We start from the raw sequence: 288,358 nt of genomic DNA on the forward strand, positions 1-288,358 counted from the left end.
AAGGAGGTCAGCAGGGTTTTCTTTTTTGTGAGGGGGGGTCCAGTTATGGGGCTTGAACTCTGGGCCTGGGCTCTGTCCCTCAGCTCTTCAGCTCAAGGCTAATGCTCTACCACTTGAGCCACAGCACCACTTCCGGCTTTTTTCTTTGCTTATGTGGTACTGAGGAATTGAACCCAGGGCCTCATGCATGCAAAGCAAGCACTGTACCACTGAGCCACCTTCCCAGCCCCGTCAGCAGGGTTTTCTAGACAAGTAACTTAGGAAAGGAATTTTATTCAAACTGACCCTCATATTTTATTACTGTGAAATGGGACAACAATACTTCCCAGGGATCCTAAAATAAAAGAAACACAACATATAGATGTTTCTTGTAAAAGCTAAAAATCATGCCTCCAAAAGGCTGAGATTTCATCTCTTTCTCATATGTATAGATGTATATATATATATATATGTATATATGGGAGGACATGGTAAAATATGTGTGTGTGTGTGTGTGTGTACACATATATACACCTAAACCATGCCTCCAGTTCAACCAACTTCAGGGCCCCAAAGGAATCCAAATCACCTGTGATCCAGAGTAGTGCTGGATGAAACAGAGATCATTGGAGGCTTAAGCCTGACCTGCCAGGTCCACCCCCCCTGCTCCCCAAAAAACTTCAAGGCACTCTGGAACATAGGGGCTGGAATGGCAATTCTGCAAGTCTGACTCCTGTGTTGATGCCCAAGGACAGGGCCGAACTTTTGAAGCTGGACTGGCAGGTCCCTCACCTTGATAGCACCAAGTGCTTTAGGGTAAGCACCTGCCAGTGTCACTTTCCTCACACTGTGTCCCAAAAGCAAAACTGACACTTCCTGTTATCTTTGTCTGCCCTACAAAGTATGGCCCAGCCCTGTCGGGAACCATTGGATTTTTTCTTGTTAGTTTCTCATTAGGATTTGTGCTGGCTTTTCTTTTAAACAATTTCTTGGGTTTCTTTCAAGGTCAAGCAGGAGAGTGAAGATATAAATATACTGCTGAGGGAAGGGGGAGAGCCCCACCCTAATCAAATTTGAGTGGAGAGAGGATAAAAATTAACCTTCATTTGAATATGTAAACAAACATAGGCTTTTGGTAATTTCCAGCCGTCCTTGGCTTAGGTCGGTAAGAGCCCAGTAGAGCAATACATCTGCCAGATCTCTTTAAGGCAAGAAAAACTTTATTCTTTAAGGCTTTTTTACACTCGAATAAGTGCTAAATAATAATAATAGGCCAAGACTGAAAGAAAGTCTTTCAATTGGAAGGGTGTCAACAGGAGCTGGATGAAGAACTGGGAGCTCTTTGGGGAAGAGAGAGGGTGACAAAATTCTGGTTGATGAATGCTGACATTCTGAATAAAATCACTCCATGCCTTCACCTAGGTCAAGAAACGACATTGTTTTCCTGAGCTGCGGTGACAGCGAGGTGACAGAGATTAATAGCTTGGTATTGACTGAGCAACTTCGAGTTCCCTATCTCTGTCAAGTCAAGGCTGTGTCCAAGGGCTGAGAGTGTTATTAGACTTATAATTGCAAAGACATTTAAAGGGTTTCCCCTTAAGGGACTATGAAATCCAATAAACCTTTCACAGAACCTCCAGCGCTCTAGTGCAAAGCCCCGTCTGGGAGCCCCGCACGCTCCCAGCCAAGCGTCAGGGAAACCTTGAGGCCGCCAACATTGAATAATGTTTGATTTATGAAGTTGGTTTTGAATTTGTATCAGTTGTTTTATTAAAAATATATGAAAGGAAGTTTTAAATATGAGCAAGCCCTGTAGGTGCTCCTCAGCACTGTGCCACCCATCTGGCCGAGCCTCGTCTTTCTCAATTTGTGGCTAGGACACAGAAAGGGAGGGGAGATGGAAACAAAGTCGGGGAGGGGGGAACAGGGGAAGGTGGTGTTGATTTTGCCCTGTCAGAGATTAAGTCTCAATTTTTTACTGAGGTTTTACAGAAGAAGGTGGAGGCTCTGACGGTTGGTTCACTGTCTATAAGTGGCTCAGGGACATCAATAAGTAGGCTGGATTTACTTGTCAAATAGCAACATGGACAGCTATCTCAGTCTCCGCAAAGCACATGATTTCTTCCTTCCAGGAATTTCCAGCTCTGGAAAGCTATGGGCAGGGCTCAGGAGACTGCTTTAGGTACTGAATCTAAGGTGGAGATGGCAGAGGGGCTCAACCCCTGAGCCTCAGTTGGGTGGATCTGTTGGGGAGCTGCAAGCATTCTCCGATACTACCCTGCTCTGGACCAGTGTCTAGTTAAGCTCTGTTCTCAGGCACTTGAATCATCTCAGGTACCAGCCTTCTGATACCTTGACCTCTCAGCACCCATGCGTACTTCTTTGCAAGCCAGCTTAGCAAGCCTTCCTGAACTCTCTCCACAGCTCTGTCTAGAGGGATGGGCACCAGGGAGAGCAGTAATTGGGGTAGCCAGACAGACTGGGTTTTAAGTTATGGCTCTGCCACTAAAGAAGTAATCTCATCTCTCTGAGGCTCAAAAGTCATCTGTAAAATGGGGATAAGTATTAAAAACTACCTTAGAAGGTTATTCTTGAAGGAAGGGTTCATGTATTCATTGTTTTCAATGTGCCAAATATGATTACTAGGAAACTGGGTCATGAGGGTATCAGAATAAAGAGGTTTTATTTATTTTTTATTTTTACTGGTACTAGGTATCAGACCCAGAGTGTTGCACCTGCTAGGCAAGCACTTTGTTACTGAGCTACATCCCAGCCCCAGAATAAAGAAAGGGTAGGAAGCAAACTCAACAGACAAACAGACTTTTATTTCAGATAAAAGCCTGAGAGGGACACTAGAGTCTTCCAGCCAGACTGGAGAGACCATGGTGAACTCTTTTACAACTGAGGTCTCCTTTTATTAGGCAGAGAGAGTGAAGTCAGGGAGGTAGGAGTCTGGGATAGTTTGCCACAGGAAAGGGGACAGGATGGGAGCCAGGTAAGGGGCTCTTTGTGCAGAGATTGAATCTTACCTTGAGTTATAGGGAAGCATCTGTTTTTGGCAGACATGTCAACAAATGGTAGGGCCCTCAATTCACAGTTTATATCTTTTACAACCTAAGGGTATGTTTGGGGAGAGGGAAAGGGAATTGTTTGCTTTAGAGGAAGAGAGAGAGTTTAGTTTTAGCAATTTGTTTCAGCAAGGTCAGCTTGGAGGCAGCTTAGAGCCAATTGTCCATCAATGGTGAACAGGGCTTGAACTGCCTGTCCTTGGGCTGTCATACGGATGATTCGGAGGCTTGTATGCAGCTTGCAAATGACTGTGATAGGGGATAGACCAAGCCTAACAGAACTTGATCCTGATGACAAAGCACGTGATAGCCACCATCTTGCACTTACCTTTGGACAGTTGTCACAGAATGCTTCAGGTGACCCCTGGCCACCGAAAAGTGAAGGCAGAGAACTTCTTCCCTCTGGGGCCCAGTGATGGCTGCTCACTGATTTAACGCACGTGTCATGAGAACTTCCTACCAGGAAGACTTTTCATAAGGAAAGAGTTGTAGATTTCATCTGAGAAAAACCTTTAAGTGCCTACTGAAAGGCATTTGTCCCAACTATGGAGGACTCACTGAGTGATGGGATGCTCGAGGTGTTTGAGCTCTGCCTGGAAGGTGGAGGACTGACTGCCAGTTGGAGCACCTCCCAGGAGATGGACAATTTCCTGGAAGATGGGATACTTCCCTGGCAGGTGGTGCACTGGCTGGGCAGTGGAGAACTTTCTTCAGTCTAACACTCTCCCAACTGAGCTATTTCGGCACCACTCTCTGTGGAGGACTTTCTGGGAGGTGGAGCATTGCCTGGGAGGGAGAGCACTGCTTGGTGATAGAAGACTTCCCTGGGTAATGGTGGATAGCATGGGAGGAGGTAGACTTCCCCAGGAGATAGAAGACTCCTCATGCGTTGGACTAACCCAGGCTGTGGAGGATAACTCTTGAAAGTGAGGACTGTGTGGACAGAGAAGGAGTGCTGTGGGCAGTAGGTAAGGTGCAGAATGCCCTGTTAGCTGATACCCAAAGACTCGAACTTAGATAGAGGCATTTTCTTAGTATGGCTCTCCACTCTTCTTTGCCTTAGTAAGGGTGGAATGTGTTCCCTGGGGGCAAAAGCAGGCTGGGGCAGTGACACATTGCTCCTGAGACTGGGAGGCCAGGGGGCTTCGTCCCAGGGGAAAGGCTACACATAACACCTGGATTTTGAGGCAGTGCTAGAACTCAGGATCTGACAGCTCTCCAGAGGACAAAAGGAGTGAGGGAAAGCTGTTAGTCTTGATGCTGCCTCATCCTGCTGTTCTACCTAAGAGCGACAGCCACACTTACCTGTAATCTGGTGCTGGGGCGGATGGGAGGGAGGAGTCTTCTCCCATTCTCGCGAGGTTAGAAGGCCTTCTGAGAATCTCCTCATTCCCACCACATAGTCACTCTGTTCCCTCCTCTCTCCTCCTTGTGTGCATTCGTTTGTTTCGAGCTCTCCGGTTCCCTAGCCTTATCACTACTTTTTCTTGCCTGTTGAATCTCACATCATCTATTCCTGCACCAGCCAAGGCCTCTGGTGCCCTGAACCCCACGTGGATTTAGTTTTGGGAGATGTCACTGCTTATGAAATCTCCTTTAGCACCAAAACCCTGCGAACCTTCACTTGGCCTAATTACCCATTAACTTAGGGCAAGACCAGGGCCTTACCATCTTCCTGGGGAGGGGAGGGGGGATCTTTGGATCTTGTATTTTGTTCTTTCCTACCTGTTCACTATTTCAGAAGGCCTTAATCATTCACAGAGTTGAGCTCTCCTGACATTGGATTTATGGGGCTGTAGGCTGCCTAGAAATTTGTCCTGAAGGCTGGCTCTCAACCATCTGTCATGCTTTGTACTTCCATCTGTATTTAATTGACTTGAGTATAAGTTTTCAGTCTTCTGGGGTTTTAGCCTCTCTGGTTTTGGCTAGAAAAGAAGAACTTGGGAAGGACCAACATAGAGACAAGGTATAGGTTTCTCTCCTCGAAGAGGGATTCCAACATCACCCAGCATCTCCCACATTGGCTACATATTCAGATCACCTGGCCCATCCCTTCGTCTTAAGGCAGCTAATTTCACAATCCATCATCACACCTGGAAGAAGCCTGCTTCGTAAACTTTCAATGTCCATGCATCTTCCCCTGGTCACTAGGGCTCAGCTAGCTAGGTTGCTCTACTAGTGAGAGAAGTCAGGAACTCTCCTCTCCTTCTAAGGAACTGAGTAACCCTTTAGCTGGAGTTGGACAGTTTGGTGTCTTTAGAAGGAAATGCTGGAAACAAGCCAAAAGGGCTTGAACCAGGAGGCAAATGGATTGGCTTACCCAACTGAGAAGTCTAATTGTAGATTAGACATGGCAGAGTGTATGGGCTCAAACATGGACTTCAGACCTTGCTCTCCACTTTTCAGCCTTCTTTTCCCCTGCTTCACTCCTCAAGCAAGCTGGTGACTAGGTGCTCCAATCTACCCCTTTATCCTGCTTGCTCTGATGACATTCTGGAAGTTGAGTCTCTCTGGCTTCACTTGGATCATATAACTACCCTTGAATCGACCAAGATGATGCAGCATGGATTGGCCAAAACCAGGTCATGTGTCCAACCCAGGAAGTGGGTCAATGCCTCATGACTAAGTGACTCAACATGTGGTATAGGTAAGGGCTAGAGCTGTGGCTTGTTAAAGGAATGGTACAGACGTTGGGCTTCCAGCTGCACTGACTTGCTTGGGCCTTTTCTTATACCTGGTGTGTTTTACTTCTTCTCTATGTTGCTCTTCTTCTCTTCATTTCCTACCTCCCCAAGTCCAGTTATTCATTGATGTCTGTGTGTTCCTTGGGGACATTCTTCCTCCTTCTCTGTCTCAGCTTACACTGTGGGAGGTTTCAGTGGATGGGCTCCAGGTTTCCTTTAAGATCTGGGATGCTACATGTAGCTTCATCCTGGAAGGTTCACCTGGAGCTCCATCTATTTCCCTATCTTCATAGCTCTCCTTTTTGTCTTTTGATCTACTTCTTATGTCTGCATTTTGTCTTTTTCTACCAGAATAACTTGAAGGCAAAGACCATGTGTGACTTAGCTTTGGTTCCCAGCAGCATCTCACACAGTATTCTTATGGGTTAAGAGAGACCTGAATAATCTTCATACCTCAATTCTTCCAGTTGCATTAACAACAACAACGAAGAGATGCTGTATGAACAGGTCATCAATCATATCTGGGCATTAGTGGCTCATGCTTGCAATCCTAGCTACCCAAGAGGCTAAGAACTGAGGATCAAGGCTCAAAGCTATTCCAGGTGGACAAATCCAAGAGACTATCTCCAACTAGCCAGCAAAAAGACAAAATTGTAGGTATGGCTCAAGTGGCAGAAAAACTAAGCAAGAGCACAAGGCCCTGAGTTCAAACTCAATACTGACAACAAAACAAAGAAAGAAAGAAAGAAAAGAAAGAAAAAAAAAGAAAGGAGGAGAGAGAGAAAGAAGAAATAAATGCTGAAATACAGCAACTGAATCATTGTATACTATTTTTTATTTGAACATATCCTTTAATACCAAAGCAAGTACAACCCAATAATTTATTTGGTGCTGAATAAATTTTTAATATACTTCTATTGTTATTATTAAAGTGTTGCACAGAGAGGTTGCCTTGTCATAAGTCATGAATACATTCCTGTTTTGGACAACGTCACCCTTTCCTTTGCTTTCTCTCCCCATCCCTGCCCATTTTCATTTCATTGCATTTCAATATTTTTGATTAATGTAAAGCATCAGAATATCTATGGTGAAAGTATGGATTGACACAAGAGATAATGTTACTTTAATTATGATGTGAACATAACTACTCACAACCTCCCCACCTAATTCTGTTTTTAATGTTTCTATCACAGGTGGCAATGGCCAGTGCAGTTTGCTATTCACAAGGTAATTACAGGATTTGTTTTTTAAATGCCAGTCAGTAGGATCTGGGGAGGAGTACTGTGTTTAATGTTGGAAAATGAGGGTCTTTGGATAGTCCTCTTGTTCATTGTTCTGCCTTTATGCATAACCTCATTTTGTGACAATGTCTAGTCCAAGTTTAAAACATTCTGTGAACACTCGGCTGGCCAGCATCTCCCCCTCCCCCTCTTTTCCTCCCACCTGCAGCTGACATGTTACCCACTCCTGTGAGCCTATGGAATCACTGAGTGCAGCTAATTCGGAGTCTGACAGGGCAGAGAGTTCTGGGGACTGACAGGGAGGGAGGTGGTATGGGGCTGGCTGACATGGGCACATTTGGTGACAGGCTGTGATCACACTGCGGGTGGCGGGACAGCTTTCTTGGCCCCTGCATATGCATTACACCAGCCCTAGGGAGCGGGGGAGTTGGCCAGCCTCCAGGAAAGACACCATATGGAAAGTATGTGGGTTTTTTTTTTTATTATATTTTCTTTAGGACTTCACCAAAACAAAAGAAATAAAAAGAGGAAGAAGAAAGGAAAAAAAAACCAACCCAGAAACTTAAGAGTCAGGATCATACAAGGTTAACGATGAAAAGAGTCACAGAGTTTGATTATCTGTTCCAGTCTCTACCAGGTCCAGAGAGAGGAATTGAGGCCCAAAAGGGGGTGTCCCAGACAAAGATAAGAGGAGGAGATAAGCATTGCACATAGCTACCAAGAGAAGGTCAACTTCTGGTTTCAGGAGTTTCTCTGACCAGGAACATGACAATCTGTGAATTTGGAATTCCTGTTTCTTCTAACAATGAGATTGTTTCTTGGCAGCTGGTATTTTACAAGATCAATTTTCTAAATCTGTCACTTCACATTATTCTTTTTAATGACACAAGCCTTTAAATTTTCCTTTTGACCCCTTTCTAAATTTTTCAAACATAGTAAGATAGACCTAACAGAAAATTTACTGTCTTGATAATATTTTTGATGTTGCAGTATTTATTTGACATGGGAATGTTTGCATGGTATATTCTTTTTCCCCTATTAAAACAAAAATAACATAAAAGTCATTTCCCTAACAATTTACAGGTGCACTAGGCAATATTAGTAACTGCATTCTCACTACCAGGAAGACCTCTATCTTGAATTACTGAAACGCTCTCTCTTCACTGACTAGTTCTCCAACTTCCCCTCTAGACCCTAGTTACCACCCTTATACCTTCTGTATCTGAGTTGGGATCCTTTAGATAACTCATATACATGGAATTATACTCTGTGTGTGTGTGTGTGTGTGTGTGTGTGTGTGTGTGTGTATGCCACAGGTGGGTATTGAATAGATTTATCTATCCCCAGGTAGGGTGCTCTCTAGGTCCCTGTAGAAAGAACAGGTAAGCTGCTCCCTCTGTCCTCTCGGTGCATCAACATATTTGTTCCAATGAGCAGATGTTGGGATGATGAGTGAGGGCCATGTTTTAAGAGTTCTGAGACGGGAGGAGACTTTCCAAGGTTCTTTGCAGCAGTTGACAACCCAGAGAGCTCAGAAATGTGAGGCCACATATATAGACCTCTACTCCTTAGGAACATAGAGAAATGTTGTTTTTGCCTAACAAAAATAAATGCTTAAAAATAAATGCTTATTCTCTTAGGCATATAAATTCAAGCCTGCTGCCCACTAGGGCCTCTTAAATACCCCAGATGTCCCAGCCTTGCCCTTTCGTCTCTGGATGGGGATTGTCCTTTATGGAAACTATTTCATGCCCAGACAATCTTCAAATGTGGAGATTGAGGGAACTGTTTGATTTTGAGTCAGGGACCTGAGTACCTCTCAGGCTACTAGGTCCAGAGAATGGCTGCTTTGTCAAGCAAGGATATATAATCCTATTGCATTTTCTTGTCTATTGCCTTATAGAAGGGCAGCTGAAGGTCACATAGCAAACCAATGTGTGTCATATAGATAGAGTTCTTCTCAGATGAAGGGGGATTGTTGGGGGAACGAGTGTTTGGTTCGGTAATTTCAAAGCAGACCCGATTTGTCAAAGCCAAGAGCAGCCTTGTAATAATGACGGGGGAAATAGCCAGAAATTTCCAGAGGAAGTCATGGTTTAGCTATAGATCCAAAGGAAAATTAGGGTCTGTGTCACAATGACTTTTCTCCTTCCTGGCGTCTCCTGAGAGATGATTACTCATTTGTAATTTATTAGCTAATTATGCATGGGCAAAGGTATGAATCACTTTATTAGGATGGTTACAATTAGTGAGGGCTTGTTGGAGTTCTTTCTGTCTGTTTCTGGATTTGTTTAGACAACACAGGGGCTAACCTGGGGGAGGGGTTAAATATTCCCTTTCTCCATCCACTGATGCTAGCAAGTGCATTTCAATCTTAACTGCCCTGATCTCATCTGACCACGACTTTACTGATTGTCCTTACCATTTAGAGGCTCTAAGAGGTGGGGGAAATCTCTGGATGGATCTGTAAAATGGGATCATTGCTTTCTCTATTTACATTCAAGAGGCTGCATGGATGAACAGAAACTGTAACTCATGAATTTGCAGCCACTATTTTATTTCTGCTCCCAACTCCCCAGAGGGTTGGGAAAACACTAGTCCTTGGAACCTAGTGCTGCTATTCATCCCAGAGATGCATGATGTGTGCACATTGATATACAGGGTCCAGGATACTAAAACAACAACAACAACAAAAACTATTAGCTTTAAGTAGCTGTATAAAGGAGTTTCAATTCCACATGCTGAGTTATGAGTACAATGCAGCTAGACAAGAATGCTTTTAGTGCCATTAGCAAAGGACAGCAGACAAACTCAAGGTCCAAGAACTGGGAAAGCACTGAATAAAATGTGGTATATGCTAAAGTAAGAAAATTATCTGCAGTCACAAGGACCAACTTAGATCCTTATATGTCAGTGAGGAGGATGGCAAGGAGCTACATAATATACACAGTAGGGTCCCACTTATGGCAAGAAATTGATATAAAATAATAAAAGGCTCTGTATGTGTACATATATTAATATGTCTGTACACATACATGCACACACTAAGACCTTGCTACGTGCTGAGACTGTGTTGTGTGACATGTATCCTTAGGCAGTGTCATTGTTGTATACATGTGATAGTGTTGTCACCAATCTAGAGAGACACAGGCGACCACTGGATGTTGCTTCAATGCAACAAGAGCAGTGGTAAATAGGAGGGACACCGATGCTTCTCAGGTGACATAGAAACTATTTTGCAGATGGGTTTTTATAGGTTGAGAAGTACACATTAAAATACTGATAATAAGTGTGATAAAGGCTGAGTGCTGGTGGCTCACGCCTGTAATCCTCACTACTTAGGAGACTGTGATCTGAGGATCATGGTTCAAAGCTAGCCTGAACAAAAAAGTCTGCAAGACCTACCTCCAATTAACAAGCAAAAAAGAGACAGAGTGGAGGTGTGGCTCAAATGGTGGAGTGTCAGCCTAAAGTGAAAAAGCCAAGCAGAGCACGTGGCCCATAGTTCAAGCCCATGTACTGGCATTAAAAATTTACTATAGTAAATAGATAAGTAGCAGCAATCAATTGTCATGTTAGTAAACTATTGCATGGCCATATTTCTACAGCCTGGTAGCACAGATTTTTTTTTATACCAGCATCTCTGCATATATGTGAGAAAAGTGTCTACTATATTGGGCTATGTGTGTGGTGTGTATCTGTGTGTGTGTGTGTGTGTGTGTGTGTGTATGACTAAGTTGATTATATATATATATATATATATAATATAGTTGACTACATATATATATATATATATATATATATACACACACTATATAATATATTTTTCTCTTTCTGTAAAAAATGGGATCTGGCAAAAAATGACCTACACATCAAATTAATAGCTTAAAGGCTCAGAATAGCTAGATATGGATGGTGGCACACCATTATGATGCTAGGACTTGATAAGCTACAGCTGGAGAACAGAAAGTTTGAGTCCAGTCTGCATTATACAATAAGAAACTCCACCTCCTGCTCCTTGCAAAAAACCCCCAGTTATCATAGATAAAGATGCTCTGTTGTTGTGTTCACCAGTTTGACTCTTGCCTGGAGAATGGAGCTGGATTTGGGAAGATGACCAAAGAGGCTTAGCTGTATTTGAATGTCCTAAATTTTAAAATGTCCATTTATCAATTTTGAACCCCTGGGGCTCTCTCCTGCCTAGGTGTCCTGCTTTGCCCCATAGCGCCTCTACACTATACCTCCCTTGCCTTACCCACTGCCCCCGCAAGCATGCTCCGCTCTTATTTAAAACATTTTAATAAAGTTGCTGCATGTGGAAGAGGATTATGGGTTCACCTTATTTTTCCTATTTGAAGTCCTGGGGGAAGAAAAGCCTTGTTTAACTCAATTCATAACACTATTAATCCAACCATAAACCTTCGAATGACTTGAAAGGACAGGGGAGAATTCATTACAGCCTGTCTGTAAGCGGCAGATTCTCCTCTCTCGTGTCAGCAGGTGAGACTCACTGGGCCCCTGCCAGCTCCTCTGCCTCTCCAAAGGTCATTCTAGAGTCTGACCCTAGAGTGTGGGATCCCTGCTCCTGAGCTGAATTGCCAGATGCGGACACTGGGGCCCAGAGAGGTTGTGTTAAAGCTGAAAAAGCAGGAATTCAGCTTCCCTGAGTTTATATCTAGGGGGTCTATATGTTGTAAAATAAACAAGTTAACAAATCAGTTTTAATACAGGAAGCTTAAACTTAACCATTGCACTGGGTGCTGATGGCTTAAGACTATAATCCTAGCTATTCAGGAGGCTGAGATCTGAGGATTGTGGTTCAAAGCCAGCCCAGGCAGGAAAGTCCATGAGACTCTTATCTCAAGTTAACCATCAGAAAATCGGAAGTGGCGCTGTGGCTCAAGTGGTAGAGCACTAGCCTTGAGCTGAAGAGCTGAGGGACAGCACCCAGGCCTGGAGCCTAAAGCCCTACAGGTGACAAAAGAGCCAAAAAAAAAACCTAACAAAAAACAAACTCAAATAGCATTGATAATACCATATTATGCTGAGCAAAACTCAGAAAAATGAAAAATATATGCTTAGGAAAATCCTGAAACAAGTGAGCTAACAGAATTAAGCCTTTAGCCGTCTGTGTATTTGCTAACTAACGGCTGAATAGGCTTCTAATTAGTATGTGGGGTTAGGATATTTACTTCTTTGTCTATTTCTGTCCAAATATTTTGTAATATATAATTTTTTATCAATTAATTTCAGTTTTTAGTTTCTTTTTTGGTTTTTGAGCTTTTGCTAGGCAGGGAGGAACTCTACTGCTGAGCCACACCTCCATCTTGATTTGTGTTAATTCCTAAAAAGATATTTGGGGATGGTGGAATGGTTCCACTGGTAGAACACCTGCTTAGTAAGTATAAAACCCTGAGTTCAAACCCCAGTACTGCCAAAAGATAATAAGAGTTTTTGAGCCTAGCATAGGTGTTTCACACCTATAATCCTAGCTATTCAGGAAGCTGAGACCTGAGGATCAAGGTTCAAAGCCAGCCTAGGCAGAAAAGTCCATGAGAATCTTATCTTCAATTAACCAATAAAAGCCAGAAGTGGTGGTATAGCTCAAGTGGTAGAGCACCAGGCTTGAGTCTCAAGCTAAGCGGAGCGTGAGGCCCTGAGTTCAAGTTCCAGAGCTAGCTGATAAAAAGGTGGCATGTACATATGAATCTCTACCCTCCCCCCTCTACCTCAGAATGGGACTTAAAATGATAAGAGTGAGGAATGTGGTTTTGCCTTTGGTAGAAGAGACATTGAGTAGAAATGTAGTCACAATAATGTTCTCATCCAAACCCACTGGGGTAGAAATGTAGTCACAATAATGTTCTCAGCCAAACCCACTGGGGCTCTGCAGCTGGACTGAGCACCAGACAAGGTCTCTGGAGCATGGGGGTGAGTTTAGCAAGGCATTCTAGTTCTTTGCTTCAACACTAGGGAAGGACCCAGCACATAATACATAAGCATTTTACCACTGACCTACACTCCCAGCCTGTAATGAGTTCTATAGAGATGCTGAATCATTGAATTATATGGTTTCGGAGTCTAGACCTGGGGACCAGGTAGCTTGGGTTGAATCCTGGCTCCTCTACTTATAATCTGTGAGAACTAGGGTATGTGTCTCCCCTTCCCTGTATCATTTTCCTAATCAGTAACAACTTCTATGACCTTTACATGTGTTTGTGTACATCATCTCATTCATTCTTTAGGACACCTGTACAAGCTGGGCAGATCGGCAGCAAATTCTTACCTGGGCAAGTACATAAATGGGTAGGTGATACTGCTGACCTCTGGATCCAGATGTTTTGAAGCTAATGTCTCTGTAATCACTGGGTAGGGAAAGGCTTCTTAACACTGTCATACTGAGATGGCTCAGTGGTAAAGACTGCCTCACATATCCTACACCCATACCCCCTTGGGAGGCCTTAGGAGCCTCACGTGGCTGAAGTCTCCTACGCCCTCAGGCTGAAGCCAGCCTCAGCAGGTATGGGAGGGAGCCTCCCCTTTCTTGATAAGTCCAGTTCCTGACCCCAGTGTCACCTAGACTCTCCAGAGATGTTAGCTGCTCCTTCAGTATGATGGAACAACTACTGTTATTTGTTAAGATTTTAAGTAAGCTCTAAATGTAACTGTCACCTAGACATATGATTAACAATTCATATAGCACAAGAGGGTAAATCATGACAACTCTATGCTCTTTCTCTTTTTTCAACCCTTCAGAATTTCATCTCCCAGGGGATTTGCTGTTAATAACATCCTGTGGTTTCCTACCAGCCTACATATGCATATATTCTTAAAATGCATAGAAATGGGGCTATAATATATGTCTAGCTCTGGTCACACCCTCTCACTATTTGATGGAAGTCTAACTAGTATGTGTAGAGCTATTTGTTTTATTTTAATGAGGATACCATTAATTCTAGTACTTTAAACTGCTACTATTAATTTCTACTTCTCTTTAACATCTCTTTAATTTTAATTATTTTTAATATGTTCATTATACCTTATTTAACTACATAGATCTAGCAGACCATTCTGGCTCTTCTCTGCCAAACGAAGGTGGGTTGACGCCCTTTTAGTGAATGTCTTTAGTATCAATTCCCAGAGGTAATCTTATTTTAAAGTCTTAAGAATAATAATTTAAATAATAATAATTTAAAGTCTTAAAAATGATAATTTTTCATTCAAGCATGTAATTCCAGCAGTTAGGAGGATGAGGTAGGAAGACTGTAAGTCAAGGCCAACCTGGGCTGCATAACAAGACCATATCTCAGAATACTCAAACAATAAATAAATGGATTCTCACTATCATTTTGGTGCTGGTAAAAAGAGAGTTTTGTTGGTGGCCCACACAATTTCTCTTGCACAAATTTTAGTAATATCCATGTTTGCTGAGTCCTGTCTGCAGTCCCCATAATACAGTGTTGAGTTGCAGAGGCAGAAATGATACGATTAACCAAAGAGTTCCCCCTTTTTAAGTAGCTAGTAGCTCTCTGATCTTTTAAGTGCTCATGGTGGCTGGCTCTGTGGTTTATAATTAAGATAGGAATTGTCCTTTATGTTGCTTGCTGCTTGTGTCTAGCATCAGGTATGCATTGATTTTCTGCAGGTCACCACCAGCAGCAGGTAAGTCTCTTCTCACATAGAGTGTATGTGCTGTTGTGGGTACAGAGAGGTCTATAGAAACCATGTATTGAATGTTTGCTATGTGTCATGTGCAAATTTAGAGGATTTATGTGAATTGACTCATTTAATTCTCAGAACCAATCTTTAGTATATATGAGAATCACTGTATCAATGGCTAGTGGTTCAGCAGATTTTTCTGGCTTTCTTCAAAGTATATGAACTTATAGTTCTCTGCTCCACCTAAATTTAGGAATGGCCATGTGACCCTGCTTTGACCAGTGAAATGAAAGCATAGGTGGTATGCATCTGTCTTTACCAGATAGAAGCCAGCATATGATTGGTTCCTTTCCCTCCATCTGAGATGGACAACACAGCACTTATCAAGGTGAGCTGTCAATCTGAGCCCCAAAATGAGAGTGATGAGTGACAGAACAATCCAGGATGGATGGGATGTGTGAGGGAGAAACATACTTTATGATTTTAAATCATTGTTGTTCTGGGGTTATTTGTTGTTCTGGTCTGTCCTGCTTCCCAGTCCCTGCCCCCATGTTGTCACAGGAACTGAAATTCGAGAGGTGAGGTTAGTTTATCACAGTCATACTGATAAGACATGGAGGAGCTAGGGTTTGTTTCTGGGGTTGTGGTTAAGAGCTTTCAATGCTTAGACTAAAAAATAAAAATCGTAAGTTGGGTTTTTCATAATGTCATGAATAATGTCACCCTCTCTGGCAGGGTAAGTATTTGCCCCTCTCTGAAGCCATAGTTGGTTGTCCAGACTTGCCCCCAGAAGGTCTTCAGAGTAGAGAGGGGCTTCCCTGTGGTGCGGTGACCCCCTAACTTGGAGGAACAAAAAGCAAGAAGAGTGCACAGTGTCTACCCCACATGCCAGGCATTTGCAAGACACTTCCAAGTGTTAACCCAGTGAATTGGCACACCAGCGCAGGCAGGGGCACCCCTGTTTCACAGACGAGGAGCTGGAGGCATAACAATGAGTTAGCTGGTCCGTCTGAGTGCGCACAACCCTCTCAAAAAGAAAGAGCCAAAAATAATAATAAAGAACGAATAGGTATAAAGTTCCCAAGTCTCAAAACCAGGATGAAAATCCAGGTCTCCTGACTTTCCTACTGTGCCATCCTGAGCGCTCCCTGTGATCCAGCCTCAGTCTCCCCGTGCACTTCTTGCAGCATGTCCTATGCTTAGTTCTGGCCCCAGAGAGGAAAAGTTCTACTGATGGAAGCCAGTCTGTAAGGATGAGTAGGGATCCTGACAAGATTTTTCTCTGTGCTGGGTGCGGATGGTTCACACTTCTAATCTTAGCTGCTCAAGAGGTTGAGAGCTGAGGATCAAGGTTCAAAACCAGTCATGACAGACAAATCTGAAAGGCTCTTATCATAGCAAAATGTAATATATGCATATCTGAACTATCACAGTGCAACCCCTTAGTGCAAGTAGTAGATACTAACAACAGAAAATAAAGCAAGGTCTATTTGGGTGGTATAAATTGGAGCTGGGGGGCTAATGAAGAGGGTGAAGAAGGATGAATATGGTCAACAGTTGTTTGAAACCATTTTAAGAAATGGGGAGGAAGGAGTAAGGGAGAGTGACAGAGGGGATGAAGATACATTGGAGATGGAGATACATTGTGTATATGTGTCAAATCCCCACCCCATACAACAATGGTTATTATTGACAAAAATGACATACAGCTTGGTGCATCTACCTTTCCTCTGACCAGCAACTCACGTGTCAGAAATAACATATCAATGACCTCAGGCATTGAGTGTTGGGAACACTCAAAAAATTTTGTCTATTAGCTATTTTGAAAGTTTCAATTAATTGTTGCTTACCAGGCAATAGAGCACTAATAGTTGTTAATCCTCTAACCCAACTGCATCCTGTGCTGCAACTGTCCTGAGCAGTATGATGAGATCCTGCAATCACCTACTCTAACCTGCCTGGCACAGGAGCCATCTCTCTGCCTAGCATCTCCATGCTGTATGTATGCTCCCCTCCCTTTATTCCCTTAACGGCCTCAGTTATCAGATCGACTGTCATGGAATCACAGTGTCTGTGTTCAAGGAACCCTTATTTTACTTCATAATGATCCCAAAGTGTATGAGTAATGATGCTGGCAGTTCGGATGTGTCAAAGAGAATCCATAAAGGGCTTCCTGTGAATGACAAGGTGAAATTTATTGACACAATAGGAAAAGACATAGTGCATGTAGGCTAGACCCTGCCTGCAGTTTCATGCATTTACAGAGGGTCTTGAAATGTGTCTTGTATGGGTCAGGGGGAGGACTGTACCTTTCCTTCTGTCTTCAGCAGATGCCATGTTTCTCCTCCTAGCTCATTGCTTCCTCTCTTCCTCCAGCAACTCAGAGCTCAGTGACAGCATGCAAAGAACATTCTCCTTTCTGCCAGAGTCCTCTAAGACCTTAGCTGATGGGTGGTGTGGGGTCAGATGTCTCTAGTCATTCACAAATTTTACCATACATACATAACGTTTAGGATAGTTTTTATTTCCTTTTGTAAAATATGAACTCTCATTTAGAACCTCAAGACATTGAAGAGGAAACTTCAGGACTACTACATAAATAGAAAACAGCATTCACAGCTGGGCACTGATGGCTCATGCCTGTAATCCTAGCTACTCAGAAGGCTGAGATCTGAGGATCACAGTTCAAAGCCAGCCTGGGCAGGAAAGTCCGTGAGACTCTTCTTTTTTTCATGTATCATGTACAGTATAATTTATTCTTTTTTTAATTGTGAAAATACCACATAAAGGGCAAGGTAATGAGTACAATTCTTATAAAGCATTGTTGCCTCTTCCTTTGTTTCCCCTTCCCATCCCTTCCCATTCCCTTCCCTACCCCCTTCCACCTCTCCCCATCAAAGTTGTAAAGTTCATTTTTCGACATAACATCTTGTACATCTCATTGTTGCAATGGGTCCACCTGTATCCTTATTTAAACAATTTGTTTTTTCCCTTCCCCTCCACAAATTATACCAACATCAAATACAGTGAAAATAGGGGTTATATGGTAGAGGAGGGACATACAAAGCAACAAAGAAATATCTTACAAATATGTTAGAAACAATAGCAAGAAAGAAAAAAAAACATTTGAGTCCTTATCTTGGGGTTCATTTCGCCTAACATCAATTTATCTGACCATTTCTGCTTGTCTCAGACATATACTAGTTATTGCAAATGAGGGAAACCATGGGACCTATGTTTCTTTGGGCCCAGCTTACTTCACTTAATATAATTTTCTCCAAATCTTTCCATTTGTTAACAAATGAGGCAATGTCATTCTTTCTGATGGAGGCATAGAATTCCATTGTGTATAGATACCACATTTTCTTGATCCATTCATCTACTGAGGGGCATAACGTGCCCTCAGGAAAGCAGCTCCATTTGTAATAGCCCCACAAAAAATAAAATACCTGGGAATTAACTTAACCAAAGAAGGGAAGGAATTCTATGATGAAAACTTTAAAAACCTGAAAAAGGAAATCAAAACAGAACTTAGAAAGTGGCAAAAACTCCCATGCTCCTGGATTGGAAAGATCAACATTGTGAAAATGACAATACTGCTCAAGGCTATCTACAAATTCAATGCGGTACCTATCAATATTCCAACTTCATTCTTCAAGGAAATAGAAGAGGCAATCCAAAAATTCACACGGAACAATAAAAGACCCTGAAATAGCAAAAACAATCCTTGACAGAAAGAACAGTGCTGGAAGAATATCCATACCAAATTTCAAACTCTACTACAAAGCCATAGTAATCAAAACAGCTTGGTACTGGCACAAGAAGAGACCTCAGGACCAATGGAATAGAAGTGAAAACCCAGAAATGAATCCACAGACCTATAGCCATCTAATCTTCAATAAGGGAGCTAAAAAAATAGAATGGAAGAAAGCCATCTTCTTCAGCAAGTGGTGCTGGCAAAATTGGTTAATCACTTGTAGAAAACTAAACTAGATCCTTATATATCACCCTGCACCAGAATCAACTCCAAATGGATCAAAGATCTCAGAAGCAAAGCAGACACCCTGAAAACATTACAGGACAGAATAGGAAAAACCCTAGGTCTCGTTGGCACAGGCAGAAATTTTTTTTGTCATTCCTCGGACTTGAACTCAGGACCTTGGCACTGTTCCTGAGCTGCTTTTGCTCAAGGCTAGTGCTCCTACCACTTGAGCCACAGCGCCATTGCTGGCTTTTTCTGTTTATGTGGTGCTAAGGAATCGAACCCAGGGCCTCATGCATGAGCGGCAAACACTCTGCCACTGTGCCACCTTTCCAGCCCGAAATTTTCTTAATAGAGACCCAGAAACACAACAAATCAAAGAAAGGTTGGACAAACGGGATTGCGTGAAGCTGCAGAGCTTCTGCATGGCAAAGGATATAGCTAGCAATATCAATAGAGAGCCCACGGATTGGGAGAAGATCTTCACTAGCCATACAATGGACACAGGTCTCATATCTAAAATATACCTGGAACTCAAAAAATTAAATCCCCCAACAACAAATCCTCAAAGAAACAACTGCCCAATAAATAAGTGGGCTAAAGACTTACAGAGGAACTTCTCTGAAGAGGAAAGAAGGATGGCCAATAGACACATAAAGAAATGCTCAACCTCCCTAGCCATAAAAGAAATGCAAATCAAAACAACAGTGAGATACTACCTCACCCCAGTTAGAATGGCTATAATCAAGAACTCTCATAACAACAGATGCTGGAGGGAATGTGGACAGAAGGGAACCTTACTGCATTGTTAGTGGGAGTGTAAACTTGTTCAACCACTTTGGAAAGCAGTATGGAGGTTCCTCAAAAGATCCACATAGAGCTCCCCTATGACCCAGCAATCCCACTTTTGGACATTTACCCAAATGATCACAAACAAGAGAATACTAAAGCTACCAGCACAACTCTGTTTATTGCAGCATTATTTATCATAGCTAAGATATGGAACCAACCCAGATGCCCCTCAGTAGATGAATGGATTTGTGAGACTCTTATCTCCAATAAACCACCAGAAAACCAGAAGTGGCACTGTGGCTCAAGTGGTAGAGCACTAGCCTTGAGCTGAAGAGCTGAGAGACAGTGCCCAGACCCAGAGTTCAAGCCTCAGGACTGACAAAAAAGAAAGAAAGAAAGAAAGAAAGAAAGAAAGAAAGAAAGAAAGAAAGAAAGAAAGAAAGAAAGAAAGAAAGAAAGAAAGAAAGAAAGAAAGAAAGAAAGAAAGAAAGAAAGAAAGAAAAGAAAGAAAAGAAAAGAAAGGAAGGAAGGAAGGAAAGAAGGAAGGAAGGAAGGAAGGAAGGAAGGAAGGAAACAATTCACTTGTTACAACTACAAAACTTAAAAAAATAGTCAAATTCTCATCAATAACTTCAATTTGTACGTTGGCTGTGGTATACATTTGCCATTTTAGGAAAACTAGAGTCACTGAGAAAGTAGTGGCTTGGATTTTAGGAGGTTATCTGCTTCACATCTGCCTGCCAGCAACAACTGCCACACTTAGCCGTCATCGATTGTGGTTCAAGCATTGTGGTAAAGGTTCAGCCTCATGAATCATTCAGTTTCATCTGCAAATTTTAGTTTGGACTCCCAAGGCACAGACCCTAGGATAAATCTTCATGTGTATGTGGTATTTTAAAGAGATTAAGTGATGGGGCTGGGAAGGTGGCTCAGTGGTAGAGCGCTTGCCTTGCGTGCTTGAGGCCCTGGGTTCGATTCCTCAGCCCCACATAAGCAAAAAGAAAAAAAAAATCCGGAAGTGGCGCTGTGGCTCAAGTGGTAGAGCGCTAGCCTTGAGCTGAAGAGTTGAGGGACAGCGCCCAGGCCCAGAGTTCAGGCCCCATGACCGGACCAAAAAAAAAAAAAAAAAAAAGAGATTAAGTGATATTTTCAGTGTCAAACTCTGGATTATTATTTGCATATATAGAGTTGTTGGAGATGGAATTATATGCTGGGAATATTCTTTGTGGTCCTCAAGTTGTGACAAAAAGTCATGTTGATTAGTCAGGCATCTTTGATGGAGACAGAGACCCAAGTCAATATGTGTTAATTCTGAAGAACACATACTGCTCCATTCTAACGGCTTCAGGCATAGCTGCATCTAGTTGTCAGCCAGTGTTTTCATTGGGAGTTTCTAGGTCCAATACAGGCTGTCCCACATGATGGCTCCAGGCTTTTATGATACTACATTATCCTCAGCAGTTAAAAAACTCTTTTTCGCCCATTTCAAAAGTCCCAGAGAAGGCTCTCATTGGCTCCCTTTCAGTTACATATCTGTCTCAGATACTATGACAGTAACCAGGAAACGTGGTGCTCTGATTGGCTAGACTTGAGTACCATATGCATATTGCCATGTGCTGAGGAGTGGGGAGGTATGAGCTTCACCTGAGCCCCATGGACTGGGGGCTAGAGGTATACCTAAAAAAGAGAAGCCAGCCAGCAGAAAGAAGTGTCCAGTTCCACCTGTCCGCATGCCAGATTGGCTCTGCAGGTCACGGGAGAAATGCAGAGGACAGCAATGAACTGAATGCTTTCAAATGTGCTGACGATGTTCAGGGAGGGGTTCCTACTGGCAGCCCAGAATGCAATCAACGGGCTGCTTTTGCCAACTCCAGCATCTGTCATATTTCATCTTCTTTTAAATAACTTCAGGGATATGAAAGTCATAAAACCAAACTCAGGTGGGGTCAGCAGTCACTGGTTCCTTTGTGTGGAGGGTTGTCATTTTTTTTTTTTGGCTCTTTACCCTACCTTGTATTTGCATAGCCTCAGAAGAACAGAGCAGAACCCCACTAAACATCACTCAAATGAGGACCATGGGGCCAAATGACAATCACAACCACCTGCCCACCCCCAGGACATACTCAAAAAAAAAAAAAAGACAATGAGGATTACCTTCTTCATAATTGTTATGTATTACTTTGACCTCACAGCAGCTAAAGTTGGCTTTCAAAGAAAAAATATTGTTGCAGAGAGGTGGAGAAAACATTTTAATGAACACCACAGGGTTTACTGATCATTGTTAATGAGTGCAGAACAGATGTCCTGTGGGAACCTTCTGTCTATCTTTAGAAAGTAGCCTGGATGATGGAGGGGGTGGACGGTGATGGAGCCACCCCAGGTTTCCAAACTGGAAAACAAATGCATCATGTCTTTAATGCTATCTGTAATGGACAGTTCAGGAGCCGGCCCAAACTCGTTTGCACCTTTGTTTGTGCCCTCTTCGATCAATAGCCACAGTTAAACTGAGATTTACTGACTCCTATAAAGAGTGGCCACAGTAATATTCAAAGAAATGAAATGCAATAGAAACATTTCGATCTCTCCGGGCTCTTCATTGTTGTGGATAGTGTGCTTGATGGAAAAGTCCTGTGCTTGCTGGTCTGTTTTTGTGTGGGGGGTGTGCATGTGTGTGCACACGGAGCGTGCATGTGAGCCCATGTGTGTGAGCAGGTTCACTGTTTCAAAACTGGAGAACATTTTTTTTGTCTTCAATAATCAGCTAGCCCTCACTCCTGAAATCAATTGGAAGCCAAGTAAATTAGAAGAGAAGTAAAAACAGTTTAATGTAGCCAGCTTATTTGTTCCTAGAAATGGGAAAGTTCTTGTTAGCTTATTAAAATTAAGAGCTGGAAAAAGAGAAGTCTATTAGCTGCATGTAATAAATGATATGAGGTAAGCTTCTATGTTATTTTAGAGCAGAAGGCAGCAGGAATGACAGAGACAGATAGAAAAAGATACACATAGACATGTACTTAAAATAAAGAATTACAGACAGGAGTGGAGAAGGTAACATGATTCATTGGATGCTGGGATGGACAGAGGGCTTGTCATTGATCACCTTGTCAGTCTGTCCTCCAGCCCAATGGGACAGGCTACTCCTTTCCTTTTGTGCAGATGAGGATACTGAGGCTTGGGAAGTTGACACCTTTACTCAACCACAGTCTCAGTAAGTAGCAGAGCTGCAATTTGACCCCAGGTAGCTCATCCCCACGGCCTTTCTTCTCAACCATAGCTGAATCCTTTGGTTGTTCTTTAATATTACTGTCCGGATTGTGTGCATACACATGTGCATGGTCTTTTGCTTTGAATGAATAATAATAGTGACATACACTGAGACCAGACAACTACAATGCGAAGTTGTCTCTTTACCTTGTCTACAAGGTGCTTTGTTCCAGGACACATCTATGCTGATGGTACCAGCCTCCTCCACGCTACAGCCTCAGTAAGCCAGGGCCATCTTGCTTTTGTCATGTGCTCCCTGCATCCTGGAAGCCTGTCCCCATTCTCTGTCTTCCAGGTTGGAACATGACAGCAAACTGGATCCTTTAGGGGGAAAGCAAACTGGGTCCTTCCTATGCTTCTCTCACCAGAACAGGGTTGTGTCTTTGACACTTTTAGAATTCTTGTGGATCTTTTTATTCTACAAAGAGCTCTGGGCTCAGTGCAGTGAAGATCTTCCTTCCATAGACACTAAACTAGAACTGAACACCTCTAAAATATTTGCTTATAAACGGCATTTTTTTTGGTAGGACGGGGGGCTTGAACTCTGGGCCTGAGCGCTGTCCCTCAGCTCTTCAGCTCAAGGCTAGCGCTCTACCATTTGAACTACAGTGCTACTTCTGGTTTTCTGTTCGTTTATTGGAGATAAGAGTTTCATGGACTTTCCTGCCCGGGCTGTTTTTGAACTGCGACCCTCATATCTCAGCCTCCTGAGTAGCTAGAATTACAGGGGTGAGCCACTGGTGCCCAGCTAAACAGGCATTTTTAACAGCTGACCAGCACGACCACAATTCTCCTATTTATTCCTGTGTAGCTGTCCAACTATTGGTTGGGATGGAGTCTTGTGAATATTTTGCCCAACTTAGCCCATGCAATTAGCGAAACAAAGCTGTCTTTTTTGCTTTGTTTTGTCTTGTTTTTGTGCTTTGAGACAACGTCTTGCTACAGAGTGCAGACTGGCCTGGAATCATGATCCTCCTTTCTCAACATCCTGAATGCTGAGATTGCAGACGCTGGTTTCCATGCCTGGCTTAAGAAAGTGGTTTTTCTTTGTTTTGTTTTGTTTTCTCTTGTTTGTGGTTTTTGTCATAAAACTCATCACCTTGCACCTGCTAGGCAAGTGTTCTATCACTGAGCCACACACAGGCAAGCTAGCTTTTGAACATATTTTTTTTTTTTTCAGAAGAGAAGTATTAAGTAAATTATCAAGCAGGTAGTACAAAGAAAAGCTGAGATAATGGAGTTGTTGGGCCAGAGGCTTCAGGTTGAGTCAGGTTTCTATCTTGGGCCCTAGGGTAGAGCCAGATTCAAGAGCACCTTGTCATGAATGGCTCTTCATCCCTCCTCTACTGCCAGCCACACTCCCTCTGTGTCTTAAGAGCATTCAGTTCTGGTGGTGAGAGGTATCACTGGCTGTGTCCATCAGACCCAGGTGGGGTTTTCATCCATGTTAGGAGAACTTTCTATTTGTTGAGTCCTTATTCCAACACTAGGATTTGGGATCTTTCCTTTCAGTAACCCTTTTTCACACAAGATAATCCGTATTGTTCTTCTGAAATCTGACTTGTAAATATAGTTCCTGTGATCTGATACTTCAATTTGATGTAACCCGTGTGTGTATGTGTGTGTGTGTGTGTGTGTGTGTGTGTTTGTGCATGTGCACATATACACATGCCCATGCTTATACACACATGAGAGAGAGAGAGTCAAAGACTCAGATATATTGTGACACAATAAAACTTGGCTCAAACTAACCTGTTTTCTTTCTACTTAGTCATATATATACACACATACATACATACATACATACATATATATATATATATATATATATATATATATATAATCTTTTCAACGCTAACCCTATTACCTCTATTTCTCATCTGTATCTACATTATTCATATCTATACATTATTCATATCTATATAATCTATATCTTACATATATAGGTATAGATATGTGTAAGTATATACATCCATATGGATGCATCTGGTATATCTCTCTTGATAGCTGCACCATAGCTCATTATATCATGTTCTCCTCCAAGTTTTCTCCAACTGCAAGTCACTCTAATGAAGTGAGGATTTTTTAAATACTGGTACTGGGGCTTGCACTCAGGAACTGAACACTGTCCCTTAGCATTTATGTTCAAGGCTAGTGCTCTACCACTTGAGCCACAGCTCCACTTCCAGCTTTTTGATGGTTAAATTGAGATAAGAGTCTCATGAACTTTGTTGCCTGGGGCTGGCTTTGAATTGTGATCCTCAGATCTCAGCCTCCTGAGTAGATAGGAGTGAAGAGCCAGGTGAGTGAAGATTTTTGATATTCTGTCATTATTTTCCCCTAAGTAATTTTTCCTAGGCTGGAGCTACTCATGCTTTCAGCCAACAGTTCCTGATTGCCTCTCAGTGACTCTATGCTAGTCATTGTCGGGATGCTGGGAATAAACACATGGCAGCCCAGTGCTTGGGGATGAAGGAGTTATGTGAGATCGGCTGAGAACAGAGGGGAGATACGCTGGCTAATCTGTTTTAGGGATTGAGGATGGCTTCAAGGGGCTACTTTGAAGAGTAAGTGGGCTGGGTACTGGTGGGTCATACATGTATCCTAGCTATTCAGGCCTAGGCAGATGAATATGAGCTATTCTTATTTCCAATTAATCTGCCAAAAAAAAGCCAGAAGTGGAGATATGGCTCAAGTGGTAGTGTACCAATCTTGAGTGAAAAAGCTAAAGTGTGTGAGGCCCTGAGTTAAGTGCAAGGCTCCAGTACACACACACACACACACACACACACACACACACACACACACACACACACGAGAGAGAGAGAGAGAGAGAGAGAGAGAGAGAGAGAGAGAGAGAATATAAATGGGGATCAGTTTTGAAAGAATAGTGAGCTGATGGCCCCGTTGAAGCCATCCTGGACATCCTGGTAAAGTGAAGACCACATTGTTGAACTACTCTCATTTCCTGGAATGGCTCTAGTCTGTATCCCATGACTTCGGATTAAAGACAAGTCCCTTGGTCATCTTCACCTCTTTGTAGACACTGTGCTCCTTACTTCTCAGAAAACTTGGTAGCTACCAAGTTCTTCCCAATGAACCAGGGGAGGAAGCGCCCACTTTTATTAACCCTTCCTCTCGGCCTGTTGACAGTGTAGTCTCTTCCAAACCCAGCTGATTGGTTCTGGCTGGTTAGGATGACTGACAGGTCACTTATTACTCCTGTCTGCCCTGCCTGTCCCCTCCAGAGACTTTCATTAGCCTCACCTGGAGCAGATAGGGCTTGGCAAACACCCTCTCCTTTAGGCAGCCTCAAGATTATGTTTTCCCACCTGAAATAACTGCCACGTTTATTGTTTGGGGGAAGAAAGAAAAAAAATCTCATAATTGAAGTAAAAGAGGAATATGCTTCTGGTTTTTCAAAAGTGCAGTTAGGAGGCAGGGAGACTATCCTACCACTTCAGAGACTGTATTTCTAAATAAGATTCTCGTCCTGCAGCTATAACTCACTCCTGGGGCCCTTGCTTGCTACAGCCCCCATTTGTTAAAATGCCTACCTAATGGTTCTGGAAAATGTACTTGCAAATTGACACCTCATTGGGTTGAAAAGCTCTTAAAATTCTGGAACATCATCACAAGCTCATGCTTCTCCTAATGCAATAATGCTTCCTGAGGGGGGAAAAAACCAAACCAACCATCTTCCACACACCCCATCCCTGCAAAGGAGAGACGGAGATAGTTTTCAGCAAATTGACAAACTGAGCTAAACTTTATTTAATTTAATTTCAAAAAGGATGGATCTGAAAATAACAGTGCTGGTTTCACGTGCTAGAAAAATCGATGGGATGATTTTTTATCTTCTTCCTTTCTATTCCCTTGCCGGGGGCTGGTGTAATAAGTCATTTGGACTGGCCAAGCAAACATCCTGGCCCTGTGCCCCTCTGGGTTGTGCTGACCAGCCAGGGGTCTCAAGTGAAGGCAAGCTGAAGGCTCTCCTTCTTCCTTAAGCCAGTCTCTCCCATGTACACAGGCCAGGATGTTTCCTTCCAAGGGAAATGTGAATAGTATAATGCTTCTTATGTCTCTGTGCAGGTACTGTTCTAAGGGCTTTATACCCATTACCTCAATGAACCCCTGTAAGAGTGTTCCTTGGTAAGGGAACTTGGCTTACAAGGGTGAGAGTACTCAGGTGACATATGAAGCATGCAAGGTGTCAGGATTTGAATTCAGATGATTTCACTTTGTTAATAGGTAAGGTGAGTCAGCAGACAGTTCCTTTTAGCTTTCTACTTACACCTTCTGAGGGTAAGGTGGAAATGAGGCTTATGGGGGAGATGAGCTGGGAATTTACCTCCTAAGTTTTCCTAAAGAATTTGTCTGGCTACTGATGTTCTTTGTGCAATAAAGGAAGTTATTGCTTGGGTAAAAAGCCCTCTGCTGGTCCCCAGGAAAGTCTAGGAGGCTGGAAGTATCTCAGTTCTCCTTGGGCTCCTGATCTCCAAGAGAACCATGAGGTTGAGCAGAGAGGAAACCTCAGCCCAGTGTAGAAGCCAAGTCAAGACAAGAACCACTAGCTCTACTCCTGGGGCAGTCTATGGAGCCTAGCTGAGAGGCCCAGGTATTTTCAGGGCCCTGCTCTGTTCCCTGGCTTCAATTTACCATAGAAAGTACCCACAGTGGTTGGAGCTTTATTTGAAAGTTGGCAAGTGTCAACTAGGGGAGAATCAATCTGTCAAACAAGGACCTGCCCAGTAACTGAGAGTGCTCCCAGGCTGACCCACTATATCACCTGTGGCTAGGGAAGTTTTCTTCACTGCCTTCCACCGCAAAATCAAGACAAGCCCCTGTGTGTCTGCAGAAATAGAAAAGATGAAAGCTTGTTTGGTTTTAGAAATAACCACAGGGATGAGGGACAACCATACTCTACCCTAAGAGAATCATAATGAGTCTCATCAGTTGGGAACCTAGTAAGAGCATTTTATCATATTCACAGGGTACTCCAGCTCTTTTATTTGGACCCTGACCTCTCCTCTCTGAGCTTCATGATGATAATGAGACTGAGAGGGACCTAACCAGACTCAGTGACCTATGACTTCAGTGACAATGACCTTAGGGAAGTCGGGGTGGGGGCAGGGGGTAAAGATGCTTGCTTTGGTCTTCAGTCTTTCCACATGTACAATGAGAAATCTGTAAATGAAGATCTTTTTGCATTCTATGATTCTGTAATATATACATAATCATAATCCAATGATGAGGATAATTAACTCATCCATCACCTTAAATATGTATTATTTCTCTAAATGAGAAAATTCAACATCATCTCCTCCAATAATGTCAGAATACAATGCACTTTACTAACCTTGCTGTGCAATAGAATAAGAGCAGACATTTCTCTCATTTAACTGTGGACAAGCACTGTTGACATCTCCTCCCCCTTTCCTTAGCCAGTAGTCTACTTTCAGCTTCTAGGACATCCATTTTTTTTTTTTTTTTTGATTCTCCAAATGGACACCATCATTTGGTATTTATCTTTCAAACAATTTCAAGAAATAGCAGTATACCATCCTTGCTTATGACTATTATTCCATTGTGTACCTGTACATTTTCCTTATTCAACAATGTATGGGCTGAATTCCATATTGATTCCATGTCTTGGCTATTGGTAACAGTGTTGCAATAAATTGCAAAGTAGAGATAGCTACTTGACATGCGGATTTTTAATTTCTTTGGATAGAAAGGAATGGTGGGATTTATGAGTCATGTGGCAGTTTTAGTTTTAGTCTTTTGAGAAGCATCTCTACTGTTTTCTATAATGGTTATACTAATTTAACATTCCCATCAACAGCAGGAAAAGATTCCATTTTGTCCATACCTTTGCTAACACTTGTTATCTTTTAACTTTTTAATTTTGAGATGAGGCCCATTGTTTAAAACTTTGATTGATATATAATATTTGTATGTATTTATGAAATATAATGAATGTTTGACCCTTGTATGCCTTGGATAGTGATCAACTCAGCGTAATTAGTATATCCTCACCTTAAACTTCTTTGTGGTGAATCTATTCAAATTCCTCTCTTCTAACAACTGTATATATATATATATATATATATATATATATATATATACACATACATACATATATAATCGTTAATTACATGTAAATTCTTTGTTTCTAATTCTACCATTTCAAATTCCTTCTATAATATGTTAAGCAAGAAACCAATGACAAAGTGAGACAAACACTTGGAGAATAAATATGCTAGATAAATTCAACCTATTTATATTAACCATGGTATGGAACAGAGTTGTGCTAACTTTTTCTGTAAAGGACCAGATAGTAAATATTTCAGGCCTTTTAGGCCATATGGTCTGTCAAAATCACTCAGCGCTTCTGTTATAGCAAAGCATTCATAGATTGGATGGCTTAGGGCATTGCAGTCTTCTTGCAAATCTTTATTTATCATACTTAAATTTCATATATTTTTCATGTGTTAAATTTTATTTGCTTCATTTTTATTGTGATATTTTCCAACCATATGGAAAGGTCAGAACCTCTTCTTAACTTCCAGGTTGTATTTTTGTACAGGTGGCAGGGGTGGAGGGAGGAGTCACAGGAACCCATCCCCCCCCCCCCCCCCCCCCCCCCCCCCCCCCCCCCGCCAACAGGACCACAGTTTCTTGATCCCTGGACTAGGTGATTCTAAAGACAGAAGGTATTTTAAGTTCTAGCCTGGGAAGATTCATTTCACTTGCTGTCTTCATGGCTCTGGTTGGGACAGAGACTAGTATTGAAGGGATGTCCCAAGTTACAGAACAGCCATACTTGACTTGGTCCCCTGGTGATTCTCTTCCAGGGCCACTTCATTCTCTGTTCCCCTTTAACTTTCCTAAAGAGAAAAGACTTCCTTTGATACTTCTTCCAATTATGATCTCACCCCAGATTCTATGATGTATTTTATCATTGGAATTCTTGACCTTTTAAGTTTTCTTTCTGCCCTAAAGAAATTAACAAACAAACAAATAGCGAGTACCTCAGACTGAAATGTGCAGTTCCTCAAAGGTGTTGCAGTCTCAGGAATGATCAAGCTACTCTGTGTTCTCCTTTAATAAAGCTCCTTCTCCATCTCTTTAATCTGTGTGCTTCCAGTCACAGCGAACTCACTACCCAAGTTGTCAGAGGCTGTGATGTATAGAAAGTCACCTGACTAATGCAATCTCCATCTTCCTAGCACTTATTAAGCACAGTACTCAAGAATTGGTCTTTGGGTACCATGGAACTTTTTACCCATGAGAAGTTACCAGAGGATCTAGTATGACATAGCATGAAAGTATTTCATTTTCATCCAAGTAATAAACTATATGTGGCAAAAAATAAAAAAGCCTTTAGCTGAATTGTTCATGAAAAGCAATAGTACTCTATCCTCTCCCTCGGTTTGCCTAGTCCCAAGAAATACCCATCTTGTGTAGGGAGCTTGCAATAAAAAATACAATCTCCAAACAGAAAAATGCACATACATCATAAAAATGTACCTGATGGGTTTTTTTTGGCCAGTCCTGCGGCTTGAACTTGGGGCATGGGCATTGTCCCTTGAGCTTCTTTTGCTCAAATGTAATACTCTTCCACTTGTGTCACAGAAGTACTTTTGTCTTTTTCTGTGGTACTGAGGAATTGAACCCAGCGCTTCATGCATGCTAGGCAAGCACTCTATCACTGAGCCATATTCTCAGCTTATGCCTGACAATTTTTATGAAGTGAATTCTCTTGAAGCCGAGATCAAGAAACTAGATCAAGATTTAGTGTCTAGTCAGGGTACCAGTATCTCATGTCTATAATCCTAGCTACTCAGGAGGCTGAGATCTGAGGATTGAGTTGTTTGAAGCCAACCCAATTAACCACCAGAAAACTAGAAGTGGTGCTGTGGCTCAAAGCAATAGAGTGCTAGCCTTGAGTGAAAAAGAGACAGTGCCCAGGCCCCATGACTGACAAAAAAAGAAAAAAAAATAGTGTCTAGAATTCTTGAAACTATGAGATACCTCATTGAAGCAAGTAATAGCTTGGCTTCTAACACACAGTCACTTGAAGCAACCTTCCATCTGCAGTCACTTTGGTGGTCACTTTCACATTTCTCTGTATTGTAAGTACACAGTTGGTTTGTTTGTTTGTTTGTTTTTAATTGGTCATAGGGCTTGAACTCTGGGCTTGGGCACTGTCCTTGAGCTGAAGAGCAAGTGCTGAACCACTTGAGCCACAGCTACACTTCTGGTTTTCTGGTAGTTAATTGGAGATAAGAGTCTCATGGACTTGGGCTGGCTTTGAACTGTGATCGTCAGATCTCAGCTGATTACAGGAGTGAGCCACCAGTGCCTAGCAGCACAGTTGGTTTTTTATTGACTAATTCTAGATGCAATATTTTGATTTTCTCCCATGGCAAAAGATTCAGTTTCTTATAGCAGCACTTATTTTCCTCAACCCTTCCGTCACTCTTTGGTCATCTATGAAACATCAACCACTTTCTAAAATTTCCACATCTTCTCTTTTTATTTTTATTTATATTTTTTTGGGGGGGTCCGGTCATGGAGCCTGAACTCTGGGCCTGGGCACTGTCCCTGAGCTCTTCAGCTCAAGGCTAGCGCTCTACCACTTGAGCCACAGCACCACTTCCGGTTTTCTGAGTGGTTTATTGGAGATAAGAGTCTCCGGGACTTTCCTGCTTGGGCTGACTTTGAACTGTGTCCTTTGATCTCACCTTCTGAATAGTAAGGATTACCCAGGTAAGACTTTGACCTGTGTCCTTAAGAGGAAAATCTTTTTTTTTGGGGGGGGGGGGCGGGTCCAGTCGTGGGGCCTGAACTCTGGGCCTGGGCGCTGTCCCTCAGCTCTTCAGCTCAAGGCTAGCGCTCTACCACTTGAGCCACAGCGCCACTTCCGGCTTTTTTCTTTTTGCTTATGTGGTGCTGAGGAATCGAACCCAGGGCCTCGAGCATGCAAGGCAAGCGCTCTACCACTGAGCCACCTTCCCAGCCCCTCCACATCTTCTCTTTTATCTTACATAAACAATAATTTTTGTTTCCCCACTGCCTCCAATCCCTTCCATCCCTGCAAGGACTGTGTATCTTTATATTTATATTGTCAAGTTGGATAACTTGACAATATATTTTGTTCTGTCACTGCAGTTAAGCTTGTGTGGTTTGGTTTAGGTTGATTTAAAATTCCTAAAACTCAGACACTCAGGTGGCTGTGACTTTTATAGTATTGTTCATGGCAGAGCCAAGCAGTATCCATGGATTACAGATTTGTTCTCTGATTCACTGTCTCACTCCTTCATGGATTCCAAGGAGAAGATTCTTAGAGTATGCAGTACATGAACTCATTTGCACATTTACTTTCTAGTAAGTGGGAGAAAGAGGGTCCGGTAAGGACCAAGGGGACAGCCTAAAACCTGTGTTTCTAGCAGCACCAGGATAAAACACACATCTTTTGTCCAGGTAGGTCTTTAGACAGAGCTTTGGTTGGCATCTGCTTTCACTAAGATTCCTAAAACGGCTGCTGCTCCAAACAAGACAAGACAATGTTTCATTTTAGGATGACTTAAATACTCGGAAAAGCAGAGCCCAAAGTCCATATGTGGCTCCAATGAGGGGAGTCAGAAAATCAGTCACTAATTGATTTATGTGAGCACTCAGTGTTAGGAGAAGGGTGACTCTGAGTAAAAAAAAAATGCAGTATGGAAAGGGGTTTAATTTTTTTTGGATTACCCTTTACCAGGTAGCGTGTAATTGCATTAGTAATCGGAGTCCTTCGAGCAGAATCTCAAACAAAGGATTAGTGGGAAGGAAGATGGAAGAATGCTGACTTCACAATAACTCACCGTCTTCCTAACGCGATTATATAAATAAATTCAAGCAATATTTTTCAAGACACTGGAGCCTGATCGTAAAGGAGTGAGGGGGCCCGGGGCCTCTGCATGGCCCCTGGTCGGCGGGCAGTAACTGATTGCTGCCGTAGCGAGGGGCAGTCCCCAGGTGGTGAAGTATCCAATATCTCTGAATTATCTGTCAGCACTCAGAAATTATTGAAGTCGGGCAGACTTCTCCAGTAGGGAGTAGGAACATCTTGGCTTCATTTGGCTAAACAATGGGGTTAAAATGGAAACTGCCCTGCTGTGACCTCCCACCAGCCCATTCGGGTCATTTGGCTAGCCATGGGAGCCATGCTGTGTTGGTCCGGACACTGCTATCTCCTTGACCCCAGAGCCAAGGGGTCCAAGAGCTGAATTTCAGGCTGCATCTTGCTGCCAGCAGGGGGTTAGCTAATCCATCCTGCTTTGTTCTCATCCACTCTGACAAAGGCAGCAGGCACACTCCCTCGCCCAGAGGAGCCCCGTCTGGTTGACACATCAGAGAGCAGTGACATGCTGTCCGCATTGTTTGCCCAGAGCCTTTGAATCTCTGTTTTCACTTAAGCCAAAGCACTGCCTTTGAGGCCTTAGTTATTTCATTTCCATTTTGCTGGGGCTGGGCAAGAAGCCAGCATGATGGACAGACAAGCCACTTTCCTCTTGGTCCCCACAGACATCTGTTCAACTGTTTAAGAGAAGGATTGAAACCCCAAATGCTTCAGAGTCACTGTCAAAAAGGAGGCAGTGCTGGGCATTGGGGACACCTGGTTATTATCCCTGCCCCTGGAGGAGGCAGAGGTAGGAGGATCATAGTCTAAAGTTAATCTGAGCAAAAGTATGAGACCCTGTCTGAGAAACAACCTAAAAGCAAAAGGACTGGGGGAGTGTTGTGGCTCAAGTTGCAGAGTGCTTAAGTCCCTGAGTTTAACCCAAATACTGAAAAAAAGGTTACAGGAAGTTCCGGCCCTATAAACTCTGACATTAGGGGATCCGGCAAATGATGCCACCATCTTCTGCAGTGAGAAATGGCAAAGAGGCCACACAAGGCTTCAAACTCTATTTTACTACTTGTATGCATTGAATAAATCCCTTGACTTCCAAACCTCAGTTTCCCAATCAACAAAATGGGAATAATTAGTTTAAGGATTAATTAAATAAGGGATGACACAATACTTTTCAGACTTTATGAAAAGGCAAGAGGTCATCCTTGTTAACTCTTTCACCGTGCTCATTGGATGTAGGCTGAGTTTCAATTGGCTGAATTGCTTCTAGGTCCCGAAGAAACTTGGCTTCTTCTGGCTTTGGACATTTAGTTCTCTGCCTGGAGTATTCTGTCCTACTGCCCTCACTGACTTCAATGTGAATCAATCATATTGTCCATTATGATTCTTCTTTTGTCTTCAAGGAAGAGAGCCCTGATTCGCCTCTCATGTGCTAATACCTTTCCCTCTACAGCCCTGATTGGTGTGATACCACTGAGCCCCAAAGCAACTGCCACACCTGTGGCTTCAAGCATTGCATCAGATGTAGGGATCCAGTGAAAGTGGTATGTGTGACTCTATCAGTGTTTGATGATGGAGACGTATCGTCATAACTCTTAAGTCCTCGATGGAAATGTATAGTCCAAGTATCAGGTCATTTACTAATTTAAATTAGGTGGAATGAATAGGGGAGCATCTTTGCCCAGCCATGCTGCTGGGAGTCTATGCCTCCTCGAATGCATGTCCAGCCACGTCTCTCACCTCATTCTAGTTCCAGCTCTGCTTATAGGATGCCAGGTGTGGTGGGGAATCCACAGAAAACTAAACCAGTAAGACATAGCTGTTGCCTTCCAGACACCCACCACCCATTAGGAGGGGCTAAGCAGGAATACAACTATAAATAACAGATATTCTTATTCATAGTTATTTATGCAATGAATATTTTTGTTTTTGTTTTTGATTTTTTATACATTTTTATTGTAAAAATACTGTACAGAGGGGTTACAGTTACATGAGTAAGGTACTGAGTACATTTCCTATTGATCATTGATGCCTCCTCATTTTTCCCCTACCATCCCTTCCTTCCCTACCTCCCCAACTATTCCCCCCACCCCTTCCCACCCCCTCACCCCCCACCAAAGTTGTAAAGTTCCTTTTCAACATAGTGTCTTGTACATCTCATTGGTACAATGGGTCAACCTGTATCCCTATTTAAACATTTTGTTTTTTCCCTTCCCCTCTCCAAATTAGAAAAATGTATATACAAGATGCAGGGCACTGAAATCAAATACAGTGAAAACGGGTTATAACGTGGGGGAGGAACATACCAAAGAAACATAAAAAGATCACATAATACATTATAAATACATTAAAAACAATAGCAAGGAAGACAAAAACCATTTGTGTCCCTATCTTGGGGTTCATTTCGCTTAACATCATCTTATATGGCCATATGTACAATAGCTTTTGACCTTTTCTGCTTGTCCTAAACTTACACTAGCTATTGCAAATAAGGGAAACCATGGGACCTATGTTTCTTTGGGCTTGGATTACTTCACTTAATATAATTTTTTCCAAGTCTTTCCATTTCCTAACAAATGGGGCAATGTCATTCTTTCTGATGGAGGCATAGAATTCATATATATATATATATATATATATATATATATATATATATATATTCCACATTTTCTTGATCTGGGTTGGTTCCATAATTTAGCTATGGTAAATAATGCTGTAAAAATAATGCTGGTAGCTTTAGTAAGGCCTTGTTTGTGATCATTTGGGTAAATGCCCCAAAGTGGGGTTGCTGGATTATAGGGAAGCTCTATGTGGAGTCTTTTGAGGAACCTCCATACTGCTTTCCAAAGTAGTTGAACAAATTTTCATTCCCACCAACAATATGCAATGAATATTGACTGTTCTTTATTTGTTCCAGACTTCTTGCTAACACTATGGGTGCAAGGCAGGCTCCCCAGCAAGAGTCCTGGAACATGCACAGCCCAGCAGAGGAGATGGATCCTGGTTACAGCTTAGTATGATGAATCTAGCCCATTGTGGGCTGTGTAGGCATGTAGGAGAACACTGAAGGCAGGGCAGAATTGGGAAGTCAGGAGGCCTGTCAGAGGGGACAGAATCTGGCTGAGATCTGAGAATAAGAAGAGGTGGCTAGAAAAGATGGAGTCAAGAATACTCCAGCCAGAGAGAGCAGAGGTATGTAAAGGCACATATAAATAGTTTAGTCTCATAGATCTCAGAAGGGTGGGCAGTGGGGATGGCAAGATCAGTGGAACATCTCACTAAAATCATGAAGTTGTTAGGCACTGGTGGCTCACGTCTATAATCCTAGGGACTCAGGAGGCTGAGATCAGAGAATTGAGATCTAAAGTCAGCCTGGGCAGACAAATCTGAGAGATTAACCAATAAAAAGCCAGAAGTAAGGCTCAAATGGTAAAGTGTCAGCCTTGAGCAAAAAAGCTAAGTGAGAGCACAAGGTCCTGAGTTCAAGCTCCAGTACCAGCACCATAAAAAACAAAGACTCCTATCTCCAATTAATATAAAAAAGCCAGAAATGGTGTGGCACAAAGTGGTAGAGCATTAGTCTTTTGGGCAAAACAAGCTCAGGGACATCACCCAGACCCTGACTTTAAACCCCGGGACCAGCACAAAACAAACAAACAAAAAACCTTGAAGTTATGCTATAAGATAAAGATGATAGTTATATGTATATACTACAGGTGTGGAAATGAGGATTAGAGAGGTTGTATGGTTTGTCTAAGGCACAAAGCTAGCAAAGGCTTGAAGTAAAATTTTTCCTCTTGACTGGTATGATTCCAAACCCTTTGCCTTTAGAGGGGTGGGACAGTATGTTAAAGAGCATGGCCACATTGTCTATTTGTACTGCTGATGAGCTATGTGATGTAGGCAGCTTTCTTAACTGCTTTGTACTTCAGGTTCCTGAGCCAAAAAAAAAATGCTGTTGTTAATAGTAGCTACTCTGGGTTGGGTCTTCTGAGGGTCAAATGAATTAATGTATGTATTTTATAGTCCAAGAGAGCCTTCAATCATTAGCTGTTATTATTCAGCTAGATTGGAAAGGAGAGAGACAAAACAATCTGGAGTCAATTGTCGGCCTTAGAGGTATTGACATAGGGGATGAGGGAAAGGTAAATGAAGAGGTAAAATTCCATTTCCATTTCAGGCTGTTAATCTGGAGTTTGAGCCTCATTCATCTTCTAGGTTTGGCCTCTGTGTCCCTTTAAGATGGCCACAGGTGGGAGGGAACTCATGCTGCCTCGAGAAAGGTTGGCTGCTCTTGAGAACAATATAGATTTCTTTTGTAAGCTTCAGGAAGCCTTATCCCAGAGCCCTGCGTATTGACTAGACCTGCTGGGACGTGTGGTTGCCAGGGGCAATGCAATCAGCTCAGAGCTGGTCCTTCTTCCTGTGGCTCCCAAGGACTCTGCTTCCTACCAAGCAGTTTAGGGCCCTGTGCTTTAGGACTGTTTTCCTTCCCCGGAGGTGGTAACCAGATGTTAACATCTGGTCCAAGCCAGGATGGCAGGAGGAGCACATCAGGAATTTCTCAACAGTCCCGGAAGAGAGCCTTTGAATACTCTGAGCCCACCATGAGCCAGGCCTCTCCAGTATCAGTGGGACTTGTGTTGCCCTGGGAAGGAACAGCCCCTCTCTGCCAGCTCCATCTGTCCGCAAGTGGGACTGCAGATGAGGGAATCACAGAAAACAGTGGGTTCAGGGAGGCCTGGACCAGTCAGGGGAGGCTTCTGGGAAAAGGGGCGTCTGGATGGGTGGCAAGGACAGTGTATGAGGGAGGGATACATGGAGGAGGGAGCCTGGGACTGAACCTGAGCCTGCTGATAGGGACTCCCCATAAGTGTCTCTCTCTGTTCCTGAAACTAGCAGTGGGTCTGAGCAGAAGTCCCCCATATAGTTATGAAATGAATGAAGCCCAAGATGGGGAGATTTGGGTATTAGCATTGGCCCTGACATTATCTTGATGTGTGACCTTGACAATTTACATCCATCCTAGAGCTGGGGGATGGGGGTCAATGCTGTTCAAACCACAGGGCTGAGAATGGGGATGCGTGTGGGTCACTCAGAGCAAAGCTGGGGTGCCATTACCAGTGGTAGAGGGATGGATGATGGGAAAGGCAGTGTGTGCATGACCCTTCCTAAGCCTTTCCCAAAAGTTAAGTGATTCAGTTCACTGTAGTACAGCTCAGGCTTTTCATTTCATAGGTAGGTCTTCTTTACTCCAACCTAGGAGGAAGTCTTGAAGTCCCTGAGAAGACAGGCATCTGATTCTACACATGCAGAAAATATTCTGGAGAACAAGAAAGGGAAGATTTGTTGACTGACTTACGTATTCATTCACCATCAAGGAATCATATACATCTCCCTCATGTCAGGTTTTCCCTGGGAATGCATGAATCAGGGTAGGCCACATTAAGCTTTCAAAACAAATATCCTTCCTGAATCTCTGTGATATAAAAAAACAAAGGCTTTTATTTATTTATTTGCTCATGTTATGTGATCATTGGAGGCTGGTTTGGGGCTTATTGATCATAATCCTATGAGATCATAGAATTGTTACACTCCAGAATAGTCGACTCCATGTGGCAGGAGGATGTACACCTGCTGAGGTACACAGTGAGTATTAGAGATAGAGGTAAGAATGGAAAAGAAAGTACAAACTTGCTAATGTTTAGATGAGTGCTCCCCCAAAGGCTCACATGATAAAGGATTTGTCCTTAGGGTGAAGCACTTTGGAGGTAGTGGCCCCTTTAGGTCCTGGATCTTAGTGGTAGGTCCTCATGTTTTGGGGGGGGATTCTTCCAAAAGGAGTTGTGGGACCTTGACCTCTCTTTTTCTCTCTATTTTGCTTCCTGGTTCATAAGATGAATGGTTTGCCCTACCACATGCTCCACTGATGATGTGCTAACTTCATTATAGGCCTGATTGGAACCTTCAGGACCAGGAGCTAAAGTAAGACCTTTCTTTTTTTTTTTTTTTTATGTTAATGGTCACAGGCATTTTATCATAATAACAGGAGGCTGATATAGAACTTGGATTATATATAAAGCCATTGGATTCATGATAAGATTAAATATTCATAAGATTATATAAAAGCCCCTGGATTCATGATAAGAAGTCCATAGTAGGAGTTGGACTTCATCCTATTGACAGACCTTTCCCAGAATTGGTCTCCTTTCTGGAATTGAGTCTGAACATACCTATGGCATCCAGCATGGGCTTCTAGCTGTCAGTCGCTCACATGATCTCCTTTTGCCACAATGTGTATGACATGGAAAAGAGAATGCCCAGAAGAAGCCATTTAGATGCAATCATGAGAATGTGTATTTAGTTTAGACTTAAGTACTCACCATCTCACTATAATTAAGTGCCAAGTGGTTATTAAACAATACATTTACAGACTTCTGACAACTGTGTGAGAACCATTCCTCTCCTACAGTGAACATTCTCTAGTAAATACACTTGTAATACTCCACTGGCTTTTAATTAACCTGACTCACCCACAAAACCATTTATCTTTTAAAAAGATAGTTACTTCATGTGCAATACATGTCAATAGATAATTAAAATGTTTTTCTTAGAGAATGAACAGGGAGATATGCATTTCAGAACCTTATGATTAAAAATGTTCTTTATTGAGGTTTAACACTTGTTACTTGGTAACAATATAGCAAGTGTGTCTCTTTAATACCTAAATTAAATAGGCCCTGTGGATGGAACGTGCAGTGTTAGCAAATCTCTTGGGCCATAATTAAATAGTACAGGTGACAAGCACTCAGTGTGGCTTAGGAAGCAAACAGGGTGGTGTGTCCACAGTCAGGAGTAAGGAAGATATGTCCTTGCCCCTGTTATTCCAGGAGCAGCCGGCTGAGTCCCTGTTTCTTCTAGAAACAACTACAAAGTGTTTTGGAAATATCATTGTAAAGATAATGTCAAACTGCTTTTGTGAATGAAGACTTTTCTAGAACTGGTAATTAGCCAGGGTCTGAAGCTCTTCCTGTGGTCTTGGATCTGTGACTTTGTCATCCCTTTGTGGAAGGCCTTCCTGCTTTTCTGGTCTGCCCTACCCCCAAGAAGATGTTACATGTAAAAGTTCTGCTTGTTCTCACTTTCATTATTAGTGGCACTTATAAGTCTTGTCCCCTAAAAGATGCTGAAGTTTTAACCCCAGGACCTGTGAATGTGTCCTTATTTTGAAATAGAATCATCAAGTAGGAAGGGAGCATTGGGGTAAGCTGTAATTGAATATGCAGGCCCTAATAAAAAGAAGAGCATTTGAAAAAAGGGAGTGGCATTGGAAAATAAAGAGACCTAGAGGGAGAAGACCACACGATGATGACAGCAGAAGGGGTGGGGGAACACAGCTCTATCTCCAGCTTGTGGGAACTTGTGAGATGACTACAAGGTCCCCCAGAGTCTCCAAGAAAACCAGCCCAGCCATGATTGGATCTCAGACATATCAGAGGCTAGAAAGTGAGCTAACACACTTCAGTTGTTTGAGCTGCCCTATCTGTTTTCCTTTTACTACAGCCCTTAAGGAAACCTCCCCCGCCCACTCCTTGGAAATGGTTGGCCCATACATCTCCTGTGGTTCTTCCTGAGTCCCCCAGGAGCTCTGACTTGTTTCTGGCCTATGAAGGAAAGCACTTGGTCACTGGAAGGACCAAGTAGATTTACAGTGAGCATATATACAGTCTGTGGAGGCAGCCATAACTTACTATTAATTCCTCCTAAATTTCCATTTTTTACTATGTACAAAAATGGTATTGTAGCACACATGTGTGGCTTATAAATACATGCATACATGTAGTCCATATTTAATATATCTGAACTGATGGGTGCTTGTGATAAAAACCATTTGGAGACTGCTGTTCCAAGGAAGGACTCAGTCCACAAGTAGAACAGTGACTCCTTTGGAGGCAGATTTAAAGGAAGAAGTGGGAGATAAGATTGTTGGAACTCATATGAGAAATCTCCAGAAAGTTTGTAAAATTCAATGATCAAAAGATTGAACACAAAAAGGTAGCTCTCTCCTCCTCTTTGCTTGAGCAGAGCCCTTGGATTGTTTATGATTTATGACACCATCTAACTTGACAATTGAACTGTTCTGACTTACCTCATTTGTCCTGCCTTGAGGTCCTCTGTGTCCAACACAGCTGGTCTGTGATAAGGTCACAGGAACCAAACAGTGTTCTACACGGAGGAGAGTTGTATCTGGTTGGCAGGGTCCAAGCTCTGGGCCAAATACAGACAATCTTTCACCTTAAGCCACTCCATTTTAAGAGTGGCAGGTCAGGAAGAGGTAGGCGGGGCCAATTAGAGACAAAGACAGAGACAGGGAAAAGAGTCAGGGAGACAGAGAGAGACAATACAGAGACACAGAGGCAGAGATACATAGTGAGAGAGACAGGGAAGCAGAAGCAGGAATGAAGTTCTCAGGGGAATGGCAGGCAAACAGAAAGGTACAGAAGGAGAGCTTGGGAGAAGCAGAGAGAGAGAGAGAAAGAGAGAGAGAGAGAGAGAGGAGAGAGAGAGAGAGAGAGAGAGAGAGAGAGAGGAGAGAGAGAGAGAGAAAGAGAGAGAGAGAGAGAGAGAGAGAGAGAGAGAGAGAGAGAGAGAGAGAAAGAGAGAGAGAGAGAGAGATTTCTAGACAGGGTTGAAAGGAGAGGCAGAAGATTAAAGGCAGAAAGATAGGGAAAACCAAAATAAATCCAGCATTGCTGAAGTCTGCAAACGATTGGTAATTTTGTCATACATTATGATTTTAGTATCTAGGGCCTTGCTTTTATATGATCTCACTCTGTATTTTGTTCACTCATGTAAATCAAACAGCCATCCTGTACAGGGTGGTATTTGGGGCATTCTATTATAGATCCCAGAAGGATCTGGGCCTTTCACCCTAGAAAAGGGCATTGTTAGCTATCCCTGGGGCATCACTGTTCAGGTTGTGGAATGTTAGGCTCTGGCTGTCAGCTGACTAAACTGCCTATGTCTTTGGCCCTTTAGCCTGGGAAGCTGCAGAGCCCCCTCCCCAACAGGTCTTCTTTCTTCCCTATAGCCGCCTTGATTTCAGGAGAGATGAGAAAGAATGCAAGGAAGGGCTCTGAGATGCCTCCCTTCTTCTCCTCCCTGTGTTACCATAGTATCTTGTTTCCTTGGTTACCAGTGGCCAAGGAAAGGACACTGGGCAAGTGCGGGAGTTTGATGGAGCTCTCTAAAGAGAGATGTCAGTGAGGACCTGGTCTCTTAAAGAACACTCACTCTGAGCAGTTACTCAGGAATGGAGGTGGGGAGGGAACTGGGCGGAGCTCTGGAGATGCAATTTCATCTCACCTGACAGAAATGAGACACTTGAAGATGACCTTGAGCAATCAAAGCCAGGCAAGTTTTAACCAGCTTTGCACATCATTGGCCATCTGGAATGGGCAGGAAGAATATGATGCTAATTAAGAAATTATTTTTGCAAGTGCTTCTGTGTCTACACCCTGAGGTAGCTGGCTTGGGAGTAATGGGCCACGTTTTCCCCAGTAACTGAGCATCCTTGGGGACACAGGAGAGGGGCCACTTCTGCTGTGCACATCAGCATCAGCCTTGACTTTCCCCACAGGCCATGACAGACCTATGCAATCTCTGTGAGAAGCTTCTGGTAGGCTTTTTGTTTGTTTGTTTTTGTTTTGTTGACAGCTAAATGACGTGAAGATACCAGCCTTCAATTATGCTCATCTTTTAAAGGTTAATCAAGATATCATTCCCTCTAATAAGTGTATCATGACTTCTCCACCCAACCTTTTCTCGAGACCCCAGAGAGCTGCATGATGTGACATTTTCTCATTTACTATGCTGCTTTCTAGTGAAAGGGTTACTTACTTGTCTACATGTCTCCCTGACTATCGGGTTTCTTGTTTTTGTTTCCTTAAAAAGGTTTTATTGAAAGAGATAGATAACACATAAATATGGTTTAAAAATAGATCCATTTTAAGTATCATAAATCTGGAGACTTACTTCCACTTCACCCAAGGGCAGCCATTTTTGTGTTTTCTAGAGAGACTTGATACAAAGAAGCTTTCCTCTGTCTCCCTCCATGTACTTTCTCTCTCTCTTTTCATCCCTCCTTCTCCCTTCCTGAAGCACAAATGATACACACCATTTTGCTCATTATTAGTAAATTATAGCAATCTAGCTCCAAGATCTTTTCATGTCATTCCATATAGCTCTGCTTCATTGAAAAACAAAAACCTGCATCAAAGCATTCTACTTCTCATTCCTCCCAGATCTTTATAGTTCCCAGTACAGAACTACAGGGTTAATGAAAATTCATCCTGTAAATGAGTGAATGAAAATGCTTCATGCCCAGAGAACTTGTATTTAGAGCATGGGAAGTACAGAAATGAGACTGAATGGGAAGTATTTCCTCCATGTGAGAGATATGTATATTTGGCTAAGAGTAGCTGTGGAAATACCAGGTATGATGTGGACAAGTTAAACAAAAAAGGGCATAGGTAGAACTGGACAGAAGAGCTACCCTTACTGGGAATTTTCTTTTCACTTCTATATTTGATGCACAAGTGGTCTCAGCTGGTGCTCTGTGAATACTGCCCATTCTTAGGCTGGGATTCTGTTTTTCGATTTATTTTTTGCTGGTCATGAGGCTTGAATTCAGAGCCTGGGTGCTGTCCCTGAGCTCTTTTGTTCAAGGCTAGTCTCCTCCACTTTGAGCCACAGTGCCACTTCCAGTTTTTTGGTGTGTAATTCAAGATAAGAGTCTTATGGACCTTCCTGCCCTGGCTGGCTTCAAATCACATTCCTGAGTACCCACAGTGAAGAATATACTACACAGGCACCTTGAAGAAGGCTGTGATTACTGGAGAAGGAGATGAAAGGGTGTGGTGTGAGAAGTAAAATAAAGACTCAGAGTCAGTGTCACCTTGACATGTAGTAGAATTCTGCTGTTAACTCTGTACTCACAGACAAAGCCCCCTAAACCAGCAGCCTCCTCGCATCGAGGCCTTGCAAACAATGCCTGCTTACCCCAGAATTTAGTGCTTTGTCAAGTTTGTGCAATTTAAATGAGCCAATTAAATCTGTGGCTCTGGGTGTTGCCCTCTCCTCCCAGGCCATGAGTATATGCGGCTCGTAAACTGATGCTCATCTCATCTTCCCAATGTCACTTGTCCTGATAATTCCAGGGGGTGGAATCTGGCCTGATGCGGTGAATACTAGGCTTAAACCAAAGGATGTCTCAGGTTGAGTTCCTATATGTATCATCGAGGACTTTGGTTTAAAATGGATCAGTTGACTGGGTGCCAGTGGCTCATGACTGTACTCCTAACTACTCAAAAGGTTGAAATCTGAGGATCACAGTTCAAAATGAGCCCAGACACAAAAATCCAAGAGATTCTTATTTCCAATTGGCCAGCAAAAAGTTAGAAGTGAAAGTACAGCTCAAGTGGTAGAGCACCAGCCTTAAGTAAAAAAGCCAAGCCCAAAGTGCAAGGCCCTGAGTTCAAGCCCTAGTATAAGCACAAAAACATAAGTTAAAAAATGGATCATCTGGAACTTTATACCCAAGAGACTCAGAGTAGATCCAGATGGTTCTCACTAGTAACACACAACCCCCCTTATGTTAGAAAATGTTAGAAAGGAGGCTGGAACCATCCTGTTTAATTGGGAAGGCTAGAGAAGGCCAGGGAGCACCATGAAGTGCCCTTCAACCAACCTTTCCTTTTCCATCCCTGTACCTACAAATATAGGTCAAGGCTCACCACTTCAGTTAATATTGTGTCCAAAGACCAGGGCTGGTCTTAGTGAGGGCATTTAGGAGCTTGTTCTTCACTGAGCACAGAGCTTGGAGAAGCTGTGTGAGAGGTCAACTCTGTGAGGACAGACATGGCTTGTGTGAGGTATGGCTTTTTTCCAGAAGCACAAATACACCTGGCTTGATAGGGCCGAGAGATCAACAGGAGGGTTCTGTCATGGTTCCTAAGCTTGATTCCTAGGAAGTCAGAGGAGACTGACACAGCCGGGTCACCAGGCTCCTGTATGCACGTTTGTTTACATGTGTTTATTACACATTCCTGGAAAAGCACTGTGTCAGGTGCTGAGTTTCAGTTAGACCTGGGATTTGTCCTGGTGGAGCTTACACATCGATGGGAAAAGACATTCAATAAATGTTATTTGATGCTGACTGATGAACGTGATCTGAAGAAAAGATGCTGTGATTGTTGGAGGCCCTGTTTAACCAGGGATTATTTCATTCACCAGCTGCCAGGGGAACCCCTAAAATGTCCAAGCAGAGAATATGAATTAGCTCCATCTCTTTCCTCAGGCTTTTTCTCCCGGTAAGGTTCCCAGCAGTTTATGGCTAGGATTTTACAGCTTGAGAGACATGGTGGGACAGAGAACTTAGCTTTCTATTCTTTGTGAAAAACCTCAGGGGGGACTTGGGCCATTTAACCATCAGTATCTCTCTGGCTGCTTGTTCACTCACAGTTGGTACTCTACCACTTGAGATATGCCCCCTAGTTTGGCATTTTGCTGGTTAATTGGAGAAAAAGTCTTACAAACTTTTTTTCATGAGCTGGCTTTAAGTCTTGATCCTCCAGATTTCAGTCTCCCGAGTAGGAAGGATTATAGGTATGAACTATTGATGCCCTGAAGTCTGTATTTTTTAAAAATGTTTGCTTAGGAATTGTGACTTCTTTATTTTTTTAGGCTTGGAAAAAATTATATTAAGTGAAGTAAGCCAGGCCCAAAGAAACATAGGTCCCATGGTTTCCCTTATTTGCAATATCTAGTATAGGTATGAGTCAAGCGGAAAAAGTCAGATAATGTGATGTTAGGAAAACAAAACCTCAAATATGTATTTTAATGTTTTTGTTTCTTTCATGCATGTGTTTCTAACGCATTTATAAGATTATTTCTTTGTTGCTTTGTATGTCCCTCCCCCACAGTATAACCCCCGCTTTCACTATATTTGATGTCAGTATAACATGTGGAGGAGATGGGGACAAACAAGTCGTTTAAGGATTCAGGTGGACCTGTTGCAACAATGAGAAGTACAAAATGTCATGTCAAATCCAGCTTTACAATGTCGGTGGGGGGGGGGGGGGTGGGGGGGTATGATTGGGTGGGAGGGAGGGGGGGAGGCTGGGAAGGGAGGTGAAGGGTAAACAAAGGAGGAGGCTGCAATGCTTGGTAAGAAATGTATGCATTATCCTGCCCATGTAATTGTAACCCCTCTGTACAGTATGTTCTCAAATAAAATAAAATAAAATTTAAAAAAAAAAATGTTTGCTTAGCATTAGTATAATTTCTTCCTTTAAAGCTTCACTAAGTTCAACAGTGAAGGTATCCAGATTTAGGCTTTTAATTTGTAAGGAAATATATCTTTGATAGATATATTGACAGATATATATTTTCTATTTTGTTTTCTATGAGTTTTGGTATTTCTTACAAGGAACTTGTGTATTTCCCCTGGGTTTTCAAATCTATTGGCATAAAGTTACCTGTAACCTTCTCTTATTATCTATTGGCTTTCTATAGTGTCTATAGTGGTGTTTCTCTGGTATTAATTAGATTAATAGGACTCCTTCTTCCAGTGTTTTCTGTCTATTCTGCTTAAATGTTTATCGATATTATTTGTTTTTTTAAATAAGTAGATGATGGTTTTATTAACTTCAAAACCTTCATATTTTCAATATAAGCATCTAAAAGTATTCATTTTCAAATCCATTTTAACTATATCACACAAATTTTAGCATACTATATTTAACTATAGCTTAATTCAAATACATTTTCTGGTTTTCCCTCTGATTTTTTTAAACTCATAGTTCTCTTGAAACTGTATTGTTTAGTTTCCAAATATTTGGGGACTTTCCCATATATTTGTCAATTATTTTTAATTTGATTCCATATGATTAGAGTATAAATACTATGTGAGTTAAATCAATTCCAGTTTGCTTGTCTTTTGTTTTTATGGTCCAGCTTATGGTTTAGCTTGGAAAGTGTTTTTTTTTTTTTTTTTTTTAATGAAACATTGTACTTTGCTGGTATTGGTTGCAAAGTTTTACAAATGTCAACCAGTGGAGCTGGTGGAGAGTGCTTTTCAAATGTGTTGTTTTCTGGAGACTTCCTGCCCACCTATTCTATGAAATACTAAGTGCTAAAATTTCCAGCTGTAATTGTAGTGTTCTCCTTTCGTTTCTGTCAGTTTTTGTTTCATATATTTTGAAGTTCTGATTCAAATGGTCTCTGCTCTTAGGCAATTACCTATAGGGGTGTTGATTGCTGTGGTCAGGAAGGAAGACAGGGAGGTGGTGGAGATGTTCTGTGCCTGGGTTGATGTGGACCTCATATACACGGGGTGAGTGTGTTTGTCAACACTCACAGAACAGTGGTCCTGAGGAGTAAGCTGGGGAGTAGATGAAGGAGCAGGAAGAAGATGGGATAGAGCAGCCAGAGACGCCATCCCCTGTAGGCTAGAATGAAGTGCTAGATTCTCTAGGGCTGTGATTAGCGAGCCCCACAGAGATGTCCAGCAGGACACTGGCATTTCCAATGGACCAGTCTCATTATTGTTTTTGTCCCTTCTTCTAGCAATCTTGTCACCTACATAACAATGAGTCACACCGACTAGCACCTTGAAACCCACTGGAAGTGTGTCCCCCATGGAGAGTGTTCCTGAGGATCAAAGCCCTTCTTTCCTCCCAACTCTATGCTATTGCCCAGAGGTAGGCCTATGGTAGCTCTTCCCAGGCTTCTGAGCTGCCCTGTCAATGTCAAACTCCCTTCTCAGTCATTTGTTTTCTATTGAGCCTCTCCTCCATATCCAGCACTTGGCTAGAGATATGGGCATCCAAGAGTGGATATTCAAGTCTCCTGGAGGGATCCTGGTCTGGTGACAGAGTTAAGATGTAACTCAGATGGTTAGTAAGTATTTAAGACAGAATAAAAAATTCATTGTTAGACTAGATACCTTAGGCATATCAAAGGGTCTCAGGGATTCTGAAATCTGATGAAAGAGCAGATCTACAGAGCCCAGAGCTCCTGCAAAAACCTGGATAGAAGGTCCTCAAAGCAAATGTGGTCCTACAGAACCAGCTTGGATAAGGGAAACATTGCCATAAGTCTACACTGATGAGCAGCTACCCCAAGGTGGTGGTGGGGGGGGGGCCTGTGCACCTTCCCCCATACAAACACTTTTCTTTAATGTCTATAATCCTGGCAGTAATGATAAGTTCATGGCTGAACATTACTATCCCTGACCTTTAAATGTCTGCAGGTAAATAGCAAGCCACTGGGTGGGGTGTGGGGACTCGTAGCTGGAATTACACAATCTCTCTGAACTGGCCGTGTAAACCATGCTATTATTATTCTGATTTCAGTATGTTCAGAAAGCCTTCCTCCAAAGCATCACACCACCTGGTTAGCCAGCTAGTCTTTATGGAGCACCTGCTGTCTGCTTGTTGATATGAGCATGATGCTGATTTTCCAAGAGCCAGTGGCCAACCAGGAAAGGCAGTGTACACGTGGTACAGTGGACAAGTGATAGGAAGCTAACGAGATTGGCTGTGGGTCCAGGAAGCTCTGAATCAGACTTAGCACTCCACCATGAATTCATAAGTTGTGGAAGCTGCAGAAAGAAGGTCCATTTCTCTGTGCTGCAGTGCCTTGTCAGTAAAACAAACACAGTCTTTCAGGTTGATAAGAGGAAGAGGCGCAGCTCTGGCAAATAGCAGGCACTCAACAAACAGTACTCTTGGAAAAACTGTCATGGTTCAGTGCTTGTCCTCCATGCTGTCCTACTATTATTAGTGCTAAGGACTGTACTGAACACCTACTATTAGCACAAAGGACTATATCCAGCACCCTGGGCCCTGCAGCAGACTGGGGTGGGCAGTGTGTGTGGTATGCTCTTGACAGGTATGCTAGTAAGAGGTGAGGAAGGCTGCCCTCAGCAAGGAGTTAAGTTGATCTCAGAGGGAGATCTGGAGCTTGGGTCAGAATTATCCCTACTAAAGACATTAGTCCCTGGCCATGGGAGGAGGCACAGGGCTGAGGGAGTTCTCTGCAGCTGGGGGCGATTCCAAGGAAAGGATCCAGCTGCTAGCCTTCAAGCTGGGTAGGGTGGAGGTAGGAGGGTAGGTGTTCCCACAGCAAAGATGGGGTCTGGGCTGGACCATCAAGGGAATACGCCATTGTATCACACTAGGCAGAGTTCTGGGCTTCTGTTTTGATTTGATAGAGGACCTGCTGAGTGAGCATGAGCAAACCACATTTTTTGGGGGGAAGGGGTACAGGTCCCACAAGATTAAATGAAAGCAAGTTGCTTTTAAGTCTAAATGGCTGGAGCAGTCTAAGACAGCCTTCTGGAGGAGGATTGTCCTGAGCTAGTCCTTGAGTGATCAGGCTCTGGATAATCAGAACAAAGAAGGGGTGAGTGTCCACATAGAACAGTGGAAAGCAAGGATCTCTCCTGGGTGCCACAAAGGGCACTCTTCCAAAAGGTGACCTCAGTCATTTCCACTTAGACCCCACCCTTCATACATGGGAGCTCTTTAAGGACAGAGTCTGCCTCATGAATCTCACTCAGGCCCATCAGGACTGGCACGGGCTTGAGCATCACTCAGGGTGATTAAAAGCAGTAAACAGGGCCCTGCTTGCCATCTTCTCCCTGCCAGAGCCCTAAGAGGAAATGTCATGGCCGAGGAGGAAGTCCATCACAGAGAGCCTGTGCTGTGGAAGACTGGAGGTTCTCCAGCAGTCCCCCGGGCATTCTGGCACTTGGCTGGGAACTGAGAGATCCCTGTGATGGGGTACTCAGGGCCTCCATTGGGTTGGCTATAAATGCAAGGGCTGCTAGGACTGGCCCTCTCCACTACTCACCCTGTAGTGGAATTGGTGTTCTCTACAGCCTAATATTCCACTCCCCTGAGTGTCTGATCTTCTCTTCCTTTGGGGGAACCCTTCCTCTCTGCTGTCATTGGTACCTGGCAAGTGCTTGGCTCATACCTGAGCATCTCTTTGAGTCACTTCCCAATCTCAAGTTCAACCAGGGGGGCTTTCAGCTGAATTGTAATTGTACCACCAGAATGGCTTTAGGTTTAAGGCCTACATCACAGACACTGAGATGATGCATGTGTTTTTGTATGTGCTAATCCTGGGTTTGAGCTCAGAGCCTGGGTGCCATTACTGATAGCACCCTAACACAAAAAACCTGACAATTTAGTGTGTTGCCCTGTCTGCAACAGGGTCTTGCTACAGGACTAAGTAACCTCAGGCTGTACAGAGAGACTTGTGCAGAGGGACAATTTACAAAAGAGTAGGTTTAGAAGTAGACAAACTAACAAGGCATGATACAGTACCTCAAAAAAGAACAGTGGGAGTGTAAGCAAGCCTACTTCTGAAGGGGCAAAGGGAGGAGCAGTCACAAGAAGCTAGAGAGTTGTTGGACAGGGCTTTCTGACAGGACAGATGACCTAGCCAGCTTCCCTTCTGTGGGGAAGGAGCAGGGAGATTAATCTGCTTGGCTGTCTTTCTTCCCACTGTTCATGTCACTCCCTCTGGCGCCTCTCCTGGCAGATCCAGCACCACCCATATTACTTCTGTAGTCAGGGGAAGGCTGTGTGTCTGCACTGTCCAAAAGTGACTAGCCACTTGTAGCTACTGGGCATTTCAACTGTGACAGGTATGACTGAAGATCTGAAAGTGAAATTGCGTGTGTTAAGTCATATTGCATAGCATGGATGGAACTGGGAAAGCCAGAGTGCAGACTACCCTGAGACCGGGCCCAGAACCAGTACGGGACAGGGTGGAGAGGCAGGGGAGGGGCTGCAGGAGGCTCAGAGGGAGCCAGTGGGTATGTGTCCCTGTGTGTGTCCCTGTGATAGTCCCCTGCCTGCCTCACATTGTGTCCCTCCAATTTGCTAAATGGTCTAATAGATGGAATTGTGTCCTTCAATCCCAAATTCATAGATTGACATTTTAATCCTGTGCATCTCAGGATGTGACTTCATTTAGAGATTCCCTTTTTCAGAGGATATCAGATAAAATGAGATCATTAGGGTGAACTATAATCCAGCATGACTTGTGTTCTTACAAAAGGAGCTGGGATTTGGAGTCAGACATATGAAAAGAAGAGACCTGGGAGACAGACAGAAGTCATGGACAGGCCAAGGAGAAGAGTCTCAGGCAGACACCCACCCCCTCCCCCCTCAGGCCCAGAAGAGAGCCACAAAACCTACTGACACTGACTCTGTGACTTTGGATTTCTAGTTTCATAATCGTGACAGTTACATTTTTGTAGTTTACGCCATCCAGCACATAGTTCTTGTTACAGCACCCCTAATAACCTAAAACAAATAGGAAGTCCATTTTACAGATTCCTGGGGTTCAGGATTCTGTCTACCCATTTCCCCAGAGTCAGGTGAGTAGGAGCTTAAGACTCTTGGGGAAAGTAGGTTACCATCTCATGGGGCACCTCAAATGAAGCCACCAGAACCCACTTGTCATTTGCCCATTGCCCGGAGCCTTTCTGCAGGAAACCATGGCCTTAGCCCTTCTCAGAACTTTGTAAAGCAAAGCTTCACAAGCTGCCGGCTGTTAATTTCAGGGCTGTCATTGGGCCTGGCTTTAGGGTGGAGAGAGGGGGTACCTGGGCTCATCCTTTGGCTGGGGTGTCACTTCCTTCAGGTCTGATAAGTCTCCTTGACATGGACGTTTTGAAATATACCACCTCTCACATGTCTGGATTAATTGGTTGGTAGCTGTGAGCTGAACAAGCCTAATTTTTTTTTTTTTACTACATATGCTGGCAGGATTTATACCAAATTTTCATTTGAATATTTTATTACAACAGCAACCACCACCACAAAAGAATGTGAGGAGCAACATATTTTCAAGTCCCCTTTGAATTTGTTTTCTCACTCCCTTCTCTCCCCCTCCTCCCCTCTCTGCTAAACTGGCTCATGAACACCATCAGGAGGATATTTAGATACTGATAGACACCCCCAGGTGCCTCCATCCCATGACTCACTTCTCTTTGGGGTTCCTGAAAGACAGCCATATGCACAGAAATGATCTCAGATTCAAATCCCAGACTCACTTTATAAATACTTCATTAAACACCAGACACTAGAAACATAGCTTTCTTTTTAAAAATTTTAATTGACAAATAATAGATACATTCATGTTTATATATAAATATATTTATGATGTAAATGCATACATGCAATTATTATATATGTGAGGTAAATATGTATGATAATGAATGGTTGTTTATATTTTAAGGATGCTATATGATGTTTTTGTTTCTTTGTTATCACCCATCCTGGGGCTTGAACTCAGGGCCTGGGCATTGTCCCCAAGTCCCTTTGTGCTCAAGGCCAGAGCTCTACCACTTGAGCCACAGTACCACTTCCAGCTTCTTCTGAGGAGCTTATTGGAGATAAGAGTCTCACAGACTTTCCTGCCCAAGCTAGCCATGAACTGTAATCCTTAGCTCTCAGCTTCCTTGAATAGCTAGGATTACAGGAGTGAGCCACTGGCTACAATGTGAAGTTTTGATATGTGATAGCTGTAGAACAATAAAAAATAATTCTAATCAACATATCCATCACCTTGCATACTTACCATTTTTTAGTGAGACTGTTTCCATGTAGTTCAGTGTTATTAACTACAGACACATGCTGTTCAGGAGATCACAAACCCCAATCTTCCTAAATCTCTGTGACCTTCACCAACATGTCACCTTTCCTCATTTCCCCTTTACACTGCCAGCCTTCAAAATCACCTTTCTATTCTCCCATGAACTGGACTTTTGCTTCCACATGTGAAAGCATATAGTATTTGTCTTTCTGTGCCTGGATTATTTTACTTGACTCCAGGTTCATCTGTGTTGCCAGTGACAAGATTTCCTTTTTAAGACTGAGTAATATTCCACCATATGTATGCATACATGTATATACATATCATGCTTTATACAGGCAATGTGTTATATATATGGTATTTATAAAACATTATATATAGCATTATATATAAGTATAAAACACATTTTCTTTCTTTTTATAAAACTGGAGAACAGAATAACATTATACCTTACAACTGACTGTATTTTAAAATTTTTTTTAATTTGTATTTTTTTAAATTGTGAAAATACCATACAGAGGGGTTACAATTACATGAGCAAGGTAATGAGTACATTTCTTATCAAGCATTGTTGCCTCCTCTTTTGTTTCCCCTTCCCATCCCTTCCCATTCCGCCCCCTCCCCCTTCCCTCCCCCACCCCCCCTCTGCCCGCCCTCAGGCCAAAATTGTAAAGTTCGGTTTTCAACATAACATCTTGTACATCTCATTGTTGCAATGCACCTGCATCCCTACAATTTTTTCCCTTCCCTTCCACAAATTATACCAACATCAAATACAGTGAAAACAGGGGTTATATGGTGGAGGAGGGACATACAAAGCAACAAAAAAAAAATCTTATAAATATGTTAGAAACAATAGCAAGAAAGAAAAAATATTTGAGACCTTATCTTGGGGTTCATTTTTGCCTAACATCAACTTATCCAACCTTTTCTGCTTGTCTTAGACATATACTAGTTATTGCAGATAAGGGAAACTATGGGACCTATGTTTCTTTGGGCCTGGCTTACTTAATATAATTTTTTCCAAGTCTTTCCATTTCCTAACAAATGGGGCAATGTCATTCTTTCTGATGGAGGCATAGAATTCCATTATCTTGATCCATTCATCTACTGAGGGGCATCTGGATTGGTTCCATATCTTAGCTATGGTAAATAATGCTGCAATAAACAGAGTTGTGCTGGTAGCTTTAGTATGGTCTTGTTTGTGATCATTTGGGTAAATGCCCAAAAGTGGGATTGCTGGGTCATAGGGGAGCTCTATGTGGAGTCTTTTGAGGAAGTATATATGGAGGTTCCATACTACTTCCAAACTGGTTGAACAAGTTTACACTCCCACAAAAAATGCAGTAAGGTTCTCTTCTGGCCACATCCCCTCCAGCATCTGTTGTTATTAGAGTTCTTGATTATAGCCATTCTAACTGGGGTGAGGTGGAATCTCAATGTTGTTTTGATTTGCATTTCTTTTATGGCTAGGGAGGTTGAGCATTTCTTCATGTGTCTATTGGCCATCCTTCTTTCCTCTTCAGAGAAGTTTCTCTGTAAGTCTTTAGCCTACTTATTTATTGGGCAGTTGCTTCTTTGAGGATTTGTTTTTGGGGGATTCAATTTTTTGAGTTCCAGGTATATTTAGATCTGAGACCCTTATCCGTTGTATGGCTAGTGGAGATCTTCTCCCAATTGTGGACTTTCTATTGATCTTGCTAGCTATGTCCTTTGCCATGCAGAAGCTCTGCAATTTCATGCAATCCTATTTGTCCAACCTTTCTTTGATTTGTTGTGTTTCTGGGTCTCTATTAAGAAAATTTCAGCCTGTGCCAAGGAGCCCTAGAGTTTCTCTGATTCCTTCCTGTAATGTTTTCAGGGTGTCTGCTTTGACTCTGAGGTCTTCGATCCATTTGGAGTGATTCTGGTGCAGGGTGATATATAAGGATTAAATACTGTAATCTTTTTTTTTTTTTTTTTTTGGCAAGTTCTGGAGCTTGAAATCAGGGCCTAGGTGCTGTCCTTGAGATTTTTTATTTTTTATTTTTGGTGGTGAATTGGTGATAAGAGTCTCATAGACTTTCTTTTCTGAGCAGGCTTTGAACCACATCCTCAGGCTTCAGCCTCCTGAGTTGCTAGGATTATAGGCATGAACTACTGGGCACCTGGACTGTATTCACTTTTTAAAAATACTTTCCACGTAAAAGAAATTTTTTTGGATTATTATTTTTTTAATTGTGAAAATACCATACAGATGGGTTACAATTACATGAGCAAAGTAACGAGTACATTTCTTATCAAGCATTGTTGCCTCCTCCTTTGTTTCCCCATACCATCCCTTCCCATTTCCCCCCCCCCCCCCGCCATTCACCCCCCCCCCACCAAAGTTGTAAAGCTCGTTTTTCAACATAAGGTCTTATACATCTCATTGTTGCAATGGGTCCACCTGTATCCCTATTTAAACAATTTGTTTTTTCCCTTCCCTGCCACAAAGTATACCAACATCAAATACAGTGAAAACAGGGGTTATACCATGGGGGAAGGAGATACAAAGCAACAAAGAAATCATCTTATACATCCACATAAAAGAAAATGTTTAATAGTCTTTTTACATAAAGTTTATCATGGCTGCCTTATACAATGTTACTCATCTTCTTTATTATATCTACTGTTTTGGTAATACTAGGGGTTGAATTCAGGATCTCACACTTGCTAGGCAGGTGTTTTATCATGTGAGCCATGCTCTGAGTCCTTTGTGCTTCACTTATTTTTAGATGCCTTAGATGTTACTTTAGATATCTTTACGTATTTTTGCCTGTATTGGTCTGGGATCATGGCTTTCCTACTTCTGCCTCCTGAGTAGATGGGATGGTAAACATAAGCCACAGCGTGGCTTGATTTTAAGGTAGGTCTCACTAACTTTTTTTTTTTTAACCGAGAGTCGGCTTTTAACCACAATCATTTTATGTCTTTCTCTCAAGAGTCTGGGATTATGTGCGTCACCATATCTAACACTATTATGTCTATTTTTATTAACACATGTTAATTATGTGTATTAATGGGGCTCAGTGTACCAGTTCCATGCATGTAGACAGTGAATATTCTACTTCGAGTTTAACTGGTTCTGTTGCTGTTGCTATTATTCTAGTTCCCACATATTGTGATGCTTGTCTTTCTATGTCTGGCTCACTTCACTTAACATGATGACCTTCTGTTCCATCCTTGTCGCCAATGTGACAGGATTTCCTGCCTCCTCCGTGATATCTTTGTCTTCTTCCTCCTCCTTTTCTTTTTTTCTATTTCCTTTTTGAGACATGGTTTTGCTATGTTGCATAGACTAGCCTGAAACTTGCCATATAGCCCTGTCTGAACTAAAAGTAACAATGATCCTGCCTCGGCCTCCTGAGTGCTGCAATTACAGGTGTGCATGACCACACTTGGGCAAGTTCATTTTTCTTTATGGCTGAATAATACTCTGCTGTGTATATATACCACATTTTCTTGTGAAGCAGAATCTGACGAGACCTTCCTCAGACAGACCAAGACTTGCACACCTAGAGAGACTAGACTGATAATATAGGGCAGAACTAACAGATCTTGAGTGTGTCTCTGCTTCCATTCCTCTCATGTGAGAAGTCTGGATGTGGCAGTTAGGGACAGCTGCAGGTTACACAATCCACATAGGAGGCTACACTGTCAGGGAAAGCTGGAATTTTTACTCCTTTTGCTTCTGCCACCAAGATTCCCTTCTAGTCCTGATGAGTCTGTAGAGCTCCTGCCAGTCCTGATCTAGCTGGAGTGGAAGGCGGGGGGGAGCAGCTGGAGGACACGTGTCAGCTGTCATCTTTTCAACAGCCACGTCTTAATGTCCTATTGACATGTCTGCTTCCAGCCCACTGCCACTGTGAGCCACAAGGAAGGGGAGCAACTGAGGCTTCTCAGCTGGACATATTGACTTCATGATGCAGCCAGTCTACTTCTAAGGAAGAGGGAAGTGACCAGTCACTGCTTACAACCCCGAGCAGCTATAGCCCTGCTCTGACAAATACATGGGGGCAGGAATTGAAGATAGGAGAATGAGAGGCCCTGCATTGGGGGAGGAGGGACCTTCCTTCCCAGGAGACTGTTAGACAGAGGGCAGATGTTAGTTCTGGCCTCCCCACCCAACCTTAACAGCTGCACTTGAGAGAAGGAAGCATTCAGAGGGTTTGTTGCTCAACTTTTGGTATACGATTAGCATTTTATATGCATATGCTAATTAACAGTGGCTACTGAGCCCATTGAGCTATGGCTATAGCCAGGGGACAAGCAAACACACATGCTGGTTCCCAAGGTCCAGGCAGAGAGAGCAGTGGTGTAAAGCTCAGAAAGAAAGGGGAGGCTTGGGTACCCCAGGACTGCCAGACATGGAAGTGGTTGTTATTTCGTGGCATTTACTGGCCATGTTCCCTCATAGTTGTGCATTTTCCATCTCTCTGTGCCTCTCTTTACTCACTGGAAAAAGTGGAGACATTTGATAACTTCAGGCTACACGGATTTCTCCAGGAGCAGCAGGTTGGTGTCCCTCCTGGACAGAATGTGAAGCCTGCCCTCAGATGTACCTGCACTCTGGTCCTGGCCACATTTCAGGTATGTAGCCCTGTGCCTGCCACCCCATGAATCAGGAGAACAGTTTTGCCAAGCACTGCTCTTGTGTGGTAGAGATGATGAGCAAATGGTGGTGTCATTAGCTCCTCATGTAAGGCACCACACTTACTGATGCCCCAAAAGCCACATGGTTGTGGATGAGAGAACTCAGCCTCTGCTCCCAGGGAGAAGAAGGAGTGGTTTCATGGGAACTCTAGAACGAGACTCCACCATTGGCGGGGGAAGTTGCTCAAGTGGTAGAATGTCTACCTGAAGTGCCACTTCATCAATGGCATAATTGCAGGGCCATGGGACAGAGGGTCCAGGGAAGCAAAAAGGGAGACATTTGTTTGTCAGGTCAGAGCATTTTGAGCATCCTGGGATCATGTTGAAAGGGCAAATAATATTCTTCTGTGGGAGACGAAACAAAAAACAAACAAAACCAAGGGCTGATGGTGTAGCCAAGGGAAGAGTGCTTGCCCAGTTTTCATGAGACATGCATTGAAAAATTTATAAGGGCAATTAGATGATTTTACCTGCTATATTGCAACATGATTATTTGAAAGTAACAGTGGAACAAGCCAGTCATAGAGGACAAATGAGAGGTCTATAACACTCCAAGTCATGAACAGAAAGTGCTCTAGAGGCTAGCAGCTGGTAAATGGGGAGTTGCTGCTCAACCTGCCCAGAGTTCCATTTGTAGCAGATAAGGGTGTTTGAGAGATCTACACACCACACTGGCTATAGCAACAGCATGTCTTTATCCATCCCAAAATTTGTTATGAGGATAGATCTAATGCTAAGTGTTCATAACATACATACATACATACAACACACATATAACATATACACAACACACATGTATACATGCACGCACACACACACACACAGACACACACTCACACACATATACACGGCAGAGAAAAACAAAGGACACCCAACGAAACTTGGCAAGATGGTCCATCTGTCTATATCTTTGATCTTATGTGACTTTTTTTTGGTTTTTCTTGATGCCAGTCCTGGGGGTTGAACTCGGGGCCTGGGTACTGTCCTTGAGCTATTTGTTTTTTTGCCCAAGGCTAGCACTCTATCACTTGAGTCACAGCTTGACTTCTGGCATTTTTGGTAATTGGAAAGAAAAGTCTCATGGACTTTCCTACCTGAACTGGCTTCAAACTGCCATTCTCAGATCTCAGCCTACTGAGTAGCTAGGATTGCAGGCATGAGGCAATGCATTGAGCTTATATTGTGTTTTACCATCCCATGGACACATAAATAAGTTCAGTCCTTGGTGTATCAACAATAAATCTGTTTTTTTTTAAGGGTTATATATATATATATATATATATATATATAAATAAAAGTTTTTTCTGCTGACTCAGCAGAAGTGTTTCTATTTCTCTCTCTATTTCTCTCTCTCTCTCTCTCTCTTTCTCTCTCTCTCTCTCTCTTCTCACCTAGGACAGTTCCCAGACTGAGGGACTCTCATGGTCACCACTACTGTTCCCTTCTGCCTCTCATACGCTTCCATATGGACCACCCTGAGGAGCTAATTTTATACCTTTTCCCCAAGCTCCATTGAGTCAGAAGGTCACAATCATGGCCCTCTGGAAGACTTTTGAGTATCTAAACTATACTAAAGCAAACAGTAAATTAAGCTTAAAGGGATACGTCCCACCTTTATTGACAGCTATTAATGGAGATCAGAACACAAAGGCCCAAGTGACTCGACTCTGCAGAGCTGCCCATGTGGTAGGGATAACCTGGGCTTTGACTTTACCTGAGCAGAGGGTGATCCATTTAATCCCCTGCTGAAGAAAGAAGGGGCAGAGGACTGGGAGCCTTGTTGGAAGGTCCAGCTGCTTGCTCAGAGATGCTGGCTATTGGCTCTTCATTGAATTCTTTATATTTCTTTAGTTGTCTGAAGAGACTCCTGATCTATGTGGAGGGAGCTGAATATGGCTTAAAAATTACTTTTTAGTCTGTCAACACATCTCAGGACCTAGACCCAGGCTGAAAGACCATATGAAAGTCAAAAGGTATGGGATCCTGTCTGAATCTCTGCTACTTGGAAGATGTTATAGACCCCATCAGAACTAATACGTTGGACGTGATGGTGTGCATCAGTAATCTCAGCCATGTATGAGGCATAGGTAGAGGATCATGGCAAAAAAGGAAGAACCTAACTGAATAATAAAGCCAAAACTGGAGTAGGCAAGTAAAGCACTTCACTAGTAAGCCTGAAGTCTTGAGTTCAAATTCCAGTACAGCTCCTCCCTTCAAAACTCATGGATGGAAAATAAGTTGGAACACTGTAGCTGTGTCACACAAGAAACCTACCAGATCTCACTTTTGCATGGCTGCTGGGACTGGTCCTGGGTGGAGACTTATTGCTGGCAATCTGGCTTTGTGAGCAATGGGTGGAGTAGGGACACTTTCATGGTGTCAGTATGGTGGGCACAATTACTCTGCTCACACCAAAGGGGAGGGAAGAAGCACCCTCAGAAGCAGCTGAGTAACTCACTACTGGAGGAGGAGGAAGGACTAGAACTCAGCTCCATGCAGTCAAAGCGTTCATAGGAGAAAGTTTTTGCTGAGATGTCCCCACTCTAATTAGAAGAAAGCTGGAGGAAGATTATACTCCTTTTGTACACCTCTCTGAGGAGTATACACAGAATGTGGGTTCTGCAGCCAGACTGCCTGTGTGGAAATCCTGGGTCTGAGCATGGCAGCCCAGAGCCAAAGTGAAGCTGGCTCAGAGGCTGCATACTGCTGACAAGTTCTCTGTGCAGGAGATAAGGATGCAAGCCTGAAGTCAGACAGACCTACATTTCCTGTACCATCCAAGTGACCCAGAGTGTCTACAAGCCTCAGTGTCTGCTGTCAAATAGAGAAAAATGCTAGAACAGCTATCTCACAAGGCTGTATTGAGGATGACACAGTTCATATAAAGAACTTAGAGGAAACTGGTGCCTAAATCCTGGTCAGTATTATTAATGCTATGGAAATTCATACTTCCCTTTGCCTTCTACTTCTTGGGAAGCCTGAAAGTTCTTATGTGGTACGGAAATCTCCAGCCTGAGCCCCTGAGGTTTTGTTCATTTGAAGAAGACAGCAGATGTGGATAGAGGGGAGATTGCAAACAAAGCCAAGCCTCTTGGCCAGCATTGGCTACACTGGAGACAGCTGTAGCACATGCCAGAAGTCCTGTGGAGTCATGCCTGAGGCCAGGGGGAGGATGGGTGAGGTTCTGACACTCCCGAAGCATCTTGGGGCATCTTTGGCCTCTCAGTCACTACTTAAAAGCCTTTGACTTGCTACTGCCTCATCCCAAGCCAACTGGGCTCCCCAACTTTGCTGATTTTTTCTGTCTCTGAATAGCTGACCTTCAGAGACACATGAGCTTGGGACCTGGTCTTCACCTCTGTTTTCTCTCAGCATGACTTCCTTATAGAAAACCACCCTACTGATGATTTTAGTCAAAAATTTTAAACCATAATTCAATGTTATTGCACCCAGCCCATACTGAGAATGTTCTCTGGGTTGGGTTCATCCTAAGCAGTTTATGTGTTATATCTCCTATAATCTTTAATGAAGTAGTATTACGATTATTATAATCCCCATTTTCCAGAGAATTGACTTGCTCAAGACTACACAAAGGATTCAAACCCAAGTCTACCAGGCTGATATTTACCTGTGAAGGGGTCAGGATCACACCTAATGCAACAGATTGGAGACACTCAATGAATTCAAGCTACTTTTAATTATGGATAAAGTAAGACTGCTTCTTTGGTGGGACAGAGGCTCCAACCCAGATTTACTGATCTGATCTACCAGATTTCTCCCATGAATGTTAAGATAATGCCAAACAAATGCCAGGAGAAGGCAAGGCCCAGCCATACTTCAGCATGTCAGCCAGGCTTCTGGAACTGTGGATCTCAGCCTCAAACAGGAGTCAGACCAGTCCTGATAGAAAAGTACCATCCACATATGCAAATCTACCCTACCCACATTCTATAGGAAGAGATCTTGCATGACATATGTTCTATGTTTTTAGTTTTCAGGCTCTGTGATCCAAAAAAGGGGAACGTTTAACATTACTGCCAGAGTTGGGGACGCCATTTATTGAGGGCACTCTATACAAAACACTGTACCTATCTACTTTATCCCATTCAGCCTGGGTGAAGTGGGATTAGAGTAGAAGGGTTCTGAGATCTACAAGCTCTTGGTCAAAGTGCTGATACAATGTACCATGACTTCCAATAACCATGGCTCAAGGGCACTGGAGTTCCCTTCCTTCAACTCAGAGAAGGCTGGCTGAGCCAACATTTTATGTCCATTAGAGGAAGCTACCCATCATTCCTCTCAGACTCAGTTTGGCCACTCCTGTGCCATCACACTGGCTGGATTTCAGGGTCTGATGAAGGCCAAGTTCTTTCCTCCTTCCTTGGAATCTTTATATGCTTGGCTCCCCCAACCTTTGCTATCTATCTCCTGTCTTTTTACCCTTGGCCTGTGCAGTTCCTGCTCATTCTGAGATTTCAGCTTAAATATCTTTTACTCAGTGAAATTTTCTCAAATCCTGATCTTAAGCTTGGAATCTTAAGTTAGTTATTTTGATCACACCTCATTTTTTTTTCCCCTTCACAGTCCAAGTTCCAGTTTGTTTTATCTGTAGGCCTATTTGCTTAGCTCCTCCTATCTTCTGGACATTTGAAGGCAGGATGGTGCTTATTTTGTTCACTATAAAATGTTGACCACTGAACTGAGCTCACTAGATATTTGTTGAATAATAAATGATGGATGGTCAGGATGAACAGAAGTAGGGTCACCTAAAAGTCTTCATTTCTATCACTTGTTTCTGAAGTTCAGCTTTAAATAGAAAGGTTATGGAAGAAATCTCCTGAACTTTCTAAAAAATTGATCACTCTGGGTAGCAGTACAGATCAGATTTGAGGGTCTTGATGGTACATTGACTCGTAACTGTCAGAGGCTGTCAGGGCCACAGAGTTGATGCTGAGATTATGAGTGACAGCTCAGTAAGAAACGGGCAGCTTGGGAGAACCTCCCCGTTTTGTTATCTTGGGGAAAAGAAACTTGTGATATTTTGCTGTCTTAATTGGTAGAAAAACTCAGTCTGCAAGGAGCCAGATTTGAAGGGCAGGGGCCACATCTTCTTGTTGGGTGAAGGGATAGTTCTGGAAGTTTGCACATGGATACAGCTATACAGGATCTTCTGGGAGTTGTTTGAAAGCTCCCACACAATAGAAAGCTGTTTAGTGAGGCCATTAGCTCTGTTATGATCCTCATTTATGATTTTATTTACTTAATAATTCAGTCCTTCATGTCATGAATTTTTGAGAGAGACATTCAATTAGGAATTATGACTGCAGTTTAAAGAAATATATAGCCCCAGTTCTGAGGTGGGTGCCAGACTTCTTTTATGGGTGTGCCTGGATGCATTCCAGAACATTTGGAGGAAACACATTTACCACTTCATCTCCCTTTCTCCCTCAAAGCCTGGGACTTCTGCCAGTTAGAGAAACCTTCCTATGTGCCCTCGCTTCCGAATGTGGTGTTCTGATGACAAGAGGCAGGAAGGTCTGCTGTGCTCTGGGAAGCGATGCCCTGGGTTCATTTGCACTGATGTCTGCACATCCCACCACCTTCCAATGCTTCCTCAAACCAGACCCTTGCCTTCATGAGGGCTTTCTCCCAGTTACTCACTCTAGTCTCTACCCTGATGTTTTCTCTCTTGTGAGATCTTAGCTTGCCTTGGGGTATACACAGCTGTCTCCTTAACATTCCATGGCTATAAGCAATGGGAACTGTACTGTCTAACAAGCAGGAAACATTATTAGAGAGGGAAAAAAGGATTAAGGTGACAGGAAAGACTGGCTAACTAGTGAGTCAGCTCTAACTAACCCTGTTGGTCTCTGTGTCATTTAGTTCAAGATGAAAATATGGCAGAAGAATATCTGATTGGTCTAGTCTCATGGGTGGAGACTCTGGCACTTTGATTTTCAGTTCCACCAGGCCATTTCCAATAGGAGAAGTGGTTTCCTTCCCTTCCCCATAGCACCAAAAAAGGTGGTATGGTCCAAAGAAGGGGGTACATAGCCTCAGCAGGCAGGCGCAGACTCACACATAGCCACTAAAACCAAGAATGTCTTGGATAAGATGCCACCCAAAGGAACTCAAGCTCTTTAGCCTGGAAATGAGAAGATTTATTATTGGGGCCTAGCTTTAAACTCTAGAGGAGTATCATGCATGCCTTGCTATGATGCCAGATAGATCAAGTTATTATCCTTATTTAATTGATGAGAAGGAGAACCAGAGTAATTGGCACGAAGTCACATTGCAAGAGAAAAACTGATTCCAACCCATGTTTGTCTGACTCCAAAACGCTCAGTGACAGCAAGCAGAGTTTCTTCTTTACTCCTGAGGAGTAAAGAATTAAGGACAGAGTTAAGGGCAATGCATAGAAAGCACAGAGAAAACAAACAGGGTTTATTTGACTATCAGGGAGTACTAGTTTTTTTTTTTTTTAAATCCATCAGAGCTCTCTAGCAATGTTCTTTAAATGATATCCCTGGAATAAACAATTGCTATTTTTATTTCTCAGTTGTTATCCATTTATTTTTGTAATAATGGACCCATTAGTTCATTTAGCTTTGAAGATGCCAGGATTTTTTTTCTGGCTGAAATCACTCTAGTGAATGAAACATACATGTTAGATGGAGTGGAAGATGGTGGGGTGGGAGAGAAACAAAGAGAGAAGGAAGGAAGGGGAAAAAGAAGGGAGAAGAGGAGGGAGAGAAGGAGAGAGGGAGGGAGAAGGGAGAAAGAGAAAAGGAGAGGATGAGAGAGAAGAATTTGGAAGTCTTTCCCATCCTTGGGATTGAAGGAAACCAAAAAGGCAACAGAGGCCTAAGTCAGAATATTCCATTTTGCTTTAGTTTTTAGTTTCCGTGTGTGTGTGTGTGTGTGTGTGTGTGTGTGTGTGTGTGTGTGTGTGTATGTGTGTGTGTGTGTGTATTTCTGTGAATATGTCTGGCTCAAGGCCTGCCTACAGATCCTACAGCTTTGCTGAGCGCAACAGGAGATGGTATAAAAGTATTCTGCCTAGTCATTCCCTTCCCTCTGAGCTCCTGGCCACAGGCCCTTCCCCATCCTGTTTGTACCACATCACATTCTGTTCTTTCCTGTTCCATTATTGGTCGTAGCCCATTAGGCTTGGGTAGACCTGTCCCATGTACGTATTCATAATCCTCACTGAGCCAATCAACTTCTCTTTCTGTTGAATTTTATACAAATGAACTAGAAATTATATTCAGGGTTTCAAACAGGTGATGTTTCTCAGGTATATTTGTTTATTTGGTGGATTTTTTAAAAATTGTACTTGAATAAACTGGCTGGGTATGTACTCTCTAAAGCAACATGGTTCTCATCTATCCTTACTTTGTCCTTCATGTTATACCAGACCTATCTGATGGGTGTTCCTCATACCAACATCTATGACATAGCTGATTCTGAAGGCATATGAATTTGAATCTACCATGGAGTTTGCAATGACTACTGTCTTTAAATGTTTATCTTTCAGGCACTCTTGTGTCTTTTACAAATCAACTCATGGAAACCTTACTCTGGCTTTATAAAATGAAACAACTGTTTTCCCAGTTGTACAGTGGAGGAAACCAAGGCAGGGTCCATGTCCAAGGGTACACAAGAGTGTCAGACCTAAGCCTAAACCCAGGCCACAGTGTTCCAAGTATATGGCATCATGATGATGGTGGTGCAGGACTTACATAGAAACACAGGCCAAGCTACCTAATAGCTCACAGTCTGGAAGAGCAAAGGTCTATCAGAAATGGTAGCCTGTAGTATGTTCAGCCAGAGGATAGAGTAGATATTCCTGAGGGAGTAGAAAGGTAAGCTTCATGGTAAGAGGAAGAAACACAGACTTGGTCAATGGCTGTCTAGTCCCAGATCCCTTGTTGCCCAGGTGGTCTTGGTTTTTATCCTTGGCTGGTCATACCTTTCCCAGATTCCTATTTTTAAAACTCATTTTCTTGCTTCGGTTTCCCCACCCACTACTCTTCTCTAGTGTACCTCTCTGCCCAGGGAAAATCAACAGCATCTTCTCTCCAAACACGGCTGAGGCAGCCCAGCCAGAGATGAGGAGTCCCAAAACTCTGGAAACTTTGCCAAGTGGGTGAGGGGGAGAACATAGAAAGTTTAGAGAATCCTTGACTTTGAAACAGCTCTCAGAAATATCTTGCCTATGAATGACATCTCGGTTTATGGAAAATGTACAGATGCTTAATATCTTTTGGAAACATCAAAGCCTTTCTAAAGTCCATACCTTTGGTAGCATGGCCAGTCAGTCCTTACTGCTCCCAAATCAGCAGGCTTCCAGAGTGCTTACTGAGGATCAGGCTTCTCCACGAAGCCTCTTCTGCTATGGCACTCAGAGCTTGTTCATGCTTTCTGCCATTCTTGGCAGACAAAGAGCATCACTGGTCAACTTCCCTCTAGGCTGCTCTGTTTAACAGATATTTGGATCCTCTAGCTTGTGCCACAGGTTCCTACTGAGCCTAGAAGGGGGTTAGATTCTAAGATGCTGAAAGGCAGAAGAGTTGGCTTTCTCACATCTGTATCTCTGGAGGAGGACTCCAAGGTCAGCAGCTGGCCTCACAGGTAAGAGGCATAGTAGTGGCCTGGAATCTTTCTGGTACTTATGATGAGTGTCATTTGGAAATTCGTGCATTAGAGTTGCAAATCGGTGAAGAAAACAACAAGCTACTTTGTTTGAAGGCCATTCTGTGAATTACTGGAGTGGTCCAGGATGGGGTCTGCCTTCCCCACCAAACCCAAGTAATTTACTGCCAAAGTGAATTTCTCAAGGGAGAATGTTGTGTAGGATGAAGATATGTTTAGAGTGGAGTCCTAGAATAGCTACCTTGCTGTTGTAAGGTTGAACTTCTAGTTCAATTTCTAAGCCAAGCACTGGTATATCATGACTGCAATCCTAGCTGCTCAGGCGGCTGAGATCTGAGGATTGCAATTTGAAGCCAGATTGGGCAGAAAACTTTGTGAGATTATTTCCAATTAACCACCCAAAAGCCGTAAGTGGAGATGTTGCTCAAGTGGTTGAGCACAAGCCTTGAACAAGGAAGTCAAGTGAGAGTTTGAGGCCCTGAGTTCAAGCACTAGTACACACACACACACACACACACACACACACACACACACACACACAAGAACTGTGCCTTTTGTCATTAAGAAAACAGATTCCATGGCAAGCTACAACCTACATCATCTCTCAATCTCATTGAAGGTCTAAGAAAAGGATGTTGTTGTGCCATTAAACAGATGAGGAAACCATGGCTCAAAAAGGTTGATTATTGATCCAGGGAGAGCTGGTGAGTCTGATGCCAAAGAAATGGAGCCTAGCTAAGATTTTCACAACCCCCAGTCTACTCTGAGACATTCCTGCCACCCAATTTTCTTTCTCTGTGACTCTTCTTTCCCTTTTCTTTTGTTTGTGACCCCAAGTTTCTTACTACATCCTACCAAGAGTCCTCTAAATCACCTCCTCACTCTGACTTTATATCCACTTTGTCACTGATACTATGACCAGGAGACTGGGATTGGACAGCTCAGCCTCTCAGCCTCTATTTTCCAAATCCTACCTGAATTGGTGATTGTTGCTCTCCCTTTCATCAATTCCAGGACAACTCTAGTTAGAATTCTTTAATTATCTACTTGTTTCTTTCTTTATTCATTCATTCATTCATCTAGGTGAATAAATGTTAATGAACTTTAGGGATCGGCCTTGCTCTATGTCTTGGGGGTTAGGGGAGGCAGCATACAAACCAAAGAAGACTCTTGCCTTTTTTCAGTTCAAATATCTAAGCTCAAGGCTGGAAGACAGACCACAGACTAGAATATATATAAATACAGAAGGCAAATAAGTGAGATGCTACAATATCTTGAAGGCTATACTTAGAATACCGAGAGAGGAGGAAAAAGAGGGAACTGCTTCACGTGTGGACAGTTGTGTAGCATCTTTCTGTGGGCTAGATGAGCCCCAAGCATGGGCTTTCTTTATCATCCTTCAAGGCTCCCAGCATAGACAGGTGTTCCAGATGCCTTTGCCCTCCAGATGCTCCCCCTACCTCAGGTAAGTCAGGAGTCCTTGGGAAGAGGATAGGAGCCAGACTTGATAAACCTAGTATGAGAGGAAGGACTTCATTTGGCTTTGTCTGTCCCTGCCTGGGAGGGAGTGCCAACTCACCCTTCCCTTCCTGAAGGACCATTCTCTGTAGGAGTAGCTGTAAGTCACCCACTGGCAGGACCACTTGTCAATAGAGCAGAAGGTCAACTCGCAACTCTCCTTTGTCACCTTTCCAAGGTAGCCTCAGGCCTCTCATTCCCCTGGTTTTCACCTTTGCATTTCCAGGCACCGTTTTATAACTGTCTCTATTGACCTTCTAGTAGGATCTATTTGTAAGCACATTTCATTTATCCTCTAGAGCTCCTGAGATCCCGAGGGGCTGGGGGTGGATCAGTCATAGGGGAAGGATTTATGGGGTGAGACTTAGTTTACTCTTCTTCAGAAATCTTACCCTCCTTCCCCAGAACATCTGGGAATCCAAGTAATTTGGCTACGGTCACTTCCCACCTTAGTTGAGACACGAGGACTGATGTCGTCCATTAACACTGTCCTCCAGGGCTTGAACCTGTGAAGCTGTGAAGTAAAATCCCTTCACCTGCAAACGCCTGAACTGCACTGAAACTAAGTCAGATTTTTTTTTTCCTCTTTACAGATTTATGAACCGAGCCAAGGTAATTTTCTTTTTTCTAACATCAGCAGAAGACCCTTAATACCCACTGAGCCAGTTTGAACTTGTAATGAACTTGAAAATTGTGTGAAGCTCTTGAACCAGATCCTCAAAATAGTCTCTGAAATAAACCCAAACAACTACTGCTGCTGGGTCACACATGCTGGCTCACTGGTCCTGCCCTGGTGTGCTGCCCAGGGATGGAGGAGTAGTGAGAAGAGGGATCACCCTAAGTTGGTCCCACTAGGGATCATCCTAGGTCAAAGAGCTGTGGTCAGTTGTGCTCCATCCCCTGAGTGCTAGAGTTGGCAGGCAGAGGTCCAACTTCCACATCTCAGACTGATGATTTTGTTGGACAGTCTTCCATGTTAGTGTGCCTTAGTATGGACTCCACATCAGAACCCTCTGGGATTGCAGTTCAAAGCCAGCCTGGGCTGGAAAAGTCCATGAGACTCTTATCTCAATTAACTACCAGAAAACCGGAAGTTGAGCTGTGGCTCAAAGTGGTAGAATGCTTGCCTTGAGTGAAAGCTCAGGGACAGCACCCAGGCCCTGAGTTCATGCCCCACAACTGACAAAAAAAAAAAAAAACCCTCTTGGAGCAAAGTAACCCTTCTGATTAGCTAAGCAGTTCTTTAGCATCAACCCAGAGCGGTCACTGCGCCCATTACACTCTTCCAAAGCCAGAATCATGCCTAAGTAGACTGGGCTGGCTGTCAAGCTCCGCTGGGCAGGATAGGCAGAGCTTCCTGCAGCCCTTTCATTCTCCCATTCCAGCTGCATCACCTAGCTCTAAAGTGAAGGGCTCGATTTTTAATAATATTATCCGCTGTACAATCCAGAGAAAGAGTAGGATTTTAGTCAGCTTTTCATCATCATGACAAATGCTTGAGAAAGACAAAGGAGGAAAGGTTTATTTTGGCTCACAGTTTCAGTGAGTCACTCCGGGTGGCCAGCTCCATTGCAAAAGCCTGAGCTGAGGGAGAATATCATGGTGTCAGAAACCTGGCATGGAAGCCAGGAAGTATGTGATGAGGGCCCCAATATGCCCTCTAAGACATGCCCCCTCCCAGTGACCTTCTTCCAATTAGGCCCCATCTCCTAACAGCCCATTCATCCAGGAATCCCAAAAGGGGTGAATTCATTGGTGGGATTAGAGCCTTCATCATCTAGTCACCTCTTAAGGTCCCATTTTTGAGCATATTGTTGTGTCCAGTAACCAAGACTTCACTATGTGAGTCTTTCATATCCAATCATAAAAGGCAGTAAAGCTATGTGAATTCGGGGTCTTTACCTATCCATCTGACACTTCCAAGACCTACTGAGTATATACAAGAGTGTACACAATAAAGATTTGTTGGCTTGAAGCTAGTACTGGTGATACATGCTTATAATCCTAGCTTCTCAGGAGGCTGAGATGTGAGGATGGTAGTTCAAAGCAAAACCATAGAGCCCTTATTTCTAGTTTACCAACAAAAACCCAGAAGTAGGGGTGGCTCAAATGGTAGAATGCCAGCTTTGAGTGAGATATCTAAGGGAAAGTACCCAGGCCCTGAGTTTGAACCTTAGGGCCAGCACAAAAATGAATAATACTTTGTTGACTGAATTGTTGATTTTTTTTGTTTGTCTTGTGCAGATCCTGGGGCCTGAACTCAGGGCTTGGGTGCTGTCCTTGAGCTTTTTTTGCTCAGGGATAGTGCTCTACCACTTGAGCCACAGTTCTACTTCTGGCTTTTCTGGAGCTTTCATTGGAGATAAGAGTTTCATGGATTTTCCTGCCTTGGCTGGCTTTGAACTGTAATCCTCAGATCTCAACCTCCTGAATAGCTAGAATTACAAGCATGAGCCACCTGGCTTGTTGGTTGAGTCTCTGAAATGAATGCATGAATGAACTAATAATACATGTATTAAAATAAAAATTCCCCAGAAAACACTTGGAAAATATCTGTTTCTTTCCCATTGTGTTTGCAGGGTTCTCATTTAAATATTATTTATGAACAATTTAGAGGCATGAGGGTACTACTTTTAGGTCAAATCCTAATTGCACTATAATATAGCTGTTTGAGCTTGATAAATTATGTGTTCTGCATGGGTCTCAGTGGCCCCATGTGTAAAATGGAATAATAATAGCCCCTGTTTGATGAGGCATGAAAACCCACCCAGCACAGGGCCTGCCATGAGATACGCAGTAACTATGAACTACTGTCAGGGCTATTGAAAGGGGCTCGTTTGTACATATGTGTGTCTGATTCCATAGACATTAAACTCAGGGTTAAGTAATTTCTGTGTTTATCCTACAAATATCTACTGGCTGTCTCTGCCCTCTTAATAGCTCTCTCTCTCACTAGCTTATTTTCAGCTTAAAGAGTTACAGTCCCTGTGTTGTTATTTTAACTTTCATTTTGATTACCAGAGTTACTATTTATCAACAAGCTCTCTTAAATTCTCCTACTTGTTTTCTGTCACTTTGTCTCCCAGGATCATGTACTAAGCAAAGCCTTTAGTTCTCTCTCTCTCTCTCTCCCTCTCTCTCTCTCTCTCTCTCCTTCCCCCTCTCTCCTCACTCCTAGGAACCTGATATTGTCTGTCTCCTCTACTGTTTATTTTGTTGTTGTCTCCTGGTGTTGGAAGGGCTTGTGCTTGTTAGGCAGGTACTTGACTACATACCCCCACCTAGCCCTTTCTGTTGGTGTTATTGTTTTTTTTTAAGCATTGGGGTATCATGTTTTATGCTCAGGCTTGCCTGGACTGAGACTTTAACTGTCCTATTTATGCTTCCCACATAGCTAGGATGACAGTCTCTCTCTACCACATCCAGCTTTAATTGATTGAGATGAGGTCTTGATATATCCCTTTTGCCTTGGCTGGCCTCAAACCTCAATCCTATTAATCTCCACCTGTTGAGTAGCTAAGATTACAGTGAGTAATCATACCTGGCTAATGTTTTAAAAGTTATTTTTATTAATGTATAGTAATTGCATGAAGTAAGAGATTTCATTGTGATCTATCTGTGCATATATATGCACATATTTATACATTCTATTACTCCTCTGCTGTTTCTTGTTTTTCGCAGATTCTCCTCTTTTTTTGGCAGGAATAGCAGATGGTTTTCATCTCATATCCTGGCTCAGATAGCCCAGAGGGCTACATTGATGCTTCTAAGGCCATGTCTGGGTTCAGTGAGAAAGAACATCACCATCGATTAACCATGTCTGACCCTGACAGGGGAGGGAAGATAGAGCTTTGTGTGGCAGCCATTTTACATCCTTATTTGGACAAAGGAAACTCTGTATGACTTATCTTTTTATAGCTTTACTATAAATCTTAGAGCAAAATCAAACGTAGGCTAAAACACAAAGTTAAATCATCTAATACAGTCTACCACAATTTGGACAGGTGCTAAAAAATGATTTCTTCTCACCGTGTCTCTGAGCCAGAGGGAACATCTATATCCCTCTGCCTTTGGAGAGCTGGGAATAGGGTAAGGCTTGGCAAAGAATGTTCTTTCTCTCTGGAAGGCACAGTTTTCAATAAACAAACACTTTTAACCTAATCTTATATCTGCTGAGAAAACTCAGGAATCTGTTTGGTTAGAAGAAAAGCCAGGCAAAATGGAGGAAAATGATAGTGCTGCCAGTCACTGCCTAAGGTCAACCTGGCTTGGCATGCTGGCTCACTCTGCAAGGTTGGCACAAGGTCACCTTGCCTGAGTCCTTCCTCCTTATCTCTTTATTTCAAGAAGAGGAGGTGCAGCTATACTAGCAGCGCACACCTATAAAACTAGCTACTCGCAATGCTGAGATTGTGGTTTGAAGCCAGCAAGGGCAGAAAAGTCTGTGAAACTGTTATCTTCAATTAACCACTGAAAGGCTAAAGTGCCTTTTCTGGGGCTTGAACTCAGGGCCTTGATGCTGTCCCTGAGATTGTTTTTGCTCAAGACTAGTGTTCTAACACTTCTGGTGCTTAATTGGAGATAAGAGTTTCATGGACTTTCCTGCCTAGGCTGGCTCTGAACCATGTTCCTCAGATCTGACTCCTGAGTAGCTAGCATTAGATGTCTGAGCCACCAGTGCCTGGCTCTATAAGCAGTATTAAATATTGACAGGCTCCAAGTTTGACTGAAATATGTAACTCCATTTATATATGCAAATATGTCAAATCTATACCTGCAGATTCATTATTATTGATAATCTGGCTTCTTAGGGAAAGAAAATAGGAGCAGATAACCTTTTATGCTTTTAGCATATGTCTGGGCCACCATTTTCATTGATCTTGAGATCAAAACAAGATCCTTTTCACCATAACTATCACAGCGATTTTCTGTTGAGCATCAGGATAAGAACTGAGACTCTTAGACCCTCCTTTCCTTTTTTTAAAAATAAGTTTTTTATTGTGAAAATGCTGTACAGAGGGGTTACAATCACATGAGCAAGGTAATGAGTACATTTCTTATCAAGCATTGTTGCCTCCTCCTTTGTTTTTCCCCTACCATCCTTTCCCTCCCATCTCTACAACTACATTCTCCCTCTCCTCCCCAAACATATAATGTGTTTATCTATTCTCTTGCTGATAGGCACTTAAGTTGTTTCTAGCTTTTTACTAATGCAGATATTCTCTAAATGCACATGTAAGGGTCTTGGAATGGACTTATACTTTAATTGCTTTTTTGTTGTTGTTGTTGGTCATGGGGCTTGAACTCAAAGCTTGTGCACTTTCCCTGAGCTTTTTGGCTCAAGGCTAGTGCTCTACCACTTTGAGCCACAGCTCCACTTCCAAAAGTTTTTTATTGTGAAAATATTGTAAAGAGGGCTTACAATTACATGAGCAAAGTAATGAGTACATTTCTTTTTTTAAATAAGTTTTTTAAATTGTGAAAATACATACAGAGGGATTACAATTACATGAGTAAGGTAATGAGTACATTAATGAGTACATTTCTTATCAAGAATTGTTGCTCCTCCTTTGTTTCCCCCTTCCCATCCCCGCCCTCCCAACTCCATGACATCACTTGTAATGTGGGTCCAACTGTATTCCTATTTAAACAATTTGTTTTTTCCCTTCCCTTTCCCAAATTATTCGAACATCAAATACAGTGCAAATGGGGGGAGGGACATACAAAGCAACGAAGACATATCTTTTTTTTGGGGGGGGTCAAGTCATGGGCCTAAACTCTGGGCCTGAGCGCTGTGTCCTTCAGCTCTTCAGCTCAAGGCTAGTGTTCTACCACTTGAACCACAGCGCCACTTCCAGCTTTTTTCTTTTTTCTTATGTGGTGCTGAGGAATAGAACCCAGGGCCTCAAGCATGCAAGGCAAGTGCTCTACCGCTGAGCAACCTTCCCAGCCCAAAGAAATATCTTATAAATATGTTAGAAACATTAGCAAGAAAAAAAAACCACTTATGTCCTTATCTTGGGGTTCATTCCCCTAACATCAACTTATCTGACCTTTCTGCTTGACTCAGACATATACTAGTTATTGCAAATAAGGGAAACCATGGGACCTATGTTTCTTTGGGCCTGGCTTACTTCACTTAATATAATTTTTTCCAAGTCTTTCATTTCCTAACAAATAGGGCAATGTCATTCTTTCTGATGGAGGCATAGAATTCCATTGTGTATATATATACCACATTTTCTTGATCCATTCATCTACTGAGGGGCATCTGGGTTGGTTTTATATCTTAGCTATGGTAAATAATGCTGCAATAAACATAGTTGTGCTGGTAGCTTTAGTATGGTCTTGTTTGTGATCACTTGGGTAAATGCCCAAAAGTGGGATTGCTGGGTCATAGGGGAGCTCTATGTGGAGTCTTTTGAGGAATCTCCATACTACTTTCCAAAGTGGTTGAACAAGTTTATACTCCTACCAACAATGCAGTAAGGTTCCCCTCTGGCCACATCCCCTCCAGCATCTGTTGTTATTAGAGTTCTTGATTATAGCCATTCTAACTGGGGTGAGGTGGTATCTCAATATTGTTTGGATTTGCATTTCTTTTATGGCTAGGGAGGTTGAGCATTTCTTCATGTGTCTATTGGCCATCCTTCTTTCCTCTTCAGAGAAGTTTCTCTGTAAGTCTTTAGCCCACTTATTTATTGGGCAGTTGTTTCTTGAGGATTTGTTGTTGGGGGATTTAATTTTTTGAGTTCCAGGTATATTTTAGATATGAGACGCTGCTCCGTTGTATGGCTAGTGAAGATCTTCTCCCGATCCGTGGGCTTTCTATTGATCTTGCTAGCTATGTCCTTTGCCATGCAGAAGCTTTGCAGCTTCATGTAATCCCATTTATCCAACCTTTCTTTGATTTGTTGTGTTTCTGGGTCTCTATTAAGAAAATTTCGGCCTGTGCCAAGGAGACCTAGGGTTTCTCCTATTGTATCCTGTAATGTTTTCAGGGTGTCTGCTTTGACTCTGAGGTCTTTGATCCATTTGGAGTTGTTTCTGGTGCAGGGTGATATATAAAGATCTAGCTTTAGTTTGTTACAAGTGATTAACCAATTTTGCCAGCATCATTTACTGAAGAGGCTGTCTTTCTTCCAGTCTATTTTTTTAGCTCCATTATCAAAGATTAGGTGGCTATAGGTCTGTGGGTTCATTTCTAGGTTTTCAATTCTATTCCATTGGTCCTGAGATCTGTTCTTGTGCCAGTACCAAGCTGTTTTGATTACTATGGCTTTGGTATTGATATTCCTCCAGCACTGTTCTTTCTGTTAAGGATCATTTTTGCTATTTGGGGTCTTTTCATTGTTCCATGTGAATTTTTGGATTGTCTCTTCTATTTCCTTGAAGAATGAGGTTGGAATATTGATAGGTATTGCAATGAATTTGTAGATAGCCTTGGGAAGTATTGCCATTTTCACGATGTTAATCCTTCCAATCCAGGAGCATGGGAGGTTTTTGCCACTTTCTAAGTTCTGTATTGATTTCCTTTTTCAGGTTTTTAAAGTTTTCATTATAGAGGTCCTTCACTTCTTTGGTTAAGTTAATTCCTAGGTATTTTATTTTTTTGTGGGGCTATTAGGAATGGAGTTGCTTTCCTGATTTCAGCCGCACTCTTCTCATTGTTGGCATACAGAAAAGCCATTGATTTTTGAGGGTTAATTTTATACCCTGCTACTTTGCAAAAGTTTTGAATCAGCTCGAGTAATTTGGGAGTGGAGTCCGTGGGATTCTTTAAATACAAGATCATGTCATCTGCAAAGAGGGAGAGTTTTACTTCATCATTCCCTATTTGGATCCCTTTTATGTTTGCATCTTGTCTTATTGCTGTAGCTAGGCATTCTAATACTAGATTGAAGAGAAGTGGAGAGAGTGGACATCCTTGTCTCATTTCTGAGTTTAGAGGAAATGGCTTTAGTTTTTCACCATTAAGTATAATACTGGCTGTAGGTTTGTTTTTATTGTATTGTATTGTATTGAGGAATGTTCCATGGATTCCTAATTTTTCCGGAGCCTTCATCATAAAGGGGTGTTGGATCTTGTCAAATACTTTTTCTGCATCTATTGAGATAACCATGTGCTCTTGTTGATGTGATGAATTATATTAATTGATTTGTGTATATTGAACCAGCTTTGCATTCCTGAAATGAATCCTGTTTTATTGTGGTGTATGATTTTTTGGATGAATTGTTGAAGTTGATTTGCAAAAATTTGAGAAGTTTTTGCATCGATGTTCATCAAAGAAATTTGTCTATAGTTCTCTTTCTTTGATGAGTCCCTGCCTGATTTTGGGATGAGGGTTATGATGGCTTCATAGAAAGAGTTCAGTAGTGAGCTTTCTCTTTCAATTTCATCTCCTTTCCTTGTACATTCTGTCCTCCCTAGGGAGAGGAAGTGCTTGATTTGTTGATGCATTTGAGGGAAGGATGTGGACATGATCTGCTTGGCATGATCTTTATAGCAACTTCCTTTCCCCACTGTGTATAGAAGACCACACATCCACCTGTCTTCTAGGCTGCAGTTTTACAGAGTCAGGATTCCAGGGAGGCCTGCAGTTATCATGATAGACTGTTTCTTGGTTGTTGTTGTTGTATATGTATGTGTGTGTATTAAAGGCTCTATCACTGAGCTTTATCTTCAGCCTTTGATCTTTTGAGACAGGGAACTTCTATATAGCCCAGACTGCCTTCAAACTTTGGATCTTCCTGTCTTTCACCTCCCCAATTCTGGGATATTTGGTGTGTGCCACCCATAGCTGGTTTTCTGGGATTTTAGTATTTAGAAGCTCTGGTTTACCAATAATTATTGTATTTTCACTCCACTTGCCTAACCCATGTTTGTTTCTCAACTGTTTTTAACTCAGGCAGAGAAACAGGGGATGTTATTTGAGGAACATGATAGTCTCCCCAGGTCTCAATCCACCTGGCTCTCAAAGGGTTGCCCCACTTTCCCAGGTCTGGGGCTCCCATGTGGTATGTACTCAAGGCCTAGCTAAGTGGCATCTCCTGTCTTTTTAGTCATAGTGATTGGTTCAGAATTGGACACATGATTCAAGTTCATTCAGTGGCATGCAGTTTCACTTAGGATTGCCTAGAAGAGAATATATAAACCAGGATTAGGCATGCCTCTTCCCCCATAGAAGAATAGCCTGTCTGATTAGAATTGTTGACAGAAGAGAGCAGAGCTGACTGATGGAAAGATACCCAGTGACAGTGGCCACCAATCCCCAGCATTGCTTGAACCAACATGAATTGATTCTGGTTACTTGCAACCTGTGGGCCTCGAGTAACAAAAATGCTCATCTCTTCAATTATTTGACTCTAATCACAACTTGTAGAGTGAACCCCTGTCCTACCTGCCCTTGATATTTCCCACACATGACACCATTTTCCACATTCCATTTTTATGCCAATCTTTTGGTGGCCCTGGGTATCCTACAGAGATGAGTTACTCAACAGGATAAACATAGGCTGGTCAAGCTCTGTAAGTTACTATACACGTGGCAGTTTTTACCTACAGTAAATTTCCTATGATTCTGGGGCTAATCATATTTTTTGTTATTCTCTCAAATATTTCAGAAAGATGTCTATATTGCTCTCTGTGGCCTCTGTACTACTCTTCAGATGGACCTTGGGAGAAAATGTTGTCACTACTGTTACCAATTCCTTCCTTCCTTCCTTCCTTCCTTCCTTCCTTCCTTCCTTCCTTCCTTCCTTCCTTCCTTCCTTCCTTCCTTCCTTCCTTCTCTCTCCCTCCTTCCCTTTCTTCCTCCCTCTCTTCCTTCCTCCCTCTCTCCTTTCCTTCCCTGTGCTGGTACTAGGACTTGAATTCAGGACTTTGCACATAGTTTCTTGTTCAAAACTGGCACTCTATCACTTGAGCCATATCTTCACTTCTAGATTTTTGGTGCTTAATTGGTGCTAAGAATCTCCTGGATTTGTCTGCCTGGGCTGGCTTTGAACTAGGATCTTCAGATTTCAGCCTTTTCATTAGCTAGGATTATAGGCATGAGCCATAAATGCTTTTTCCCCCCAGTCATGTCAAATATAAATCCAGGTACATGATGGAAGGAAATGTTTGGATGTAGGGTTCTGGGCAGGGTACAATTTCAGAGAGAAGTCAATGACCTCTGCAGATGAGAAGTGGAGGCCCAGAGAACTGACTCATAGATAGCACTTAGCAGCTGCCTGGCCCATAGTCATTGTGCCATCCATCACACGGGAGAGACTCCTAGGTGGGTAATGGGTAACTTAATTTTGTCCAGTGTTACTTAGTCTAAGTTCCACTTCACTATAGGCCATGCCAGGTAGGAGTAAGTTTTGTCTTCAGATCCTTAGAACCCTCCTTTTGGCTCATTCCTTCTTTGGCTTACTACAAGGGAAACCCTGTCTCCCAGTGGGGTATCTCAGCATGCTCACAATTCATGATTCTATTGCTAAGAAACAAAGTGGGCTGGTGCCTGTGGCTCATTTCTGTAATCCTAGCTACTAGGAAGGCTGTGAACAGGAAGATTATGGTCCTATGTCACCCAGACAGAAAAATCTGTGAGATTTCATCTGCATGGAGGGAAGTTGGACTTAGTGACATGAGCCTGTCATTCCACTGATGATGGAAAGTCTAAAAGTAGGCAGATTGAAGCTCAGACATGTGCCTAGGTATGAGGTAGGACCTAATCTCAAAAGTAACTTGCACAAAACAGTGCTGGCAGCATGATTTAAGTGGTAGAGCACCAGCCTAGCAAGCATGAGGTACTGAGCTCAAACTCCAGTAATACCATAACAACTAAAACAAAAACTCAAGTGGTCAGGATTAAAATCAAGACAGACTGTGCTAAATGGGGTGATAATGTTGTCAACCTAGACTCACGCTTTCACTGCTGGTGGTTGAGCAAAACTTTTGGTACTTCTTAAGTAAGATGCCCCATCTGATATGGTAAATGTATTTTGGGTGTGGGGAGAGTGCTGAGCAATTTGACACTATAGATTATGCTTCAATGTACGTATATGGTATATTGGTTTTATAGAGTCGTATGACAGTGTATCACAAAGTGTTTAGGCAAGAGTCTTCACCGTCCCATAGACCTGGAAGGTGGAAGTCTCAAATGAAGGCAGTAGACAATTGGTTCCTTCTGAGGCTGTGAGAAAAATCTATTTCATGCCTTTCCCCTTCTCCTCTTCCAGTGGTATGTCTGACATTTCTTGGCATGCAACCTCTACCTTATCTTCATGTGAACAGAAATCTGTGTCCAAATTTCCTCCTTTTATAAAGACAATGGTCATACTGGATTAAGATCCACTCTGAAACTTTAAATGAGCTACAGGAAAGCATAGAGAAAACATGGAAGAATATAGGTATGTTAATTATTTTCTAAATAGGACTTTAGTTACCCAGGAAATAACAAGAATTGACAAATAGGATCGCATCAAATTAAAAAGCTCCTACACATCAAAGGAAACAATTACCAGAATGAAGAGACAACTCAGAGGATGGGAGAAAAATCTTTGCAAGCTATTCATTGGATAAAGAATTCACATCTGGAATACATAGAGTTCAAAAAAACTAAGCACTGAAAAACAAATAATCCAATTAACAAATTAATTGAAGAGAGAGCTCTCAAAAGACAAAGTCCAAATAACTTATAAATACACGAAGAAATGTTCAATATCTTTAATCATAAAGGAAATGCAAATCAAAACATCTTACTTCAGTCATATGGGATTTCAACAACAACAACAAAAAACAAATAATGATCAATGCTTTCGAGGATGTAGGGGAAAGAAACCTTAATCTCCTGTTGGTAGGATTTAGATCAGTGCAGTAACTGTGGAAATCAGTATGGAGACTCCTCAAGAAATAATAAATAGAACTTTACCTTATGACCTGCAATACCCTTCTTAGGCATATATCTGAAGGCAACACTATTTACAATAACCAAGCTATGTCATCATCCTGGATGCCCAGCAACTGAGAATGGATAATGAAAATGTAGTACAGGTACACAATGGAGTATTATTCAGCAATAAAGAAGAATGAACTTATGTTGTTTGCAGGAATATGGTTGAAACTGGAGATCACTATATTGAATGAGATAAATCAGGCATAGAAAGACATATTTCCATTCATATGTGGAATCTAAACCTAATAATAACAATAATGACATGATTTGAAAAGGGGGAACTTTGTGTGTTTGGGGGGTACTAGTACTGGAATTTGAATTTAGGGCTTCGTGCTCTTGTTTGGATTTTTCACTCAAGGATGGCACTCTATCTCTTGAACTACAGCTCCACTTCTGCCTTAAAATATTTATTTATTCATTTATTTTTTTCTGGTTAATTGGAAATAACAGTTTCTTTGTTTTGTCTGTCTGTCTGGGATGGCTTCAAATTAAAATGCCCATATCTCAGCCTCCTGATTAGCTTGGATTACAGACATTATTCACCAGTGCCTGACTAGAGGGGGACTTTCAAAGGGAACCAGTAGGAAAAATGATGCAGAATGGAGGTGAGAAGGGGACTAAGAAAGACTTGTGTAGATAGGATAGATTTGCTCAAAGTATACTATATGCATGTATGTAAGTATTACAATGAAACTACTTTGTATAATTAATTTATGCTACTAATTTAAAAATCCCCCACTATCAAACCTTATCTTAACTAATTCCATTTTCAACATCTGTGCCTCCAAGCAAGTTTGCAATCTGCGGTGCTGGGGATTAGGACTTCAACCTACAATTTTGGAAGGGACACAGGTCATCTCATAGCATCCTAGGAATCTGGCCTGGCCATATACTTGTTTGTTTACCTAAGAGATACGATGTAAGATGATTTGGCAGAAACAAAATTGGAATCCTAGGGACTAAGACAAGGAGGTATCCTGCACACCAGGAAGTGAAGTCTAGAGCATATTGTTGTCCATAGAAGGACCTAAGGTAAGGATATGGGATTGTAATACATAACAAAACAGCCTTATGTAAATGTAACAGAGATGGTTGGAAGAATGTATCAAGAGAACTGTTGATAGTGGTAGAAGAGGCAGAAGACCATCAAAGGGTTTGCTTTCATCTTTGGCATCTTATGATCCATTGCATCTGTTATGTGACAGTACATTTGTGTATTTTTCTTGACTGATACAAATAAAGTTTGCTTCCTTTCCAGACCATTGGTCATGCTGGACTAAAACGAGGTGTAGACTGAGCCAGATGGTGCCCAGAGTATCTCCCTAGTTCCATGGAGGAAGGGAATACAGGAATCTCTCTCCCCAGAGGGCAGTTTGCATAATGATCATGTATTCAGGCAACTTTAAGTACTACACAAGCTATTTACTTTTCTGAGCTTTATTTTCTCACCTGATCACCAGCTGTCTCGGGGCCCTACTGAAACATCTGGCCGAGCTTCTACATTGGTTGAGATCTCCTTCCACTTAGGAACCAGGCAATATCTTGGAAATCTGGCATCACAATCAGGAACCTATGAAATTCTCCAAGAAAAAGCAGAGCCCTGGAGCTGGGCTATAAGACTTGGGTAGGATTTCAGCCAATAGAAAGAGGTAAAGTAGAATACAAAGGGAAAAGCTGAAACTCTTCTAACCATCTCCACACAAAGCCTTTTGCTTTTTCTATATTTAAAAGCACTTTTTAATCTGTTTTCTCATTATTTAATCTATTCACTTACACATACACTTTCATGTTATTATGTGTAGATATAATATATATGTACATGATATAATACAATATATAATATTATTATATCCACATAATACAATATATACACATAATCTAATATATATTTATGTATACACATTAATCTATGTATGTGTATCTGTTGTGAAAAATGGGGGAGAAAGAATTTCCATTTATTTCAGAATTGTTAATGAATGGGGAAATTGGATAAAAACTAATTAACTAGAAATTTGGATTTCGTGAGATATGTTGCAAATAGCCCTTATAGATGAGCAATTTTCAAAGATTTATAGTTTAATACAATTCCCTTAAATGAGCAATGTATAAGTAGTTCTCCATTCTGTCTTTTAGGATTTAGAAAGATTTCATGGATCCAGCGCAACAAAAACAGCTCTGATTATTTGAATGTCTGGGAGCTGGGTTTGGATAACAGGAGTTGGCATTTCTACCTGTTTCTTCCAGCTATCTGGTGGCTGCAGCTCTGTCCACTGCCTGTGTAATTAATTGTTGAGCTTAGCTAATACCTCCTAAATTAATGCAATTACCAGTGTCTCTGAATAACCACCTTCATGCACGCTGCTATCAAAACACACAGTGGACAGATCTGAAGCCAAAGTGGGGACATTGTGAGAACGCAGCAGAGATTGATTTTAATTAACTTGTTTCTCACATTACAAAGGTGAGAAAATACCAACTTGCAGTCGCTCTAGATTAAAAGAATGGAGGAGGTGTGTGGATGGGCAGCCACTCATGAAAACAATAGCTACAAGGTATTTTTGTTCCAAAGCCTTCAGTCTACTGGCAGTTTATTGCCACAGCCGGCCTGGCTCAGCCCAGAGCCTGCCTCTGAGCCTGCTCCTTGCCTTTCATTTCACAACTGTTGGGGGAGGGCACTCCTGGCTTTGTTTGTTGTGATGGGAAGAGTTTTGGAACCAGGGCAAGCATAACTTCTCCCACCACCACCTACCATCCTGGAATGTTTAATTTAATGCAGAATTTTGGAACCAAGTAAAGTGAAGAACAGTTAGCTTGACTCTGTGGTCTGCTGCCCTTTTGATTTTTAAAGGCATGTGCTTCCAGAAACATGGTCAAGTCTGTGATAGGGTAGCAGGCAGTTTGGAAAGAGGGATAATTATGGGTGGGATTGTAAAGCAGGGTTCACAGTGTTGTCTAATGTGTGTTTTGCAGCTCATGGATCTGCAAGGTGGTCTTTGGAAAGAAAAGAAAGATCAAGTGATTTGGAAAATTCTGCATACCTCCTCTGCCCTAGAAAATTGCCTTCATACCGTGGTATATCAAAGTCTCTGAGAAGTCTTGCATCAAGGAGGCATGTGGATCTCTGTTCAACCCAAGGCTACCCATGTTAATGGAAAGCACCCCTTTACTTAGATGTCATCCTGATTAGCACTAGAAGGAAGTTGGGGTTTATGGGATTCACCTGGGGTTCTCTCCTGAAAATATAAAAGGACAGGGGGACAGGAAGAAAGGAGAAAAGAGAATGACTAGCCAGTCTTCCCAAGAGGCCATGCATTGGAGAGATCATTCTCCCAAATATGTGCCTCTTATTTGGCTAGGCAAGGAGGAGACAAGCTACTGTTTGTCTGTAGTACTGACAGCTGGCATACACTCTGCCCACCTTCCTACCCCTATCTCCAGATGCACCAGTGGCTGTCATCTTCTGGTAAAGACTCAGTGTGAAGACTGCAGCCACTGGCCCGGCAGGAGGAGTCTACCTCCACTGACTGCGAAATCTCTGTAGCTTGAGGTTGCTCCTCTTCTAGGGGAACACTGTGGTTACCTATACTAGTTACTCAGGAGGCTAAGATATGAGAATCATGGTTAAAAGCCAGGCTTGGCAGAAAAGTCTATGAGACTCTTATCTCCGATTACCCAAAAGCCAGAAGTAGGGCTGTGTTTCAAGTAGTAGAACATCATCTTTGAGTGACAAAACTAAGGGTCAGTGCCCAGGCCATGAGTTCAAGCCCCATTACTGGCAACACACACACACACACACACACACACACACACACACACACACACACAATGTGTGTGTGTGTGTGTGTGTGTGTGTGAGAGAGAGAGAGAGAGAGAGAGAGAGAGAGAGAGAAAGAGAGAAAGAGAGAAAGAGAGATAGAGAGTTCATGCATGCATGCTGGTCCTGGAGCTTGAACTCAGAGCCTGGGTGCTGTCCCTGAGTTTTTTTGGCTCAAGGCTAGCACTCTACCACTTAAGACACAGCTCCATTTCCAGGCTTTTGGTGATTATTTGGAGATAAGAGTCTCACAGACTTTACTGCCAGGCTGACTTCAAACCACAATCCTCAGATCTCAACCTCTTCTATAGCTAGGATTACAGGCCTAGCTACTATAGCTAGCTCAGTAGCTAGAATTCCATGGTAACTCTATATGAGGCTTTCTTTCCAATGAGCTGACCACCCTGTACCACATGGTCCTACCACCTGGCCACATCCAATAGTAAGGTAGGCTAGTAACCAATAGAAAAGTTTATTGTATGTGCTCTGCAAATCAGTGCTTCCTAGACTGCAGGGAAATTGGCCTTTTGATCACATCCCCTCTTGTGAGGACTGTGAACTTGAGATATGAAGCTAAGAAGTCAGTATGAGGAGGTGGGGTCTGCCACAAAGAGCCACATCTGAGTGAAGTATGGTGATGGCATTGGAAGTGGTGTTGGGAGAGGCTGGCAGCTGCACAATGGATTGACACCTTGGGGCTACATGCAGGCCCAGGTGCTGGGGTTGCCATACTGGCTTCTGTGTGCCCTGGAGTTGGGGGAGAGTGTGGGGAGGAGGGGGCTATCTTTATCTGCTCTGCTATGTCTTCTACCCTTAACCCCAGGTGACCTATGGAACTTGTCTCCTGGACCTGGAAACCAAAAGCCAAATAAATGCACTCCATGATTCTTGGACTCCACTAATGACTCCAGCTCATTATGTGAACAGGATGTTCTTTTCTGTCCAAATGAATCATTTCTCCAGTGTCCTTCCTGCCCAGGCCATCATCAGAAAAGGCCTGATGTCACTCTCACTCTCTTCCTGTCACTTGCTTCTTTGATCTCCTTTCCTCCTTCTCTCTCTAGGTCTACCTTGTTCTTTCTCATTCTCTCAAATGAGACTTCAGAGCAGCCCAGGATAGGACAAGGAAGCAGCAGCGCTCTTTAAAAGGCTGTTTGACAAAGGTGTGGGAGAGTTCTACTTGATAAAAAGCGAGCCAGAGAAAGAATTTCCTGGAGAAATCTGTCAAGCAGCTTCTTATACCAAGCTACATGCCCAGCTGGCTGGGCTGTCAGCCTTTGATAGAAGCAAAGGAAACTTCTAATTGTGCTCATTGTACCAATGACTTTCTGTTCTCCCAGTGCTGACACTGAGGGTCCAAGGTTCCCTTTTAGAGGGGCTCCCTGCCAGTGGGTCTGAGACTAGAGATACAACATCTAGAAGAGAGTTCTCAAGGCCTGTTTCCACCTTTTGACAGAGCCCATCTGAGCAGTACTTGAGGAGAGTTACTGTGTTGAGTAGATTGGACATACTCCCCTTAAGCTTCCCAGTGGCCACACAATAACTAAAATTTCTAGGGGGAGATCCAGAAATCCACCTAAGACTCTGCATTCACATCTTCTTCACTTTGACCTTTGCGTTATTCAAAAATAATCTGGTTTCCAGTAACAAATCATTCTGGCAATCTATATTCTAAAAATGTCATGATAGCCAGGTGCTGTTGGCTCACATCTGTAATCCTAGCTACTTAGAAGGCTGAGATTTGAGGATCACAGTTCAAAGCTGTCCTGAGCAGGAAAGTCATGAGACTCTTATCTCCAATAAAACACTAAGAAAAAGTCAGAAGTGGGTGCTATCTGCTAGGCTTACGCAAAAGAAGTACAGGGATAGTGTGTAGGCCCTGGGTTCAAGTCCCAGGATGGCCAAAAAATAAAGTCATGATGACAGGATATGGGACTGCTCATGAGAAAAGCTTGGCAATGAGCTTGGAGGATACAAAGGGATCATTGAAGACATAGTAGGGAACAGGTCATTAACTGGTATTTTTCTTTCCTCATGAGAAAGGACTTGTGTGCTTAGCCATAATATTCTAGGCCTTTGCCAGAATCACCAAAATTACATGAGATTACACACCAATGAGACTACACACAAGGAGAGGCTGGTTCCTCCAGAGGAAAATTGATTCCTCTAGTTACCAGGACAGCACCATCCTGATGGCTTCACTAAATCATGATTATGGTCCCACTGCACCACCATTCACATCTGATGACCTTGCCAGCATCCTCCTGATGCTTGATACTCAGATCTCCATTCATTTAGTCATTCCTTCACTCACTCATTCAATAGGAATACACTGAGTACCTAGGAAGGGTCATGCACTGGGCAGTGGCTTGAGCTTTGTGCCTCCTTCATCCTTAACTCCCTTCCTGTTCTGCCTCACCTTACTTTCCAGTCCATCTCTTTGACTGGTGGCTGAGCCTGGCTAGTTCTAGGCCCGTCCTATGTGGGAAGGGTAAGAAAGGATTGGAAACACGTGGTTCTCTGCACAAGTAAAGGCTTTGTGAAAATCACTGGCCCCAGAGCAGTGCCGTGTATTTCTTGTAGAGGATCAGTCGGTCTGGGTAAGGAGAGGAGGGAGGAAAGCCCCAGTGTCTGGAGCACTGAGGGAGGCAGCTCAGTTGGGTGATGGAAAAGGATGAGTGACAAGGGAGCAGAAGCTATCTGAGTACAAGTGTGGAGCACACAGACAGCAGCGGGATAACAATCTGGTACCTAAGGGCCTAGTTCTGTGGCTTAATCGTACCATGCACCAGCCTTACGAGTAACATTGAGTGTCTAATGGGGGCAGCCTACTCTTGTCCAGCTTGAAAAATTCCAGCCTTCAGGTCTGATGAATTCCTTGTACTCCAGATTATGTTGGATTTACATTTCCTTTCTATTTCAACAACTTGTCACTTAAGTCAGAGGAGATTGATTACTGTTAACTAGGGAGAAGCTTGTAACAAAGTGAGCATCCCACATGCCTGTGAAAGCGGGAGAGCGGGCGCTGTCCTTGGAAGATCTCAGGACTCATCAAGCACCACCACCCTCCATGCCTGCATTCACAGAGGCCTGGACAGGCTTGTGACTCTTGGTACGGAGCCTAGGAGGGGACTTCAGCTCTGTACATCTCACCCCCACATCTCCGATACTTTGTGAGGATGAGTTTGATCATTTCTACACAGCTGAAGGCTGCCCTTCAAAATAACTCTAGATTTCCACTCTCTAGCCAGCCCCAAGTGCAGGTGACATGGAATTATATCTATACATGTGAGTAACTAAAGAGGGCTGACTGCTCTCTCCACGCCAGAAAGTGATTGTGACAAGTTTAAAATATTAAAAGACTCTACTTATTTTGGGTGGCAATGGGATTCAAACTCAGGACCTTTTGCTCACTTGAGCCATGTTCCCAGCCATTTGTATTTCATTATTTTAAAAGAAAATTGTGTCTCAAACAGAAAAGGTCAGATAAGTTGATATTAGGTGAAATGAACCCCAAGGTAAGTATTCAAATGTTTTTTTTTCATGTGATTGTTTCTAACATATTTATAAGATGATTTCTTTGTTGCTTTGTATGTCCCTCCCCCACGGTATAACCCCTGTTTTCACTGTATTTGATGTTGGTATAATTTGTGGAGGGGAAGGGAAAAAACAAATTGTTTAAATAGGGATACAGGTGGACCCATTGCAACAATGAGATGTACAAGTTGTTATGTCAAAAAACGAACTTTACAACCCTGGCCTGGCGGGGGCAGGGACATGGGGGGAGATGGAAGGGATGGGAAGGGGAAACAAAGGAGGAGGCAACAATGCTTAACAAGAAATGTACTCATTACCTTGCCCATGTAATTGTAACCCCTCTGTACGGTATTTTCACAATATAAAAATTAAAAAAAAAGAATAAAAAGAAAAATGAACTTTACAACTTTGATGGGGGAGGGGGGATCGGAGGAGGGGGTAAGATGGGAAGGGATGGGAAGGGGAAACAAAAGAGGAGGCAACAATGCTTGATAAGAAATGTACTCATTATCTTGCCCATATTAAAAAAAAAAAAAAGAATGAAAGAACATGAGGCATTGAAAATCCTGATGTTCCTAAATCACACAAGGTCAAAGGTCAAGTTCAATGCCTGCTAGACCACAGGATATGGTGAAGACTGGGTTGGCTCTTGCTGTCTGGTGATAGGAACAGATGTGGGAGGAAAGAGGGAATTGAGGGGCATATGACCTTCATAGAGCCCATAGGACCTTTGTTCTGCTTTTGCATCATCTGTCTAGCATCACTTTAGGCTATGGGACAGGGATGCTTCCTGATGTACAAAGACCAGACACAGGGCAAAAGCACTTCAAACACTCAGATTAGCAGATGCCACTCTGTCTTCTTGAATCCATGCTGAATGTTTAAAAATTCAACCTGTAGGGGCTGGGAAGGTGGCTCAGTGGTAGAGTGCTTGCCTTGCATGCACGAGGCCCTGGATTCGATTCCTCAGTACCACATAAGCAGAAAAAGCTGGAAGTGGCACTGTGGCTCTAGTAGTAGAGTGCTAGCCTTGAGGTGAAGAGCTGAGGGACAGTGCCCAGGCCCAGAGTTTAGGCCCCATGACTGACAAAAAATGACATCTGTAGAAAAGTAAAAGTAGCTGGGCTCACCTTTGCAATCATAGCTACTCAGAAGGTTGAGATCTGAGAATCATGGTTCAAAGCCAGTCCAGGCAGTCAAATCGGAGAGATTCTTTACCTCCAATTAATTAATTCTTACCTCCAGCAAAAAGCTGGAGGGGAAGGTATGGCTCAAGTGGAAGACAGCCATCTTTGAGGAGAAAAGCCAAATAAGAGCTACTGGCACAAATGAAAAAAAGGAAAGAAAGAAAAAGAAAAGTAAAAGTAAAAGTGAGTAGACATTTGGAAGCATTTGGAAATAATATCTATTGTTCTAGGTTGTATTAAGGACTCAAAGTGCCCTAAACATTGGAATGGGCTTTCCAGAAGCCATGGTCTCAAATGTCCTTTGCTCCTTATATTGGCGAAGGGTTTCCTATGTGATGCATTCTCATTTGTCAATCCCTGCACCTTGAGATGATAGATAGAGATGATGTTTCTTTTCTAATTTCATATATGCATATATTATAATTTTATAAGATTACCCTCATCATTGCGGTCTCTCCACTTTGCCTATCCATTTAATGTTCCATAGCCTTCAGTGAGTTATATAAGCTATCTTCATACGTAGACCACATGGATCAATATTATTCATCTTCAATTATTCTCTTTCCTGCCTTGGGTTTTTATATTTACTTATGCATTTTCCAGTGCTTGGCAAAGGACCAGGAACACAAAAGTGGCTCAGTAAACACCTGTGGAAGGAGCTAATCCCATTCAGAAGGAAGGAAATGCAGAAATAAAACCATAGAACATCACCACAAAGAGTATCTCTAGTAATATAGGGGCCTTAGAGACCACACAGATGAGGAAGGCTGGGCAGAATACCACTCACTCATCTCTCAGAGTAGCTCCTCTTTTGTAATCCTGTCTGGTAGTAGCACACTGTGACCCACTGTGGACACTAGGCCAAATACTGTGAGGTGCTTTTTTTTTTTTAAGTGTGAAATATATACTTTAAAATGATGACTTACTCTATGCTTAAGTATAAGCAATTAGACCAAACGTCAAACAAAACTAGATGACATTTGTACAGAGCTCTCACTGCTGGCTAGGTTTGAGGGGCGATCCATCCTTATGAGACTCCAAGAGACTATCATTTTCCTTCATGGACAGGGAGAGAAAGAAGCAAAGACGGGGAGTGACTCACCCAATGACTCAGAGCAGATGGCAGCGTGCAGTGTGGACAGGGAGGAGGGCATCCATATGCCTTGTCAGCATCTTTCCTTTTCTCAGGGGTCCTTGAGCTTTCAAACCCAGCTAGCTCTCAGGAGGTTCCAAGAAAGGTAGGCCAGAGGACCTGATCAAATTGGCACCTAGAGATTGTCTTCATATTCTCTGCATTACTAGTGTCTGTCTCCGGTGACCTGGATGGCATTTAGTGACTAGCGTTGGGTAAGAGTCTTGTCACTGACAGGTGCAACAAGAAGGAAGAATGGAGCTGAGAAATGCGGAGGGAAGGACTTTCCCAGGGCTTGGTCAAGTTGCCTCAATCTTGGCACGCTAAACGCAGATAGTGTTGCAAGCCTGTTAATGCTGTGTAGACAGATGGGAGGGGGAAGGAAGATTGAGGGAGCCACAGTAATGAGTAACAGCCATGGAGGTGGCCTCCCAAATCTCCCTGCTCTCTTCCATGGAGCTATTGCCAGAGGCCCAGGCATAATTTGTTTGCCCACAAATCCAAATGAGATGAAGAGCAAATCATGTGATTGGTGGAGAATGACTTGATAATTAGGAAATAAAATTGGGACCTGGACACACAGAGCTGTTTGTGGGTTTGTAGGAGTTGGCTTTGCGTTGTTAAGTGGGTGGCTCTCCCTATTATGATAATAGAGAGCTGATAAACAGAGAAAACACAGGAAATCATTTGGCCTTCAGCCCAGGATGCAGGCTTCAGTGTCGGAGGAAGGGACATAGCTGCTCTGGTCTGTGCACACCAGGACTCCTGGGTTTGGGGCTGAAACTGACATTCTGGACCAAAAGTCACCACAAATTGCCTTGGGCTATGGTGATTTGGTCCCATCTCCAGGATGTGTTCCCTGTACACAACCCAGATGACAGCTAGTGTGGGTGGATTTGTAGAGAGGAGCTTAAGCAACGCAAGGGTCTTCTATCAGAAAAAAGAAAAAGAACACAAAACTAAACCTAAAGGTGATATTAATGTAAAGTAAAAGTGGAAATAACAATGAATACCAAAAGTAGTAAATATTCAGTAAAAACTAATAGGACATTTGTGCTTAATTGCCTGTTGGCATGTCTTTGGGGGGGGAAGAGAGAGAGAGAGAGAGACTATATGTGTGTGTGTGTGTGTATGTGTGTGTGTGTGTGTGCCAGTATAGTGGCTTGAACTATGGGTTTTATACTCTCATTCAGCTCTTTTGCTCATGACTGGTGCTCCACTACTTGAGTAATGCCTCCATTTCTGGTTCTTTGCTAGTTAACTGGTGATAAGGCTAATGGACTTTCTTGACTGGGCTAGTTGTGAACTTCATCTTCATATCCTTCCTGAGTAGCTAGGATTACAGGCATGTAATCCTAACCAGTGTCCAGCGAAAATACTCTTTTATTCTCTCAACACTTTGGATCCTGTCTTTTGTGGCCTCTTCATGTGAGCATGCAATGGTCTTGTGACCTTTCATAGCCTGCATGACAAGGGCTCTGTGAAGTGTGGCTTAGCATGTCAGATGACCCAATTATAGGCTGTGGAACTGCTTCTAGATCCTGAATGAACTCACTTTCTTCCTTGGCTCACCTCCTATTGTTGGCCACCTCCTATTACAGGGGTTGGGAGTATTAAATGTTCTCTGGTTCTTAGGTACAATGACTAAGATTAGGATGTTGTCCCAGATACAGAGAGCCACAAGGAGTAGGAAGATAACAAAAATGGTGTCATTAGCAAAGCAGAATTTCTCCTGAGGTATGAGGCAGATAGTTCAGGTAAGGTCTGGCCACATCGAAGCCCTCAGAGGGTTGGCTTTTGTTTAATAATATGAGGTTAATAGGAGATATGAAATCAGGGCTGTTCCGTTGTGACTCTCCCTAGATGGCTTGACATGGCACCCAGACTGCCTGGGTATGGGAGCACTTGGGTTGCACATATGATTTTCTGTGCCCTGCCTAGGTTAATGTTGACATGGGTGGTGGGCTCCATAAGGATAGGGGACCACTGCTCTAAACCTCGGCTCTGAGTGTGGCCATCTGGGATTTTAGAATGGTATCTGACAGGCTGACTTTTCCTCCATCCTTCTTAGGTCTACCAAATTGCCTGTACTAACAATTCCCCTTAGGATATGACCTCTGTCCTTGGATCTCCCTGTCCTGCCACTAAGTGAACTTATTCCTAGGATACCTTTCTATGTCCAAAGAGCTGGAAGAAGCTTAACTTCATGCCATTAGATGACAACTTTGTAGCATACCCCACTCTACCCATGATAGTTTAGACTCCAACTCAACCTGCTCTTAGCCAAATCTCCAAAGTGTCTGACACTTGAACAATGCCTGACAGGAGCATTGTGGTAAGGCAAGTAAATGACAGTGATAAACTGACCTGGTTTGGATATCTCACTTCACAGACTTTATAAAACCATAGGAGCACTGAATGACATATCCAGCTTGAAGAAGACTGCACAACACTTTTAAAAATGACTAGGATAAAAATTCTGATGTGGAAAGACAGCCAAGATATTGTGAATAAGGAAAATTGATGTCTCTCTCTCTCTCTCTCTCTCTCTCTCTCTCTCTCTCTCTCTCTCTCTCTCTATATATATATATATATATATATATATATATATACTTATATGTATATAAATATAAAGGTATATGTGTACAAATGTATTTAAAAGTCTAGTAGCACACAACCCAACTGCTAATTGTATATGCCCTTAAGGAAGGGACAAGAGCTGGGATTGTTACAGGGACTTGAGCACTGTCTCTAATGTGGGAATAATTTCCATGTATGTGTTTATTACTGAGTGGAGTCTGCAGTTGGATGTAGCACTTTGAAGCTCAGAGAAAATTGAGATTGGAGATTTAGTATGTGCCTTTTGTAAAATGAATTCTTTTTTGGCTGGTCCTGAGGTTTAAACTCTGGATCTGGGCACTGTCCCTAAGCTTCTTTTACTCAAGGCTAGTGAGCTACCATTTGAGCCATAGCTCCATTTCTAGCTTTTTCTGTGATCAATTAGAGATAAGAGTCTCACAGATTTTCCTGCCTGGGCTGACTGTGATCCTCAGATCTCAGTCATCTGAGTAGCTAGGACTACAGTTATAAGTCACCAGCACCCAGCTAAAAAATGACATTTTATATACTTTTTTTTTTTTTTTGCCAGTCATGGGGCCTGAACTCTGTGCCTGGGCACTGTCCCTCAGCTCTTCAGCTCAAAGCTAGTACTCTACCACTTGAACCACAGCACCACTTCTGGCTTTTTCTGCTTATGTGGTACAGAGGAATAGAACCCAGGGCCTCATGCATGCGAGGCAAGCACTTTACCACTGAGTTACCTTCCCAGCCCCATTTTATATACTTTTAAGATCAGCACTGCTTTAGTTGCAAGAAACAGAAAACTACTCAGGATGCTTCATCAGAAAATGGAAGATCTATTATGAAGTCACAGGTCTGAGATTCTGGGCAAACACCATGTCAAGAAAACTTAAAACCAGGAGTTGCAAAATCACCAAGGATCAGTGTCACCTTTCTCTCTCTCTCTCGATCATTAAAAATCTTTCCCTGAAGGGTGGGTTTTACATGGGATCTTCCTGTTCCTCCCATTCCGGAAAAACAACCTGTCCCTAACCTACCCTCCCCAACATCCACATGGGCAGAAAACCTCCACATCTGACATGGAAGAGCCAGGCTGCTCTGTTTCCTCTGCACCAGCTGCAGCACACCAGGGTTTGAGGCTGTGCACTGGGATATCACACAGTCTCCTCCACACCACCTCCTCTTTGCTATTTAGTGCCAGTGTGGTTGCATCTGCTTTGCCGGCAACTTCTTGGAGACTAAAGGGAGGCATCAAGGGGAGGGAGAGCTGCTGGAGACTTGCCTGAGACTCTTGGCTAATAAAGTTGATTAGACTGAGGAGTCTCTCTTGTTTTATTACTGACAGCTTGTGTTCTCATTTTGATTTATCACCACCACACCTACCTGAGTCAGGAGCTGAAGATTAGCCCAAATTAAAGTTCTGGTGACTCAGGAGAGCTGAGACATGACAATAGGATGGGGGTGGGAGTCAGGGGGCAGCTAACACCTAATGGATGGGAAGGAAACCAGGTCACCAGACCTCCTAGGAGCAAGGGATGGAACCCATCGGACCAGCTTCTCCCTCTCCATCCAGGGAGGACCAAGGATTTTATGTTTTCTTTCCTGTCGGGGGGAGAAAGTCCATAAATAAAGCTGTAGGAATTGCATGTGGCTCTGTCAGGCTCAGGAGAGTAGTAAATCTTAACCAAGATCCATCTCTGCAGACACTTGGGGAAGGTGATTAAAATGATCTCCAACATAAAGTAGCCTTCTGGCCTTGTTTCCCTTCTCCAGAGATGCCGGAACTTGGGCTACAACCCAATCTCCAGGTGTGGGCTGGCCAGAGGCCTTGCAGGCAGTGTGGAGCCTGCTGCAGGCTCTTCATGACACCCTTAAAGGCAGTGAGCTGCCTACAGTCCCAAACTTAACCACATCCTTGCAAATTTTGGCAACTTAAACTTGAGCTTCTGTCCCCCCCACCCTCACCCCTTTCCAGAGGTCCCATTCCAGACTTCAAAAAGAACACAGCTAGTGAGTGCTCCACCTGGTGGTTTGCAAGTCTGGCCTAGGAACACTTGAAGTAAACTTGAGTAGTGACTTGTTAAGATCCTTTCTCAAGGAAGCTTCTAGAACATTGGGCTAGGAAACCCCTGGAATAAATAAGGAGGGCTGTTAGCCCAGTGAGCTCACTTCCCATAGCTCAGCACTCTCCTTCCCCTCTCCACAGCTTAGCTTGCTCCCCTCCTAGGCAACACTGGGCCCATTTAGTAAAGGCAGTAAATAATCAGCCTCCAACCCCTTTGCCTTGAGATGGCACTGCTCTGGGGCAGCTGCCACCAAATAAGGCAGCAAGAGCCCCTTAGAGTGACCTTCAGGTCTGGGCAGCTGAAGGACCCCTTATCTACTCCTAGCCCCTCCTAGCCTCAGTAGGTTCTATAGGTCACCTCAGACAATAGCCGGCACTTCTCACTTCTCTCTTGTGAGAAGGGGTCTTGCCAGCCTCTTTCCCAGCAATAAACTTTTCTTTGTTCTCTGTACCTGATGTCTGCGCGGTTTTTTGGCAAAGTCTAAAATACATTAATAAGGGCCCTGAGGTCCACTAGGATAGCAAGTCAGTAGGCAAAACCCAGTATGGACTGGTCCTACTACATGCCAAAGATCAGGCCAGATTCAATCTTTGTTGCCTGAGTCACCACCTGCCTAGGTCCCAGAGCATAATAGGCTCTCAACAACTGCTTGCTGAATAAGTGAATCAGAACGACAGGAAGAGTGGTATTTAGAGCTCACTCATTAGAAGGCTAGAGAATTCTGGTCCCTACTGCTGAGCTTAGGTTCCTATGCCAACTCCACTAAGGTGTCTAGTAAGGGTCACAAGCATTTAACATCCAAGACAAAACTCCATTTGTATCTTCTTCAACTCAGGGCCAAGACATCTAATGAACCAGCTACTCCAGTTAAACCTAAAAGTTATCTTTGAATTCTCTCCTCTTTCTCCATGATCCAGTGAATCATCAGGTCCTGTGAAACACAATGTCTTCCACATACTCCAATCCCATCCACCCTGTCTCTGCCACTGGGTTCAGTGTTCACCACCCCTCGCCTGGACTTCAACATCAGCCTTCTATTTCTGCAGCTCCTTTCCTATGCCACGCAGCCCCAGCACCCCATTATCCATGCAGTGGCCAGAAAGACCTTTCAAAAACAAAAATCAGAACCATTGCTCCCTATCACAATTCCTTATTACAAAAGTCTACAAGTTTCTAGATGATGTTCCTCTGACTAATTCTATCTCTCACCACTCTCCTCTCAACTCACCACACTCTGGCCCTAAATACTTTCTGTATTTTCCCAACCAATATTTCCATGTAGGGCCTTGGTACTTGCAATTTCCTCTTCCCAGAAGTCTCCTTTCCCCAGGAGCCTTCATTTCCAGGCAGCTGCCTCATTCTTTTCACTTAAGATTCGGCTCAAATGTTACTTTTATCTTTTTTTGTTACAGAAGTGATATTCTATCTCTAGAAGTCTATTAAATTTTTTTCTTACAAAAATTTTGTTTTTTGATCTTATCTTCTTTTTTGTTTGTTTCCTGCCTCCTATAGGAATATAAGCTTATAAATATACATATATATATACATCTATATACACACATATATACATACTGTCTCACGTTGCTGCTGTAGTCTCAAAGTGAGGAGAAAGCTTGGCACACTTTAGGTACTGAACCTTTGATTGGATGTAGCCTACAAGACAATTGCTCCAATCAAATTACTGACATCAGCCAGGTAGCAGTGACTCATGTCTGTAAGTCTGGCTACTCAGGAGCCTGAATTCTGCAGATCCTGAAGATTGAGAATTTAAACCGGTTTTCTGTCTCTCTCTCTCTCTCTCTCTCTCTCTCTCTCTCTCTCTCTCTCTCTCTCTCTCTCTCTCTCTCTCACACACACACACACACACACAATCCAAGAGACTCCATTTCCAACTGACCAGCAAAAAGCTGTATTAGAAGCATGACTCAAGGAGTAGAGTACCAGCCATGAATAAGAAGATAAGAAACCTAGAGTTTAAGAAGCCTAGTTCTAGAAAAAAAACAGAACAAAAAAAGCCATGGGCTTGCTTTTACTCACTTTTCTTACCCACTTGTACATAGGACTTTGCTTTGGAACTCATACATTTGATTTGGAAGCTAACTTGCCTGACTGCAAAACGAGACCAGGCTTGAAGAAACCCAAATTGCAAAACACAGAAAGTTGAGCTTTCATCAGAGAAGATGAAACTTATTGTATTGATTGGGACAAGGGTGGGAGGAGGGTGTTCAGGGAGAGAAGAAAACAGCCAGAAGCTCCTATTTCTATGTGATTATAATCAACTCAGAGGCTCAGTTCCTGTTTCATTACACTGGGGAAAATAGAGCTGATTTACCCCACCCCCACCTTCTAACACACCTGCAGGTAATAGCTGTAGTTTTCAAAAAAATTTTTTAAACCTATTTTCCTTATTAAACTTGCATTGGGTGAATCTCCATTGGCCTATTGATTTGAGTATTACACTCTGTATCAGATATATGAAAATACAAATTGTTGTTTCAGAGTGAAATGACTGCCTTTATACATTTCTATCTCCTGGGTTCTGAATATTACCTGGGCTCCTTGGTCAAATAGAATCAGAACCAGAACATTTCTCTAGAAAACCTAAGAGCAGAATCTCTGAGCGAACCTTGAGCTACTTCTTGATGCTGTGGCCAGGTGTTGAAACAATACAAAGATTTTTTTCTCATTTACTCTCTTTTTTCCAACCATATATTGTCTAGGAACCTCTATCAAATTGATCCTGGATACATTGGTGGAGTATGTAAATCTTGAAAGTGGCCTGTGTATGGGACCCCTCTCCATGGCTCTGTATGTCAGAAGGCTGGTGTAGGAATTTCTCTTTGGCTGATATATTAGCATGTATCTCATTATTCACAGTGGTCATAGGTCAAGGTAAAATGTCACAAGGCCATGCCCAGACAGTTTATTTGTATGTGTGCTAAGAGCTTGACCCTTGTCAGGTTCTAGGCTTAAGACTGTTCTAGGTAAAGCTTGCCTGTGCTAATTTCCAGAGAACAGAACTAGGGAGTAGCACAGACCTTTTGGGCTTGAAGATCTGGCACAGAAAGAGGAGATGGTAAGCACTTTAGAAAGCTGGGGACAAAGCACAAGATCTCTCAGGCCCCAGGATCAAGTCTTAGGCCTAGAAGCAAGACCAAGATTAAGTGTAATAATGATACAGAAAAAAATGTAACATCTAGATGAAGTCCTTTGTCTCCATGGTCTTGAAGAATGTGTCCATAGACATAAAAGAAAAACAGTAAATATTTATTAAAGAAAAAGATGAGCAGAGTTCTCACTAGATGGGAGGGGTCACACAGGAAGGCATTGCCTTAAGGGGTTAATTAGGAGAGAGCTACATGACTTCTGAGATCATTGGGCAGCCTGCCAGCTGTATCAATCCTCAGACCCAATCAAGGCAGGCTGCATAAACTCTCCATGTGTCCCTTGTTCTTTAGCCCTTCTGACTGGATGTCCATTCCTGTCATACCTCTGGGGTCCAGTCAGACTGCTGTTTATATGCAAGTTGGCTCGATGATGACAGGGACAATGGTAAAGATAACACACAAAGCCACTTACCAAGCATGCACTATCTGTACTACCTAGTTCAGTCCTCACTGTATTGCAAAGTTGTCACCACTTGTTATCCTCATATTTGATGAGAATGAAACTGAGGCACCAAAGTCAAGAGGCTGGTTACTTACCAAAGAAATGCCACTGAGGCTGGGCATGCTGGTACGTCTTGTAAATTTAACTATAGGGGAGGCAGAGGTAGACATTTCACAGTCCAAGGCCAGTGCAAGGCAAAAAAAGACCCCACCTGGAAAATAAACTGTAGAATAAAGACCTGAAGGGATAGCTCAAACGGTAGAGCATCTGCCTAGCAAATACCAGGCCTTAGTTTAACTCCAGTGTGGGTCACGGGGGGGAGGCAGCGCTCAGGGGAAGTTACGTCTAACTCCTAGTTGCTTCAAGGTTGACCAAGCTGAGGTTTTGTATTTTGGGAGATCCTGATTTTAGAGATCTGAATTTAACTTTAATGTGTTGCATTTACTGTTGGGCTCATCTTCCAAGCAGCCCAAGTTCCTAGTCATTCTCATTTGTTATTCCTAGTACTTAGAAAGGGTCTCTGCCCTTAGGACGGAGTTAGCAAATATTCTCTATACCCCAAGATAGAGATGGAGTTGTTTACATCAAACTTTCTCTGCCAGGCTCCTCTCTTCCTGCATTGAGACTAACAGTGCATGTAAACAGTATTAATCTTGGGAAAGCCGGCCATCTTAGTGGAGCATTGAACTACAAGGAACTCAGCTCAGGATCTGCATGTATAGGAGAGTGGGTTCCCTCATCATGGCCCAACAGGGCCCTTTGCAGCCACATTCCATTTATCATCCATGGAGCCAGTGATTTTTCTCTGTTAGAAATATGTCTGTTTGCAATATCAGGGTCTTGGAGAAGAAACTGGGGTCTTTCAGTGGACACAGCTGACAAGGGCTGTGAGTTGAAGATGACAGCCTAAATTCCCAGATGCACTTCCAGAAGGATTAAGTCATGGATTAATGATAAGAACTCAACGTGAGCTGGTTTAGGTACAAAAAAAATCTCCTGTCGAATGTAACTAGAGGCCAAAGTGACAGATGAGGTTACTTTCTCCCTATCCATCTTTCTTTCATTTGTTGGATTCTCTCTATATACTTCAATCTCTGCTACCACTGAAGGATGCTCCCTTTTCAGAGCAGGGAGGGTAGGCATTGCTTTATCCAGCTCTGAGTCTCTGTAACTGAGTAATGTTAAAAGAAAGAGTGCTTCTCAGGCCAGACTGGAAGAAAATAAAACCCACGACGGAAACTGATTGGCTGAGCTCTGGCCATGCAGCCAATCCTGGAGCATTATAGTTGTCTATAGGAAAGGATGATAGACCTACCTATGCATATGCCTATGGCTTGGCCCATTGGATACGATAGTATAATTGGCAGCTGCTGCAGTCTCTGGTGGAGTGGGATGGAGAGGAGTTCACCAATCCAAGCAGCTTGCTGCTGCAGCATCCTGCAGGGTTGTTGGGTAGACAAAAATAAGAAATGCCCTTCACAAATTTAAAAGGCCAGAACTCCACAGGGGCCAGAACTGGTGGTCCAAGCAGATAAGACTTGGAATCTAGGGACTCTGCTCAAGCTGCTGAAGTCTTCAGGCTGGATACTCTTAACAACTGCCAAAGCTTCTTTTGCTTTTAGAGGAGGACTTCTGGCCTTCCCTATCATCCTCACCCTCTCAGTACATAAAGAACCAGCAGATCTTGACCAGATCCCTTGTGTGTGAGGTTCTGGGGTCTAAGTTCTTTGTTTTCTCAGCTTGCTTGCTCTGTTGGTGCTCTACCATTTGAGCTATGCCTCAGCCGAGCTTTTTGCTGTTTTTTAAAATTATCATTAAATTGTTACACTAAGAGTTTTTAATTCAACATGTCAGTCTTGATGAGCGTCACCCCTTTCAAAGTTGGATTTTTCTGAGTTTTTCTTTTTAACCACCTCTTCTATCTTAGAAGCAGAAATCCACAGGTGGCTTTACAATAATAACCAAACCATATAAATTGCTAAGAAATGTGAGTCAGAGTTGAATTTGAAGCTAAATTTGAATGCCAGCAATCTAGAATGTGACCTGCTTGTAAAGGACCCCAAGGCCACAATAGGGAATTGTCAGCAAATGTAACTCAGGGCTCTTAGATTCTTTCTTCAAGGTGGGAAACCCTGAGTTTCTTTGTTTTTGGTGGTACTGGGGTTTTAATTCATGGCCTTTCACTTGGTTATCCTTCTTACCTCATATTTTGGATAGGGACTCACATTTCTTTGCTTGGGGTGGCTTCAAACCCAACTGAGACCCTCTTGTTCTCTGCTTTCTAAATAGTTGGGATTATAGGCATGAGTTATGGGCCTAGCCTCTTTTTAAACTTTCTTGCAGCCTTCTTGATGGTGGGTGGAGTACCTCATTTGGGGGTAGAAGTTCTAACTCAGCCCTTCTGGGGTTATTGCAAACAGACCACTCAACAAAGAAGGCCACACTAGTTTAGCTCACCGTGACATCCCAGTTTTCCTTCTGCCCAGAGGTAATATTCAAAATACTTAACAACTTATGGCTGAGCATGGTGGGTCATACCTGTAATCCCAGCTACTCAGGATGTGGACACTGGGGAGATCTTGGTTTGAGTTCAGCCAAGGAAAAAGAGTTAGAAAAATTCTATCTCAACAAATTAGCAGGACATGGTAGTTCACACCTATAATCCCAGTTATGAGAAATGAATAGATAGGAGGAGACCAGCCCAGGAGGAGAAAAATGCCAGACCCAGACAAGAGGTAAGGGCTCATGTAGTGGAGCTCCTGCCTAGCAAGCACAAAGCCCTGAGATCAAACCCCAGTGCTACTAAAAGAATAAATGCTTAACAATTTAAATGGAGGGGGATAGAGTGAATGTTAGTCAGAGGACTAGCAAATGCCCTACTTTGCCTGGTGTTAACACCTTAATTGTTGGCCTGGGGAGAGATCTGAGACAGTTCAGAGCAGCCAAGGTTGCACAAGAACTCGTAAGAGACATCAAGCTAATAAGTGTTTTTAAAATGGGACAGGTTTATTATTTTTTTTTTTAAATTTTATTTTATTTTATTTGAGAACATACTGTACAGAGGGGTTACAATTACATGGTCAGGATAATGCATACATTTCTTACCAAGCATTGCAGCCTCCTCCTTTGTTTACCCTTCACCTCCCTTCCCAGCCTCCCCCCTCCCCCCCACCCAATCATACCCCCCCTTCCCCCCCCTCCGACATTGTAAAGCTGGTTTTGACATGACATTTTGTACTTCTCATTGTTGCAACAGGTCCACCTGAATCCTTAAACGACTTGTTTGTCCCCATCTCCTCCACATGTTATACTGACATCAAATATAGTGAAAGCAGGGGTTACACTGTGGGGGAGGGACATACAAAGCAACCAAGAAATAATCTTATAAATGCGTTAGAAACACATGCATGAAAGAAACAAAAACATTAAAATACATATTTGAGGGTTCGTTTTCCTAACATCACCTTCTCTGATTTTTTCCGCTTGACTCATACCTATACTAGATATTGCAAATAAGGGAAACCATGGGACCTATGTTTCTTTGGGCCTGGCTTACTTCACTTAATATAATTTTTTCCAAGTCTTTCCATTTCCTAACAAATGGGGCAATGTCATTCTTTCTGATGGAGGCATATAATTCCATTGTGTATATATACCACATTTTCTTGATCCATTCATCTATTGAGGGGCATCTGGGTTGGTTCCATATCTTAGCTATGGTAAATAATGCTGCAATAAACATAGTTGTGCTGGTAGCTTTAGTGTGGTCTTTTTTGTAAACATTAGGGTAAATGCCCAAAAGTGGGATTGCTGGGTCATAGGGGAGCTCTATGTGGAGTCTTTTGAGGAACCTCCATACTGCTTTCCAAAGTGGTTGAACAAGTTTACATTCCCACCAACAATGAAGTAAGGTTCCTTTCTGTCCACATCCCCTCCAGCATCTGTTGTTGTTAGAGTTCTTGATTTTTGCTGTTCTAACTGGAGTGAGGTGATATCTCAATGTTGTTTTGATTTGCATTTCTTTTATGGCTAGGGATGTTGAACATTTCTTCATGTGTCTATTGGCCATCCTTCTTTCTTCTTCAGAGAAGCTTCTCTTTAAGTCTTTTGCCCACTTACTTATTGGGCAGTTGTTTCTTTGAGGATTTGTTGTTGGGTGGTTTAATTTTTTGAGTTCCAAGTATATTTTAGATATGAGACCCTTGTCCGTTGTATGGCTAGTAAAGATCTTCTCCCAGTCCGTGGGCTTTCTATTGATCTTGCTAGCTATGTCATTTGCCCTGCAGAAACTCTGCAACCTTATACAATCCCATTTGTCCAACCTTTCTTTGATTTGTTGTGTTTCTGGGTCTCTATTCAGAAAATTTCGGCCTGAGCCAAGGAGACCCAGGGTTTCTCCTATTCCATCCTGTAATGTTTTCAGAGTGTCTGCTTTGAGTTCAAGGTCTTTGATCCATTTGGAGTTGATTCTGGTGCAGGGTGATATATAAGGATCTAGCTTTAGTTTTCTACATGTAGTTAACCAATTTTGCCAGCACCATTTACTGAAGAGGCTGTCTGTCTTCCATTCTATTGTTTTAGCTCCCTTATCGAAGATTAGATGGCTATAGGTCTGTAGGTTCATTTCTGGGTTTTCAATTCTATTCCATTGGTCCTGAGGTCTGTTCTTATGCCAATACCAAGCTGTTTTGATTACTATGGCTTTATAGTAGAGTTTGAAATTTGGTATTGATATTCCTCCAGCAGTGCTCTTTCCGTTGAGGAGCGTTTTTGCTATTCGGGGTCTTTTATTGTTCCATATGAATTTTTGGATTGCCTCTTCTATTTCCTTGAAGAATGAGGGTGGAATTTTGATAGGTATTGCGTTGAATTTGTAGATAGCCTTGGGAAGTATTGCCATTTTCACGATGTTAATCTTTCCAATCCAGGAGCATGGGAGGTTTTGCCATTTTTTAAGTTCTGTGTTGATTTCCTTTTTCAAGATTTTAAAGTTTTCATCATAGAGGTCCTTCACTTCTTTAGTTAAGTTAATTCCTAGGTATTTTATTTTTTGTGGGGCTATTACAAATGGAGTTGCTTTCCTAATTTCAGCCACACTTTTCTCATTGTTGGCATACAGAAAAGCCATTGATTTTTGGGGGTTAATTTTATAACCTGCTACTTTGCCAAAGTTTTGAATCAGCTTGAGTAATTTGGGAGTGGAGTCTATGGGATTCTTTAAATACAAGATCATGTCATCTGCAAAAAGGGAGAGTTTTATTTCTTCTTTCCCTATTTGGATCCCCTTTATGTCTGCATCTTGTCTTATTGCTGTAGCTAGGCATTCTAATACTAGATTGAAGAGAAGTGGAGAGAGTGGGCATCCTTGTCTTGTTCCTGAGTTAAGAGGAAATGGCTTTAGTTTTTCACCATTGAGTATAATGCTGGCTGTAGGTTTGTCATATACAGCCTTTATTGTATTGAGGAATGTTCCATGGATTCCTAATTTTTCCAAAACCTTCATCATAAAGGGGTGTTGGATCTTGTCGAATGCTTTTTCTGCGTCTATTGAGATAACCATGTGGTTCTTATTCTTGCTCCTGTTGATGTGATGAATAATATTAATTGATTTGCGTATATTGAACCAGCTTTGCATCCCTGAAATGAATCCTGTTTGATCGTGGTGTATGATTTTTTGGATGAATTGTTGAAGTCGGTTGGCCAAAATTTTGTTGAGAAGTTTTGCATCAATGTTCATCAAAGAAATGGGTCTATAGTTCTCTTTCTTTGATGAGTCCCTGCCTGGTTTTGGGATGAGGGTTATGATGGCTTCATAGAATGTGTTCGGTAGTGAGCTTTCTCTTTCAATTTCATTGAAGAGTTGGAGGAGAATTGGTGTGAGCTCTGCTTTGAAGGCCTTGTAAAATTCCGCTGTAAAACCATCTGGTCCTGGACTTTTCTTAGCTGGGAGGTCTCTTATTGCTGTTTCTATTTCAATGCTTGATATGGGCCTGTTAAGATAGTTTACCTCATCTTGGTTTAGTTTTGGCATGTCAATATTTGCTAGGAAGAGGTCCATTTCTGTCAAGTTCTCAAACTTATTAGCATAAAGTTTTGAGAAGTATTCCCTTATAATGTTCTGAATCTTGGTTGTCTCCGTGGTAATGTTTCCATTCTCATCTCTGAGTTTATTAATTTGGGTGTGTTCTCTTCTTTTTCTGATAAGATTTGCTAAGGGTCTGTCAATTTTGTTAAGTTTTTCGAAGAACCAACTCTTTGTTTTGTTGATTCTTTCTATAGTTTTTTTGGATTCTAATTCATTTAATTCTGATTTAATTTTGATTATTTCTTTCCGTCTACTGGATTGGGGTTTATCTTGCTGCTCTTTTTCAAGGAGGTTTAGATGTGTCATTAAATTGTTAGTTTCAGATCTCTCCAATTTGTTGATGTAGGAGCTCAGAGCTATAAACTTGCCTCTGAGTACTGCCTTTGCTGTGTCCCAGAGGAGCTGGTATTTTGTGTGTTCATTTTTGTTGAATAGCATGAACATTTGAATTTCCTTTCTAATCTCTTCCATGACCTACTCATGATTCAGCAGTGTGTTGTTCAGCCTCCATGTGATACAGGACTTTCTTTGGTGGCTTTTGGTGTTGAGTTCTAATTTTATTCCCTTGTGGTCAGAGAGAATGCAAGGTATAACTTCAATGTTTCTGAATTTAGACAAGTTTGCTTTGTGGCCTAAAATGTGGTCTATTTTAGAAAACGTTCCATGTGCTGCTGAGAAAAACGTGTATTCTGATGCTTTTGGGTGAAATGTTCGGTAAATGTCTGTTAAGTCTAGTTGTTCTATGCAGCTGTTTAGATCTGCGTTTTCTCTGTTGAGTTTTTGCCGAGTTGATCTATCTAGTGGGGAGAGTGGTGTGTTAAAATCCCCAACAATTAATGTCTTTGGATCTATATGGGATTTGAGGGAAAGTAGTGTTTCTTTGATAAATTTGGGTGCTCCATTGTTTGGCGAATAGATATTTAGAATTGTAATATCCTCCTGAAGGAGAGATCCTTTAATTAGTATGTAGCGACCTTCTTTATCTCTTTTCACGAATTTTAATTTGAAGTCTATTTTATCTGATATTAGGATTGCAACTCCCGCCTGTTTATGCGGTCCGTTTGCTTGGTAGATTTTGTTCCAGCCTTTAACATTGAAAATATGTTTGTTTTTACGGGCAAGATGTGACTCCTGCAGGCAGCAGATAGAAGGGTCTTGTTTTTTAATCCAACTAGACAGTCTATTTCGCTTAATTGGAGAGTTCAGTCCGTTAACATTAAGAGATAGGACTGAGAGGTATTTGGGAGTTCCTGCCATGTTATCTACCTTCTTGGGGGCTGCGAAAACTGGGTTCTTCCTATGGTTCTTGGATTCTCAGTTTGGGTGCAGTTTCTTGGCCTTTATTGCGGTCTTGTTGGTTTTCTATGTGTAGGACATCTTTAAGAATCTTTTGTAGGGCTGGTTTGGTGGAGATGTATTGTTTCAATTTTTCTTTGCTATGGAAGGTTTTTATTTGGCCTTCAGTTATGAAGGAGAGTTTAGCTGGGTACAGTATTCTTGGTTGATAGTTGTTTGTTTTTAGGGCATGGCATACATCATTCCAGGCTCTTCTTGCTTTGATTGTCTCTGCTGAGAAATCTGAGGTGATTCTAATTGGTTTCCCTTTATAAGTGATTACCCTTTTCTCTCTGACAGCTTTAAGGATCTTTTCCTTGTTCTGAGTTGATCCTGTGTGGATTATAATGTGGCGGTGGGATGTCCTATTCTGGTCTGGTCTATTTGGGGTTCTAAAGGCTTCTTGTATCTGGACAGGCCTATCTTTTTGCATGTTTGGGAAGTTCTCTGCTAGGATCCTGTTAAACAAATTTCCTAGACCATTAACTTCTGTTTCTAGGTGCTCCTCTACACCCATTATCCTTAGATTAGGCCTTCTGATGGTGTCTTCCAGGTGTTGGATAGATCTATCATATTTCTTGGACTTGTCTTGGATGGTTGTATGTTCTTTCTCTATAATATCTAGGCTGTCTTCAATCCCTGAGATTCGATCTTCTGCATGGTCTAACCTGCTGTCAAGACTCTCTACTTTGTTTTTTATCTCTTTTCCTTCTAGTTGGTCAGCTTTGATGGCTTCAAGTTCTTTGTTGAAGCTCTGTTTTAGGTCTTGTATGAATTTCTTTACTTCCTTAATTTGGTGTTCAGTGTTTGTCCTCAAATCGCTTAGTTGATTGGTTATGGTTTCTTCGGGCTCCCATTCCTTCTGTTGGGTTCCATTCAGCATTCCCTTTGTGGTCTCCCTGACTTCCTTCAGCTCTTTGTTAATGGATTCCATGAATGCCTTTAGTGATCTTTGTGTGTTCTCTACCTGGTCTCTCAATTCCTGTATTACTCTTTGATTAGCTTCCTCCCGTTCGTGGGATTCCTGCAGATCTCTTTGAGTGTTCTCAGCCTGCTCACGCCATTCCTCCCTTTCTCTTTGAGTATTCTCAAGTTGTTCACGCAAATCCTGTATCAGTTTTTGAGTAGCTTCCTCACGCTTATGATATTCCTGTATAAACTTCTGGGATGCTTCCTCTCTCTCCCTATCACGCTCATACAGAGTCCTTTGTACATTGTCAAACTTTTCATTTATCATGTTTGCCACCAGTGTTTGTAGAGCTGTTTGGGAACTCTCCTCTGGATTATTCATTATCTCTTCTAACCCCTGATTATCAAGATTGGGAATTGAGATACCCGAATTTGCCATTTTTCTTGTGTTTTTCCGGCTTACTCTGCCCATTTGAGATGAAGATAGCACCAGTTTTGTGCTAGAACACTATCTTAAGGCAACCATCAACCAAAGTTTGCATTTGTACAGTCAATAGTCTACAGATACAATCTAGTTCAACAGATACATCTATTCGACATCAAACAACTATATGTTAAAGGGCTTCGAACCGCAGAGAAGAATTTGGAAAACCAGAAATTATTAGGGTTAGGGAGAGATGTGGGTAAAAAATAGGAATAGATTGGTGTGGGGAGGCACAGGGAGAGTTAACTATGTCCTAATCACAATGCAGGAAATAGGTTGGGTAGGATGCAAGTAGAGAGAGAGAGAAAAAGAAGAAAGGGAAAGGGGAATGAAAAGAGACCAGAAAAAAAAAAGAAACGTAAAAATTAATGTTATTTTAGAGATTAAAGGACCATCTATTTATAGAGGAATATGAATATGTTGAGAGAAAGGGAGGGACATAGAGGAGATGTGAAAAACTTTAAAAAAATGCTTAAAATATTATATAGGTATAAAGAGGTAGTACTGCTATTAATGAATTTAAGTCTCAGAGGTTTTGAATTGAGTAATAAGTTTGTGGATTAAGTGTGTACACAATGGGGGATAGGGTCTACTGGTTAACTACGGGTTTATCTGAGGATGTGCAGAACAAGAGTTAAGTTATATAAAGAAGAACAAAGAGGAAAAGATGGAAAGGATAGGAGAGTGAGAAGAAATGATCAGAAATTCAGTAGAGCTAGACAAAAAACAAAAAGATAATTAAGAATGAAAGAAAAAGAGAAAGAAGACAAGAAAAGAAAGGAAAACACACATTCACGTATTCCTAAAATAAAAATTATAAGAGGAGAAAGAAAAAAAAAAGTTAATGGAAAACAATTATTTTTTCAGAAGAGGCAAAAATTAAGGATTAATAAAAGTTTTAGAAAAGCAAAAAAAAATTTTTTATATATATAAGGTAACATAGGACGAAAAAAAAAAAACAAAACAAAAAAAGAAAAAAGAAAAGAAGAAGGAAAAAAAAAAAAAGTTCTTTGATTTTTTTTTTTTTTTTTGGGAGGGGTGGGAAGAGTCCTGTATCTCCCTTTTGTCTGTAACCAGAGTGTGGTTGGAGTCTCTGGTCGGCTTGAGGTCCTGTGGCTTGATTGGTTTCTTAAGTCAGTTTGTTGGAACAGGCAGAAAAATGCTCTGCTTTACCCAAGATTTTGAGATTCCCCCTCCCAGGTTAGTTTACTGGGAGGGTGATCTGCTTTGAGAATCACAAAAGAGGGGGATGCAGTGATGAGGCTAGGTTCTGGGTAGAGTTGAGGCCTTTCAACAAACAGTAGCTTTTCCCTGGGGCTATTTTGTGAAAAAAAACTCACAGCACCCAGCCTGGAGCCATTCTCAGGGTTTCTGTTTTTCAATTGATTGTGGTGGCTGCTAGAGGGAGGGGCAGCCTCTGGCTCTGGTTACCCGGTGAGGAAAGCCACTCCAATGGCTGGCACCTGAGCTGGGTGACTTTTCCCTGGATGGAACTGAGTCTGTGAGGTCACTTCGCCGTTAAGTTCTTGTGACCTGCTAAATGACTCGTTTTATTCCAAGGCCTGAGCTGGAGCTAGCCGCTCCTCCGAGCTTTGTCGGTATCCAAGATGGAGATCACCGGTGCTGGGGGGGGGAGGGGTGGCCTTCCCTCCTCTGCTCCCTGGGAAGGAGTGAGGAAGTGGGGCTACTCACGCCGAGTCTTGGATCCTGGGTCGTCTCTGGTCTGCAAAGTGCAGGATGAAGTTGTCCGCTCCTTGTCGGTTCTTGCTGGTGTTGAGTAGAATCCGCTCGCCCACTGAGTCTGGCTCCTTCGTCCCGGACTCTCTGTGTGAGCGCTCAGGTATGGCCGCGGCTGCGGTCGCCACTGCGACCCTGCCGCCGCAGCAGCAGCTGCTGGCAGACGCTCAGATGTGTCTGCTTGGCTTCCCCTCTCTTGGCTAACTCTCTGTCCTGTGATGGCACACTTGGTGTGATTCTCTGGCTTGGGACTGTTCACTGGAACTCTGAAACTGTTTTCTATGCAAGCGCTTGTTCAGATTCCAGCTTCTCCTCCGCCATCTTCCCGGAACCTCCACAGGTTTATTTTTTATATTTTTGTGGTAGTGGAAATTGAACTCAGGACCTTCCAGGCAAACGCTCCACTATTTGAGCCACACCTCTAGTCTAGCTTTTGTTTTTCAGATAGTCCCTTGCCAACTTTGCTACTGAGATCCTCCGACCTATATCTCCCAAGTGACTGGAGTTATAGGCTTATACCACCATATCCCACTTGATTTTGGGATGGAGTCTCACTATATTGTGCCCTGAATGTGATCCTCCAGTTTTTAGCTCTCAAGTATGTGCTATTACAGGCATGAACTACTGTAATCAGCCTTGTTGTGTGTGTGTGTGTGTGTGTGTGCCCTTATTGGAGCTGCCATTACTGCCAATGGAACTGTCATTACTGGAGTTTGAACACAGGGCCTGAGTGCTGTCCATTAGCTTTTTCCTTTGAAGGTTAGCACTCTACCCCTTGAGCTACACCTCCACTTCCAGCTTTTTGGTGGTTAATTGGAGATATGAGTCTCATAGACTTTCCTGCCCAGACTGACTTCAAAGCATGATCCTCAGATCTCAGCCTCCTTAGTAGCTAGGTTTATAGGCATAAGCCATCAGCACCATGCTTGTTTTTATTATCTTCACAATCAATACAGCTCCATCAGTTTACACTGGCTGAATGTCTATTATTTTATCTTACACTGTTTTTGTAAAAATATATTTTTATTATCTTTAAGTAGCTGAGCAAAGGAATTGCCATTCAACAAAGCAATTTATGAATACAATGCATCTTGATCAATGTTACTGCTTTAATCATTCTTTCCCATCCCTCCCAAGCCTACCCTCTTCCCTCAATTTTCTTAATTTTGTAGGCTATGCATTGAATTTTATGACTGCATTCTCTTTTACAATTGCTAGTTTGTATGTTGCAAGTGTCAGGGCTCCAACAGTTATCTCTGTTACTATGGTCCCTGGTATGGCACGGTGAGGAAGTGCTCAGTGAACATCTGTTGAGTTGGTATATGCATGTTAGTCCTGCCTGTGCCTAGACATTACCTGTGATCACATCCAGCAATTATGATTTCTCTTCCTTCTCTGACCTCTTATGTAATACAGACCAGACAAAGGCAAAACTCAGTTTTCTTTACCAGTATATGTATAGTCTAAGCAATGGGCATGCAGCTGCAAATTAGACAGGCAAAGCAACTGCCTACATGGGATACATATCCTAGGGAAAGAGAGCAAGCCAGAGAGTGATGAGTTACACAGAAGGCTGCTGATGAAGCAGGCTTGCTAAATGAACAGATCTTGGTTGGTGTGGGAACAGAGAATAAGGGAGCTACCAAGAAGAAGCCATAGTAGCAGCATCAAGTGAAGCTGGACACCAATATGTAAGGAAGACAGTGAAAGCAGCACACTATGGCAGCCCAGGAGGCTAGGAAACACTGAGAAGAGAGGTGTGCACGAGGGAGTCCTGGTTCTAAATTCCCAAGAGTCACAGTGCAGAGGAGGAGACTGGCAAGTGGGCAATTGTCCGAGAATTCCATTGTACTATAGGTGAATGCATCGTGTGGACAGTGCTGGGCTATGGAGATGAAGGAGGAGGAGAGCTACAAAGTCCAGACTAGGCCACACTGTGTCCTGAGAAGGAGTCACCCAAATTTTGGGGCAGAGAAGTGATGAGGTAGGGGTGGTTCCCAGGCAGGCAAATAAAACAGTATCCATGGTTGCCACGACCACTAATAAAACTAGCCCATCAATCCTCCTGAGGACTGCCCTGAGACTCCTTCCACCTCTCCAACTCATGACTGGCAAAAGGAACTAAGAATTTCTAAGGGCCAAGCATGTGAATGCCATATCCTGCAAATAAGGGTGCTTGCTCAGCACACTAAAATTCTCTCTAAGGCCAGGAGCCGGTGGTTCATGCTTGTAATCCTGGCTATTCAGGAGGCTGAGATCTGAGGACTGGGGTTTAAAGCCAGCCCGGGAAGAAAAGTCCTTGTGAGACTCTTATCTCCAATTAATCACTCAAAAACTGGAAGTGGCACTGTGGCTCAAGTGGTAGAGTGCTAACCTTGAAAATGAAGAGGCTCAAGGACAGCGACCAGGCCCTGCGTTTGAGTCCTACAACTCCCTCCCCCAAATTCCCCTTAAGGGCACACATACAGTGTTGCACTTGGCTGTCCATAAGTGAACTTTATGAGACCCCTAATTAAGGCCTCATGTTTATGCATTGAAAATCATTAATATCATTGTAATAGAATGGATTGTGGGAATGGGCATGCATAACTGGAAAATCCACAGTGGCCACCAGTAAAGATCCTCCCATGAGAGGGATCCTCCAATCCTTTTATCAGCCTAAATCAACCTTAAATTGGTCCCAGGAGACAATTCCTCCCAGTGCCTCTGGAGCTTTCCTGCTCAAGCCTGTCTCCATGCTGTGGAATGAATTTCACTTCACTCTTTTTAAATTTACTTCAGTCTACCAGGCCTTTGTTATTACTTGTGCATGTCTTGCTCAATTCTTTGTTTTAGATACCAAGAACCTGAGATGACACCTAATGGAGACCACCATCTGATACCAGTGCTAAATACACACAGCTCTGGGGTAGCATGAGGAACGACTGAGGAGGACGGAGCCATTGTAGGAGGTGCTTGATCATGTGGGAGCTTGTGGTGTCTCTGGCTGCAGGGCAGTAGCAGAGGCCTTCAGAAGCTACCATCGGTGGCCAATTGTATGTAAGATTTGGGGAAGAGAGAGGAGCTAGGAATGAGCACAATTTGTAGCGTGGAGGATGGAGCACTAAATCAGGATTGGGAACACTTGGTGCTTTGATGGGTCGTGATGTGGGGGTGGAAGACAAGAACGGAATTCAGACGTGTTGACTCCAAACTTCCCTCCAGTCCTCCTGATAGGACACCTGTCAATGAGCTGGAATAAATGGATGGGGCAGAGCATCATCCGCCAAAAGATGAACATGGGAAGGAGAACTAGGCTCTTGCCTTCAGGACCCCACAGTGTGGGGTGGGAAAGGGAAATGGTTTCCAACCAGTGATGCGCCTTGCCGGTACTCCAGGCTGTGATGCTGTGACTCTACCTGGGGTCTCAAGTCCTTCTTCTCTGAAACTGTCTCCAGAAAACTTTGCATTTTATACCTGACTCTTCCTGAAGTCCCCAACTTCCCAGTACCAATTAACATATCAGTGGGCCTGGGGAATGTTCCCCCAAGACATCACTGCTGCTGGGAGCATCTGGCGACATCTTTAATTTTATTTGGTTTCTTCTCTGTTGCTTTTCCCCAAGGAACATGGTGAAGGGAGCAGATGGCAATAAGAAAGGGCAGATCAATGCAGTGTGAGGAGAGCGGACTACTTTGTCCTTGGATTCTCAGACTTGTGTTATCTGCTCTTCAGAGTGGATGCTAGAAAGGAGCTCCTAAGGCTAATTACTTGTGTGTTCCGGATACTCTGGGGAGTCAGAGCTTGTTGGTATGGCTTGTTTACTGCTGCATTTGTAGACTCTTGTGCAGGGCCAGCTTACTGTAAACGCTCCAAAAATTTGTGCATTTATTCAACCAATGTTTATCAAGGGCCCAGCATACACTAGCTGCTTTCTGGGACTGGAGAAACAGCGTAAACAACAAAAAGTGAGTTCTCATAGAAGCCTATATTGCATTCATCTTGACAACGAGTCAGTTGACAATCACAGTTGTGTTTTGTAGTCTAGCCCAGTTAGTGGTCTAGGTGCTGGGTGGGTAGTCCAATGGTGAGTGATTTGAGCTGTTCCTGCTCTCCAACAATGTCCATTCCAAAGGTGGCTTCATTTTTTTTTTATCAGGTCTGCACATCATTCAGCTCCTATTTATCAACTGCCACTGCAAGCAAGTGGTTATTTATAGGGAGATTGGATAGGGTACAAGAGGAGAAGATTTAGGGGGCTCCGCCAGTACTTAATCCCACCCCCAGAATCTCTCCCCTTGATAATAACCTTGGCTATGTAGATGTCTTCCCCAAACAACTCACGCCTGATAGTGCAAAATCTTGAACTAATGCCACGAGGATTTAAGACCTCCATGTTATTTGAGAAGGCTGATAGAGCAACACAAGTCATCCAGCTGGTAAGAAGTGGAGGGTAGGGAGACAAGGCTTAGAAAAAGGAGGAATTGTGAGAGTTTGGGAAGACCAAAGAGCCAGACATAGTAAAACTCTGTTCTTATGGTCCAAATGCGTTATCCTTCATCTACAGCACCCAAACAGGAAAGTCATGTTTTCACTATAAAAAATTTAGTTCTAATTAAAGGAGAAAAGTGGTTCTGGGAGAGAAAAATCAAACAACCATGTGTTCTATCCTGTAAGGCAAAGCTTTGAAGGACCAGTAATAGTTGTGAGTGACATCTGGCCTCTTTGGAGACAGTGTAATGTGATGAGAACAGATCGAAAGACTTAATTGAAAATGAAAAGCACATGTGTGAAACAGACCCATTGCTCTGGGTGTGTGCTCATGTAATTTTTCACACATTCTTACAACCAAGATACAGTAGCCCTCATGGGGCCCTTGGCGAGGAAACCCCACGTTAATCCCTGATGGGAACTCCATTCTCTAGAGTTTTGCCTTCTTTATATAAATAGAATATGTTACTTTCATATAAAAATCATAATTTTCAACTGGATTCTTTCAGTCAGTGTAATGTTTTTGAGATCCTTGTCATGGAAAGCTTCTGTGGTTCGTTTTCATTGCTGAGTATCATTCCATTGCGTGATGGGCCCCTGGTTCTTTAGAAAATTGATAAAGAAAATGGAAATACCTCCAACGCTCATGAATTGGTAGAATATACTAAAAATTGCTGCACAACTGAACACAATCTACGGGTTCAAAGCATCTCCCATAAAAACCCCCGTGGCAATCCTAAATTTCATAGGACAAAAGATTCTAAATAGAAAAACCAATATTGAGTGGGGAAAAAAAGCAATGCTGGAGGTATCATAATACTTGACTTCAAATCATACTAGAGTAGTAACAAAAACAGCATGGTACTACACAAATACAGATATGAAGACCCCCAAATAGACTAGGATACCACCCCCCCAGATTTATACAACTACAGTTACATAGATTTGAGTTTTGACAAAGAAGTCCAAAATGTATTGTAGAAAGACAGCCTCTTCAACTAATGGTGCTGGGAAAACTGGATAGCCACAGGGAGAAGACTAGAACTAGATTCTTATCTCTTTTATATCTATGACTTTATCAATTCAAATTGGATTAAGAATCTTAATTTAAGATCTGAAACTTTGAGATTACTACAGGAAAGAATTTTACACAGCTGGGCGCCAGTGGCTCCTAGCTACTCAGGAGGCTGAGATCTGAGGATGGCAGTTTAAAGCCAGCCCGGGCAGGAAAGACTGTGAGACTCCTATCTCCAATAAACCACTAGAAAACTGGAAGTGACGCTGTAGCTCAAGTGGTAGAGTGCTTGACTTGAGCTGAAGAGCTGAGAAACAGTGCCCAGGCCCAGAGTTGAAGTCTCATGACTGACGACAAAAGAAAAGAAAAAAGATTTTTACTCATCCATTAGAAAAAATAATATTGTCCCTCTCCTAAGGAAATGGAAAAGACTTGGAAAAATTATAGTAAGTGATGTAATCAGACGTAGAGAAACAAAGGTTGCATGATAGCCTTCATTTGTTGTAGATAGAATGTACCTAGAAAGCCTAAGTCAAAGTGCAACATAATAGGCACCAAGACAGGAGTACTTGCAACAGGGGTGGTGAGATCAAAGGGAGGGAGGTAGACCAAGGAAGAGGAAAAGAGGGGAGAATGCAGTCAAGAATTCATTGCATATGCCACAGAAGAAAAGTAAGGGAAGGAGGGGGCAAATGGGGTGAGACTGATGAAGGGGATGACACTAATTAAGATGCATTGTATTCATAAACTGCCTTGTTAATTGGTGCCTCCTTTATACAATTACTTAAAGATAATAAAAAAAATTAAGTGCTAGAACTCCAATAGCTCAGCAAATAAGAGCAAGGATTGACAAATGCAGTTTCACTAAATGAAAAAGCTCCTGAACAGTGAAAGGAATAGCCACTCCGCTAAAGATTTAGTCTACAGAAGAGGAGAAACTTTGTCAACCCTACATTTGACAAGAAATTTATAACCAGGATACACAAATAGCTCAAAAAACTAACCTGCTAAAGAATCAATAATAAAATGAACTGAACAGCAAATTCTTGAATTTGTAAATGGTCAACAAAAACATGAGGGAATGTTCAACATTCTTGGCTGTAAAAGAAGTGCAATTGAAAGACCGATTTCATCTGACTGGTGTCAGAATGGCCATCATCAAGAATACAAACAATAGCAAATAATGGAGAGGATATAGGAAAAAAGGAATCCTTTCTTGTACACTGTTGGTGGGAATCTAAACTAGAATGTGGTTTCCTCTAAAAACTAAAAATTGAACTAACATACAATTCAGCAATACCACTCGGGCATCTATCTGAAGGAACGTGAGGTTGGATACCATACAGGTATCTACATATCCATGTTTACTGCTGCACTATTCACAATAGCTAAGCTATGAAACTGATGAATGCATCAAGAAAATTATACACACATATACAGAAATATTTACAGCCATAAAAAATAAAATTAGCTATGTGCCAATGGCTCATGCCTGTAATTCTAGATGTGCAGGTCACAGTTTAAAGCCATCCTGGGTAAAAGACATTTATCTCCAGTTAATTACTGACAAATAAAAAGTAGAGCTGTGGTTCAAGTGGTAGAGTGCTAGACTTGAGCAAAAAATGCTCAGGGACAGTTCCCAGACTGAGTTTAAGCCCGGGACTGGTACAAAAACAACAAAAGAATTATGTCTTTTCTAGGGAAATTGATGGAACCAGAAAACATCATGTTAAGCAAAGTAAGATTCAGAAGGAAAAAGGTTATATTATCTCTCGCTTATTGAGATCTAAAAGGTAAATATGTTCACACAAAGTTATAGGTATATATATATAGGTGCATATGTAATATCTGCAGATATAAAACAAATAAACATGACACATCTGTATGTATAAAACACTCATATATATTTATATTTATAAAAACATATCTGTAATTATGGAACCATTTGAGGTATTTGGGGGTAAGAAGAGAATGTTAGCAGTTGAACAATGCCAAAATACATTGAATCTGTCAATCGAGGGGAAAAATGAAACTTACTGAAATCTAGTGAATAATGAGGATAGTGGTCATAAGCTGAGTAAGCAAGGGGATCAATCTGATTGAAATATTATATAGGCATGTGTAAAAAATCATGGTGTAATCCCTCAGACAATTTTCTTTCACTAAAATATGAAGAACAAAAATGTAAAACAGATCCTCTCTGGGAGGGTGAATGGAGAAAGTGAAGGAGGGTGAATATGCTCAAAACACTTTATGAACATGTATGATATTGGAGCCATGAAGCCTGAAGAGATTGGTTAGGGAAGTAGAAGGAAGAATGAAAGAGAATGCATCTAACCAAGGTACGTTGTATGCATATACAGGTATGTCAAAAATAATATTCCTATGTACAACTAATTTATGCTAATAAGTACTGTTTTAGAAAAACCAGAAATACAATAGATGATGAAAATTGTTCATTCCTTTTTTCTTCTTCCTTTTCTTTGGCGTAGGAATATTCAATAGTTTCTATATCATTTATTAAAAAGATTATTTTTCTCCATTGAATTGTCTTTATACTTTGTCAGAAATTGTGGACTCACCTGGTGCTGGTAGCTTATGCCAGTAATCTTAGCTACTCAAGATATTGAGATCTAAGGAAGTTCAAAGCCAGCTGAGCAGAAAAATCAGTAAGACACTTACTTCCAATTAATTAATTAGCAAAAAGCCAGAGGTGAAGTTGTAGCTCAAGTGATAGAGTGCCAGTGTTGAGCAAAAAGCTAAGAGGATGGTACCCAGGCCCTGAGTAAGCCTCAACACTGCATAGCCATACAAAAAAAATCAGTGGTTTCTGTGTGGCTAAACATTGGACTTCAAATGTTATTACTTTTTGGATAAGTCTATCCATCAATTCATACCATACCATCTTGAGTGCCATGGTTCACAGCAAGTCTTAAAATCAGATAAGATAAAATCCTCCAATTTTATTCTTTAAAAAAAATTGTTTTGGCTGCTCTAGCTCTTTTGTTCTTGCATATAAAATTTAAAATTAATCTCTTCATAGCTACAGAAGTCTTTGCTGGTATTTTGATTAGAATTTCATTTAGTGATTAGACCAGTTTGGGAATGAATTGGTCTGTTAACTGCTGAGTTTTCCCATCCAGAAGCAATGCAAATCTCTTCATGGGTTCAGATTTTCTTGGATTTTTCTCATGGGCACTTTGTATATGAGCATTAGTATCCTGCATATATCTTTGTTAGATTTGTATCTACATAGGTATTTTGTTTTAGAAATGTTATTCCAGGTATTGTTTTTAATATTTTAGTTACCATTTGTTTATTTCTGACACATATAAATACAATTGATATTTTTATGTCTTAAGATTGCCATATATTAGTCGCCACATAAATTGCCACATACTAGTTTTAGTTGTATACATATACAGACATCTATGAATAGAGATAGTTCTTATTTCTTCTTCTCAAAACTCTATGATTCTTTTGGCTTCTGGTTTAATTGCTTGGGATAGGAGTTTTGGTATGATGTTGAGTTGTAGTATAGTGGGTGAGCTCCCAATTTTAAGAATGAAGACATTTTTTGCAATCCTCATTCAGGTCAAGGTCAAGGAAGTTTCCTTCTATTCCTAGTTTGCTAAAAGAGGTTTTTGTTTTTGTTTTTTAAATCAGAGGTAGATGTTAAGTTAAAAATTTCTTTTTGTGTATTACTTAGTAAGACCATGTACTTTTTCTTCTCTAATCAATTAATAGAAGACACTACAGTGATTGATTTTCAAATGTTGAACCAACCTTACATTGTAGGACTAAATATACTTGGCTAGAGGTGGAGTTGTAGCCCAAGTGATAGAGTGTCAGTGTTGAGCAAAAAGCTAAGAGGATGGTGTCCTGGCCCTGAGTAAGCCTCAACACTGCATATCCATACAAATACGATATACTATCATTTTGTGTATTGTCCTAGGCTTGATTTGCTAGTATTTTTATGAGGATTTTTGTATCTATATTTATGGAAGATGTTGGCCAATGGGTTTCTTTCTTGTACGACCTTTTCTGGATGTAATATCAAGGAAATTCTGGTTTCCTAGAGTCAGTGAATTTTCATCTCTTCTGTTTACTAGAGAAATCTGTGTAGTCTTCTTTAAATTCATAGAAAAACCATGTGGGATCTGCAGCTTCCCTTGGCAGAAGGTTGAGTTCTAATTTCAATTTCTTTATAGATGATGGGACATTTAGATTCTCTATTGACTCTTAGGTATAACTATTTAGTCTATGGCTTCCACAGAAGTAAATGGTTTCATCCAAGCCACTGAATTCACATGTATAGGATGGTTTGTGGTACTTTCTCATTAACCTGTGCTGTCTGTACAGATATCCTCTCTTTTGTTTCAAATAATGGTAATTCATGTATTTTCTATTTCTCTGAGCATTTACCTAGAGACTTATCAATTTTATTGATGTTTTCAAAGAACCAACTTTTGTTTCCATTGATTTCTGTTTCCCTCTTTTATTGTCATTGATTTCTGCTCTTATTATCTCCCTTTTCCTTTGCTGGCTTTGGGTTTGCTTCCTCTAGTTTCTTGTTTAAAGAAAAAAGTGCTAGGTGGTTAATATGAAAGCACTGTTTTTTTTAATATTAGCATTAATTTTCATATGTTTACCTGTGAGTGTTACTTTAGGTGATTCCCATCCATGCATCATGTTGTATTTCATATTTGTTCAATTCTTTGTTCAAAATACTAATTTCCCCTGAGATTTCCTTTGGACCTACAGACTATTTAGAAGTGTGTTGTTTAATTTACTAGTATTTGAGAATCCTTCTTCCACCCCCAGATATCTTTGTTATTGGTTTCTAGTTTAATTCCAAGCTTAGGTTTCCGAGTCTCATACCCTGAGGCTATAGGGAGAAATATTCATACCCTTCATGCCACATTTTTATTTATTTATTTATTTCCTAAAGAGATACTTAGAAAAGTATACACATCAAAGTGAAAATTTGTACAATCCTTCTAAAATTTAGGAAAGCCTAAATGTAAATGGTAGACTAGTTCAGTCAATTACACTAATCTAAACAGTGGAACAGTTCTAATGTTTTTCCTTTTTATTGGCTTATATTAGTCATAGGAGGGATCGATTTCATGATTACACCTACACACATGCTATTCCATCAGTTTAACCCCCATCTAGTGGAATATTGCCTTGTAGAATACTATGAGAAGTAGCTGATGATGTGTTGCCAAGTCCTCTGCCAGCCCTCTGGAACGTGGTCTCAATGAGCGAGGGGTATGGCTCTTTTGTGTATTGTGAATTCCTCAGTGCCTGCATAGCACTTGGCACATAGGAAACACAATGATTTTAATAAATAAGAGTAAATACATATGTGCCTAACTCCTTACTGATGTATGTGTATGTATTATACTACTCTCTCTTATTATACTACTCTCTCTTATTATACTACTCTCTCTCTCTCTCTCTTTCTCCTCTTTTTGTGACACATAGAAGATGTCCCATAAGGAGTCTGTAACTGAGTGAACTTTACTCCCTACACTCTTTGAGGCTGGCCTGAAATTTCCTCCCTCAGCTTCCCAGTTATATGTGTGCAACTCATACCGCTCATCTTTTGTGTATGTATATGTGTATGTGAGTGTGTGAACATGCATATGCATGAGTGTATGTGAATGTGTAAAAGCATGTGTGGATAAACATGCATATGTGTGTGGGCACATGAACACACGAACATGCATGTGTATGAATGTGTACATGAGTATGTGTGAGCATGCATGATTGTGTGTATATGTTCATATGAGTGTGTGTATCTGTTAGTATGAGCATGTGCATATACAAGCATGTATGAGTACATATGTGTGTGAGTGTACATGCATGTTTGAGTGCGTGGTGTGTATATGCATGCATGAACATGTATATGTGTTTGAACATGTATATGTATGTCTGAGTGTGTGTGACCATATGTGAGCATATGTTCATCATCCTGCTCTTTTTTTTTTTTTGGTCAGTTGTAGGGCTTGAACTCTGGGCCTGGGCACCATCCCTCAGCTCTTTGGCTCAAGGCAAGCCACAGTGCCACTTCTGGTTTTCTGGTGGTTAACTGGAGATAAGAGTCTCACGGACTTTCCTGCCTGGGCTGGCTTTGAACCTTGATCCTCAGATTTCAGCCTCTTGAGTAGCTAGGATTTCAGGTGTGAGCCACTGGTGCCTGCCTCATCCTGCTCTTTCATGTTCAGTGCTTTCTGCTCCTCCATCTGTCTTCTAGCCATGAGCACTCCCCTGCTCCCCCCCCCCAATCTTTTGGCTATGACTCATTGTAGATCCATTTGCAAGGACACCCTGATCCTTCTCCGCACTTGGGGGACAAGTCCTATTTGGGGGCTATCCACATGATTGTTTTTGATTATTAGTGATGATATCCTCACTTGTAGGTACAGATGACCTATTTGGTCTCAAGGATGGATATGGACAAAGGTAACTGTTCTAAAGGCCCCTGAGGCATTTATGGCAGAAGCCAGGACAACTTGCTCCCAGCCCCGACTCCTTCCCTCCCACTGCTGTGTCAGCAGCTCTGTACTTCCACAAATGGCTTATGGGGCCTCTCCAATTTCATCCATGTCTGTGGGCCCACCATCAGAGGTCTCTAACCAGCACTACATGAAATGCCACAATAGCTTTGCATCTTTGATAATTCTTCATTTCCCAAATACCAAATGGTTCAACATTGTCCAAAGCAATGCTTTGAAAAATATAATTGCTTTTCAAAAGTATTGGGCAAGTAGTCCTCTTGAGCTTTCGATTGCTAGCTTACAAAAGCACCTAAGTCAATGCTGGCATACTCACAAACCCTCAACAGGCTTTGGTGGAAACAAACCAGGTTTGGGGGCTGCAGTTTGGGATTTGAGGGTGTGACTGTGAACTCAGATGTGTCTCTGAATCTCCCTAAGCATCACTTGCCTTACCTGTAGCATAGGACCACAGGGCTGAGTGGTATAATCATAGGAAGGATCATAGGTAGAGCTAAGTGATATTGCAAACAGAATGGTGAGCATCTCCTCCTGGAGAGCAGAAAGCACCCAGTGGAAAGGATTTGTTGTGGAACAGTGTTGCTGACATCTTTGCTAAATTCCTTTCCAACTGCCTGGGCTTAGGGAAGAGGCTTCATGGCTCATTGCAGTTTGTATATGTACTACCTGTTTCTTACCTGCTTGCTTTCCTCTTGTCTTGTCTTCACTCTGAGACACATGGAAGATGTCCCACCAGGAGTCTGTGACTAGGTGAACTCTATTCCCTAAAATTATGGGTAAGATACGGAGTAGGGAATTCCTACCTGTCCCACAGGGCTATAAAGGATCTTCATGAACTTGCAGTCAAGCAATTGTGTGAATGCTAGAAACAATTGGAGAATATTATACTTGGGGAAATTCTTCTAGGACCAAGGAATCAGAAGATCCAAAGATACTGAAGAGATCTACCCCACATTAAAACTGCTGCTATATTTGTTTTTATCTGTTCTGGCCTCTACTCTGACCTGGCCAAGACTGGGATATCGGACCAGGGGGACAGTGGGGACCTATCCATTCACCTACCTCCTCTCCTGCCCCCGTGCTTCATCAGCATCCTGGCCTCCTCCTTGGTAGCAGCCCCACCTTCAGTAATAGAGCACTTCCTTTCTTTCCACTCTCCTACCAGAGGGGGAGTGTTCTGGGAGACAGGCAAGACCCTCTGGGGCCTCTGCCCAGCAGTCTAGAAACTGAGCAGCAAAGGCAGGAATAAAGGATATGTTCATGTGAGCCTGGAACTGATGGCCACTTGGCGCAAAAGAAAAGAAATACTCCCACCCACCCCTAACTCCTGAAATCAGAGCTCCTTGAAACAGACGTTTGGCCAATAGGCTTTGTTGTTAGGTACAGAGATAGCACAGAAGCATCTGAGTAGCTCCTATCCCTCTGACTCTAGTATCTAAGCAAAATGTTCTGCTTTTGATTGTCACTCTTCAAACAGTGAATTATTGTCCTGCTTCTGCCTCTTCTAACAAAGAGAAATGAAGAAGAGGGATTTTTTTTGGTACATGCAAAATTAACACAAATCAAAACCACTGCTGTTCTTTGATACATCATGCACTCTGATCTGTGCCAGCCTTTTTATTTCCTCACTAAGGATGCACAGCTCAGGAAGGATATATGGGAGGGATATCGCTTACCCCTTCCCATTTGATTAACACAATTTAATGCCTCAATAATGCTCAGGGAAGTTCATTACTCAGGAAAGGCTCTGATGCAAGCTGCCCACAGTGTCTGGGGACTGGGTCTTTTTTATTTAAAGTGCAATCAAGCCTCTGTATGGAGATGATCTGCAAAATTTGCCTGAGCTGGGGAATGTGGGGCTGCCATTTAATGTAGGCCGACAAAAATCCCTTCCTTTGTACATCTCATAACAACATTCTCATGCCATAGGCAAATATTTAGTAGGGCTTGTTCAGTTCAAAATGCTGGATTGAGGAAAATGGATATAAGCCCTGTCTATCCTTACAATGCTTAGATCCCAGAAGGGAAGATGGGCACATTGCTGATGGACAGCAGAGCATCGTAGAGAGGAGGGGAAATGTGAGGGCAGATAGTAAGTTACCTGTCTAAGGAATCTGGCAGGATCACCCTGCAGAGGTCACACCACTTGTGAGACTTTCCCCCACTGGCTCAGCTGTGGAAGATTGAGGGTCATATTTATTTATTTATTTATTTATTTATTTTGGTGATACTGAGGTTTTGAACTCAGGGCCTCATGCTTATCAGGCAGGTTCTTTACTGCTGAGACATACCTCCTGCTAGGGCTTGCTTTTATGATTTAAAAAAATGATAAATCTGTGGTTTTCAACTCAGAACATCCCCCCACTTCTCAGACCCACAGCGGCCCTCACTAGGCCCTAGAACAGGATGACAATGATATAAAGGGTCCAAGCTCCAGGCCCCACCCTGAGTCTTCTCGAACCTGTGACTTTGATCATGCCTTGGGCTCTGATGTGCCTGTTCCAGCCTCTGCAGAATGGGGCCACTCCGGTCAGTTCCTGCCATACTGCTGGCCCCTCCCTCTCTCCACCCAGACCCACCTGAACTCCCATCTACCTCACTTCCTACCCCCAGACACTGCTGCTACCCAGATAACGGAGGCTGCCATGTGCTCTCTCTCCAGGGGAAATATGGCTCCTCTAATAAACCTTGCAATAATCTTCCTCCTGTACCTGCCTGCCTCTGCGTGGTCCCTTGGGATGCCTCTGCGTGGTCCCCTGGGAATGGATGTGACAGATCCTTTCAGAAGCCAGCCTTGGCAGGACAGTCCATGAGACTCTGATTGCCAATTAACCAGCAAAAAGCTGAAAATGGGGGTATGGCACAAGTGGTAGAGCACTAGCCTTGAACAAAAATGCCAAGCAAAGCTGGGCACCACAATCCTAGCTACTCAGGATGCTGAAATCTGAGGATTGTGGTTTGAAGCCAGCTTGGGAAGAAAGGTCCATGAAACTCTTAGCTCCAATAAACTACTCAGTAAAGGCTGAAAGTGGGGCTGTGGCTCATGTAGTAGAGTGCTAGCGTTCAGCACAAAGAGGCTAGGAGCAGCACATAGGCCCTGAGTTCAAGCCCCAGTACAGGTATACACACATACACACACACACACACATACACACACACACACACACACACACACACACACACACACACACACAGAGGCAGAGAACATGCAGAATCTCTTGGCCAGTTTCTCTGGTAATGATGGTGTTGCTAGTCAGTGAACATGACTGACCAAAGCCAGAGAGGGAGGAAGGTATGGTTTCAGGTGCTGCTCCAAAGAGCAAGACCAGCAGAAGAAGGGCCCAGGAAGCCAGGGTGGGCAGTGCAGTGTGCCAGAGTCCCAGGAGGCCCCATCTCCAGCCCTACTACTTATGGCAGGAAAGGCAAGTCCAGCTTTTCTTGCTTTCCTGGAATGGCATTTGTCTTGAGCCAACACACACTGTTTCTAGGTGCTGAATTTGGACCAGACCACTTAGGTAGAGCTGCAGACACCTGGACTCACCTGGGCTGGATTCTGCAGTCCCCAGTGGAGAAGAGCAGGCTGGGAGGCTGTGGAGGTGGCCATGCTAGGGTGAGTTCAGCTTCTTCATCCTATAGATGCTTTCACAAGCAGCCTAAGGGAGATATTTCACATGTCTGTAATTAGCCTCCACTGTTGTAGAGGGGCAAGGCAGAAATTGCTGCTCAAGCCGAGGACATGGATTTGGGGTAGGGGAGTAAGAGCCTGGGCCTGGCTGCAGAGCCACCTGGAACTCTGATGACAAGACCCATGTCTGTGGGAAGGTTCTCCTGCCTCGGCTTTAATAACTCCTCACGGCCATACGCACACCTGGTGACCTTTACACTCCAGGGGTGCCTCGGTGTGTCACACACTATTTATTCCTTGACTTGAGAATTCCAGGCAGGAAGGCAGAGAGTTGCTGCAATTTGATAAGCATTTGGGATGTCAGAATAACATCACCTTTTCTCCTTTGACAATGAAAATAGCTAATTTGCTTATGTTTGGGGTTTCCTTTATTCTTCCCCACTTCTTCCACAGAAGTGATGAGATGTCTCATCTTTTTCTTTCAGCTCTGCATCTGTGTTGATAAAAGGGAGATGATGAGCTTGTGGCTTGGGACTCTGGAAGCATGTGTGGGAACAGTCCCTGTGGGGTGGGCATGTGTTGCTAGAATGCTCTGACCTTTCTCCATTTTGTCCTGGCGGCTCCCCTGCCGGGGAAGTAGTGCATTGTCTTCCTGTGGGCAGACTCACGAGGAGCCAAGATTTGCCTCAGAGAGAGCAGAAGAAAGACTTGTGAGAATAAGCTTGCCCAGCTTTTGCTTATTAATGATCAACAAATACTTAGTGAGTTACTACCACATACCAGACATTTTCCCCTAGGGGCTGGTTAGATGCTGATGAGCGAAAGGAGAAGTTCTGGGCTTCACATTCTTGGGGATCCATCTACAAGCAGAAGCAGAATTAGGCTATCCACATGCCTTTGTGCAAGATGGTTGTCTTTTGCTGATTTGACTTTAAAATAAGCCCCAGGATACAGCCTTGTCACGGAATCTCTCTTTCCCCATTTTTCTCTCCCCTCCCCTCCCCCTTCTCAGTTTTCTTTTCCTTTTTCATCCCCTATTAAATTCTGGGGGATGGTCCACATTCAGTGCCACAACTGTCTCCTCCTTTTCTTTCTTTCCTTCCACATGATTTCAATAACTTTTGATATAACAAACCAAAGGCTTTTCTTGCACGGGAACAAAAGGTGAAATGTTAATATGATTTTATTTGGGCTCAGATTGGATAAGGAAGACCTTTTGTTTCCTACCTTTCATCTTCGAGTCAGCAGCAGTGGTTAATTAAATTGAGCCTGTGGAAAGTGACCTTTGGGGGGAGGGGTGCCCCTGAGAATACGATTAGCTTTAATCAAATATGGGCAATAAGCAAATAAGCAAGAAAGTAGCTATTAGACAAATAATAATAAACACCCTGAGAACTTGTGGATGGGAACTCTTGAAGGAAAGGCAATTTTGTTTTGTCTTGGGTGAAAGTGCACACTGGAGATGAGACACTACGATCCTGCACACAGGGCCACTTGGATGGCCAGAAGAACTCCGTGGAGATGCTGCTCACCTGAACCACGCCAGGGTTCCAACCAAGGGCTGCTCCATTTCTTCGAGCTCATACCTCACCTGGCCACAAGGAGGCGTAGAAGAGTCATTTTCCTCTGCACGGAGACTCAGACCTGCGTGACAGCTCACCTGTGTGCCAGGTATGGCTAATTGATAAGTTGAGAATATTGTGGCAAGCAGCTGTGGGGCTCAGAAGGCCCTGAGGTTTAATTGTCACGTGATGTGAAGTGGCCTTGCTTAGCCTTTTTGAATCTCATTTTCCTAATCTTTAAAACGAGGATAGTAATGTATGGGGTTAAGATTACACTAAGCTGAAGTGAAAGTGGAAGGTGCCAGAACAGGATGGTTATTATGGTGACTCCATCCTTTCTTTACCCCATTGTAGCCACAGAATGTGCTACCCATAGGGGACTAGGCACATTTTACTACCTTTTCCTTTGTGTCTTTTACAGAAAATTATCATTGAACATTGAGTCTATAATAAATCTTTTTTCCACATATTTTTATTGTAAAAATACTGTACAGAGGGGTTACAGTTACATGAGTAAGGTACTGAGTACATTTCCTATCGAGCATTGTTACCTCCTCCTTTGTTTTTCCCCTACCATCCTTTCCCTCCCCACCTCCCCAGCTCCCCCCCCCCCCGCCCTGAAATTGTAAAATTCATTTTCAACATAGTGTCTTGTACATATCATTGTTACAGTGGGTTAACCTGTATCCTTATTTAAGCATTTTGTTATATCCCTTCCCCTCCCCAAATTATAAAAATGTATATACAAGATGCAGAACACTGGAATCAAATACAGTGGAAACAGGGGTTATACCGTGGGGGAAGAACATACAAAAGGAACAAGAGAATCACATAGTGCATTTTAAGTACATTAAAGATAATAGCAAGAAAGAAAAAAAACCACTTGTGTCCCTGTCATAAAATCTTTTTTGTTTGTATACACTGGTCTTGGTGCTAGCACTCTACCACGTGAGCCACAGCACCACTTCTGGCAAATCTATAATAAATCTTTCTGTGGAAGTTCGATGAGTAGACAGTCATTCATTCACATAACTACTGAGTCCTGGGATAGTGCTAGATATGAAATGGGGAAAGCAAACCCAGGGTATTCCCTTGCAGACCTTCCAGCAGAACTTCCTCCCTTATTTCTGCTGTCTAATGGGGTAGCCACTGGCTACCATAGCCATAGGTATGGCTATGGAGTACTTGAAATGTGGCCAGTGATAGGAAGTATATTTAGAATTGTATTTCACTTTAATTAATTTATATTTAAATAAACAAATATGCCTAGTGGCCAATCTATAGCACAGGGTATAGCATATAGCCAGTACATTTTTGTGTGTGATGGAACTGAGGTTGAACTCAGTTATCCCTGAGCTCTTTTGCTCATGGCTAAGTGCTTACCACAACTCCACTTCTGGCTCTTTGTGGTTCATTGGAAATAAGAGGTTCTCAGACTTTTCCGGGCTTTAACCATGATCCTCAAATCTCATCCTACTGAGTATCTAGGATTACAGGTGTGAGCCACTGGCACCCAGCTCATAGTCAGAATTTTAAAAGCACAGGTATCACAGTGTGATTCCTGGCACCTCATTTTTAGCTCTTCTGCTGCTATTATGCTTTCTAAAAGATGAGCAAAGTCATCCTGAATATACCCTAGAAAGCCCAGCAACTCTTTAGATTATCTATGTGTGCTATACTGGACTTTGCACACAGTAAGTACACAGAATGCCAATTAAAGAGACTTGAGCCAAGCAGTAAAAAATTTAAAGTGTGACTTCATCACTCACTGAGTAGGCTGCTCAGCCTGTGAAGGTCCCAGCTTCTCTTTGGTAGTTGGGGTGATGTTGGCCACTTCATGGAGTGAGGGTGAAGGCAGGGAGATCATACAGAAAATGAGTTTAGCATAGGTCTTAACACAAAGTCAATCTTCAAACAACCAATCCCAACAGAAGGATTTCTTCCCTGGATATTTCCAGCCTCCTAGATGTGGCCATTTGTGCACAAGACTACCAGGTTGGACTCTGATGACTGGCCTAGGGTTGAGCACCTGGTTTCAGGTAAACTAATCATGCCCTTCACCTGGAAATTAAAAAAAAAAAACAAACAAACTAGATCTAAGTCCAGCCCTTCCCTGCTAGTAGGATCTAAGAAATAGGCTAGGAGACTCAGGACCAAGAGCTGTTCTATAGTAGGAAAGAACTAAAGCCAACACTTGCAAGAGAAATAACTAAGACGTACTGTGGGGTGGGGAGTGAGAGACCGAGAGAAGAGAGTAAGTGAACCCTGCCATGGTCTCACTTTCTAATCTAATTTGCCCCCAGAACCAGGAGGCCCTAATGAGTACCTGAGGTTACTTTTCTGCCCTTCTCAGACATTTCCCACTCTGCTTCAGCAGATCCATCCTGGGTTTCTCTTGCTTGCACAAAACAAGTTCTAATCAAAAACACAATCAACCAACCAGACACCTCCTGTTCATCTGCAGCCCACTGGAGTCGTCCTTAAACGTTTTCCTACCTTCTAGTGCCTGTTCTGGGGAGGCTCAGAACCTGGAGTGGCTTCCGTGCTGGGGAGGGGGGCGTGTAGGGAGGGGACGCTAAGTCCCTGTGAGTTAATTAGTGAAATTGGAGTCATTTTCTATAATGTTGATCTGAAGTTGCTGCAGGACAAATTAGGAGCCAAAGAGCAAACACAGGTGCCTCTGAAGTGGTGTTCTGGGAGGAAGCCCGCAGTATGGAGCCAAGAACATGTGAATCAGAACCCAGAGGCTGCAGGCTGTGTCCTCGCCAACACAAACTTGGGCCTTGGTTTTCTTCCTGGAAAAATGGAGGTGATAATATATGGCATATCTATCTTATATTTGGATAAGAAAAGTCATGGACTTTACCATTTGCCCTCTGACCCCGGGCTTAGGTGCTCATGCAATCCTCTTGGAGAACTATGCTCTCATCCAGCTTCATCTAATCCTGTACCAAAGATCCTGGAGTCAGGTGTGGGGAAGAGGGCGTTCCTGTCTTTCTTATGAGATTAGATGGGCCAAAAGGGCAGCAGTGTCATGATGGTCTCCTAATTTATATGATAACTGATGAGCATCCCTGGAGACTACATAGCACCCAGCACAAGTGGCAGCTTCCAGCCTGTGCTCACCTTTACGTGAGATAATTACCCTCCATCTGCCAACCACCACCACAGCCTCCTTTTTCTGGGCTTGCTTCTTACATGGTCTTATACCAACTTGCCCCTGCTATAGTTTCTCCAGTGGCCATGCCAGGTTCACTGTCACCTTGGCATTACAGGGTCCTAATTTCTGGGCCCTTCTTTGAGCATTCCTGTCCATAACTGACTTGCTCGGGGCATGAACTAAGTCTCCTGAATGGAAGCAAGCTTGCCTGGGTACTGGCTCAGCTTTGCTCTCAGAACTTGGGCACATCATATGTCACACTTTCCACCCCTCAAAGTCCTCATCTGTAAGACAGGATAAAAATGCCTGCCCTTCTGACCTCGCAGATAGAAAATTAGATTCAAGGTATGAGATGAAGCAAAGCACTATGTGACTCCAAGGTGCTAGTAATATATATATATATATATATATATATATATATATATATATAAAATCTTAAAAATTTTATTACCCAAGTAATATATGTGAATTGGAGAGAACTGTGAAAATGCAGATAAGAAAGCAATGACAATAAAAATATCCCATAATCTCTTTACCTAAGGACAACTGCTGTAAATAATGTAATGGATATCATTCTTAGATCTACATCTGTTTACTTGAAATAGGATCACACTCTGCTCTTTTGTAATTTGATTTTTCACATAATAACATGTAATCACTAGAGGTATGCCCTGCTGGAGATTAAATTTATGGGAATTCCTCTCTCTATTCAGAACCAGAAAATCACCCTGGGATTACTGAAGGTCTTGTCTCATCTCTCCACAAAGGCAGGGCAGGTGAGGGAAGCCTGGTAGCTTCCCTCAGGAGGAAGGCTGAGGGCCAGTGTCTGACAAAGGAGGATCATGTCCTCAGATCTTTGGTGCTTTCCTGGTGGAAAGCTGAAACCTACCTCTTCCATTCAAGAAAAGCCCTGAGAGATGGGGAACTGGGAACTTTGCTACTAAGAGATGTTAAGAAGGGTGTCATCAGTGTGACCAGCATTCTCGAAGCAGCCCAGAGTCATGAAGGTGATGGGAATGGGGACTAGGCAGAGGGAAATGGGTAGTATTCCTGAATACTCAGTTCTAGAGACCCCTGGCCAAACCTGGCACTGAAGATGTGAAGTTGCTGTCATGTCCATCAAGAACAAATAGCTTGGGTCACAGAGGAATGTGAAGAATGTTGAAGGGAAGCCGGGTGCCATGGCTTATACCTGTATCCTAACTACTCAGGAGGCTGAGATCTGAGGAGTGTGGTTTAAAGCCAGCCCGGGCAAGGAGGGAGGGGAGGGGAGGGAGTCTGGTCATGGAGCCTGGACTCTGGGCCTGGGCGCTGTCCCTCAGCTCTTCAGCTCAAGGCTAGCACTCTACCACTTGAGCCACAGCACTACTTCCAGCTTTTTTTCTTTTTGCTTATGTGGTGCTGAGGAATCGAACCCAGGGCCTCATGCATGCAAGGCAAGTGCTCTACCACTGAGCCACCTTCCCAGCCCCCATAAGACTCTTATCTCCAATGAACCACCAGAAAACTGGAAGTGATGTTGTGGCTCAAGTGGTAGAGTGCTAGCCTTGAACTGAAGAGCTCAGGGACAGCGCCCAGGCCCAGAGGTCAAGTCCCACAACCGACAAAAAAAAAAAAAAGAATGTTGAAGGGGGTGACACTGATCAAGAGGCATTGTATTCACAAACTCCTTTGTTAAATGGCACCTCCTTTTTATAACTACTTAAAGATAATAAAAAGTTAAACACACACACACACACACACACTAGTAATGATCTAGGCTATATAGAGATACTGGCAGCAGCCAATCAGCACCCTGGATGTAAGTTGCCCTCTGGGTATTGGTGGATAGTCCATAGCAGCAGGGTTCTGATATTTGCATGGAGTTTTCTCCACATGGATCAGAGTGGAGCTTGGCACAGGTTCCCTCTGGAATGCATGAAGTCTTTAGACAGGACTTGGGGGATGCCTTGAGAGGAAGTGACTTGCCGTTCTATGAATTTTGAAAGTAGAGGGGTTCAGGGACTAGTCAGGAAAGGATAAGAGATATCATTATTTGTTGTGAGATAAGTGGTTTTCTTGACCCCATGACCTTATTTGGAAAAAGGATATTTGGAGATATAAGTAAGGACAAGACATTGAGATGAGAGTTTAGGTTACCCCAGTGTAAGTGTTTTTTAAAAGGCAGAAGAGTAGTAGGCATTAATGTCTCACACCTGTAATCCTAGCTACTTAGTAGAAGAAGGCTGAGACCTGAGCATCAAGGTTCAAACCCCAATCATTACTTGTGGTGAGTTAAATGGTAGCCCTTCACTCCAAGCAATGAGCAGGAACTTATGTGGTCCTTTTTAAAGAAAAATAAAGAAAGGGCAGAAGATTATTTGAGATACAATGGAGAGAGGGAACCTCCCTTAGAGACTACTATTGCCAAACTCATTAGGAGAATTTAGTTTAAGAAGCCCCAGATCCTAGACCATAGAACAGAGGCAAAAGCTAGAGCTGAGCCTCTGCCAGTGATATGTCTACAGAAAAGCCTGGTTGTGTCTACACTTAGTCTTAGTTTACAGTGTCCTGTGGACCCCAGGAGCCTCTCTTAGGCTTCATTGGGCCTATTTTTGTTAAGGCAGCCAGAGTTTGATTTCTGTGCTTACAATCAAATAAATCCAGCAGGCACAGCTGTTAGCTTATGTGACCATCCAAAAGCTCCACAAGGAAAAGAAAAAATGTCCCATTGTACAGATGAGAAAACAGAGGCTTAAAAATGAACTTCCTACCCAAGCCGGGTCAGTGATGGTGCTAAGGATGAATCTAGATCTCCTTAATCATAAGCTTCCCTTCTGTGTCTCGTCTCTCCTGCTGGGACCAGAAAACAAAGCTTTAAACTTCAGGAGTGGAGTTACACTCCATTTTCTGCAGCAAACCTCTGGCTATTCCTTGCAGTCCACCAGCACAGTGAGTCTGTTAAGTAAAGTGTCTCTTTGCCCATTACCTTGATAGAAGAGAAGTAGGCAGAACTTTCAGTGGCTGAAGAGATGGCAATTGAATTTGAGACAAGAGGCCTTTAAATTTCTTCCCAAGAATGACTTGGAGGTGATCTGAAAGACAGGGATGGTGCTTTCTTTCCAAATCCTCTCTGTCTCCTTCTTCAGTAATCTCTCAAGTGTCAGGAGGAACCCTGGGAAAGCTTACTCCCCCTCCCCCCCGGAGCTCTTTCTTATGGTTTGTAGGGGAGGTAAGAGTTTCATTCTCTGAAATGAATCTCTTTAGGCAATCTTGAAAGTGGACCATAAAGATGTACTGAGGCTAAGTTGCCTACAAGTACTCTGAAATGGATAAGATCTCTGTGTGGTTTAGAAAATAAAAAATGACTGAGATTGTGCTATTGACTCTCTTCCCCTCATCTCAGTCACCAAGTGAATACATTATTCTTGGAGGTTTTGTACAAATTACTCAATAAAGTCACAGGCAGCATGTCTGCTTTGGTTCCAAGTATGTAAGGCAAGAACTGCTAAGGTGGAAACAAGACCTTATGGGTCAGGAAAGGCAACTCTCATGTCACAGGCAGGAACATACAGAGGGCCTGGGTGGTTTACCAGAGCACACCAAAGGAGCTGCAATTAGAATTCAGAGCACTGGGCCATCCATATCACATTGTCTTTATAATTAAAGGAAAGTCTGGATAGGTCCTGGAGATGGTGAGTTTTGGATGTCAACTTGACTGGGCTTGGGAGCCTCTAGACATTTGGCCAAGCATTATCCCAGTGTGTCTGTGGGGGAGTTTCTGAATCAGTGGACTAAATAAGGCAGTCTGCCCTCACTAATGTGAGTGGGTCTCATCCAATTAGCAGAAGAGCAGAGTAAAGTGAAAAGGTTGCAGGAAAGGGAGCTTCTCTTACTTGTCTGCTCCTGTCTACTTGTCTTAAAATAATCTCTCTCTCTCTTCCCCCTCCTCCCTCCCCCTCTCTCTTTTACACTCTTTTTACACTCACATGCATTCTCTCTCATACCTTTTCTCTGGCTCTCAGGCTCTCAGGCACACTCTCTCCCCCTCTCTCTCCCTTCCCCTCTCTCTCCCTCTCTCTCTCTCACACACATACACACACACACACACACACACTCACATTAGTCTTATTTGTTCATTTACCTGAAGAATCATGACTAACAAAATCCCCATGAGCTAGAGAAAAGAGAAGAGGGTAGTATTTACCACAAAGTCAGACTTTCTGAAGGAGCTAAAAGAAATACTTTGCAATCTTTCCTGAAAGCATCTGTTTTCTCTCCTCATTGTCCTAGTTTGATTTTGGTTAAAGCATTTCAGTTAATGAAGTTGTTTTTACTCTTTCTCAAACACTATATATATATTTTTTTTTCAGAGGTCTCAAAATGATGGTTTGGGGTTGGTATTGCCCCCAAAGATGTGTTCTGATAGGTTCACATGTGATCTTTCAATCAATTGAAGAACCAGGAGATTGCACACAAAAATATGGCACCCTTGCTCACAAACCAAGATCAAGTATTAGTGAATACTAAGGCAGCTGGATGTTCAGTTAGTGTCTGTGTTACTAGTTCAACAGGCCTTACCACTCCCAAATGCCTCACTGCTGATGAAGCTGGAAGCCTGTGGTCTGTATCTTGAATGATTCCCCTGAGGTGGTCCACAGTGCTGCTGGAGGTGGTAGAGCTTTAGGGGGTGGGACCTAGTAGAAGCAACTTAGGTTACTGGGGATGTGACCTAGAGGAGATATTAGGACACTGGTACCTTCTTGTCTCTCTGGCTTTTCAGTTACCATCAGTGAGTATCTAGACTCTATTCCTATGATGTTCTGCTTCGCTGAAGGCCTCAAAGCAACAAAGCCAACTTCTAAAACCACAAGCCAAAAATATACCTTCATTTCTTTTAAGTTGATTGTTCCAGATATTTTCTTACAGTAACAGAGAACAAGCTGACACAGGGTCAGTACCATTTATTGTTATGCTTGACCTGATGAATGATCAAATAAATCAAAATCTTTCTGGAATCAAGATATTGATTACATCTATTCATATTTAATAGCTACTGATAGTACTTCTACAACAGTATTAATTGGTGTCAATGCAAAGATAAATTTGATATAGATTTTTCTCACAAGGAAATATGGCCAAAGGAAATGATTTCCTGTATTCATGTCTCAACCAACATTTCATAATCTTATCAGGTATAGGAACTGCTGTTTTGGCTGGAGCAGGTATGTATTGAAGACACTGTGCCTGGAGTAGAGGTAAGGCTGTGTAAAGGCTTAATCAGTGGCCTATATAGATAGCATGATAATAAAGGAAGAATAATTTTCTACCAAGCCATACCTCTTCCTCCTAAACATTCCGCTAGACTACATTTCCCAGCATTCTTTGTAGTTAGTCAAGACCATGTGACAGAGCTCCAGCCAATGGAATGTAAATGGATGTGATAAACACACAGAGCTGGCTCCCTTAATTCTTACACAGGAGAGTTCCCATCTTTTTCTCTCTCAGTAGTTAAGTGAATGAGAACCTGAAGTTCCCATGTAATGGGAAAGGCATCTCTGATCCATGAATTACCCTGGAAAGCTGTCCTTCCACAGGGAGCAAGAAACAAGCCTTTACATTGCTGGCCATGGAGTTCTGGGAATCCATTTATTTCTATAAAACATCAATCTTTTAAGAATAAAGACCACAATGAGAAGGACTTATTAACTGCTTCCTCTGAATTAGACAATGTTTAGCTGTCTTACATGCATCATCACATTAAATCATCACAATTCTATAAGGTAGGTATTTTCACTTAACAGTGAGGAAAATGAAGTCCAGAGAAGGTGAATAACTTGTCCAAGGACACGGAGCCACTACTTAGAATGTATGCTTTATAGCAGGGTTACTCTGAAACAGGGAAACACAAGGAGAAGAGAAATGGAAGCAAGAAGTTCTTGAGAGTAAAGTGAAATAATCTGAAATTCTCTATGGTTTCCTGTGCCTGGATGTGTGCCAGCAGCAGGTAAGAAACTCAGGATACAGTAAGAACATCGCCAGCCCATCTCATTGTGTGGGCAGAATGCTCAGGAGCTGGAGGAGGTACACTTTCCCCTTCCAGTAATGACTTCAGCCTTGAGGATCTAACATCTTTGAAGGCCTTTGCTCAGTTTCCAACATGGCAGATGCATCATTTGGATAGAATACCTTGAGGAGAGAGTGTTCCTAAGACCTGGGGATGGTATTTAGTAGAAGTACCAAAGTGAGGAGGGGACTGAAAGACTTCCTGGCTGGTTTCTGCTCTGACTACAGATGAGAGGTTCCAGAACACCTTGGCTTTTGGATGCCCTGCAGGGATCTCTGAGAACGGTGACTCAATGAAAATGGGTTATGGAAGAAAGTTGGCTACTAGAGGCACTATTTTCTTCCTTCAGCAGGTCATGCTGCCCCAGTATGTACTCCACTGTTATAGGAGAAGGCAGACAGGAACAGTGCAAATGGTTGGTGTCTCTTACATCTGCACATAGTCCCTGGGGAGCCTGGGCTGGATCAGAGGTGGGGCTGTCTGCCCCTACTTAAGTTTTTCTGACAATCATCCAGCCAGCAAATGGATCACCAGCAAGGTATTAGGCTCCATACGAGCTCATCTCCTAGCAATGACATGTTATAGACATTAGGTCAACAAGACCCTCTTTCTCAGGGATTGGCATTGTCTCCTGTGGAGGCAGCCAGAGGGATGGAAACAGACCAACAAAGAAAGTCATTGAGCTGGAACACAGTGGCTTGGGTGGGAGAAGTTCAGATGGGGCCTATTGGGAGACCAGACTGGTGAGTTAAGAATGGAATGCTGAAGACTAGGGAGAGCTGTCCAGACAGAATGACAGCAAGGACAAAGACCCCAGTCTGGGAGGAACTGGCTAGGAATGACCTTGGCATTTGAGTGACAGCAAGGAAGCCAGAGGGGCTGGAGTGGAATGACCAGTGGTTGTATCAGAGTAGAGATTGTCAAAGGCCATGGGGGCCATATCTTGTGTGAAAGTGAGCCCTGGGGTTCACTCTATCTCCTCTAGGGACCCATTGGGGGTAAGGAGATTCCTGGTGCCAGTCCTCTACTGCTAGTGTCTGGGGACAGCTGAGACATGCCTAAGGACATTCTCAGTGGGAGGAGGCAGGTGGTCCACTGGGATGCTTCAGTTCAGAAAGTCTCAGAGTGAGACAACCTGGGCTTAACATCCACATCAGAAAAACAAAGTGGTCTTGAGTATCTTACATAACTTAAACCCCACCATTTTTCCTCATCTGTTATGAGGGAGTAATAGCACACCTAGCCTTCAGTTAAATGCAGTACTGAATTCTAAAGGTTAGCCTAGTAGAGCTCAGCATTCATATTGACCACTTTGGTTGGCCAAAGCAAGCAGACACTGTCCATTCTCATAGTAGTTTCTAGAGGGAAGCAAGCTCTTGACTTCGGCAATCCTTTGGAATGAGGGTAGCAGTGAAATATCTATGTCCCAAGGCCCTTGTGGCTGATCCTGTCAGGATCTAGCACTGGAACTCCTGTCTTTAGAGAAGTCAGCTGACTTTGTAACAGCCTCCTGACTGGTAGCTGGCAGAGCCTGAGCTGAAGACACAGTAATGTCCAACACTGGAGCTCGAGGTTATGGCCACATTACTAACAAGTTTCTGTTCAAATGTCCTTTCCTTTTATTGATCTCTCTGTCCATATGACACATTCCTCCCCGTCCTTGTGGCCTGAGAGCCACTCAGAGCTTTATCTTTGCTGCTTCTCTCCTTAAAGGCATATGACTGATTCTACCATTTCCAAAACATATTACAATTGGTCAACACCATGCACATCTATCATCTTTCTTAACCCTCAATGCAGCGGAATAACTGTAACCATTCTCATTAGTCAAGGATCCAATGGTGGAGAAAGACTGGTCTAGTGGCAGTCTTGGGAGTCCCAGCTTCCATTCTGCCTTCTAGCGGAACACTATGCTGGCTTCTCCCAGGGTGGAGCTAGAGCATGCAGAACTAAAGCCTAGCTTTTGAAGTGGGATGCAGATGGATTTCAGACCTAGAAGCCTAGAATGATGACATCCTGGACTCCCAGCCTCAGAATCATCTTTGGCCACAAGCTTCAGTTCATCTGCAGATGGCCTTAATGTAATGGCAGGGATGAATTGAGCCAGGTCCCTGGGAAAGCCCAGCTAGGATCTGAAGTGCAGGCATTCACTCCACAGGCATAAATCATTACAGCATCTCTCACCTGCCCGCCAAGCTTCCTTCCCTCCTGTGGTTACTGCCTCCACCCCGGGCCCTCACCTACAGCACCAGCAGGAGCTCTCACTCCTCCCAGCCCCCACCCTTCTGCCATCTGCCAGGCAATGGCCTCGCTGTGCCTGGGAGTGGGCACTGAGCCACGGCAGCACACAAGCTTGCATGCCAGGCGGCCGGGTGAGCATGTGTGAACCCCGCGTGTGCTGGGAGGCTGCTGCCCGGCCAGGCTCTTTGGGCAAGGGAGCGGTGGCCATGTGGCATGATTGGCAGGCTGGGGTGGGGGTGGAGGCCTGGGAGGGAATGCAGGCAGGGTGCATACTTCAGCAGCTGCCCAGGTAGACCCCCAACCTGGATCTGGGTTGGAGAGGAGGGGAGGTGATTAGGTTGTAAGGAGAATAAAACACAGCATCCTGTGTTGTTGCTGAGTCAGGTTGGGAAGGATGTGGATGTGCAGAGTCCTCTGCCTGTTCAAGACAGCCTTGCTTTAGTCACAGAGGGGGTGTTCCTATTCCCATTCCCATTGTGCTTACATACAGCATGCCAGGCTTCGTGCCAAACACTGTCCTTCATGTCACCAATTCTTCACCATGACCTGTGAGGCAGAGGTGACTCATGGCCCTGTTTCGTGATGGTGTATGGGAAGCTTCCGGCATGGGTTTGCTTGCTGAGAGTGACCCTCTTAGTAAATGCTAAATGAAGCAGAAGCCAAGTTTCCTAACTCCAAACACCTTGTGTGCCTCTACCTTCTGATAATGTTGGCCTACCAATCTACTCTCCATACTCAGCCTGGCTGTGTATTCTTCTGTAGCATTTATGGAATACTGTTTAGATGTGTTGGATATTAAAATGGAGATAGCCTTGCAAATGCTCTTCTTTATTGACTCATATGAGTGAGGGATCAAGACTAGAGTCCCAAACCTGACTGAAAATTTAAAATAGAGCAGGCCCAGAAACCCCTCCCTGGCTTCCCGAGTCTGAGTCTCATGGAGAGACTGTTGGGGTCTGAATGGGAAAGGTTCCTGGGGATTCCGTTGATTTATCAGCACCACAAACATCTAGGTGAAGCACCAGGCTATGAGAGAGCTCTGAGGAAGGAGCCATTCCTGGGGGTTGGATGATCAAGGACAGATTCCTGGAGTAGGGGCTTGAGTCTGGGAAGGTACACCAAGAGGGGTCATAGTGGGAAGCAGCAGCAGCACACATGCAGCAGGGCACACGGATATGCAGCATTCTGTGTGTAGTTCAGGGCAGGTATGGGCAGCATGTGTTTGAAAATAGAGAGGAGAGCTATTTAGAGACCCAAAGTGAAGTCCTCGGATAAGAGACCAGAGGCAGGAGACTGGTTATCAGTGAAGACTCAGACTCTCACCTGAGAGTTTACTGAGGCATTCACTCTCTTCAGGAGGAAGTGGGGACTGGACAAGGAGGATTCAGGAATCAGGAGGAAGGGTTCGAGCAGGGGCAAAGACTCTTCCCTGGAACAAGGTGGAGTGGAGAATTGTCAGAACATCTCCCAGTGCTTTGTGGCCTGGGCAGGAGAGCCAGGGGCAGTGCTGGGGCAGGGATGGGCAGTGGGACAGGCAGACCACGGCAAGGCATTCGGGTAGACTTTAAGGACCATGTGTTTTCTCAGCTCAGGATCCTATCCTGTTGGACTGGATTCGGGCTCTGTGGTTACAGACTCGGAGACAGGGAAGAAGAACCTCTTGCAGCTCTTCTCTCCAGCTCTCCTATAGGCTTCAACCCTTACATTCCACTCTCTCCTTTGTCTCTCCAAAGGAAAGATCCAGAACACAGCCTGCCCTCCCACTCCCTGCAGAAGCCCACTCAGCCACATGCACATACCTGAGAGGGGTGCTCTGGAGTCAGGTTGTAGTCATCCTCACAGGAAGGGGCTAGAGGCCCTGAGCTCTGGTTCCAGCTGGCTTCCTCCCCTCCCTCCTGTGATGCTGGAAACCCCCAGGAAGACATTGCTCAAATGGTAGCTTTGTTCCTCAGGAAGGCAAATTTGAGTGATTTGTCTCCTTCACACCCACAATTTACTGTACAATTGGCCCGATGCAGTCACATTAAGAAACTTAATGCTTTTAAGTAAAAGTTAATTGATTAAAATTAGGTAGACAGCAACAGCTGCAGAATGGAAAAAAAAAAGAAAGAGCAGCACTTATTTACCTGATGGAGCTCCACTGAATCCCAGGGTGGCTGTACAGCCACCCATCCCAGACTTGTGTGCACAATATGTGTGTTTGTGTGTTTGTGTGTGCATGTGCACGTGCATGTGTGCGTGTGTGCATGCATGCTGTGCAGTTCCCATGTGCCGTGTGTAGTTCATGTGTGTGCATGTGCGCTGTGTTTGTGTAGTGCCTGTGTGGTGTGTGTGTGCACAATGGTATATGAGATATGTTAATGGGTTGTGCGTATGGTAAGTATGGTGCATATGTTCAATGTTGCAGGCAAATGTACATGTGGTATTTATGTGTTGGGTATATATGTGTGTATTTGTTGTGTGTCTAGATGAATAGAATTCCATATTTCTGATTCTGGATTGAAGGTGGCCTAAATGTCTAAATGTGGACATGTCCTATGTCCCATTCTTTAGTACAGGGATATATGCAGAAAGGCCTTTTTGACAGATTTTTACAAATTCTATTTTTTTGTTTTGTTTTGTTCTGTTTGTTCAGTTTCCCAGGTGCTGATATTACAGGCCTATACTACCAATACTAGCTTTTATTATACAAATTCCAAGACATGGAATTCTCTTTCCCACCAAAGCAGCAAAGTCAGTGAGGACGACTTGCAGTGAAGGATCCATCACTCATGTTGTCATCCATCATGGAGAGCCTTAAATTCAAGAATCCTCCTCGTCCCCACAGAAGTCTATGTTTTAAGTAAATCTCGGTTTTGCCTTACTCAGGTGGCACTGGTGAAAGGCAGACACTGGGAGACTGGAATGCACAAGGAATGCGGCTGCCCAGAGTCCAGCATTCCTGCTGGGACAAGTGGAAAATGGCTCCTAAATGTCTGTAGGAAAGCATGCATGGTCTGTGCCCTGAGAATGGAGATGATGGAAGCCCATGCTTATTTGAGAAATAGACTCCTCAGGCTGGGTAGACAACAAAGCCCAAGATTGATTCAATGTTTCAGCATGCTTTAATACATCCTCTTTTTATCCCTGCACAGTAAAAGAAATCACAGAAAGATATTTGCATTGTGAATCCCTTCTCAAATATTTTCCTTTAATCAAACCAAGGCCAGTTCCATAGATAGTGAATTAATCATGTGGGGGTTCCTTATAAACTCCAGCCTTCACCATTCGTGTTTCTAGATCTTCTTGTGTTTTCTAGATAATTTCTTTTGTTCCGTAACAAATCCAGTGTGTAAGACACACTAGATGCTTTGAGTCCTTCTATGATTGGATTCTTTTTTCTAGTGACTTTGGAAGGATATCAGCCCCAATTTATCCTCCTTGCAGAGCCTTCCATATTGACCTTACCTAAAGCAGTGGCCTCACCGTGAGAACTGCATCATGGTACAAAGAGTATTTGTCTCCACAGCCCTGGTCACCAGGCAGAATTGTCTATCGTTATTCTAGAACAAGGACTAGCCAGCTATGTTTCTTGTTATCTGTGGCTTCAGTGACTATTTATGACAAAGACTGGGCAGACGTCAGAGCCTATTGACCTTCTCACTCTCCGTAGAAAAGATCCAAATATCTTTGCACTCAAATGAGGGCTATAAGAAGTAGACACCTGTCTTGTATGGTTCTTTATTCTTACCTAAGTCTTTGGCTCATAACTATTCATGGAATAAATTTACTTTGTCTGGGTTTGACTCTTGTCTTGTTGGTCAAGATTTGGCTTAGAAGTTTCCTTTTCCAGAAGTTATCTATGCCCTGGCTCCCCAAAGCTGGGGGTGGGTCTTTTTGTGCTCTCTCATCATTGTGTGTTTGGCCCTTGATAGTAACAGCTGAAGCTGATGTTTGTTAAGGCCATGCTGTGGACCATAGTACCTATTGAGTTATCTGATTCTTACGTTGTTCCCTTTTCTGTTACCATCTTAGAGCTGAGCTTCTTGTGGGTGTTGCCTGTACCTTGTTAATTTCTTCATCTCAAGGCCTGACCAAGTAAGGGCTCAGAAATGATTGCTGAGGATCTCTGGCCGAATACACCATGTGCTGTCCATTGTGCTTTCTCTTCCCTCTCATTCATTCAAACCATTCCTTCAAACATTGCTTCTCCATGAAGACAGTCCTCCTTGGACACATGGGAAAACAGAGGCTCAGAGAAGTTAAGGGAAGTGCTCACCACCAGTAAGAGGCCAAGCTGGGAACAAAACTCAGGAGCCTGGCATGAAAGGTTCACCACATGTAGGCCTCTGATCACTGGAAAGAGAAACCATCTTATTGACAAGCAAGACCAAGGAATGTATTGTCCTGTGAGGATTCAAACATCACCGATCCCTAGGCACTGTGCCTGTGCCGCCCTTGATGGTGATTTCTCCTGACAGGCACTACCCTGGCACATATTGCAACATTGCAATAAAGTGCTGGCCAGCCTCCCTGGCCTGCCCGCTCCCTCCCTCTTTCCGCCACACACTCCTGCTGCCAAGGGCACTGGCTTCCTGACCAGCCAGCCATGCTCTAAAGCACAAACAGGGTAGGAAATGAAAACCCCGGGAAGAGCAGATGATGCGGGCGGGAGGTGGAGGTATCTCCACTCCGTGTGATCTGCTTGGCTCCCCAGGCTGGCAAGAAAATCTTAAACATTATTTACTCAACCATGTGCGAGTTAAAACCAATATCTTCCTGCCATCTGTTCAGCCGACTGACCCCTTAGACTGCTGCCCCAGTGGCGTCAGCCTCGTTTCTTCCCATCCATTTCTCCCCTCCCCTGGGCTGGCTCTACCCCAATCCCCTGGGCTGGCTCCACCACCCTCCCAGGGGCTGAGCTGGGGTGGGAGGGAGAGGGAGGGGTGGTGGGGGCAGCAACAGTTCTTCAGGATTCTGTGTAGACACACAGTCATTAGATGATTATGAACTCCTCTACAGTATGTACCCTTGACCACTTATTTATTTATTTTTGCCTCCAGAGGCTTTGATCATGCTTAGTTAGGTTCAGAGGGAGCCCTGGGTCTTCTATGTCTGCTCACGGCAGCCCTGGCTTTTCCCTTGCTAATGGAGTCATTGACCCTAGACATCTTGCTTCTTTAGCGGTGGGTCTTGGTTTTCCATTTGGTACACAGGGCATGGACTTGTTTTTGTTTGTTTGTTTTGTTTTTGAGGTGGTACTGGGTGGGGTCTGAACTCTGAGCTTCTCACTTAACCCTTGGCTGTTTGCTCAAGCCTGGTGCTCTACCACTTGAGCCACATTTCCACTTCTGGCTTTTTGTTGGTTAATCAGAGATAAGAGTCTTGTTAATTTTTTCTGCTCAGGCTGGCTTGAGTCAGGAGCCTCAGGTCTCAGCATACTGAGTAGCTAGGTCTGAGCCGCTGGCACTCAGCTTTGACCTGTGATTCATCAAGGACCCTTTGAGCCATGGTCCCCAGTCCTCCAGCATGTTTCCCCATTCCTGACTCTTAGAACTCTCCTGTCAGACAGGGCTATGTTCTTGTCTTCCAGGGAGGCCCCATTCCCTGCTGTGTCCATTTGTCCTTATCTGCCAAGGACAACTCCCTGCCATGATGACTTCCTGTTACCTGGCAACCACGGTCACCATGCTGAGCTCTGGAATCTGCCAGCCCCACTTTTCAACAGGAGCACACATACTCACACACACAGGATAGCGAAGGAGAGCCTTCCAGGCACAGGAATCAGGAAAGAATGTTCAGGAAAAGTGTCTCAGAACAAGAGTAGAGATCCCCAGCTAAAGTCCTATTGCTGTGTGGTAAATTCTCCTCTACTCTGGGCTGTAGTTTCTCCATTTGTCCAATAAGGACAACCAGTTCAATGATTTCTTACCAGCTCCTAAGTGTAATTCTTTTGTACAATAAAAGATCTGGAAAATACCTGGAATAGAGAGCATGTGTATAAATGTGGCCCCATCCTGTGTGTGTGTGTGTGTGTGTGTGTGTGTGTGTGTGTGTGTGTGTGTGTGTAAATAAGCAAAAGCTACAAATCTTGCTACAGATCTTGCTTTATCATCATTATTAGTTATTTTTAAAAGATGCTAGTTACACATTTATCAGGAGATAATTACTGCCTCTAACCTCTCTAGAAATCCAGTAGTAAAATCTCTCAACCAAGGCCAAACTTCCTTCCTTCCAAGACACCCACAGCTCTGGGTGTCTGGAGGATGGCATTCAACTGCCCACCTATCTGCCCCCCTCTTTCTGCAGGTGGGCTTTCAGGAATGCAGGTACAAAATGAGGAGGGAGAAGGGGAAGGGTTCTTGCTTTTGAGGACTGCTTGTTTATAGAAGAACTTGCACAAAGGCTAAATAATTTGTGCACTATTAGGAAGTCTCTTTGATATTAGGGTGTTAAGATATGTAAATAGCATAAACACACACCATATCCTAATTACTGTTTTGCATCATGACTCATTTACTCTTTATGACATTTTGCAACTGTTCAGCTGTGTCAGCAAACACTTAGCCCAGCTTCCTATGGTGGATAATGAAGCTGTGTGTGGATCCCACCCAGCTCTCAGCTACTGAGGAGGGAGGAGGCTGGGGGCGGTAGGCACAAAGCCTGGCATTCCCAGACCTCTTCATGGAAGATTCCTATTGTTGGAGAGGCTTTTTGTATGAACAACATATGTTCGCACTTGCTGGTGTTTTTCCTGTTGTTCCTTACCGCTTTGCTTCTCATGGAGGCAGATTTATATGCACGCTAATGAGAGCTGACATTTTTTGCAATGGTTGCTACATTTGCTGCCTATATTCAGTGCTGGGCAGGTATCAACCAAACAAGAGTGAGTTTTCTTGAACCTTTTTCTTTTAAAAATTATTTATTTATCTATTTTATTGTGAAGATGATGTACAGAGGGGTTACAGTTACATAAGTAAGGTAATAAGCACGCTTCTTGTCGCACTTTTTAACCCCTCCCTCATTTTTCTCCCACTTTCCATCCCCTGCCCCCTCCCTGAAACTTTTACTAAAGCAACTGAGCAGCCCAATTGGGGAGGCAGCGTGAGAACTTTGACTTTCAGGTTGTCTCCAGATCCTAGGACTGAATTCCACCTGCTCTTTGAGCTCTCCGCCCAGTTCCAAACGAAGTTTCCCACTGGTGTGTGGGAGTTTAATTTGATGGCCACTTTGTTTTCTTTAAAGGGTTAGTAGAAACCAGAGGAGTGATGTAGGTAGCCTACCACCAGTCTAGTTCGTAGACTCTGCTTTGCCCTCTCAATATCAAAAAGTCATTGCAATAATCAGTGTGTGTATGTGTGTGTGTGTGTGCGTGCGTGCACACGTGCTTGCTAAAGCTGGGGATTGAACTCAGGGCCTCCTTTCACCAACAGAGCCAGCTGCACTTCTAGCCTTTTGAGGTTTGAGATTAAAATCCTCAAAAACTTTCCCTGCCTCAGCTGGCTTTGAATTGTAATCCTCAGATCTTCCAGATGATTATATTATAATATTGTGTTTGTTTGTTTGTTTTTAAATGGGACTTTTCACATAGAACCCCCGATTTTTGGCTTTTCTAAACAATGAAAACCTGGCATTACTTTATGTCAAGTGTCAATTGAAGGACAGCAAAGAGCTTTCGGCTTCAGATAACCTTGGTTTAAAGCCAAGCTCTACAGCTTAACTGCTGTGTAACTTGGGCAATTGATCTGTGACTCTGTGTTTTTTTCTGTTTTTTGAGTGAGGAGGTCCGGTTGTGGGGCCTGAACTCTGGGTCTGGGCGCTGTCCCTCAGCTCTTCAGCTCAAGGCTAGTGCTCTATCACTTGAGCCACAGCACCACTTCCAGCTTTTTTTCTTTTTGCTTATGTGGTGCTGAGGAATCGAACCCAGGGCCTCATGCACGCAAAGCAAGCGCTCTACCACTGAGCCACCTTCCCAGTCCTGTGACTCTGTGTTTTCAGTTTCTTCATCTATAGAAAAAAAGAATGAGTAGAAACACTTAGAACAGTGCCTAACTCTTACACAAGAGTTATTCATCACAACTGAAACCTGCTGCTTTTACACAGAGCACATGCTCCTTCTGCATTAGACCACAGAACTTTCCTAGGTTATGTCATAACCCAGGGACTGTGCTGGTGGGGGAAGGGAGGAACAAGTTAGGGACCGTCCAGGGGAGAGCAGGTGCTATGAGACTAGAATAGGAAGCAGTTGGGGAAAGAAACATTGTAACAGTGCACCCCATGTTTTTAGCATCAACTATTTATATTTGTCACAGTCTAATGCATCCTCTCCAAATGACAGTTTACTAGAGCAAGTAGTTCTGCAGAATATTTTCTAGAGGTATTGCTAACAGGAAGAAGGGAACAGAGAGGTGAATGGGAACAATTTCCATTAAAATGGAATTGGGAGACAAAAGGTGTTGGAGAACTATTTTGAGCCTAAGGCAGGTGACACAGGATTCAAAATTTAATGAGCCTTAAATGCCATTGGATGAACATAGCTGGAGACACATAGTTACATCAGACAGGCCCCACGCAGTCGCATGCTTTCTCATAATACTCAATTTTGTAAAGTTCTTTAGACCTAACAAGCAAAAACTCAGTCAAATGAGGTAGCTGTAACCATCCATAAGCAAGTGATCTTTGGCCTGTTTGGTAGAAGTCTTGTCTACCTGGCTATAACTGTGTGGGCTGTGACTTACTCAGAGCTTGGGAACTCAGACTTCTGTGCTTGCTTGCCTGAATATCTAAATCCAGGGGCAAATGCCCAGCTTGTGTGATCTCCTGCCTCTTTCCTCCAACTGCTTCCTGAGATCCATCTTGGGCTCCTGGGTGAGTTGAGTTTTGTGGGTTGTCTAGTTGTAGTTCCCTGTAGGGTACTGCTGAATATAGGCACATGCAAAGGGCCTTCATTTGTCTAAGGCATAAACAAGAGACTCAAACTTAACTTTGCAAGAAAGACTTCTAGCCCAGGCTGTTTGGGGAAAAATAAAGATGCTCCTGCCTGAGAAACATCTACTGATTTAAATGCAAGGCTAGGCCCACTTGAAACAGGGCATATTCCACAGGTCTTTTCTGGCCTTGCCTACAAACCCTGGAAAGCTTTTCATGTGGACCAGACTAAGCCTTGTTAAAAAGATATCTGAAGATGGGGATTTTTTTTTTTACTGAATTTTTTTTAATTGAAAAAATACTGTACAGAGGGGTTACAATTACATGGGTAAGATAATGAGTACATTTCTTATCAAGCATTGTAGCCTCTCCTTTGTTTCCCCTTTCCATCCCTTCCCATCCTCCTCCCACCTCCCCACCCAATCCTCCTCCCCCCCCCCCCACCAAAGTTGTTAAATTCGTTTTTTCCACATAACGACTTGTACATCTCATTGTTGCAATGGATCCACCTGTAGGGGATTTTTTAATTATTGCAATTATTAACATATACATATACATATATTAGTATATATTATACAATTAATATTTTATACACTGTATTCATTGTACATTGTATGCACTGTATTCACTGTGATATTTCTACACATATATACAGCATTCAGTGATCAAATTAATCCATTCTTCTACCCTTGCCCCTACTCTAGCATCTTTACAAGTCCTTAATAATCCCTCTTTATTTTCAGATATTTTTCTTTTTTGTAAGAGAAATGACACTATTGCAGATGACATGGCTCCATTCTTTCTTATGGCTGAATGAAACACTATTGTGTAACTGTATCATATTTTCTTTATCTGTTCTTTGGATGCTGGGCACTCAGGCTGATTCCATACTTGGCTATGATGAATAGTTCTACAATAATTGTTGATGTGTGCAAGGATCCTTTTTTTGTGTGCTGATCTGATTTTCTTCAGTTTTACACCCATGAATGGTCCTGCTGAATCATAGGATCATTCTAGTTCAGGTTTTTAAAGAAACTCCGTACTGTTTCCTAGAGACTGGTTAGGCTAATTGACATTTCTAGGAATAGGGTTAAAAGGTCTCTTTGCTTCCATATTATGTTAAACAGTTATTATTTGTAATAATAATTTTCTTGTAATTCTGTTTGGGGTAAGATAGAATCTTATTGCAGTTTTGATTTGTATTTCCTGATGGCCAATTATATTGATGGAAATGGGGTTTCCCATCAATTAGAGGGAAAAAGTGACAGAGACACCAGGAAAGACTGAAATCTCTCCAACCTCCTCCCTCTCTCCTCCCTCCCCCTCCCTGCCCACTGACTCCCAAGCTTCTCCTTCCCCTTGTGTTACTGATTCCCTGCCCTTCCCCCATCCTACTTTTCCATTTTCCAGAAGATTTTTGTTGCTCTCTTGATTATGAAAAATATGACTCCCAAGCTTGGACCCTGAATCCACCATTTTCCTGATTTTTGTTTGTTTGTTTTTTAATGTCCCACTCTCACTATTTACTTAAGTCATACTAATTTTCCACTATCTAGTTGAATGAAGACATAAAATTTTGATTTCATTGTATGAGCCTCTTCTTGTTGCTGTAACAAATTCCACAAACCTGGTGGCCAATTCTTCAGATTAGATCTTCAGTATAATTTCCCACTGGGCTAAAAATCAAGATATCTTCAGAGTTGGCCTCCTTCCAGAGTCTCTGCTGGAGAATCTGTTTCCTGACCTTTTGTGATTTCTGCAGAGCTCCTATACCCTTGAGTATGTGTCCCTTCTTCATCTTCAAAGCCAGGCATGGCAGCAAAGTCCTCCCATTGCATCTGTATTGTTTCCACATAGCCACATTGTCCTTGTTTTTAACCTGTTGCTTTCATCTTCAGATCTTTGTGATTACAAGGGGCTCACCTGTTGTAAACCAGAGTAATCCAGATTAATCTCAGAGCCATCTGATTAGGAACTATAATCCTTTGCTCACAGTTTTCTGAATGAGGATGTGGATATTTTCCAGGTGCTATTATTCTGCCTGTCACATTCCATGAGGAGGTGAATAGTGAATATAAACATACTCCTTGTCTATCTGATGTAGTGGCCTGATGGGTCTATCCATGGCAGGGAGAGACTCTGGTTTGGAAGTTGGAGGTGGAGAAGTGTCTTGCATGTAGGATGCTGCTCTGGAAAACACCGTGAGCTCAACCATCGGGTGAACCTGGGGGAGTGAGACCCTGGGCTCAAAGGACAAGAATTCACACAAGTTGAAAGCTGTTACCACCTAGGTACACTCTCCCTTACTCATCTCAGGCAGGACTCCATTCTGTGTTCTCATACTTCTATCATCGCCTCCAACATCTGGTCCAAAAGTCTTACCATTTCCCTCTGAGACCAAGTGGCTTGTATGTCACTGTGGCCATCTCACCACACAGCTGTCAGAGAGCTGGTTTAAGGAGGCAAATCACATCGCCCCACTCCATGCTTGACTACTTCCAAGGCTCCCTCGTAGGCCATAGTCCCACCTGTCTGGTGGCACATTTGGCCCACTTGTGATTCTACCCATCTCTCTTGGCTGGTGCTCCAGAAAACTTGCTTTTCTTTCTTTCTTTTTTTCATGCTTAGTCTATATGATGCAGATCCTTACCCCTGAATTGGAGGAATGCTGCTCTGCTTGACTGGGTGTGTCTTCCTGGATTCTTCTGATCCTTCTGTGGTTCTTGTCCTTTCCTTTTATGGGTCTCTGTTCCCTAGACAGGCCTCCCGGGCCACCATCTGCCCCCTCTGCAGTGTCCTTTCTCACACACCATCCTGTGTCAACACGTGGCATGTATTTCCCTCTCTGTCTCCCTCTCTAGCATACAAGCTTTGTTAGAACTGGGACCTGGCAGTCATCTTTATCGTCATAGTCCCTGTATCCAACACATTGCCTGGCATATAAAAGACTCTTGGTAAATATTTGTTAAACAAATGAGTGTGTGAAGGCACAGTGAGCCCCAGGGGTGTTCAGAAGCTCCCGTTGCCAAGGATTACTGCAGCATGTTATTAACAAATATTTATTTCATTTAAAATTATAACCATCGGACTCCTTTTTTTTTTAAATCATCAGAGTCAAGTGTTCAGATTCAATGGGTGGTGAAATCTTCCTGGAATAGGTATTGAGAGCTATCTCTCACCCCTTCCGAGGTTAGAAGGAAGTCCCTGAAATGAATCACATGTCAGGATTGTTGCGGGGACCCAGGGGGACCAACACAAGACCCCTTTCCTTCAGAAAATTATAGTTTGACGGGTGGAAATAGATACACGCACATATTTTTTTTTGTTCTTTTGACCCAGGCAGGATGACAAAAAAAACAAACTATGGATAAATCTTGGAAGGAACAAACACTTTGGCACCTTCACTATGCTGACATGGTGACCCCAGTCCTCTCTCAGATGACTTCAACAGAGAAATTTAATTATATTGCTTAATTACACCAGAGCACACCAGCATTCAAAAAAATTTAACATTAATTCCCTCCTGGGTTCCTGATATTTGCCTTACGTTATTGCCAAGCATTGGAGAGAAGCGACAAACACAGGAAGGGGTTTTGTGTTTGGAATCCTCAGCCCTGCTGTGTGTTATTTGCGCTTCCATTTGCAGCCCAAAGATGCAAACCCTTCATCTGTTCATGGCGACCTGTGAGCCAGGCTCCAGGAACCACAGAAGACTAGAACTCTTTGGAAAAACCTCAGAGAATGATTTAGACTTTGCAAAAACTCTGGAAGCTTTCTCATTTGACCTTCTTAGCAAAAATACATAGAGATTACAGCTCTGCCTGTCTTACAAATAAAGAAACTGAGGCACAGGTTGGAGAAGTGACCTCTTTGCCAATGAATAAACCTAGCTAGAGCAACAGATGAGCTCAGAATCCCTGTCTCTGTACTAAGAGCCTGGTGTGCTTGCACTGATCACAAGCTTCTGACCAAGGTAGGGCAACTGTTTCTGCCAAGCCACCCAACAATACACTTGAAATCTTCTCTTACAAGTGTTTATTTTACTTCCTTTAGGCAGCTTCAGGTTAGCCTATGTATTTGATTAGCATTTCTAATTAAAACCAAAATGTGTAAAAATAAAATATTTTCCCACAAAACATTTTCTTTCATATCTATTAATGGTGACAATTTGCATGTGGTAGGTAAATTATTTTACTTTTTCCTAGTGAGATTTTTTTTTTATAAAATAAAATAAATGGTAGGAACAAGTTGGAAACTTGTCAGTTTTCCACTGAGGCTGTAAGGATGGAACAGAAACCGTTTTTGGAGCTGTGTGGTTAAGAGCATTCTGTAGGTACAGTGGACTGAAGGATCATGTGAAATTTGTAAGTTGAAACCCTAATTTCAGTCGATGGTATTTGGAGGTCATTATACCAAGCGAGGAAAGCTCTAGTAAATGAGATTAATGGCATTCTAAAAAGAAGCCAGATAGCTGGATGCCAGTGGCTCACATCTATAATTCTAGCTACTCTGGAGGATAAGATTGTGGTTTGAAGATTGTGGTTTGAAGTCAGACCAGGCAGGAAAGCCTGTGAGACCCTTATCTCCAAGTAACCACCAAAAGGCCAGAAGTGGAGTTGTGGCTCAAGTGGTGAAGCCACTAGCCTTGAAACAAAAGTTCAGGGACAGCATACAAGTCCTGAGTTCAAGATCAGTATATAAAGAAGAAGAAGAAGAGGAGGAGGAGGAGGAGGGGGAGGAGGGGGAGGAGGGGGAGGAGGAGGAGGAGGAGGAGGAGGAGGAGGAGGAGGAGGAGGAGGAGGAGGAGGAGGAGGAGGAGGAAGAGGAGGAGGAGGAGGAGGAGGAGGAGGAGGAGGAGGAGGAGGAGGAGCCAGAGAATTTTCTTTCTGTCATTTGAGAGCACAATGGAATCATAAATCTAGAACCTGGAAAAGGATCTTGACTAGAACTTGACCTCCAGCTTCCAGTCTCTGGTTCTGTAAGAAATACATTTCTGTGGCTTATAAAACACCTAGTCTATGGTATTCACTGTAAAAACCTGAGCAGACTAAGGAACTGTGCACGAGGCACTTTATCCATAAGAAATTTATTTAGAGGAGATGGATGATTAGATGGTGCGGATTGCTGGCTAAGGCTTTGTTGCCAACGCATAGCAAAGAGAAAAAACAAGTCTACAGAGATGGCTGCTGAGAAGGAGGAATTGCTTTAGTTTGTTATTCTTTATCTACACAATCCCAAATAGGACTAAGCACAGGTTATAAAATGCACTTATTGACACATATAGCAGATTGCTCTTGTCTGCACTGGGATTTCCCCAAACTTCAGCACTGAATATTTTTTTCTCCATCTCTTCTAGTCTCTTATTTGCCTAGTATATTCACTTTAAATTGACATGTTCTACTTATGAATAATCCCCCTCTTTCTCTCTCTTTCTCTTCCTCACTTACTCTCTCTCTCTCTCTCTCTCTCTCTCTCTCTCTCTCTCTCTCTGTGTTTGTCATAGGGCTTGAACTCAGAACTTTTCTGCTCAAGGCTAGCACTCTAACATTTGAGGCACAGCTTTACTTCTGGCTTGCTTCTGTTTTTTGTTTTCTTGGTAGTTAGAGATAAGAGTTGCATGGACTTTCCTGCTTGGGCTGGCTTCTAACCATGATCCTTGGGTCTTGGCCTTCTGAATAGCTAAGATTACAGGTACACACCACCTATGCCTAGCTAATTGAATTTTTTTAAACCACAAAACATTTATATTGCTCTCATAAGCATAACAGCAGTGTAGTATTATCTAGTATAGTCATGTGTGTGTATATGTGTGTGTGTGTGTGTGTGTGTGTGTGTGTGTGTGTGTGTACCACAGTCCTCCTTTATCAGTGAGCTCACTTTCTATAATTTTACTTATCTATAGCCATTAGTGGTTCAGAAATATTAAAAGAAAGATTCTAGAAGTAATTTATAAATTTCAAATTTATTTGTAATTTTAAGTAGCAACATAAAATAGTTACACTGTCCCTCTCCATCCCACTTGGGAAGTTAATGACCTGTCTCACTGACCATGTGCACTAACCACTCATCACTTAGTAGCCTTCTTGGTTATCATATCAACTGTTGTCGTATCATAGGATTTATACTTGGAGCTGGCATCCCCTGGGGTCATTGGAGTGTTCCCCATAGACAAGAAGGGGAAAGTGTCCACATACACATACACACTAAACAATCACAAAGAGGTGTTTGTGGGCCTCCACTGAGCATGTTACCTGCTATTGACGGCCGTGAACCCTGCTCTGGAATGTGATGGACTCTGCTCTTTCACAGTCTCTTCAGAGAACCTATAGAACTTCGAAACTTGATGAACTTACCTTCATAACTCTGTGAACAAATCACAACTGAAAACTATGCAGAAAGTGAAATAGGCTTAAAAATGAGGCTGGGCTGGGTGCTGGTGGCTCATGCCTATAATCCTAGCTACTCACAACGCTGAGATCTAGGAATGAAGCGAAACAGCCACAAAATGCTATGTGATTCCTATCAACCAGATTCCTTAACAACCAGAGCTGTGGCTCTAACTGGTAGAGAGCTAGCCTTGAGCAAAAGAGCTCAGGGACAATGGCCAGGCCCTGAGTTTAAGCCTCATAACCAGCAGAAAAAAGGAGGGAAAAGCAGAAACTAAACAAATATAAGACAAGTGATATCACTTTTCTTTACCTTTACTTGCCCACCTAGTGTCGGGTGTGTATGTACTGCCTCTCTTCCACCTCTGATTGTGCAAATAGGCCCCCAAGACATCACATCCCCTTAAATCTTAAGCACGTGAGGTTTTCTTCAGAGAAGTCCATCATGCAGCCCTCAGGGTTCGCTGGGCCAGCTCTCCATCTCTATACTCTCATGTGGGAGATGTAACTCTTCTTGCTATGGGGAGTTTAGAAGCCCCTTCCTTTCCTCTCCGTTACCCCAAAGATACCTTTTTCTCTCACATGATTGTTTAACATAGAACTTAGAATCCCACCGAACTCAAAAGCAGAAACCATTTTCTTTTTATATGTGTGGATAAAAGGGAAATATCTTTCTCTTTTTTTTTCAGGGCAAATTGGGCATGATGTATTTTGAGGTAAGGGGAAAACTTATATTTTCACATACCAGAGGGAAGAAAAGAAGAGAAGCAGTCTGTCTTCTGTTGCTAATAACACAGTATCACAGAACAGGTAGCTCCCGAGTGGTACATGTTAGAGGTCCTGCATCTGGTAATGGCCCTGTTGCTGGGAGAGTTCTAAGAAGGTACTGAACACATCAGCAGAGGGAGCATATGAAAGGCCTAGGAAAAATGGCTCCATAGCTGACCCATTCTGTAGATAACTGACTAACCCATCAATCTCTGAATCTGTAATTGATGAATCCATTCATGAAGGCAGAGCCCACTGGTCCCACCACTTTATAACTCATAATGAGACTAAATTTCAACACAGTTTTTGACATGGATAGCCACAGCAGCAGCAGCAGAAGCAAGATGACCATGCACTACTTACTGTCTTTGACATACAAGCTTCTTTTTATTTAGGTGAACTAGGTGCCAGGCCTAACCTCTCAGCTCCACCACACCACAGTCAACTGGTTAGTGCTGCTGCTGCCAATTGGTAAGAGTTGTTACAACCCTACTGCACAAATGAGAACACTGAGATGCAGAGAAGCTGAGTGATGGCCCAAGATTTCCTAGGAGGCTAGTAAGAGCTAGGACGAAGCAAATCAGGATTTGGCTCTGGCCTGGCCAATTGGTTGCCATTTTGCTCGAAAGCCTTCAGACTTACTTGGCAGTTTATAGGGCAGAAGTACCTTGAAAACTGAAAATAACTACCAAAACACTGGATTTATTGTTTCTCCAAGGCCAATTGTAATTGTGTTCTTTACTTGCAGATAAGAACTGAAGGAACTGATGTGAGAGTTCTGTTTCTCTTTAATCTCCTGGGTCAATGGTGTTTATCTTGGCTACTCATCCTCAAGCAAAAAGAAAATACATTGTTAAGCCTAATCATTTTCTACTTATGAAAGAAAATGTGGCATAAAAGTGTGGCACCAATGGTGGCAAAGCAGGTTATTTTATCCTTGTAGGAAGGAATGTTGTTGTAACATCTGCTATTGTTTGGATCTATAATGTCCCTAAAGACCTGCATGTCAAAGTCTTCATTCTCAATGTGGCCACTGGGAAGATACGGTCCTGAACTCTGGGCCTGGGTGCTGTTTGTAAGCTCCTTTTGTTCACGGCTAGAACTCTACCACTTGAGTTATAGTACCACTTCCAGCTTTCTCTGTGATTAATTGAAGATAAGAATGACATTTCCCCATTTGTTAGGAAATGGAAAGGCTTGGAAAAAATTATATTAAGTGAAGTAAGCCAGGCCCAAAGAAACATAGGTCCCATGGTTTCCCTTATTTGCAATATCTAGTATAGGTATGAGTCAAGCGGAAAAGGTCAGATAATGTGATGTTAGGAAAACGAACCCTTAAATACGTATTTTAATGTTTTTGTTTCTTTCATGCATGTGTTTCTAACGCATTTATAAGATTATTTCTTTGTTGCTTTGTATGTCCCTCCCCCACAGTGTAACCCCCGCTTTCACTATATTTGATGTCAGTATAACATGTGGAGGAGATGGGGACAAACAAGTCGTTTAAGGATTCAGGTGGACCTGTTGCAACAATGAGAAGTACAAAATGTCATGTCAAAACCAGCTTTACAATGTCGGAGGGGGGGGAGGGGGGGTATGATTGGGTGGGGGGGAGGAGGGAGGCTGGGAAGGGAGGTGAAGGGTAAACAAAGGAGGAGGCTGCAATGCTTGGTAAGAAATGTATGCATTATCCTGCCCATGTAATTGTAACCCCTCTGTACAGTATGTTCTCAAATAAAATAAAATAAAACTTAAAAAAAAAAAGATTTTCCTGACTGGGATCGCTTCGAACTGCAATCCTCAGATCTCAGCTTCCTGACTAGCTACCAATGACTAGCTTTATTATATTTTTTACTGTAAGTTATTGTACAAAGGAGTTGCCATTCAACAAGGCAGTTTATAAACACAATGCATCTTGATCATTGTCATCCCTTTCATCATTCTGCCTCATCCTTTCCAACTCCATTCCTTCCCTCAACTTTCTTAATTTTGTAGGATATTCATTGAGTTTTATGACATTCTCCCCCTTGCTTTCTTCATTCATCTATCTTCCTTCCTTTGATCCCACTCCCCTTTCAAGTACCCATTTGTTTGTTTATGTTGTTAGAATATGAGTTAGCCTTTCTAGTGAATTACATCATTTGAGTTCTCCCCTGAATCTACCATATTCCAATTAGCACACTAATGTATATTAACTTGGATACCACCCTAAAGTGTTTACTTACATATTTAAAAATTAATTCTAGCTTGCTCATGAGAGAAAATTTGCATCCTTTTTCTCCCTGAGACTCACTTTTCACTTCACATGATTTTTTTCCCCCAGGTCCTTCTATTTCTTTGCAAATGATGCAATATCATTCTTTCTAATGCATGAGTAAAATTACATTGTGTCTATACACCACATTTTCCAGATCCATTTGTTCCTGAAGGGCATCTGGGCATATTCCATACCTTGGCTCTCTGTGGTGAATAGTGTGTCAATGAACATGGTTGTTCAGGTGGCCTTACTATATCCTGGTTTGTAAACTTGGGGGTAAATGTATAAGAATGGAATTACTGGATCAAAAGGTAGTTCTCTAGTTGTAGAACTTTTAAGAGGTGGGGCTCAGTGGGAGGTCTGCAAGTCATTAGGAGTGTATGCCCTCAAAGGGAATCATGGCTTTGGCCATGTTCTTTTCTTTCTTTCACTTCCCAGTCATGGATGAACCATTTTACCTCACCATGCTCTTCCTCCATGTTGTGCTGACATAGATCCAAGAGCAATGAGGCCAATCGATCATGGACTGGAGCCTCCAAAACTATGAGCCCAAATCAACCTTTTCTCTCGGCAAGTTGATGGTCTCTATTACTGTTACAGTAACAGAAAACATTAATCTACTTTCTGGATGTTTGTTATCCTGTGTACTACATATGAACAGAATTATATATGTGGTCATTTGTGACTGGTTTCTTGCACTTATCTTAATGGTTTTGAGATTCATCCATGTTGTAGTATATATTTGCAACTTAATACAATTGTTTTGTAAATGTATTTCTCTGTAAGGATAGATCACATTTCATTCAGGCATTCATCAGTTGAACAGTTGAATTACTTCCAATTTTTGTGCTGCTGTGAATGTCTATGTACAAATTCTTGTGTGCATGAATGTTTTCAGTTCTCTTGAGTGAATACCTAGGAATGGAATAGCTGAAGCACATGGTAAATCTGTGTTAAACTTTTTGAGAAACTGCCAAGCTATTTTCAAAGCATCTGCACACTAACAGTATACCAGTTTCTTTACAGGTTGCCAATACTTGATATTTTCCATTGCTGCAAATTCAACAGTTCTAGTGCATATAAGTTGGTATCTCAATGTGGTTTTGATTTGTTTTGTTTTTCTAATTATTAATGATGTTAATCTTGTATATTTTCTTTGGAGAAACATCTACTCAAGTCCTTGGTCCATTTTTCATTTAGGTTATTTGTCCTTTTTTGTTTATTTTTAAGTGTTCAATGTAGACCATAGCAGATATTTGATTATAGATAATATTATATTAATTGTAGCCAGGTACCAGTGACTTACTCCTGTAATCCTAGCTACTCAGGAGGCTGAGATCTGACGATCAAACTTTGAAGCCAGCATGGGCAGGAAAGTCTGTGCTACTCCAATAAACTACTCAGAAAAGAAGGAAGTGGAGTTGTGGAAGAGCACTAGCCTTGAGCACAAAGAGGCCAGGAACAGTACCAAGCCCTGAGTTTAAGCCCAAGGACTGGAAAAAAATACATATTATTTGAAAATTATCTTCGTTCATTTTGTGGATTCTTTTTTTTTTTTGTTTTGATCAGTCATAGGGCTTGAACTCTGGGCTTGGGCACTGTCCCTGTGCACTTCAGCTCAAGGGGAGCACTCTACTGCTTGAGCCACAATACCACTTCCAGTTTTCTAGTGGTTTACTGGAGATAAGAGTCTCATGGGGCTGGCTTTGAACCATGATCCTCAGATCTCAGCCTCCTGAGTAGCTAGGATTACAGGCGTGAGCCACCAGTGCCCGACTCTTTTCTCATTTTTGGATTGCATCTTTTGCTACACAAATGATTAATTTTGATGAAATCTAAATGACTGTTTCCTTCATTGCTTATGCTTCTGATGTCATATTTGAGACTTCTTTGCCTAATCCAAGATTACAAAGATTTGTACCTGTATTTCTTTCTAAGGTTATATTATTTTAGCTCTTACTAAACTTCAGTCCTTCATTTGTTTTAGGTTAATGTATGTGCATAGTATGAACTAAGGGCCCCAATTCATTCTTCTGTGTGTGGACATCCAGCTTTCCTATATCAGTCCTCAAAAAGACCGTCTTTCACCCTTTGAATGATGTCAACACTCCATGGGTTTATTCTGGACTCTCAGTATATTGTTTAGTAAAAAGTGAAAGATTCATGTGATCTGAAGAGAAACCAGAGTATTGGACTCTCAGTGTATTCTATTTCTCTATGTATCTGTCCTTATGTCAGTGCTACCCTGTTTTGCTTCCTGTGGTTAATTCTTAAATTAGGAAGTCCTCCATCTTTGTTCTTCTTCTGCAAGATCCATTTCTTCTGTTCTGGGTCCTTCATATTTCCACGTGAAATTTAGGATCTGCTCATTCATCTTTTACAAAAAGAACAACTGGAAATTATACAAAATCTATAACTCAATTTGAAGAGGATTGCTATTTTAACAGTATCACCATTTTCCTACTCATGAATGTCTTTCCATTTATTTAGGCCACTTTTGCTACTTTCTACTCAGTTTTAAAAATACAAAATTTGTACGTCCTTGATTTAATGTGTTCCCAAATATTTTTTATGTCTACAAATGGAGTTTTCTTTTTTTTCTATTATTTTTAAGTAGTTGTATGAAGTGGTTTTAATTCAACGTATCAATTTATGAGTACAATGCATCTTGGAAATGTTTTCTTAATTCCAATGTTAGATTGTTTGGTACTCATATATTGACATATTTGTGCATGATAATCTACAACATTGTGGAACTCAATTATTAGCTGTAATAATTTTCTTGTGGCTTCTTTAGGGTTATCTGTCCTTGAGATCATGAATAGAGATAGTTATTCTTTTTCCTTTCCAACTTAGAAACTTTAAAATTCATTTTCTTGCCTAACTGTCCTAGCTAGAACAGTTTGAATAAATGAAATGAAAATAAATACCTTTTAAAAGATATTCCTTAATTTTCCCCCCTATTATATATGATGTTAATTGTGAGTATTTCTTTGATATCTTCTTTCAGATTTAAATTTCTTTCTTTGTCCTTAGTTTGTTGAGTGCTTCTCAAGAGTGTTTGATTTTGCCAAATCTTTCTTCTGCATCAGTTGTGATGATCAGGTGAGTGTTTTCTCCTTCAGTCTATTAATGTGGTGTGCACTGCTTTGCTTTCTTAGGTTGAGCTACCTTTGCATTCCTGTATAAATCCAACTTGGTCATGCTGATCAAGTTAATGTGCTTGGTTAACCTTGCTATTATTTTATTGAAAAAGGAGGCTACAATGCTTGATAAGAAATGTACTCATTATCTTGCCCATGTAATTGTAACCCCTCTGTACAGTATTTTCACAATAAAAAATAAATATAAAAAAATTTCCTATTATTTGGTTAACAGTTTGCTGAATATTTTTTGAGATGTATCCATAAAGATATTGGTTTTATTTTATGTTCTTGTAATGATTTTGTATGGCTTTTGTATGGGTGATACTAGTTGTATAGAATAAATTAGACACGTTCTGTCCTCACTGCTTTGAAAGAAGTTGAGAAGGATTAGTGTTGGTTCGACTTTAAACATCTAGATCTGAGTTTTTCTTTGTTAAAAGTTTTTTAATTATTAGCTATTTTATTTACTTGTTATAGGTCTGTTAAGATAGTCTATTTCTTGTGAGTCAGTTTTGGTAATTTGTGTTTCTAGGAATTTGTTCAGTTCAGCTATGTCATCTAATTTCTTGGAACACAGTTGTTCATAATTTCTCTTATAATCCTTCTTATTCCTTTAAGAGCAATAGGTCCATTTTTATTCCTGATTTTTTTCTTGGTCATTCTAGTAAAGGCTAGTCGTTGCTTTGATTTACTTTTCGAGGAGAATATTGTCAATCTTGCTCAGACTTTTAAATATCTCATTTGGGCAGATCACCAGGTACCGGATTGCAGAACAGCGGATCGCCAGGAACAGAGAAACCTACCAGCCGGGAGTCTCCAGGAGGATCCCACCCCACCCATCACTCTCCACCGGAGCGGAGAGGCTCCATCCCGCCAAAGCCGCCCGGCACCAGCAGCGCCACAAAGGGACCTGTCGCGACCGCAACGACCCGGCGGGGGGCCGCCCAACCCAGCCCGCAACCACCCCAACTGAACTCGGACTGCAACAACAACTGACGACCTACAGGGTGAGTACCCATCAGGGGACAGGGAATCCATCAAGGGAGACCAGAGCTGGAGGGAATCCCAGACCCTGACCTAGACTCCCTACCCCAACACCCGGACCACAGGACCCACTAAAACTGGGAACTGTTCGAGAGCCCCACCAGCCGGTGGAGCACACTCTGCTGGCCAGGCCAGAGCAAGAGCGCCCCGGGAAGGGAGCTTAAATGCTCAAGCCAGGAACAGTGCCCCTGGGTCAAGACTACCAACAGTAGAAGAAATTTGAACTGTGTCCTCCAGGCTGCATAACCAAGGTGGTATACACATTAGCACAGGCCTAACGAGCGCGCTCCAGGCTGGGGCCGGAACCAGGCCAGGGGACCGGCGCCTGAACAAAGCAAAAAGGGTCAGAAGTGGGGCTGTGGCTCAAATGGTAGGGTGCCAGCCCTGAGCTGAAGAGCTGAGGGACAGCACCCAAACCTAGAGTTCAAGCCCACAACCAGCCCAAAACAAACAAAAACACATCAGGAGCCCATAGCAGACTCCAGTATTTGGGAGAGTGCATCCAGAGCATCTGATCTTCCCAAGAGCACCCGCAGGAGCAAACACAAGCAGTCTAGGCTGCTCAACCCTTCCAAAGGCGGGAATTGCTACAGCAGAGAGCTGAGAATCCTAAGTGAATAGCAGCTGGAAATAGGCTCCCAACAGAATCCAGATCAGACACAGACTCTCTCTACCAATAGAGAATCAGCAACCAAGCAAAGACAGACACACCAAAACAAGATTGAAGAGCAGTCTCCTGAACCCCCATGCGAAAATCACAGAGAAAAATCACAAGGTTTACCACTACCCAGGACAGCAAGCTCACCTCAAAAGCCAGCAGCCACGCAGGGGAGAGCCCCAGTGGGAGCAAAGCAGGAATGGAAGACAAAAACTACATCCAAGGGTTGCTGGAGGCAATGACTCAAGAAATAAAGCGAGAAATGGATCAGAAATTGAAAGAGCACAAGGATGAACTATCAAAAGATATACAGGATATCAAACAAAAATTGGATGCAAAAATAGAAGCTGCACAAACCTCAGTAAGAAGTGAGATAAACGCCAAATTAGAGGTAATGCATACTGATATCACCTCATTGAGAGGTGAGATCAGTACTCTGAGAACCAACATTGAATCCATAAAGGGATCCATTTCCATCATGCAAACCACAATAGAAGCCACGGTCAACAGAGTGAATGAAATGGAAGGTAGAGTGTCAGATACAGAAGACAGAATACACCAACTGGACCAAAAAGTGACAGATATGGAAAAATCACTCAAATTAAACCAAAGGGAAATTCAAGAGCAAGCAGATAATGCTAAAAAATTTAACCTTCGCATAATCGGAGTGGACGAAGGTGAGGAATTCCAGAGCAAGGGAATGCAACACCTATTTAACAAGATAGTCAATGAAAATTTTCCCCACCTCAAAAACGACCATCTTAACTACATCACAAAAGCTTATCGAACACCCAACAAGCAAGATCCCAGGAGAAACACTTCTAGGCACATAATAGTAACAATGATGGATCTGAATAATAAGGAAACAATCCTGCATGCAGCAAAAATGAAGAAGGAGCTATACTACAACGGGAAAAAAATTAGAATCACTGCAGATCTCTCCACACAAACAATGAATGCAAGAAAAGCCTGGGAAAGCACCATACGAGCCCTGAGAGCCAATAACTGCCAACCCAGACTGATATACCCGGCAAAGCTAGCATTCACATTCGATGGAGAACTGAAAACTTTTAATAGCAAAGAAAAACTAAATGAATACATAAACATTAAGCCAGCATTACAAAGAATTCTAAGAGGGGGGACACAACCTGAAGAAAGCAACCAGGAACTGGGACCTGCCCCAAACAGGCATTACTCAAAGTCTAACTGAGCAAGCACAAGAGGAAAGGAAAGAAGAAAAACTTAGGAAAACGGAATGGCAGGGACAACAATGCATCTCTCTATACTTTCTCTTAATATAAATGGGCTGAATTCGCCAATTAAAAGAAAACGAACTGAGGACTGGATCAGAAAACAAGACCCATCCATCTGTTGCCTTCAGGAGACCCACCTCTCAGCCAAACATACAAACAAACTCAGAGTGAAGGGGTGGAAAAGGATCTACCAATCAAATTCCCCCAATAAGAAAGCAGGTGTAGCTATCCTGATATCTGACAAAATAAACTTTTCATTAAAATCAGTACAGAAAGACAAGGACGGACATTACATATTAATAAAGGGAACAATCCAAGAGGAGGATATAACCATCATCAACTTATATGCCCCAAATATCGGTGCACCCAGATATGTTAAACAAATGCTCTCAAACTTACAGAATAAAATAGATCCCAATACGATAATACTAGGAGACTTTAACACGCCACTCTCACCAAAGGACAGGTCTACCAACCAGAGGATTGGCAAAGAAGCTACCGAATTAAGTGAGGCCATACTTCAAGCGGAATTAACTGACATCTACCGAGTATTTCACCCTAAAACAACACAGTACACATTCTTCTCAGCAGCTCATGGAACTTTCTCCAAAATAGACCATATCATAGTTCATTCAAGGAACTTAAGCAAATACAAAGGGATCGACATAATCCCCTGTATCCTATCTGACCACAGTGGAATCAAGCTAGCTCTCAATAACAAAGCATACCGCAGAAATTTCTCTAATACATGGAAATTGAACAGCACACTCCTTAACAAGGCCTGGGTAACAGAAGAGATCAGAGAAGAAATAAAGCATTTCCTAGAACTCAATGAAAATGAAAACACCTCACAAAGAAACTTGTGGGACACAGCAAAAGCAGTCCTGAGGGGCAAATTTATTGCCCTCAGTGCCCACATCAAGAGAATGGAGACAGACCAAGTAAATAATCTCATGTTGCAACTAAAACAGCTAGAAAAACAAGAAAAAATGGGACCTAAAGCTACTAGACGAAGCCAGATAACCAAATTGAGAGCAGAGATTAACCAATTAGAAAATCAGAAAACCATAACCAAAATAAACCAAACAAAAAGCTGGTTCTTTGAAAAAATAAACAAAATTGATGGCCCGTTGGCAAGATTAATTAAAAAAAGAAGAGAGGAAACCCATATTAATAGGATTAGGGATGCCACGGGAAACATCACAACACGTACCCAAGATATCCAAACAATTCTAACAGACTACTTTCAAAAGCTATACTCTCTAAAGGAAGAAAATCTGGCGGAAATGGATGCATTTTTAGAGAAATACAAGTTACCCAAACTGAGCAAAGAAGAAGTTAACCAATTAAATAAGCCAATATCCTATAATGAGATACAGGAAGCTATCAAAAGTCTTCCAACAAAAAAAAGCCCAGGACCAGATGGATTCACAGCAGAATTCTATAAGACCTTTAAAGAAGAACTAATACCCATACTCCTCAAGCTCTTCAGAGAAACAGAGAAGGAGGGAGCTATCCCAAACTCATTCTACGAAGCCAATATCACACTCATCCCCAAACCAGGCAAAGACCCAACCAAAAAGGAGAATTACAGGCCAATCTCCTTGATGAACACAGATGCAAAGATCCTTAACAAGATTCTAGCTAACAGAATCCAGAAACACATAAAAAAAATAATACACTATGATCAGGTAGGCTTCATCCCAGAGACACAGGGATGGTTTAACATACGTAAGTCAATAAATGTAATCCAGCATATCGACAGAGCCAAGGTCAAGAATCACATGATTATCGCCACAGATGCAGAAAAGGCCTTTGATAAAATTCAACATTCATTCATGCTAAAAGCTCTGGAGAAAATAGGAATAGAAGGAACATTTCTAAAAACAATAAAAGCCATTTATGACAGACCAATAGCCAATATTATACTTAATGGGGAAAAGCTACAACCAATCCTCCTAAAAACAGGAACAAGGCAAGGATGTCCACTGTCTCCACTCCTCTTCAACATAGTCCTAGAACCCTTAGCCAGGGCAATAAGGCAAGAAAAAGACATTAAAGGGATCCGCATAGGGAAAGAAGAAGTGAAACTATCCCTTTTTGCAGACGACATGATACTATACCTCCACGATCCCAAAAACTCCATCCCCAAACTTTTAGAAATCATAAGTCACTTCGGCAAAATAGCAGGATACAAAATAAACCCACAAAAATCAGTTGCCTTCCTATACACTGATAACGCACAGGAAGAGAGGGAAATAAAGGGAGCAACCCCATTCACAATAACCTCCCAAAAAATAAAATATTTAGGAATTAACCTAACCAAAGATGTAAAAGAACTATTTAATGAGAACTATAAAAAGTTAAAGAAAGAAATTGCAGAAGACACTAGGAAATGGAAAGACCTCCCATGCTCCTGGATAGGCCGACTTAATATAGTAAAGATGGTGATACTTCCAAAATTAATATACAAATTCAATGCAATTCCTATTAAAATCCCAATGACGTACATCACTGAAATACAGAAAACAGTCCAAAAATTTATATGGAACAACAAAAGACCTAGAATAGCCAAAACAATTCTAGGGGATAAAGACAATATGGGAGGGCTATCCATGCCGAACTTCAAACTCTACTACAGAGCTATAATCACAAAGACAGCATGGTACTGGCACAAAAACAGACCCGAAGACCAATGGAACAGAATAGAAGATCCAGATATAAATCCACAGGCCTACAGCCAGCTGATATTCGACAAAGGAGCCAAAGACATACAATGGAAGAAACACAGCCTCTTCAACCGCTGGTGCTGGGAAAACTGGGCAGCCACATGCAGAAAACTAAAAGTGGACCCCAGCCTATCACCATGCACCAACATCAACTCAAAATGGATTAAAGACCTTAACATTAAACCTGAATCTCTGAAACTACTGCAGGACAGAGTAGGAGAGACACTTGAACTAATAGGCACAGGAAGGAACTTCCTGAACAGAGTCCCAGGGTCACAACAAGTTGGAGAGAGACTCGACAAATGGGACTACCTTAAAATAAAAAGCTTCTGCACAGCTAAATCTATCGCAACTAAGCTAGAAAGACAACCAACTAATTGGGAAAAAATATTTACCAGCAATATATCAGACAAGGGGTTAACATCCTGTATATACAGGGAACTCAAGAAACTAATCCCTCCCAAACCTAACAAACCAATTACTAAATGGGCAAGGGAACTAAAGAGGGACTTCTCAAATGAAGAAATAAAAATGGCAAAGAAACACATGAGGAAATGTTCATCATCCCTGGTGGTGAAGGAAATGCAAATAAAGACAACCCTGAGATACCACCTTACCCCAGTCAGAATGTCCCACATCCACAAATCAGCCAACGACAAATGCTGGAGGGGATGTGGAGAAAGAGGAACCCTATTACACTGCTGGTGGGAATGTACACTTATACAACCACTTTGGAAAGCAGTCTGGAGGGTCCTTAGAAAGCTAAAGATTGACCTCCCTTACGACCCAGTCATACCACTTCTAGGCATCTACCCTGAACAACAGGAACCAATATACAAGGACACGTGCACCTCCATGTTTATTGCAGCACTGTTCGCAATAGCTAGGATATGGAAACAACCTAGGTGCCCCACCACAGATGAATGGATCCAAAAATTGTGGTATCTATACACAATGGAATATTATGCAGCCATTAGAAATGACAAAATAATGGCATTTGCAGGGAAATGGATGGAGCTAGAAGGAATCATGTTGAGCGAGGTAAGCCAAGAACGAAGAGACAAACGGTACATGGTCTCCCTCATAAGTGGATGCTAAATCCAAAAGGTTAGTGATACGACAAAACTAACAGGACTTAAGAAACAAAGAACTCCCGCTCATCTGGTTGAACCACTACTAAATATCCTCATGCTGCTGATCACAAATATGGTATATAACATGTGAACACTGTTATATATTACAGACTGTGGTAGACAATTTGCTCCAGGGAAGTTAGAATGAACTTGTGACTTTGAAATTATGTAATCATTTAATCACAATCAAAAAAAAAAAAAAAAAAAGAACCTCGGGGAAGGGAGGGAGGGAGGGGATGGTAGGGGGAAAACAATGGAGGGGGTAACAATGTTCAAGAGGAAGTGTACTCATAACCTCACTCATGTAACTGTGACCCTCTGTATAGTAGCTTTACAATAAAAAAAAAAATAATAATAATAATAAATAAAAAAAAAAAAAAAAATAAATATCTCATTTGGTCCACAGATACTTTGATGAAATAAACATACTAGTATCTTTACATGTATGTACTCAACCAACCAAAGACTGAAAATGTTATAAAATGTTAACATGTTAAACAATGTACTTATGCAGAATATGTATAGACTTTTTGTTGTTATCTACTGAACAATATAGTACAGCAGCCATTCACATAACATTTATATTGCATTAAGTACTATATCTAATCTAGAGCCATTTAAAATATTCAGAAAGGTATTTTAGGTCATTTGACTATATACATATGACCTATGTACATAGGTCATATGCAAGGACTATGCTATGCTATAAGGTACTTGAGCATCCAGGGACTCTAGTAACTACATGGGAACCTGGAACCTAGCCCTTATGGGTTTAAAATGACTCAAGGCCACAGAATCAGAGTCAATGGAATCAGGATTGGAATGTAGAAATGTCTGCCCGAAACTCTCCTCCTAGCCCCAGCTTGTGGTCTGTGGGTCTCTGGACACCAGCTTTGAGGAAGGAGGTTATGTCTAAAGACTATGAGGTTAATTGAGAAAGCGTCAAATTTCTTTCCTCCCTGGTATCTATTTCAGCAATGAGGTCACCTGGCTCTGAGGCCTGGTCCTAGAGCTTTGGCAGAATGGGGACTCTCAATCTTTTGGCAACTAGATCTGTCTAAAAGACCCAAGACCTTTGCAGAGAAAGCTCTTTCTCCCTGGTCTTCTCAGAACAGTCAGAGGAAGAGAGGACAGACCTTCTACAAGAAGAACAGACACTGTACATGTATAGTAGAGTTGGTTCTCCCTGGGGTGCTACGCTGGCACTTGCATGACCCTTGATGGACCTGTGCTGGGAGTTCATACACCCTGTGTATGTCTTCTTATCCTTCACCTGATTTCTTCTAGAAAACCTTCCCTGAAACCCCAGAACAAGACAGGCTCAGTCACCACACCAGTGGTGTGTCTTCCTTCCCTAAGGTGAGATACTTGAGCCTGTCTTGGTCACAGATATCTCTCCAAAAATTTGTCCATCACCTGGCACACCAATAAATGCTTTGATAATTGTTCAATTAGTAGATGAATGGGCTCCTCCCTTCTTCAGTTTGCTCATATCTGAACCAGGATAATAACATATACTTCATGGACTTTGTGGTAAAGGGCAATGATCTTTTCAAAGAATCAACATTTTTATTTTCTCTATTGTTTTTCATTTACGTCTACTATATTCTGTGTATGTGTGTGTGTGTGTGAGTGTGTGTGTGTGTATGTTTGTGTGTGGGAGTGTGTGTGTGTATGTGTGTGTGTGTATGTGTGTGTGTGAGTGTGTGTGTGTGAGTGTGTGTGTGTGTGTGTGTGTGTGGGTGTGCATGCGCCAGTCCTGAGGTTTGAACTCAGGGCCTTAGTGCTGTTCTTGAGCTTTTGTTGCTCAAGGATAGTGCTCTACCACTTGACTACCACTTGAGCCATGCCTCTACTTCTTACCCTAATCTTTATTATTTATCACCTGTTTGTTTTCCATTTTATTGAGGTTGAAGTTTAAGGTATTTATTTATGAAGTATTCATTTTTAGTGTAAACATTAACCTCTTCAATTTTGATTTTTATTTTATATCTTGGGGATGAACACAGGGCCAAAGGTCTTGTCCATGCTAGAAAGGCACAGTACCTCTGAGCTAAATGCCCAGCTTACTGTTTATTTTAGTTGACAAAAGTATTATGTGTATGCATGGGGTATAATGTGACATTTTGACAAACATTTACATTGTGAATAATTAAATCAAACTAAATAACAAATTACCATCTCTCATACCATTTGTTGTGTCAGAAACATTTAAAATCTAGACATATTATTTGTTGTTATAGTCATTTGCAGCTGTGAATTTCCCTCAAAAACTGCTTTTGCTGCACCTGATAACTTTTGATATGTTCTGCTTTCATTTAATTAATTTCAAACTTCTTTTTTTTAACATTCCTATGTGACTTTTTTTTAACAGATGGATTCTTTAGAATTTTTTTGTCTCTCAGCTATTAATGTTAATTTTGCTGCATAGATCAAGCTAGGTTGGCAGTTATTTACTTTTAGCACTCAAGTATCTCCTTCCTTACTCTCCTTGCTTTTAAGATTTCTGGTAAGAAATCTGCTGTTATTCTGATTGACCTACTATTGCAAATGACTTGGTGTTTCACTCTTGTAGTTGTCAATATTCTTTTCTTGTTCTGCACACTTAATGTTTTAACTGTAATTTTCCTCTCATGGTCTGTCTATGGGGTGTCCAGAAAGCTTCCTGTACCTCAATGGATACTTCTTTCTTAAGTTTTTTTTTCAGTTGTAGGGCCAAAACTCTGGGCCTGGGTACTGTCCCCCAGCTCTTTAGCTCAAGGCTAGTGCTCTACTAGTTGAGCCACAGTGCCACTTCTGGCTTTTTCTGTTTATATGGTGCTGAGGAATTGAACCCACTGCCTCATGCATGCAAGGCAAGTATTCTGTCACTGAGCCATCTTCCCAGCCCCCTTCTTTCTTAAGTTTTGAGGAGATTTTCTCCTATTGTTTTGATGAATACACTTCAAATTCCTTAACTTGCATCTCTTCTCCTATGCCCATAACACCCAGCTTTTGTGCCTGAATAGAATTACTAAGGTTTTGCATGTTCCATGCATATTTCTTTATTTTTCCTATTTCTTTATTGTCTTGCTTTCATATATCTTCCTTCTCTTTGAGTCCTTATAGTCTTTAATTTCATGTACTCTAGTAGGGGGCCACTGTTCTGTGGAACAGATTTTTTTTACTTATTGAACTTTATTTTGTTTCACTTCCAGAATTTCAATTTGATTCTTTTCTGGAGGATTTCTGTATCTTTACTGAATGTTAGTGTCCATTGCTGTGGGTTTGTTGATCTTTGGAGGTTGTTTTTCATATTTCTTGTGTTCCTATGTTGAGATTTATGCATCTAAGGTCAATTCAATGATTCGATGTTATAAATACTTGTAGTCTTATAGTTGAAGTGTTCAAAAATTTCAAGCAGGAGTTTAGTTTCTCCTCCCTGGATCTGGCGATTGCTTACCAACCAAGGTTTTGTACACATGCTCAGGGCACAAGGCCTGGTCTGCCAGCACTACTCAGATAGAAGAAAACTAGCTTGAATCTTTTATATTTCCTTGTGTTGGGATTGGTATTATATACAAACGGAAGGCAAGATTGATTAAGAGTCATTTGTTCACTTCCACACTGCTTTCATCTTCGATCATCCCTTCTTTGTGCACTGGAAGCTGCTACACGTTACACAGTGCTTTTTAGTCTGTAAGCTAGTCAAGCTCCAACTTGCTGCACAGTTCATCCTATTTGTGCTCCCTTGCAACAGCAGATGGTCTACCTGTGGTATGTTTCACTAATGTACATAATAATGGAGAAGAACAAATAACTCACTGCATTTTGCAGCAGTGGTGGAGAACTGAAGGACTAAAGTGCTCTATCTTCAGTTCTCTGTTTTTCAGACTGTATCCTACAGCTTAACACCCTGTGAGATGTTGAGGCTTTGGAATATTATGTAAAACTCAAATCCTATACTTAGAACTCTCAGCCTTGCCTGGGAACAAGCCACTGATAGCTGCTAGATGCTGACCAGTCTGCCAAACAGGAGCCTGGTACCATTTTTGAATGATCTTCAGGACATGTTCTAACCAGGAAGGTTGGGTCAACACCCCCTTGACCCTTTATTGCCTGAGCTCTTGTTGCTTCTTTAAATTCTCAACTTGCCTATGTCTAAGACTGTCCCTTTCCCCAGCCACTTCTTGTGGCTGTCTCCTAATCGTTTCTTGTGGTTCAAGCTCCTGGGTACTGCTTAGTCTCTAGGCCTGCCTGGCTGCAGGCAGCTTATAGGGAACTAATATAAACTGATTTCTCCAGTAGCTTTTGCAATGAACTCTCCACTGGTGGATGAGTACCTTGTTTTCTGAGGTGTCCTTTAGTCTATATAACTGCCTATATATAGGGAGGGACTATCAACAGCTTCCCTAGCTTTCAGAAGGAGACTTTGGATTGTCTGAGTCAAAATTTTCCCTCTCTATGCTGGCTGAATACCATGGCTAAATGATCCAGAAATTCCAGCCCTCCATGATCACTAAATATTCCTTAATTTTATGTCCTGCTGGGTTGTGGCTCAGTCCAAAAGCCTGCCTGGTCACAGACTGCCTACTGTTTTTTAGAAACAGATTATTCTGTAATCAGAACTCTTTATCTACGGAGGCTACATTATTTGCTTTCTGAAATGGCCCTTGATCAGGGAAGTAGCTCTCATTGGGTAAAGGGCTCCCTGTATGTGTGCACTTCTGTTGGTAGCCTAGGACTTGGGTTCTGGCTAACTTCTCTCTTTTTTTGTTTGCATCTAATGGCTGTGAGCTACCTAGACACTAGCTAGATGTCTCAGAATGAACTGATCACCGATAGTTTATTCATTTGCAAGCCCCAAGGTATGTCTTAGTCTCAAAGGCAAGCCTGGCTGCAGGCTGCTTGTACACAGCCAATGTGATCTGATCCCTGAGTATCTCAGTTCCCAGCAGGAGGCCTTCCTACAAGATGGCACCTCACTGCAGTTATCTAAGATATGACAAGCAAAAAGTTGTCTTGTCTGAGTCTAGCTTGCCACACTGAGGGAGTCACTGATACGCCAAATCCCTACACAGGTGGATTGGTCCCTCAGCTAGATTTGCTACTTTGTCAGAGAAGCAACTAGGCTATCTTGTGGTGGAGTCCTAGGCTTTTTCTCGTCCTTTCCAGGGGAGGGCTAGGGCTGGAACTGCAAACTGATTCCTAGTTTTATGGTACCTTTCTGTTTCACCCTATTTCCCAGCTCTGCTGGGTTTTTTTTTTCTACTTTTCAGTACTCTTCCAAATATAATCTCTCCTTTGTTACCTAGACTCTTATACATTCTAATGGAGAATATTCTGCATTGCATTCTCCAGTTCCTGAAGGCAATATTTCTTCCTTGCTGAAGAGAAGAGGATGGATTTTTCCTCCTCTCTTATCATTTGTAATTTTTTTTTCCCTTCTCAGTCTTATCTTTTGAAAGTGGAGGTATATTTCTCTCTAAGGTCCAAACACCAGAAAGGGCTGTTTTATGAGTTTCTTATAAATGTTCTTTGTTGGAGGTATCTGCTTTATATGCATTTATAAGACCTATTTATATAACCAGAATCTTTAAAATGGTAATAATGATAGATGGCTAAAGATATAGGGCTCTAAAAGCACTTCTAACTTCATACTCAACCAAGTTTCTTTCATAGTTTTTGTTCTCCTATCACTGTTACTATATATTATCACAAACTTAAGGCTTGACCAACGCAAATTAGGGTTGAGGTTATAGCTCAGTGGAAAAGCATGCACAAGGCCCTGGGTTAACCCCCCAACCTCACAAAAAAATTTTATTCTCTGAAAGACCTAAAAATCACAGTACGGACTGGTAATTTATTAAGGCTATAAGGGGAGAATGTGTTTTTAACTTTTTCAGTTTCCAGTGATTATATTCCTTTGTTTGTGGACCTCTTTTGTTGTATTCAAGGCACTGCACACTACTGCGGTCTCTGTCCCTGTCATCTCCTTCACCCTGGACTGACTTTTTTAAAAATAGTAATATATTTTTTTTTATTGTGAAAATGCCGTACAGACGGGTTACAATTACATGAGCAAGGTAATGAGTACATTTCTTATCAAGCATTGTTGCCTCCTGCTTAGTTTCCCCTTACCATCCCTGCCCTCCCAGCACACCCCTTCCCCCTGCCCCAGCAAAGTTGTAAAGTTCGTTTTTCAACATAATGTCTTGTACATCTCATTGTTGCAATGGGTCCACCTGTATCCCTATTTAAACAATTTGTTTTTTTCCCTTCCTCTCCCCAAATTATACCAACATCAAATACAGTGAAAACAAGGGTTATACCGTGGGGGAGGGACATACAAAGCAACAAAGAAATCATCTTATAGATATGTTAGAAACAATAGCAAGAAAGAAAAACCATTTGAGTCCTTATCTTGGGGTTCATTTCACCCAACATCAACTTATCTGACCGTTTCTGCCTTCTCAGACATATACTAGTTATTGCAAATTAGGGAAACCATGGGACCTATGTTTCTTTGGGCCTGGCTTTCTTCACTTAATATATTTTTTTTTCCAAGTCTTTCCATTTCCTAACAAATAGGGCAATGTCATTCTTTCTGATGGAGGCATAGAATTCCATTGTGTATATATATACCACATTTTCTTGATCCATTCATCTACTGAGGGGCATCTGGGTTGGTTCCATATCTTAGCTATGGTAAATAATGCTGCAATAAACATAGTTGTGCTGGTAGCTTTAGTATGGTCTTGCTTGTGATCGTTCAGGTAAATGACCCAAAGTGGGGGCATTTTGAGGAACCTGCATACTACTTTCCAAAGTGGTTAAACAAGTTTACATTCTCACCAACAATGCAGTGGGTTCCTGGACTGACTTTTTCTGTATTCCTTTTAAAAGCCATTGTGATTACACTGGGCTCATGCAGACTCATCTCCCAATTTTGAGATTCTTAATTTTCATTTGCTCTATGTATTAGTCAAGTTTCTCCAAAAAACAAAACTGAAAGGATGTATCAGTGGATGAGTATGTAGATAGATGGTTTGGTGTCTAGAAAATTGTTTTAAGGAATTGGATTGATTGTGGGAACAAATAAGCCTCATGAGCAGACTAGCTGGTTGAGAGCCAGGAAAGATGTGTTGCTGTAGTCTTAAGCATGAAGACATCTTGAGGCAGAATTCTTTCCTCTTCAGGGGACATTAATCTTTATTCTTCAGACGTATGATGTATACCAACTGGATAAGGCCTGCCCACACTAGAAAAAGTAATCTGTGGGCTGGGAAGATAGCTCAGTGGTAGAGTGCCTGCCTTGCATGCATGAGGCCCTGGGTTCGATTCTTCAGCACCACATAAGCAGAAAAAGCTGGAAGTGGCACTGTGGTTCAAATGGTAGAGTGCTAGCTTTGAGCTGAAGAGCTGAGGGACAGCGCCCAGGCCCAGAGTTCAGGCCCCATGACCCGCAAAAAAAAAAAAAAAAAAAAAGCAACCAAAAAAACCAAAAAAAAAAAAAAGAAAAGTTAATCTGCTTTACTAAGTCTGTTGACTTAAATGTTAATCACATTAAAATCATATTACTGCAATTTCTATAATCATGTTTGACCAAAAGAAGAGAAATATTTTTTTAAAAATCCAACTATATAGGAAATTAACTAGCATGGTACATATATCTGGTTATATTCAGGGTTTCAGAAATTAAGATGTGCATGTATTTGGATGTGGGGGTCATTGTTTAACCTACCACAGTTACCTGAGACTGTGTGTGAATAAAAAGAGAATGTATTCTTTTAAGAGAAAGTAGATGCTAATTCAGACCAAGTAACTAAAACACTCCTAAACTCCTACCCTCATCAGAATTTCACGTTAACAGAAGAGAATTTTCCCATGATTCATTTTACCTTCATTTATATATAGTTTTGAGGAGAAATTCATATCGTATTATCCTTGGTAATAAAAGGAAAGATCTGCTTTTCTGATTAAAAGCCTTTCCCCCCATATTTTTGCAGAAGAAAATATCTTTTTCTGTTGAATTGTTATGCTTTGCAGGAAATATTTTATCAGCTCAGGCTCTTAATTGGATAGGAACATGGCTATTGTGGTGATTTTCTGTTGCAGACAGGAGACCTTTAGATTTGGGAGACTAGAGACATATTTAAGCAGGAATCTGTTTCCTTTTGGTCCCTTATAATATTTGAAAATGATTGTGAAATGGGAGGAATAGGAAGAATCCCAGAGAATGATTCTAAGTTGCTAGAGCTCCATTTCTGAGCTGCCAGCCTCCTGTGAAGACAAAAGAAACCAAAGAACAAGGAATGGAATACTTCAAATTTTCTCACTTTTGTTAAAAATATAAAGTAACATGCAATGCTATTATCTGAATGATTAATTTCTGCTTCATACTCTTTGTTCCAACAAATCTTTGCTTCTTTGCCAAAGGAATTTTAATTGCAACAGAAATCATTGTGAGATTTCAACTAAACATTTTTTCAAGACAAGTACTTTTGGAAACCTGGTCAGATGCCCAGGTGACTGAAGACTGAAGACTCTCATTTCCCAGTTACATGAAGTGGAATGGCTTGATGACTGGACAGAGGGAGACAGACCTCCAGACCAGATACAACATATGTGCGAAAACCATAATAGCAATGGACATTTTCTGAGGACCTACCTTCACCCACTCACATGCTGAATGCTTTACAGACGTTGTTAGGTCAGCCTTATCTCTCTCTCGGCTAGAATCTATTATTATTCACATTTTCCAGGTTGAAGGGTGCCTCTGAGTGAGGTCTCACGTTGTAGTCCAGGTCTATCTAACTGTGCAGCCATGCTTAGCTCTCTTGTGGATGTAATTATGTCCTCTCCCCAAATTCACACGTTAAAGTCTAGCCTCTAGTATCTCAGAAGATGACCTTTATTTGGAACTAGGGCCACTGACAAAGTAGTGATGAAGTCTTGGCTAGAGCAGTGCCAGGTATACCAATATTAATGGTATGCTAATGAAAGAGGAAATTTAGAAATGGGCATTGATATTAACAGAGAACAGTATCTGACGAGACAAGAAGAGACACAGCAACCCACAAGCCAAGAGAAAAGACATAAAACAGAAACTTCCTCATATTCCTTAGGAAGAGTCAACTCCGACAACATCCTTGGGCTGGATTCTGAGCATCTATTTCTGTTGCATAAACAATACTGTTTATGGTACTTTGTTACTTCAGCCCTAGAAATTCCTTGATCATGCTGTTTTTTGAATATTGGACCACTGAACTCTTTAATGTCCCTTGGAGTGAAAGACTTGGCCTGTCCCTTGCCTTCAAATGGGACTTGGTATTATTAGAAGGGCAGAAAGGCTTTGTGATACATACTCCCGAAGTGTCGGCTTGTTTCCATGCAAGTGCCATCAGATCTTTGCACAGCAGTGTTCATCTTCCTCTTGTTTCCATGTAATCCTGGGTCCTCAGAGCTGAGGCTCAAGGATGTTAACTGCTCAGTGCAGGTGTGCTCTCTATTTGCAGTGTTTGCTCCTGTGGATAGAGCAGGTACTCTTCCAGTGTGACAAACTCCTCACACCTGTCTTCTCTCTAGCCTTTGGTGATGCTAAACATCAGTAATGAGGCCCAGTATGGAGGTTCCTGGTGGGGAGGAACATTGGAGCTTTTAGTCATTGGTGTAGACCATTGCTTCTAGTTAGCCAGCTCAGAGGGTGGGAATGAAGTCCAAAAGAAAATGGCCAGGGGCCATGTAAGTTTTAAAGGAGTAGGAGTGTGAGGAGGTGGGGGAAAGAGAGAGAAGGAGTGGGAGGGAAGAGATTGGCTCCCTGAGGGGCTGAAGCATGAATTTTCACTTTGGAAGGTGCCAAGAGGTGTTGATTGAAGGTAGAAACGTGAGCAGAAGGCCCAGAATACACTCACCTACTGCCCAACTTGCCAGAGTAGGCTCTGCCATGGGGTTAATTGCATACTCCCTGATACAGTACCTGGAAACCTTCCCAGACTGCACATATGTCAGATCTGGGTACCCCTCCCCAACACTGCCCCCCATAATGGAAGAATCAGAAGGAGGGTTGGAGGTGAACAAGTAAACTCTTTTCTGGTATCTCTCTGCTGCCATCACAAACACCTGGGCTGCCTCCCTCACCTGGGCTATCTCCCAAGCCATCTGGCTCAGGACCATCTGCTGGGACAGTGGGGGGTGGGGGCTGTGAAATGGCCCTACATCCCCTTTGTCAGTTTGGATGGTTAACTCTTCACTTGGTTCAGCTCCCAAAGATTATGAGTTTCCCCATCAAGGCAGGTAGAGCTAGTTTGTGTTTCCCAGGATGAGGAATTTGGGAGGAAGAACAAGCTTATTCAGACAGTGCTGGCTCCATTTTCTGCAGCCTGACCAATAAGCTAATCCATTGAGAGCTTCCTAACTTGATGACATTATTGGGATGGGTGGAAACTAAGAGGTGGGTGTAGAAGTGGATGACTGGGGCACACTTCAGGAAGATATATCTGGTAGCCTAATCCTCAGACTCACTCTCTCTGCTTTCTGGCCACCAGAGGTGAGCACCTCTGTTCTCCTCACTCTTCTACTGTGACATTTTGCCTCACTATGGCCCAGAGCAATGGAGGTAGTTGACAGGATACTGAAACCTGTAACACTATGAGCCAAAATAGATATTTTGTCACAGTGATCAAAAGCTATCTAATATATATATATATATATATATATCATATGTATGTGACATCATATATATTATGATATAATATATATGACATATATCATTATTATATATCATATATCACATAAGATATGTATATGTAAAATATAAATATATTACATATGATATCTGTAATATGTGATGTATACATATATTACATATGATATATGTATAATTATAATCTGTATAATGTATGTGATATGCATGATTTATGATATATGCAATACATTATTACATATTATATGTTATTATATAGACTATGCCTTACATAGATTATTATATATATGCATGCTGTTCAACATTATTTAAAAAGTAGAATTTCACTAAAGCACAAGGGACATGTGGCACTATGATGCAGAGAGATGGAAAGCTTCTCCTTTTTATTTTATTAAAAAATCAGTCTATGAAGGGGTTTCAATTCCGCATGTCAATTTATGAACACAATGTATGAGTGCCATTGATCAATTTTACTCAGAAAGATTCTCTTTTTCTTGTTTTACAGAACAATGCACTCAATACCAACTCAACTTCTGTTTCCAGTGAGCTCACTGCCAGTCACAGCAGGGGCCAGTTGAGGAAGGACATAGAGAACGAAGTATATTCAGCTCATTCCCCTGTCATGATTGATATTTGATTCCAGAGACAATGGAGAAAAAGTGGGGAGTCAGTGCACTGGAGCACCCTGAGATGGGGACACAGCCATAGCCTCCATACTACTGTGTGTGGGTACTGCTCCAAGTGGTTCAGTCCAGTCCTCAGTATCCAAGTTAGTCCAGTCCTCAGTATCCATGGCCTATTGCACAGATGAACCAAGAGGCAGTAGGTCACATGGGTTGTGTAACACATGACTGAAACGGGATGGAGTCCTGAGGATCTGGCATCAGAACTGGTACACTGTGGTAGTACTGAGAAAGAAGTAACACAGGGAGCAGTACCCTGCAGGCCAGAGATGCTGGTTGATGAGAAGTTTCCACTTGTTTCCCCAAACTAAGCTTTTTGCCTGTGGTTCTCATCTCAAGCTGTGCAAGAGAATAACCTGGAAAGATTGTTTAAAACTCTAAACCTGGCTCTGACCTCAAAGTTTCTCATTTCCTCTTTTGGAGTGAGGCTTTGCTTTTGAAAATTTGAATTCCCATCTTCCACTGAAAGTTGAGAACCACTGTTGTGAGCGTGTGTGTGTGCTTCACTCATCATTGTGATTAATCTGGTATTTATCTTCAGGGATTTTTTTTGTTAGGTCTCACAGCCTTGAATGTGGCCAAAAGTAGGGTGGGGGCAGCTATTGGGCAGAATGTGAAAGGAGAGGGGTGATCAACATCAAACCAGATAGACACTTAAAATTTAAGGAAGTGTCAGCTGCATCTAAGCCCTCAGGCTGGCTGAAGAAGGAGACAGGCCTCCTGTTTATTTGCTGCTGGTACAGGGAACAGATGTGGAGATTTTAATGGCTGCTCTACCAGAAGCAGCTGCCCCTGCTTGGCCTGGCCTGATCCTATCAGGAAGCCTGTTTGGGAGGTAGACTAAGCCCTAAGGCCTACAGAACCAGGTGGAATTGGGGTCCTCAGGCAGAGCTGGGTGGGGGCGGTGAGCCTAGCCTGGGATGGGTATCAGCAGCCTGGGATTCTGGTATTACTCATTTTCTCTATGAAGTCAGTTCTTTGCCTCATGCTCCTACCTGAGCAGAGGAATTGCTCCCAGCAATTAGTGAGCTTTCTGTTACAATGTTAAAATTCCTGAGATAATTAATGTGTAAGGAGGGAAGAAAGATTTATTTTGGCTCATATTTTCAGAGAGTTCACCCATACTCACTTGTTCTATGTTTCTTTCCATCTGTGGCAGGACAGTACCTCTTGGTAGCATTTGACAGAGAAAGCACTCAACTCATAGTAGCCAGAAAGCAATGTGTGTGTGTGTGTGTGTGTGTGTGTGTGTGTGTGTGTGTGTGTGTGTGTGTGTGTGTGTGTGTGTGTGTGTTGGTGGGAGGAGACTAGAGTCTCAAAATCCCCTTCAACAACATGCCCCCCAGTAACCTCACTTCCTCCTACTTGGCCCCACCTTCTACAAGTTCTACCCTCTCCCCACAGCTCCCAACAGCTCCACAGTCTGGGGAACCAAGCCTTTAGCACACAGGCCTCAAAGGACATTAAGATCCAAACTATGGCAAAACAGGACACACAGGACTCTCAAAGTAGAGCTTCGGGTCAACAGAGGAGGCACAAGCAGTTGATGTCATCATTAACAGTAATTCCCTGTTTCTGATAGAGCAGTTCCAATGTGTAAGATGAGTTGGGCCTAATGTATTCATATTCATTTCTTTTTCCTGTGCTGTATATTTGATTTTTGACTCTTTTTTGACTCTTCTTTTACAGAGAAAACTGAGGATCAAAAAGGTGGTAAGATGCAGAACTCTGACTCAAGCCCAAAGTGTTGGCTCTCAGAGCTGATCTGTGAGGTCCCACAGAGGCTTCTTAACAATTGCTCAGTGGTTAGCACTCCAGACTAGCTGGTCAACCAGGGCTCAAATCCTGGCTAGTTCTTGTTGGGGCAGTCATTTATCTATCTGTGCCTCAGTTTCCATATGTGTAAAATACACAAATAGTTGTGCCTGCAACACCAGGACTACTGAGATAAGCCAATTCCTTGGAATAGGTCAGCACTTAGAGTAACCTCTAGTTTACATGTTCAAGAGTCTGTCATTACTTAAAATCCTTATTGGGACACCTTGATTTGAAGCTATGATCTCTCTCTCTCTCTCTCTCTCCCTTTCTTTCCCTTTCTTTCTTTCTTCCTTCCTTTCTTCCTTTCCCTCCCTTCCTCCCTTTCTTCCTTCCTTCATTTCCTTTCCTTTTTTTATCTTTCCATCCTTTCCTGCTTCCTTCCTTTCTTCTTCTTTCTCCCCCCCTCTTTCTTTCACTCACTCTCATCTGCACACTTGCATGCGTGCTCTCTCTCTTGTGAGAGTGTGTGGTACTAGGGCTTGAACTCTGGCCTTTGTTTGAGTTCTTATTTAACTTTTTTACTCAAGGTTGGGACTTTACCACTTGAGCCACAGCTCCATTTCCCAAGCCTGTGATCCTCAAGCTGAATTTAGAAAATATAAATGAGTGGTGGTTAGTTCCAACCAGCAAGCTGTCAGCTTTGTGGCTACTGAACCACTCCTCATCAATGTATTGTCCTCCATTCACTGTATCCCCACTGGTAGCCAGACACAATGAGATGGGAAGAGAAGAGAGGTGTGGGCAGATATGGGGTCATTTCTGGGGCTGTGGACCAGACAGCTGACCACAGTGGGTGCAGGTGTAGGGAACGAAGGCAGGCCAGTTGCTGAAGCACATGATGCCTGCATTTCTTTGTGCCTCTTAAATCTGGCCCTTGCTCTGAGGGTGTCCAGGCCTGTGTTTGTTTGCTGGAAGCACATCCTGGCTTCCTGGAGGGTAGCTGTTGTGGCTCAAGAATGAGTTGTTCCGGGGGTGCAGCGGTCTGCAGTTAGCTAATACAAAAATAGATCTGTTTCCCAGCCCTTTTATTCCATACACAATGGGATCTCCAGGCCACTCTTCATTTCTCTTTCCTACAACAATGACATCATCGCTGCCCTCTTGGCACATCTTTATTTGACGGTTGGGAGGAATGAATTTTATCATTGCAGTTAATCCTACTGGTTACAAAATTTTCTAACCAAAGTGAGCTACCCAATTGCGCACTAAAGCTTATTTGCTGAGTCTTCCTCCTACCCCAGCCCCCAGTCGTCCTTCTTCACGGTCTGAATGGCCTCTGCCATTGGAGGAAGCCTTCCCAGAATGTTGTGAGACTTGATTGCAGTCCTGGAACAAACCCTAGATGGACATCATGTATGTTTAACATACTCTTGTAGGATGCAGTTTCCAGGACACTGATAGGTGTTTCTTGGACTTGCCACCACAGCCTAAATAGAGTCAGGGAGTCTGAGACTCAGGCAGACTGGAGGCAGCACCCAGTTAACTACATTCCCTCTTACACTTGCGTTTTACAGGTGGAAAATACAAGTGCATGAGAGAACCAGTGAGGCATCTACAGAGACAGCAGGGCGGTAGGGATGGGTTCTCTACTCTTTCCTGCTTGTCCCGTGTCCTCCAGGGTGCCACAAATGTGCTATTGGTGGTACCCAAGTTATTTCAGATGGCTCATGGCACTGCAAAAAACATAAATCCATGTAGATGGATAAGATTTTCTTTTTTCTTTTTCTTTTGGGGGGGGGGGGTCCAGTCATGAGGCCTGAACTCTGGGCCTGGGCACTGTCCCTCAGCTCTTCAGCTCAAGGCTAGCACTCTCCACTTGAGTCACAGCGCCACGTCCGGCTTTTTTCTTTTTGCTTATGTGGTGCTGAGGAATCGAACCCAGGGCCTCATGCATGCAAGGCAAGTGCTCTACCACTGAGCCACCTTCCCAGCCCATGGATATGATTTTCTCTACCTTTCTTTAACCGTCTACCACAGTATTTCTCTCTTTGAAGCAGACACAAAACAGGCCTTGGCTTGACACCTCATGACAATACCTAGTTTGAATTTAATAACAGAGTTGTGTTTTCATTGTGTTTGTAGTTAGTATTACCACCTTAATAGATTACTCATTTCCACTTAACATGCTTAATGTATTTTTAATAACTGAATTTTCACGTATTTAAAAGAATTTCATTTAAATTTTTAAGTGGGTTTATTTAGAGATAGAACATTATGGAACTAGTAGTATAGAGAGTCTGTGGATGTGGTAGAGCTCACAAAGAGATGGCCTGTAGGGATGGCAGTGGGGCAGCTTAAGCTGTCTTTATGAAATTAAAAACTAACACTCACCTGCTGCTCCTAGACACATGGCTGACCAAAGTCTGTGGAAGAGTTCCCAGAACAAAGATGCTGAACTTGAATCATTTATGGGGCTGTGTAGAATCCTTTTGGAAGTATTCCTTTGGACATTTGTACCTTTTTCTTATTTGTGACATTTTCCTCCAGCAGAAGCAGAACTATATCCATTACAGGGCAACAAAAAGAGACTTACTGGGTAATATTTGGGGCTGAGGATCTGGACTCAGTCTCTCTCTGGCTGCAGCAGGACAGACAAATCCCTGCCTGCCTGTAACTGACTCTGTCTTCAATAGATGTTTGAGAAAGCTGGTACTGAGTGGTATAGGTACATCTTTAAAAATCACTTTAGAACTTTGATAATGTGTGTATAATATGATGAAGCTCCAGGGCAGTCTGGAGGAATTCAAGTCTTATTCTTCCTCCATCTCAGCTAAGTGCCCTGTGCCTTCAGCTTGATGCCCATATCTGTACATAAGAGATGGTAAGATAGAAGCCAAGACCCCTTTAAAGTCTGGTTTGCACCATGGAATCCTGTGTGGATCTCAAATTCACTTGTGGCAGTCTAGCATCCCAAAGCTCTCTGTTATGTTAATTTGGCAAGTGGAAGAGAACCAGAGAGGGTAGAAGGGTGACCATGTGCTGGCTTCTGTTGCTGTAGCTACCAGAAGGTAAGGTCCCCATAACACCTGGCAAAGGGCCTAGGAGGGTTGATAAAAATTGGATGACCTGAATGAGATGGTCCAATAGTATTGGTTTGTGCTGAGTGGTTCTGACATTCCATTTTTATTCTTTCTAACATCTACAATGTGAGAGTACCATGTCTCAATAAGAAGGCCAGCTCTGAGTCAGCCTGACCTGGAAAGGCTTGTGGATCTAGCACTTCCTGTAGGACCTTGAATAGGTTTCTGAATACCTTTGTTTTTGTTTTCTTATTTATAAACATGGATCTAGTACTTAGCTCATGAGGATTTTGAGCAAAGGACATGAAGTCCATTAGAAAAGTGGCTCATATATGTATTCCCAGGCTGAAGCAAAAGGATTATATAGTCTGGGCTATATAACAAGACTGTGCCTCAAACATACACATGTATGCACACATGCTCAGACACATGTGTGAACACATATGCACAACCACAGGCACACATGTACAGACATTAAAAATAGTGGAGGTGAGGAATTGATATATTTTAGCCCCTTTGATTATTAGCTGAGTACTGGGTAAAGAAGAGTAAAACAGACACAATCCTGCCCTCATGGTACTTAAAAGTTTAGCAGACACTAGCAGAAGTAAGCAAACAAAAATGTACAATTAGAAGCTGCGACTAAGGTCTACCTCTATGAGACAGAAGAACAGACAATATGAGCTATATGTTTGGATTTAGGGATCAGGTTCAACTTCTCTGGAAAAGATGATATTCAAGGTGAGAACCAAAGGATGCAGGCTTTGCATGAAATGAGAGCTCTGTGTGTGTGTGTGTGTGTGCGTGCGTGCATGTGTGTGTGTGCATGCGTGTGTGTGTGTGTCTGTGTGCGTGTGTGTGTGTGTGTGTGTGTGTGTGTATGTGTGTGTCCCTGGGCAGAGGACAATCTAGTGCTCACCTGGCTGGAGAGAGACTTAGCTGAGAGTAACTAGGGTCTCCCTAGAGCATCAGGAAGGGGCACTCCAGAGACAAGGCAAGATGGCAAAAACCAGCACTGACCACCTCCAGGCATGTCCATTTCACATCCCTCGCAGACTCATCCATTCCTTTTTGTGGTAGACTGTCACTGCCTACTGGCCATTCTTGGTTTTATACTTCTGTCGTTTTGCTAAAGGCAGGAAACAGACCCTGTGGGGACAGGTGGGCTGTATGTTAAATGATTTGGGCATCATAGATCTGGGCGTCATGCCCCCTGGCATCTGGACCATGGGGGAAGATTGATTATTTGAATTTACATCATGATATGTTCACATATGAGCAAGTCTCTTGTTTAAAACATGCTCTAGTACAGGCAGACAACTCTCTCACTTACATCATAATATCTAAGTGGAAGATCCTTTGGCCTCCTGTACCTCCTGTGTACCCTGGAACTACCCTTCTGAGCCGAAGCTGTGCCTACACACATCTCCCTTAATGCATTCAGAAAAGCTGATAGAGAACTGGTGTTAGGCCTTGACCAGAATATGTTTCTTGTTCAGCCCTCCCCACACTCTGGAGAAAGTATTATACTTATTCTCATCTTTATGTGAAAGGTAGGACATCTGAACTATAGAAGAGTTGAGATACTTCAAGACCTCCAGGCTGCTCAGTTAGGAGACAGACTGGGCTGGCTGTCCTCCAGAGCCTGGAGGATGTCCTGGGGATGTCCAGGCCTCGATTGGATGTATTACCCATGTTCAGGGCACCTAGCCCACCTGTGTATTAGGAAAGATTTATACAGTAGCCTCTCATCTGAGGTAGAACTTAGCAGGCATGTAAAACATGAAGCAAAATGCTCATTAAGGGCCAGTCTGTGCTGATTGCCCATCTGCTCTGAAAAAATTAAGAGTGTGAACAAGATACCAGGCTGCCTGGCTAGCTCACTTCATTAGCTAAGGGCTGAGGCAGGGCCCATATCTTCACTCATTCCCCTCCCTGCTACTACCTGATCTGGTTACTTAAAGTGAAGGCCCAGTACCAACAGCCTGCTCTTATGTGGGATATGTTAGAAATACAAGTCTCTGGACCTACCTTTGAACATTTGTGATGTCCTGGTATGGACCATTTTGGATGCATTGATTCATTTATATCCAGATTCCTTTGTGCTCAGATCTGTGTTAGGAGATGGAGGTCCAAAGTGGTTTGAAGCATTAGGCCCCTGACCTGCCAGTCTGTTCAGGCAGTACAAAGGCTGGAGGGGAAATGTGAGGGCATCACCAATGTCAGTTTCTACATTGTGCAGAATTGTAGGCCAGATCTGAAGGATTCATTTTCCTCCCCTAGAACTTTCCATGGAATTGGCATGCTGAGGACCTTTCCCTACTGCAGGGGCTGGGCTGGCAGGACACAGAGAAAGCAGCCTAGATTGTCTCTGGGTCTGAAAAGGAGCTGTCATACACTGCATGAGAGATTCCTAAAACTCTGGATATCTCTGTTGTCTTCGCAGTAGTTGGATTTCAATGGGCTTTTAAATTTTTATTTATTTATTTATTATTTATTATTTTATTTATTATTATTAATATTGTTTTTTGCCAATACTGGGGCTTGAACTCCAGGCCTTGTGCTATCACTTTTGCTGGTGCTCTGCCACTTGAGCCAGGTCAGGATTTTTGCTGGTTAATTGGAGATAATAGTCTCTTCCAGTTTGTCTCCCTGGACTAACTCTGAACTAAAATCCTCAAATCTCAGCCTCCTCAATAACTAGGATTATAGATAGGAGCCATTGTCTCCTAGCTATTATTATTATTATTTCTGGAACTTGAATTTGTCTGGCTTTCTATGACTTAAGCTATGCCTCCAGCCTGGCTTTTTGCTGATTATTTTAGTTGACCTCAAACCTTGATCCTCCAGATCTCAGCCTCCTGAATAGCTAGGATTATAGGTCTGAGTCACTAGTACTCTACAGTTCTTCCTTTTATTTTCTTTCTTCTTTTCTCCCTCTCTCCCCTCCTCCCTCTCTCTCTTTCTTTCTTTTTCCTTCTTTCCTTCCTTCCTTTCTTTCTTTTCTTCTTTCTTTCTTTCTTTCTTTCTTTCCTTCCTTCCTTCCTTCCCTTTCTTCTTTCTTTCTTCTTTTTTTCTTTCTTTCTTTCTTTCTTTCTTTCTTTCTTTCTTTCTTTCTTTCTTTCTTTCTTTCTTTCTTTTCTTTCTTTCTTTCTTTCTTTCTTTCTTTCTTTCTTTCTTTCTTTCTTTCTTTCTTTCTTTCTTTTTCTCCTTCTTCCTTCCTTTCTCTCTCTCTCTCTTTTATAGTCTGCTTTTCTACCTTTTTATTTTCCTACCACCTTCTACTGCAGCCCCAATTCTTGCTTTGGTAAAAGCATATCTGCATTTTTAAATTGTCTTCTTTCAAAAAATACAATTTTATTGTTATTATTGAGGTGTTATATAGAGAGGTTCTCATTTCATAAGTCAGTTAACGAGTATATTTCTTTTTGGACAATGTCATTCCTACCTTTGCTTTTCCCCTAGTTTCTTCTTCTCATCTCTGCCTACAAATTTCATAGTTCATTTTCCATATCGAGTCTACTGAGTACCATGGCTACAGCATTTCTGCATCCTTGGTTGCTGGAAAAGAACAAGTTGAATCCAGTTCATATTTGCATTTTCACCGGATTGGATTTTTCTACATAATTCCATCTTCAGGATGATGGATGTGAGCCCAGGAGATACTCAGAGGAGAGGAAATAAACAAAACCTCCAAATTAGGGATTAGCCCTGCCCTGGGGTGCATGGATATAGACCTGCAGGCTAATTTCTCACAATTTCCTATTTCGATATCTGTTGAATGAGGTAATTTATTTAATATGGATTGAGTACCTACTATGTGCCACACCATCACCCTTGGAGCCACTGAGGATCAAGTGATAAATATTCAAGCAGGACATACAGGTCACAAAAGAACAAACTGAATTGCTAAGAAAATAAGAGTGGACAAAGTATGTGAAGGCTCCTTCATTAGGCACACAGTATGTGCTCAGCTTGGCTAGATGGAATCTAGCTTTTCAATTGAAATGGGCCATATCCTGGCTTTTGGAAGATCATAGAACTGAGAGTTCCAAAGTACAAATTGGACTGTAATACTCCTACCACCTGTGTGTCCTTGGGCAAGTTATTTAACCTCTGAAGTATCCTTGGGTCTCCATCCAGGGCTTGGACTACAGTGTTACAAAAGAGGCACAGGGTTTAAGGAGGCTTTTGCTGTTTGCATCATGTGCATGTTGATTTTGTGCTTACATGACTGAAACATTGAGTGCCTCCTTAAATCCAGGGTCCAATATGTTCCTTTTGCTTAACCCTTGTCCTAGCTCCATCTTCAGGTTTAAAATGGAGGAACTACCTAAATCTACCTCATAGGGTTATTGTTATAGAAACTTTAGCATTGTACAAGAAGACAAATGCAGTCAGGCACTGGTGGCTGTAATCCTAGCTACTCAGGAGACTGAGATCTGAGGATTGCAGTTCAAAGCCAGCCCAGGCAGGAAACTCCATAAGACTCTTATCTCCAATTAATCACCAGAAAACTGGAAGTGCAACTGTGGCTCAAAGTAGTAGAGTGCTAGCCTTGAGCAAAAAGACCTCAGGGACAGTGCCCTGGCCCTGAGTCCAAACCCTATGAACCACTGCCCCCCAACATAGACGATGAATCTAACTATGCCTTGCAAGCTCCAGCTCTTTGATGCTCATAAGTAGGTCCCAGGGCCCAGCCTGTAACCAAGTACCAGGCCGGATCTCTGCCACAGTGCTAGGACCTAGGAGATGTGGGGGAGGGGCACTTCCTTCCACTTGCTGTGCATCCCTGCTAGCATGGGGGCCCAGCTCATTGCTCAGCCTTCCCCATGCTAAATTTTCCCAGGATGGTAGAGAAAACTCAGTGTGCATCCCTGGGTGAAAGGAAGCAATCTGAATCCAAGGACAGGAAGATGCATATTTTTACTCTGGAAAAGGCGATCAGGCAAACCACAGAGGTTCAGCCTAGCTGGCATCCTTCCCCAGCCTGGGCACTGGATTCCCCACAAAGCCACCTGCCATCTATGATCCAGCACAGGGTGCCTAATGAAAAATGGCCGGGCTATTAGCGCTTTGCAAATTAAGGGTCCTTTCATTTATTACTGTGCTCTGGTAAGGATGAGCATTAATTTTTTTTCTCAAAGCAAATTCACTGGAAACAGACAGTTTAGAATTTATGCTTGTAATGATGGCTACATGGGCCATTAAGACCACCTCTAAGTGAGCTTAATTTGTAGCAGATAAATGTATATGTCTACATATTTTTCAACATAGTTTATGGCGCATCTTGCACAGCTGCGCCCAACTGATTAAATCCTCACAAAATTTAAATAGGAAACCCATTACGTAGACAGTATTATAGCCATTCATCATGAAAGCAGTTCTAGGTTAACTCTTTCAGTACCACAATGGCTTTCTTTCTTTCTTTCTTTCCTTCTTTCTTTCCTTCTTTCTTTTCTCTCTCTTCCTTCCCCTCCCTTTCTTCCTGCTCTCTCCTTTCTTTCTTTCATTCCTTTCTATGTCTCTGTTTCTGTCCCTATGTCTTTCTGTCTCTCTTCATCTCTTCCTGTTTCTCTGCCTACCTCCCTCTCTCTCTCATTTCAAGGATACAACAATGGTCTGGCTTCCTCTTTGCTGTTTTTACCTTGCTGGGAACTCCAAGGAGGTCTTCATCCCCCTCAATAGATGCAGAAAGAAGTTTTGGGGCCCAGGATGGCTGAACTCTAGACTCACATCAGCAGCTGGACTCCTGCTGTCTTGTCACCATGAGTGTCACAGCCTCATGCATACACCTGATGTTCACATAGCCATCCCTGGTCAGGACACCCAGGCCAGAGCTTACTGCCTTGACCATCCAGACCAGCCACAGAAATCTCATCCTGTAACAAGCAGCAGCATAGTCATAGTGGCATGATGGTGGTCAGAAGTGGCCCATCTTCTTAGGAGATATGAGAGTGTGTAGCCTGGGGAAAGCTATTGGAAAGTGGAGTCAAGCCAAGTGCTTAGCAGAGTGAGAACACAGTGGAGACTCAGTGAATGGAACCTCGTGATGACATTGTTTGTAACAGACAAGATCCCAGCTTTACCCATAGCCCTGGGAGGGAGGGGTGACTCCATTCCAGCACATACCAGTTGCCAACATCCAAACCTTTCCTTGAGGAAATCCATGTCACAAACAGGTGAATGATGAGAATTGGTAGGCAGCCTGAGTTCCTAAACTTTGGCTCTTTTGTGATTCCAATTTCAAGTGAATTTTGTTTTGAAATGGTTGTCCAGGCAGCATCCCTTTTTTTATAGTTAGTCTTTGTCAGCATCCCTTTTAATAGAGTAAATACATGCTGAACAGTTTCATTAAGTTCTCATCCTGCTATGGCTGAATACATTCCTCTATAGTTTATGGGTTGGAAAGAATCCCTAGTGCAACAGGCAAGAGGGTTCTGTTCAGTCCGAGAGGGTTCTGTCTTCCTAAATGGATGGATGGGTGTTATTATCTAATGTCACTATCTCAAGAGTCAGTCTCTCTGTTTTGCTCTCTCTCATATTTAGCTCTCCCACCATGATATGACCCAAGACAGCATCATGATGTCACCTCCTTGATCTTGGGCCATCCCCTCCCCCAGCCTCCAGAACTGTGAAAGACAAATTTCTGTTTTAAGTACCCAGTTTCAAGCATTCTATTATAGTAGCACAAAATATGTTTAAGGCATATCTATCAATGCATACATATGTATGCACATATATCTCTCTATATTTATCTATGGAATGGGAGTAGGTGATTCAAAAAATATGCACCCAATCAATAGTCAGTAAAGAATCCAATATTTCCTCGGCTACTTTTTTTTCAATTTTTTTTAATTGTCCTCGGCTACTTTTAACTGTCTAGTCACTTAGAACTGAGTTCGAGCCTACTTCCACATTCACTGCCTCTGTGATCTTACACGCAAGACCCTTCTCTACATCATGAGCATGGCTTGATCCTTACCTTGTACACAAATGCCACGAAGATAACATGCAATTACCAACATGAAGTCTGCTGCACCTGGGACATGGGTCTCCTCCAAGAACTCTCTCACAAACTTGTTCCCAGTTAGAAACAGTCATGAATACTGGGAAATTTAATTCAGCAGATGCATTCCACCACTGAAATATATTCAAGCTGGTTTGAGAAAGAAACTCTTCCCCAAAGTCTGGTGTGTCTGAGAAGGCTCCAGACAGGCAGTTATGTTGGAAATGAATTTTAAGAAAAGGAAGGAACAGGAGTTTCAGGCTTACAAAGACCAGAGAGCATCCTGGCTTCTTGGATGAGCAGAACCACAAGTGTTTTGGACTGTGAGCAGCTTTGGTCCTAGCTAAAGGCATATCAAGGAGGCAGAAGCACAAAGGTAGGAGCAAGGAGGCTGGAGGCCAGCAGCATTGGAATCATGAAGAAAAGCTTCCTGCATACACAGGAAGCGGAAAATTTATCCTGAAGTCAACTGGGAGCCTTTGCAAAGTTTTAATCAGAACATGGGACTGCATTTACATTTCAGAAGGATCTCCTTTTCAAGCCACACAGAGAATAGCTTAAAAAGGAGTCAGGATGGTGGCAGGGGGAGCTGTTAGGAGCCCATAGCAGGTGTGTTATTAGCACTGCAGATGAGGTCCAGGGAAGAGGGAGTGGGGGAGGGAGGCTCTTCAGAGGAGGAATCCTCAGAGGTGGTGATTGATTGAAGCTGGGAAAGGAAGAAAAAGTGCGTGCGTGTGTAAGGGGAGGGGTTGATGGAGGGTGCAGCTGAAAGGATTCCAAGTCTACAGCTTGGTGCTGGACTGGGCAGAGAGAAAGAAAATGGGACCAGTTAGAGGCCTTTATTTTTTGCTATCTACTTGTCTTTCTTTTTCTCTTTTTCTTCCTTCCTTCCTTTTTTCCCTTCCTTCTTTCTATTCTTTTTCTTCTTTTCTTTCTTCCTTCCTCTCTTCTCTCCCTTCCCTCCCTCCCTCCCTCCCTTCCTTTCATCTATTTTTGTCTTTATTTTGTGTGCCAGTACTGGAGCTTGAACTCGTGGCTTCATGCTCTTGCTTGCTTTTTTCACGCAATGCTAGCACTATACTTTACTTCTAGCTTTTTGTTGGTTAATTGAACATAAGAGTTTCTTGAATTTATTGCCTAGGCTGGCTTTGAACCTCGATCCTCAAATCTCAGAGCCTGGGGGAGGATGATAGTCCTGAGCCACTGGGACTGACTGTTGTCTATAATACAAGGATCTGCAAATTTGAGCCAGTGCTTCTTAGGAAAAGTGAAATTGATGGATGGGTAATTTACTCTCAAATCCCAGCAGACAACGTTGGCACCCAGTCATTCTCCTTTGCTGGAAACTGTTCTCATACAGCGAGGACTCTGGCTGTTTATTAACTCTGGGGTCAAGAGTAAACAGTATGCTTCAAAATGTGACCAATTAAGGACCCTGCCAGGGTGTAGGCTGCCTCTCTTCCTGAAAGGAATCGAGTGAAATGTTCTAAGTGTTCAATTTCACTTGTCAGCGTTCCCAAGTTGTCATTACTAGGTGTCTAGTTCTCTGAATGCACGTAGATTATTAGCACGCTGTCCCTCTTCTGAGTGACTGTGTGCTTCTCTCCCCGGACATCAGTCGCAGGGTCAAAAGGGCCAGTCCTCCTTTCCTCTTCAACATTACCGAACATCTTTTTCCTCTCTTGAATGAGCAGGCACTGGGAGCAGCAGAAGCAAAGAGAAATGTACACTAAAAGAAGCTGGTATAGTCCAGGCATTGTGCCAACAGCTTCACTACAGTTTCGATGACAACTTCACCGCAGTTACAAACAGTGACTGGCAGAGGCAGCCATCACTCAATCCCGCTTTCCCTAGGCTCACTCTGTACTAAAACCCTCATTTGATCCTCTCGGCCATCCTAGAAGGCAGATCCTGCAATAATCTCCACCATACAAATGACCACTCCCACCTGGAGTGGTCACATGGCATGCTAACCAGTTTGTTAGTTTTGGTGGAACTTGGATCCAAACCTAGGGCCAATCCAGCTCACAGCCCGTGTCTCAGCTGTGGCCCCAAGTCCATGGGCTCTTGCAGAACCCTTAGGCTGCCCGAATGACATGATGGACATCCCTCTGAGGTGCACACTGAGCAGCCAAACAGCGAGACCCACCCAGGACTGTAGCAGACTTCCCAGGGTAGGTTTGCATTAAGTGTTCCTAAGCAACTTCCTCTTCTACAGCTGCTCCTCAACTTACCTCTTTCACACCAGCAGCCCAGGCTACTCCAGCTGCCACACTAATCAATACGGACTAACTCAGGCTCTGATGCCAGAATGCCTTTGAGTATGTGTCTGGACATCTGTATGTTTGTGTATTTGTCCACACGTGAATGTGTGTATATATATATATATATATATATATATATATATATATATATATGCTTTTGTTTTGGCAGTCATCTATATGTGCTCGTATGCATGCGTGTCCACTCACATGTATACGATTTATAAGCATGCATTTTTGTGATCGCTTATGCTTGTCTGCATAAACACATGTGTGTTTATGGTACCATCCAGGCATGTAAATACCAGTGCTTATTTATGTGCTCATTTTTGTGTTCATGTGTATTTCTGTGTTCATCTATGTTTGTTTGGGTGCTCATCTATGTGTTCGTTTGCATTTGTGTGTTTATCTATGCAAATGTGTGCATGTGTGTTTGTGTATTTGACCATATGTGTCTGTGTGCATGTGTTTGTGTGACCATCTATGTTTGTGCATCTGTGTATTTGTGTGTTCAGATTGGTATGTCTGTCTGTCTGTTGGTCCATCTTTGACTGGAGGTCCTGCTGTTCTGATTTAGGGATCACTCTCAGTATTTCTTCCAAGGGATAAAATTTACCTTTGCAATTGATAACTTGGGTATCCTGTTATATAATAATTTTACACAGACGAATTTATGTGCTCTTTGTTACCTACTTGTCTGCATGATTCTGGGCAAGATAATTAACTCTTCATGATCAATTTTCTGCAAAATGAGGGTAACATTAGCTCCCGCCTCATAGGATTACTCTGAAAATTGATAATGCATGCACAACTCTTGGAACGTTGGTATTTAGTAGGTGTTTGATTCTAGGGACTTTGATCATCATGGGGTCAACAAAGGCACAGATATCTGCATGCTAGTAATAAGCTAGGCCCTCTTACACATAAAGCCCTTGACAGTGTGTCAAGTTTCTTCATTCATTGCCTCTTTTGAGGCATATCACTGTATTGAGAGAAAAAGGGAGAGAGAAGTAAATAAGGAGAAGGGCAGTCTCTCACTCTGCCTTTGTCATTAGTCCTGGAAGAAACTTTAGGGATATCATAGGGCATCAGAAGATTTCTGAGCCCACAAAATTCAGTGTGCATTATTTATGTAAGGGAGATTCTCATAGGACCTGATAGGTCCACAAAGGCCAGGAGCCATTGTTATACTCCAATCAGCCGTATTTTATAGATTAGATGCAGTCCTGGAGAGGGAAAGGGACATGTCCTCGTGCTCATGAGTTAAGCAGAATGAGACCTAGACCTGCTGTCTAGGCTCCATCCCCTAGACAGTGAGTGAAAGCAGGTGTAAGATGGGATCAGCCTCCAGCCAGAGCCCTTTGAGGACACCCTGGACTGTCCTCATGGCAGAGAAGGGGACTTCCAGACTGGAGGATTTGGAGCTCAGCAGATCCTGCTTTATGTGTGAAGTGAATACCAATTACACCAGCAAGAAGTCATCAGCTGGCCATGGGGCTTGCTCTAGTGAGCTTGCTGAGAAGTCCTCGAGCTGTTGGTGACTTTAGGACAGGAGAGCAAATGGACCAGTGTGGAGACAGGGCCTCTTGGCCGGGCACAAGCCAGCTGTTTGTTTCTATTTCCCCTATAAACCATGAGTGCAGAGAGGAGAGTTACAGGGAGCATGGGCTGAAGACCCCACCCTCCCACAAGAACATACATACACACATAGTTCACAATACATACATGTATGTGTACATACATTTATATGTATACTCATGTACAAAATACACTATGGAAGAATTTAATTATTTCAGAAGTCTTCTTTGCAGGGTTTTTCTGAGCAACTGTATCACTCAAGCTTATATGTATATATGTACACATATGTACCTACATGCACACACATACACATATACCCAAATGCACACATTTATACAGGTACATACACAAAGTACACATGCATGAATACACACAGGTATATGCATATACACAAAGTGCACATACAAGGTTTTGGATGCAGAAGAGTTTCTTTAAGTAGGGCTTCCTACCTGTCCTTTATTCTACAAAAAAAAAAAAAAAAAACGTGGAGGGAAGGAAAAATATCGTGGTTCCTGGCAAGTAGGAAGACACTAGAGGTTCCATATGGCATTTAAAGATGACCACTGTGCCAGTGGTAACAGCCTTTAAAACTGCAGACAATATTCTTCAAAAGGTTTCTCATACACTTTCCTACTTAGGCCTCAATGCACAAAGGATAGTATAGATTTCATATTTATGCCACATTGTTCATTGAGATTGAGCTCTTTGCCATTTTGGTGTGGTTTCATTGTAACACACATGAGATCTAAACATAAGAATACTGCAGTGTTTTAAAGTTTGTTTTTTTTATATACCACACAAAGATGACTAATTATCAATTTGGATCTGGTGAAAAATATGTACACATCCTAAGAAAACTAAAATATGAAAGGGTGGTGTATCTCTGTTAAAATTTACACATGGCCCAAAGTTTAAACAATAAAGTACATCAGATAAAAACTAGAGATCTCTTCTCCAACTTCTCAACACCCATTCTCTAGAGGTCACCAAAAGATGCTATGATCAGCCTTCTTTTATAGTCTGGGGCTTGAACTCAGGGCCTGGGAGCTGTTCTGGAGCCTCTTTTGTTCAAAGCTAGCAAAGCTAGCAATCTACCACTTGAGCCACAGATTTACTTCCAGGTTTTTTTTTTTTTTGTAGTTTATTGGAGATAAGAGTTTTACAAACTTTCCTGGCTGGGCTGGCTTTGAACTGCAATTCTCAGATCTCAGACTGCTGATTAGTTGGATAATAAGTGTGAGCCACTGGCACCTGGCTTGCAATGCTATTCTTTGTGGTACTGGGGTTCAGATTCAAGGCTTTGTACTTGCCAGTCTAGAACTCAAGCTTGTGGCATGTGTGCAGCACTTTTTACTCTGCTTAGTTTTAAGACTGGATCTCACTTTTTTGTGTCCCAAGGTTTGCCTGGACCACAATCTAGTTCATGCTTTCTACAGTAGCTAGGATGACAGATGACACCTACACCCAGGTTTTTGTATTGAAATAGTGATTTCATGAGCACTTTTCCCCCCGGAAGGCCTGAAACCATAGTCCTCCTGACCTCAGCTAGGATTACAGGTATGAGCCACTGTGTGCAACTTGAATCCTATTCCAGACAGCAAGTGTAGCCTGTTCCTGCATTATCAGGTCTTTTTAATCGGAGGCTGAGTATGCTCTAGACTGGGCCCCCAAAACACAGACAGCATTCTGTGTACATTTGAACATAGGAAGACAGTACAGTTTATAAAGTCACAGTTTCTTTTTTTCCTTTCCTTTCCTTTTTTTTCCTTTCCTTTCCTTCCTTCCTCCCTCTCTCCCCTATTTCTTTCTTCCTTGCTTCTTTCTTTCTTCCTTTCCTTCCCTCCCTCCCTCCCTCCCTCCCTCCCTCCCTCCCTCCCTCCCTTCCTTCCTTCCTTCCTTCCTTCCTTCCTTCCTTCCTTCCTTCCTTCCTTCCTTCCTTCCTTCCTTCCTTCCTTCCTTCTTTCTTTTTCTGTCCTTGAGCTCTTCAGCTCAAGGCTGGTGCTCTACCACTTGAGCCATAGCGCTGCTTCCGGTTTTCTGGTGGTTTATTGGAGATAAGAGCATCTCGGACTTTCTTTGCCCAGGCTGTCTTTTAACCATGATCCTCAGATATCAGCCTCCTAAGTAGTTAGGATTACAGGTGTGAGCCACTGGTGCCGGGCTAAAGTCACATTTTCAAGGGATAACTTTTTCAAGATGAAGACCCACAGCTTTAGAGGGAGACACTCGGGGGTAGGTGTTTCAGGGGGTCTTGGTGTTATACTGTCTGTCTGACTCTGAGATTTGATAAGAATAAGGAAAACTGCTGAGCAGCAGTGGCTCATGCCTGTAATCCTAGCTACTCAGGAGGCTGAGATCTGAGGATCACAGTTCAAAGCCAGACAGAGCAGGAGAACCTAGGAGATTCTTATCTCCAATTAGCCACCAAAAAGTTAGAAGTGGAGGTATGGCTTCAGTGATAGAGCACCAGCCTTGAGTGAAAAAGATAAGAGACAGTGCCCAGGCCCTGAGTTCAAGCTCTAGCACTGGCACACAAAAATAGTACCAATAAAGATGTGCAGTTCAGATTTGGAGAATATGTTGATGCTCCTAGAAAATTCTAGCTGTAACCCTGAACCAGTAGCATCACTTCACTTGGGAATTCCTTACAAGGCCAAAGTTCTGTGGCTTCACCTGCTACCTGCTGTGTCAGCAGCCCTGGGGGTGGGGCCCCTGGGGGTGGGGCCGGGAACTTCGCAGCCTCCCTGGTGAGTCTGATACCCTCCAGTGCCTCCAGATGACCGTTCCAAGGCATTAGCTTTGGAAAATTATGTTTCTGGGCCAAAATGTCTCATTTACACATTAATAAAGGGTGTTTTTAATCCACACATAATAATTGTACAAATTTGTTGGATATAGTGTAGTGTTTTGATATATGTATACACTGTACATCAGGACACTTAGCATATTGATCATATTTATCATTTCTTTGAAATGAGAACATTCAAAAGCCCCTTTTCTTGCTATTTTGAAACATTCAATTATTAACCACAGTCACCCAACTGGGCAATAGGACACCAAAACTTTCCCTCATTCCTAACGGTTACTATATTTGTCCAACCTCTCTCCATATTTGAATCTCAGCTTCCATGAACTCAGAGGCTTTAGCTTCCACATATAAATGGCATCACATACTGATAGTCTTTCATTTAACATGTTCACATCCTCTAGGAAGCCCTCCCAGACTTCTGCAGCTTCTCCCTTCTCTGGGTGCTTGGGCATAAGAGCAGCATCTCATGGTTTGGAGATATTCATGTTTTCTCTACATGGTATGCTTGAGATATTTGCTATCCATTCTTGTGTGTGTGTGTGTGTGTGTGTGTGTGTGTGTGTGTGTGTGTGTGTGTGTGTGTGTGTGTGTGTGTGTGTGTGTGGTGTTGGTCCTGTGGCTTGAACTCAGGGTCTAGGCTCTGTTCCTGAGCTTATTTGCTCAAGACTAGTACTCTGCCACTTGAGTCACAGCTCTGCTTCCTTGATTTCCATTCTTTCTTTCCAAGTCATTAAATTTACTCACTGCAACAATGATATTTGATCAACATGATTTAGCTATCTCCCTCCAGCCATGAGGCCACAGATGGTTCAGACCACCTCGATCTTCGAGGATCTCTGAATTGATCAAAATCCCAGTGGTCACCACAACAGCCTTGCTGCACTTGTCCCAAACACCATCCAATCACATCCATGATCTGAAACAAGCTCCTTTTCTTCCTTACCTCTCTACTTTCTACCTGCTGTGTTGTCCACTAGCAATAAATTTTCATTGCAGTGGCATCACTCGGTCACATAGTTAATTTTATAAGAAACTGCCAAAGACTTTTCCAAGTGTAACATTTTACACTCCCACAGAAAACCTATGGCAGTTTCCAATGCTTCACATTGTTTTTGACATTTAGTGATGACAATTTCTTAATGCTAGCTATTTTAGTGGGTGGGAAGCAGGATCTTACCATGGTTGTGGTTTGAATTTTTCTGAGGTGGGATGGTCCTGAACATACTGAGTTCCTTGTCATTCAGGGATCTTCTTTCAGGCTCTTTTAAAGTCTTTTTGCCTATTTTGGGGGGGGGGGTATGCTGAAAATTTTAAATTATTATGTTTCAGAAATTATATTCATGACATAAGTCCCGTGTCACATGTCAGATAGACAAAAATGTTTTTCTCAGAGTGTACCTTTCCTTTTGTCATAATGTCTTTTGATTTTTTATTTTGATAAAATCCTATTTACTCACTTTTTGTTGTTTATGCCTTTAAGGTTCTAAAAATATTGCCCACCTCAAAACCATGAAATTTCTTAACTATTTCTTATAGAAGCTGTCGAGTTTACACTTAGGTCTATCATCTTGTCAAATTGAATTTTTGTATTGTTTTGTAAGAGGTAGGAAATGAGATTTAAATTTTCCCATAGTTTTCTAGATGTTTACTGTACTGTTTGTTGAAGTCTGTTTTCATTGAATCTTCTTGATAAGCGTATTAAAATCAATTTGAAGTTGGGCCCTATTGGCTCATGCCTGTAATACTAGCTATGCAGGAGGCTGAGAGCTGAGAGACTGCAGTTTGAAGTCAGCCCAAGTAAGAAAGTCCATGGGTCTTATCTTCGATTTTAAAAAACTGAAAGTATAGCTATGGCTCAAGTGGTTGAGCATTATCTCTGAGACAAAAAGCTAAGTAAGAGTCCGAGCCCATGAGTTTGAGCACCAGTACCAACATAATAAACTAAACTAGACTAAAATATAATAAATAAAATATAATATTTCTTGTAACGCAAATTGCCTGGACACCCTGTATTCTCAGTTTTAGCTCTCTGAAAGTTCCCCTCTTTATAAACTGTGTCTTCCTCATCTTCTATCTTACTTGTCTTTTAACATTGCTATAGTTTGTTGGTGTTTTATTTTGTTTCTAGGGCTATTGCACAGAGAATTCTGCGCTGACACTGATCTCCAATACTAATGATGCCACCTCTATCTCCTGGGCTCATTGTGTTTCTCCTGATCAGAAACCAGCCTTCATTTGGTTCCATTGCATGGTTCTCTCGTGTATAATATGATAGTTTTCCTCTAACTTCTTGAAAGATTTTCTCTTTATTTTTGGTGATTGACAGGTTGGCTGGGATGTGCTTTGGTGCTATTTTCTTTGTACTGATCCCCTCTGAGTTTCCTGGGAATTCTTGGATCTGCAGATTAAAAAAACAATCTGAATCTGGGAGCATTTTGGAAATATTTCTTCACATTTTTCTCTATTCTCTTTCCTATCTTAGACTCCAGTTGTACATATGTTGAACAACCTGATTTGTTGGAGTTACTGAGTTTCTGTTCATGTTGAATGTATTATTATAAAAAGTACCAAACATATAGAAAAATGTGAGTTTGAGCCTGGGCTACCTAGAAGACTTTTTTTTTTCTTTTTCTTTTGTTTATTGTGAAAATACTGTACAGAGGGATTACAATTACATGGGCAAGATAATGAGTACATTTCTTATCAAGCATTGTAGCCTCCTCCTTTGTTTCCCCTTCCCATCCCTTCCCATCCTCCCCCACCCCCCCCACCCAACCCTCCCCCCCCCACAAAGTTGTCAACAATTAGATGTACAAGTCGTTATGTGGAAAAACGAACTTTACGATTATTTTTTAAAACAAGCAAATAAAAAGGACAAAGAAAAATGTACGACTATTTACACTATTACACTGTTTATAGCGTCAATCAACTTTGGACTAATGTATAAAAGATTTTCAGTAAGTACAGAAAGTTTTGTCAGCAAATGGTATTAAAACAGATTGCTTCAAATCAAACTTGTCATCCTCCTGCATCAGCTTCCCAAGTAGCTTGGACTACAGGCATGAACTACTATGTACAGGTACTTTTCTAAAAAAAACTGTTTTAGTTTCTGTTTCTGAGATTGAATAAATTCTATCATCTGTCTTCACATTTCCTATTCTTTCATTCTGTGGTGTCTAATCAGTCGTTAAATCCTATCTAGTGAATTACAGTTAGTGTAATTTTGAGTTATATAATTTCTTTTCTTTTCTTTTTTGCTGAAATTCACCCATAATCATTCTTTCTATCCATGGGCTCTTCTTGTCCTGGAATATATGTGCAACAACTATTTTTGCAGTCTTTCCTGAATTCTAGTGCTGGTGTCATCTGAGGGTCTGTTTCTATAAGATGCCAGCTTCTGAGGGATGGGTCACGTTTTTTGGCCTCCCTTGTCTGGATATTGAAACTGAGACCATATAACTTGTTTGTTTTCTTTTGAAGAGTACAAGTTTTGCTTTGGGAGATGCTTTAAGGAATGGTGAGTTTTCGTGGTCCCTTTACAATTTGCTTTGTTATTTTTCTCATTAGGACTAGTAGTTTAGTTTCATCATTAATTATAAACTGTGGCTCTACTCCAAGTAGTTGTTGCCAACTGAAGATGACTTGGGTGACTTGCCCAATGGGGCAGGTGTGTTTGCAATGTCCAGAGGTAGCTGAGATTGATATGTGTGGGCGTGGGTTCAATAGCATCTAGTGAGCACAGGGTGAGGTTGCTGCTAAACATCCTGCAGGAGAGACCCTACTGATGGTACTGCAATCAAGAGCCCCAAGCTAGGGTATAATTCTGCCCCTTGTGAATGGCCTTTACTCCTCGTCCTAGGCCTTTATGCAATCCTTTTTTCTGGAGTCTCATTCTGTAGCTTCGGCTAGCTTTGAACTTTCAAAACTCCTGCCTTAGGTTTCTAAATTTGGAGATCACAGGCATCTACCACCATGCCAAGCTCTGCAAAGTCTTAATTGAGTTGCAAACCAAGGCTTCTCCATTCTAGCAGAGCTGGAATTCTCAGCCCTGAACAATGTCTGACATTTTCACTTTGTTCTCAGGCTGTTAGTAGCTTTTCTCTATTGGTATACACCAAGTTCTTCAAAGCCCAGGCTCCAGCCAAGGATCCACAGAGCATACCTTGAATTTGAGGAGTCTTTCCTCTCTGCAATTCTTTCTTCCAGGACCTCTACAACTGAGCTCTGAATTCTGCTCAGCTCAATTAAAATGCTGTGCTCCATGTGGGCCCCCTCTCTGCTTTTCTTGGTAGAGTTCCCTCTCTGGGAATAGTATCATTGTACTGACTTTGGTCCAGGGCCTGGGAACAGGTGCCTCATTCACCCTGTTCATTGCAATAGCGAGAAAGCAAGTAAGGCACTCAAAACACAGCTGCCCAAAGCCCCATTCTGAATGTTTGGCTCACTGGGCTGGGGCTGGGACTTGGGAATTTGGAGATTTCCATTTAGAAATCCTTAGAAGAAGGGCTTTCAATACCTTGCTGGGGCTTACCACACTAAGCCCCACTGGGATCATGTTGGGACATGAAAGACAATGCCCTTCTTTTTCTAGGTCCTTCTTTTTCATGTCATAGATTGCACAATGGTTTTTCTGCTTTCACGGATTTGGGGATCCTCCCACAGTCAACACACAGTGACCACAGAACCCAGAGGAGACATCCTTCTAAGGGTGAGGCATCTTGACCTGAGCCCCTTCAGAGGAAGCCCTGTAGTAAAGACTAAAGACACTGCACACTTGCTGTGTGTTTACAGACCGCAGGGCCTTTGCAGCTCTTGCCTGATGTGGCTGTGGACTTGCAAGAGAATTGCTTTGTTGCCACATTAAACCTTCCCCAAGAGCTCCCAAGACTCCCATCTGGAAGACAGGAGAGACTTGCAAGTTCACAATTTTCTCACTTCACCATTAATGGTAATTTGTGAGTTTTAATCATTGTGGCACATGGGGAATGTATGACTGGGAGTTGTTTCAATAAGGAAATCCATCTATTTTTATACCATGGCCTGCATCAGTGCTGCAGCTTCCCCCAATGATCTGCTCCAAAGGCCTCATTACGTGTTTAAACAGGAGATGTTCAAAAGCGTCTCAACAGAAGCAAAAGCTGAGCCTGGATTATGGAGAAACCCCAACCAGGGCAGCCTTCTCTAGCTCAGTCCACAGGACAGCTCTGCAAAATCCACACAGCAGCAAGATTCCCTGCCAGTGCATTGCACAGGCCCAGCCTGGGCTTCTACACACATTTTTCTCTGACACTCGTTCACACTCATTCATCTTTCCTTTGTTTACTCACTCTGGGGCTTGAACTCAGAGCTTTTCACTCACTTGGCTTTATTACTCAAGGTTGGTGCTCTACCAGTTGAACCACAGCTCTACTTCTAGCTTTTTGCTAGTTAATTGGAGGTAAAGTCTTACAGACTTCTCTGCACATGCTAGCTTTAAACTGTGATACTCAAATCCTCAGATCTCAGCCTCACAGAGTAGCTAGGATTACAGGTGTGAGCCATCAGTGTCCAATTCATTCACTTGTTAGTCCTTGCACACAGCCACAAAACAAACAAGATTATTCCTTCTCATGTTAGGCATTGTGCCTGGCTCCAAGCAAGTGGAGATTTATGACCACTAATTTATCCACCCATTTATTCTGCAAGTATTTGTTAAGCACCTATTATGTTCCAAGCACCCTGCTTGACATCATGAACTCAGTGGTGAGGAAGACAGACAAGTTTGTACTTCTGATTCATGATTTAAACTAGGGGAAAATACAAATAAACAATGATAAAAGAAATAAGATTTCAACAATAATAAGTGGTGGGAAAGAACAAAACACAACAAAGGAATAGAGAAGGGTCAGAAGGAGGATTCTGGGGAAGTGGCATTTGGCTGAGACCTAAACAATAATAATGATAACATAACTGTTACATAACTGTGACAGAAGTAATAATAACAGTTGAGACAGGATGTTTCAGAGCAAAGGAATAGCAGATACAAAGCTCTCAGGAAAGGCACCATGGCTGGGCCAGTGTGGATGAGTAGGGAAAGGGGCATAGGAAAGGTAGGAACAGGCTAGATTATTTGGGGTCTTGTGGATTAGGAAAGAGCTTTGGATTTTTTTTTGCCATAAGAAATTTGTCTATTTTGCTGTATTTATTTATCTATACACTTATATTAGTATTGGCTTCTCAGTATTTATTTGATGCTTTGAGTTACAACTCAACACTACTTTTTTATTGTGTTGTTCAAATTGTTCTAGATATAGCCATTGAGAGTTCTTCCAATTGGCAAGTATGTGCCTTTGACAATATTGTGAGCTATGTGTGTGTGTGTGTGTGTGTGTGTGTGTGTGTGTGTGTGTGCTTTCTGACCATGTAAAATGCTCCAGGCAAGGATTTTTTTCTAATTGCTTTAGGAAGCCATTGGATCTGCCTGATGTTTCTGACTGCCTCACTTAGCAAGCCCTCAATGATTGATACCCATAGAGACTCTCCTTCTGCTGGCCTACCCAGGCCCTTATTCGCCATGATCTTGCAATCCCACTATGACTCCTCACACTTTCCCACAAGCCAATCCTTTCCCTTGTCTCTCTCTCCTTTAGAGGAGTGTATCATTGTCCACTGGCCTGGAAGTTTCTGTCCCTTCCTCCCCATTGAGAATTCTAAAATGGACCAAAATCAAGCACAGGGTAATTTCTCAGTGGCTCACCATGCTACATTAAATTATTCATATATTTTTTACTACAGTACCTTGACATATTGTAATCTAATAAGACTTAGCTACCTACTCCCTGTGCTGCCTTAGTAACATGCTGAGTTACTTAACCTCTCAGGCTGGAGTTGTCTCAACTTTCATAGGCCATGATGTCACATTTACAGCTGCATGACATAGGCTGCCTGGGTGAAGAGACCCTCAAGGCAGTGAAAATATCCAAATTAATGCAATGTACTCATTGAATTATTCCCAGCCCCCAGAACATCTGGCTCCCAGGAGGCCTTCTATGAACATGAGTTCAGTAAATGAATTGTTAAAGCCTAATGAATTTGCTTTCTAGTATCAGTGGTAAATAGGAAAAGCACAAGAACCTTCTACTTTTCTCCAGTCCTGTCCAACAAAAATCTTATCAAAAAATGATTCCATCCCATCAAATGCCACTATTCTGTAACAACACTCTTCACAAACTCCTTGGGCATACATCATGGGATGAGTATTCAGTCTGAACAAGATAATTTTGAATGGCAGCTCCATTTTACAGAGGGAGAACAGAGAGGTCTCAAGACCTGCTGTTTCCTATGGCACTACCAGGTTACAAGTAGGCCATGTGGCCACATGTAGTAGTTGGGCTCTTGATTGTCAAAGCTTCTGTGTAGACACAGTAGAGAGCTGTGAAGGTTAAGATATCTTCATGTAGAATGTGATTACATCCTCATTCTGCTTAGCATCTGGCCCTCACAAGAGCTGTGTGCTCCTGGGCCATGATGGAAGCCATTTCCTATTTCTGACAGTGGCGAGTGTCTGCTAGGAAAATACACTCACCATTTCCTGGCTGTGCAAAGTGTGCCTGGCACAATGCAAAGACCTCTATATGTATCATCCAGCTTAATTTTCCCCACCCAGGAAAGAGAAGGAGACTGTAAATATCTTAGTTGTACAGATGAGTAAATTGAACCTTGGTAAAACCAAGAAACATCTTGACTCTCAAAGGTCACATAGCTGGCCATTGGTGGAGTCTGGATACCAACTCAGCTTGTCTGGGTCCTAAGTGCATCTTCCCATCTGTTTTCTCTCCTGCTACCTGAACTCTCCAAAATAGTCTTGCTCCAAGTTTGGGAACACATAGGAGCTCTCCTTTTCTTGTTACCCTTGTAATTCTAATTACCTGTACTGCGCTGCTGCCTGTGGGGGCTGTAGTTGGGGTTAGAACCTGTCTCACCTGGCTCTTTCTGTCCTTCTTTGTACCTCGTTGCTTCCCACTGACAGGGCTCTTATTTAGCTGGGAAAGTGATGTAAGCACTCCTTAAATGTGCCAGGCTCTGGAGGACTCTTGCTGTGGCCCAAAATTGTCCAGGAAAAGACATTACTTCTCCACCTTAGACCAACCTTTGCAAAATTGCCAAGCTCCCAAATTGTCTCTCTTCTCCCAATATTCCAATTCATATCTTTTGTGCATTTTTTCTTGTGGATGGCCAAGTATCATTGAGGACAAATTTAGGGTTAGTGATTGTCCTTGTTACTCTTTAAATCATGAGACATTCTTAATAAAAATTAGCTCTTGTTTATTGACCAGAATTGTTCACAAAAAAGGTGAATGAGGGGGCTGGGAATGTGGTTTAGTGGTAGAGTGCTTGTCTAGCATGCATGAAACCCAGGGTTTGATTCCTCAGTGCCGCATAAGTAGAAAAAGCTGAAAGTGGTGCTGTGGCTCAAGTGGTAGAGCACCAGCCTTGAGCACAGAGAGGCTCAGGGACAGAGCCCAGGCCCTGAGTTCAAGTCCCAGGATGGGCAAAAAATTCAATGAAGAGAAGCTGCACAAACCCCAGCCTTTGTTTACCCTAAGAAGTATTAAGGTTGATATCTAAATCTGAACAGTGGACAAGGAGAGGAGAGTACCATGAACTCGGCCCAGCAGGGTCAAGTGGCCTTTAGGGAGGAGACAAACTCAGATGAGAGTTTTTTGTGCAGGCAGCAGAAGGAGTGCATTCCAGGCAGAGGGAACAGCATATGCAAGGGCCATGTGAGAGATGCGGGGTATTTGGGAGTAAGTATGGACTGTGTAAGGGATAAGGTAGGTAGTCTCAGGTCTAGAGGGGAGAAAAAGGAGCCTCAATTAAGTCAAGCAATCCAGACCCCAAAAAACATAGGCTGCATGGTTTCCCTATTTTGTAATAACTAGAATATGTCTAGGATAGTCTTAGCCGAGGATCACAATAGTTCAATATTTATGTGCGAATGACTATATAAAATGATGTTTATTGACATAAACTCCAAGAAATGGAAACAAGAGGTTTTTCTTTTTCTTATGTGTACTGTTTGCAATTATTTCTTTTTTCTTTCTTTTTGTTCCTTTGGTTTATTCCCTAGTGCCCCTGTTTTTTTTATTTCTGTACCATTTGTCTTGTGTATAAGTTTTTCTGATTTGGAGAGGGGAAGGGGAATCACAGGAATGGTGGGACAAAAGGTGGACCAATGCAACGGTGATACTAGACACTTGGGGTTGGGAGGGGAGTCAGGGAGAGGGAAGGAGAAAATGAAGGAGAGGGTAACAGTGTTCAAAAAGAAATGTACTCATGACTTTACTTATGTAACTGTAACCCCTATCTACATCACTTTTACAATTAAAAAAAAGATCAAGTGAAACTGGGAACTCGTGGCTCACACCTGTAATCCCAACTACTCAGGAGGCTGAGATCTGAGGATTGTGGTTCAAAGCCAGCCTGAGAAGGGAGGTACATGAGACTTTTATTTCCAAATAACCATCAGAAAACCAGAAGTAGCACTGTGACTCACCATGGTAGGATGCTAGTAGCCTTGAGCAGAAAGTGCTCAGGGACAGTATCCAGGCCCTGAGTTCAAGCCCCATGACCAACTGAAAAAAAAAAAAAAAAGAAGGATTGGGATTGAGTGATTCTCCATAGATTTTTTTCAAGGAAAGGTCCTCGACTCTTATCAATCTATCTGAGAGGTCCTCTCAGGTTCCCAAAAGGAATGATAGGAAGAAGGAGATTTATAGATTAGTCTGAGATGGTACACTGTGTGCTGTATAGACAAGCACACACATATGCACAGACACGCATGCATACACGACCATACTGTTGTGCAGACAGCTGTCTAGGACAGGACAGACTTGCCTCTGGCATTCACAAGAATTCTAAAGCTGCAATGACATCATGCTACATCTTAGTTATTGGTAACGAATCCCAAACGGACAATTAGGATTAATTGAAATGGGCCTGGTTGATTTGGAATACAGGAACTTTCATCAAAGCAGTCTCATGATGTAGACAGAGGTAAATGGCTGAATTGGCTCTCATGGACTCCAGGCTAGAGAAAACTGCAAGCAGAGATCAGTTTCAACCAAAGGTTGTACAGATGCCAGAGTAAACTGCTAGCCTCCATTCATAGTTCAAATCTCTTCTGCTACTAGAAAAGTCAGAGGGTTTAAAGTGGAAGACTATAGATGATGGAGGATCTTGCCTCATGCAAATAAGACCCACCTCTCCAGCCTCACTGACATTGCCTTTTGTCAACTCCATGGCTAGTCTAAGCTCCTGCGACTCCCCCAGCTAGGCCAAATCTCCATTTTCGCTCCCTTGGCTGGAGCTGTCACACACCTACCCCATGCCCTGGGGTCTTAATGTGCTTGTGAATCACATGAACATCTTGAAAAAAAATGCAGGTTGTAACTGCAGACCTGGGGTGGGGCTTGAGATTCTGCATTACCAGTAAGCTTCCAGATGTTGCTGAGGGTCTGTGGACCACAGTTTGAGTGGCAAGATTCTGAACAACCTCTTCCTTTTCACTCACTTCCTTACATCCTTTTCTACCAGGACAGGACAGTTCCTGCTCAGTCTTATAAACTCAGCTCCAGAGTCCTGTCCCACAGGAGACTCCTGATGTCTTGTACCTAACACAGTGAATGCCGTATGTGTATCTGTACTGAAAGGTTCACCTTTTGTCTCCTCTATGTGACCTGTGCTATTGAAGGGCACCGACATGGCCTTTATCCATCCCCAGGGCCCAGAGTAAGGTCTGGTTTGCAGTAGGCTTCAATACTTACTTGCAGACTTAAATATACACAGTGATTTTAACTTTTTTTCCATACTCTTTCTCTTATTCCTTCACACCATAGGGTAAGGTTGGAATAAGGGTTACCTGGCCAAAACTCAATTCACAGTTTATTTATACAGTGGTAAGTAACTCTCTTTATGACTATTTGAAATAAGCCTTCTGGTTTTTTGAAGGAGGAAGGAAGGAAGAAAGAGTTTTAAGTAGAAACTCTAAATCTAGAAGATTCAGTGGAATTCACACAATGTTGGTGCTCTCTCTCTCTCTCTCTCTCTCTCTCTCTCTCTCACTCTCTTTGTTGTTGGTCGTAGGGCTTGAACTCTGGGCCTGGGCACTGTCCCTGAACTCTACAGCTCAAGGCTAGCACTCTACCACTTGAGCCACAGCACCACTTTCAGTTTTCTGGTGATTAATTGGAGATAAGAGTCTTACAGACTTTCCCACCTGGGCTGGCTTTGAATGCAGTCCTCAGATCTCAGCCTCCTGAGTAGCTAGGATTACAAGCTTGAGCCTCTAGCACCCATCAATGTCAGTTCTCTTAATCTTGTTTTTTGGGTACTGAGATTTGAACTCAGGGCCTTGTGCTTGTTAAGCCATTCCTCAACTAACCATGACTTACTATTTTGGAGTTGGAATCTAGTGAACTTTTCTTCCAGGGCTGACCTTTAACTGCTGTCCTGCAGATCTCAGCCTCCCAGGTAGCTAGGATTACAGGTGGGAGCCAGCAATGCCTGGATTAACATTGGGTTTTGATTACATAGGTGAAGTTGTAATTTAAATTTCTACCTTAGGAGACACATTATCTTGAGCAGGGCTGCTCTGAGGCTGCACAGACATAGAGTGGGCCATGGTCAACATTTGTCTGAAGAGGCAGGAGACTCCTGGGCTCTCTCCTTGAATAACCTACAAAACTCTTTCCAATTAAATGGTCTAGCTCTATTCCTTCAGAGACACAGTCCCCAGGATTATGTTGGGCAAAACATAGGTAATTAAAGCCGCATTGGAGCTGAATCTCAATCCTGAGATATTTGTGTTAAATCAAAGGATTAAATTATTTCCTAAATCGGTAATATGCTTAGAAATTCTCCTTTAGCTGGGCACATCTGTCATCTTAGCTACTCTGGAGGCTGGGATCTGAAGACATGGATTCTAAGCCAGCTCTAGCAGACAAATCTAAGAAACTCTCATCAGCAACTAACTAGCCAAAGCAGGAAGTAGAGCTGTGGTTCAAGTGGTACCAGCTGTGAGTGAAAATGCTAAACGACTGACTAGGTCACTTTTCTGGATTGGTTTTCACATGTACGTATGTATGCAAGTGTAAATCAGGAAACGCCCCCCTGGCAGACCTAATCTCTGCCCTTGATGGCAGCACCTGTGCAGTAGATGAGGCCCCCTCCCACCTCTCATCCCTGACTGTATAAAGCGTCCTCCAAGGATCTAGTTGGCGCCATTTTCTCCTCTCCTTATGAGAACTTGTCAGTTCTGCTGACAATAAATCTTTTGTCTCCTCTACCTGACTTTCATCTGCATGGTCTTTTGGGCACTTTTCCTTTCAATAAGCATTTCTAAACATCTGGGTTGTAGTGGAAAGGAATCCACAAATTTTTCTAGTTTTGTGTGTGTGTGTGTATGTGTGTGTGTCGGTCGTGGGGCCTGAACTCTGGGTCTGGGTGCTGTCCCTCAGCTCTTCAGCTAGCACTCTACCACTTGAGCCACAGCACCACTTCCAGCTTTTTCTGCTTATGTGGTGCTGAGGAGTTGAACCCAGGGCCTCATGCATGCAAGGCAAGCACTCTACCACTGAGCCATCTTCCCAGCTTTCTAGTTGTTTTCAAATATGTAAGTGCTTAAATCTGTGCAGATCCTTGATTTGGCTTCAGAATTTAGTTTTTATTTGTTGTTTATGCCTTCTAATTAATGATCAGAAATATTCAGCACTTATCAAACATTTAGTGAAAACTAGGTACCATGCTAAACGCCATGCACCTACTGTCTCACTGAGTTTCCTAACAAATCTTGTGTTACAGCTTTAGAAACCAACAAACAAGGTTTTGAATGAGCTGGACAAGGCAACACAACTTAAAAATGGCAGAGTCAGAATCCACTACCGGACAACTGGAGACCTGGACTCACTGTTTTGTTTTTCAAGTTATATTTTAATTACCAATAAGTAGTTATACAAAAGAGTTCCATTTCAACAAATTAGTTTATAAATACAATGTATCTTGATCAATATCACCCCTTTCATCATTCTTCCCCATCTTTCCCCACCCAACGATTTCCCTTAATTTCTTTTTCTTTTTCTTTTTTTTAGTCAGTTATTGGGCTTGAACTCTGGGCCTGGGTGCTGTCCCTCAGCTCTTCAGCTCAAGGCGAGCTCTCTACCATTTGAGTCACAGTGCCACTTGCAGTTTTCTGGTGGTTTTCGTTGGAGATAAGAGTATCACGGATTTTCCTGCCCAGACTGGCTTTGAACTGTGATCCTCAGATAGCCTCCTGGGTAGGATTAAGTAAGCCACTGGCAGCCGACCTTGATTTCTTAATTTCATAGGGTCTGCCTTGACTATTAAAACTGTATTCTTTCCATTCTCTCCCTTTTCATTTGACTCCCTTCCTCCCCTTGACCTCCTCCAACATCTATTTCTGTACCTGTTTCTTGGTATTCATTTTGTTGGACTGTGAGTTTGTTTTTCTAAAGAATTACACTGTTTGAATTTGCCCCTGCAAATACTATACTTTGGTTAATGCACTTGTCTAAAACCTCATATGTATTTACTTGTACATTTATAAATTAGTTCTTGCTTCCACATGCAAGAGAAAGCACTCATCCTTTGCTTCACTCAACCATGTGATTTTAGAGAACAATCTCTTTGAACAGCTCCCATGTACTCTGAAATCTGCAAGGGAATGCTCAGAGGGAAGATGGCCTTCCTGAAACACTACAACTTTCAGAAAATCATTTCTGCTTTACCCTGGATATTTTTTTCTCATTGCCAGCTCATTTAGGCAATCTCTTTAGTGGCCTGGTCAAGGCCACTTTCAAGGTGTGACTGCTTCCTATGATGATGATCCATCAAGACCACAGATTCCTTAGTCAATGTTAATGCAAGCCACTTGCTGAACTAGGCATTCTAAGCTTTCCATGTGCATTTATCTACTACTTCCCATAACCATAAAAGAATAGTAACCCCATTTTATAGGTAAGAAGATCAAGCCACAAAATGGCCCCTTTTTTTCTCTCTGATGCCCATCCACAGGGTTTATGCTCCAATTCTGGTTTGTTTATTTTGGCTGAAATATAGTTTCTCTAGTGAGGCCTTTTGTGTGAATATAGCTTTCTCAAAGGGCCCATTCCACTTTTCTACTCACAGCGGCCTACAGCTGTATATTAGTGATATTAGTTTCCACTGTGGTTGTAAGAATTAAATAAAGTAATTGATGCAAATGGTTTAACATAGGGTCAATTTTTTATAAGTGTTTAATAAATATTTGATAATGTTGATGTTATATGTTCTCTGTTCTTCCAACCATACTCCTTTCCACAGTTGCCACTCTGGGGGTATTTAATCCAAGAGGGTGAATGCAAGTTTAGATTGGGAAGGCCTTCATTACAGGGGGAAGAGTGAAGATGACAAAGAGTCAACAGGAGAGAGATTACCCAGTGTATCCAGGACCTTATGACTGCCAAGGTTGGAAGATTTTTTAATGTCTTTTATTGTAAAATTAGTGTGCAGAGGAGTTACAATTACACGAGTAAGGTAGTGAGTACGTTTCATGTCGAGCATTGTTACCCCCTCCTTTGGTTTTCCCCTACTATCCCTTCCCTCCCCACCTCCCTAATTCCCTTCTCCCTCCCCCCCCCAAGTTGTAAAGTTCATTTTTGACATAGTGTCTTGTACATCTCATTGTTACAATGGGTCAACCTGTATCCTTGTTTCAGTATTTTGTTATTTCCCTTCCCCTCCCCAAATTAGAAAAACGTATATACAAGATACAGGGCACTGACATCAAATACAGTGAAAACGGGGATTATACCATGGGGAAAGAACATACAAAAGAAACAAAAAAATCACATAGTACATTTTAGATACAGTAAAAACAATAGCAAGAAAGAAAAAACAAGTTGTGTCCCTATCTTGGGGTTCATTTCACTTAACATCATCTTCTATGGTCATATGTACAGGCTTTTGACTTTTTCTGCTTGTCCTAGACTTACACTAGTTATTGCAAATAAGGGAAACCATGGACCTATGTTTCTTTGGGCCTGCAAATACTATACTTTAGTTAATGGATTTGTCTAAAACCTTGTATGTATTTACCTGCACATTTATAAATTAGTTCTTGCTTCCACACTTAATATAATTCACTTATTATTTTTTCCAACTCTTTCCATTTCCTAACAAATGGGGTGATGTCATTCTTTCTGATGGAGGCATAGAATTCTATTGTGTGTGTGTGTGTGTGTGTGTGTGTGTGTGTGTGTGTGTGTGTGTGTGTGTGTGTATGTGTGTGTATCACATTTTCTTGATCCGTTCATCTACTGAGGGGCATCTGGGTTGGTTCCATACTTAGCTATGGTAAATAATGCTGCAATAAACATAGTTGCACTGGTAGTTTTAGTATGTCTTTGTTTGTGATCCTTTGGGTAAACGCCCAAAAGTGGGATTGTTGGGTCATAGGGGAGCTCTATGTGGAGTCTTTTGAGGAACCTCCACACTACTTTCCAAAGTGGTTGAACAAGTTTACACTCCCACCAACAATGCAGTAAGGTTCCCTTTTGGTCACATCCTCTCCAGGCTGGAGGTTGTGTCATCAGATCCTTACAGCTTCACTTAAGGAGTGCCTCAATAGAAGTAATTATTTCCTATTGGCATTCAGGAAAGAAACTCAGAGAGGCAAAATACTTGATGTAAGACTTCACAGCTCAAGGACAGAAAAGCAGGGAACTGAAACCTCCAGTGGGAGACTGGAGACCCAAAGGAAAGCTAACTCTTTTTAGGAAGACTCTCACTTTACTTTTCTCAGTGCCCAATGTGGAGCAGAGCCAAGATGTGTCCTCAGCCACACCGGGGCATCAGCAGATTCTCTGCTCTGAGGCTCATTTTCCAGGGACCACAGGATTGGATGCAGACCCTCACCTCCCTCAAGCCAACCTGGCTTCATGTCAATATAAATATATTTAATGCTAGTATTTTCTCTTCTTCTGAAAATCATGTTATTTACTAACTGTATTGATTACAGTCATGTTTATACTGCTGAACAAGTAATTTATCTCATTAGAGTCATCTGTGTGCAAATAAAAAGGGTCTAGAGGAAGCCAACATACTAGGTGGTTTGATAGCCAGTCCATCTTTAGTAGCAACAATATCTGTCATCAAAAATCCTATTTCTAAGAAATATTAGCTGTAAAGTAAATATTATCCCTATGGTTCGCTGACCATTGTAAGACCACTCAGAAGGCTGTGAAGACATTGCTTAGGTGTTACTCAAGTGAAACAGAACTAGTCCTGTAGACAAAGTTGTGCATGTGGCCTGCTCACAGGATCTGTCCCAGCAGTAACCCCACACTGAAGTCCCAGCATAGAGAAGAGGAGGGTCTACAGGTAGATCTGTTTGATGCCCTTTGAACAATTCCATGAAACTAAGATGTTCACACTCAATAAATGCATGAATAAATGCTCAGCATCCTTCGCCATCAGGGAAATGAAAATCAGAGCTACATTGCAGCCAGGTGCTGGTGGCTTATGCCTATAATCCTAGCTTCTCAGTAGGCTGATAACTGGAGGATCATGGTTGAAACCAGCTTAAGCAGAAAAAAATCCATGAGACTTCATCTCCAAAACTAAAGGTGTGGCTTTGGTGAGAAAATGCCAGCTCAGTAAATAAACCAAACAAGCATGAAGTCTTGAGTTCAAACCTCAGTACACAAAACTACATTAAGCTTATAGTTCTCCTCAGTCAGAATGGCTACTATCAAGAAAGCAAATGCTAGCCAGGCGCCGTTGTTTCACGCCTGTAATCCTAGCTACTCAGGAGGCTGAGATCTGAGGATCACGGTTCAAAGCCAGCCCAGGCAGGAAAGTCCATAAGACTCTTATCTCTAATAAACTACTAGAAAACTGGAAGTGGCGCCGTGGCTCAGGTGGTAGAGCGCTCGCCTTGAGCTGAAGAGCTGAGGGATAGTACCCAAGCCCAGAGTTCAAGCCCCACAACCGGAAAAAAAAAAAAAAAAAGCAAATGCTGGAAGTGGCACTGTGGCTCAAGTGGTAGAATGCTTGCCTTGAGCTGAAGAGCTCAGGGACAGCACCCAGGCCCAGAGTTCAAGCCCCATGACTGACAAAAAAAAAGTTAAAAAAAAAGAAAACAAATGCTGAGGATATCTGGAGAGAAGAAATGCTTATAGGCCATTTGTAGAAATGTAAATGGCTCCAGCTACTATAGAAATTAGTATGGAGTTAGCTCCAAAAAATTAAAAATAGAACTACCATATGATTTTGTTATACTACTCCTGGATACATACCCGAAGGAACCACCAAACTTGATAGAGATGCAATAGACATACTGTATAAACATATTTGTCACATCACTATTCACAAAAGCCAAGTTATGGAATCTGCTTAGGCACTCAACAATGGAAGAATGGATAAAGAAAATTTGGTTTACATCTAGGCGTAACAGTACATGCCTGTAATCCCACTAACTCAAGAGACTGAGGCAGAAGGATTGTAAATTCTAGGCCAGCTTAGGTTACAGAGTGGGACTGTTTCAAAACAAAATATGTCTTATACCCATAATGGATTTTGATTCAGCCACAAAGAAGAATTTAATCATGTCATTTGCAGGGAATAGATGGAAGTGGAGATCATTATGTTAAGAAAAATAAGCCAGACTCAGACGAAGATCATGTATTTTCTTTCCTTAAAAAAAGGCACAAAAGCAGAAGGAGATATTAAAGAAAATGAACTGGGTCAAAAGGAGGCAGCAAGATGATAAGATAGAGAAATGGGAAGAACTCAAAGTATGACCAAAGTACATACATACGTACAAAAATATCACCATAGAGCCCATTATTTTGTACAGTTAACAAATGCTAATAAGATGTTAAAATATAAATCTATCTAATTCTGAGTTTTGCAAGTATAGCAAATACCCTTATAAAGTCTCTGCGAAAATTATTGTAAAGATATTAAATCTTATATAGACTCCATCTTCTAAATGTGCAGTTGGTTTCTAGGTACTCCTTCCTCGCCATTGTCTGAATGTGTCATCAAAATTCATGTGCTGAAATGAATTTTCATGTGTTGGAAGCTACCTTCCAACAGTATCTGTGCAAGGTGGTGACTGGAGGCATGGCTTCAGTGGTAAAACACCTGCCTAACATGTGAGAGGCCCTGGGTTCAATCTCCAGTAAAAAAAAAAAGGGAGTGGGGAAAGGGGAGGAGTTCAGGTCATGAGGACTCCACCCTTCTGGGTGAATTGATGATGATTATACAAGCACTTGCAATTATGGGTTCTCCCTCCCCACCCCCCTCTCTCTCATGCTTTCTTGTCCAATGCCCTTCTGCCATACGATGAGGCAGCAAGAATGCTTTGGCCAAATGAGAAACTCCTGATCTTACACTTCCCAGCTCCAAAACTGCAAGAATAAGTCTCTCCTTTTCATAAGTTACCCAGTCTTACATCTTTTAAGTTTAACACCCCAAAATGGGCCCAGATAAGAAAATTGGTATCAAGAAGTAAGACAAAAAATAGGAATGTGGTTTTGAACTGAAGGAGTTTGGAGCATCAGATTAGCAAAGGCCTTGATTGTAATGACTGGAGCATGAAATGTGATTCTGGTGAGAGCTCAGGAGACGAAACTCTGGGAAAACTGTAGATCTTAAGGATTGCTTAAGTGGTCCTGATCAGATGACAGTAAAGACCATTCTGCTGTTGTCACAGACGGAAAGGAGGAAGCAAATTATTACCAATTGGAGAACCTTTAAAGAATCCATCTTTATTAGAGTCTCATAACTGTGGAATTGTCCCCTGTACTCTAGGACTATGTGGAAGGCAGAACTGAATCAAGATGAGCTGATCATCTGATAAAAGAAATATCTACATCCATACTCACAAATCAATATGTTGGAAATGAACTTTACAACTTAGGGAGGGGAATTGCGGGGGAGGAGCGGGGGGAGGGAAAGTGGGAGAAAATGAGGAATGGGCAATAATGTTTGAGAAATATACTCACTGTCTTACATATGTAACTGTAACCCCTCTGTACATCACCTTGACAATAAAATTACATTAAAAAAGAAATAACTAAGTAACACAGCATTCAAGATGGTTTGATCATTTCTTTTTTTCCCCACATACGATAAAATAAGAGTAGAGAAATGCTTTAAAGATAGAATTTATAATTAAAGGGAAACAAAAAGAAAAAATTTGGACATTGTTCAGTCTGGCCATTTGAAGAAGAGAAAACAAGGTTTGGGAGAGAATACTAGGTGATGGCTAATTGACTATTTGCTAAAGAGTTGAATATAGACAGAAGATAGCCAAGTTTTATTCATCAAGACCCTGGGAAAAGATGGACACAGTGGTACATGTCTCTGATCCTACCTTTTAGAGAGGGGAGGATTGTGAAACTAGCTGGACTGTATAGCAAGTTTGAGGCCAATCTGAGCTATATCATGAGACCCCAATTCAAAAGAGAAAAAAGACAACAGGAAAAAAAAAGACCCTGAAGACTTTTAGAAGTCTCTGAAGCAAGCTAGGACCTTCAGGGCATGGTTTCCAGAATGGTGCCAGAGAATTCTCAGCATTTGTTGTCCAGAGCTGCCCTAGGACTCTGCTTCCAAATTTCACCATATTGCTCCTGGGTCATATAGCTCAAGTAGACCAGGTGCAGTTTGAACATTGCTCTTGGAGTACAAGCTATAAACTTGGCAGCATTCTTCTGAACTTAAAATCCTCAATGCAAATGTGTCTGGAAGTATGTGGGTTTTAAATACATCAAAACAGATTCTAAAAGAATTTGAGGCTGTGAATGTGGACTCTTGGTCTTTTATACTTTCTTGCCTTCTGCCATGGAGTGCCACAGCAAAAATCCTCTCCAAATGCCAGCACCTTGATATTGGACCACCTAGCTTCCAGAACTGTGAGAAATGAACTGAACGCTGAAAAGGGATCAAGATATTTCTCATCATGAGTCAAGTACCTGCTTCCTGGCAACTATCCCTGTGGTCTAAAGACCTGTCCTGAAAAGGAAATAGAAACACAACTTCTTCCATCAAAATGACTGATTATCTTTTGAATATTTGATGGTGAGACATCACTAACTTCTTCTGTTATTCCAATGTTATTAAATGTCTTTCAATACTATATGGGGCTCACAAAGGGTGAAAACATCGGTTTTGTTTATATAGATTTTCAATAAAGATTTATTGAGAACCCACAATTTGTCAGCTACTTTGCTAGAGATTAGGGACCTAATAAGAAACCATCTACCTAGAAATCTGAAAACAAGAAAACTACTGTAATGGGCACATCATTTCAAATTATGCTAAATGCCCTAAAGGAACAGATGCATCAAGTGTGTGCACAGTATGGTAGGAAGGCTTACCTTTGTCTGGTTGTCGTACTAGCTATGCTGAGAGCTGCAGATTGCACAGAGGCTATCCAGGCAAAACAGGAATGGAGATAAACATTACCTGAAAATGCAGTTTCAAGAGATAGGACTGGAACAATCCACAAAGGAGGCCTAGAGCAGTGTGGCTATAATACATGCAGAGGCTGCTTTGTGCAGCATCAAGGGGGTCTAGCAGTGGATTAATACAGCCTATTTTGGCTGCAAAGGATAGGACTCAATTCAAATTGGCTTACAGAGAAAATGGCCAACACTGGGTCCACAACTAAGCATCAAGTAGAGGACCTATTTTGTGGCTCTACGATCAGGGTGTCTAAACTAGGTCAACAAGGTGATTGTTTTTACCCATCTCTCCTTGTTGCGTCACCGGAGTTGTTCTCAGGTTGCTGGTTGCTATGCCCCTGAGTTACTAGTCACATGGTCATCAATAACGCCATGCCATCTTGCTTCCAGCTGAGCCTCCCCAAAGGAAAGGACACTGCATTCACAATGCTTCCATTTACATCCCTGTGTCAGTTCTCGTTGACTTCAATTAGTCTTGAATCTTCCCCCAAAGAAATTGCAACACTTCAATTAAATCAGCCAGTTCTGACACTGGGAGAGGGGATTTGTTGACCCCATCAAAGCCACTGCATTGAGAGTAGTACCCCAAGAGCAAGAGATAGGTTGCTGTGACCACAAGAATGCATAGCATGTGAATCATCAACTACCACCCATCACGGTTACCATCTAGGTCCTAGATATGATGTTTCTGCTGTATGGGAAGTATTGTGTGTGTAAAGCCAGGTGCTGGTAGCTCACACCTGTCATCCTAGCTAGCTACATAGGAGGCGAGGAGGATCATGGTTTGAAGTGAGCTGGGGCAGGAAAGCCCACGAGACTATCTCCAATTAACCATCTCTAAACTGTGGCTCAAAGTGGTAGAGCACTAGTCTTGAGCCAAAAAAGCTCAGGGACAGTAGGCCCAGGCCCTGAGCTCAAGCCCCTCAATTGACAAGAAAAAAAGAATTATTTGGGCAACTCCCCAAGACAGTCTCTGCTCTTTTTCTGGAGACCCATGCCTAGCTTTCCTGCCCAGAACATTCCTGCAACCCACCTTGGCTGCACAGGTCTTCACCTTCCTGAATGTATTAACTTTCAGAATTCTCATCAAACACATCCTTGCAAAGCAGTTCCATGCCACGAGGAGATAAAATGTGCCTGGTCGAGTGGTCAGTCCCTCATAGGGGAGTTCAAGCAAAGCCTAACAAGCTGTCTTTGCCAGGAGACTTGCAATGAGAGAAAGGGATCAGAGCTGGGAGGGATACAAGTTGCTAGTTTGGATGGAACAGGTGTAAATATTGATCCAGGCCACAGGGAAATTAAAGCATGTGTTATTTAAAAGCCAGGCTTTCCATTCTGTGTTGAAAATGAGTTAGAGAATGAATTAATAAAGATGGAGAGACTGGTATGAGGCAAAAAAAAAATCTTAATCGAGGAAATATCCTTGAGACACAGCATAAAGGAGAATCAACCTGGCAGGAAAAGGAGAAAACTTTGCTTTGAACATTTGTTTTCTGTTCCTTCTAGAACAGCATCCTTTTCCAGTCCTTTCTTGGATGGACCACAGCCGACAAGCTTTTTAAGAACAGACAAACCACAACTAGGTGCCAATGGCTCATGTCTATAATCTTAGCTACATGGAATTCTGAGATCAGGTTCAAGGCCAGCTTATATGGAAAAGCTTGCTAAATAACCATCTCTAAATAACCATCAAAAAGCAGGACTAGAAGTGTGGCTCAAGTGGTAGAGCACCAAACAAGCAAATTCAAGGCCCAGTGCAATAAAAAGAAAAGTAATCCTCAAACCAGATGCCTGGAAATTGATGTATATTCATATAAGACTTTAAATCTTTTTATATATGTAAAATCTATTTTTATTGTCAACGTGATGTACAGAGGAGTTACATAAGTAAGGTAATAAGTGCATTTCTTGTCAAATTTGTTATCCCTTCCCTCATTTTTCTCCAGATTCCCCTCTCCCCACCCGGCAAGTTGTACAGATTATTTCCAAAATATTGTCTGTGAATATCACTGTTGCATTGGTTCACACCTTGTCCTTTGTCTCACATTCTTTTGTTCACTGTCCCTTCCCTAATACAAGTAAACATATATACAATGCCAAGGTACAAAATCAAATACAGTGACAACAAGGGATATACCACAGAGGGAAGAACATACAAAAGAAACAAGAAATCACATAGTATATTAAAAACAACAACAACAAAGGAAAACCATTTGTGTCCATGTCTTGGAGTTCATTTTGCTTAGTATCATCTTATATGGTCATACGTATGTAGCTATTAAGCTATTCTGCTCATCTGCTAAGATTATGCTATACTATTTATTGCAAATAAGGGAAACCATGGGACCTATATTTCTTTGGGTTTGGCTTACTTCACTTAATATGATTTTTTTCCAAGTCTTTCCATTTCCTTATAAATGGGGTGGTTATCATTCTTTCTGGTGGAAGCATAGAATTCCAATTGTGTATGTGTGTGTGTGTGTGTGTGTGTGTGTGTGTGTGTGTGTGAGAGAGAGAGAGAGAGAGAGAGAGAGAGAGAGAGATTGATTTTCTTGGTCCATTCATCTACTGAGGGGCATCTGGGTTGGTTCCATATCTTAGCTATCGTGAATAATGCTGTGACAAGCATAGTTGTGCTGGTAGCTTTAGTATGGCCTTGTTTGTGGTCATTTGGGTAAATGCCCAGAAGTGAGATTGCTGGGTCATAGGAGAGCTCTATGTGGAGTCTTTTGAGGAACCTCCACATTGCTTTCCAGACTGGATGAACAAGTTTACACTCCCACCACAGTGCAGTAGGGTTCCTCTTTGGACACATCCCCTCCAGCTTCTGTTGCTATTAGATTTCTTGACTATAGCCACTATAACTGGGGTGAGGTGGAAATTCAATGTTGTTCTGATTTTATGGCCAGAGATGTTGAGCATTTCTTTATACGTCTATTGGCCATTCTTATTTCCTCTTCAGAGAAGTCTCTCTTTTAGTGTATAGTCCACTTATTAATGGGACAATTGTTTCTTTCAGGATTTGTTTTTGGGGACTTAATTTTTTCGGTTCTAAATATATTTTAGATATGAGACCCTTGTCTGTTAGTGAACATCTTCTCCCAATCTGTGGGCTTTCCATTCATCTTGCTAGCTATGTCCTTTGCCATGCAGAAGCTCTGCAGTTTCATACAATCCCATTTGTCCAACCTTTCTTTGATTTGTTCTGTTTCTGGATCTTTAATAAGAAAATTTCAGGTAATTGAAATCTTTTGAGTCTAAGTTTTTCTTTCTTTCTTTCTTTCTTTTTGGGGGGGGTTCGGTTGTGGGGCCTGAACTCTGGGCCTGGGCGCTGTCTCTCAGCTCTTCAACTCAAGGCTAGCGCTCTACCGCTTGAGCCACAGCACCATTTCTGGCTTTTTTTCTTTTTGCTTATGTGGTGCTGAGGAATCAAACCCAGGGCCTCAGGCATGCAAGGCAAGCGCTCTACCACTGAGCCACCTTCCCAGCCCGAGTCTAAGATTTTCTGTCTATAGAGATCATAACTCTTCCTGTTTAGAGCAGTAATGATGATTAAAATAGATTATTTAGGTAAACTATTAGGCATACAGGTAAGTATCAAATACATATTATTTCTCCTTTTATGTGGAGGTGAATAACAACTTAATATTTGTTTAATGCTAATTATGCAAAGAATTCCCTCTTAAATGCAGTGTATAATAATCGTTTTTTAAAATGAACTCCAGTAAATGGAAACAAGAGTTTTTTTTTTCCTTTGTTGCTGTTTTTGTTTTCTTTTTTGGTCTTGTTTGTTCATTAATTTGTCTTTGTGAGCTAAAAGGGAACATGGAAATGGTGGGACAAAATGTAAACAAATGCAGCAATGGTACTCACTAGACACCGTGTTGAAAATGAACTATACAACTTATGAGTGGGGACATGAGGGAAAAACTGGGAGAAAGTGAGGGAAGGGATAACTGTTCAAAAAAAAATACACTCATTACCTGACTTATATAACTGTAACCCCTCTGTATATCACCTTTGTAATAACAATAACATGCAATGATGCTAAGTGAAATGAACCCCTAGATAGGGACACAAATGGTTTTTTTCCTTCCTTGCTATTGTTTCTAATGTATTTATAAGGTACATGTGATTTTTTTTGTTGCTTTGTATGTCCCTCCCCCATGGTATAACCCCTATTTTCACTGTATTTGATATTGTTATAATTTGTGGAGGGGAAGGGAAAAACAAATTGTTTAAATAGGGATACAGATTGACCCATGGCAATAATGAGATGTACAAGATACTATGTCGAAAAATGAACTTTACAATTTAAGGGGGGTCAGGGGGAGGGAGGTATAGCGGAGGAGGTGGGAGGGAAGGAATGGTAGGGGAAAAACAAAGGAGGAGGCAACAATGCTGGATAAGAAATGTACTCATTACCTTGCTCATGTAACTGTAACCCCTTTGTACAGTATTTTCACAATAAAAAATTTTTTAAAAGAAAATGAAATAAAATAAAATGGAAAAATAAAATAAAATGGAAAAAAGAAATGAAATAAAAGAAAGGCACTGGTGGCTCATGCCTGTAATCTTAGCTACTCAGGAGGCTGAGATAGGAGGATCACAGTTTGAAGCCAGCCCAGAAAGGAAACTCTGTGAGACTCCTATCTCCAATAAACTCCTCAAAAAAGCCAGAAGTGGCATTGTGGCTCAAGTGATAGAGTACCCCCTGGGAAAAAGAAGGTTAGGGACAGTGCCCAAGACAAGTTCAAGCCCCAGGACCAACAAAAAAAAAGGAGAGTGATAAATCGTGTGGGGTTGGTGGGATACATTGTATACATGTATAGAAATGCTACAGTGAACACCCCTCGCACAACTAATATTGTTAATAAGAACTCAATAAATTAAAGAATTAAGAAACATTCTATGCAGGGGAAATTGTTTACACTCCGTAGCTGCTGACTAACTGTGGGAGACCCAGTCCCTCCAGGACCAGGTTACTGGATATCAGAGCATCACAAGACAGAAAATGAAACTCATGGTTAATGCATTTAAGTCATCTCACTGAAGCTTCATAAGAAGACTGTAAGAGATGCTTTGCCTCCTCATTATTATGTGTTATATTTTATTACCTACAATTGTATTTTATTATTAATGATCACCACCCTTTGGCAACTGCTGTATCATTAGGTAGACTCTAGATCTAGCTGCTTGGGTTCATTTGAGTCACTTTGTACCAGTTATATACCTTGCCTGTGCCATGGTGTCTTCACCTTTAGTTTGGAGCTATCAGCACACACTTGATGTAATAATTATGAGTTAGAGGAGCTTACAACATGAAATGACCAGCAGTGGTATTAGTCATGTACATCTTGCAGATGGGGAAAATGAGGCTTAGAAATGTGATATGCTATAAGCTGCTCAGTGAACAATGGTGTCAAAGTTAGAATGTTCCAGAGCCTGGAGCCACATTTCCTTCTCATCTCCTCTCTAGGACTTTTGTTTCCAAGAGTCTCCTGGGTGAAGGTGGAGCTTGCCTGTCCCCAGTATGACTCTGCTCACCTGCCCCAGGAAACCAAAACAGGCATCAGATGTCCCCTGAACAATTAACTAAATCTGAAGCTTTTAACTACTCTACTACCCTGCCCCTGAGTACTGGGAAGAGGAATGGTTTCAGTAATCCAAGACTTTGGCTCTAGTTATGGGGATTTCCTAGAGAAGATTTGTCTCTCTTCAGGCCTCAGTTTCTCCAACAGGTCTTACAGCTCCAAAAGTGCCTTCCAGTTCTTCATCCTGACATGCTATAAACCAGCCCCTTGCATTTTCCCCCTTCATCTTCTAAGCTGTGCCCTAAGGTTGAAGATGGACTTCTTTCATGTTCAGTGCTGCCTCACTTTGTTAGCAGGCCTAAGCGCTACCTTTTTTGAATGTGTGTGTGTGTGTGTGTGTGTGTGTGTGTGTGTGTGTGTGTGTGTGTGTGTGTTTCAATTCTAGGGCTTCAACATACAACCTGGATGTTGTTCCTTAGTTTTTTTCATTGCAGGCTGTCATTCTATTATGTGAGCCACTGCTCCACTTTGGCCTTCTGGTGGTTATTGAAGAGAAGAGTCTTAGGAACTTTCCTGCCTGAGCAGGTGTCAAACTTTGATCCTCAGATCTCAGTCTCCTGAGAAGCTAAGATTTGTAGGCGTGGGCCACCAGTACATGGGTAGGCTCCACTTTCTCGTAGTAGTTGGCCCACTCCTGAGTGGCTAGGCTCTCCCACCTCAGCAAGGTAGGCTGCAAAAGTCATGTGGTTCTCAGCGACACCTAAAATTAGCCACGCTGTGTGGTTTAAGGGACACTTTTCTAGGCTTCAGGAACTTGGTGTAAGGTAGGAGAATGGAGGCTCGTGGCTCCTTCCCTCTTGGCCCATTAAAGAGCCAGATGGGTATTTTCTGGCAATAATTAGGCAAAGCTTTGTTAGGTTTTACTGCTTCTCTTTGCTATCCCCCACCCCAATAGATCACAATATTAGATTCTAAAGAATTTGCATCTCAGGCAAAAATGGATATGTGAGGTACAAGAGAGAGGCCTAATAAACAGTAAATTCAAAAACCTGGAGAGAGTAAGGGAAGGGGTGACATAGTCCAAGAAGAAATGTACTCTTTACCTCACTCATGTAACTGTGACCCTTTTGTACATCATCTTTATCATAACAATAAGAAAATTTAAAAATAGTAAAATCTTAAAGTCGCTTTATATAACTCCTCAGAGGATATCAGAGAGCAGAGAAGAAGAAACTGATGAACATCAATAAGTGCACTTTCACGGACTCCATGCTTGAACAACAGACATTGACAGGGCAACACAGCTCCTGAGAAAGGTGACAACTTGAAGTCACATGGATGGGAGGAGAGTGACCTTCTTCTCTGACTGGTATATCTTTGGATAGTGACTCAACTGGTATAAGTTGATGAAGGGAAACTGCATTGATTCACCTAGTTATCCTGAATTTAACTATACACATGACCTCATTCAAAGTGCAAATGATATGCCTTTACTCTTTCTCTCTGCTGAAAACTTCAGCCATTCCACATTTCTAATTGAATTGATCAAAAAGAATGAAACATCTGAGCCAAGCATTCCCAGCCAGAGCCCTGCGCATATCCTATTGGTTCAGACTCTCATCTGGAGGATGAGATGCACTGACCGATTGGCCCACAGAGACTTGGACTTCTGCCCCTCAGTCAGCAGTCCACTGTACCTGATGCCCATGAGTTTATGGTATTGGCAAAAAGAGGCTCATCCTAGGCCAGAAAGCACCTGAGGTAATTTGCTCTATGTTGAGCTCTTTGACAACAAAAATAATAATAAAGTAGAAACTAGAGCTTGGAATGATAAGGGTGATGAGGAATATTTAAAATCTTGTCATATGAAGAAGAATTGGAAGAAATGAGGCTGCAAGGGAGCTGTTGGTGGGAGTGTAAACTTGTTCAATCACTCTGGAAAACAGTATGGAGGTTCCTCAAAAGACTAAACATAGAGCTCCCTTAGCTCTAGCTCCCGTAGCTCCCAGCAATCCCACTCCTGGGCATTTACTCAAATGACCACAAACAAGACCACACTAAAGCTACCCAGCACAACTATGTTTATCACAGCATTATTCTCCATAGCTAAGATATGGAACCAACTCAGATGCCCCTCAGTAGATAAATGGATCAAGAAAATGTGGAATATATATACACAATGGAATTCTTTTTTTATACCAATTTTTTTTGTGTGTGTTTTCTTTTTATTGTGAAAATACCATACAGAGGGGTTACAATTACATGGGCAAGGTAATGAGTACATTCCTTATCAAGCATTACACAATGGAATTCCATGCCTCTATCAGAAAGAATGACAACACCTCCACGCATAAGCAAATGGAAAGACTTGGAAAAATTACATGAAGTGAAGTAAGCCAGACCCAAAGAAACATAGGCTCCATGGTTTCCCTCATTTGTAATAATTAGTATACGACTAGGATAGTCCTAGCAGAGGTTCACAATAACCGAATAGCTATCTACATATAACCATATAAAATGATGCTAATGGAAATGATGTCCACCATATGGAAACAAGAGGTTTTCTTTTATGGTTGTGTTTTTTTTTCCTTTCCTTCTCTTTTTATAAGTGTACTATTAGCAGTTATTTCTTTTGTCCTTCATTTCTTTCTCCTCTGGTTTACTTCCCATGGTCATTGCTTCTGATTTTGGTACCCTTTTTCTTGTATATAAGTTTATCTGACTTGGGGAAGGGAAGAGGAATCACAGAAAGAGTGGGGCAAAGGGTGAATCAATACAACTGTGATACCCACTGCACACTATGTTGGAAGTGAACTTAACAACTTAGGGGGGAGGGAAGTTGGGGGAGGGAAAGTTGAGAAAACAAGGGAGGGGGTACCACTGTTTGAAAAGAAATGTACTCACTACCTTACTTAAGTAACTGTAGTCCCTCTGTACATCACCTGGACAATTAAAAAAATTCCATACTACAAAAGGCAGGCAGAACCTTCAGTCTTTCTGACTCTGTCTCACTCTTCACATAAAAAAAAAGAAGGTAACAAAGAATCTGACATGTTGCTCCCTAGTACCTGAAAGGAAGGGAAGCTAGATTCACTTTGTTCCTCTGGGTGGTGAGGGAGGGAGAAGAAAGAATAAATTTACACAAACAGATTTTGGCCCAGTAGATCATATGAGACCAAGACATCACCAATTCTTCCTTCTTTTGGATCCTACCAAATCACAAGTGGCCTGTGATTATCCACAATTTCCTCTACAATTTGGTTCCTAATCTGCAGCCACAGTCACCACCTATAAATTAAAAAAAAAATCTCTGCCAATCCCTCTTTGCCTAATAGCATTTCCCTATTCACTGCAGTTTTTTTAAGTCTCAGCAGATAAGCTTATCTGGTCTGCCTCTGCTCACCTTATGGGTTCATCTTAGAGTTTAGTTCTCCTCACTCTTAAAGCTCCAATTACACTGTTTCTTAAAGCTAAAGGCGCCTTTCTACTTCAGGGCCTTTATACTTGCATCGTACTCAGGATGGATCATTCTCAGGTCTCCTTCCCACACCACCAATCCCATTATATTAATCAGATCTGAACTCAAATCCTACTCTCCCTATTTCTGATAGAGTGTCCGTGGAAGTACCTGTGTAAATTACACCTGTCACCTCCCTACAATAGCACCAACCTTCTCTATTACCTTTTCCTACTCTACCACAATCAGTCTTCATTTTCTAACAGTGACATGTTAATATTGTTTACTTATTTATTTACTTGTACACTATCTTCCCCCACATGATTGAAACTCCTGGAAAATAAGAACTTCACTTCTGTTGTTCACTGCTATGTTCCCAGTGCCTGAGCACATCTATCTAGACTCCTAGACATTTTGTAACAGGATGGTTTTTCACCAATGGATGGTTTCTGAAACATGGTGAGGTGATGAGTTCCAGACACTGCGTGTGTCACAGCATGCTCATAGCATTTGTTAGAGATGGATTTGTGCATCAGTTGGGAATGAGGCATGCCCCAAAGCTCCCCCAACAAGAAAGCAATGGTAACTTCAGATGTAATTCCTGTGCTCCCACCACATGCCAAATGGAAATTTCTTCCTGGCCCATTCTGCTGGTGCTAGGTATTTTTTAATTAAAGACACTCTTTGAGGAATTGGGTTAATCCTGCCACTGCCTGGCTTTCTAATTCCCTTTGTCTCTCTATGAAGTGAAGGTTTATGGGCCACTCCAGCCCCAACTGAGTTGTTTTCCAGGAGAAGCACTTTCAATCCTTCCATGCACAATAATGAAATATGATACAAAACAGGCCCGTGTCAATAAATCTACAGGAGAAAGGTCAGGTTTACATTGCTGGACAGGATTGGCAAATACATTTGTTCCTGCAACGTCTGTGTTTTAAATGCCACCCTCCGATGAACCTGGTGCTGAAACACACTTTGGAGTTTGATGAGATGTCAGTTTTGTTCAGCCCTGATCAAATAAGATGAATGGAAGTGAAACAAGAACAAAAATATTACTTCTGTCATTTTTTATGCATTACAGGAATTGGGTCAGTTGGGGAGATTTCTCTTAGACAAATACCAATCCCTGTACAGTGTCACCCATTGATCTGCCAGCCAGCAGACAACAGTCACTTTCGAGTAGGAAAGAGCACACTTCTAGAAGAGCAAAGAGCAGGGCAGCACCTGTATAATACCAGCTGCCCCTCTACGCCTTCAAAATTCAGGCATCTGCCTTCCATTCTCACAGAAAGTATGGATTTCTCCCTGCATTGGACAAACATGGGTAAAGATCAAATTGGGATTTCTTCTGCAATGAGGAATGATCATTATAAATATCCCACTTACCCAACTTAAAACTTGTAGCTCAATAAACAGAGACTCAGGGACCTGCCTAACCCAGTCTAAGAGGTATTACAGTGATGGTATGAAGCTGAGCTGTGTTTTGAGAGCTGGAATGGGAAAGATCAGATAGTAGTGATTCAGACAGAGACAGACACAAGGAGTCAGGAGGATATATGGATCAGCCTTCAGGTTTATGAAGGTTACTGGAGCCACCTTTGTTCTCTGTGGGAGAAGCTTGCTCAGGGGTAAAACCAGCACAGGGCAAAGCAGCACCAAAAAGAAGGAGACAGATAAATTCCTAATGACATCAAGGGTACCAGCCTCTGAACTTCTTAGTCATATGAGGCTGTGCTTTCCCTTTCATATTAAAATTTTAAATTAAAACATAAATAAAATGAAGACATGGCTACTTAGTCTGATTATACTGAGAGACATTCCAAAATTCCTCTTAGGGCTAACAATGTTTATGCTGGTAAGGGAAGCTGACTCTTTACAACTAAGTCCCTCACTGTACAGAGAGATGAATACAAACAGGTCCTCCATGCTACTGGATGAGGCTGGTGTCAAATCCAGAGCCACCACTGATATTGGGTCCTACTGGGAATACCATGCCAAAAGATTGGTGGTTTATTTTGGATTTTCTAACTTTAAGAACCCACCACATGACTTTGGATATGAAGGACGCCAAATTTGTCAGAACCTTCAGGCTGAAGCTCTGGGAAGCATTCTTTTCAGACAAAGGCCATTGTTCACCTAGGCATCTCAGTGCTTTGTATAGTGTATGTTACAAAGAGTGGGCATCCATCCATCCATCAATCTATCTACCATCTATTACATATCTATTTATTTATCACTTACCATCTACCGTCCGTGTGGTATCTACTATCTTCTATCACCTATCTTCTACCTAGTATCTATCATCTATCTTTGTCTATCATCTATCTTTCATCTATCTATCTATCTATCTATCTATCTATCTATCTTTCATCTATCTATCTATCTTTTCAGTGATCTTATCTCTGAGAGAATTATAACTCCCTCACGGGGAAAATTCTTGGTTAAAAATAAAATAATAGCTGGGTGCTGGTAGCTTAGTCCTGTAATCCTAGCTACTCAGGAGGCTGAGATCTGAGGATTTTGATTCAAAGACGATTGGGCAGAAAATTCCTTGAGATTCTTATCTCCAACTAAGCATCAGAAAACTGAAAGTCGCACTGTGGCTCAAAGTGGTAGAATGCTAGTGTTGAACAAAAAAGCTCAGGGACAGTGCCCAGGCCCTGAGTTCAAGCCCCATTACTGACAAAAAATTAATAAGAATAAAATAATTACCTGAGCAATGGATTTCAAAGGTAAAGACTGAAACAATGGGTACTTCGCATCAGAACTGGAATGGGAAGGATTTTGACAAGGTAAATCAAAATATTTTTCCCAATCATTTTAGTTGCCCAGTGGATTGCTCCTAGGTTTGCTACACAGTCCAGTTCACAATGACTACTCCCGGCCATATGCTCCATTTATCTACTACAGGTACTGTGGTGTTTCTCTAGAAATCAGGTGCCTGTGAATTTGATACCAACTCAAGGTGGAATCCTAGGAGCCACTGCCTCCAATAGCTTAGGGTCTATCTGCTATAAGAAAGACAATTTTCTCACTCTTTCTGTCTCTCTGCTTCCTTCCTATCTTTGTCTACCCTCTTTGCCATTTGAAGACACAATGAGAAAGTGGCCATCTACAATCCAAGAAGACAGACCTCATCAGAACCATGTCCATCCTGACCTTGAATTTCCATCTTCCATGACTGTGAGAAAGTAAGATTCTACTTTTCAGCCACACAATCTACAATATTTGTTATGGAAGCCTACAATGACTGAGGCAGATTTTGGTACCATGAAGTACCAAACTTTAATGGGAAATCATTCTTTTTTTTTTCTTTTGCTATGAGTCTTTTTTAAAAAAATTGTGAAAATACCGTACAGAGGGGTTACAATTACATGAGCAAAGTAACGAGCACTTCTTATCAAGCATTGTTGCCTCCACCTTTGTTTCCCTTTACCATCCCTTCCCATCTCCCACCGCATTCCCCCCAGCCAAAGTTGTAAAGTTTGTTTTTCGACATAATGACTTGTACATCTCATTGTTGCAATGAGTCCACCTGTATCCTTATTTAAATGATTTGTTTCTTCCCTTCCCCTCCACAAATTATACCAACATCAAATACAGTGAAAGCACGGTTTATACCATGGTGGAGGAACATATAAACTTGGGAAATCATTCTTATAGTCCAAAATATTCTGAGGGATCTGTGGAAGCAAGTCTTGAAGGCATCGGCTCAGATAGTCCCCCATCCCACATCTCAGTGTCCTTCCTAATTCAGACCCTGTAGAAGAGATTTGTCAAGGTTGAGAATTTAACCAGCTCTAAACCTTAATAACTCTGATGATTAAATATGCTCCTTAGCTTTTTGTGTCCTTCACGTGCAAACGATGAGTCTTATGGATCAAAGATGGCACATGGATTCCTCTTAGCCTTTAACTGATAATTAAGCACCCACAGTCATTCATTGCCATTTTCCAGTGTACAGATTACCACAAGAGCCATGTAGTTCCATAGTACTTACAGCTGCTACTTCCCTTATACTTTTTAAAGGCATAGGACAGAGTCTTTTCTAGCAAATTCTCTTCCACCATTATCCCACTCCTCATCACCATTAGTGAAGGTTAATAATGACCCATCTTGGAGTCTGCTCTGTCAAATCTCTCTTGGCACCAATCTTCTCAGGTCTGTTTCCAAAGGAATGGACTGAGAAATGGAGTGAGAAATGCCTGGAAGAAGCTGGTTGAAGAATGTCTTCAAGATCATAGCTGTGGAATAATGGTGCCACCACGGCAAAGGTCTAAATGAACCCCATAGAACCTGCAGCTGGGACCAGTCCTGTCCCACGTGAATCAAGAGGGATGGATCTTCATCCTCTCATATATAGGAGTAATTGCCTGAAAGCTTGTGAAGAGGTCATGATTTTGAGTAATATAGTTGTCTTCATAATTCATAAGAACAACTCAGCTGAGAGCCTTTAGCCAATGGTATACTGGCAGCTGAGAGAATGGGTGTCTTGGTTCTGAGAAAGGAAATCTGGGTGGTACCACTGGTCTGTGATGGAGGATTTTCAGGCATCTCCATGGATGAAGATTTATTTTTCCTTTCCCCATACATTATATCATGTTCAAACTACTCATCTGGAAACTCAAGCCAAAGACATTTATTGCTCTGATTTCCTGAATGGTCTAGACAATCAACATGAATTCAATAAGGTCACCTAAGAATTTGTAAACTAGAAATTTCAAAAGTAGGCAGTGGCTTCTATTTGTTCAACAAAACTCATTTCCTCTGAGCACACTACTATATTACATCCTCTTCTTGTTGCGCTTATGTGTGGTCATGAGACAGTTCTGACATAAAGCAAGGTCATCCACCTCTTGTACTGGCCAGAAAACCATTCCATGTATAATCCTCTCTCACTCCTCCTGTCTTCCAGCAGGGCATAGCAGGTCCACAGTAACATTATAACAGAAGGATTATTACCCCTAGGTCACCACAGCAAGGTATCACCCGCAGTGCATTAGAAAAGTGTGCAGGGCAACTGAGATTGTTTTTTGATATTTATTTATTTTTCAGTAGTTGTATAAAGGGATTACAATTCCATAAGCAACTGAGATTTTAAGGTGGTTTATTAAAGCAATTCACCCACCTCAATGAAGACAATGTCCTGGGATGCCAAAGCTATTTAAAACAGAGTTGAGGTATCCATAACAGAATTCCCAATGAAAAACAAATCCACTCAGCCCACTCTCAACACTGGGCTCTTGTCACTCACACACTCCAGGGTCTCTCTGTATTTGTAGCTGGAGTCAGATGCTAAGTCCTGTTTCTGGCTCTGCCATTCACTTGCAGTATGACCTCCTGGGGAGAGGGTTCTTTGGGCTTACTTATCTCCTTGCACAGTACACCTAATGCTTCTGTCTCAGAGGGAGCCTATGACATTTCCCAAAGAAGATAAGCCTTTATTCACTGAGACACCTGATAATCCCCTGTCACAGATACTATGAGGCCACCCAGATTCCTTCCTCACGACCAAGACACATTTCCCCAGCTGCTGTGTGTCATTAGCCAAGAGACCTCAGCTGTGGTCTTAGGAATTGTGAAGACAACCATTGTATCCAAGGTCATGATCTGTCCACAGAAAGAGGAATGGTGCTAATGATTATGGCTCACCCACTAAAAGGCATGCCTCCTTACTTTTGCTAGTGTATTACTAATTACACCTGAACTTCAGAATAATCTGAGAAGTAGAAAGGGGACTTTGTAGGCATATTTTCCAGATTAGGAGCTTGGATCCATGGAATTTTCCTGTGGAGTTCCTCCACAGTAAACATAGTCCAAACTAGAGTCCAGGGCTTGTTTTTCTCAATACCCCGAAGACAGCCACATTCCCTCTGCCTCTCAGTCATGACACTAATGGCCACCCTAGAGATGATTGGTTTCACTGTGAAGGTGCCTCTTCTGATGAAGGCAGAGCTACACCTGAGCTGCCACTGGGAAGCTGGTACTCCCAAGGTACTGTGTCATGATGAGGCATAGAGGTCTGCTTATTGCCCCATGCCTATCATCCTTCCTCCTCCCAGGAGCCAGATCGCCTGGGGCGAGGGCCCCTCAGGAGCATCTCTCCTTGTGCTCCTGCCAGAGTTACTGGCAGGACACATCCTAAGGAGATATCGAGAACTCTGATCATTTTTACCAGAATCTATTCTCAGAAGACAGCTAGAAAGAAGAATATAGTACAGCAAATAACATAAGCTCATCTCAAACCAGTGTTAGCTATTCAATTATCCATCCACCTGTTGATCTAGTACCTAGCTTTATAACTATCTTTCTATCTGTCCATCATCTATACTTATATCAATCATCTCTCTCTCCGTTCACAGTGTGGAACCTTTTTTTTTACCAAGGGTCATATTTATAACAGCTGAGAAGTATATGAGAAGCCCAACAAGAGATGTATGTAAGGAAATGTTCTCTTCTGTACCAAATGAGCCCAAGGGCTTTATATGGCTTGAGAGCTATTCCCTCCCATCTATTGATTTATTTCTACCTCTATAACATGATGGTTATCTATCCATTTTGATCTCTTTCTTTATCTATACATCCATCTCTGTATTTATACATCTATGATCTACTTTTATATCATTATCTGCCTGTTTATCTGGCAGTCAGAACCTGACCTCACACAGTCTCTCTAGTTTTCCTTATGATTTTTCCATTTTCTCTGTGTTGTGTGCATGCACGTGTGCATTCATATGCATACACACATACATACACACACACACACACACACACACACACACACACACACACGCGCACATACTCTGGTACTAGGGCTTGAACTCAGGGCCTGTCACTGTCCTTTGGCTTTTTTCTCAAGGCTGGTGCTCTACGACTTGAGCCATAGCTCCACTTTTAGCTTTTTGGTGGTTAATTGGAGGTAAGAGTCTCATAGACTTTCATACCTGGGTTGGCTTTGAATTGTGATCCTCAGATCTTAGCCCCCGTCCCCAGGTATCTAGGATTACCCCATTCTTAGAAAGAACCCCTTTTCTTCAACTCCTTTGGAAATAGAAATCAACAACTTCAACAGTGAGTCTTACTGACTCACTTGGGTCAAGGGTTCCTCACTGGGCCAATCACTGCAGTCAGCACTTGGCTCTGACTGCCAGGCCTGGGTTGCCTGTTTCCCTTTGGGACTGGTGTAGTCAGTTGTATTTGAAACATACGGACTAAAAAATAGAAGAGACATGGTTCTGTGAGGAAAGCTGGAGAAAGGTATACTGGGTTGGAAGAAAAAGAGAGACATCATTTCATCCGGGATTCTGGGGCCCTGATATCTGGGCCCCAACCCTGGCTGAAATTGTGTCTAGAGGAGTGAATCAAGCAGGCCCTTTTTTCCCCCTTCCATGGCAAAAATTTTCTCCTGAATTCTAACTTTACAAGTCTATTCAGATATGTCCCAAGGCACTTTGCCATGCCACCCACTACAGAAGCCACAGATTACTTGACTTTTCACTGAGTACAGCAGTCACTTATCATGTAGGAGAATAAAAGGAATTGTCAGGTTATTTCAGATGGTGTATGCTTTAGGTAGTGTCACCGGAGTTTCCCCTTTGATTTCAGGAAGATGCTTCCTTCTTAAACATTTGCAGCTGGGGTTGGTTTGTACATTTGGTTGGTTTTTACATAACAATTTCTCCTATGGAACGTCAGTTGGGTTCTAATTTTTGAACTGGTCATTTATTGCTTCATAAAGTATAATCCTTTTCAAACTACAGATCCTGTGTGCTTCTGATTTCAACTAAGCTACTAAAGGATTACTAAAAAGAACAGGTTATTGTTAATATTCTCCATTGTGTAATAGTAACAAGAATTAAGCCCAGCACCAGTGGCTCACGCCTGTAATCCTAGCTACTCAGGAGGCTGAGATCTGAGGATCGTGTGTGGTTCAAAGCTAGCCCAGGCAGGAACGTCCATAAGACTCTTATCTCCATTTAACCACCAGAAAACCGGAAGTGGTGCTGTGGCTCAAGTAGTAGAGTGCTTGCCTTGAGCTGAAGAGCTTAGGGACAGCGCCCAGGCCTAGAGTTCAAGCCCCGTGACTGACCAAAAAAAAAAAAAAATAGTAACAAGAATTACTCATTTTTGAGGTGCTTCTTGGGTGCCAATCACTGTGTTAAAAAGTCTACACATGCATTCTCATTTCATCCTCTCGGGATCCTTCTGTCCTCTCTCAAATCTGGCAAGTTCTTCCCTTTCCCTTCATCTCTCACCTTCCAGGAACGCTGTTATGTTCTATTCTACCAGGAACAATCTTTGACTTTCTTTGACTTCTTGGATTAGCTTTTGCTTCCAGATTTCTTCTGGCATCACAGAAGGCCTCAGTTAGAACTTATATGCCTTCTGGAAGCAGAAACAAGAGAAATGCAACAATACCATTGATCCTTGGTCCCCTCAAACACCAAAAGCCACTCTCCTCCAGGCACGGATGGCTCATGACTATAGTCAGCGCTATCTAGGAAACTGAGATCTGAGCTTCACAATTTGAAGACAGCCTGTATAGAAAAGTCTGTATGACTCTTATTAACCAGTAAAAATCCAGAAGGAAAGGTGTGGCTCAAGTGATAGGGTAAAAAAGTCAATTAAGGACTCAAGGCCCTAAGTTGAAGATCAAGTACCAGCACCAAGAAGAGAGAGAGGGGGGGTGGGGGAGAAGAGAGAGTGTGTGTGCAAGAAAGCAAGCAAGAATGAATGAGAAGAAGGAAGGAGAAGAAAGAAAGAGAAGGAAAGAAAGAAAGAAAGAAAGAAAGAAAGAAAGAAAGAAAGAAAGAAAGAAAGAAAGAAAGAAAGAAAGAAAGAAAGAGAAAGAGAGAAAGAAAGAGAGAAAGAAAGAGAAAGAAAGAAAGAAAATAAGTCATACTTATACACAGAGGCAAAGCAGAGGACCCAGTAACCAGATTGTGCCAACACTGCTGCAGTTGCTGGGATGAGCTCTGGGAGTTTTTCCACTCTGTGTCCACAAGCCAGACCAAGTCAGCCCCGGAACTAAAGAGATCCTCATTGGTGGAGCAAAGACCTTTTAAAGAGTGTCAGTGAATACTCGTGTGCTGAGAACTAACAAATGAAATCATTTTGAGGCAAATAATTTAGCTAGGTGTACTTGGTGCCTGGCATTAATATATTTGTATTTGTAGTCCAGCAAGCCTTAATAAATACATCCTCTCTTGCCCCATGGAAATACTCTGTAAATAACTAAGAGGACACTCCACATTTGCTGACTAATCATTTTCTCTTTCTATCTGGGTACCAGTTGCACTTTATAAATGACTTTAATTTACAGTACATTATGTTTCTGTGTATTTCTTGCCTCTAACTCCCCATGCAATATTTTGTATCCATTCCCATGACAGTTTAACTGTCTTTAACCTTTTCAATGAGGTGTGTGTGTGTGGTAGTGCAAATGTGTGTTTATGGAAAGGGTACATACATGTTTGGTAATACCATCTACCATTCCATTCCATCATTTCCCAATTTGTGCCATGCATTTTGTGGCTGTGATGCCTTCATTAATATCAACTGTATTTTGCTCTGTGTAGATTTGGCCTCCAATGACTGTAACCAGCGGGAAAGTTGGTCCCATTCTGTGTAAAGGTGGGGGCAGAGCTTGGGTTGGGAGAGTTCACTTTGAAAGTCAAAGCCAATGTCACAAATCAGATTTGTATCCAGCACAATGCATAACCCTTTAAAAATCTCCTCTGAAGCTGTGCCCAGAAAATACCAAGGTACTACTATAGTCAACATAAGGCAATATAGTAAGAACAACTCTTTGGTGAGCACCTACTATGTGCAAATCATCTTCTGGCATGGCTTTGCTGCTTCTCACAAGGAAATCACAATGTATCAAGTGCTATAATCACCCTCATTTGACAGATGGGGAACCTGAATCCCAGAAAAGTAAAGCCTTTGTCCCAAGGTCAAGACCACTAGTGAAAGCTCAGCCATGTTATCTTCCGACATCACAGCCTTCCTGGGACCTCTGGCCAGTAGAGCCACAGCCTGCTTTCTGGGTGGCAATGGAATATGATCATTGTGCAAAGCACCAGGCTCTTCTGCCAGTGGCAAGGCTCTGCACTTGTTACCCAATCTGAGGTTTTCCATGAATGGAGCAAAGGTGTCCTGGCTCCTGAGGGTCTCACAGTCCAGTGAGTCTTCATTCAAGTCAGCGGATATCTCCACCCCAGGGCAAAGTGGGCCCCTCCACTCATTCACCCATTCATACAACAAATATTTAATATGCGTTGTCAAGTAGTGTCATATGCCTGGAGACTGTAAGACAGATGAGAACTTGACACTCAAACTTCACAGCAAATACATCCAATAGTTCAAAGCCTCTGAATCTGTTTTCTATTGCTGTCACAACACATCACCACAAATTAGCAGCTTAAAAGAGCATTTATTTATTATCCCACCCTTCTCCAGGTCGGCTCATCGTCTGCGTTCCCTGCTCAGACTCCCAGAAGGCCAAAATCGAGTTGTCAATCACTTGGGTTTTTATCAGAAAGCTCTGAGAAGAAACTTCTTCCAAACTTATTCAAATGGCTTCAGAGTCCCATTCCTTGTGGATGTGGGACCAAGGTACTGTTTCCTTCCTAGCTGTCAACTGGGGACTGTCCTTAGCTTCTGGAGGCTGCCTATGTTCTTTCCCAAATAACTCCCATTACCCTCACCAGTTACTTTTCGTGCTTCGAATATTGCATGCTTCCTCTTCTGCCTCCACTCTCTGTTTTGAAGGAATCTGAGAACTTTTGTCCACTTGGGTAATCCAAAATAATTTCTCTAGTTTGAGGTCAACTTATTAGCAGTTTTTTTTACATCCACCAAGTCCCTTTTGCCGTTTAATGTAACATCTTCACAAGTAAACCAGGAAACAGAAGCCATGAGGGCCAAGTATTTATCCAACAAGTACCAGGAACTGTCAAAATGCTCATTATAGAACAATTAATAATCTAGACAGAAAATCGTGGCCTCTTAAAATTCATATTCGTGATGAAAGTTTACTAACAAATGAATTTTGTCTTTTACATGCCTGTAATCTCACCACTTAGTAGGATAAGGCAGGAAGACTCTGAGTTTGAGTCTAGCCTAGGTTATAATAGTGAGACTCCATCTGAAAAAAAAAGAAAACGTGGTATATATACACAGTTGTAACTAAGAATAAAAAATACCTCTCTTGGAGCAACATGGAGGATGTCATTCTAAGTGAAACAGGCTAAGGACAGAAAGGCAAATACCAGTTGGTTTTACTCTTGGGTTGAGAAACCAGGCACTGGTGGCTCATGCCTATGATCCTAGCTACTCAGGAGGCTGAGATCTGAAGATCATGGTTCACAACCAGCCTGGACAGGAAAGTCTGTGAGACTCTTTATTTCTAATTAACCACTCAGAAACCAGAAGTAGTGCTGTGGCTCAAGTGGTAGAGTGCTTGCCTTGAGCGGAAGAGCTGAGGGACAGCACCCAGGCCCAGAGTTCAAGCCCCACGACCAACAACAACAAAAAAAAAAGGTTGAGAGCAGAAATGTGGTTAGTTGAGAGTGGGGAAGAGAGTTGGGCCACTGGGCACTGAGTTAGAGCAACAAGCTCTTGTGTGCTATTGCACAGTAGGGCAACTCTAGACTTAAAAAATAGTGTACTGTACAACTTTAAAAGCCCAGAGAATGGATTTTAATATTTTTACCATAAGGAAATCGTAAATGTTTGAGAAGATAGACATGTTTAGCCTGATTTAAACACAACCTGAATAGAAGCATCATGGTATCCCATCAATATGCCTGATTTTTGTGTTTTTAGGTAGCAAACAAAAATAAATTTAAATCCAAAAGATATACCATGTTAGGGGCTGGGAAGGTGGCTCAGTGGTAGAGTGCTTGCTTTGCATGCATGAGGCCCTGGGTTCAATTCCTTAGCACCACATAAACAGAAAAAGCTGGAAGTGGTGCTGTGGCTCAAGTGGTAGAGCGCTAGCTGAAGAGCTGAAGAGCTGAGGGACAGCGCCCAGGCCCAGAGTTCAGATCCCATGACCAGCCAAAAAAAAAAAAGATATACCATGTTAGATATTTCTATGAAGAAAAATAAATCAGGGGTGGCACTAAAGCAGAGTTGGAAGGTTAGTTGTTCATTCAAATAGAATGGTCAGAGAAGGAAATCATAGAGAAATAAACCTATGAGCAAAAACCTGAAAGAAGATGCCACAAAACTGTCTTATAATTGAATCTCTGCAACTCTCTCTCTCTCCCTCCCTCTCTCTCTCACACACACACACACACACACATACACACTCATACATACATACACAATCCATACAATTGTGAATTTTGAAAATGTGGGTATCATTGGGACATCTTGGAGGCTGACAATCACAACCAGCTTCTCTAAAGACTGGAATATATTCTATCTGAGGGTTCGGTGGTGAGGATGCGCTGCAGACACTCTACACTTGCCAGCTCTTCCAATGCGCCTACAAGATGACACAACTACATCTGAACAGGTGAGGGAGGGTGAGATCTGAGTTGGGCCTGCTCATTCTGACCAAGTCCCAGGCTATTCAGGTTTCCTCCACTGAAGTTCAAGGTCTTCTACCCATGGCTTCTTGACCTGTTATTGGCTCAGGTTGTTCTCCTATCCAATACATGCTCTCCTCTTCCCCGCTGGTCTTCCCAAACACTGGTCATGCAGAAGCCCAACTCAAGCCACTCCCTTGCCCAGTACCTCTGCGTGTATGCCAGCCTGTTTGGCCCTTCCTGTGGATCAGGAAAGTGACTTGGCACATCTTATAGTAGACCTGGCTCAATTGAGGAGTTGGTTGTTTATCTATTGCGTGTTCCCACTATCACTGCCACTTCCTGGAGAGCAGTGTTTGTGCTCCTTGGGACCCCATCTTAGTCCAAAATTGGAGGAGCATATAAAAATGGAATCATTTATATGTTTTAAAGAAACTACTGAAGTAGGATGCAGGGTCCAGGGTTCACACAGCAACGAGCCATTATTCTCATAGGCAGGCCAGATGGATCAAGGAGAACCAGCAGATTCCAAAACAAGAAAGGGAAAGGCAATAGAAGAGCCACTGGGCAGTAGCTATGGCCTGCAGAGCCAACCTGCAGTGACCTGATGGGAAGATAACTGGGCAATAAATACCTGACTCCTTTCTCCTCCTACCCTCCTACCTCCACTGATAGCTCTTGTTGGCCCAAATCCACAAGATATGGCTCATATAGGCCATTCTCTGAGGCATGGAGCACAGTGGAGAAGGAAGAAGAGAGCTGGAGAAGCCAATGGAACACTCTATGGAAGGTCCCACTGGAAATCAGTGGGACTCAAGGTGTAAGAGTGAGAACCCACTAAATGCTCCCAGGGCTTCACCTAATACGCCCCTGGTTGTCTGTCTGCTTTCCATAGTGCTTCCTCCCATTCTTGTGCCCAAATCACTCTTCAAAGGACATCAATCTCCCATCCCCTCCACCATGGGAAGCTGGCTTCATGTCTGATTACAAAACACCTAATCTGAACCATTATCTTTCATGGAAATGTCCAAGGAAAATATATCACCTCGGTTCTGGGGATGGCCCTTTCCACGCTCATGGTGAGCTGACCCCCCAGGACAGCAGGCCACTATGATTAAAGAGCACTTTGGAAGGGGTGGGAACATTGGGCTCCATGCTAATTGGTCCATTCTTCTATCTGGTCCCTTTACAATGCTTGGAATTTATAAAGCCACTGTTGGAGTTTATGCAAAAGCTCTTGCTTTTAATTAAGTGGCCTAGTTTCAGTAAATAGTGTGACAGGGATGAATCTGTCAGTGGGGACTGATGTTATGAGCAGAAGAGCTGCCAGGCTTGGTGGAAAGGCAGCCCCCATATGGCAGGGCTTGGAGAGAGCTGTTTTGGCAGGATGCTGCCATTTCCATGATCACAGACCAAATAAAGGCCTCCAGACACAACCCTGGCATGGCCCAGAGCCAGCACTTGCCTGCTTCTAAGGAGAATAGCTTCAGACCCTAAGCTGCCTTGTGGACGCTCATGGTACAACTTGCACAACTGAAAGGGGCCCAGGGACCATCTTCCCAGATGCTGGGCCTGGTTCCAAAGTTGGGGGCTCATCATGAAGTAATTTTTGCCATAGTCCACAGAGAAATGAGAGGCATAACTACACCGGGATGTGTTATCACAGAGTCTCTTTATATAAGAGTCTTTTATAACAAGAACTCATATTCAAGACTTGTTAGTTTCCTGATGGTAAAAATTGTTTTATTCTTTGGCAATGTGAACATTGTTTTTCTTCAACAAGAGATGTTTCTTGCACATAGCCGGGTCTTTCTTTTTATAAAGAAAGCATATAACCAGTGTCTGCTGTGGTTTGCATATGGCTTGAGTGGCTGCTTCAAAGGTGTGCTGGATCCTTGGTCCACAGCATGCCGATCCTGAAATGGAAGAACCTTTGGGAGGTGCAGCCTGGGAGAAGGTAATTAGGTCATAAGGATACTGCCCTCAAAAGAGATTAATACTGGCCTCATGAACTGGGTGAGTTCTCACAAAAATGGGTTGTTTCAAAGTGAGAACATTGCACATACTAAGCCCCCTCTGTACATCTCTGCCATGTTGGAACACAGTCATGGATCTTACCAGAACCAGCATCACGTTGTTTGAGCTATGGAGCCACTGAATCAGGGGACACAAAGAGTGTTCCTTAAAAAATATGTTACTGAGCATCAGGTACTAAATTATAGCAACAAGGCATACTGAGACACATTCTACATGGATCTTCAGGATACACGGTCTTTGCTTGAATTCCACAAATAAGTCCACTAAAAAAAATTAAAATTCAATAAAATAAAACATCAGGAAGCAAGTACTCAAAAGGGGTGGAATAGGGTCAATGGGAAAGAGGTAAAGAAATGAAGAGAAGAGGGAGAGAATGCAGCAAAGAACCTAATGCATATCCTATAAAATTAAGAAGAGTGAAAGAAGGGGTGGGAAGGGGAAGGATGAATGAGCATGTTGAAAGGTGACATTAATCAAAGTATATTGTATTCGTAAATTGCTTTGTTAAATGGCAAGTCCTTGGTACAACTACTTAAAGATAATTAAAAAAATATTATTCACTGGCAACTTGTAGTCTAGTGAATTGTCAAACTGTTCAGATAGGAAGCTGTGAGTTTGAGATCTAAAATAAAACCAGTAAAATTGGTTGAACTATCTTCGCATGGTCCAGTCACCTAGCCATTAGAAAATACAAGGAAAGAGTCCCACTGAGATGCCTCCTCCAAGCAGGCAGCCTGGATACACGGATACCCATGTAAGGATTAGCATGTTCCCCCTCTGACTCGCCCCAACTTCCCCAGGATTCAGAAGGCATCCACAATTTTTGCTCACATATTTTTTGGTGCAGTGGATTGAACCCAAAGCTTCACATCTGTTAGGCAAGGGCTCTACCGCTGAGCTACATCCCCAGCCATCAGTTCCCATTACTTTTGTGTCAGTACTGCTTTGAAAGTATACAACAAATTAGTTTCATTCTGCAAAGAATTCAAGATCAAGTTCTCTTCTTCCCTTTCCCTCCTTTCCTTCCTTCCTTCCTCTCTTTCATGTAGGTACTTGAACTCAGGGCCTGGATGATCAAGGCCAACACTTTACTTAAGCTACAATTCCACATTTGGCTTTTTATTATTTTTCTGATTAATGGGAGATAAGAACCTCCGTTTCCTGCCTAGGCTGACTCCAAACCATAGTTCTCAGATCTCTGCCACCTGAGTAGCTAGGATTATAGGCATGAGTCACCAGTGTCTGGCCCCAGATCTTTTTTTATGGAATGTCTGGAGGTAGTGACAGTTCCCTAGTAGTATTCTAGAAGGCCACAAATATGCTTACCGTTAAACATGGTACAAGGGACTGGACCACACTTCTCATGACTCCGCCCAGGAGCTAACTGAGTGGCAGGACCGTAGAAATCCAGAAAGGCCCAGGCTTGGTCCAACAACTCCTCCCAAAGCAGCTCTTAAAGAAAATAAAATTTGAAAAAAAAAGGCACACACAGGCTACATCTTTGCTCTCTCTCAGCCCTGGCTGTCTGACTCAGGTGTCGCCCCAGGGGATATTTCTACCAAGTTGGTATTTGTGTCACATGAGGAGATTTCAAAATGCTGTATTTGGAAACATGAATGTGTAATGTCTCCCTGGAAAACTACACCTTCTCAGTGAAAGATACAAGCACAGCTCAAGACAGACATGTTTAATTAGTGAGCAAACTTGACATTTTCAGTGTTTGGACTAGACAGAGGAAAAGCCAAGAGCAAACCCAGATCTTCATCCCCTCCCCCCAGCTTACTGGCAGAGAATAATTTATTGGGTTTGAAGAGAAATGAATGTCTTTACAATAACAGGAGAGAAAAGGCCAAAAAATCTAAGGGTGGTTATTAAATAATTGTCATCACTAGGTATGCATTTACCCCATCTCCTCATCCCACTTTCCCTGAGCCCGGCTTGATTAACATAGACATATTCATAATCATCTTTCTGCACGCCTGCCTTTCTCCTTTGCTTCCCTTCCCCTCCTCCCTTCCCTTCCTTCCTCCTTTTCTCCCTTCCTCCACTCCTTCCTCCCTCCTTCTCTCTCCTTTCTTCATTCTCTTTTTTCTTCCTCCTTCCTTCCTTCCTCCTTTATTCCCTCATTCCTTATTTCCTTCTTTCCTCCCTCCCTCTCTTCCTTCCTCTCTTTCTTCCTTCTTTCCTTCCTCCCTTCCTTCCTTCTTTCTTTGCTTTCATTCTTTTTCTTTCTTTCTTTTTTCCTTCCTATCTTCCTTTCTTCCTTCCTCTCTTCCTTCCTTCCTTCCTTCCTTCCTTCCGTCTTTCCTCTCTCTTTCTTTCTTCCTTCCTTCCTTCCTATCTTCCTTCCTTCCTTCCTTCCTTTCTCCCTCTCCTGCATTGTTTATTTGAATGGTTGTTGTTGTTTTTTTTTGAGAAAGGATCCTGCTATGTAAGCTGACCTTGAATACACAATCCTCCTGCCTTGGCCTCCCAAGAACCATTTCCCAAGAACCTCCGATCAGAACCATTTCTGTACAATCCTTTCTTTCATCTCCCCCATTTGTTATGTGAAATTCCAACTTTTTGAATACATAACAAATATGAATCCTTCTTGCCTGGCTCAAACCCATGATGAATTACAATAGTCTTCCAACCAGTCCCTCTCCCTCACTCCATGCCAGTCCAAGCAAGTGGAATAGGACATGGGTTTGAGAAAACCTCATTTACCTCAACTTCCAACAACACTGATAAAACAGTTTCTAGACACCAGGACCCAATAATGACAAAGGTGGCCTTAGGATAAGGCCCACATCTTTATTCTGGCGTTCAGCCAGATCCCAATGCTTCCTTCTTGGTTTATCCCTTCTGACTCCCTCAGTCATCCAATCTAGATATATTCTCTGCCTGGAGTTTCCTGATATTCCCCATATTATATCTCCATCCCTGAGAAGCTCTTAGGTGCAGTGGAACACTTTTCTTATATTTTCCTTTATTACCCATGTGTTATTTATAAGAGCAGGATTCTTATTGATTATTGTACTTGTTAATGTTTACCCCCTCATCTAGAGTGTTCTTTTTTTTTTTTTTGTCAGTTGTGGGGCTTGAACTCTGGGCCCGAGTGCTGTCCTTCAGCTCTTCAGCTCAAGGCGAGCGCTCTACCACTTGAGCTACAATGCCACTTCTGGTTTTCTGGTAGTTTATTGGAGATAGGAGTCTCACGGTCTTTCCTGCCCGGGCTGGCTTTGAACCGAGATCCTCAGATCTCAGCCTCCTGAGTAGCTAGGATTACAGGCGTGAGCCACCAGCGCCCGGCATCTAGAGTGTTCTTATCCCATCAAATCCCTCATTCCTTTCATTCTCTCCTTTTAAAATATATTTTTAGATGGACACACAGTAGTTATGCATATTTAGGGGGTGTGGTGTGACATTTCAGTATATGCAGAGACCCTATGATGATCAGATTAGGATAACTGGTGTATTTATAACCTTGGAAGTATATCGTTGTGTGTGTTGAACAAAATCTTATCCACTAGCTATTTTGAAGTATTCACCTGATTGTTGGTGAATCATAGTTATCTTACTGTGCTCTGGAACACTAGAACTTACTACTACTCTCCAATTGCCTCCTGTATCCACAGAAGTTCTCTTATTTTGAAGGCCAAATTCAAAATCATACAGGATACCTGATAATCTTGGCTGATGCCAATGTTATTCACCTTTACGCTTTTATTGAAGTTTCACTGAAGCTCCTTCCTTTAGGTTACATTATGACCTTTGCCCTACATCATAGAATAGCTCAGAAATCTATAACAGAGAGAGCATCCCAAGAAGAATTCAATCAGGAAGAAAAATCACTCCAATGGCAAGCAGACAAAACTTAATTGTTTGCACATGTAATAGAAGAACAGAGAGATCAAGAAAGTATAGCAAACTAGTCAAAAGTTGGCAAGATCAACTGCTATCTACCCAAGACAAGGGAGGAGACGAAGTTATCCATGCCTGGATTGGGGTCACTCAGAAGAAGCTGGAAATTTGATGTCATCCGATGAAAGCCTCAGAGGAGATGTACCTAGCAATGGACTTGCTGCTAGCTGCTTGGGAGTGGACATTCTGGCTCCCCCTTCCTCTTTGCTGATTTTACATGTACACTGCCTTTGACCAAACCTACATGGGATCAGCCAGCTTGGGAACTTGGGCACCCAGCTCAGACAAGCAGAAGTGGGCAGCAGTAGGGAACAGCACTCTCCAACCCAAAACCTCAACCTCTTAAAACTGGAACACGTTATTAAAGTAACAGCATGAATCACTAACTCATGTCCGATATGACATTTTACATAACACTTTTAAAAATATAATTGTATTGTTTCTATTAAAGCGTTGTACAGAGGAGTTACCATAAGTTAGGTAATACGTGCATTTATTTCTGGACAGTGACACCCCTTCCTTCACTTTCCCCTAGTTTCCCCCTCCCATCCCTCTCCACAAGTTGTGGAGTTCATTTTCTATGTAGTGTCTACTGAATACCATACCTGAACTTGTTCATCCTTCTTCCCTTCTTTTCTGTGCCCACCTTGGTCTTCCCCCCAAAAAAGACAGAAGAAAGAACAAAAAAGAAAAAAAAAAAAACAAAAAAGCAAAAGGAAAACAGCAACAATAACAAAAACCTACATTTCCATTTCCTGGAATTTGTTTCAATGCATAACACTTTTAAGGAAATGCAAACACCTACGTATAGCTTATTTCTCTCCTTCCCCCTCCATTACTAACAATTCTCCACAGAACTGCAGTCTTCCTGAGTCTACATGGAGGAAAGCCACCTTGGTCATCCCTGGACCCTGACTTATAACTTACCAAGATAAGCTCTTGGTTTCCTGAGGGGCGTCATTCACCTTATGAGATCCCATTGGACCTTTTCTGCTCATACTCCTTGGCTGGACAGGCTTCCCTTTGCTTCCTTGGTTCCTCCAATGAGGCCAAATGTCTTACCAGTCCAAGGAGAGGGAAGTGCTCCACTAGGGGGCAGCTGAGAGTAAGGGGAAGGCTGGGCCGCTGTCTCCAGGTTTTGTGTTCAAATGCAAACTCGGTTCTGTTCTGGTCACTAATCTGGGCACTGACTGACTTCCCTATGGTTACAGCTTCCTCACTGGACAAAAATGGAAGCAGTCTTGCCACCTACCACATAGGCTAATTGTAAGTATTAAAATGATCTATTAAAACACTTGCCTAATCTTGTGCATGGAGATGAGAGGGAGGGAATGGGAATGAGGGAAGAGATGGCACTGTGCGAAAGGAAATGTACTTATTACCTGGCACATGTAAATGTAACCCTCTGTACATTACCTTTCTAGTAGCAATAGATTTTTAAAAAACCACAGCTCTTAGCCAAGTGTACAATGTGTTTAGTAGCTGTCTCATCCTTAATTCCCTTCCAAACAAAACATCAATGATGTCATGTAGCAGCCAGCTCTGGGGTCTTCAGCAGCTTTTTAATTTTGTAATTTCTTTGTTTTGAGAGTGTCTCAACCACATCACCCACCCTGGCCTGGAACTTGCTATGTAGCTCTGGCTGGCCTAAGACTTGTGATCTTCTTGCCTCTGCCTACCAAGTCCTGGGATTACATTTGAGTGTCACTAAACCCATCTGACTTTTTTTATTTTTAACCATGTAACTGCACTTTTTATAGCTATGTTTTATTGATTAATATTCCAATCTTTAAAAAGCCAGGCACTATGGCACATGTCACAGTGAGATCTGGGGATCAAAGTTCAAAGCCAGTCCAGGAACACAAAGATTCTTTATATCCAATTAACAAGCAAAAAGCTGGAACTGAAGGTGTGACTCAAGTGGTAGAACAATAGCCTTGAGAAAAAAATCCAATTTTCAAAATTATTATCTGGAAATGTCCCAGCTGATAGGAGGCATAAAGGTTATCTAGTTTAATTCTCTCTCACTAGATGGCAAAGAGCTAAAACAGTGAGTAATAAATGAGAATATATCACTTTTTGTGATAGTTATGATATATAATATAAACATATATCCCAGCAAGGAGAAAACACATAACACTGTAGAAAACTGCCATTAAGATGTATAGTCATCATTTTCTGTACACCTATTTATTTCCTTCATTATAAATATTTTTTTAAAATAGCAGTGTTGTAGTGTACTCACTTTTTGTTAAACTTATTTATTATAGTGTACTGACTCAAAAATAAGTAGCCTTTCAAAATAAGTAATGCTATTTCTCGTCTTCAAGACCTTTCCCTATCATTACGTATCATTTCAACAGTGGTTTTGGTATAAATATGCTGTGGTCTTAATGAATTTTCTGTCAACATTCAGGGTGCTTCCCTCTTTATACCATTACAAACAATGCCTCCAAAATGCATCTGAAAGGAGCCAAATGCTCCCTCTTTTCTTGCAAGCCCTACACATACTTTGGGGTACAGTTGTAAGCAGCCTCTTCTAGCAGGCTCCACAGGTTCTTGGCAGGCTGCCTGTCCATTGAAAAGAACACTCCTGTCCCTTGTTACTGCATCTTATGCCCAAAGCATGCTGGGAAGTCAGCCTGGCAGAGCTGCCATGAGAGAATCTGAAGTTTAGTTTCCACCTTGCTGGCTTTCCTAGCTGGAACCACTCAGATGTTTTCTTCAAGTCATGGGACCATGTCAGAGGCAGGTACCTTCTCCAAAGTTGCCCTAGTTTATTCTTTAAGAATGGTACTTAGCCAGCTCTGGTGGCTCATGCCTATAATCCTAGATACTCAAGAGGCTGAGATCTGAGGAACATGGTATGAAGTCATCCAGGCAGAAAAGTATGAGACGCTTGCCTCCAATTAATCACCAAAAAGCTGGATTCAAGTGGTAGAGTGCTAGCCTTGAGCAAAAAATTTTAAGGGAAAGCGTCCAGGCCCTGAGTTCAAGCCCCAGTTCAAACACACACACACACACACATACACACACACTCACACACACACCAACACACACAGAATGCTACTTAAGTAGGGTATTATGTCTTATTCCTGTAAGCCCAGATACTGAGGAAGCTGAAATCAGGAGGATCAGGGTTCCAGGCCAGCCCAGGCATAATATTTACAAAAGCCCACCTCAATCAATAGGTTGGAAGAGTAGTGTATACTTGTCATTTCATGTATGTTGAAAGCATAAATAGAGGATTCAGGACAGCCCACGTATAAATGTGAGACCCTACTTGAAAAATAATGGAAACTAAAAACTAGGTAAGGTTTGTCATTTGCCAAGCACAAACTCCATTACTGCCAATGAAAATCACACATAACAAAATCCATCACTAGGGGAGAATAATAGAAAGGGTGACACTGGTCAAGATTCATTGGATTCCTGCACTACTTTGTCAAATGCCAACTCCTTTGTACAAATACTTAAAGATAAAATATTTTAAAAAATTTAAAAAGAGAGGTTCAACTAGTACAACAATTATAGAAAGTAGATATTGTGCTAAACATAAGAAATTGAGGAGCAGAGAGGTGAGCGATGGTATTTGGGATCACGCATGTTAAGAATGCTCTAATGAGAACATTTCTGAATTCAAAGAGCTCTGGTTCAAAACCCATGTTTTTTTAAAGGACTAAAATAAAAATCCACAAGTCGAGGATGAGGAAAAATATCAGTACATGAGTATAAAGACTAGACACTATTAATTGTCCCTTGTGGAATGGAGTCCCTGTCGATGTGCTTCAATTTAAAAGTAAAACAGAGGGGGTGGTTAAATGATTTGTCACCATGTTGGAGTCTGGAGGTCTGAGGTCCTGCTGGGATGGGGGGTTTTTCTCTGACTGAATGACCGAGGATCTGCTTCGGGCCTCTTCTTGGTCCATAGACAGTTGTTACCCCTTCATCTTCACACCACCTTCCTATTTCTGTATCTGTGTTATCACTTCTTTATATCAGGACATCAGCCATACTGGATTTGGATCTGCCTTAATGTCCGTGTTTTAACTTAATTAATTGCTTCTTTTTTTTTGCTGTTTTTGCTAGTATTGGGGTTTGAACTCAGGGCCACCAGGTCTTTCTCAGCTTTTTGCTCCCAGTTGACACTACACTTGAGCCACTCCTCCAGCCCTGATTTTTGCTAGTTAATTGGAGAGGGAGTCTCAAAACCTTTTCTGCCCCGGCTGTTTTTGAACTTTGATCCTTTAGATGTTAGCCTCCCGAGTAGCTAAAATTTCAGGTATGAGTCACTGGTCCCTGTCAAACTTAGTTGGCCCTTAAAAGACCCAGAGTCCAAATAAAGCCTCATTCTGAGGCATTTGGGCTGAAATGGGATTTCAATATATGAATTTGGGTGAAGGAAACACAATTCAGCACATACTAGAGTCTAAATGTAAGTCTGCATTAATTAACAATAAGATATTTAAACAAATTATAAAAAGGAAAAACAAGTCACCAATGAGATTCTACATGCTGTCATTTATGACCATGTTTTAGTGCACATGAATTAGTGTGTCGACATGGACAGGAAGGAGAAGCTTATCTCTGAAGAGGGAAAAAGGTGGAGTTGTGAAGATTTTGAAAGGTAAACTTTACTTTGTCTGCAGGCACTTTTCACACTTGGGAATATATGCCCAATATTAATATTTGTTCATTCTGGAGGTGAAAAAATTCTATGAATCCTCTCTAACCTTCCTGAATTTTGGCATTACATTTGCCATGATTTAGAGTGTAGAGGAAGGCCAGTAATTCCTGAGGAAAGCCCTGGGTTTCCTATTGTCTAGGGGATGACAGATTTTAGTCTCTCCTCTTAGAGAAAATGGGAACAAAGTGCCAATGCTTCTTTTTAAAAAGCCAGACCAAATCAGATACTAATGGCTCTTACCTGTGATCCCAGTTACTCAGGAAGCTGAAATCTAAGGATCAAGGTTCAAAGCTAGACTCAACAGGAATGTCCATGACACTCACTCTCACCTCCAATTAACCACCAAAAAAAAGCCAGAAGTGGAGCTGTGGCTCAAGTGGTAGAGTACTATCCTTGAGAAATAAAACAAACAAAAAAACTCAGAAAAAAACCTGATAGGGCCTTGGCCCTGAGTTCAAGCCCCAGTACTGGCATACACACACAAACACACACGCACACACACACACACACACACACACACACACACACACACACACACACACAAATGGAATTTAAATACACTGAATAGGAAAGCAAGATGTACAATGAATACATATTCATATTCATCCTAAACCACAATTCCCACTGTGCTTCCATGCACACAGTGGAGGTGGAGGGTAAAGACTCAGCGGAAGCTTCAGTGAAGAGTCAGTGGTCACACCAACATCCACTAAGTGGAGGAGAGAAGAGCAAAAGATGTCCCACTCCACCTGGTCTACCTCCTTATGTCTGCTTACCAAAGCCTCCCCCAGAGGGAAACCAGGTAGCTGAAGATCCATGCCCCAATGCTGGTTCCCATTTCCTCCCCTCAAAATAAATTCACTCAGCTTCTCTCTTCCATTCATCCCACCCATCTAACAGAAAACTGGGTAACTGCTTTAGAATGTCACACCTGAAGTTAGCTCAGCTTGAAGAGTTTAAAAATAGTCAACTGGAGGAACAAAGGTGTTTACCAGAAACAAACACTGTTAACAGCTTCTCTTAGACACTTCCCACAGGGTGATGGAGCTGATGTGTGATGAGGACCCTGTTGTTTCCCTCTCCTCCTCCTGCCAATCTTCAGTATCTCAGTTCCTTGTTCCTTGCCTAGGCAAGCTGGGGCTGCCCCTGCCCCAGGATGCTGGGCACAGTAGAGTTCAAATCCTGTGCCTGAGTCCTTGGGCCTTTGCCCTAAGTAGTCAATGTGAATGACATTAAAAAGTTCAGGTTTTATCTTGCATTATTATTCTGTATTACAATCATTCATCTCTATTTGTTTATAGAAAAGTAGTGTGGTTATTAAGAGAAGAGGCTTTGGAGCAAGATTGCATGAGTTCGAATTCCTGCTAGGTAAGTGACCTGCCGTGGGCTAACCAGGTGATGGTTTTGCTCTCACAGGGCAATGGTAAGTACCAAATGAGATATAGAGCAGACCTTAGAAGAGCATTTGTGCTCACTAATATTCCTTGGGGTCCCCTACCTTCAAAACCATGGACAGAGCCCAATGCAGCATCAAAGTCTTATTTGTATTGCCTTTTTTCTCTTTAATTTTATTTATAAAACACACTAATAATCTAATTATAAGCTGCATATATATTAGTAGTAGAAATAGACATTTGTTGAACAGCTAAATGAACAAATGGATGGATGGTTGGATGGCTGGTGGATGGTTGAATAGGTGGTGGATAGATAGACAAGCATAGTTCATCCTTCAAACCATTTTTTAATGTTTTTTTTTTTAATTGTGAAAATACCATACAGAGGGGTTACAATTACATGGGCAAGGTAATGAGTAAATTTCTTGTCAAGCATTGTTGCCTCCTCCTTTGTTTCCCCTTACCATCCCATCCCATCTCCCCCCACACCCTGTCGTCCCCTTCCCCCAGCACCCCCCCCGCCCCCGCCAAAGCTGTAAAGTTCGTTTTTCAACATAGCAACTTGTACATCTCATTGTTGCAATGGGTCCACCTGTATCCCTATTTAAACAATTTGTTTTTTCCCTTCCCCTCCCCAAATTATGCCAACATCAAATATAGTGAAACCAGGGGTTAAACAGTGGGGGAGGGACATACAAAGCAACAAAACAATCACGTGGTACCTTATAAATACGTTAGACACAATAACAAGAAAGAAAAAAAACCACTTGTGTCCTTATCTTGGGGTTCATTTCGCCTAACATCATCTTATCTGACCTTTTCTGCTTGTCGCAGACGTATACTAGTTATTGCAAATAAGGGAAACCATGGGACCCATGTTTCTTTGGGCCTGGCTTATTCTTGTTCTCAGCACTCTTGCCATTGGATCCTGGAGTGAGTTTCCCTCTGCTCACCTTTCCCCTAGTGATTCCTGGTGCCACTCACATGCACATCTCATCACTGATCTGGGTTTGCCAGGAGGTATGGTACGAAGTGTGGTATGGTGGGACATTTTCCCTTGTAGACAGGTACCAGTGTTTCCAGATACTCAAAGTTTTCTTTTCAGGGGACCTATCCAGGCATTTAATCTAAAATTCAGTCTCTTGGACATTTCTTATTTCTCTCACGCTTTAGTCTTTCTCCTCAATATGGATTGCTATCTGCCTTCTTGTCTATTTCACTTACTTTGCTTACTGTTTCTTTCATTAAAACATAAGTTTCCTGAAGTCAGGGATCTCTACTGCTTTCATTTCATTGGATTCCAAAGCACTGTCGGAGGTATATAATCTCAGTAAATATTTTTAAATGAATGGATGGATGTGTATACTCAGGTACATGAATACATACTTTTACTAAAACAATCAATACAATTCTCTGAACTAGAGATTTGAGCTTGTCTTAGCATCAGGACCTGGTTAACTCCCATCCTTCAAGTTACAACTAAGCCAATGCTGCCAGTCCTCCCTGGGAGGCAGAGAGATGATCTTGGTGAGGGCTAAAAGCTGGAGGAAAACATTCACTTGACATTTAACAGTTCATTGAAATAGCAAACCTGATGTGCAGAGCTGGTGTATTTTCAGCAGCTGCCAGCTCCTTCCCAGTAAATGTCTTATTTGGGTCTGCATCGTGCCATATCTTTGCAGACCTTGAGAGGGAAACATCAGCTGTTTAGAGTCCAAAGCTGCCTATCTCTATTAAGACATCTGACGGACAGCTGTGACACCACCACTGGTTGCATCCCAATGTCTATGGAAAAGTAGAGTAGATTTCACTTAGTCCTGGGCACCATTCTGTAAGAGAGAAAATAATGGCTCAGGAAAGGGTCTTAAATGACTTGCCCAAGCCCTGCACCCCCGGATCAATTAGGCAGCCATGGTTTGAATTCAAGTTCGAAATGTTATCAGTATACAGTGTTTTCCTGCTTCATCTGAGGGGTAAAAGATGAAATCAGAGAAGCTCAGATTCTGGGGTAGAAACATGGCCCATATCAGAGAGTTTGCCTAGAATGTACAGGCCTCCAAGACAGGAGGGAAGGGGAGAGGAGAGGAGGGAGGAGTAGGAAAGGAAGGGAAGAGGAGAAAAGGGAGGGGAGGCAAAGAGGAGGGGGAATGGAGGGAGGAGGAGAGGAAAAAGAGGACAGTAGAGAAGAGGAGAGGACAGAACAGGACCGGAGAGGAAAGATAGGAGAGTACAGGGCAGGAGAGGAGAGGGGAGGATTCTCTGAAACCTTCTTCCAACTTCATTACTTCCAACTAAAACTCCTTAGTCAGAACAAGACATCAGGCACCATTCAACCACGAAAGACTCATAAAACTATGCCATGCCAGAGTGGGAAGTAGAACTGAGTATTTGTCAAATAGTACTGGTTACTGTTCCCTGAGTAAGGTGCCAGCAGCTCAGCAAATGAGTGTTAGAATGTCTTTCCTGGCTGAGACAGAACTCTCACTGACTTTGTAGGACAGTAGGTCAGAGTTCAAGACAAAGCATAGCCTTAGCTTGGCACCAGTGGATCATGACTGTAATCCTAGCTACTCAGCAGGCTGAGAGCTGAGGATCACAGTTCAAAGCCAGCCCCAGGAAGCAAAGTCCATGAGACTCTTATCCCCAATAAACCTCCAGTGGAAGTGGCACTGTGGCTTAAGTGGTAGAGCACTTGCCTACCAGCACCCAGGCCCAGAGTTCAAGCCCCACAACTGACAAAACGAAAACAAAAAAACAAACATAGGCTTAGTTCTTCACCCAAACATCTGTGGACTGGGTGCCTGAATTGTGGCAAACACATCTGAATTTCTCATCAGGGACTTGGGCTCAGTTAACACTTCACAGATAGATAATTATAATCAAGCATTGCTTGTGCTATAAACTAATGAAAGGGCATTCTTCATAAGCAGAGGAGTGAGCCTTGACCCATGCACTGTTCTTCCAAAGTGCTCCTCCTCACTAGTAATTCCACTGTCCCAAAATAGACAAAGTACTTAGGATGGTTATGGCTTCCGCTGTGGCTGATTAAAAACCACACTGTTTCAGGTCAAGAGAGTCCCTGCTTCAGTTCTGGAAGCAATAACTGGCTGCTTGAAATGAATGACGGTGTTGTGACACGGCGAAGAAATGGAAAAGAAGAAGAGATGAGGTCACTGGTACATCCAATTTCTTATGTCTAATTCAACAAATAGTCACTGAAAATTGTTTTGTGTGTTAATTCTAGGAACATACAGATCAAGAGGATGAGGGAAGAGAAGAGAGAAAGGAGAAAAGAGGGGCATACAGACCATGTCTGGGAAAGGCATACAGAGACACTCTAAATTGGGCATCTTGGAGTATTAATAGTTACTAAGTGCTTATAAATCACGAGGCCCTGTTGTATATTATCTCATTTAGCCCCTACCACTATTCTGAAACCTGAGTACTTAGCTTTACATTAGAGATGAGGAAATCGAGGCCAGCAAGCTGGGATTGGGCCAACGTAGAGTTGGGATTGGAATCTGAGGTTCTTACTTCAAAGCATGCACAGCAATGTCAGCCTCCCTCTCAGTAGGAGCCAGAAGTTGGAGACAAGCCTCAGGCTGGTCAATTAAATAGAAAGTAGAGCTGGGAAAATGAAAACAGCATCAGGAGCCTGAGCTGACTCAGGACGGATCTGGTCACCGCCTTCAGGCTCCCAGGCAGGGTCATGCTCTGTCCCAAGTTTTCAAGTTACATTGGTCTAACCATTGATGAGTTAGCAACTCCTCAGTTTCCATTGGTGCCCCAATGGGGCTTGCTTTAGAAGCAGCTTGAGACAACAGAAGCAAGCCCAGGAGCCTTTAATTTTCTAATATTCCCCAGGATCTTGTGGGTGAGCAATTGATTGTCCCCACGGAGCCTGGGGAGTCAAAATGGAGATGGAGCAGCCTGGTCAGAAGAGTCTGGTAAGACAGGGCATGGTGAGGGCTTGCGGTCCAATGGGCTCGGAGACCACCGCTGCTTTCATTCTAGCTGGGGTGGGGTAGGCAGAAGTAGGTCTCTCATTCTCCCTGACATTTTGAGGGTGAGCTCTGTTCCACACCAGTAGCCTGTGGCAATGTGGGGCGAGATGAGACTTAGCATCCCCCAGCCCATAAAGCATGCCCCTGCTGCACAGTGGAAATTAGAGGCTTATATTGCAGGCTGCGTGAGGGGAAGTAGCCGGAGGTTGCTGATACAATCAGAATGCAGGTAGCTTTATTGAGAATTGTGAAATAAAGGTGTGTTACCCAAGTGCCTGAATTTGAACACAAAAATCAGCCTTCACAAGAAAAAGCACAATAATAACTGAAGCTTTTGTTTTCTTCTTTGTCTAGAATTATTATAGCAAGATGTAGCTCTGGGACCTGGAATATTTTTCCCACTTAAAGAAATAAGAGACCCCCAAATAAAGCAAGAGTGTAAGGGCTAATGAACGAAGACAATTCTGTTCCCAGCAGGAACCCAGGGCAACCGTTTCAGTGTCTTGGAGTAGCCAGGTGTCAGACAGATGATTCACAGGTTCTCAGAGGACCAGGTAAAGCCAGGACTCACTCACCCTGCACGACTCGAATGGAAGCATCTCTACTCCACTCTTTTAAAATACTGGGATCTTGGTGCTGGGAAGGTGGCTCAGTGGTAGAGCGCTTGCCTTACGTGCATGAGGCCCTGGGTTCGATTCCTCAGCACCACATAAGCAGAAAAAGCCAGAAGTGGTGCTGCGGCTCAAGTGGTAGAGTGATAGCCTTGAGTTGAAGAGTTAAGGGACAGTGCCCAGGCCCAGAGTTCAGGGCCCACAACCGACAAATAAATAAATAAATAATACTGGGATCTAGATATGAGTTAGCTTTGTTATTCTTAAGTAGGTTTCAAGTCAACATGTCAGTTTGTAAGTACAGTGTATTTTGATCTGTGACACCCCTTTAATCATTTTTCTGTCATCTCTCCCAGCTCCATCTATCCCCTCCATTTACCCGATTCCATTTTCACTTTAATACATTGGACAGTATGACTGCATTTGCTTATACTTCCTTTCTCCATTCATCTGCCCCCTTGACCTCCCTTCCCTTGAACTTACCTCCCTACACAAAACTTGTTCCAGCTTTCTGGCATTCATTTTGAGAAACTGTAAGTTCATTGTTAAAAGGAGCTACATCTTTGGAATCCTCCCCTGCAATACTATATTTCAGTCAACATATATGTTTATATGTATATATTCATATGAGCATCTATATTTACACATGTTTATAACTTAGCTCTAACTGCTACAAATGAGAGAAAGTGTATTCTTTGTCTTTCTGAGCCTGACTTATTTTACTTTACGTAATTTTTTTCAGATCTGTCTATTTCCTTGCAAATGACATAATATCATTCTCCATGATGAATGAGTAAAATTCCATTATATATGGAAAATGGTTTTAATCTTGCTGGCTTTTAAAGGTTGATTCTATTAAGTGAAAACCAAACTATGGTGGAAAAATCAGAAATCGTCTCTAAGGACTAGAGGCAGAAGTATTCTGGGAAGGATGGGAGGGAGTTTTCTGGAGTGCTGAAGTGGTCTGTGTTGAGAGGGTGGGGATATGCAGGTGTACACACTTGTCAAAACTACTCCAGCAGTACAAGTAAGATCCATGCCTTTCACTCCATGAAAACTGAATCTCTTAAAAGAAAAGGCAACCACAAAGATTGAACTCTAGTTAATCATTTGCCTGCTCAGTATGCAGGGGAGAATATATGCAGGTCTATAATTTGCATTCAAATGTCCCATGGAGCAAAGATGGACAGACTGATGGGTGGAGAGAAGGATGGATACATGGATAGAAAGGAACATAATAAATATGTGTAGTCCAATATCCTTTCCATGGTAAAGTCTAGCTGTTGAATAATCTTACATTGATTGAAAATTAAACATTTCTGTATATTTGAAATTTTTTACAAGAAAATATTGAGGGAAAAGTTTATTTTGATTAAGTCGGAATTTCCTAGAAAAAAAAAGACATTACCAATTTGAATCCCCTGGACATTTGTTTTAGAAATATGAAATGTAAGACATTCCTGTAGATTCAGGTTCCAAGAAGGATTCTTAAGCTTCCTGCATTTTCAAACTCTACCTTCTCCTATGAGTCTATGGATGAGGAAAGTTCTGGAAACACTGGGTACGTGATCTTGTCTTCAGAGAAACTGATATCAGAGGGAACAGAAAAGCAGCTCGTTGCCAAATCAGACTCAAGGTGTGGCATCAGGAATCTCAGATATACCAGACCTTCAAGTCAGCAAGAAGTCCTGCCGACGGGAAAAGTCTACTTCAGTCAAATTCCAGTTTCTAAATTCTCCCCAATTGTGCGATTCAATTTCACCAGAAATTGAATGAAGGTGAACCTGAAGCATGTTCAGCTTCAAGTCCAAATAACTTGAACATTGCTCATGTCAGCAGTTCAGTGTCACACGGTGGTCGGTCCAAGTTGGCAACCAGCACTTCACCTTGGCAAAGGTGTCTGGGAAGGACGATCACTGAGGAGTTCCCACACACTATCTGCTCCTAAGGAGATTCACCAAAACCATTTTCTGCCTTCTATAGCTTCTGGGAGTAAATGTTCAAGAAATTGCTGGAAAGCAAGGCAAAGCCCACCTCTACCAACACTCACAATGATTGACAGTGCCGAGTCTGGGCTGTATCACACATTCATGGTAGAAGCTGTGTGAGTGCCCAGCGTATGCGGCAACTTCTGGTTGCCAAGTATTCTCATACAGGCCCTGTTCTGCAACAGGCATGGGAGTTTCTGCTGAACTCACGAGGCAGCCTGGGGGAGAAAAGGAAAGCCCACACCACAGGAGGCCTGCATGGTCCAGGGATCTAGCTAGCTCAGGGCTAGAAAGGAACATGAATTGGATACCTTCACACCTGTCTGTGATTCTAAGCTCAAAGTTACAAACTGGTAACCCCTCACAAGCTACTTTTATGCTTTAGAGCTTGGTTACGTTCACATCATAACTCAAATTCTGGCTTCTCTTGAAACATCAGGGAACCAAACAACCCTAGGGGCTAGGAGCTAAGCAATAGCCACTGGCTTTGATTCAGTACAAACCTGCTCACCCAGATGGTTGACTTTTGCTCTCAGCCTGCTCCCTTCCACCCAGGGGACCTGCAGTTAGCCTTGGTGGGCATGTAGGCAGAAAGAAAGGTTGCTCTGTCCCCAGATATGGAGGTATTTCCTGAACATGAAAGCCAACCTCATATTCCATTTCATGATACCATGCCTGACATCAGGGTTCTTGTGGAGTTTTCTCACAATGAAACAAGTAGAACTCACAGTCCCTGACAGCCAAGAGCTGACACCTGGTGTTGAGCAGAGGAAGCATCTAAGACTAAATGCACCATGTCCCACTCAGGGAAAGCAAATAGGTGTCAACTACTGCCCATCCCTGCTTTTCCTCCAGTCCTAACCTTCCTGTGTATGAGTTGGTAAGGAAGGAAATTAAGTACACAAGGCAGATTGACCTGAGGCTTGCCTAAAGGAGACTGTTGAACAGGAGCATTGGTGAATAATTTAGCAACAGCCTAACTCTTTCTTCCACAGCTACCTGTAATTTTAACTTTCACAGTACATTAGTAAGTGAGAATGGTTCTGCAAACAGCACAGCCCCAGGTTCATTTAGGTAGAGAGATACAATTAGGGGCACAGAGATTTGAAAAGGTGCTTGTTTCACTAGTTTTCAGCCCGGATAAGAATGGTACATTCTGCTCTCCTAGAGCACTCTGCACTTCCCAAAGCACTTTAAATCCACTTTATTAATTTCTTAGACTGCCTGTGAGGATAAGATGCTACAGTAGAGCTGTGGAAGCTGAGCCCTATATAAGTTGGATGACAGGTTATATTAGTCAGCTTCTGTCAGTGTAACAAACTACTTGAGGCAATCAGATTATAGAGAGAAAAGCTTTATAGGGGGATCATCATTTTGGAGACTTAGATTCAAGATCAAATGGCTCCATGGCTTTGGACTTTTAAAGTCACATGTCATGGTATGTGTCACCTCATGAGCCAGGAAAGAACCAGAAGGAGAGAGAGAAAAAGGCAGGGTTGCAACCATTCCCCCAATGACCTAAAGACCTCCCACTGGGCCCTACACCATGAAAGCTGTATCACCTCCCAATAGCCTTATCCTGGGAATGAGCATGTGACATATGGACCTTCCAAAGGCACTTAGGGTGCACTGGTGGTGACCAGTCCAGCTGAGGCTGTATCCAGGGGATGGGTGGAGAGTGGCCTTGCTCCTTGACCATTTCACCGCAAGTAGGTTAATGAGCCTGGTGTCCATGGACCTAGGGGATGCTTTACACACTCAGCACCTGCACCATGACATGTTTTATTGTGGATGCAGATGTCTACCAGTCAGGAAAGAGTTCCTGCCTCATGACCCTCAGGCCTTACAATGCCTGGAGAGTGCCTGAGTGAGCTGTCATGGTCTCTCTCCCCTGCTTGCTGACAGAGGCTTCCCCCCACCCTCCTGTGACATTTCTCAGCCTCAACACTGGAGCAGACAAGCTCTGCTGGACCAAGGTAGTTTGGGCAATTGAAGCCTGTAGCTGTCCTGGCATTTGAGTCTATTGATCAAGAACAGAAGTAACACATAAGAGAAGTGTACTAGGTGATCTGTCCTCAGAGCCAGATCCAGGTTTCTCCTTGCTCTCTTGATACATTGGGTATACAAAGGTATTAACTGAAATGGGGTAGATTCCAGGGAGAATTAACTAGCATAAGTCCTTTCAAAAGGCAAAGGCAAAGTTCAACACAATAAACAGTAAGAAGTGGGTGCTTGAAAGGAGTGGGGTAGGATCAAGGGGGAAGGGGTGGACAAACGAAGAGGACAAAAGGGGGAGAATTCAGTCAAGAATTTAATATATGTCTTATAAAATTAAGAAGGGGTGGGTAGAGGCAGGATGGTTAAGAATGATGAGAGGAGTAACATTGATCAAGATGCATTCTGTTCATAAACCGCTTTATAAGTGGCAAGTCCTTTCCACAACTACTTTAGGATAATTTTTTTTGAAGCAGTGAGGAGGAGGAGGAAAACACTACGAAGAAGTGACAGAAGATGGTAGCACCTTTTGGCCATATTGGTTTTTAGAAGTTTGATGCAGGTGTTGCTATGAATAAATGAATCAGGGTGCTCAGGACTCACATGGGAGAAGCCAGCAACTGGAGTTCTCCATTTTCAGATGGACATAGAGTTCATTTGTGTTCAACAGCCCAAGGGTCATGTTGTAGCTGCCCATACTGAAACAGACTACTTCTCTGGAACACATGACAGCCCAGGTTTCATGCTGAACTAGCTTCACATGGTCTATTTGTGGATGCTCTTCTGCCTCTGCAAGTAGCAATCCCAAAGCTGAGGCTGACTACACCTTGCAAGGAACAGCTCATCTGCCAGGAAGAGAGGAAGAGCTAGAGAGAACAAGGGACCCCTTAGGCTGGAGCAAGAGGCTCAAACATGGAGTATTGTGTTGTTGTGAGTCAAGTTACCCATCCTCAGTCTCCTCATCTGACACAGAAAGGTGAGTCATGTACCAAGGATGCTTTCTGGTTCCACAAAAGGATCAGGAGCTCAGCATTCAGAGACTAGCAGAGAGCTAAATTTTCCTGCTTAAGTATGAGAGTGCTGTGTAGGCAGAGGTGTGTCTAGGCAGCTGCAAGTCCTCAAACTTAGTGAGCAGCAAGGATATCTGCCTAGATTTGAGCCAAGGCAGACTCAGAAACCTGCATTTGGCTACTTCTGAGAGTTCAGATGCAGGAAAACTATGGCCTTTAAACAAACTGAGTGACCCTGACATCATGGTTGAGGACATAAACTCTAGGCTGGCCTCACTTCTGTCTCCTGTTTAATCTCCCTGAGTTTTAGTTTTCCATTTGTGCAAGTGGGGATGTGCAGGGTTGTTGCAGAAGTTAAATAAGCTTATGCACATAAAGCCCCGAGTAGAGCCTGGCATGTTATAAGTGCTCAGTAACTCATAGTTGATGCTGTTATCATTACTATTATCTTAATTATGGTGCTTAGCGTAGGGGCTTGGATATGATGCTATTATTGAGAAAATAGTTCAAGTGACAGAATTGATGCAAATATTTGCTCCAAGGACAATGATTTCACTGCAGTTCACATCCATTTGTTAGCCAAAATAAGAGGTTCATGCAGTGTTTCTGATATTGTGATCTAAGGTCATTATCCTTACCTGCCTGACCTGCTCTGTTCATGGACCTAGATACTCACATTCTTGTTCAAGATCAGGAATTCTTCTGGCCAGAAGCACAAGTTTTTCACCTCATCCCTCACTGATAGAGTCCACTTATATCCTATCTTATTTAGTTTGTGCTGCTAAGACAAAAGACCTGAGGTTGGTAGTTTAGTAAGAACATAAGGTTATCTTTCCACAGTTCTGGAGGCCAGAAGTCAAAGCTCAAGACATCAGAAGTCTCAGTATCTGGTGAGGGCTCCTCTTTGCTTCCAAGATGGTGCCTTCTTGCTGAGTCCTCGTGGGGTAGAATGACAGAGAGCAAAGGGAGAAACTGTTCTTACACAGAGGAATCTTACACAATATAATCTCTCAGGGTTTAAATTCCAACAGATGAATTGTGGACTAGATCTACATGTAGACTGTATTTTCTGGACACTCTGGTTCACACACCATCCTTCAACTTAGCCATAATACTTAATGATATTCTGGCCTCAACCTGAGGAGTGAGGAGGAGAGGTTATAGAGGGAAGTCCTGAGATTCTCCTTGACAGTAGGGGCTCCAAACTTGAAAGTCTACAGGAGCCAGTCAGGAATTACAACTTATGAAGCAGCACCAGAGGGGTGGATACTGAGAAGCAAACACAAAAGCATATGTACAGGAGCTCCCACCAGTATTCCTGATTGTCACCATGCTGGAGGGTGTCCTGCGTTCTCAAGAGTGTGTGCACACATGTGCATGTCCATGGTGCATATGGGTGCATGTGTGTGTGAATGGTGCATGTGTGTGTGTGTACTTGCATATGAGGCACACATACATATGATGCCTGTATGCTCATAGTGTTTGAATGCATGTGCACTCATGGTGCCTGTGTGCATGTGCATGTACATGTGTGTCCTAGTGACTGTTATAATCTGTTTCGCTTCCTCCCAAAAATTTCCATTGAAATCATCCCCTTTGTGGCCTTTGGGGAGGTGAAGAGGTCAGCAGGGTAGAGGCTTCACAAAATGAGTGGCATTAGGGCCCTATGAAGGAGATCTGAGACCGGGGCCTTGGTCCTTCCACCATGAGAGGACGTCACCTGTGACGAGGAAAAATCACCTTACAGCTCCAACACATTGGTCTTGGGCCTTCCCAGCTTCCAAAACTGTGAAAAAATAAAAAAGTATGTTGTTTGTAAGTATTTTGCAACAGCAGCTCAATGGACTAAAACTAACATAAATCCACATGTTTGATGATTCACACTTGTAAATGTTGTCAATGAAGTTAGCTTTTCTTCAAAATATGTCCAAGGTCCAGAAATCAGAGCTAGGCAGGGTGGCTCATACCTATAATACCAGTTATTCAGGAAGCAGAAATTGAGGGTATGGCAGCTTGAGGTCAGCCTAGGTAAAAAGTTAGTGAGGCTCTATCTTAACAAATAAGCCAGGGGGCTGGTAGAGTGCTTGCCTTGCATGCATGAGGCCCTGTGTTCGATTCCTCAGCACCACATAAGCAGAAAAATCCAGAAGTGGCACTGTGGATCAAGTGGTAGAGCGCTAGACTTAAGCTGAAGAGCTGAGGGACAGCTCCCAGGCCCAGAGTTCAGGACCCATGGCCGACAAAAAAAAAGAAAAAAGAAAAAAAAAGCCAGATATGGTAGTTTATACCTATAATTACAGCTACTCAGAAAGGATAGGTAGGAAGGTCATGGCATAAGGCCAGTTGTGGGCAAAGATACAAGACCCCATCTGAAATAAAACTAAAGCAAAAAGGACTGGATACATGGTTCAAGTAGTAGAGCTCCCTAGTTCTCAAGTTGAGTGCTAGTATCTTCTAGATTTCCAACAACTCTATATTCTGTAGACTACATTCACATAAATACCAATTCTAATAAATAACCAAAGTCAGTCTCTCTCTGGAAAGTTGACATTGGCTAGCATCAGCTTACCACTCTTCTTTTTGATTTCTTACAATCAGAAGTGTTAAAAAATGTGGCAGAGTCTGTCAAGGGTGCATTGGATCCAATCATCTATATCTAAGGGTCAGAAGCAGATATTAGAAACATACTCTGTGGGTAGAGGCTCTTTACTTTTGGGCTGGTCCTGGTACTTGAACTCAGGGCCTGAATGCTATCCCTGAGATATATTTGCTCAAGGCTAGTGCTCTACTACTTGAGCCACAACTCCACTTCCAGCTTTTTTGGTAGTCAATTAGATAGAAGAGTCTCACGGACTTTCCTGCCCAGGCTGGCTTCAAACCACGATCCTCAGATCTCAGCCTCTTGAGTAGCTAGTATTACAGACATGAGCCACTAGTGCCCTGCTTGGAAGACTGTTCTTAAATAGGAAGCTAGGGCTAGAAGATTGGACTCTTACTTTAGAAAGGATATGAACTACAAACTAAAGCCTCTGATGACCAGGAAGTACAGGTGTGTTGAAGCAAACCTACTGCTAAGAACCTGGGGTGGGGAAAAGCCATTCCCAGGCAGATACTCGTTCAATCTCTAAAAGGATAGTTGACCATCCACACTTTTTTATTGTGAAAATACTATACAGAGGGGTTACAGTTATATAAGCAAGGCAATGAGTACATTTCTTATCCAGTATTGTTGCCTCCTCCTTTGTTTTTTCCCCTACCATCCCTTCCCTCTCACCTACACAACTACACCCCCCCCCCAAATTGTAAAGTTCGTTGTTCAACATCTCAGTTTTACAATGGGTCAACCTGTATCCCTATTTAAACATTTTGTTTTTTTCTCTTCCCCTCCCCAAATTAGACTAGCATCAAATACAGTGAAAACAGAGGTTATATTTTGGGCGAGGAACATACAAAGCAACAAAAAAATCACATAGTACCTTATAAATACGTTAGAAACAATAGCAAGAAAGAAAAAAAACACTTGTGTCCCTATCTTGGGGTTCATTTTGCTTAACTTCATCTTATCTGGTCATATGTACATAGCTTTTGACCTTTTCTACTTGTCCCAGACATATACTAGTTATTGCAAATAAGGGAAACCATGGGATCTATGCTTCTTTGGGCCTGGCTTACTTCACTTAATATAATTTTTTCCAAGTCTTTCCATTTCCTAACAAATGGAGCGATGTCATTCTTTCTGATGGAGGCATAGAATTCCATTATACATATATATAATATAATATTACAATATATAATATATATGTGTAATATATAATATTAGATAATATATCATATAATATTAAATTATGTTATATATTATATTACATATAATTATATGTATATATTATATTATATATAATTATATTACATATAATTATATTATATAATACATATTATATATGACACATAATATATAATACATGTAATATGTATATAATATAATTATATATAATATATTATATTATATATATTACATATATATATATATATATATATACAACATTTTCTTGATCCATTCATCTACTGAGGAGCATCTGAGTTGGTTCCATATCTTAGCTATGGTAAATAATGCTGCAATAAACATAGTCATGCTGGTAGCTTTAGTGTGGTCTTGTTTGTGAACATTTGGGTAAATGTCCAAAAGTGGGATTGCTGGGTCATAGGGAGCTCTATGTGAAGTCTTTTGAGGAACCACCATACTGCTTTCCAAAGTGGTTGAACAAGTTTACACTCCCACCAACAATACAGTAGGGTTCCCTTCTGACCACATCCCCTCCAGCATCTGCTGTTACTAGAGTTCTTGATTATAACCATTCTGACTGGGGTGAGGTGGAATCTCAATGTTGTTTGATTTTCATTTCTTTTATGGCTAGAGAGGTTGAGCATTTCTTCATGTGTCTCTTGACCATCCACACTTTGAGTAAAGTACAGACTTGGTTTGGCCATTCTAAGGCTCTGGTCTGGGCCATATTTTTCAGTGGTAAGAACTGTTGTTGTTTTTTTTTAATTTTAATTTTATTGTAAAGGTGTTATACAGAGGGGTTATAGTTACATAAGTAAGGCACATTTTTTGTTAAACATTGTTACCCCTCCCTCATTTTCTCCCACTTTCTATTCTTCCCCAACCCCAATCCCCCCAAGTTGTAAATTTCATTTCCAACATAGTGCCTTGTTAGTATCGCTGTTGCATTGGTTCACTCTTTGTCCTTTGTCTCACCATTTTGTTATTTCCCTTCCGTTTCTCAAATTTTAATCCATCCAAATAGTGCAAGTTGGAGAGTCTAGTATACAAACTCTTATCAGGTAAGAGATGAGTCTTCCGTATCAGGTCTCAGCACTTTGGTCTCCCTTTCTCTAAGGCTTTCTTCCCCAATTCACAAGACAAGTCAGTCCTAGGATAGCAGATAAGGATTATTTTGAATTATTTTTATTTGATTCTCCATGAGTCAACATCATTCTCCATGTTACTTAGGTAAGAAGACTCACCAGCTATTTTCTTCCATGATCATTCATTTTCCCACTCATTGCTGGATTATTAAGGGAAGAAATCTTACAAAATTCAAAAGTCCAAGTATTTGTGCCTTCTGTGGTTTGTTTTACCCAAATATTTGCTCTCACTCTGGAGCAAATGAAGTTTCTCTGCATGCTTGGCTTGCACATCTTTAAGAGGCTAAATCTCTAATATTTTTGGTCTCAATAGCAATGGAGCCAGATAACCATCAGTAGATGCTCCATTTGCCTTGGCAGGGAATGTCACAGGCATTCATCCTCAGCTTCTTGGAAATGCAGTTTCCAGCTTCTCTGATTTTACCAGCTAAACACACTGTGCAAAAGATAAAATCTTGAGGTAGTTTTTTGACTCTACTTTTCCTCAAGGATCCTAAGACAACTTGAGCTCACATAGTATAAGTGAAAAATGCAGACTGACATGAACCTTTAAGAAATGGTCACTTCAGGAGTAATGCAGTAGAAGAAACAGGTACAGGTGGTGCCACCAGAACAGGAAAATCCTACATGTTTAAAATGTGATCAAAATTCAGATTCAAGGAAGCAAACATCTACCTGGCTTACTTAGGGAGATGTGGCTTTCTCTTAATAAAGGCAGTGTGGGACCCCAACTCTAGATTTCATGAGGTTTTATTCAAAAGTAAGTGATACTTTTTCAAAAGAAAAATTGGAGTAATGATAGAAAAGGAAATAATTGTTAGACAGTCAGAAACAACTATACTTAGGGTGATCAAAATTGTCCAACATTTCTAGACAACATGGTTATTTTTTCTGTCTCTGATTCCAGGAGAGTCCCCTCTATTCTTCCAGCAAATTCTCTTTTTATTTAAACTGGCTTTAGCTGATTTATATTACTTTTAAACAAAAGATTCTTAACAAAGATGCTATTTGTCCCTAATAAATAAACATTATCTTTGGTCTTGCTTTGAAACAGACATATATCCATAGGGTAGTCAATTAAAAAAAAATTAATGACATAGGGCCACACACACTTCTATAATCTTAGCCATTCAGGAAGTAGAGATCTGGAGAATTGGGGTTCAAGACAAGCTCAAACAAAAACTTAGGGGGAGCCCATCTTAACCAATAAAAACTGGGTCTGGGGGCATATACCTGTCATCCAGCTATAGAGAAGCATAAATACTAAGGCTGCAGTCTAAGGCCAGTCTCCAAACAGAAACACACAAAAAGGCCTGGAGGTGTGACTCAACTTGCAGAGCACCTGTCTAGGAAGTACAGGAGACCCCAATTTCAATCCCTAGTACCACCAAAAAAAAAAAAGGAAGAAGAAAGAAAGAAATTAGTGACCTGAAATTAGTGTGCACTGAAAGAGCTGAGTGTCAGCCTCTGATCGGTGTCTCCAAAGTGTTCATTTCCATTCACTGAGATTATCCATGCTCAGCCCTGCCCTCTGCTCCAGCTCCCAGGTAGATAATAGAACATGTTTTAAATACCAGGGGTCTGAGGTTAGAAATGTTCTCACAGAATACCAAACAATCCACTGGTATGGCAACTGCCATGGCAACAGCACACACATGTGTTCTGTTACCTTGAATCCTAGCAGGGACAACTATGCTTACTAAAGCTGTGGCTCCTGGGCTCGTCAAAGACAAAGACTGCAGGGCAAGGATATTCTGCAGTGCATTTTGCTTGGGAAAAGGAAAGGTGTTTCTCTATTTAAATGAACAAAGGGATAAGACAGCTCTCTGACCCATGTAAATCAGGGAGAATATCTGTAATGGCTTCAGACTTCCCTTCCAGGAAAATGCTTCTGCTTTCCGGGCTCAGTGGCACATGCCTGTGATCCCAGCTACTCCTGAGGCTGGGGCTGGAATGTGAGCCTGTGCTAGCAACATAGCAAGATACCAGTCTAAAATTATATACACATACTCCTGATAGAAGGACCAGTTTTATTATAAATTTTATTATAATAGTGACAAGGGTAATAACAGTTGCTCGCTGCTTTATGTAGTTGCTCTATTTCTATCACTGTGCTAAATACTAAGATTCATGCTTCCCCTCAAAGAAAGGCTTGTCTGTATTAGCAAGGATATCACTCAGGTTAGATGACAAGATTTCCCATGCACACATATCTGAAGACCCTTGGAGCACTTTTCTCCAGGCACCTGACATTTTCCTTGTGCTGTGATTTCTCAGCCTCCATCCAGCATGTATTTATTGGTCTTGTGCCATGTGAGGCTGCGGAGGTGGGGTGGGGAAAACACACAGTAGAGACATAAGGTGTGTGTCTGCCCTCAAGAAGCTCAAAGCTGAATGAGAAAGACAAAGAATGAAAAAGAACAGAACAACAAATGGCTAGATCAGAGTTTTCTAGGAATTCCCTGATGTGTTTTCCTACACTGTGTCAGAGCAGAGGGAAAAGTAGGCAGCAATGAGCAAATGTTTTCGAGTGGAAAAGAAGAGGAGAGATAAGAACCTGGAGTTTGTCTTTGAAAAAGAGTCTACAAGTCGGGGACTGGTGGCTCAGTTCACACCTATAATACTAGCTACTAAGGAAGTTGAAATCTGAGGATCCCAGTTTGAAGCCAGTCCAGGCAGGAAAGTCTATGAGATTCTTATCTCCAATTAGCCAACAAAAAGTCAGAAGTAGAGTTGTGAATCAAGTAGTAGAGTGTTAGCCTTGAGCAAAAAAGTGAGAACACGAGGCCCTGACTACAAGCACTAATACTGGCACAGAAAAGAAAAAATAAAAGAACCTACAAGGTGAGAAACAGTGTTCTTATCTCTCTGATATTTCTTAAAGATCCAAGACATTTAACTCAACTTTATTTGTATGGTGATACTAGGGATTGAATTCAGAGTCTTGCACTTGGTAGGCAAGTGTTCTATCACTTGATCCACACCCTCAGCTCTACTTTCTTCTTGTAAAATGATGGTTTTCATTTGACTTCCCTCTGTCTTGTGTACACATAGACACACAGGGTTCTTTTAACAGCGTGTTCTCCAAAGCATCAAATGTGAGAGAATATTTCAGGGAGGTCCTCTCTTGTGCTCATCAGTGTCTGATCTCAGGATACGACATCACACCTGGTAAGAGTTCAATAAATATTTATTGAATTTTTTCAAAGAACATCAAGGCTCCAGGTCAGACTCATTTTCTCTTGGTTGTTTTAAAAATAAAAGTTCAACCATTGTGCTTAGCTGTGAAAGGTATAGACTGGCATGTTTAAGATGAAGTGTAAATCATTCTAAGTTTGGACTGTGTGAAACATTCTGAGATCCCTTCCTTGTGGAGAAGAGAGAGAAGATAAGGCTATATATAGACTGTTGTGCTTAATGATGGAATTTTCTTAAATGAGGTTAAAGTTAAAATACTGCAGGCAGTATCGGGAGTGTGGTCCTCCGACAGAAAAACCTACATGTCCAACCTCTTGGCCTTAATAGGTCCTTATGTCCACATAAGCCTTCCAGATGCTCCTCTCACAAAACTAGCATTTCCCATTGGGATGTGCTACCATTAACACATCACATCTCTGGAGGTAGCTGCTGAGAATCTCCACCTGTCCATTCCTGGTTGAGTGCTCCTTGTGCTCAGGTTCGTTCTCAGCAGAAAAGCTGATGCAATAGGCCTGCCCGCATGGCTTCATGGAGCTGCTAAGAACACTGCCTGAGGCACCAGGGTGAGAGTGTTTGGGGAGATATTTCTAGGGTATTGACATTGTTAATGGATTCTTGTTCTAACATTGTTTTGTGTGGATGAATTGGTAACATTAGCAAGGCCCTTAGAAACCAAGAGGTTTCAACAGTGGAACATGAAGACAGTTTTGGAGAAGACGAAGAGAGAGGCTAGGTCTATACCTAGAACTCTTAACCTTGGCATATTCAGATCGTACAGGGAGCCCAGAATGTGAAGATGTTCATTGTCCCCAAGGGGTGGCACCCCCTCTGTTACAGCTACTCACAGATATTATCACCTAACATATGGTCATTTTCTCAAAGAGCACAACTCATTTGAGTGGGATTGGGATACTGGAAGCCACATTCAGGCTGGCATGGGATGGAGAGACGAAGGAAGGCCAAAGGATGATCTAATTAGACTGGCTCTACCTTCATTTGGTTTGGAGCTCTGCCAAAATATCCAGTGACAATTACCACCAGGCCTTGTATGTGGGTCAGTTAGTTTTTGTTACATAAGAAACAATCCTAGATACACATTTATTTAACACGTGATTCCTTGAACCTGCAATTTGGATCCACAAACTAAGCTGGGTGATCCTTCTGGTCTTATCTGGACTCACTTATGAATCTACAATGAACTGTCAAGTTGTTTGGGGGCCTCAAATGGGGCCTTAAGTGGGGCAGCTCAGATCTTGTTCACTTGGCAGCTGGGCAGGAATCCATTCAAACATATGAAAACCTCATGGGCCCTGGGCTTAGAAGTGTGCTACACTGTTACAGGCTTCTTATATTCAAAGAGGAACAAAGGGGTGGCTTCTACTGCTAAATGAGAGAGCCAGAAAATGAAAAGGGGATAGATACAGGGAGGGGTGCAGAACTGTGGCTATTTTTATGATCAACCACAACTACCAATCTCTCATGTAATTCACTAGCCACTTGTGGTGTCTTCTGTTAATAGAAATTCTGGATGTCTTCTTGATCTTGTACCATCACCTTTATCAAAACAAAAAAGGCTGAGTAAGAGATTATGTATGGTATCAGGGTACAGAGAGGAGAGTAACTTACCTAAGGTCACAGGGCAAATAACTAGCTCATCATGACTTGCCCTTCCTCTTCTACTTTCTTTATTTTCCAATTATTCACACCATGTGTCATCCAGTTACATATTTCCCTAACTGAGGGAGGAAGATATTGAAATGAGAATTGGTATCAGTGTTTCTCTGAGTATTTGTGAGGAAGGACCAGTTTTTGAGGCTGTTGTCTGGCTGTGTAAAGCACATGTCAAGACCCACACCACGATGTGACTTTGACAATCCCCAAACTGCCTTACAACCCAGTGAATAATGCAAGTCTCCTGACCACACATTCAGATGTCACTGCAGCATTGAATTGCTATAAAAGATTTGAAATGTTACTATTACTTTGTCATTATCTCACTGCAGACTGGTACCAAACCATTGCAGAGTGACTTCACACCTTGAATCCCATTGCTTGACAAACCATAAGTCATGTTGCTTGATCTTCACCACATCTTCTAGAGGTGAAAGCACTGGGGCTTTGGGGCCCAACTAAATCAGATGAAGAAGCTGAAGCCTAGAAAAACAAAGGGTTTATCCAAGATTACAAAAGGTTCAGCCAGTAGTTGAAGTGAAGGCTCTGGACCCTTGTTCCACGTTCTCTTTACCCTGTATCACATAACTCTGTCTCCCTCATTTGCTCTGTGTGTGTGTGTGTGTGTGTGTGTGTGTGTGTGTGTGTGCGCGTGTGTGTATTCTTGTACTAGGGCTTGAAGTGGGCCTGGGAACTGTGCCTGAATTTTTTTTGTCCCTGAATTTGTATGCACAAGATTGGCACTCTACCACTTGGACCACATCTCCTCTTGCAGCATCTGGGTAGTTAACTGGAAATGAGTTTCACACACTTTCCTTCCTAGGCTGGCTAGCCATGATCATCAGGTCTCAGCCTCCTGAGTAGCTAGGATCATAGGCATGAGCCACGGGTGCCTGGCCTCATTTGCAATTTTCAAAGCAAGAGAATCTGCCTAAAGAAATCAGCTTTCTCTTCACATCCCAAGCTCTGAGCTCAGGCGGAGTTAGTGAGGCTGATGTAAGTTTTTCCTTTTACATTGGGGATTTATACATTATTTACATAATCAGATTTCTACCCCCTGTGCTCAGAGAAACTAATTCAAAATGCAGTTACATGATATTTCACGTTTAAGTGTTTAATAGGCTCTTCACTCCCGTAGGAGTGTGTGGGTCCTGGGGAGTGATGAGGAGGGTTCTCCAGGGTGCTTCCCAAAGCAAAGCTGCCGGCTCAGCACAGCGCAGGGCTTGCTATGTGCAACCTGTGGTTTTACAGTAAAGTCAGATAAAGGAAGATAGTGAGGGCAGGAGGGCACATGCCCAAAACTTGAAGAGTGGCTATGTCAAGGGTTTCTTGTTTCATTGTCTAATCCAGGAGATGCCCCTGGGGCTCAGATCCTGTTCATCTGCGGTGCTAGGCCTTTGATTTTGCATGACCATTGGGTAAGCATTACCTCCTGCAGATCCCTCGAGGGTCTTGACTCTGTGGTGTTCATGGATGAGAAGAGACCTTTCACCTTGACTTGGCTGATCTGACACTTCTCATAGCATACAAGCAGTAGAGAGTACCCTGGGATTCTGTGCCTCAATCAAGGAGGCTTAGGGGTCACAATTAAACATGAAGGTTTTAACGAAAGCAACAAGATAATTCCTGGATCTGAGATTCAGCAAATTTGCCTGGATCTGAGAATTCTAGATGGTGGTTGGGAGGAAGGATATCTAAGTATCACTTCATCCAGGATTGGTTAATTGTGTTCTACATCCTCATTTTATACATTAACAACCAATTAAAGTGCCTTTTAAATGAAAGGTTTGCTAGCAAAAAAAATAGAAGAGGAAATCATTGAACCATTCGAACTCATTTCTAGATTGAGTCTGAATGGGAAACTGAGACCCAAAAAGAGGACTGAAGCCACCCAGCTGACAGAATCACACCACGCCCCAGTAGTTTTCCTTTAGCTCAGGGTTCTTTCCATCAAGTCTTCTAGTGTACCAGTTCCTCTCTATTTCCAGTCTTTTCTGGTCTTTGTAGAAGGTGACTCTTAAAGTGACAGAGGCCTCCTTATTCTACCCGAAGGTTTTCCTCATTCTTCTGTATGGAAGGCTCCTCCTGCTGATGCTGGCATGGCTTGCTCCCTCCTGGCACTGTGATCTTGATCTAATGTCATCTGAGAGGGGGTTTCCCTTCCCTTGATTAAGTGGCTTCTGCCCTAACTTTATCAACACATGTCAGGCATCTCCTTCTACATTTTTTCTTCTTCGTAGCCTTATTAGTAACTGAACTTGACTTGTTTGTTTGCTAGATTAATTAACATCTGTCTGTCCCAGAAGACTACAAAGTTCTGAGACTGGGGACTGTGTCTATGTCATCTACCATTTTATTCAGATCCTAGCACCTTGTCTGTCACATAGTCAGCATTTAACAAATCGTTGAATGAATGAGCATTTATTGAATTTTGTATGCTACACACAGACCTTCAGAGGAACAGCAATGTGTTCCACTGTTCAGTGATGTTTGTCACCACAAATTGCCCCTGATGACATTTGTCACAGTGGTGAAAGAATCTATATGACTCCTTCAGCTACAAGATGCTCACTGCTGAGCTGCTCTGGCAACATCTCTACTAAACATGAGGACTATAGACAAAGCATCCAGCCCCACTTGGCCTTGGTTTCCTGGGTAACCAAGGTTGTGTGCTTGGATACACATGGCCAAGCAAGACTCTCTCAGGGGACACAGACATTGAAGATTCAGGCACCATCTCTATAGATTTTATTCTCTCAAGTAGCCATGGCCTAAAAAGCAGCTTACTGGCTTCATTCCTGGGCCAGACCCAAAGTTCTAGTGGATAAGGTCCCCAGCCCCCATCCTACTTGTTTGCATCTGGATTACAGTCTGCTAGAGATCTAATTGTACATTAATTCATATTTTATTGTAGGAATATTATTGAAACCAAACAAAAACTGAATGGCCCATTCTTCTTTGCATGAAACCAATCATAACAAGTAGGCTGATGTAAATACATTCTGTTTCAGGTCAATTCATCAAGAAAATCAATTGTAATTATTTATGCACTCAACATTGGAACACTCGGATATTGAAAGAAAATGCTAGCAGTACTGAAAGGGGGAAAAACAGTCCTATGATAATAGTAGGAGATGTTAATACCTCCCTCTCAATGATGATAGATGATCCAGACAGGAAGTCAATAAGGAAACAGGAAAGTTAGGCAATATTATATACCAGTGGACCTAAGAGACATATACAAATGTTCTATGTAATATCAACAGAATATATATTCTTCTCAGACATACACAAAACATTTTCTAGGGTATGTCATGTATATGCTAAGCTACAAAATAAGTCTTGAATTTAGGAAGATGGAATTTATATCAAATGTGTTTTCTAACACTTGATATTATGAATCTTAGCCAGGTCCTGGGTCTCACACCAGCTACTAAGAAGAAAGGGAAGATCACCATTCAATGACAGCATAGGAAAAAAGGTTATCTATATCCCATCATAAAAAAAATATGCCAGGTGTTGTCATACTTTACTGCAATTCCAGCTACACAGAAGATATAGGTAAGAAAATCAGTCTGAGCCTGGCCCAGTTACATACCTAAAAAAGTTAACTAAAGCAAAAAGGGCTGGTAGCATAGATCAAATGGTAGAGCAATTGCCTTGCAAGCATGAGGCTCTGAGTTCAAACTCCAGTACTGCTGAAAAATAAATTATTCACATGATCAAGTGGGATTTATCCCTGAGATGTCAAGGATGGTTCAATATAGCATATTGAAGGGTAACAACAAGGAATCACCTCAGAGATACAGAAAAAGTGTCTGACAAAATGCAACATTTGTCATGACAACAAACTGTTATTGGATGCACCTCAATGACAAGGTCACAAGTGTCAAGCCCAAAGTTAACACCATCTTCACTGGTGCAAATCTAAGTGTTTTATGTAGAACCAGTAACACTCCTAGTACTTCTGTTTAGCATTATATTGAAAGCTGTGGTCGCAGTGGTTAAAGCAGAAAAAAAGTGATAAAATCACAAAAGTGAAATTGCTCTGTTCACAAATGACACGATCTCAAATAGAGAAACATCTAAAGATGCCAACAAAAAGCTGTTAAAATTAATAAATTCAACAGATTTTCAGGATACACAATGGATATATATATATATATATATATATGAATCAGTTTTATTTCTATACATTAACAGTGGACTATCTAAGAAAAGAAATAAAGATGATAATCTCATTTGCAATGACAAACAATATTGGGGACAAATTTAATTCAAGGAAGTAAGACACCTGAAAATATAAGAAATCTGTACATTGAAAACTACAATCCACTGATGAGAGAAGATGGAGAAGGACCAAAATAAATAGATCAATACCCTATGTTCATGGATCAGGAGAATTAATATTGTTGACCAAGCTACTTAAAGTTACAGCAGCATCAAAAAAAACTATCAAGATTCCAGTGGGCACTGGTTAACACCTGTAATCCTAGCTGCCAAGGAGGCTGAAACCTGGAAGATCTCAATTTGAAGACAGCCCAGGGAGAATAGTCCATGAGAATCCATCTCCAATTAGCCAGCAAAATTCCAGACCAAGTACTAGTGTGGCAGTCTTGAGCAAAATAGCAAGTGAGCATATCAAGTTTAAGCTCTGCTACCAACAAAATAATATAATAAAATTACATTTTAAAATTCCAATGCCATTTTTCATGAACATAGGAAAGAAATTCTAAAATTCATATAGAACTATACCGATCTTCAATAGCCCCCAGAAAAAGAACCTGAGGTTATCACACTTCCATGATTCAAAATACATTACAAAATTAGCCAGGAATGGTGGTGTATACCTGTAATCATAGCTACTCAGGAGTAGAAATAGGAAGATCTCCAATGTAAGGTCATTTTGAGCCAGATTAGCAAAATCTTATCTCAAAAACAATAACAATGAAAATGTTGGGGTGTGGCTCAAGAGTTAGAGCACTTGTCTAAAATGTATAAGGGCCTTGGCTCAATTTCTAATATTATAAAATAAAAAGTTACAAAGCTATAGTAATGAATTAAATTGATTTAAATTTAAGCCATGAAACCATAAAATTATTCAGGGGAAATTATAGGAAAAAAAGCCTTTGACAATGACATTTGGAATATGACACAAAAAGCACATAAACAAAAGCAAAAAATAAACTAAAAAGCTTCTGCAAGCAAATAAAACAGCCAAAACAATGAGAAGTCAATCCCCAAAGGGGATCAACCCATACATCTGATAGTGGTAAGTATATAAAATATATGAGAAATTTATGCACGTTAGTAGTGAAAAGGTAAAGAACTCCACTAAAAATAGACAAGAAGCTGGGCACCGATGGCTCATGCCTATAATCCTGGTAACTCAGGAGGCTGAGATATGAGGATTGTGGTTTGAAATCAGCCCATCAAGGAAAGTCTCCAAAACTCTCTAATTAACCATCAAAGAAAAAAGAAAAAAAAAAGCTAGAAATGAATCTGTGGCTCAAGTAGTAGAGCATCTTAAGAAAAAAATGCTCAGAGACAATGCTCAGGCTCTGAATATCAGCCCCAGGGCTGGCGCGTGCACACGTACGCACATGCGCGTGCACGCGCACGCACGCGCACGCGCGCGCACACACACACAGGCAAAAATAAAAGATAAGAATTTTCCTTCAAAAAGACAAGTGGCCAACAGATATACGGAAGAGTAGTCAACACCCTTAATCACTATAAAAATGAAAATCAAAACCACAATGAGATGTTCTTTCCAGTGAGAAAGACTGTTAACAGAACAACACAGGCTAGCAAGCGTCTTAAGGATGCAGAGAAAAGGAAACCCTTGCTTCCTACTAATGGGAATGTAAATTGGTATAGCCATTATGTAAAACAGTGTAAAGTTTCCTTGGGAAAAAACTAAGAACAGAACTACTGTATGATGCAGCAGGCCCACTTCTGAGTACAGCCAAAGGAAATGAAATTAGAAACGTTGAAGAAACATCTCAACTCCTGTTCATTGCAATACTGTCCACCAGCACCAAGATGTAGAAATATCTCATATCTATTAATGCTAGATCATGGCACACACATACACACACACACACACAAGCACACACACATACACACTGGAATATTATTGATAAAAACAAGAGAAAGTAGATAAATCTGTAAGATATTAAACTGAACAAAATAAGCTAGGCACAGAAAGACAAATACTATATGCTCTATTTTTTTAATATGGAATCTTTCTAAAGTCTAATTCAAGGAAGTAGAATAATGGTAGTAACTAGAGGCCAGGGGATGGGAGGTGGGATGAGATTATGGTGGACATAGGGTTAAAATCTTCAGTTCCATGATTAATAAATTCTAAGCATAAAATGTATGTGGTAACTTCAGAGAACAACACAACACTGTGTACTTGGAAGTTGTTAAAATAGATCTTAAATGTTCTAATAAAAAATAGACAAAAGAGAACTATGTAAGTGATAGGTAGGCTGGCTAACTAGCCTTGTAAATGGCAAAGCATCACATTATACTTGGTAATTATAGTCAACTTTTATTTGTAAAATTCTTTGTCAGTGGAGTTGTACACTAATCAATTTTAAATGACTAAATTAAAAATAAATGATAAAATTGCTAAAATTTATTAACTTCTGCTTGAATTTTGGCTTCTGGGTGTTTTGTTTTTTGTTTCAGAGGAAGTGAATACCATGAGCACATTTCCTGTTACTCCATTGGCTTGATTACTTATGCTACCCTCAGGATTTCGATATGACAGAAGATTATATGGAAAAAAGTTATACAGCTGTGATACATAGGACAAAGAGTGAGCAATTAGTTGCTCTCGTTTAGAAGTCAGGAGTAATAAAAACCCAGACTTACAAGTTCTCTTAAAAATTGGAAGATCAGACATCAGCAGGCATAACATTGCTTGATTTTGTCTGAAAGTCAGCGTTGATATAAGGTCTTGGATATAGGTAGATTATATGGACCATTGATCTCAGAAATCAGAAGTTAAAGGAACAAGAAGACTAAAGAAGGAAGGAGGGCAAGGAAGGAAAGTTGACTTTGGGGTTAATCACTGCTGGAAGCAATAAACTTAATTGCACTGACTTTCTGGAATGCAGGCAGAATGCTTGCTGAATCAATGGCTTGAAAGACAATAGACTACAACATTGATGTTCCCCTGACCATTACTCCTAGAGACACAAAGTTCCTTATTCTGTAGATTGAGCTAGGTTTGCTCATAGGCTGTTTGGGCTTCCATGACTGGAGAATAGCCTATCACTAAAAATAGAAACAAGTAAGTTGAGACATAGTCCATGGTATCTTAGTCAGAATTGGGCAGCTGAACTTAAAAGTAGAGCATGGAACTGTGAAATTGTACCCAAAAACATCAGCTCAACCCATCCCTTGGACCTATCTGATATATTACCTAATATGCAGTATTTCTTCTATATTGATTGGAGATAGGATGGTTTGTAGGTTTTCACTTGGTTTTTCCTATTAAAGATTCTTATTCCATAGGTTAAGAATTGATGTGAAAAACATCAGGAAGTGGGTACTTGAAAGGAGTGGGGTCAACAGGAAAGGGGCAGATGAATGAAGAGGAGAGGAGTCAAGAATACAATGCATATCCTACAAAATTAAGAAAATTGAGGGAGTGGTAGAGCGCTAGCCTTGAGCTGAAGAGCTGAGGGACAGCACCCAGGCCCAGAGTTCAGGCCCATGACCGGGCCCAAAAACAAACAAACAAAAGAAAATTGAGGGAAGGGATGAGGAGGGAGGGGAAGGATGGCGAGAACTTTGAAAGGGGTGACCTATTGTATATTGTATTTATAAACTGCCTTGTTAAATGGCAACTCCTTTGTACAACTACTCAAAGATAATTATAAAAAGAAAAAAGGAACTGATATGAGAGTTATATCATCAGTCTCATATGTGCATGCCACTTATGAGACTGTGCAGATCTTTGGGCATACGATACTATAAGATGCACTTGGGCGGCGATTTCATCGATTTATCTATTCTCCTAGTCTCTCTCTCTAACCAAGGAACCTTGACATTGATTCCCACACATCCTGTGACCTCTGACTCCTTATACAATGAACCTAGTTAATCAGTTAATTGTGATAGCTGTGGTTAAGCTCTGAGTCATTCTTTCCCTATTTTCACTTAATCTGACAAATTGCTACTGGCTTGGAGGAGATAGTAAGCACTTATTTCTTGAGTGAGTAAATAAAATGCCATTCCAATGGGTCTCAGTATCTTTCTTCAATAAAAGCTGCTTTTCAACTAATGGGCCCTGAATCTTCTTCACTGAATCTGGTCAAGAAACTGAATGCGGAATTGTAATTTTCCATTGCTAGAGCTGATGTCAACCTTTACTCATCAATTCTCAGTTTTTCCCATTACACAAACAGAATGATATTCTAGAACATGCCCCATCCATCTCTCCTCTAAGAACATTATCATCCATCAGCTGTTCTGAAAGATCCATGTGACTGGTTGTCATCGCAGCCTTGCTGCCAACTATGGTCATCATGACCACCTTTCTTCTGATGTAGCATGCTGCCAGTTGACTTCTATCACTCTGGAACCCAGTTCCTAGAGTGTCTCCTGGCTGTCAACAACCACTGAGCCTTTCAGTCATGCTGGTGCCCTCAACTGTGCATTTCTAATTTCCCACTGAAAGGCATTACTTCTGACCACTCCATGGGAAATAGAAAAGCAAAGTGCTCAGTAATGGTCACTCCCAACATTCTTTGGTGTGCTAGTCCTGGGGCTTGAACTCAGGGCCTGGGCATTGGCCTTTCCCTTTATTTGCTCAAGGCTGGTGCTCTACCACATGAGACACAGATCTATATCTTGTTTCTTGATGATTAATTGGAAACAAGTGTCTCATTCACTTTCCTGCCCAAGTTGGCTTTGAACTGTGATCCTCAGATACCAGCCTCCTTAGTAGCTAGGATTATAAGCATTTCCTCCAGCAATATTGCTCATTCTACAATACTGTGCCATCCCCAATTCCACTACTATAGTACATCATCAAGCCTAAGCTTCAGGTAACCTTTCCAGAAGATTAATAAGACATGTACCACTCTTTAGCATTTTCATCAGGATCCCAAATCCTAAATTACAAGATAATGCTTTCATGTCAATAAATGCACCCTTATACAGCTTTGTGTTCTGTCTCATCTTACTCAACTCCATCAAGATCTCTCCCACACAGCTCTTGGGCGACTGCTGGTTTGTATTAACTAGGTCCTTTAGGGAAGTGTGCTCATCAGACTCTTGTTGATGTAATGAAATGCCTGGGTAAACAACTTAAGGGAAGAAGGATTTATTTTGATTCCTGGTTTCAGAGGTTTCTGTCAATCATGCCAAGGAGGGCAGAGCAGAGCAGCTATCCCATGATGACAACCGAAAAACAGAGAGAGAGAGAGAGAGAGAGAGAGAGAGAGAGAGAGAGGGACATAGAAAAATACCTCTTTAAGTAGGATTCCTAATTTTCCCTGGTCTGGGACCAGTCTCTGGGATGCTGCCATTCACATTCAGGGAACACCTTCCCCTCCCGTACACTCAGGTGTGTTTTCCTGGTCTTCTAGATATTCCTCAGTTCAATCAAGTTGAGGATCAGGATTAACCACCACAGTGGATCAAGATTAACCATCAAGCTTTTATTCTCTGGAAAGGGTTTATATTCACTTTATATATACTTGACATTCTAATGGCCCAGTTAATTCAATGGGAAAAATAAAGGGAGGTAAAATAGGTATTTTTGTTACAACATTATTTTGAGAAGCATTCATCCCAGGAAAGATCTCCTATAGAAGAAAGGCTATTCTCTAGAGCAAGATAAAATAGGCTGCCAATACTGCCAAAGAGTGTTAAGGGAAATCCCAGAGACTCACATCTCCCCAAATATTCCAAGTCCACTCCTGAGGGCCTTGCTGCTTCCTTGACATGGTCCTGACTTTCGCATAGAACATTTGCTGAAACCACACATTTCATCTCAAAAAATCACTTTAGATCTGTCATGGAGATTCTATCTTTACCTTTATTAAAGAAAAAGAAAGCACAATTACCACCCTAATTTCCAAAAGCCTAGAGATAGGTACTTTCTAGAATTAGAAAGATGAGATGCTATGGCAAGGATTTGTTCCTGAGTTACCATTCTCATTGGTTGAGAGTTCTCTTCCTCTTCTTGATTTATAAGCTCACTCACATTTTTAAAGAAGCTAGCTTTTACTGCAATTGTGGGGGAAGATCTTGAAGCAGAAAGATGGGATGTTATCACAAGATGACTAGGTGTAGCCAGGTGCTGGTGACTCATGTCTGTAATCCTAGCTACTTGGGAGGCTGAGAGCTGAGGATCGAGGTTCAAAGCCAGCCCAGCAGGAAACTCTGTGAGACTCATATCTCCAATAAACCACTCAGAAAAACAGAAGTGGTGCTGTGGCTCAAGTGGTAGAGTGCTAGCCTTGAGCTGAAGAGCTAAGAGACAGTACCCAGGCCCAGAGTTCAAGCCCCACAACCAACAACAAAAACAAAAATGACTAGGTGCTCGTGTGACCTGTCCTCTATAAATGAACTAAGAATTGGGCCTAGAAGATGCAGTATGAGCTCATCACACCTACCCTCAAAGATGTGCTCAAATATCTAGTTTTGCACATGGTAACAGTTGACTGATAAGGGTGGTCCCCTTAGGCAGAACTTATATGCTATGGTTTGATTGTGAAATGTTCCCATAGGCTCTTTTAATTGAGCTTACTTGCCAGTTGAACATGTGAGTCATGAAGACTCTGCCTTTATGGAGAGATTAATCTACTGATGGAAGCATTGGGAGCTAGAGGAACTGTGGAAGATGGGTCCTGGTTGGAGATAGAGAGTCACTGGAGGGCAAGTCCCAGGAGTGCTGCATCTTGCCCTGGCTTCTTTACTTGCTAGGAGGTGAGTAGTCTCTGTGACTGTCATATGTTTGAGTCCACACAGTCCTAGAAGCAACAAAGACAAGGAGAATAGAATAAACCATCAAACAATGAGCCAAAAAGTCTGACTAATACTATATATTTTCCAAATTTTCAGGATCTCTGCCTGGTCAGCTTTACTATCTGCAGAAAACTTGGGCTTTGTAGATATTAGATTTTAAAATCTTGAGTTAGAATAGCCAGAGAACATAAGATCTAGAAATGACGAAGAGTTAGCCTGAAACAACATCTTTATTTCATGGGTGAGAAAACAGGTCTGGGGATATAACTGATGTACTAGTTAGATATCCTACTTTCATTCTTCTTCCCCCATTTTCTTCTGTCTACAACTCAAGACTCAGCCTGTTGTCTTGAGAAAGAGAGAGAGAGAGAGAGTAGACAGAGACAGAGAGTAGACAGAGACAGAGTAAATGACTCTGTGAACCCCACAACTACTTCTGAAGACAAATCCATATTCACTAACATATGCTCCTGGCTAGCCTCCATGACACTCATCTTCTGGTTACTGTCACTTTGATGTTAAACAGGTACTTCAGGCTTGAAGCTATCTCATAGCAAACACTCTTTTCCAAAACATTTCTGTCTCCTTTCCTTCTAAATGTCTATTAATTCTGTATTCTTCCTTTCCTCACACCCTCCTGCTCGTCTTTCTTTTGGGCTTGATCATGGTTTTTATCATCCTTCACTTTAACCACTGTAATCATCTCTAACATATTCTTGTCTATAGTCTTTCCTCTCTAATCCAACCTCCCTAATGCTACCAGAGTGATATTTATAAAGTGCAAAATGGAGCAAGTTACTACACTTTCTAAAACCTGATGGCTTGCTGTCACACACAGCAGAGAATTACTTGTTCATTTAACAAATAAGTACAGAGCACCGACCTATTTTCTTGCTAGGTGCTGTGTTTATAGTAGCAAACAACACAAGTGTGTCTCCATACATGTGGACCCTTAAATGTCATGGAGTTTTTAAAAGCTTTTTTCTCCTAAGTGTGGCCTGCTGATACATTCATGCTCTATTTCCTGATCATATCCTACAATTATTATTGGAACTCTTCCACTTCTGCCAGACTATTCCAGTCAAACGGACTGCTATTCCCTGAAGGAGCAACACTTCTTGAAGGGAAGGGCTATTTTGCTAGTTTGTCAGCTTGTTCACTGAACAAATAAATGAACTATGTACAACTGTGGGGCAAAACTGCGAGAGACTCCTCAAGGCATCCAAGACACAAGCTTCAAGGAGGCCTTCATTTTCAGGATGAGACCCATGCTCTGACTCACCCTAGCCTGAGACCCTGGTCGGCAAGATCCAAGGATCTTCGGGTGCTATTGTGAAAGCTTTCCATGGTTCTGAAAGAGGTGATCATCCTTGCTTATATTTCATGATGCTGTTTAAAAAGCAGTCTCTGGGCTCCTTTGCATGTATAAAACCTCAATTTTCCATAATCTTTGTTTAAGGATCAAAACCTATCACAGGGTCCAGGCTACACTCCAAAATGTTCCAAGAAGGCCAGACAGACTATGTCCCTGCCATTTTTTTTTCTGAAAAGCAGGTGCTGGGTCCAGGGAAGCCTAAAAATGTCCACCTCCAACTTTGTGGGACCATTATATAAGAGGTTCTGTATGAAATAATATACTAGAATTTTCAAATATCTCTGGATATATTTTGATCCTGAAAGCTAGCAGTCCTTGTGTTACTCTTTGGTTCTACCCAAATTACTTAGCCTCATTAACAGAGTAAGATCTCAGTAAATAATGTAAGGTTAAAACGTTCCCTCTGAATTTCACGTTGCACAACAAAATCCAGGTCCAGAATACAGACCTAAATTAAAGAAAAAGGCATGGGTCCATCTATGCCAGCCTGAAATTAGTTGGGTATTTATTGAGAGAGAGAGAGAGAGAGAGAGAGAGAGAGAGAGAGAGAGAGAGAGAGAGAGCAAGAGCGAGCGCACTGGACCTAGGACTTAAACTCAGGGCCTGACCCTACTTGCGCAAGCCTAAAATTTAGTGGTTGGGTTAACTGGATATAAGAGTCTCCAAGGCTTTCCTGCCAGCTGGCTTTGAACCATAATCCTCAGATCTCCAAATCATAAGTAACTAGAATTATAGGTGTGAGTAATCAGCACCCAGCCTCTATTTATTTTTAAGTAGTTGCACAAAGAGGTGTCAAGTCAACATATAATTTTATGAGTACACGTTGGTTTCTCCTTTCTTATTTGTGTGGGTTTTGTCATTCTTTAAATCACAAAGATCTACTAAATATTTTAAATTGTTTCCTGTAATTCACACATGGACTCAGTTTAATGGTAACTTTCTTATGGTAGGGACATAAATTCTAAAATAACAGACCTTGAGGACGAAATCTTCCTAATCTCATTTCTTAATTTAATAAAAGAAAAAAGTAAGGTTAAGTATGAGGGGTTTTCTTGGCCAAGGTCATACAACGAGCTGGTGGCAGAGCTAGAATTAGGGTTCAAGCTTTCAACCACAAAGCAAAGCTAACACTTTCTCCTCCATTCCCATACATGGAAATCCGTCTTTTCCACAAGGCCTGGTTATCTGGTCTTGAAACTATAAAGGACAATACATAAAGTAGAATCAAATAACAATAAAATAATAATACCACACTTGTGATGCACTAATACTGTGCTTTGAACAATACATATGTAAAATGGGCATTATTGTTACTACTGATCCCTGGTGTTATTTCTTGTTGCCATTGTTTTGGTTGCCATCATTTATGCCTCTTCTTCTGCAACAAGGAAACTAAGGCTTATAAAAGTTGGGGAACTTACTCAAGTTCACAGAGGTAGGAAGTAATTAAACAAGAACTTGGATTGCTCCACACTGGAGTCTCATGCCTGTAATCCTAGTTACTCAAGAGGCTGAGATCTAAGGATCAAGATTCGAACTTATCCTCAGCAGGAAAGTATGAGAAGCTCTTATCTCCAACTAACCAGTAAAAAGCTGGAAGTGGAGGTGTGGCTCAGGTGGTAGGCACTAGCATTGAACAGAGAAGTGAAGCAAAAATATAAGGCCCTGACATCAAGCCTCATTGCTGAATAAACAATAAAATAAAATAGAAAGAACTTGGATTTAGATGCAATTTCAAAGTGTGTGCTTATCACCAATACACTATTATACCTTCCCATTTTCTTAGTTAGCTTGCTTCCTGTGAAAATTTTTGGCATCATGTTCATGAAATGTACTAAATCTCTGGTGATGACAGTGTTTCACATTTCTAGCCAGATGCAGCTAAGAGATCGATGCATGAGGTAAATCACAAATAGCGGCTGAACTTAATGGGTGAGTTATTTAGTTGTCATATTATCTATAATTACAGCAGCTCAGTAGAATCCAAATGAGAGGTACTCACATTGTGATGTTTGGCCACACCTGTCTAAATAATTTCTACTATAATTGTTGTTATTATTATCCAGAGCAATAAGTATACATCAAGTGTTTATTGTAGGCTAGCTAATTTATTCAGCAGACTTCATCTCATCCCCCACACAACCATCAGACAAGTAACTACAACTAATACCATCTTAGGTATAGAGAAACTGAGGTCCAGAAAATTTAGAACACATGCCCATCTTTTTAACATCATTTTGGCTGACTGCAATGTTCCCAGGACCAAGATTTGGCTGACTTCAAATGATGAGCCGCTTCCCAGTTGGGTTGAATCCCACAGTTTGCTAATCCTGTCAATGCAGCAATTACCTGGCTTATTTAGTTTTATTTTGGTTCCAATGTGTTCTGGTGCATATGGTTATAGTCATTCAGCAGAACTATATGGCTTCTACACTGCCGAGTTTGCCTCTTGTGGTCCCTTAGCTGTGTGTGTTCATACTGATCCCTTGTCCTGAGAAACCCTTCAAATCCTAAAATCTCAACAGTCCTCTACATCCTCACATCTTAACGATCAAGGCACAATTGGGAAATCTTTCATGACATTCTTCTGACCTCTGTCCCAGAAAAAAAATCTCCCCATAGTACCCATAGACTATCATCTAAATGACTCAAGACTTTATTCACTTATTAATTCCCTCACTGACCTAAGATGATCTACTTTTTACTGAGCATGTACTTAAAAGTTGGCTGAACAAACAGGTGATTTATTGATACAGCTAATAGCATTTATTGTATTCTAATTTTTTATCCTGCTTATTTATTTTCATTTTGCTTTCATCCTACTGCATGCTAAACTCTGAAGACAAAAATCATATTTCACTCATCTTCATTTTAGGAATCAGAACACTAAACAGTAAATACTCATCAAATGTACAATAAATAAATATCACTATTTGGGAGAGTCTTGGTTTCTTTTCCAGCTTACATAAGTTACCAAACTATTGTTGTTAATAACAATTAGTCTAACAGAATACAAAGTAGCTCAAGAATGATGTAATTGGAGGCAGGGGAAGAATTACAAATGAAGGGAAAGAAATATTCTGCCTTTCATTTTCTTTAGGGTTTCTTCTCTTAAAAATGTTTTGTTAACCTGGGGTGCCAATAGTTTGCATCTTCAATCCTAGCTATTCAGGAGGCTGAGATCAAAGTTCAAAGCCAGACTGGACAAATTAATCTAAGAGACTCTATCTCCAACTAACCACCAAAAAGCCAGAAGTGAGGGTGTGGCTATAATGGTAGAACACTGGCCTTGATCAAAAGAGCTAAGGGAATACACTCTGGTCCTGAGTTCAAGCCCCAGAACCAGCACAAAACAAAAAAGTTTGTTTTGTGTTCATCTACATGATCTGTTCTAAATCTCTAAAGAAAATACATTTGTCAGAAATAACCTACAAAGCAGAAAGGTATACAATGAACATTTGAGAAATCTTCATCACTGTTAGGGCCACTGAAATTCTATTCCTTCTCTAGGGCTTACCCTGCATACCAGTCAACAGTCAGACCTGGTTCTTAGCTGGACTTCCATTCTCAGAAGCTGAGACAACTCGCTTATTAGGCTCTTTGTTTCTGTATTTGTGTTTTTCTGTATTACGACCGCGTGGTTTTTTAGCACCAGCCAGTTTCTCCTTCTCAGTTGGTTACTTCACTGTCTGCATCACTGAGCTCACTGCTTGCAACTAGAACTCATAAAACTCAGTGGGTGATGGACATTCTGGTTTCTATAGTTGTTGCTGGGACAGGTTTTTCCTCTTAAAAAAATTCTTTTTAAAGAATCTTTAACCACATGTAAGGTAAACAACCTGAAAGAAAATAGAATGGAGGGCTCTAGGTGATCATAACTTTAAGGAAGAGTGAGATTGACCCTTGATGGACATTGGATCTAGATCCCACTTCCTACTCAGTGCATCTATAACCTCATACTGTTAAGGAGAAGTCTTCCTGGCCCTATCAGCTGTGCATTGGATGAACTCTCAGCTTACAGCAGCCTTTGAGGCTGATTATTTCTGTTCCTGCTTTATAAAATCTGTACAATGGACTGCAACAGTGGGACAGGTACTAACTTGGCTATTCACACCTGAACATCCTCTGCGTTCACAAAATCAAAATCTCCAAAAGAGTAGGTGAATGTAGTTGTAATATTCAATGTACATACGTGAAAGTGGAACTTGAGGGGATGATGAAATTGGGAGGGATGGGAGAGAAAAATAGAAGGGATGATATTGATCAAGATGCATTGCACTTACATACTAACAGGTTGAATTGAAACTCCTTTGTACCAATACTTAAAGGAAATAAAAAATATGTAAATAACAAAATAAAATCTCCAAAGAAAAGAGATAAAAGGAAAGTCAGAGGATAGGGCAAAACATTCCCGGATGATAAGGATTTCTTCCGAAGAGACCAATTTCAATGTGGTTTGTTCTATTTTGGTGGCATGTGTCTCTCTGTATTTCTTAAATCATTGCAAAAAATTGAGAATTAACTAGTAAACATAGATTTCCAATGGCTGATTATTTTGAAGCATTTATCGTTCATCAATGACCTAGGAGAATATATATATAAGAGAAGCCCCTCCTCCTCCCTTGACTATGAAAATTCTGCACAGAAATAAAACATCTGCACTTCTCTTGCCTGATTTCTTGCCCCACTGGAGCCACAAAGCTGCGTTGTTATGGAAATGCAGCAAGATGGGGGTCACAATGCACTTTCTGTCTTTATTATAATCTTCTCTGCTATAGAAAGCTCTCTGATGCAAGGCCACTATATTTACTCTCATTTCATAAACTGTCATTATAGTAACATCTTCATTCTACCTGAAGGACTCAGAGGCCATGGTGAATGGGCTCCCATCTAGGGGGAGGGGAGCTTTCGTGAAATAGAGGCTTATGTGAATTCCAGATGTGATTCGTCCCTATTTTGATGGCTCTGGTGTATAGCAATGCTTTCTGTGCTGGGTAAACAAAATGGAGGAGAAGTTCTCCATGCTCTCTAGTTTGCTTCTGCATGGAAAATAGAAGTATTCAAGACAATGGCCAGATAATAATTTGGCTGCCCCAGCTAGTGGCAAACACTTAGGAAAACAAAAAGTGAAGTGTTATAATCTATGAAATGAGATAAAGAAATATATTTATAAAGAGATGGAAAAACACACTGTGTGAATTAATATGCAGTGCTGTGGAGAGCTAAACATTAGCCCAGTTTCATATGAGAAATAATTCCTTTGGGTTTTATTGAGCCCTTAATTTATTGAGCCCTTAATATATTGAGCTCTTCTTATATATCTAGCCATAAATGTATACATTCCATAGTTCTGTAGAGCTGACTTTTTCATTCTGTGGTTTGAATCCGAGCTTGTCACATTTCCTTTGTGAGTTCTTTTCTTTTTTTATAATAAGGTACAGATAATAATGCTGAAGTTGGACATCATGGTAAAATTACCATCAACAGAACTGAGGGCAAATTCTCATACATCTGGTCATAATTTGACCTTGAGTGAATTATTTAACTTCTTTGAAGCTTATTTCTGGGTCTCTAGAATGGAAGTAATGATTCTTACCTCTAAAATTTGCTGTGCAGATGAAATTATACAATGCATGTAAAGCTCACTTTTGTTTAGGAAGGAAGAAATCAGGAAAGGTGACGAAAATTCACTTAGATCCAGACCCTACAGTTTAATAAGACTAGGCAAGACTTAGTAAGAGGAATAAACAGTACTGACCACCAAACACATTGTGAGCCTGCATTGAGCAACTATCTAAGGACTTGGGAAAGTAAACAGTAGCAGGTATACTGGAAAAGAGAGGAAAGCTTGCAAAAGAATTTGAGAACCAACAGATGAAAAGATTTCAAAGGCTTGTCAATTTGGAGAAATTTTCTTCCTAACTTTTGTACTGATTCTCTAGGGTTGCATTCAAATAAATGCAACTCAAATTTGGAATATCCATGAGGTATGAGCAGAAAGGAATTTCAGAAGATGCCATTGTTTGCTGGTCTGAAGAGAGAGAATAAGGGAATCTACAGGCTAAGGAAAGTGGAGTAAATCCACTAACTGTCATTTTACTTTTACTTTTCTCAGCCTCAGGCAATTTCTAGCCCAAAGCTATAAGCCTGTAGTGCCGGATGCAGTTGGTCAGGGGCAGGCCAGAAGTGGTAGTGATTGCCAGTGGACACTTAAATCTCAGAGGGAGGGGAAAAAACAAAGTAATTATCACCTGAACAAGGTATGAGGAATCTCCATTGCTTTCAGCCTCTATCTTCTTGTTGCTTTACCTCAGGGCAGATCAGGTTGCAGGGATTGTGCATCCCCACAGGAAGGCTGAAGCCTCTGCTTAGCCAGTGGACAGATGGGAGCCAGAGAGTGACAGAAACATTGAACAGAAGGGAAAAGTAAGGCGACCCATGTAGTGATGTATGCACTTGGGGCAGAATCAAAACCTGTACATGAATAATATCATTGTTAACTACACACCTGAGCCTTTCAGAACTGACAGTTGACTGGTCAACAATTGAGCAAGCTGATGCACATGGCAGGCAGACACATCTGGATGACATGGGAACCACAGTTCAGTCAATGTTGTGGCCTAAATCAAATGAGTTGACTGCCTTGGTTTTGTTACTGCTATTGTTGGCTTTTTAAATATTCACTGTAGACCAGTATGTTGGCTCATGCCTATTATCATAACTCCTTAAGAGATTGACATTAGGAGAATGACAGTATGAGGCTAGCATCAGCAAAAGGTTTGTGAAAACCAATAGCTAGACATAGTAATCCATGCCTAACATTGTAGCTATGTAGGGAGGCTGAGACTGGGAGAATATGGTTCCATACCAGCCAGAACAAAAAAAAAATTCATGAGATTTCATCTCAATAGAAGAAGCTAGGCACGGTAGCACATGCTTGTCATCTCACTGTAGTAGGAAACATAAAATAGGAGGATCACAGCGGATGCATAAGTCTGGGCCAAAAGCAACATCCTAACTCAAAGTACCTGGTGTAAGGTTCAACAATCAAGTGCTTATCAAGCAAGTATGAGACTCTGAGTTCAAATCTAAGTACCGCTAAACGCACACATGCGTGCTCTCTCTCTCTCTCTCTCTGTCTGTCTCTCTGTCTCTCTCTCTCCCACACACACACACACACACACACACACATATCAAAATGAGATCCAAAGTCATATTCCGAACTCTTTTGACATGAAGGAAAATAAACCTAACCAACTTGCAGAGAAAAGGACAATTATCATGCACTAACCAAAATAGCAAAAATGTTGAAAGTGTCAAGCAAAACTTTAAAGCAGCTTTTACAATCTTACTCTGAGAAGTTGGTGGGAAAGCTCTTGAACTGAAAGAGTAACAGAAAATATCAGCAGAGAAATAAAAAGATATCAAAAGCAATGAGTATGAATATTCGAAGTAAAAATTATAATAGCTAAAATAAACATCTTACTTGATGGCTCAATATAGTTTTCAGAGTAAAGAATCAGTTAAATCAGAATAAAGTATCCAATATGAGTAAAAAAAAGAAAAGATAGATGGGCTGGGAAGGTGGCTCAGTGGTAGAGTGCTTGCCTTGCATGCATGAAGCCCTGGGTTCGATTCCTCAGCACCACATAAGCAAAAAGAAAAAAGCCGGAAGTGACACTGTGGCTCAAGTGGTAGAGCGCTAGCCTTGAGCTGAAGAGCTGAGGGACAGCACCCAGTCCCAGAGTTCAGGCCCCATGACCGGACCCCAAAAAACAAAAAAAGATAGAAAACAAGAATTTACCTTGAAGGAACTACAGGATAAGACCAAAGAGTTTAAAACTTGTGCTGGCAGAGTGTCAGATGGAGAGGAGATTGAGTGTAGTATAAAACAAATGACATAATATGTCTAAAATTGTTTTAACTTGGTGAAAGACATACACTTGCATACTTTGGGGACCTAAGCAAACCCAAGAAAACACAAGGAAATCTAACAGACTCATTAGAATTAAACCAATTTTTAAAAAACACCTAAAAACAATAGAAACAAACCTGATGGCACCCAAATAAACAGACTATTGCATAAGGTGACAACAATTTGAATGGGTACTGATTTCTGCGTGAAAAAAGATAAACATTTTTCAAATGCAAAAAAAAAGCAGCAGTAACAACTCCAAAATTAAAATTCTATGTATAGCAAATATGTCTTGGGAATTGAATTGAAA

Source organism: Dipodomys spectabilis, unplaced genomic scaffold (genome assembly GCF_019054845.1).
Source record: "Dipodomys spectabilis isolate Male_0828 unplaced genomic scaffold, ASM1905484v1 ptg000165l, whole genome shotgun sequence".
NCBI classification, from domain to species: Eukaryota; Metazoa; Chordata; class Mammalia; order Rodentia; family Heteromyidae; genus Dipodomys; species Dipodomys spectabilis.